The following is a 266,670-nucleotide window of genomic DNA, read 5'->3' as shown; positions in this document are numbered from 1 at the left end:
ATCACAGTCCGCTTACATTCTTAGAACGCTTTAAAGACCAGCATATGAGACTATTTAGTTGGAGTCTTATTTATAGACTTTTAATTTAAAAATCATTCATGTTGCAGGTCAGAAGAATGTAATCACAAATGTGTTGTCATGGATTTAACTGTTTAGATGAGATTTTATATATGTATATATATATATATATTATATTTTTTATGAGAGAGAAGTGAACTTATATTAATGTTATCGGTATGTTAGGGTAATGTGTTTAGAAAGTAGAGAAAAAAACATCTTTTCATTGTGACGGTTCATTTTTTTCTAAAGCGGGGAGGTATTATGAAGATGTAGGTGTGTACTGTACCTATTAAGAGAGTTAAAAGCAACCGAACTACCTGACAAAATGAAGTGTTCGGAAAAGAAATTTAACATAACATTTGGCCGAACAACTCGATTAGCTGGTTGCCTGGAAACGACAAAACAGATTTGAATTAGGCCAATCAGTCTAAATTATACCCCATAAAATACAAAACTCCAATCCAGTTTGAATTGAGTATATTGACAATCTTAAAAGCCAATGACACCAACTGATGCTTTGGGGAGGTACAATACCAGAGAAAATTGAATGGTGAGAGGAGAACTGCCAAGCTCCAACATGTAAAAAGACTGCCCGAAAAATAGCTCTCTCAAAAGGTACTTTCATTGATCAGTAACCTGTAAAGCATAAATCCTGAAGAAGATGACGACCAGAATGCAGAGAAAATGAAAGCTACCTAGTTTTGGAAATAAGTTTTTTGTTCTATAAATCGTAATCAAGAGTTTTATCATACTAATATTATTGAAGGGCAGGTAAAAGATAGATAGAGGAAGGAGTTATAAATAGTTGTTGGTTAATTATTCTCTTATAATTTAAGAAATGAAGTTGTTAATTTTTACTTTAACTAGCTGTTGGCCAATCGAATTTTTGCAGATTACTGCACAGGATGAATCTTGTCTGTGTTGCTGATTTTAAATTAAGCAGGAGAGTTTACTTCATGTTGTAACAAGGAGGGACTCTGGCGAAGACCCAAGAGTAGTTGAATAGCTGTGTGCAGTTAGGACTGTAAAGCCTAATAAGCATGCAGCTAAGAGTTGGAGCTGGGGCTCAAGAAAGCCTGGGAAGCTGTGAGAAGAAACCAGGAAGCAATTAATATTTTAATACAGCTGAGTGTAGGCACTGAAAAGCCCAAAAAATTGTAGTTTTTTTTTTAAGCAGCTGAGCAAGATTTCAAAAGAAACTGGCTTGATGAAGCTTGCTGTCATAGAAAAACTGAAAAAACTGAAGTTGTGTCTGTAATTACGTGCGATTTCCAGAATTCCGGCATGGTGGACCCAGGGAAGAAAGCTGGACTTCTAGAATGTGAGCAGCCTGTCCTGCCACTGTCCATAGCCCTAAAATTAGATATAAGAAGCAAATCTCAAAATGATAGTTTTGGTTTAGAAGTCCAGATCACCAGATGTAAATTATAATTAATAATGGAACAGTGTCCCACGTTCTACTGTCTTGATAAGCTTCAACTTCCCACTAATCCTCGATGCATGCTGATTTGTTGCAAACTCTTTCCCTAACAGTACCGTGGGTGTATCTGCACTACATAGACTACAGTGGTTCAAGAAGGTGCTTGCTACCATGTTCCCCAGAGCACTTGGGGAAATAAAATAATTCAATACAATACAGTACAGGGACAGGCCCTTTGGCCCACCAAGCCTGTGCTGATTCATAGTCCTTATTTAGACCCACTACTTATTACCCATACGCAGTTGCTATCCCTCTGTTCACCACCTGTTCATGTGTCTATCAAGATACACCTTCAACATTGCTAACATACCTGCTTCCACCACCTCCATTCCAGGCACCCACCACCCGCTGGGAAAAAATGTTTCTCTATACTTTTCCCCTAAACCTGTCCACTCCCACATTGAACCTGTGCTCTCTTGTAACCTGTGCTGTCTTGTAGTTGACCTTTCCACCTTGAGAGAAAGCCACTTATTATCCACCCTATCTATGCCTCTCATAATTTTGTAGATCTCTCGATCAGGTCGCCCTCAGCCTCCATCTTTCCACGTAAACAATCAAAGTTTATCCAACCTCTCCATACAACTAAAGTCCTCCAGACCAGGCAACATCCTGGTAAACCTCTGCACTCTCTCCAAAGCTTTCACATCTTTCTGGTAGTGTGGCGACCAGAAGTGCATGCAGTACTGCAAATGTGGCCTCACTAACATAATTTGCCAACTTTTATTTTCAATGCTCTGGCCAGTGAAGGTAAGCATGCTTTGTTCCTCATGACCACCTTATCCACCTAAATTGCCACTTTCAGGGATCTGTGGACCCCTATGCCTATCATAGTATAACTGTATGTCAACAGTCCTAAGGGTTCTGATATTTAATGTATAATTAATACCTGAATTTGAACTTCCAAAATGTCATCTTGCATTTGTCCAGATAAAATCTGCTAGTTTTCTGCCCAAATCTGCAATCTATCTATATCCCACTGTATCCTTTGACAATCCTCCTCATTATCTACAACTCTGCCAATTTTGGTGTCATCTACGAACTTACTAATCAGACCACCTACATTTTTCTCCAAGTATATATTATAACTAACAACAATCCCAGCAGTGATCTCTATGGAACACCACTAATCACTGCTCTCCATTCCAAAAGTACCCTTACACATCTACTCCGTCTTTTATGACCATGCTAGTTTTGTATCCGTCTCGCTAGCTTACCCAGATCTAACGAGACTGTACCTTTTGTACCAACCTAACATGAGGTACTTTATTAGATGCTTTACTAAAGTCCATTTGGACAACATCCACTACCCTTCCCTCATCAATCATTCTTGTCACCTCCTCAAAAAGCTAAATCAAGTTGATGAGACACGATCTTTCCTACACAGACCCATACTGCCTATCACTAAGAAATCCTGTCTCTCTCAGTATCTTCTCCAACATTTTCCCCAGCAATGGTGTCAGGCTCACTGGCCTGTAATTACCTGTTTCCCTTCTTGAACAAAGGAACAACCTTGGCCATTCTCCAGTCCTCTGGAACCTCACCTGAGGCCAAAGAGGATGCAAAGCTATCTGTTAAGGCCTCAGCCATTTCCTATCTTGCCTCCCACAGTATCCTGGGATAGATCCCATCTGGCTCTGGGGAGTTGTCCACCTTAATACATTTCAAGACATCCTACACTTCCTCTTTCATTGTGTTGATCTGCCCCAAAGTATTCACCTTTCCCTCATCTCAACATCCCTGACGGCCCTAGGTTTGGTGAATACCAATGTACTCCTTAAGGATCTCATACATTTCCTCTGGCTCCATACATAACTTCCCTCCTTTATCCTTGAATGTGCCAATTTCTTTTCCCTAGCTACACTTTTGTTCTTAATATATGTAACATATATGTAAAATACCATGGAATTGTTAACCCTCCTGACCAAGTACATTTCACGGCCCCTTTTCACCCTCCTAACTCCCTGTTTGAGCTCCTTCCTACTACCTCCATTTTCTTCTAGGACTTTGTGTGTTTTAAGTTGCCTAGACCTTGGGTATGCTTCCTTTTTTTGACTAAACTGATAACTTCCCCTGTCTTCCAAGAACTCCCCAAAAGATCAAAAGGGGACAGGGTAAGGTGAAGTAGAAAAAGTTGAAAGCACAAATGAGCTTGTCATTTATATAAATAATTTGGATGAGAGTATAGAATGGGTCCGGAATTAAACAATTAAAAGTAGAGCCTTGGGTAGTGCTGTAGTGTAGATGGGCCTAGGAGTTCAGGAACATCATTCTTTGAAGTTTGTGTCATATGTAGACAAGATGGTTAAAAAGGCATTTAGCATGCTTGCCTTCATTGCTCAGCCCTTTGACTATAGGAGTTGGAAGTCCTGTTGAGATTGTACAGGACATTGGTGAGGCCTCTTCTGGAATACTGTGTCCACTTCTGGTAAAAAATGAGGTCTGCAGATGCTGGAGATCTGGTTGCCCTGTTATCAGGATATTATTAAGCTAGAGAGGGTTCCTAAGAGGGTTACCAGGATGTTGCTGGGTATGGAAGGTTTGAGTTATAAAGAATGGCTGGATAGGCTGGCATTTCTTTTCACTGGAACGTAGGAGATTGAGAGGTGGCCTTACAGAAGTTTATGAAATCATGAGGTCTATAGATTCGTTCATGGTAGGTGTCATTTCCCAAAAATGGGGGATTTCAAGACTAGGAAGCACATTTGTCAGGTTAGAGGAGAAAGATTTTAAAAAGACATGAAGAGCAAGCTTTTCTACATTGGGTGTTTTGTGTGTGGAATGAACTTCCTGAGGAAGTGGTGGATGCAGGCACAGTTTAAAAGGCACTTGGATAAGTCCATGAGTAGGAAAGGTTTAAGAGATTATGAGCAAGGCGGAGACTGGTGGAACTAGTTTAGTTTAAGATTACCTTCAGCATGGACTGGTTGGACTGAAGGGTATGTTTCTGTGTTGTATGCTTCTGTGACTCGAAGATGAACTAACTGTACTGATCCTTTAGACTAAGACACATTTACCCTGTACTGCACTGAGATTCCTTCACCTGTGACACCAAAGGCCTGAATGGGTTGACGCAAACTTAACACCTGACCAACACTGACCCATCGGAAGCCATGCTCCCTTTTCCTCCTGTGGTGTAGCAGGATGCTTCCTTGGCATAATATGACAATGCGTAAAAGTTTGGACAGCATGCTATTTTATCATCTTGGAAACTACCGAAGTAACTTGCAAAGGGTGTTTCACACACCTGCATTGATTTGTATTAATAGGCTATGAAAAATGGTGTTGGTCATCTTAATATAAGGAACGTGTTATGTATAAAACAACATCCTTATAGATTCAATCCAGAGAAATTAGCTCAAGTAAGGGAAGGGGTCAAGTTCATGATGGCAATGGCATTACTGAACTGAGTCGTAGCTGGAGCTCATGTACAGGTATTAAGGTGCTGAAAGCAGACGTGTTGTGAAGATCCTGTATAGATTGTTACCAATGTAATAAAAGCAGACTCCTATCCTCTTCCAAGATTTGAGCACTACGTTGAAAGAATTGATTTACATGGTTCATCATCAAAATTGACCTCTTGAAAGGATATTGGCAAGTTCTATTACCTGCAAATATCAGCTTTTATAACAGTGTATGGACTTTATCAATACAAAGGCATGCTGTTTGAAATTAAAAATGTTCATAAGCATAGTTCCAACAATTAACCAATAAAGGAATTGAGGTGCTATGCAAGTCCAAGGTATCCTTCAATCACTTGGTTATATTTGGCCACAACTCAGAAGAACTTTGCACCACAAGACTGAATTTTTTTGCTACAAAGATCCAATTTAACATGATCATCATTACCTAATCATAACCTGCTGCTTTTTCCCCATGCACTTATACATTATTTTTATCCAAATAATCACCCGTTTTGGCCAGTCTACAGGATGAGGCCAAGTAGTACCTAAAGAAATAAAAGTAAGAACTATTTTCGGATTTTCCCACGCTTATGTCAAAACACAGTTTTGCATATGTTGACATAGTGGATTTTATCAGAAGTTTATTCAGCATGATAGTGGCTCCATTTGAGAACTTTAAGGGAAGTGAGAAAATTTCAATAGCATAAGAATGTCAGAATGCTTTATATAATCTGAAAGTTGTGCTGACAATCCTACTGGTGCAAGCAGCACTGAATTATGAGAACATATTCAAATTGGCGATTGATACCAGCAATACCAGTGTGGGTGCCTTTCTACTGCAGAAAGAAGAAATGGGATCAAATGGCCTATCAGCTCTTTTTTTCCCCAAGAAACTAAATGCATGCCATCGGAAATATCCAACAGTAGAGTAAGAGAGATAGAGTCTTGTGTTGGCAGTTTGAAATTTAGAAAAACATGGAAGTAACTTTTTATACAGATCATAATCCTTTGACTTTTTTGGTGAATGTTTGGGAGAAGAACTTTTGTTTGTTTCAATATAATTTAATCCTTAACTATACAATTTTAAAATCATTATTATGCATGGAAAAAACAATATTATACTTGATACTTTATCACAAGCACACATGAAATATGCAAAATATTGTGATCTGAATTGAATTATGTAAAATGTTATTACCAAGAAACTACCTATGCCTCTTAACAATGCACTTTTGTTCTATGAATGGACGTGTAATGAAAGGTGAGATTTAATCATTCTTTCATAGTTTGGATTTCAAATAAAGTAATATGGGTATTGGTTGCTTTTGTGAAGGGTTCAAATAAACCAAGTCACTCAGTCTTTTCAGAACCACAACCTAACCCAGCATATGTTAGAGCAGAGAACCCCTGGAGTGTTAATGGAACATTTTGTTTTACTGTGAGGTTTGTAACTAAATGTATGAGCGTTTGAAAGCCATTGGCTTGTTTTTGGTTTAGAGCATAAGAGGTACAGTTAGTAAATTTGCAGATGACACCAAAATTGGACATGTAGTGGACAGCGAAGAGGGTTACCTCAGATTACAGCAGGATCTGGACCAGATGGGCCAATGGGCTGAGAAGTGGCAGGAGTTTAATTCGGATAAATGCGAGGTGCTGCATTTAGGGAAAGCAAATCTTAGCAGGACTTATACACTTAATGGTAAGGTCCTAGGGAATGTTGCTGAACAAAGAGACCTTGGAGTGCAGGTTCATAGCTCCTTGAAAGTGGAGTCGCAAATAGATAGGATAGTGAAGAAGGCGTTTGGTATGCTTTCCTTTATTGGTCAGAGTATTGAGTGCAGGAGTTGGGAGGTCATGTTGTGGCTGTACAGGACATTGGTTAGGCCACTGTTGGAATATTGCGTGCAATTCTGGTCTCCTTCCTATCGGAAAGATGTGCAACTTGAAAGGGTTCAGAAAAGATTTACAAGGATGTTGCCAGGGTTAGAGGCTCTGCGCTACAGGGAGAGGCTGAACAGGCTGGGGCTGTTTTCCCTGGAGCATCGGAGGCTGAGGGGTGACCTTATAGATGTTGACAAAATTATGAGGGGCATGGATAGGATAAATAGACAAAGTCTTTTCCCTGGGGTCGGGGAGTCCAGAGCTAGAGGGCATAGGTTTAGGGTGAGAGGGGAAAGATATAAAAGAGACCTAAGGGGTAACTTTTTCACGCAGAGGGTGGTACGTGTATGGAATGAGCTGCCAGAGGATGTGGTGGAGGCTGGTACAATTGCAACATTTAAGAGGCTTTTGGATGGGTATATGAATAGGAAGGGTTTGGAGGGATATGGGCCGGGTGCTGGCAGGTGGGACTAGATTGGGTTGGGATATCTGGTCAGCATGGACAGGTTGGACCGAAGGGTCTTTTTCCATGCTGTATATCTCTAGGACTCTATGGTGATTTAGCTATTTTTAAGTAGTTCAGAGGAGACCTGACTGGGATCAGAAGCAAGAAATATTTTCTGTCCTAGAAAGGAGTATACAACAGTTCAGGGAATGAATTATCTCTGTAGGAGTTTGATTTTTGTTACTACTAGAACAGGAATGGTTAGTTAGAAACCTGCAGATTGTTAGAAAATTGAGAAACTCTAAACATTCTTTTTTCTATGAACAATCACATAAAACCTCAGTTCACAGGAAACAATTGGGAAGAATCACTTGAATAAAACTTAAAGATTTGAGACAAAGAAGATTTAAGTGGTGATGTTGGGAATCCAAGATGGTGGCATTCTGTTAGGATCATGTTTGCTGGGCTCCGTGTTGCAACACCGACCCGACAGAGCTGGAACCTGTTCCATACGCTTTACTGTGAGTAAAAACACAGTAAAGGAGCTAGAAACTGGAAAAAAAAAGTACTTACCTCTGTCCTTGCAGCTGGAGAATGCTGAAAAAAGGAGGAAGCTCGCCCGTGTCTAGAGGGCTTCCTTACTCACCAGACCCTGGTTGAGGAGTTGGCCAAATCTCGCGAGGTTCTGGGGAGGCTTATCCAGGAAAAAAAATCAGAGAAGCTGGCTCCTGAATCTGCTATGCAGCAAGACTTGGGAAAAAGGACCGATTACTCCAGCGCCATTCTGCAGAGGTAGAGGCAGAGACCGACTCCTCCAAAAGTCGATTGAAGCCCTGGAAACATGTCTGTGGTCTGTTGGATCTGGTAGACAATCTTGAAAACAGGAACAGAAGAAATAACCTGCGCATTGTTGGCATACCAGAGAGGAGGGAAGGTGAGCAGCCAATGGAGTTCTTAGAGAAGTAGTTCCAGGCGTTCCTTGGTTGGAGGTCGAGAAGGGAAGGATAACCATTGAAAGAGGCCACCAGATTGCAGCACAAAAGCCAGGTGTGGATCAAACCCATGCCCTTTCCTGATCAGGTTTCATCGTTCTAGAGACAAACAGAGGGTCATGGAAGCCTCTAGAGCCCAGGGAAAGGACCTGAGGGCACTGATATGTGACGGTTCCAGAGTCATGTTTTTTTCAAGACTTCTTAGTGGCAGTGATCCAGAAAAGGAAGTCATATGATGGCGTCAAGAGGAGATTGAGAGCGCTTGGGATCCAGTGTTCTTATATCCAGCAGTGCTTCGGATCAATCATAATGGACCCATACGCTCATTTGACTCGCCAGAGAAAGCGAAGAACCTTTTGGACACATTGATTTAACTTAAACGGCCAAATAAGCATAGGGGATAGAGCTGTTCAGGCTTGTTCTCCTTTGAAAAGGACTTGGTGGAGTCTCCTTTCTGGTAATAAATTGCGTGAAGTTATGCCTGAAATGGATAGAGTATTTATCTTTAATCTCTAAGTTATGTTAACAAATGGGTGACATATTTATTTTTAGTTTACTTGTCTATAGTACTAATCTTGCTCTTTGGTGGATTTTTTTCTCTACCAGGTGGTTGGTATTTATGGCATGACCCTAGCTCATAGGAGTTGAGGTGGCGATTGGGGTGGTAAGGGTTGTAGGATGTGTAGCCGCTGTTTAAGTGTGTTGGTAGGTTTGTGGGCTACCATGATGCCAAGAGGTCTGAGTAGTCTGGAAGTCATTTCAGAGATGTCTTTGATGTGGGGTAAAGTTGCTAGGGTTTCTTGGTGCGTTGTGTCTGCTTGTTTGGTTTGTTGCAGAGAAATTGGAGGATTGTGTTTATTGGGTCTAGATTAGAGTGGTGCTGGAAAAGCAAAGCAGGTCAGGCAGCATCCGAAGAGTAGGAGTACCCGTTCTTGAATATATTGTATAGGTATTTATTTTCTGCTTTTCGTAGTTCCTCGATGCTGCAGTGTGTGGTGGCTCATTGAAATAACGTCATAATGCAGCTTTATTTGTGGATGTTGGAATGATTGCTTCTGTAGTTCAGTCTTTGGTCTGTGAGTGTTGTTTTTCTGTAGATGCCCGGTTTGAAGTTCCCCATTGATCGCTCTACTGTGACATCTAGGCATGGCAGTTTGTTGTTGTTGTTCTCCTCTTTTGTGAATTTTATACCAGTGAGGGTACAATTGATGGTGTTGTCGGTTTTCTCTAATTTGTTTCATTTGGTGATGACAAAGGTGTCATCCACATAGCGGACCCAAAGGTTGGGTTTGATGGTTGGGAGAGCTGTTTGTTCGAGTCTCTGCATTATTGCTTCTGCTAGGAATCTTGATATTGTTAATCCCATGGATGTTCCATTGATTTGTTTGTAGGTCCACTTATTGAATGTGAAGTGGGTGGTAAGACACAGGTCACTAGGTTAATGTCATCTTTGCTGGTGAAGTTGGCACTGTCTGGTGTCTTTGACTTTGGTACGTCTAGTAGTGTAGTCAGTGTTTCTTTGGCCAGGTTGATGTTAATGGATGTGAACAGGGTTGTTCTTCAAAGGAGACCATCAAACACATCTCTGAAATGACTTCCAGCACACAAACCTACCAACCCACTTAAACAGTGGCTAATGGACTTAAGACACTATACAAATAACAAGCAAAACGAATGTAATTGACAAAATACCTTGCAAGACTATAACAAACACTACATCGGACAAACAGACAGAAAACTAGCCTCCAGGATATATGAACATCAACTAGCCACAAAATGACTTGACCCCCTATCATTAGTGTCCTTACATACAGATGAAAAAGGACATCACTTTGGCACAACACATCCATTGTAGGGCAAGCAAAACGGAGACATGCATGAGAATTCCTCGAAACATGGTATTCCAATTGGAACTCTATCAATAAACCCATTGATTTGGACCACATCTAACATCCTCTGAGAAAAAGAACTGGAAATGATATCACCTATCCAAAGAAACCAAAACACATGAACAGAAAGCGGGACATGCCACCAGTGCTTCACTGAGGCTCATTGACTGTTACCTAGTATGGTGACAAAACATCTGAAAACAAACCTTCTAGCTCAGCAATCAAACATACAACCAGAACCTCAACCTGAACTACAAATCATTTCAAAAATGAGCCATTTATGTTTGAAGTGTTAGGAAGCTGAGAAATAATGAAGGTTATGGAATAAAATTTGTTGTAGGATGAAATACTGGCTGCAAAATCTTGATGTCGAGGTGCCAGTATTAGACTGGGTTGTTTAAAAATCACACGACACCAGGTTATAGTCCAACTGGTTTATTTGAAACACTAGTTTTCAGAGCATTGCCCCTTCTCCAGGTGTGTGAGAGAAGTGGCATCAGACTCAGAATTTATAAGTAAAAGATCAAATAGTGATACAACTGGTGCAAATGTGTTGAAAAAATTTAAAATGGCAGACTCCCTCCCATTAAATCTTTAATCAGTTAGATGTAGATTTCAACTGATTAAACACAAAGGAACCCCCAGCTTCTGTCATGATAGATTTCTTTCAAAAACTCAGCACCCCCGGACCAGTCGAACCAGTCCTCATCACAATGGATGTTTCGGCATCCCCCATGGTGGTGGCTTCACTGCAACAGTCTCAGTACTCAATACCAACAACTGCCAATTTCCAGAAGCCATCCTACAACTCATCCACTTCATCCTCGACCATAACATCTTCACCTTTGACAACCCGTTCTTCATCCAGATGCTCAGAACAGCTATGGGGACAAGATTTGCACCCCAATATGCCAACATTTTCAGACACCAGTTTGAATGAGACTTCTTTGCTGCACAGGATCTCTGACCAACATTATTCACCTGACACATTAATGATCATTTTTTCCCTTTGGACTCGTGGTGAGGAATCACTCAAACAACTACATAGTAGTATCACAAGTTTCGTCCTAGATTTACCATGGACAGTTCTTTAGAATCAGTCTCATTCTTGGACACACTCATCTCCATCAAGGACAAACACCTCAATACCTCACTCTACTGCAAGCCCACAAATAACCACACAATGCTGCATGTCTCTAGCTTCCATCCTAAATATATTTTAAAAAGCTATCAACTACAGACAAGCCTTACACATATACAGGATCTGCTCAGATGAGTTCCAACATGGCACAGCGAGAAACTGCAACAGCCTCCCAAGAAGACAGATGCGGAATACACCCGATTAGAGTATCCTTCGTTGTCCAGTACTTCACTGGAGTGGAGTAACTGTGTCATGTACTTCGCAGCCTTCAACACATTGACAATGAGAATCTTGCCCAGATCATTCCTATTCCTGCACTTCTCGACATCAAACAACCACAAAGTCTTAAACAGACCATTGTTTGCACCAAACTACCCAGCCACAACACCACACAATCCTGCCATGGCTACCTCTGCAAGACGTGTCAGATCACTGACATGGATACTGCCACCACGTGTACAGCAGATACTTGTATGACTCTGCCATATACTACAGGCAAAGATATCCGAGGCATGGTACATTGGTGAAACCATGCAGATAATTGATGAATGCACACAGCACACCAACTGCCAGACAGGAGTATTCCCTCCCAGCAAGGGAATAGTTCAGTGGTCAAGGGCATTCGACTTTGGATCTTTACGTGACAGTCCCTCAAGGTGGTCTTCAGGATGCACAACACAAGAGTTGCTGAGCAGAGACTGTTAGCTAAGTTTGGTACCCATGAGGATGGCCTCAACTGAGATTCTGGGTTCATGTCACACTACAAGTGACCCCACCACACAATATGCTTTCTCTCATTTCCTCTCTCTTTCAGACACCACACATGCGCACGCATGCATGTGTGCACGCACACACACACCCCTTTCCCACTCACTCTCTCACAAATACATATAAATCTATGTATTTGTATTTGCAGGTACACTCCATTTTGTTGAAAAAGCATGCAGTTTGTAGACGCAGTCATTCAGTGTATCATTTTTAAAATTCCTGCTTTGGAAATTAAACCAGTCTTGACTCCTAGTTAAAATACAGTCAAATTCTAAACAAGGCCTCTCACCTAAAATCACTCTCTGACCGAAATGTCACCTCTTGCATACACTGATAAAGCCTTTAGTTATCCCAGGGTAGTGACTTGAAAGAAATTGTGGGACTTGCATTTTAATCAATCAAAATGTGCATCTCCTTTCTAATGGTTTAAAGTTTAACAGGAGGGTGTCTGCCAATTTTAGGTTTGTTCAATACATTCACATCAGTTGTATCACTGTTTGATCTTTTACTTACAAATTCTGTGTCTAAAGCCTCCTCTCTTACACTATATTGATGAAGGAGCAGCACTGTGAAAGCCAGTGTTTTCAAATAAACCTGTTGAACTATAAGCTGGTGTTGTCTGATTTTTGACCTTGCAACACTTATTGAGATTAAGGTTATGGTTGCTGCAGAATGGAAAGGTGCTTGGAGGACATCAGTCTAGAGATCGGCATGGATGTGGGTTTACGGGCAGGTGAGCTGAAGCAGGGATGCTTCAGAATTGAAAGTGGGAGACGTGGGATTGAAAATGGGATTTGAGGTGATGGCTCATATTGGAACCAATAGAATAAAGAATTGAGGCATTAGCAAAACAGGGAAATGAAATTGATGGAACGAATACAGTTTGTGGTGGGATCAAAGATTACGGCATGAATTTTACTGGAGAAAATTGTAGCTTATCCAGAACTGGATGCCAGATACGCAGTCTGACAGAAAAGGGAAATAAGCTGGAATTCTACATAATGACCAGGAATGGAATTTCTTGTTCAAATTGTGTACATAGAGATATTCATTTTAGCTATGGGACTATTAATTGAGATAACTTGCCAACCCTCACTGTTAAACCTCAGAGAAGAACAATGACCACTTGGGTGAGGGACAAAATGTGAATGGTGCCTGCAAAACCATCTTCCTGATTTTGTTGTCCGATATAGGAATAACATCTGTCACAAACCTGGTCCTTTTTCTAAAAGTTGTTCCTTTTCTCAGGGATACTGTGTCCTTAGTTTTTTTCAGAGAGGTCGTAAACCACTCAGGCTCTGAATTGACTGGTTTGGTACGGAGATGAAAGGCCTTTTTGTTTATAAGTAGACAGATGAGACTTTAGGCCAAAGCTTGTATGTTTTTAGAAGTGATCTATGCGTGGCCAGCTATCTAGCTGAGCAGTTCAGTTCAGAAGTTTCCTTCTGCCCTTCTAACTTTAACCTGTAAGCCTTTGTTTCATTTTTACTGTGTTTAAGGGGTTTGCTTATTGGGACTGTTGTGTATTTTCGGAACAGCATAATGAAGTCTAGTTTGGATAGATTGAGTTCTGCAAGTGTTCTTTATTCTGTTATTTGTGTTTCAATCCGTAATTTTGTGAATAAATTTTTGTCTGTTTCAAAACCTGGCAGTCAACCTTGCTATCTTACTACCGGTCATTTTCACTGTATGCTTACCGAAACAAATTGCAAAGTTATGATTAGAATCCCTACCATGTGGAAACAGGCCGTCCGGCCCAACAAGTCCACACCGACCCTCCGAAGAGTAACCCACCCAGACCCATTCCCCTACCCGATATTTACCCCTGACTAATACACCTAACGCTAGGGGCAATTAAGCATGGCCAATTCACCTGACCTGCACATCTTTGGACCGTGGGAGGAAACCGGAGCACCCGGAGGAAGCCCCCACAGCCATGCAGAGATTGTGCAAACTCCATACAGAGAGTGACCCCGAGGCAGGAATTGAACCCAGGTCCCTGGTTCTGTGAGGCAGCATTGTTAACCACTGAGCCACCGTGCTGCCTCTGGGCTGGGCTACCTGCTTAAGAATGTTTTGACTGATCTGGCCTAGTTCATAACACATCTAATCTATAACTAACCTGACAAAAAGTAGTTGATTGCACCAACTACATTCTCTAGCATTAGAATTGGTCTTGATCTCGATTAGAACAGGAGTAGGTCTTTTGACCCCATGGGCCTGTAGACCAATGAAAACATCATGGCAGATCTTATACTGTCTGTACTTAGCAAGGCTCTTAGCTTTATTCCTCTGCACCCCATCGCAAAGAATTTTGGGCATCACATGACATTGAACTCTTGTGAATGTGGAAGGATGGGTTAGTAAATTTGTGGATGACACTAAGGTAGGCAGAGTTGTGGTTAATGCAGAAGGATGTTGTGGGTTACAGAGGGACATAGATAAGATGCAGAGCTGGGCTGAGAAGTGGCAAATGGAGTTTAATGTGGAAAAGTGAGAGGTAGTTCACTTCAAAAGAAGTAACAGGAATGAGAGTACTGGACTGATGGTAAAACTCTTGGCAGTGTAGATGAACAGAGAGATCTTGGTGTCCAGGAGCATAAATCCCTGAAAGTTGCCACCCAGGTTGATAGGGTTGTTAAGAAGGCATATGGTGTGTTGGCATTTATTAGTAGGGGTATTGAGTTTCGGAGCCATGAGGTCATGCTTCAGCTGTACAAGACTCTGGTAAGGCCGCACCTGGAGTATTATGTACAGTTCTGGTCACTGCATTATAGGAAGGATTTGGAAGCTTTGGAAAAGATTCAGAGGAGATTTACTAGGATGCTGCCTGGTATGGAAGGAAGGACTTACGAGGAAAGGCCAAGGGAACTGAGGCTGTTTTTGTTGGAAAGAAGAAGGTTGAGCAGTGACTTAATCGAGACACATAAAATAATCAGAAGCTTAGATAAGATGGACAGTAAGAGCCTTTTTCCTTGGATGGTGAAGGCTAACATGAGGGGACATGGCTTTAAATTGAGGGGTGATAGATTTAGGACAGATATGTGGTAGTTCTTTACTCAGAGTAGTAAGGGTGTGAAGCGGCCTGCCTGCAACAGTAGTAGACCTATTGATGTTAAGGGCATTTAAATGGGCATTGGACATGCATATGGATAATAATGGAATAGTGTGGTTAGATGGGCATCAGATTAATTTTACAGGCCAGTGCAACATTGAGGACTGAAGAGCCTGTACTGCGCTGTAACGTTCTGTGTTCTTCTTCCATCACTTCTGTCTGTATGCACATTTCTTTGGATAAGAGTCCTATCCCTGTCCCACAGACCCTTTCACATACCTCCAACATACTCCCTCCATTTGGACCCTTCCCTCTGGCCTTTGACCACTTTTGATGAACAGGTAAATGTTATATTGGTTGCTTTAATTTCTCTGCCCCCACTTACCCACTCAAACCTATTCTCTCTGAACTGATTACACTTGGTGCTCTCAGATCTGACTCTGACTTTGTTTGGTGCACTGACCTTCCTGATGTAGGGCTTTTGTCCAAAACGTCGATTTTACTGCTCCTCGGATGCTGCCTGAACTGCTGTGCTCTTCCAGCACCACTAATCCAGAATCTGGTTTCCAGCATCCACAGTCATTGTTTTTATCTACATTGCAGAGGCTGAGTTGCCAGCTCTCAGATACATCCTGCTATCTCGCCCTTGACCATGACCTCACTATTGAACACCAGCCTAGTGTATCCGCAATAGTCAGTCATCTCATTTCATCTGGTGGTCTCCAACATCGCACCCCTATCACCACCACCCCCATCTTCAAGCTCTCAGATCCCAGAATCCCCTCAGCCTGCTTCTACCTCCTTCCCAAATCCACAAACTGAATTTCCAACTTTTTTTATCTCCCTTTATTCAGTCCTTTTCCACTTACGTCCGCAATTCTTCTGATACTTTACATCAGTTTCAGAATTTCCAGTTTGCAAACTCCAGCTGAGACCCCTTCATGGAATCTCTTTACACATCCCCCATCCGGATGGTCTCAGGGCTGTCTGCATCTTCCTGGAAAAAGGTACTAAACCATTCCCCTCCTCCACCTGGCTGAGCTTGTCGTTGCATTGAACAAATTTTCCTTAACCCCTCCCAGTTTATTCAGATGAAAGGTATGACCATGGGTATCTGCATGGGCCGCAGTTATGCCTGCCTTTTTGTGAGATACATGAAACATTCCTTGCTCCAGTCCTCCTTAGGCCCCACCCATACCTCTTTCTCCGGTACGTTAATGACATTGTCGGTTCCTCTCTCTCGTCCGGAATTACAAAAGTCCATCAATTTTGCTTCCAATTTTCATGTTGCTCTCAACTTCACCTAGTCTGTCTCAGACTACTCCCTTCCTGTTCAACATATCTGTTTCCATTTCTGGGGATAGGCTGGCTACCAGTACCGACCACAAATCAAATGACTCCCACAGTTACCTCAACTATATAACTTCACATCTGTAACTCTATCCCACTCTTGCAGTTTCTTTATCTCTGTCACATTTCTTTTAATTAAGTCCCCTTCTGGGTAAGGGGAGGCTCTTACCTGTCCACCTTCCTCAGTTGTCCACCTTCCTCAGTTGTCCACAGCTGTCTTTGACATTGCCCTCAGCTGTGTTTGACCCATTGCCCACACTTCAGCCCTCACCCCTTCTCTTCCCACCTAAAACACCAGTAGGATCCCTGTGGTCCTCAGATACCACCCAACCAGCATCTACAATGAAATGGAATATTAGCCAGCATTTCTACCATCCCCAATGGATGGTACCATCAGACACTTGCTCCCCTCCTCACCCTCGTCAGCCTTCCACAGGGAGCATTTCCTCTGGTTCACTCCATCTCCACTCCTATCACTTCCCCATATCCTCATGGCACCTTCCCATGCAATTACAGAAAATGCAACACCTGCCCATTTACTTCCTCCTCACTATCGAAGACCCCAGACACACCTTCCAGGTGAAGCAGCAATTTACCTGCACTTCAGTTAATCTAGTCTATTGTTTACTGCTCACAATGTGGTCTCTACTTTAGGGAGACAAAACAGACTGGGCAACTATTTTTCAGAACATGTACATTCTGTCTGCAAATTGACCCTGAGCTTCCTGTTGCCTGCCACTTCCAACATACCACCATACTCCCTGGCCAACCATACTCCCTCTCTTAGGCTTGCTGCAATGCTCCACCAAAGCTCAGCGTAACTGGGGACCCTACAGCCTTTTGAATCAAAATGGACTTCAACTGTTTTACGATCACATCTCCCATGTCCTTCCCCCAACTCCTGAATGCCAGGCCTTGTCATCATTTGGGATGCTACCACAAACAATCCCTTTAGCGGATATTCATTCTCCCAGGCTGACCTTCATCCATTGATTTGTCTGCCCAATTGCTGTTCTCTCTCTCTGGGCTGCATGTCCACCTATTGTTTACGTAAACCAAACTCAAACATTAACTCTGAGGTCTGACAACATCTATGTACACAAATCAAAGTCATAAAGAAGCACAGTACGGAAATAGACCCTTTGATGCACTTGTCCATGGCGATCAGATATCCTGGCCTAATCTAGTCCGATTTGCCAGCACTTGGCCCATTTCCTTCTAAAACCTTTCCTATTAACATACTCATCCAGATGCCTTTTAAGTGCTACAATTGTACCAGCCTCCACCAGTTCCTCTGGCAGCTCGCTCCATATATGCACCACCCTCTGCATGAAAATGTTGCCCCTTAGGTCCCTTTTATACCTTTCCCTTCTCACACTAAACCTCTGTCCTCTAAATAGACAACTAGACTTTGTCTATATGTCCTATCCATGCCCCTCATGATTTCGTAAACCTTTATAAGGTCACCCCTCAGCCTCTGACACTCCAGGGAAAACAGCCCCAGCCTATTCAGCTCCTCCCTATAACTAAAAACCTTCAACCCTGGCAACGTCCTTGTAAATCTTTTCTGAACCCTTTCAAGTTTCACAACATCCTTCCGGTAGGCAGGAGACCACATTTGCATATAATATTCCAAAAGTGGCCTAACCTATGTCCATATAGCCATAACATGACCTCCCAACTCCTATACTCCATGCTCTGACCAAAGAGAAAAGCATACCAAACGCCGCCGTAACTATCCTATCTACCTGCGACTCCACTTTCAAGGAACTATGAACCTGCACTCCAAGGTCTCTTTGTTCAGCAACAGTTCTGAGGACCTTACCATTAAGTCCTGCTCTGATTGGCTTTTCCAAAATGTAGTACCTCACATTTATCTAAATTAAATTCCATCTGTCTCACCTCAGCCCATTGGCCCATCTGATCAAGATTCCATTGTACACTGAGGTAACCTCATTTGCTGTCAACTACACCTCCAATTTTGCTGTCCTCTGCAAACTTACTAACTATACCTCTTATGTTCACATCCAAATCATTTATCTAAATGTCAAAATGTAGTGGACCCAGCACCGATTGTTGTGACATTCCACTGGTCACAGACCTCGAGTCTGAAAAGCAACCCTGCACCACCACCCTCTGTCTTCTACCTTCGAGCCAGTTCTGTATCCAAATGGCTAGTTCTCCCTGAATTCCAAGAGATGTAACCTTGCTAACCAGTCTCTGTGGGGAACCTTGTCGAATGCCTTAGTGAAGTCAATATAGATCACATCCACCACTCTGCCCTCATCAATCCTCTTTGTTACTTCTTCAAAAAAGTCAATCAAGTTCATGAGACATGAGTTCCCATGCACAAAGCCATGCTGACTATCCCTAATCAGTCCTTGTGTTTCCAAATACATGTAAATCTTGTCCCTCAGAATTCCCTCCAACAATGTGCCCCCCACCGATGTCAGGCTCACCGGTCTATAGTTCCCTGGCTTTTCCTTATCACCCTTCTTAAGTAATGATATCACATTAGCCAACTTCCAGTCTTTCAGCACTCACCTGTGACTATCAGTGATACAAATATCCCAGCAAGGGGCCCAGCAATCACTTCCCTGGCTTCCCACAGATGTCTAAGGGTATATCTGATCAGATCCTGGGGATTTATCCACTTTTATGCTTTTCAAGACATCCAGCACTTCCTCCTTTGTAATATGGACATTTTTCAAGATGTCACCGCCTATTTTCCCCCCTTTCTATATCTTCCATGTCCTTCTCCATAATAAACACTGATGCAAAATACTTGTTTAGTATCTCCCCCTGTCCTGCGACTCCACACATAGGCTGCCCAGTTGATCTTTAAGGGGCCGTATTCTCTCCCTAGTTACCCTTTTGTCCTTAATGTATTTGTAAAATCCCCTTTGGATTCTCCTTCACTCTATTTGCGAAAGCTATTTCATGTCCCCTTTTTGCCCTCCTGATTTCCCTCAAGTATACTCCTATTGCCTTTATACTCTTCTAAGGATTCTCTCGATCTCTCCTGTCTATACCTGACATATGCTTCCTTCCTTTTCTTAACCAAACCCTCAATTTCTTTAGTCATCCAGCATTCCCAACACCTACTAGCCTTGCCTTTCAACCTAACAGGAATATGCTGTCTCTGGGCTCTTGTTATCACGTTTTTGAAGACTTCCCATTTTTCAGCTGTCCCTTTACCTGCGAACATCTGCCCCCCAATCAGCTTTTGACAATTCTTGTCTAATGCCATCAAAATCAGCCTTCCTCCAATTTAGAATGTCAACTTTTAGATCTGGTCTATCCTTTCCCTTCACTATTTTAAAACTAATAGAATTATGGTCGCTAGCTCAAAAGTGCTCCCCCACTAACACCTCAGTCACCTGCCCTGTCTTATTTCCCAAGAGTAGGTCAAGTTTTGCCTGTTCTCTAGTAGGAATGTCCACAGACTGAATTGCTGAGTTTTCCAACAATTTTTTCTTCTGTTTACGGTACATCATCTTATGGCCACAACCCCAGATTCCTACTTATTCTAATGACTTATAAAGGACTCGAAGAATCTATCCACTTTTGCCTTAAAATAATAAACATCCCTCGCTCCACCAGTCACAGTTACTCAACCATCAAGAGAAAAGATTCTCCTAATTTCTGTCTTAAATGGGTGACCTCTTCGCTGGTTCTGATCATGCACAGGAGAGGAAACAACCTTTCAGCATCCAACCTGTCAAAATTGCTTAGAATCTTGTATGTTTCAATAAGTTTATGTACAAGCTTCCAATTCAGGAGTATAAATAGGCCATTCAGTACCTTGAGTCTATTCCACCATTCAATAAAATCATGGCTAATTTGTTTATATTTTGAATTCCACATTCCCACCTATACCCCAACAATCTTTGATTCTCTCACCTCACAAGGATCCTGGGGCTCTGACACACTTTAAGGCTCATACGTCTCACTGGTAATTATCTTGAAAGTCTGGGCAGTTACTGAATGACTTGGGTATACAAGGCACAATTTCAACATCTTCAGATGATACAGAACTTCAGATTGTGTAGCCTCTTGATGTCCAATCTTAGAGTGGTGGCTTCCTTTAAGAATGATCCTGCTAGACACTTTCTTGTTTTTCCCTGTGGTTCTCAAATGTTTGTCTTTGTTTTTTTTTCAAAGGCCATGATTGAATCTGCTGCCACTACCGTGGTCAGACAATACTTTATCAGAGTCAAAAGCATGGGCTGGAAAATCACAGCCAATTAGGCAGCATCCAAGGAGCAGGAGAGTCGATGTTTGAGCATAAGCTGTTCATCACATTCCTGATGAAGAGCTTATGCTCAAAACATCGACTCTCCTGCTCCTTAGATGCTGCCTGGCCTGCTGTGCTTTTCCTGCACCATTTTCACTCTGATTTCCAGCATCTACAGTCCTCACTTTCTCCTAGTACCTTATCAGATCCTAATCCTAACTTCAAAATTTCTGAGATTCTGGAGAGATCCCATTTGGATTGGAAAAAACCCCAGGTGTAATGCCCTTATTCAAGATGGAAAAAGTTATAAGTCAGCCTGACCTTTGAGATTGGGAAAATGTTGAAATCTACTGAGGAAAAACTAGCAGGGCATTTTAAAAAACCAAAATTCAAAATGGGCAAAGTCAACATGGGTTTACAAACAGGATACCATATTTGACAAATTTATTAGTGTTGTTTGAGGATATAAACAGGCCAAGTGGACGTGGGAAACAGCAGATATGGTGCACGTAGATTTTCAAGCCACATGATAAGATTTCTGATTGAGGAATTGGAAATCAATGATAACCGTTCCCCCAGCCACCCACGCCCCTTGCTGCTAACTCCCTACACCACTCCTCCTGATCCCCACCACATACCACCATTCCTGACATTACCTGTGATTGGTTAGCTCCTCATTCCTCGAACTCCTGTAACTGGTATTTCAGCATAGATTGATCGATAGCTAGAGAGATATCAGGCAATAGTTCAACAACATTCCACCCAAAATATCTGGCCACCTTAGAGTGGAGGAAGTAGTAATGATAGGTAAAACACAATGGAACCATTTTTCAGCATGAGTAGGAAGGCAGGAAGTGGAGAGGTTTGTACTTTTAGATTGCAAAGTGACATTCCCAGAAATTAAGTTTTTGTGATGTAAGTTGTAAGACAATAAAGGAGCAAGTTTGTGTTAATTCAAGTACCCAACACATCATTTTGAGAGTGATAGCAAACATCAGATCTACAGATTGTTGTAGGAGTGATGCCAAAAGCCTAACTTACCTTGCTATGTAAGCCCCTCCCACTGAAGATTCTGATATCTTATAACCTCTGCACAACTCAATGCACCTTCACAGATGTACAATTCTGGTGGCGCATGGAGACCAAGGATGACACATTTTTTTTGTCCATTTCTCTCTATTCTTTTTAGTACATTTAATATTTGAAACTTCTATTTTATGAAATTGCATAACTTTAGAAAAAAATGCATTGACATACGATATCAACTGCAATGAGAAGTAGATTTGCTGAAAATTTAACAGAACATGTTCCTTAACTTTTTCAAATCTACTTTTTCCTTTTCATTGGAAAGACTTATTTTCAAAACTTGTTTGGTCTTAGAACATCACCATTATCATTTTACAGCAAATTCATTATGCTTGAAATATTGCCGCTTTCCCTTCTACACATTTCTATTAAATATACAAAAGAAGGGTTTAATTTTATGTTTGCAGCATGTTCACAAATGCAACTTTGTTGACTTTCTCAGTGTGACATTTTGTTCAGAAATCTATCTTGTGCTTTATGCACTCAACTGAATTATGCATCATTCCCTGCTGTTTCAAAGATAAGTTGATATTTCCTGCATACAAACAAGACTACGATAAAAGATTCGTAATGCTAGATTTGCATTTTTTCAGGAGTCTCAGACTAATCAAAGGTGAATGCATTAAAACATTATGCAGCGTGATGCTGACACAGCCAGCCCAAGGCGATCTCCAGGGTTGATCCCTGACATCTGTTGATATAGTTGCCGCTGGACACAGTAGCAACAGCAGGGGCAGCAGGATGTAATAAAATGCCTTTATGTCCCGCAGCAAAATGGAGAGAATTGTTATCTGTGAATTGTTATCTATTTGTTCATGCTCTGTAATGTGATGAAGAACAGGAACACAATCCCTCTTTTACAAGTCAGAGGGGACTGTGGCTGTTTGAAAAGCTGATGGGAGATCAACTAACTCAGCAAACATTGGTAATTTAATTGAAAATCTTCTTGCTGTCTTTGGCCTTGTGATGAGATGTAAACTTTGAGTAATCAAAGTTTAATAAAAATAATTATTTTAATGTTCCTTGCTGATGGAAGCATTAGAATTGTTTTATGAAATCAGTTTCCCATTTTTTAACCCCTTAATTTTGGCAGACACAAAAGAAGTATCAAGATCCCTAAATGCCCAAGTAACAGTTTAAAATGAAAGTAATCCTAATTTTGCCATTTTATTCAACAATGTTAATGGATCTTCCCTGCATAAAGCTGATAATGCGCAGGATTTTCTGTGTGTATAGGCATCCTGTGGCTGCATTCAATGAACCAAACACAAATTTGGCACTGGTAACGATTTTCATGCTTTAAAACAAGTTGAGCTTGTGGACAATAAAATAACCAACTCCTTGTCTTCCAAAGCTACATACTAATATTCTTTAGTCTTCTAGTTTAGCTGAGTTGTTAACCTATTTATTTTAAAATGCATTAATGTCTGTCTTATTAGAGTGTCACAGCTGTATGTCATACAGAATTCAGATTTTATTAACATCCAACCTGAGCTCCTATTCACCCTGTGTGCAACAGATAGTTGTTGTTTTATCCTGACTTCCTACCTAAAATGTTACTGAAATGCTGGCATAGTAATATGTGTAATTTGTGCAGCATTTTAAATCTGACATTATGAACCCAATAGGACCTGAAATCACTGATTTTCTGCAGGTGGTAAGCACACTGTCTTCCTCTTCCTTTCCCCTTTGAAGTCATTGATTCTTGGTGAGATTTATTAGTGGAAGTATACTAGGATCTCACTGGATAGATGAATTAACATGAAGCAAAAGGTCTTTCTCCATAATTCTCTTGTGACATGCAACGGAGTGCTGTACAACTACATCATAAGTTTCTATAGGAACTGTATGTATAAAATGCAGAATTAGAACATTCAATGGAAAAGTTGAAAATGTTTATAAAAAAGCACAGTGTACAACTTTAAGATAAGGGCAGAATTACCAACACATTCTGGTTCAACTAACTCATCGTCTAACACTCCTTCACTTTGTTTCCACTGCCCATGTGAGAACCAGTAGTCACGAGAAAAAAACTTCAAGTCAGCCATTGTAAAGAAATGGTGCATTTTCTTTTACTAGATTACATTAATACACTTTCTGCACTGTAATTCTGTAGTACTGCATAAAATATCATTTGTAATTGTCTTTGTTTTTACATAAATCTATTTACACATTCTTGGTTGATATTACAGTAAGAAAATATATTAAATGACTGAAACCTTCTGGCAAAAGCAATTACCTTCTTATTTGATATTTACAACAACCAACATTTAAAGAAACATCATTTGACCATTTACCCATTGCATGCTTGCAACGTTCAGGCATGGGGCCTGAACTATCACTTGGGGATAGCTACAAAGTCTTTTCAAAGAATCTCCTCCAAGTATCCTTATTATTTTGGCTACACGACACCTTTTAATGAAAATTAAAACCCATCGCAACCATGTTTCAAAGGATTAATATGAGTCAACAGGAACATTCTGTGGAGTGCTTCCAAATTTTATCCTGCCATTAGTTACTTCTAAGAATTTATTTGGAATGTTAAACTTTTGCAAGCAGAAGCTACTGAAATCCAGTCCTAGGCAGTGAGTGGCTAAAACAGACTGTTTCTTGATTATGGTTGAATATATTACGAAGTGTGCTTCGACAACAGACAATCTTCTAGGTTGTTTTTCCAGGGATCTTTAGTGCTGTGCATGTCGAAGTGGTGATGGCGGTTCAAGTTTCCGTGACAAAGCTATCAAAATCATCATGAACTTTTCATAGCGTTCACTTTGGTTAACCTGTGCTCCTTTGCTTCCCCACAGCAGCCTCATTGCAAACTCTGTCTGAAATGTCTCAAGAAGTTCTTCATCTGACTCGAAACCTAAGAATAAAGAAGTAAGATCATTCAGAAATATAGGGTATGAATGAGTACCAGAGAAAGCAGTAGAAGTAACAACTCTGGCGCAATTCAACATACATTTAGGTGATGTAGAAGACGTCAATACCTATCTATGGACGGATAAATTTGATGGGGAGAGGAATGTCAAGCCCAATCTACTTAGCCTTTGTTGACCTTCATTGTTAATAAATAGTTTTATCTAGTGATAAGGTGCATCATTTTGTCTTATTTATGGACACAATCTTTTCTGTACACAGTTGTTGGAAGTGTGAACTAAGAATTGGCAGGCATCCAGGCATTTTGACCCCTAGTGAACAAAGTGATGGTAAATGGGTCTCAGGAACATATGAGATCAAAGGATTAAGTTAGAGATCATAAAACACAGTTCAAAGTGAAATTGACAAACAGTTTATTAGTGTAGCGATATAGAGGAAGAGAAACTGATTAAGCTGAAATAGTACAGACAGTCTGCTCAGGCAGTCAAGAATTTCTCTTCCCAGAGCTGAGGATAAGATCAGTTTTTATAATAATGCTGTACAATAAGGCTAATTAGGAATGGGGAAAATAGAATGTATCTGGAAATGGAGTAATCTAGTTACAAGGATACTATCGGAAAATAGTTATCGGATGAATGTCCTGTTCCTTCACACAATGCAACGTTCTGACAGTATCGATGATTCCATTCCTCTTCACAGGTAGGTGTTAATATCTCCTCTAAAGTGGTGAGATGCTTCCATTGTCTTGTCCTGGGAGCAGCATTCTTGCTGGTGCCTTTCTGTCTGACCTGCTCTTTGTGTGGCTTTGGTATTGCTGGGTTGTGAAACTAGCCTTGGGGCTTTGGGATAGCTATGTTGCTCTGACATTGTTAGTGGGAGCTTGAAGTGTATTCCCTTATCTGCGAGTGCTCTCTAGTTTGGCTTGTCAGCCTGCTTGGTCCCTGCTGAGGCATTCTGGGTGTTTTTTGGTACCATTGGCCAATTTTGCTTTTGTGGGCCTATCGTGGGCTAGCAGGGTGGCAGATCTTTTCCCACAAAGAAGTAAACAAATGAAGGGCGGATGAGAAATTTAAATTAGAGTCAAATCAGGTATAAAGAGAGAGGGTAAGAAGACTGGATTGAGAGAAGTGAGGGATGGAAAAGAAAAAAAATGAATAAAATTACAAAACATTGTTATTGTCTAAAGGAATGAGGTTCCAAACTTTTTACTTTCTGAACCAGGGAATATAATTGAAAGTCATTATCAGTTATTGTTATTCTGCTCTTATTAGCTTAACTTTCTGTAGACATACTAATGTGAAAGTATAGCAACATCATGGAACTCCCTGGGTAGATTCAGTTTGATAATGTTTTTGTGTGGCTGATAACGGAACAGCATGAATAGACAAAACTTGTAGTGATACATAATCCAAAGGGTAGTTCTTCCCCACCACAAGTTGTTGTATTAATAGCATCGGGTATTAACTCTGTGACATTTTAGCAAATATAGTCCCTTGTTCCTTTTTCATTCTTATATGGAATGGGAGGAATGGCCAGCGTTTATTGCCCATCTCCAATTGCTGTTGTGAAGTTCGTAGTGAGCCACTTTCTTGAATTGCTGCAGTCAATCTGATGTCGTTACTCCCACAATGATTTACTTTTGGCTTTTCTGTAATGATTTGATACAGCTCTGGGCTTGCTCAGCATTTCTGAAGGCATTGTGTGCAACGAAGACCAAATCAAGTTGGGATAGCAGATTTCCTTTCTTCAAGGAAATGACCCTTCAAGGAAATGTCATGGTCATGATTACTGGGGCTAGTTTCTTAATGGTAGATTTATTCCATCATTGATTTAATCCAATAACATTACCATTATGTCACCATCCTGCACTGGAAAGGATAAATTGTTCTCAAAGTAGTAGATTACCTCAGTCTGAGGAAACTACATGACTGGCAAAAGAATCTCAGTTCACAAAGAAACTGTGGGCGGCACGGTGGCACAGTGGTTAGCACTGCTGCCTCACAGCACCAGAGAACCAGGTTCAATTCCCGACTCAGGCGACTGACTGTGTGGAGTTTGCACGTTCTCCCCGTGTCTGCGTGGGTTTCCTCCGGGTGCTCCGGTTTCCTCCCACAGTCCAAAGATGTGCGGGCCAGGTGAATTGGCCATGCTAAATTGCCCGTAGTGTTAGGTAAGGGGTAAATGTAGGGGTATGGGTGGGTTGCGCTTCGGTGGGTCGGTGTGGACTTGTTGGGCCGAAGGGCCTGTTTCCACACTGTAAGTAATCTAATCTAATCTAAAATTTACAACCCAGGATCTGGCCCTCTAAGCCTGAGCCCATAAGACAATGTCTTATATCAAAAACAATTCAGGAATTGCTTGGTAAAGTTATTTAAAAACACGCAGCTGAACAAATTGAGAATGTGGAACTGGTTATTTAAGAAAACATCATACAGCAGTTGTTCATGACATAGGAATTCCAGAACCTAATTTTTTTTTTGTGCATTTAATTAAACTAATATTGTTACATGTGCGGGGTGTGGACATTCAGTTTCATCAATACTTATCAAAATTCTCTCATTTTGATCTCAAATCAACTGACTGCAATGTTTCTCCATTCAATAGTCGAGACCCTCACCTGCAAGAATCCGTTTTGCATTAGCTTCATATACTGCAGCATTGTATGTGAAGATGCGTGCCATTTCCAGGTGTTTGAGCATTATTTCACAGCCCTCATCAATGCTTTCCCATAACTCAGTGGCCTCAAAGGTGACAAACTCCCGTTCCATCAGAGTAATGAGAGGCATAATGTATGGAACTGTTGTCTTACTGAGTGGGATCTCCTCTGAAGGGGGTAAAACAAACAAAACAATCTAGCAGATCACAACAAGACGTTAAATAAGAAATTGTTGTAAAAAAGCAGCAGGTTGCCCAGCATCTGTGGCGAGAGGGCAGAGTAAACATTTTGGGTTCATACACTCTTCTTCAGACTGTTAACTCTATTTTCCCTCCACAGATGCTGCCAGACCTACTGAGTTTTATACAGCAATTTCATAGTTGTTTGTTTTGTGTGTGTAATGTGGTAGATAACATGCTTTAAGCTGCTTTCAAAGTGATACAATTTCATACTTCTTACAATTTTGCATAAGATCTCACCACAGCAATTTTTAAACTAATTTTAATCATAAATACTACAAGTGCTTTTATTTCCAGCAATCTTCGCCAGAGAAACTGATTACCAATGGTTGCATGCTGGGTAACTGATATCTCACTGAAGTGCTTATTCTTCACTTTAGAACCCTAGGAAGCAAAGGGTCAGACAGCTATTCAATCAGCAGGGCCTGATCTGACATCCAGCCAACATCAAAGCACTGCTTTCAAACAAGTTAGCAACACAAATTACACCTTGCGTTTCTCCACTCACTCCTTAACTAAGAAAAGATCTTGGGATTTTCCTAATTTCTGTGTGCCCTCTTCAGAAGTGTCTTTATTTGTTAATTGACAACTAACATTTTCATTTTACTAACTCTATTTTGGCTTGCACTGCTCTGAGATTTTGTGAAGCAGATTTTTGCAGGTGGAAAACTGCAATTAAAGACTGATTTGTATTTTTGACCTTTTATTGATTCACAGGTTTTGATTAATATTGCCCAACTCCTTGAGAAGGTGATGAGCAGCTTTATGTGGTGTAGCAGTATGAACAGTGCTGTTAGGGAGGGAATGCCAGGATGTTGCAACAGTAACAGTGATATATTTCTCGTCAAGATGGTGTGTAGATTGGAGATGAACCTGCAGATGGTTTTCCCATCTGCTTGCTGTCTTTGACTTTTTAGGTGATAAAAGTTACGGGCTTGGAAGATGCTGTTGAAAAAGCCTTGCTGAACGTTGGCAGTGCATCGTGGTGGTCTTAATGAATATTTAACATGTTGGACGGGGTGCCTTGTCTTGGATGGTGTTCAGCTTCTTGTTGGTACTGCATCCATCCAGGCAAGTGGAGAATATTCTATCCCACTTCCATCTCATGCCTTAGATGATGTTAAAGCTTTAGGATTGATTTTTTTCATCAAGTGCCATTCATGATCACTGCACATTCCATCACAATGTACAGTGAGGGCCTTTTGAAGTGATATCAACATTGTAGGAGTGTTGTAACTAATTGGTACAAGCTAGTTTCCCTAAATAGCAATGGGATACTGACCATATAATTTGTTATTTCATGATTTCAATTGAAGGATAATATTGGCCAAGATACAAGGGAAAACTCCCAAGTTAGAAATAGTGCTTTGGAATCTTTACTTGGACCTGAAGGGTAGACAAGGCATCAATTTAACTTTTTGTCTGAAAGGTGACATTTGACAGTACAGCACTCATTCACTATTGCATCGGAGAGTCAACCTAGATTGCTCTACTCCAATTGAATCTGAACCAGAGACAAGCATACTAACAACTGTGCTGCAGCTGATGAGAATGAAGTCAAAACTTGTATGTTTGTTTGGAAGCACTAGCTTTTGAAGTGCTGCTTCTTCGGGTGTTTGTGGAACATAGACACAGACTTTATAGCAACAGGATTGCAGTGCTATGGAATATAGTATTAAACAAATTTAGCTTACATCTTCCATCTTTTAGAATGACCATGTTAGTTCCAGTTCCTTCATATGCAAATCCCAGAACTTTTTGGGATTTGCATATGAAGGAACTGGAACTAACATGGTCATTCTAAAAGATGGAAGACGTAAACAAATTTAGCTTAAGATTATATTCCATGACACTGCAATCTTGTTGCTATAAAGTCTGTGTCTTATGATTCTATTCCACAACCACCTGATGAAGAAGCGCTTCGAAAGCTAGTGCTTCCAAGTAAACCTGTTGGACTATAACCTAGTGTTGTGTGATTTTTAGCGTTGTCCACCCCAGTCCAATATAGTGAATATTATTCCACATCAGATCTATGACAGTGTTAGGAACGAAAGTCTCCCACATTGTTTTAAATTGTATCAGATTAAATGGTCTGCTGCTTCCTGGGTGAATCATCCTAAACTCTTACCTCTTCCCTCATTTAAAGCTTTGATGCATGGTTTAAGTGTCTTCTCATAAACAATGGCACTTCTCGTGTGTGTACGTCGCAGTGCAGTCCAAGTTTCCTCCAACCTTGTAATCTATGCAGGTATAAAAAATAACATTAGAACAATACATGTATTGAATGAATAGATGTCTCCCATGATAATTACAGCAAATCATCAACACTAGCATAAATCCAAATTTCTTGTCTCAGTTCAAAGCCACAGCCTACCTCCAGTACTTTGTTCCTAGTGTGTGGCAAACATTAGAGGAGGGCAGGCAGAATTAGACACTGTCCATACTGCACACTTGCACACTGACAGAGTTTCTGGTGGCACAGATTAGCAATTTGGAATGGGAGCTATTCTCAGCTGTCACCTCTACTCAGATGAGGTTGACATTGTAGAATTATAAAATACAAAACAGGCCCTTTGGCCCATCAAGTCTTTACTCCCAAAAACAAACTAAATCTATACTAATCCCATTTGATTCTTTCTTCGGCAAGAGTATGAAAGCCATTTTAGAAATTTCTACAAACTTAGTCTGATCAGCTAAAAATCATCAAACTTGGGCACTTCCTTCATGGTATGGTTCCGGTACTGATCAGCAAATCTTGCTAAGGTAGGATTCCAATAATATTCACTATGTCTACGTTAGCTCAGTTGGCTAGCTTTCTGGTTTACAATACAGAGTGACACTAAAAGCATGGGTTCAATTCCTGCATTGGCTGAGGGTACCACGAAGGTCTCTTCTTCTCAACCTCTCCTCTTCCCTGAGGTGGTTAAACTGCCACCAATCATCTCTCTCTCTCTCTGTTTAATCAGAGCATTTGGGAAGGCAATAGCCTTGGGTTATTATTGCTATACTATTAAGCTAGAGACCTAGAATATGTGCTAGGGATCCAGGTTCGAAAGCAACAATGGCAGATGGCAGAATCTAATATCAATAAAAATCTGGAATTAAGAGTCTAATGATGAACATGAAACTGCTGGCAATTGTCAGAGAAAACATCGGGTTCATTAGTGCCCTTTAGGGAAGGCATTAGCTGTCCTTACCTGGTCTAGCTTAATTGACTTTTAAACTGCCATTTGGGCAATAAATGCTGACTTAATCAGTAACACTCAATTCTGTGACTGAAAATTCTTTTTAAAAAAGGCTCTATGGTTCAGTAGGACAATGGTGACTTTGCCTTTACCTAAGCTATTCAGTAATAATCCGATTAACTTAAACTGGGCACGTTTGTGCTCAAAATACAACAAGAAAGGAGATACCTGAGGCATGTCCAGTGCTTTCATAACAGCAGAGAAGCCGTACAGATCTCCCATGGAATATTTCAGCTCCAGGGCCACTTCGATGATCTTACTTAATACAGCAGCTCTCTCTTGAACACTCCCTGTACAACCCAAGACATCCACAGCTATCCCAATAGCTAGAGTATTATACCTGGGAAAATTAAAGCAGTTTTATTTACTGATCTGATCCCAGGATGGTAAGCCAATTCTAAATCATGAGGTAGTCAAATATTTTAACTTCAAGATAACATAAAACAAATTAATGTTCTTTTAAAAAGTTATCATAACAGCCCTTTAAATACTATCCTGCTGTTGGTAAAGGAAGTATTTGAAGGATGTGCACACAAATAATGCTTTTCATGATTTCAGGACATCCCAAATATTTATAGCCAACTAAATATCCTTTTGATTTGTCAGAATGTAGCAATCAAAAGCACATAGCAAGGTCCTGCTAAAAGCAACATGGAAAGACCATAAGATATAGAAGCAGGGTAAGGCCATTCTGCTCCACCATTCGATCATGGCTGATGTGTTTCTCAAACCCATTCCCCTGCCTTCTCCCTGTAACCTTTGGTCCTCTTACCAATGTATCCCTGTTTTAAATATGCTAATGACTTGGCCTCCCCAGCCTCCTATGGCAAAGAATTCCACAGATTCATCACCATCCGGCTTTAAGGGGCCTCAGGTCCTACTGGTGAAAATATCTTCTCCACGTCCACTCTACCTAGGTCTGTCAGTATTCCATTGATTTTAATCAGATTCCCCCCTCATCCTGCTGAACTCTGTCAAGTACAGACCCAAAGGCCTCAATCACTCCTCATAAGAAAAACCCTTCATCTCCAGAATCATTCTTGTGAACCACCTCCAGAACCCCTCCAATGCCAATACATCCTTCCTTAGATTCGAGGACCAAAACTGCTCACAAAATTCAAATATGGTCTGACAAGACCCTTAGCTTCATAGGTACATTCTGTTTTTGTATAGTAGCCCTTTTGCAAATGAATACTAACTTTGCATTTGCTTTCCTAACTGCCAAGTGGACCTGCATGTTAACCTTAACAGAATCCTGAACTAGGATTCCCAGGTACCCTTGTGCTTCAGATTTCTGAAACTTTTCCCCTTTTAGAAAATAGTCAATGGGTCTATTCTTCCTACCAAAGTACATAAGCTCATAATGACCAGAACCTCTGATTTTAGTGGTGTTGGCTGTTTGAACTGGTACCACACTGTCTTAAATCCACCTGTGAGGTATAATGCTTCTTCCAAGCATTTCCTACAGTAGAAAGACTCACCTCAGTGCTATACTGGTGTGTCACTCCACCAAATGCTCAAATGTTGCAAGTGAAACTTGTAACACGCAATCTACTGAATAGATGAAAGTGACAATGAGGCAGCCCATCAGATCCTCAAATACTGCCTCACTCACACCCTCAACCACTCACCTTTGGACAGATACAGGCAGTGTATCTTAAAGCAGTAGTCTGAGACTAACAACTTTAATGTTGTGCATTCAAACTTTAATCAAGCAATGTTATGAAATTAAATGCAATAATTCTGAGAATTAGTGAGCTTACATCAGGAATAATTATTAAACCTGCCAGCTTGCTGTCATAATCCAACAAGAACCAGGACTATCACTGCAGCTCCACAGTGTCAGAGGTGTCATCTTTTGGATAAGGCATTTAATTAAGGGCTGTCCACTCTCATATTAAGGGTGCAAAAGATTGCATGACATGGATCTGTTCTGGTTAGCATCTATCCTAGCCCGCATAACAAAATATCTATGTAGTCACAACATTGCCATAATGCTTTTTAGAACATAGAACAATACAGCACAGAACAGGCCCTTCGGCCCACGATGTTGTGCCGAACATTTGTCCTAGCTTAAGCACCTATCCATGTACCTATCCAATTGCCGCTTAAAGATCACCAATGATTCTGACTCTGCCACTCCCACAGGCAGTGCATTCCATGCCCCCACCACTCTCTGGGTAAAGAACCTACCCCTGACATCCCCCTAATACCTTCCACCCTTCACCTTAAATTTATGTCCCCTTGTAACACTCTGTATCTGGGGAAAAAGTCTCTGACTGTTTACTCTATCTATTCCCCTGATCATCTTATAAACCTCTATCAAGTCACCCCTCATCGTTCGCCTTTTCAATGAGGCCTCGCACTCTCAACCTATCCTCGTACGACCTATTCTCCATTCTAGGCAACATCCTGGTAAATCTCCTCTGCACCCTCTCCAAAGCTTCCACATCTTTCCTAAAATGAGGCGACCAGAACTGCACACAATGCTCCAAATGTTGTCTTACCAAGGTGGAGCTGCAACATCACCTCACGACTCTTGAATTCAATCCCTCTGCTAATGAACGCTAATACACCATAGGCCTTCTTACAAGCTCTCTCCACCTGAGTGGCAACTTTCAAAAATCTATGAACATAGACCCCAAGATCCCTCTGCTCCTCCACCTTACTAAGAACCCTACCGTTAACCCTGTATTCCACATTCTTATTTGTCCTTCCAAAATGGACAACCTCCCACTTGACCGGGTTGAACTCCATCTGCCACTCCTCAGCCCAGCTCTGCATCATATCTAAGTCCCTTTGCAGTCGACAACAGCCCTCCTCACTATCCACAACTCCACCAATCTTCGTATCGTCTGCAAATTTACTGATCCACCCTTCGACTCCCTCTTCCAAGTCATTAATAAAAATTACAAACAGCAGAGGACCCAGAACTGATCCCTACGGAACTCCACTTGTAACTGGGCTCCAGGCTGAATATTTACCATCTACCACCACTCTCTGACTTTGACCGGTTAGCCAGTTTTCTATCCAACTGGTCAAACTTCCTACTATCCCATGCCTCCTGACTTTCCGTGTAAGCCTACCATGGGGAACCTTATCAAATGTCTTACTAAAGTCCATGTACACAACATCCACTGCTCTACCCTCATCCACATGCTTGGTCACCTCCTCAAAGAATTCAATAAGACTTGTAAGGCAAGACCTACTCCTCACAAATCCGTGCTGGCTGTCCCTAATCAAGCAATGTCTTTCCAGATACTCATAAATCCTATCCCTCAGTACCCTTTCCATTACTTTGCCTACCACTGAAGTAAGACTAACTGGCCTGTAATTCCTGGGGTTATCCCTATTCCCTTTTTTGAATAGGGGCACAACATTCACCACTCTCCAGTCCCCTGGCACCACCCCATTGACAGTGAAGACGAAAAGATCATTGCCAACGGTTCTGCAATTACCTCTCTTGCTTCCCACATAATCCTAGGATATATCCCGTCAGGTCTGGGGGACTTGTCTATCCTCAAGTTTTTCAAAACGCCCAACACATCTTCCTTCGTAACAAGTATCTCCTCTAGCTTACCAGTCTGTTTCATGCTTTCCTCTTCAACAATACGGTCCCTCTCATTTGTAAATACTGAAGAAAAGTACTCATTCAAGACCTCTCCTATCTCTTCCGACTCAATACACAGTCTCCCACTACTGTCCTTGATCGGACCTACCCTCATTATCGTCATTCTCATGTTTCTCACATACGCATAAAAAGGCCTTGGGGTTATCCTTGATCCTACCCACCAAAGATTTTTCATGCCCTCTCTTAGCTCTCCTAATCCCTTTCTTCAGCTCCCTCTTGGCTATCCTGTATCCCTCCAACACTGTCTGAATCTTGTTTCCTCACCTTATGAAAGCCTCCTTCTTCCTCCTTACAAGACATTCAACCTCCCTCGTCAACCAAGGTTCCCTCACACGACCATCTCTTTCCTGCCTGACAGGTACATACATATCAAGGACACGTCGTATCTGTTCCTTGAAAAAGTTCCACATTTCAACGACATCCTTCCCTGACAGCCTGTGCTCCCAATTTATGCTCCTTAGATCCCGTCTTGTAGCATCGTATTTACCCTTCCCCCAATTGTAAAACCTGCCCTGTTGCACGCACCTATCTCTCTCCATAACCAAGGTGAAAATCACAGAATTGTGGTCACCATCACCAAAATGCTCACCCACTAACAAGCCCATCACTTGTCCCGGTTCGTTACCAAGTACCAAATCCAATATGGCCTCCCCTCTGGTCAGACAATCTACATACTGAGTTAGAAAAGCTTCCTGGACACACTGCACAAACACCGCCCCGTCCAATCTACTTGATCTAAAGAGCTTCCAATCAATATTTGGGAAGTTGAAATCGCCCATGACTACTACCCTGTGGCTTCTGCACCTTTCCAAAATCTGTTTCCAAATCTGTTTCTCCACATCTCTGCTGCTATTGGGGGGCTTACAGTAATAGTGACAGGTTGTGTGTGCAAATTGGCTGCTGCATTTCCTATATTAAAACAGTGAAGCACTTCAAAACCATTTAATTGGCAGTAGAGCATTTTTAGCAGTTCGATGGTAGTAAACACAAGTTTCTGTCTAATTGGCTTACCTACAGCCTTCAGCAAAGCAAATGTACTATTTTTACCAAGTAAACCTGACTCTGAACTTCACTCTGTGATTGGCCCCGAGTGTGCCTGGGAACACTGGGCAGTGTGACTTTGTCAAACTGTCCAGATCCTGAGAACAAATAAATCTCAGTAACCTCTCATCTGGTACTGTCCCCTGGAGATCACATGGATGCTGAATTCAATCACTCTCCCCACTTTGTACTTTGAAGATTAAGAAACTGTCATGTATAACAATACCATGAGAGGAATTATAATTTTTGTGGGATTGGAGTGGTAGAGAATAGACAGTCTGTCTGTCACATTCTCCACCTGATCTTCCTTCCATTGATACACTACCGACAGTAGCTATTTGACCTCAAGAAGCATCACAACCACAGCTATTTCTGACCTCATGTGCATCAAGAGCAGGTTGCTGAATGATGATCACATTCTCTAAAATTCTCCTGCCTGACCAAAAGCTAAATGCAGCACTCTAACCCATCAATGATTTAATCCCATCACTGAGACCAGAGTAATTTGATTGTCAAATAATTATATAGAAACAGAAACAGCAGGAACTGTGCAGCAGATGAGAATGTAACTTGAAATAACAATTATGTTACTCTGTGCGCACAGCTGTATTGTTGACTGGTAAAGCCACAGGATTAAATCCCCCACGGGAGTCTTATTTATATCCTTCAAATCCCACCATTATTTTGAAGGCCTTTTTTAAATCACCTCTAAATATAACAATATTTATGCAACTTGCTCTGGAGTTATTCTGGTATTTAACTTATTATTTTGTGAATGTAAATCCCAAAAGCCAAATAACAGGCTCCACATTTGCTTAGGCAAAAGTGAGGACTGCAGATGCTGGAAGCCAGAGTTTAGATCAGAGTGGTGCTGGAAAAGCATAGCAGGTCAGGCAGCATCTGTCGATTTTCCTGCTCCTCGGATGCTGCCTGACCTGCTGTGCTTTTCCAGCACCACTCTGATCTAAACTCCAAATTTGCTGAGTTGAAGGTGATTAGTTTGCCATAGAGTCTGTAAAGGGAACACACCTCAATAGTATGGCTTTACTGTTCTGCTGAATTAGCGATACATCATCGCAAACTTTCAGCACCATATCTTCCTTTCCAAAGATTATTGCTCAGAAGTGAACACATAATTCCAGGTGGGGCTCTAACCAAGTCTCTTTGAAACTGAAACATCACTTCTTCCCAATCTCCTCTAATACAGCAGTTATGATTCCAGTAATAAGATCACTGTATGATCATGCCCCAATGTTCGCTTTATCCATGCTCTCTGCCTCCTAACTCCCATTCTGTGATTCCCACAAATTGAATTTCCCCTTCAATGTTGTATTCAAACATTCCAGCAGGTGGTGCTGAGAAGCAGAAACGCAGCCTGATTTCCCCCCTTCCCAATCACTGGCACTGACATCAGACAAATCGCATAGACATTCCCTGCTGCCACTATATTTAAGTTCAGCTAACCCTGCACAGAACAAAGATGGAGGCTTGACCCTTGTACTGGTCAGTACCTTCAGCAACTGAACCGAGGTGAAGAAAGGGAGGCATTTTAATTAGCTTTTACTGCACTGATCCTCCCTTTTCCTTCACTCTGCATCATGATGTAGCTTTTCATTATATTCTTGCTTATACTATGCACAGTATAAATAGTGCACTGGTACTGTTTACCTTTCTGTTAAATCTAGACGCAGTTGGTGCCCATGAGGCAATGTAATAAGCTCCAGACCTGAGCTCACTCCCATCTGCTGCTTTACTTCTTCAGAAACGTCAAATATCCTAGCAACCTGGAAAGTTCAAAGTTCAAATTTATTAGTTGTAGACAGGAAATTGCCATTTTATTAAAAGATTTATTTTTCAATGACTAATTATATTACCACTGAAATAAAGCCAAGTGTGACCATTCCCTAAATCAATACCCTTGTTTCAAAATTCACTGGCCTGGCAGAGTTTGAGAGCAATGAGGGGATTTAAAAAACAATGTAATCCAGGCACTCTATTCTTGAAGTATTAGGAGGGGGGAAAAAAGAACAAGGAGATCAAAATGAAAAACACACAGGAACATAGAAAGCTGACTAGGTAAAGTTATCCCTCAACAATGGAAATGCAGTTTCTCCTTGCAACTTCTTGGTGTAAAGGGACAAAAGGTTCAAACTCACGCCTGAATAATTTACGCAAACTCACCATCACTTATTCATTAAAAAAAACAAAACATGTGAATCAGAATAACATGTCAAAGATAAAAGATTAGCAGCACTAGAATCACAATGTGGTGACAAGTCCCTTTGGACCATCAAGTCTACGCTGACAAAACAAAAACTACTCAATCTACATTAATCCCAAATTCCAGCACTTGGCTTCCTAGCCTTGAATATAATGATATGTTAATTGCTCATCCAAGTGCTTGTTAGAAATTGTGAAGTTTTCCACCTCGACCTTCCTCCCAGGCAATGCATTCCCACCTTAAAATTATGGCCTTTTGTTATTGACCCTTCAAGATTAGATTAGATTACTTACAGTGTGGAAACAGGCCCTTCGGCCCAACAAGTCCACACCGACCCGTCGAAGCGCAACCCACCCATACCCCTACATTTACCCCTTACCTAACACTACGGGCAATTTAGCATGGCCAATTCACCTGACCCGCACATCTTTGGACTGTGGGAGGAAACCGGAGCACCCAGAGGAAACCCACGCAGACACGGGGAGAACGTGCAAACTCCACACAGTCGCCTGAGTCGGGAATTGAACCCGGGTCTCAGGCGCTGTGAGGCAGCAGTGCTAACCACTGTGCCACCGTGCCGCCCACAAAGGCGCCACTCGGGAAAATCTGCTTCCTATCCACCCTATCCATATCCCCATAATCTCATACACCTCAATCAGGTGCTCTTCCAGTTTTCTCTACTCTAAAGTAAACAACCCACGCTTATCCAGCCTCTCTTCAGAACAAAACTGCTCCATCCCAGGGCAACATCCCGGTGAATCTCCTCCACACTCCCTTTAATGCAAACATATCCTTCCTAGAGTACAGTGGCCCAGTACTCCAGCTAACCAAAATCCTTTACAGCTTCAACACGCCACAACTGACAAAAGCGAGAACCCATATGCCTTCTTTACCAGCTATTAACCTGTCCTACAGTCTTCAGGGATCTGTGGACAGGCACACCAACATCTCTCTGCCCTCTGAGCTTTCTAGTGCCCTGCCATTCATTAATCACTGCCTTGTCTTGTTACTTCTTCCAAAGTGCCTTACATTTTCCAGATTTAATGCCATCTGTCACATATCCTCCTGTAACCTAAGACTTGCTTCCTCATTGTCAACAACCTAACCAATTTTTGTGTGCACAAACTTACTTCTCATCACGCTCACATTTTCTTCTATATCATTTATATGTATCACAAACCATAAGGGGTCAAGCACTCATACTACCAAGGCTGCTGTACATTGGCCTCTAGTCACTCAAACAGCCTTCGCCCATCATCCTGTCTCCTGTCACGGAGCCAATTTTAGATCCAAGTTGCCAAGATCCCCTGAATTTCCTGTGCTTTAACTCTCAGTAGCAGCTCCCAAGCACTGATGCCTGTTGTTATAAACCAGGCTTCCACATTCTGCTCAGTGACCTTTCTGCTATAGTAGCTGCACACACCTATATTTCAGACCACACATTAGCATGCCCTGCTCGGAGAGTTGGTGAAACCCCATCAGTTCACTGTCAGCATGGACTTCACAACTGATAGGTTGCTTTTGAAATGCACTCGTTGTCCCTTATTGACAAACATAGCATCCATTTCACACACAACAAACTCCCCCGAACCAATGAGATCACTGAAGCTGCCGTGAATTGTGACTGAAAATGAATATTCATTCAAATTCAGGAGCACCTCCTCCATTCATCAAAACAGAATCCTTGCAACTTTTAACATCCACTTAAACAGCAAGGTGGGACGTTAAGATCCCTCTGTTAACATAACATTCTCCCAATGCTACAGTGAGATGTTAGTGTACATTACACATTCTGTGATTGTGAATCTTGAGCCTTCTGACTTAAAAACACAAATTCTACCACCAAACCAAACTGACACTTGTAGCATACAGGTAAAAAATGTAGATAGCCCTTTACTTTGTAACTCAGCTCTAAGTTTGTGTTCTTGATTGATAAGCCCATATAAATTATTGTTGGAAGCTCCAAGTTAATAAATATTAAATTTCAACACATACTGAAAAGAACTGTGTGTCTGCAGATTATCTGGTTCTTATCCTATTGCTGATTGTGGGATCATTCTGTGCATGGTTTAGCTAATGCTGTTCCTAAATGTTGCAATATGGTTGGGTCGATTATTAGCTATGAAGTCCTTTGGGATGTCCTTGGGTTCTGAAAGATGCTTTACATAATTTCAGTCTGTGTCGGTTATAATTTATAAGAGGTGATGTCCTTGCAGTATAACCTGGCATTATAACAGTGGAAAGACTGGTCAGCCATAAATTGAATCAACTCTTTGAAATAGTCTACTTTTATAAAATAACATTATACTAAAGTCCAGGCTCTGACAAGCGATAGTGCTGCATCAGGTCCCCATTTTGTGCTTCCATTCACTGCTGTTAAATTTCCGCAATCCAGACCTCAAATAAGGTCTGGATTTCAAAAGCTGCAATCATTTCCGTTCAAATTTGTCATAATCCAATGCAATGCCAGAACAAATTCTGAGGGCTGAATGGCCTACTTTTTTTAAAATTCCCAGTTACATTACAGTTTGCTGACAATAGCAAGCAGTTAGAAACAAACAGTTTAGAATGTTTCCTATAATTTGAGGTTGGAATTTGAAACAAGGCCCATGTACAACAACTGAGTGCATTGAATACTGATTTCATTTTAGTGGAAGCATTTGTGCAATTATTACCACCAACAGTTGCCAAGATTTAACTCCAAAGATGTATTTCAAAGCATGTGGTATTAATAAGCACTAATCACCCAGAGAGAATGGGGAACATTCGGACTTTGTGCATTAGCCTAAGATGAATAACAGTGACTTGACATCACTCTATCTTCAATGGTAACAAAAACTGGGAGAGATGAAAATTACAGACTTGCAATCCTTCTATTGTATGCATGTCAAAATTACCTCCATTGAATCCAAATGCTAAAATGCCACAGGATATTCAACTTTGCTGTGGGTGTAACAGAGAGTTAGATACTGCTAAAGAACAGGAGATGAAAGTTGTAGATCAGCACTTATGCCAGAAAAATTTGCACTCAGATTTGTGTCTAAAATGGAAGTTGTATCAAAATGCATAAAATTTGATCCATTTGGTAAAATATACTTATTACATACAGAAGTCAGGAATTTCCAAATTTACCTTCAGGATAAACAAAGGTAGAGAATTTTCTGGGATTTGCTGTGTTTGGTCCTCACTGGGTTTTTCCAGCCAATGGGTATCTGTTTGGCAACTATGTTTGGGCTAAAAAGTGAGGTCTGCAGATGCTGGAGATCAGAGCTGAAAATGTGTTGCTGGTTAAAGCACAGCAGGTTAGGCAGCATCCAAGGAACAGGAAATTCGACGTTTCGGGCCAGAGCCCTGATGAAGGGCTCTGGCCCGAAACGTCGAATTTCCTGTTCCTTGGATGCTGCCTAACCTGCTGTGCTTTAACCAGCAACACATTTTCATCTATGTTTGGGCTGCCATATTTTCATACATATATAAACAAGGCAAATATATTGCCCTGTATTTCCTAGCAACCCTTTAGTAAGGGGTGCTTGGTTACCCCTAGTGGGCACAGAAAACACTTTTTAAAGATGAAATAGCCTTGAGGCCTGTGTCAGTTACTGACTAGCTCCGCTACAGGCGGACAACTTTGCAAGACAAGGCATGTAATCCGTATGAGTGAAATATTAACTGATCAGTCACTGTAAGCCAGTAGACCAGTGGCTTCAGTTTGGGGTTGCCCTTACACCACACAGAAATTAAAGCCAAGGATTTTCTACGTTGAGCCTTTCACGATGTAGTTCATCATGACCCTGGAGTGTGGCATTGTGAACACACCAGAGGGCTCCTTTCTGTTACTGGTCTGTGCCAATCATCTCTCCACCTCTGGGGGTTGTCAACACTGTGTGGCCACTCTTCCAAGTCAGCAGATAGTAGCCTTGACTGCAGCTCTCTCAGCAGTGGACTCCCAGTTGGAAATGCTGGAAGGTCCCAGCTATGTCCATTCTACTGAATTTTCTTCTCCAAGTATCCCACCATCATCCTGCAGATAATGGAGTGGCGCTTCTTGAATGGTTAAGGACAACAGTGAATCCTGCATTGTTAGACATCTGAACGGCCACATTCTTTCGATCTGTCTATTCTTCGTTCTAAGTGACACTAAGCAGCCTTTACACCAATGCTTGAATAAACCTTCAGTTTTGTGAAGTTTGAAAAATAGATCATTACGAAAAGGCAAACGGCTGAAAGTATTTAACCAAACTGATTCTACCTTGAGGACATTTTGCCATTGTTCCGGTGTTACAGTTATGTTTGAGAGTCAGATCATTTACTGGAGAAACAGCCGCCATTGAACACTTGAATTTCAGCTAATTGGCAATAAAGGAAAGGCGTCACCTTTTCTCAGAACAGGGCTGAAGTGGGATCCTTGATCAGACGACTATTAGTGTCCTGAGTTTACCTCCCCCACCATTACGAGTTTCTGTTCTGAAAACGTTATTAATTACAAACATAGTGTTTTAATTATCTGTTTCTCCAAACTCAGCATTTCAGTGGGAGGATCCACTCGGAGCTGGATACTATTAGGCTCACAGCATGTCGAAAATGCCAATGTCTGCATGGACTGATTCTCTTTATCACTGCAAACTTCCTGGGAAGCTTTGTGCCTGAAAACTAATCAGGGAGCTATTTGTGACACAAAAATTACTATAAATATCACTGTTTCAAAGATAAACCTATATCTACTCCCTTCTATGGAGAAGTGGCAAGTGTTCTGCCTGCGCAGCACACTGCTCTTACATTTCGTTACCTACATTAGCAGGGGCCATGTGAGATTGAACTCTTCCCTACTCAGGAAACCCTGCTAGGGTGGCACGGTGGTTCAGTGGTTAGCACTGCTGCCTCACAGCGCCAGGGACCCGAGTTCTATTCCAGCTTCAGACGACCGTCTTTGCGGAGTTTGCGTATTCTCCCCATGTCTGTGCGGATTTCCTCCGTTTTCCTCCCACAGTCCAAAGATGTGCAGGTTAGGTGAATTGGCCATGCTAAATTGCCCATAGTGTTTAGAGAGGTAGGTTAGGGGTAAAAGTAAAGTTATGGGGAAAGGGTTTGGGTGGGATACTCTTGGGAGGGTTGGTGTGGACTTGTAGGGCCGAAGGTCCTGTTTCCACACTGTAGGGAATCTAAAAGAAAAGAAACAGCAAACCATATGTACAGGATATTTGGAGGAGAAGTTTCCTATATGCTATTGTTTCATCATGTCTAAACGATCTGCACTGGTTGTTAGGGAGGGGAATGATTTATACAAGAGTTTTTGATTTACCCACTGGAATATGGATTAGTGAAAATCACAGGTAAAGTGGACATATTATGCTGGAGTATATGGACACTGGGCACTGGCCTTTAAAAGTGGGGTCACAGCCTACACATCTCAGAGATGGGAACAAGCAGGTCAGAAAAAAGATGCATTTGGCCCGCTCACTTAACTCTCCGGTAGCTTCACTCCATGTGTTATCAATCCGTTTAATGAACCTTGCAGGATCCTCTGGGGCAAACAGCAAAAACAAGGCAGCAGCGCATGGCGAGATACAAAGGAAACAGAATGTTCCCATTTCTGAATCTCTAAGTGAATGAATAACTCCAGAGTGTCTGCGCCAGGCATCAGTTGTGTCAACCGGAGGGAGCTAGCAGTGGGACTGAATAGCAAATCTTTCCCACCACCCCATTCCAGGATTGATGGACAACACTGTGGACGACCATTTTTCCAGTCTTAGAAAACATCCTGTGCTGATTGTACACTGCAAAACAGCAAGGAAATCATGCCACGAGTAAGTTAAAGTGTTTTCTAAAGCATGCCACCAATAAATACTATTGGTTTTCCAAATGTCATGCCTTACAGTCAGTTAGATATCAGGGAGCAATGCACTGACCTATCAGTTTATTTATTAACACTTTCCACCAGCTACTTCACACTCTGAGGGATCCACACAGCAGTTGCCTGTACTGTTTGATATGCGTCCAACATCCTGCTTATCCGACTCATGTGATGTGGTTACCCCTCCCAGGAAACATTTTCTCATTTAGTTCTAAGAATACAAAGGGGGTTTATACACTTTAATGTTCTTAGGTCTTGCAAAAGGATCTAACAAAAGATGCCACATTTGGGCTTTGTAGTGATTCCAACTGTTGTAAAAAATAATAGAAGCATCAGATAGAAAATGTCAGATACATTCCACAATGAGGATTACACTGATTGACCTCAAAATGATCAGCACACTCGTCATTCCTTCATCTGCCATCACTGTGTCCCTAACTCCTGTATTCATACAACCCACAAGGGGGGCAAATTATTTTAAAATTATCATACAAATGACATCTTCTTGAAAACATCCAGCTGACACTTTACGTAGCCTTCCTGACTCACAGAATGTTGCATTTAATACTTGAACATGTAACTGGTAAAGTTAGATACAATTATGCAACTTTACAAATCTGTGATGTGAACTATAACACAAATTCTTACCTGGCAGTCCACTTTAAGGATGTGCTTGGCAATAGTTGAAGGGTCATTATTGGCAAACAGTTCTTTAACACGTCTGATCACCCACGTTTCTAAGGGCTTGTTGTCAGGGTGAAGCAGTTTGGATTTGAAGTCATTGGGTTTAAAGCAAGAGATGTTCTCAAGGGAGGGTGCAATGAAGACTGGATCACTGGCCTTTTCCTCATCTTCAACAGAAGAGACTGTGAACTGGAACGGGCTCTCGTCTGAAATGCTGAGGACAGAGTTGGCTCTTTGGAAGGAGATCTTTGCTGCTTCCTCAGTGTTTAGTCTTTCTACAAAGCTGTCAGGCTGGAATAAGTATGGGTCTGTCCCTGTTTGCTCCACTGAGGCAGCATCTTTTAGTTCAGTATAATGATTGCCCCTTTCTGGGCTACCAGCACTCATCTTACCATACTTGCCTCTGTCACTGTTGTTCATTAATGAAGGGACATGCGGCATTCTCAGTGAGGGTACCTTGCTGGGCTTTGGAGGTGGTTTGGGGTAGAGTTGACTATCAGACCCTCTCAGTGCCTCCCCCGCTTGAAATTCCAAAGTGGGGCTTCGAGCGAATGTTGGGCTGAGAGCAGGCTCACTGCCTGTTCGAAACACTTGGGGCTTGATACATGCAGTTTCTTCCATTCCTTTATGCTGCTGTTGCTGAGGTTGGTGTGGTAGCTGTTGTTGCTGTTGTTGGAGCGGAGCTTTCATTCCTGTGAGTAAATAAGAAGTGGTGCAGTAGATTAGGATCCAATAGCAGTCAGTGTTAGCTCCAGCTCAGAGGATGCCAGTGTGACATCCTCTCACACATTGTGAGTCAGACATTGCAGGGGGTACAAAGAGAGTGTGCTACAGTGTCACATCTGCTGGGTTTGCGCTGAAATTTTCTACCTATCGGCTCTCAAAGGTGGGCATTAAAAAAATCCAAAGCACTATTTCAAAGAAGAGAGAGGGGAACTATTGTACAAATTCAGATTCTTCCTTCTGTGAGATTTACAGAAATTTTCCATTTTAGGTAAGAGATAGATTGCTGAAACCCACTACTTAAAACAAAGCAGGTTTTCCCGTTATGATTGCATGTAATATCAGGCAATGCATTCCCAATTCAAGATTTTTTTTTTGAGCCCAATACATCAGCTCGAAGTAAACAAAATACCATGTAAATAGATCTTTTACTATTCCAATAATGCAGCAAAGAGCCAAAGTGAAAGTGCTTCTTTCCCCAGATTAAAATGAAATCACAAAATACATCCTCACAATGTAGTCGGTATATATTTGCAAGATTGATTTCTCCATTGCAGTTACTTTGTTTCATGCCTAAAAGTAACCTGTCAGTGCTGGGAAAACCAAAACCCATACTGAAAGTTTGAGAGAACGGGGAAGCAACCTGTTTGGAGATTCAGCCAGCTGGTAAGTATGCAGACTATTACCAGAAGACTTTTGCACTCTGTTCCCAAAATATTTTACAATGCGATAAGACGATTTTAGTGAATAAACGAGTAGTATTTTTTTAAACTACTTCACAACTTTAAAAGGGAGCATTGCTGCATTTTAAAATTACAGGCAAATATCTAGCTGACCTGCATTAAACATTTCAGTTCTGTTACTGGTGTACAAGACAACAACTATAATATGAATGTCTATTAGTGTTAATTATGGAAGGACAGAAGACACAGGTTAATTCACCAAGAAATGGCTCAAATGATAAAACACCAAAACTTTGGCTCGCTACTTTTGGCACAATATTGAAGCAACAGTGACCACTGAATAAGGTAAGAAACTTAGTAAACACGGCACAGGCATTTTAAAATGAGGAATAAAAAGCTTCAATGTCTTTCTATTGTAAAGTCTTTGAAGATGGGACTGATTCAAACTCACCCAAAGGAAGGTAACTTTCCGATTGATGAGATTTCAAGGGTAGGCGTCTATCCTGGACATAGTCAAGACTTGCAGGCTGGCTCCCACTCTTGTCTTTATTCCTATTGTGACAGAGAAAAGAAAAGCTTTTAAAAACCTGTACATCTATCACCAGATGGTGCTTTAAACATTTGCCGATCTAATGCATAGAGATACAAGTACTTTTCGGCAGAATCCTTCCTTTGCTGACACCTTATGCACTTGGACAGTGCCAAGTACAGGCACCTGAAGACAAAAGGGACTGCTAAACTACCTAGAAGAACATAAATATACTGAACCGCCATGTTATAACTGAAGGAATTCCACATAAGATGTAAAGCAAACATCAGTATGGGAAGAAGAAACCATCAACTTAACCTGGTGTACATACTCACTTAAAACAGCTCCAGGGACATTTAATCCCCAAGGTCAAAAATGGGAAAGTGACGTCATTTAAAATGCTACAGCGATACAATTTTTTTCAAGGACAAAGGTCGTACACATAATGTTGGAAACGACTGGAAAAGCAGAGAATCAATAATTAACACGCAGCAGTCTGGTTTTAATTGGACTATACAGGGGTTTATATGAATGAGGGACGTATAAGCTTCCTTGTACAAAAGTGAATTGAGAAGCTGGTGGTAAAGAACTGGACAGGAAGAGCCCTGGCAATAAATAGTTTCGCTTGTTCACTTAGCTTGAGGTAATAAACTCGAATTCATCAAGACCATGAAGAGCACAAGCTGTCCTGTTTCATTTCAATTCTATCAGCTTTATTTGTTACATTTCTTAAATGGTCTTATATACAAAGGTGCTAAACAGAGCTTGATCTTAAAAACCATTCACACTTTCCCAAAGCAAAGAAAACAGTATAATTAATAAAATTGCTGGAAAAGAGAGACATGCCATCTGGCACTCCCCAGGACTATTGGAAGAGGTGAAGGGGTGCTGAATCTCATGCTATAAAATTCCTTTTCCCATGAAGTATAAATTATTGTTCCTTTTGGAATTTGGTACTCTTGCGTCTGTCCTGAGGAGTGCAAAATGAAAAGCTTCAATAGAGTGTCTCGTTTCTCAGCAAATATTCCAGTGGCTGTTAATAAATATTTTTTCACTTGAAGGTTTGAGACACCATCAAATAAAAGAGGAAGAAAAATGTTCAAGGACACAGGGGAAGAGAAGGCAAATGGGACGAGAGGAGATAGCCTAATTTTACTAATTTTGTCCTATTGTGTGGGGAGCTCAACTTCTACTCGTACGAATATGGGACCTTCATAGGGGTAGTTTGGTAGCAGTTCCCCAACCCCTGATCGCTTTAAGTCCCGATGAAGGGTTCTGTCCAAAATGTTGACTCTCCTGCTCCTCAGATGCTGCCTGGCCTGCTGTGCTATTTCCAGCGCCACACTCTATCTATACTGACTGTTCAGCATCTGCAGTCCCCACTATCTCCCACTTGTCATTCTCAGCAAGCCGTCTGCTGATTGTGCATCTCACTTCCCCACTACTTCCTCCACCACCCCTCACTGCCTGCTGCTAAAACTGGGACTGCAGAGGAGGGACAGATGGTGGAGGTTGTGCTGCGGAGGGGGGGGGTGGGGGAGGTGGAGCGTGACCAGTGCGAACACTGTCTGCACGGTGCATCCACTTAACATCGATCTCATGAAGCCAAACACAACAAATCCCAAACATGAAAGCATTCAAACGTCCAACCAGCAAGACAGTCTCTTTAAGTGGAAAGCTCATTTGGTGGCTATGTTTAAAATACACGGGGTTATTTTTATACTGGATTTTTAAAAGCTACCTCTGTGCCAGTTGCTGTTGAGAGTTTTAACCCTGAACTAAAAAGGTAGTGGAGTACTCCTCATCAAAGTCAGCAGAAAATCTCTGCACATCATGCAGTGCAGCTGTCAGATTAAATTTTATATATTGCTGTTAAAACAAGGAAAAATCTCTAACTTTAATCTTAATTTTTTTAATTCATTCGCAGAATCAAGCATTGTTGACCATGTCAGCATTTATTGCCAATCCCTAATTGCCCAGGAGTCGGTTAAGAGTCTAACAAGTTGCTATGGGTCTGGAGTTACATGGAGACCAGACCATGTAAGGATGGCAGTGTCCTTCCTTAAAGGACATCAGTGAACCAGATAGGTTTCTCTGACAAAAAAAAACATTGGATTCATGGTCATCATTAGACTCCTAATTCCAGATTTTTATGGAATTCAAACTCCACCATCTGCCGTGGCGAGATTTGAACCTGGGTCCCCGGACCAAGGTCTCTGGATTAACAGTCCAGTCACAATACAACTCAGTCATCACCTCCCCTCAATTTGCTGTGGTTAATGAATTACTTCTATCCAGACACCCACCTCAAAAGGTTTCCTGCTGGCAGAATCCGCTCTTGACCAGGCCTGTTTGATACGTTCAAGCTCAGACGTTTTTCTGCGTCCAGTTTTCCGTCCGTTGTGCTGTAGACCTGTTGCCTGACGGGAGCAGCTGGCCCGTATTTCTCCTCCACACACCTCAACGGCAGAGTCCGATTTATGGGCTGGAAAATGATGGCCCCGACCTGCTCGAAGATGGGTTTGCGGTTCCCCACATAGCACCTGACCAGAGCGGGGATGCTGTCAAAGCTGTCCCGCTCAAACTGGTACTGCAGGCGGCTGTAGCCTTCGTTCAGCCTGACAACCACTCTGTTGATCTTGAAATGGTGAGGGGTATCCTTCCACTGACAGGTCAACACCTGGTTGCCAGGGCTGGAGAGAGATTCACGGATGAGGAAGTCTCCATCCCTCTGAATCAGGGACTCTGCAACCTTCAAACAGAAACACAGTAAGCAGGATTCAGGAGCATGTGCCTGTTCAAAATGCTCTCTATCCATCGTAATGACACTGAGTATTCAAGAACCTTATAGTTCGATCAATATTTCACATCCAGTGGTCAACCAAACCAAATGCAATATAAGGAACAGCAAGAGGCCATTCAACTCCTCAAAGCTGCCCCCACAATTCAATCTAATCATGGCTGGTCTGTACCTCAAATCCATTTACCTTTAAATTAAAGAACTGTTGAAGCTGGAAATCAGAAACAAAAACAGAAATTGCTGGAGAAACTGTGGAAAGCAGAGTTAACATTTCAGAATCGGTAACCCTTCTTAAGAGCTGATTTCAGCTCAGAAAAGGTTGATATATCTTCTGAAGATGGGGTGGGGAGAGGAGTAAATGAGAGCTGGAAATGGAGCCCAGTGAGAGAGGAAAACCGTTGGACAGTCAAAGGAATAGGTAAAGGTCAGGCTGGGAGAATCAATAGCTGCTAATGGGGAACCTAGTAGCTGATGGATCAGCACTGCCCTACACTGGCTCAGTGCTGCCTTGCCCCCCCATTCCATTTATTCCTCTAGCTCATTCCAACGTTCTATCATGAAACGTTTACTTTGTGTTGCCACACTCCAGGGCAGATATATCCTACCCTTGTACCAGTGCAGCAAGTGGAGTACAGCGGGGTCTCTTTTTAAGTCTCGTGTAATTAAACACAAGAGATACATCCTGAGATTCATTTTCAATTCAAAATGATTGTGTATTACATGTGTTGCTCAATCTCCATTTGTACATTTTATTCAGGGGACATCAGATTCCCAAACACTGGACCAAATTGCCTAGCTCAAATATTACCAGAATGCCCAGTCTGCTCCACCCCCTACCCCCCACTCCAACTCTGACCAGAACCATCTGCAGAGGAAACAGTCTCTCCAAATCAGTCTGATTGAATCCTTGTTCCATATCCCAATCACAGCTGCTATGTCTCCACTAGACTCCAACATAAGACAGAAGGCTTCGGGCTGGTTTTACACATATTACACACGTAAGTTGATGATGCTGGTGTTGGCTGAGAGCAATTCTTTCAGCACTAGCTCAAACTCTGGCACCTCCTGATCAGTGCAAATGGGAGGGGTAGAACTCATTTCCCTGATAATGGTAAACTGGATGTTATTATACTGGCTGGTCAGGATGCTCTGTGCCTACTGAGGTCAATAGAAGGAAGTGTCAGGCAGGGATTAAAAAGAGTACTCAATGTAACAAAGTCTGTGTAGTCTCCTGACAAAGACCAATTCCATCCCAGCAACTCACTAAATCTCCTTTAGACGGAGCCTGCAAGTTTCTCTCCGAGCCACTCACCTCTCACCTTGTAAATTTATCACTGTACCTTCAGTGTCACTGGATCTAAATCCTAGAATTCCCTTCCTAACGGCACTGTGGGTCTACCCACAGCACATGGACTGCAGTGGTTCAAGAAGGCAGCTCACCCCCACCTTCTCAAGGACAACTCAGAATGGGCAAGAAACACTGGGCCCAGCCAGCGACAAGCACTCCCGTGAAAGAATTCAAACACAAACAATTGTGAAGGCTTCAAATACGATGCTTATAAGATAAAAAGGCAATGTTGGTTTAAATGTGATCATGTTTTTTTCATTCATAAACCAGCACACAGCATTGTGAAATCAGGGCTCTGGGGAAAATGATCTCATTGCTTGTATTGAAATAATCAGTGTTAAATGATACTATAAAGTCTAGACTACTCAACACCATATGGGATCTCTGGAGGAATCTCATGTAGGAAACATTGTCTCATTTCTGCACTAATTTCTAGCAGCTCAGGCCTGACTATTCAAGGAAAGTGAACAACCACAGCTCAAAGGAAAATAAATGGCATGGTCCAGATCAAAACAAGCAATGTTCAGCAGCATTACCTTCCTGGGAATTTGGCCGTGGTACCAGGCATGACTTCGTAGGTCTTCACTGTTTAACTTCAGTTCTTCCTCCAGCTCCTTTTTCAGTTTCTCAGGTGTTGAGTCCATTATGTACCTGTCTTTAGAGAACTGAAAACAGAACAGCAGAAACAAAGAGTCTGTCAAAATCCCTCCAGCCAGTCCTTGCTCTGTTACCCAAAGGTAACGGTTGCACACTTCATTTAGATTCACTCACTGAACCCACTTGGAGTTCAAAAGCATATTTGGCCGTGATTTCCATTTTCCAGCTGGTCTTTTTAATTTCAAATCAATAGCTGCAGGAGATGAATTATACTGGTCACACTGTTCATGCCGAGCAGTTGGAAATACCCTCACTTCAATCAAGCTAACACTGTAATGGCTCTGCTCACCTAGAGGAAAGAGTGTTCTCCCAAGCTGCTAATGATGCATTTTATTTGTTTTTATTGATCTAATGATATTTAGTTACAAAAAATTAATTTCCGTCACTGCATTATTTTATGAGCTAGGAGAAGCTCTGTACACAGCTCTCAAAAATTCACCTCATAAAGGTTTCTTTTTCCATGAGTAACTCTGATTGTGACAGTTGCCTGGAGATATAACAACTGAGCTTTGTATCCACCCTCTCACTTTCTAATCCTGTGGGACAAAGATAAGCAGAAAATAAACGTGAAAAACTAAAAGGCACATGCAAACCCTTGAGCTAATGTTGAGTATGTGAATGAGGGTATACACAAACATTTGTGTTGGAGTGTGTGTGTGTGTGTGTGTGTCTCTCTCTCTCTCTGTGGTCTACTTTGCCATTGAGCATTATGAGCGATTCTGATTCCTAATGCAACTTCCTCTCCATTAATGTCCGTTTAATGAGCTGATAATTCACTTACATTTAATTATTAGTTCAACAAAATACCAGTGTGGACCACTGTTTGCCTTGTTGTCATTGTTCACTTGTCACTCCATCTCTGCTTTCATACTCATTAACATAGTGCATTTATGAGTTACCTCATCTGTCACTGCCTATGTCTCACCTTTTCATAAATGTAGAGCTCAGCATCACGATTTGCAAGAACAAAGTAAACTTACTATCCCTAATATTTTTCAAATATTGTTTTCCTCATGCAAGGAACCGTAGTATTTCTGCACCTTTGATCTCATCCTGGGTGCATCTGATTTTATGCTCAACTCCTTGTAGCTTCATCAGTTTAAAAGGACCCCACTTTGCCAAGTTCCACAGATTCCATTCCAGCACCATTCCGTTATTATTTGTCCACACTATAAATCAATGCACTTCAAAATATTCTTTACAAGTGCTTAAACACGGTGACGATTTTCTGAAAGATGTGACAACATTCTAAAAGCCCAAGCCTTTCCATCTTGATTGTAGTTCTGGAGTCAGAAACGGGCAGGTAACTGGGGAACCAGTTGGGTAACGAGCCAAGTGCCAGGTGGGTTGGGTGCCAGCCAACCTTCCCTGTAAGCTCTGCAGCCACTGGGAATCTCTGAATTGATTGGCCAATGATTGCTTCTGCATTTGGATGTTGCTGTCACGCAGTAAAAAAAATTACAAGGAACAATGCTTGGTTTGAGGGGTAGGGTACCAAGTGGTTAGGGAGGTGGTAAGGGAGCCAGGTAAGTAATGCAGTTTCGAGGGAGGGTTGATGTGGGTGGGAGATATCGGGTCCCGTGAAGGTGGAGGAGGTGGGTGTCAGGAAGACTGGGGGAGGGGGGCTGATTGGCGAGCTGAGATTGATCAGGCTCTGGATGGGAGAAGGGGCTGGGCCAAGTCCCTGGTGATTGGAGACAAATCGGTCCAGAGGAGAGAAACAGAGGGCACAGGAGAAAAGGGCAGTGATTCTGGAGATGGCAAAAGAGGGTTGGGGAAGGAGGAGCAGGAGAAAGGGGGAAGCAGCAAGCATGGGGCAGCAGGAGCAAGTGGCATGGCAATGGAAACGGGCTCTGGGACAGTGGAGAATGATGGACAAGTCCCGGGAGATGACATGGAGTTAGGACAGGAGCAGGTGGAAGAGGTAGTGGGTGGTCAGGTCCAGTTAGGGTTTGGGGTGGTGGAAGAAGCCTAGGGGGCGGAAGGATGTATCTGGGGGTATGCACGAGATAAGTATAGCTTCGGCTGAATATTTACTCTGCAGTTAAATCAAGGGCTGAACCTTACCTTTCCTGGGAAGTGCAAGTCATGTCGAGTTTGAGTGAGTGATTCTTGCTGTACCTCACCAAACCCACCACTTTAATTACTGTTTGAGCTCCCGTGATGAGAATCACATCTGACATCAGGGGGAGTCAGTGTGGGCAGGGACCTGGAGGGCAGAATTGGTTTTCCATCAGGAAGGGAGTGTGATACCAGGCCATGCCAGCCTGCTCCAAGGTTCTTACCCGGATTAGAGCTGTCTCAGATGTCTGGAGGACACCCAGCACTACAGGAAGGAGCTCAATGTCCTTCTGTACTTTGTCAGGGCAACTTCCACCATCATCTGTAGATACCTTACACTGACCCGATCTCTGCTACTATATCCTACCATTCTCACTATTACCTGCAACATCTTCCTCAATCACTCTCACCCACCCCAACTACCAGATACCACTAATCCCCCTAACCTGCGCATTGCCTGCTCACTTGCTCAGGAATTCCCCTCACCTGCACCAACAGTAATATCTATGCCACCCACTTTCACCTCCCTCAATTCCTGACTCTCCCTCCTTCAGGAGGAAAAGAGCATCTGGCTGGGCAGAAATTATTGCGAGGAAATTTCCATCTTTCACACAATTTCTTCAGAGTGTGCTACAATGGAAATTCCACATGGTTCCCTATGCACACCTCCCACCTCTGCTGGAGTATGGCCATCAGAAAATCCAGGCCAATAAATGTGAAATTCTGCAGGTTCTCCCAGTCTCCACCATAACATTCCCATACTCATCCCTAAGGAAAATAATGCAGTCAACAGATTTTAACAAGGGCTTTTTGCATAGAATCATACAGCACAGGAACAGACATATCGATCCAATTCATCTGTGCCGACCAGACATCCCAATCTGACCTAGTCCCTTTAAACCCTTCCTATTCATAAACCCATCCAGATTACCTTTTAAATATTGTATCAATACCCGCCTCCACCAGTTCCATACACGCACCAGTTCCTCTGCGTGAAAACGTTGCCCCTTTGCTCCTTTTTAAATCTTTTCCCTCTCACCTTAAACCTATGCCCTCTAGTTTTGGAGTCCCCCACTCATGGTAAAAGACTTAGAGTGAATAACCAATGATTTTATAAACTTCTATAAGGTCAGCCCTCAGTGTCTGCTGAAGCGACACTAGGAGTTCGGGGAAAACCTTGGAATTTCCTGCCTATCCGCATATCCTGATTCCTTCCCCTGTCAGAGTAAAGCCCAGTCACAGGCAGCTCCTCTGTCCAACTGCTGGAAGAAGCTCTCTGTCAGACTGTCAGGGAGTCTCCCAGAATGGGACATGGGATCGTCCAGCTACCACTGCCATCGAGCGACCAAACCTGCAGCAATGTCTTCAGCTGGGCACGGCAACTCCACCTGGTAACTGAATGACAAGGGTAGCCCTGGGATTATAGCTCTTACTGAGTGGTTACAAATCCCTTACTTTTAGAATTTGAATCCCGACAGTGGGGATACAGGCCCTTCAGCCCAGCAAATCCACACCAACCGTCCGAAGAGTATCCCACCCAGACCCATTCCCCTACCCTATTACTCAACATTTACCTCTGACTTATGCGCCTAACCTACACATCCCTGAACACTACGGGCAATTTAGCATGGCCAGTTCACCTAACCTGCACATCTTTGCCTTGTGGAAGGAAACCGGAGGAAACCCACGCAGACACGGAGAAAATGTGCAAACTCCACATGGACAGTCACCCGAGGCTGGAATCAAACCCAGGTCCCTGCCGCTGTGAGTAGCAGTGCTAACCACTGAGGCACTGTGCTGCCCCAATAGGGGAATGGGAAAGGGTTGAATCTCACATGGACCCTGTGAGATTCAGCAGTTGTCTTGGGCTCAGTGGAGGCCTGACTCAAGCAGAACAATTGCTTTTAAACTATAATTGAATGTCCCATAAATGGGGTTGATCCATTGTGAGGTGCATACTAAGTCCCAGAGAAGGGAAAATGGAAGGAAAATATTTTGACAAATATTAATTTACATTAATTATAAATTCAAATTATTGAATGATGCCTCACAGAAAGTGGGTATTCTGTCTAATGTGCCGATCCTCTTTTGAAACTTTCTTTTTCTTTCGATTAAAAGAAATAGTTTAATTGACAGAATGGAGAGCTACATTATAATCAGACAGCCCTGGGATGTCTCTCCAGTGCCGATTCAAATCAGTCAACCTTGCACTACAGTGCCCTCTGGTGGTACACCAGAGAATGTACGTGAGGTAGGTTACATACAGAAGTCCCAGCAAAAGTACAAGACTTGGGAGTTCCTTCATCAGACAGGCTATTTTTATTCTTTGATGGAATTTGGGCATCATTCGTTTGACCTGCATTTATTGTCCATCCCTACTTGCCCTTGTGAGGAGGTAGCAGCACAATGCCTTAATGTACCATGTGCTGCAGATACACTTACAATACTGCTAGCAAGGAATGTAGTTCCACAGTTTTGAGCCAGTGACACTGAAGGAAAGGCAATATATTTCCAAGTTAGGGTGGTGTGGGATTTGGAAAGGAACCTTCGGCTGGTGGTGTCTCCATGTGCCTGCTGTCCCTGTCCTTCTGGATAGCAGTGGTTGTGGATTTGGAAGGAGCTGCCTTAGACAATACACACTGCTGATACTATATGCTGATTGTGGAAGAAATGGATATCTAAAGTCGTGGATATGGTGCTAAACAAGTGAGCTGCCTTGACCCAGTTTGTTTGAGTGTTGTTGAAGCCTCTTTCTGATCAGTGGAGCAAGAATTCCATCACACTCCTGACGTGTGCCTTGTAGATGACGGACAGGTTTTGTGGAGTCCGGAGGCGAGTCCCCAGTCTCTAGCATGCTCTGTTAACTACTGTGTCTACATGGTCTGGTTTAGTTTCTCAGCGGCAGTGGCTCAAGAAGGATGCCGTCCACCATCACCAGGGTAACTACAGGTTGGGCAACTAAATGTCACCTTGCCAGTGACACCTATATCCCAGGAATTAAAAGGGAATTGAATTACAGATTAATTACCACAGCTTCACATCAACGCCAAGTCAGTCAGTATAAATTAGAACAGATTCTTGACAACATTGAGTCATTCTCTCGTTCAGTACGATAAAAAGTCTCTGTTCTTAACAAACTATAACAAAATGTTTGTAGCACAGAAACAGACCATTCAGTTCAATAGGTCCTTGCTGTGGGTTATACTGTGGTCAATACTAATACAATCCATCTCCCACCTCTCTTCATCTCAGTCCTCTCAACATAGCCTTCTCCCTGTATTTATCTCGCCTCCCTTTAAATGCATCTCCACAATTCAACTTGAAGAGTGGCTGTGGTAGAAAATTCTACGTGTTAAAAAAAATCCTAAATTTCTTTTTGTGTTAATTGGTGACTCATATTTATGGTCCCCGAGTTCAGATCTTGCTCACATCTACTCCAAATCTATCCTTTTAATGACCTTGCATCTGTACGAGGTCATCCCTCAGTCTTCTCGGAGGTTCCTTCTCCTGGTTGAGAATTCTAGCGCCAGGAAAACAAGAGAGGGACAGAGGTTTGGAAGAATGATGGACAGTCACACTGGTCCATGTTTAATAGAGCCAGTTGCTGTTGGTAATAGAGCAGAGACTGGGCTATACAGAGCGCATCCAAAGCTCCACTGGCTGATTCCTAACTTGCATCAACTCCCATTCACACAGCAATACCTTGATTTAATATTCTCAGCCACATTTTGAAATCCTTCCGTGTTCTCATCGTTTAATCTCCCCTGAAATTCTGAGTTCCCAATGCTCCACCAATCCTGGCTTGTCATGCTCCCCAGCTGTTAACGTCTCTTCCAACGGCTGCGTCTTCACGTGACCAGGTCCTTAAACTCTGGAATTCTCTCCTTGCAGTTTGAAACCTCTCTCTCCTCCTTTAGGACAGCTCCTAAAACCCGTCTCTTTGACCAAGCCATTGGTCACCTGTCCTAGCATGGGCAGCAAGGTTAGCACTGCTGCCTCACAATGCCAGAGGGTTTGATTCTACCCTCAGGTAACTGTGTGGAGTTTGCACATTTTCCCCATATCCATGTGGGTTTCCATTGGGTGCTCCGCTTTCCTCCCACAGTCCAAAGATGCACAGGTTAGGTGGATTGATCATGTTAAATTGATAATGTCCAGGGGTGTGCAGGGTAGGTGGATTACCCGGTAAATGCACGGTTACAGGGATGGGGTGGTGAGGGTGGGTCTGAGTAGAATTCTCTTCGGAGGGTCAGTTTGGACTCAATGGGCTGAATGGCCTGCTTCCATACTGTATGGATTCTATGATTGAATATATTTTTATATGGTTTGATTTCAAATTCATTTGATAATACTTCTGTGAAATGGCTTGAGATATTTTTCTGTGTTGAAGGCAGTATATAAATGCAAATTGTTGTTGTTCTGAAAACCAGATTGTGGAAATGCTCCACAGCAGACATCACTTAAGGAGTTGTAAGAACAAGGCAGAGGATGGAGATCTCATTCCTGATGAACAGCTTATGCCCAAAACGTCGATTCCCCTGCTCCTCGGATGCTGCCTGACCTGCTGTGCTTTTCCAGCACCACACTCTTGACTCTGATCTCCAGCACCTGCAGACCTCCCTTTCTCTAAAGGATCGGGTTCACTTTGTACAAAGCAAGAACTCAATCACTGACAGTTACACATCCATCCCAAAACCGTGATCATATCCAAGTTCAATTAAAATCACACAGTACTGAAACAGACTCCGGCCCAACTTGTCCATGCCAACCAGATATCCCAAACCTAACTGGTCCCATTTTCCATGTTTGGCCCATATCCCGCTAAAGCCCTCCTATTCATGCACATGTCCAAATATCTTTTAAATGTTGTAATTTTACCCACCTCTAACACTTTCTCTGATGGCTTATTCCATACACACACCACCCTCTGCATGAACAAGTTGCCCCTCAGGTGCCTTTTAAATCTTTCATCTCTCACCTTAAACTTATGTCCTCTAGTTTTGAACTCCTCCACCCTGGGTAAAGACCTTAGCTGTTCACCTTATGTGTGCCCTTTATGATTTTATTAACATTGATAAGGTCACCCATCAGGCTTTGATCCTCCAGGGAAAATGTTCCAGCCTATCCTCATAACTCAAACCCTGCAGTCCCAGCAACATCCTTGGAAATCTTTTCTGCATTCTCTCAGGTTTAACACCACCCTTCCTATAGCAGGGTGGCCAGAATTGTAGCAGTATTCTAAAAGTCGCCTCGGCAGTGCCTTATTGAGATACAACATGACAGCCCAACACCTCTACTCAATGCACTGACCAATGGAGGTAAGTGTGCCAAAATGCGTTCTTCACGATCTTGTCTCCATGTGATGCCACTTCAGCCATACAAAGGAAAGGAAGTAGCATCTCCTTTGACAAGTTACCAGAATATTGCCCTGAAGAGAGTGAGGAAGGAGCTCATGAGAATCGTTCCAGCGATGAGACATTTCAGTCATGTGGAAAGATTAGAGAATTTAGAACTGTTTTCTTTGGAGAGGAAAAGACTAATGAAATCTGATCACAGTTTTCAAATCCATGAACACAGATCAAATGGATGGGGAGAAACTGTTCCCAATCATAGAGTATTTTGCAAAAGAAGCAAATGTGATCTGGATGAAAGCCCTTTTATTACACAGCAAGTAATTAGTGTGTGAAATGCATTCCAGGGAGTGTGGTGGGGGCAGGTTCAATCGCGGCATTGGATGGTTATTTGAATGAAAACATTTTACAAGGTCTCTGGGGAAAAGGCAGGAGAATGGCAGAAGCTGAAATGCTCAGAGAGATGGAGCAGTCTAGACAGGTTTGAATAGCCTGCCTCCACACTGTGCAGATTCTGTGGAATCATCTTATCAAATATCAATAGCTCCTGTAAAGGCGGCCTTCATGGGTGCAGCCTGATGATAGTTTGGTTTTAAGTCCCAGGCCACCTCATCATTGCTGCACTACCAAATGGCCAATGCATTGGCTAAATTATGTACTCTTTCTGACCAAAGGCTAGCAGACCCTATTAGAAGGACAGGCATCCCGAGTGACAATTCAATGGAAAGCAGTCAACTCCAAGTTAACATTTCAGGTCCAGTGGCCCTTCCTCTGAACGGAAGAAGGGTCACTGGACCCGAAACATTAATTCTGATTTGTCTACACCGATGCTGTTTTCCCTGGAGCGCTGGAGGCTGAGGAGTGAACTTAGTGTTTTATAAAATCATGAGGGGCACAGATAGGATAAATTGAGAAGGTCTGTTCCCTTCAGTGGGAGGAGTCCAGAACCATAGAGCATAGGTTTAGGGTGAGAGGGGAAAGATATAAAAGGAACCTAAGGGGCAACTTTTTTCACGCAGAGGGTGGTGAATGTATGAAATGCCAGAGGAAATGATGGAGGTTGGTACAATTACAACAATTAAAAGGCATCTGGATGGGTTTATTAATAGGAAGGGTTTAGAGGGATATGGGCCAGGTGCTGGCAGGTGGGACTAGATTAGTTTAGGATATCTGGTCAGCATGGATGAGTTGGACCGAAGGGTCTGTTTCTGTGCTGCACATCTCTATGACTTGACACTATCAGACATGCTGCAATTATCCAACAATTTCTATTCTTGTTCCAGATTTCCACCATCCACAGTATTTTTGGTTTTACGATTTTTATTATCCCTTCCTAAACTAAGGATAATGTGGTGAACACTTGTAGCACTAGCTCAGAATATGCCTGTGGTTAACTGGGTGATTCACTGAGCCCCAGGGGGACAACACAGTGAATTTCTAATCTGGCGTTTCCTATCCTACATCAGAGAATGGGAATTAACATAATAACACATGAAAGTGATGTTCTAATTGCTGTTTGTTCACAGTCTTTTACCACTCACACTTTCCTGTGGCTCCATAACATGTCTTTTGATACTATTTGCTGCTCCAAATGCCTTTACCCATCGAAAAAAAGACATCAAACACCCCAATAATGGGTAAACATCAAAGATCAGTGTCTAAGAGCAATCAGTTAAAAATCACACAACACCAGGTTATAGTCCAACAGGTTTATTTGGAAGCACTAGCTTTCGGAGCGCTACTCCTTCATCAGGTGGTTGTGGAGTATAAAATGAGCAATCAAATTCATTTATCTATTTATGGCAGACCCATCATTCCCTACAATAAGTGAATACTTATTGATATATTGCACGGAGAATTAGAGTGTTACAAGAGAAACAGGCCCATTCAAGCCATCAAGTCTGTGCTGGTATTTTTCTCTACAAATCAGAGAGTCATCACACTCTCTACCTCATTACTTTATTGTGTGGCATTTCTCAATTCAAACGGTTTTGAAAATAATTTTTAAAATTTACTTCACTTGATGTAACACATCCCAAATATATTGCTGTGTCTAACCCTGGTGTTCTTGGAAATGTGGCTGTAAATCGAGAGAGGTAGGTGCAGGAGTAAGCCATTTAGCCCATTGAGTTCATTCCTCTTTTGATAACACCATGGCTGATGTAGATTAGATTAGACTTACAGTGTGGAAACAGGCCCTTCGGCCCAACAAGTCCACACCGACCCGCCGAAGCGCAACCCACCCATACCCCTACATTTACCCCTTACCTAACACTACGGGCAATTTTTTTAGCTTGGCCAATTCACCTGACCCGCACATCTTTGGACTGTGGGAGGAAACCGGAGCACCCGGAGGAAACCCACGCAGACACGGGGAGAACGTGCAAACTCCACACAGTTAGTCGCCTGAGTCGGGAATTGAACCCGGGTCTACAGGCGCTGTGAGGCAGCAGTGCTAACCACTGTGCCACCGTGCCGCCCCAAAATTCACAGCTGACTTCGGCTGAAGAGAAATCAGTTTTCAAATGCGTAATAAATGCCTGCATTTCCCTCGAACCAGGTAGGACTCGAACCTACAGTGTCCTGATCCGTAGTCAGGCGCGTTATCCATTATGCCACTGGCCCGACCATAACTCTACTTTCCTTCCATTCCCCAAAATACTTGACTCCTTTATCTGTCTACATCTGAGTAATTCAGCCTTGAACATTTTCAATCACCCAGCTTCCATGATTCTCTATGAAAGAGCATTACAAAGACTAATGACCTTCTGAGACATTTCTCCTCATATTTGTCTTAAATGGGAGATCCCTGAAGGAGCAAATTACTGTTGATGCTGGACTCCGCACTGAAAGCAGAAATTGCTGTAAATCACAGCAGGTCAGGCAGCATCCATGGAGAGCGAGTGAGCTAACTTTTCGAGTCTAGTTGATTTTTCAGCATTTCTGTTTTCATCCCTTGTTTTTAATCTGGTCTCTTCATTTCTAGATTCCGAAACATTCCTCCAGTAACTACCCAGTCAGCCCTCTTCAGAACCTTAATTGTTTCAATCAGATCACCTCTCATTCTTCCAAACTGCACTAGTTTAGGAGAAAGTGAGGACTGCAGATGCTGGAGATCAGAGATGAAAATGTTTTGCTGGAAAAGCGCAGCAGGTCAGGCAGCATCCAAGGAGCAGGAGAATCGACATTTCAGGCATGAGCCCTTCTTTCCTGACCTGCACTAGTTTAGGGTCAACCTTTCCTTATATGACAACCCATTCACCCCAGGAATCATCCAAGGGAAACTTCTCTGAACTGCTTCAAATGCAAGAGTCTCACTCCCCAAGTAAGGGGTTCCGAACTGTACACATTACTTCAGAGACTGGAGGTTGGCTAACGTGGCGCCATTATTTAAGAAAGGTGATAAGGACAAGCCAGGGAACTATAGACCGGTGAGCCTGACCTCGATGGTGGGCAAATTGTTGGAGGAAATCCTGAGGGACAGGATGTACATGTATTTGGAAAGGCAAAGACTGATTAGGGATAGTCAACATGGCTTTGTGCGTGGGAAATCATGTCTCACAAACTTGATTGAATTTTTTTAAGAAGATCTCCATTATCTGCAGTACTCACTTTCTCCTCCTGGACCATTAATCCACATGAAAGGGTTCTTAAAAGATTTACAAGGATGTTGCCAGGTTTGGAGGATTTGAGTATTAGGGAGAGGCTGAATAGGCTGGGGCTGTTTTCCCTGGAGCGTTGAAGACTGAAGGGTGACCTCATGGAGGTTTATAAAATCATGAGGGGCATGGATAGGATAAATAGGCAAAGTCATTTCCCTGGGGTGGGGAGTCCAGAACTAGAGGGCATAGGTTTAGGGTGAGAGGGGAAAGGTATAAAAGCGACATGAGGGGCAGCTTTTTCACGCAGAGGGTGGTGTGTGTGTGGAATGAGCTGCCAGAGGAAGTGGTGGAGGCTGGTACCATTGCATTATTAAAAAGGCATCTGGATGGGTATGTGAATAGGAGGGATTTAGAGGGATACGGGCCAAGTGCTGTTAAATGGGACTAGATTAGGTTGGGATATCTGGTCAGCATGGACAAGTAGGACCAAAGGGTCTGTTTCTATGCTGTACATCCATATGACTTTATGACTGTAAGTAACAAAGAGGATTGATGAGGGCAGAGCGGTAGATGTGATCTATGTGGATTTCAGTAAGGCGTTCGATAAGGTTCCCCATGAGAGACTGGTTAGCAAGGTTAGATCTCATGGAATATAGGGAGATCTAGCCATTTGGATACAGAACTGGCTCAAAGGTAGAAGACAGAGGGTGGTTGTGGAGGGTTGTTTTTCAGACTGGAGGCCTGTGACCAATGGAGTGCCACAAGGATCAGTGCAGGGTCCACTACTTTTCATCATTTACATAAATGATTTGCTTGTGAGCATAAGAGGTACAGTTAGTAAGTTTGCAGATGACACCAAAATTGAAGTTGTAGCGGACAGTGAAGAAGGTTACCTCTGATTACAACAGGATCTTGATCAGATGGACCAATGGGCTAAGGAGTGGCAGATGGAGTGTAATTTAGATAAATGCGAAGTGCTGCATTTTGGGAAAGCAAATCTTGGCAGGACTTATATACTTAATGGTAAGGTTCTAGGGAGTGTTGCTAAACAAAGAGACCTTGGAGTGCAGGTTCATAGGATAGTGAAGGTGGTGTTTGGTATGCTTTCCTTCATTGGTCAGAGTATTGAGTACAGGAGTTGAGAGGTCATGTTGCGGCTGTACAGGACATTGGTTCAGCCACTTTTGGAATATTGCATGCAATTCTGGTCTCCTTCCTATCGGAAAGATGTTGTGAAACTTGAAAGGGTTCAGAAAAGATTTACAAGGATGTTACAAAATGCCCTGCCTACCAATGTAGTTAACTCAGCCACATTAGGGGCATTTAAACAGTCCTTGGATAAGCACATGGATGATGATGGGATAGTGTAGGGAGATGGGCTTAGATTAGTTCACAGGTTGGCTCAACATCAAAGGGCAAAGGGCCTGTTCTGCACTATATTGTTCTATGTTGCCAGGGTTGGAGAATTTGAGCTATAGGGAGAGATTGAAGAGGCTAGGGCTGATTTCCCTGGAGCGTTGGAGGCTGAGGGATGACCTTATAGAGGTTTATAAAATCATGTGGGGCACAGATAGGGTAAATAGACAAGGTCCTTTCCCTGGAATGGGGTAATCCAGAATTACAGAGCATAGGTTTAGGGTGAGAGGGGAAAGAAATAAAAGAGACCTAAGGGGTAACGTTTTCACACAGAGGATGGTGCGTGTATAGAATGAGCTGCCAGAGGATGTGGTGGAGGCTGGTACAATTGCAACATTTAAAAGGCCTATGAATAGGAAAGGTGTGGAGTGATATGGGCCATGTGCTGGCAGGTGGGACTAGATTGGGTTGGGATATCTGGCCAGCATGGATGAGTTGTTTCCATGCAGTTCATTTCTATGACTCTATGTGGTCTCACTGTGACCTTGCTACAGTTGTAGTAAGACTTCCCTACTTTTATCTCCCTTGCACTACCAGCTGAATAACTTTCATCTGGATTAACAGCCTGAGGGGTAGATCTTGATGGTGTGATGTTGTGACTTTGGATGAATGCAAAGATTTCTACATTTAATTCCACTGGATCCACCCCTAACTCTCACCTGGGAGTCTGATTCAGTGACTGAAAACAAGGTTAAAATACTGTAGTCTGCTGTTTGAATCAAAAGGGGGAGCAACATGGGAATCAAAGTGAATTAAATGCTCCAGGTGTTAGAAATCTGAGCAAACTACTTCTGTCCCTGACTATTACAATAAAAATATGCAGTCAGTTGCCCTACTACATGCTGTTTTTCAAGGAGATTCAGCTGCCTGTAATGACTGTTTTCTCCATCTACAAACACAGGTGTGATAAAATATACCCAGGCCTCAGCTTCAGAGAGTTGGAGTGCCTCTCCTTCAGCCGGCTGTGTGGTTATCTGATCGGAGTTATTTTAACTCCGACATTCTCACCCATTCATGTTGTACCTGCTCCACTTGATCAGAGGCTCACCCACCATTTCAACATCCACCATTACCAGGACCAGTGCTTCTGTGGCTGCAATATGCATTTGCTGCAGAAATCAGTGCAGCAACTCACAGGATAAGGCACATTGCTGAAAATGTGTTGCTGGAAAAGCGCAGGTCAGGCAGCATCCAAGGAGCAGGAGAATCGACGTTTCGGGCATTATTCCTGAAGAAGGGTTCATGCCCGAAACGTCGATTCTCCTGCTCCTTGGATGCTGCCTGACCTGCTGCGCTTTTCCAGCAACACATTTTCAGCTCTGATCTCCAGCATCTGCAGTCCTCACTTTCTCCTAGAATAGGCACATTGCCATATATTTTACTGTCTTATATTCAAGGCTCAGACAGACAGATTTTTGATCAGGAAGGGGTTTAAGGGATATAAGGAAAGTAGATTGAGGATTATCAGCTCAGCCATGATCTCACTGAATGGCAGAGCAGACTCAACAGGCTGAATGGTCTCCTCTGTTTTCTACATCTTCCCTGTAACTCACGCACCTTGCTGGCTCAGAAATATTTTGCATTCCTTCATCATCACTAGGCCACTCTCTTGGATCTCCTGCTTGATAGCACTGTGGAAACATATATGAAGGACTGGGGTATACAGTAGAGGGTTATGAATAGATTAGATTCCCACAGTGTGGAAACAGGCCCATCGGCCCAACCAGTCCACATCGACCCTCCAATGAATAACTCACCCAAACCCATTCTGACTAATGAACCTAACACTACGGGCAATTTAGCATGGCCAATTCACCTAACCTGCACATCTTTGGACTGTGGGAGGAAACCAGAGCACCCGGAGGAAACCCACGCAGACACAGGGAGAATGTGCAAACTCCACACCCAGTCGCCCGAGGCTGGAATCGAACCTGGGTCCCTGGTGCTGTAAGGCAGCAGTGCTAACCACTGAGCTACCGCGCCGCCCCAAACAATGACAAAAGATACAAGGAATCTCGAGTGGAGCATAAATGGACTGCTTGAATCAAGTAAAAAATTAGGTCTGCAGATGCTGGAGATCACAGCTGCAAATGTGTTGCAGGTTAAAGCACAGCAGGCCAGGCAGCATCTCAGGAATAGAGAATTCGACGTTTCGAGCATAAGCCAAGTTGCCAGTTTCTATGTTATTTGTTCAAGGTAATCTAGGACTTACAATGTTGTGTAATACATCAGGGAGAGAGACTATGTTTATACAGGTATTAAACAGAATCAGAAGCTGATGGCTCAAAACCAACAAAGTAACACCCCATCTATCAAGTGTTCTTCATGTCAAAGAACTTCCCAGAGTATTTTATGAAAGGAACAGACAGTGTGTAAAGGATTTAAAGGCTCTGGTGTCCCTGTTACCAAAGGGTTGCCTTCATGTCCAATGAGTCACTGATACCAATGTGCCTAATGTAAAGTATTGTGGGCAAATGTCTGTACAGAGATCTTTGAACACAGTGAGAAGTATCAAAGATTAAACAGAATAGGAAGAGGATTAAAATTTAAAGGGAAGTTGGACAAACAGAAATCCAGAGAATCGACTGGATAAAGAACTGAAAACCAAAAAAATGCTGGAAAACACAGTGGGTCAGGCAGTATCCATGAAGAGAGAGCAAGCTAACGTTTCATAGTAATAGAAGCAGGAGCTGGCCATTTGGCCCATCGAGCCTGTTCCGCCATTCATTAAGATCACGGCTAAGTCAAATATCACACCGGGCTATAGTCCAACAGGTTTATTTGAAACCGCAAGTTTTAAGTCTAGATGGCTCTTCATCAGAGCTGAAGAGAAATATGGAGGGGGCAGCATTTATGCAATGGGGGGGTGGGGGGAGCCGGGGAGAGGGGTAAAGTGCAGGGGGACTTTGATAGTTCAGATTAAGTGATCGGAATGTGTAAATGGCAGAACAATGGTGTGTCAAACTGGAGTGGGGGAGACAGAGAATGTAACAAACAAAGCTAAAAGATAGAGAAGGAATGGGTTCACAATTTGAAACATGGCTGAGAAAGCAAGTTTTGGCAAACACCTTGTGGAACACCAGCAGTGAAATGGAAAGTAATGAAGATGTGCATGGTGAAAGAGCCACTGGAACTCCTGTTGGCAGGACTGGGGAATGAATTCTCTAAAAGGGTACAATAATATACAAGGGTTTGGGAAAACCTAGCAGCACCCTGCAAACAAGAATAATACCAGAAGTTAAGCTGAGAGGAAAGTTATATAGTTGGGGTAGAGGGGGCTGGTAGTGGTGGTTGGGGGGGGGGGTGGGTGAAGGAAAAGAGGAAGCTGAGGCATGATACAATAGAAATTCCTGATGAAGGGCTTATGCTCGAAACGTCGAATTCTCTATTCCTGAGATGCTGCCTGGCCTGCTGTGCTTTGACCAGCAACACATTTTCAGCTACAATAGAAATACTTGAGCAAGTCAGGAGGAACCAGGGTAAGACTCTCCACTGGCTGGAGTCATACTTGGCACAGTTGGCACTGGTTGTGATTGGAGATCAATCATCTCAGCCTCAAGAACATCTCTGCAGGAGCTCCTTGGGTCCTAGACCCAACCATCTTCAGCTGCTTCACCAAGAATTTCTCCTCCAACAGAAGGTCAGAAATAAGGGTACTCACTGATGACTGCATAATGTTCAGCACCATTCATAGCTCCTCATATACATGTCCACATTCAGCAAGACCTGAACAACATTGAGGCTTGGGCTGATAAATAATAAATAGGAGAAAGTAAGGGAGATCAGAGGAAGGGCTTATGCCTGAAACATCAACTGTCCTGCTCCCAGATGCTGTCTGACCTGCTGTGATTTTCCAGCATCACACTTTTCAATTCTCATAAACAACAAGTGTCATTCACAGCACAGACGTACCAGGCAAAGGAAAAATCCAACCATTGCCCCTTGACATTCAATGGATTACCATCACTGAATCCTCCACTCTCAATACCCAGAGGCCACCATTGACCAGAAAATGAACTGGGCCAGTGGGATAAATACTGTGGCCACTGCAGCAGGTCAGACACTGGAAAACAGTGACTTATCTCGTGACTACCCTAAGTATGGCAATGATCTACAGGTCACAAGTCAGGAATGGACTGGAGTACTCTTCATTTGCCCAGAGGAGAGCAGCTCCAAATACACTCAAAAAAAATCAAATCAACACCATCCAAACTAAAGCAGCTCACTTCATCAGCCACCTTAAATATCCTCACCCTCCACCACTGTAGCATCAATGTGTAACAAGATGCCCTAAAGCAACTAATCAAAGTTTAATTTGCTGCATATTCATAACTCAACAGCTCTACCACCCAGAAGTTCACTTGTGAAGGCAATTCTCGGGGCAATAAGAGAAGGGCAATAAATGCTGGTGTTGTTTTGAATTAATAATTCAAACAGTGCACCCTGGATATTGTCGCTCATAACAATTTAAAACCATTCTTCACAGTGGAGTTAATTACTCATCATTTTAGCCTTTTGTTCCAATATTGACCTCATTATGAAGTAATGTATGTGTTTCAGTTCAACAAAGCTATCTGGGAAAGTACCCATCCTCCATTAGGCTGTCTATCGGACAATCTCTGTTTCCACCCTGGCCCTGTGTCATTATGAGAGTTTAAACAGTTTATCTGTTTAAACTTCCGGCCACTCTGTAGACTAAAAAACTGTGCTGGAACTTTTCTTCATTTCTTCCACTCGCACAGAGCCTTCAAACCGCAAATCCCAATGCGAAAGAAAATTCTTCTGAGCGCGATATTTTCTTTGTGCGGCTGGGAATGGTTCAGAAAAACCCACATGAGACACAAAGCGGTTTCCCACACAGACTCTCTCGGACTGACATAAGACACCTCGGTTTTTTTTTTGGAATTCAGCTCAACTGAGATTTTCAAAGTGGGGGGGTGGTTATTAATTTTATGAGAGATTTTTGAGAGATCAACATAGAACGAACAGCCCAGGCTGTGGGGTGAGTCAAGGACGGGATTCATTAAGTGGACCCTTGTGCACATCCCCTCGGGCTCTGAGGGAGGGGGATAAACTGGGGAGCAGTTTCCCAGCTTGTGTTAGGTCGCTTGCAGAAATAGTGTGTCTCCTGCCCAAATCCCACCCACCCAGCCAGCCAGCCTTAGGATTTTCTTCAGGAGCTTTGCTGCTCCCGCCTCCAGACTGAGAATGTAACAATGTCCATCAATATCCAGCTTCCAACCCGGAAACTCACGAGTTGCACCGACGGACACGAGTCTCAAGGATTATTGGCCATGAATCACAGGGTTCCGTTGGAAGATGGACCAATGCCGTTCAGCTTTCGACCAGAGAGAGAAAAAAACATCTTTATTTTTAAACGATTGAGTGTGTTTCTTTTAAAGTTTACATGTGGTGCGGGGATTATTTTTAGTTCATTCCTTACCAAGACGGTTGGCTGGGCCCAGACCCCGAACCAACACTAATAATACCCTCAAACACAGGAACTGTTTCACAGCTAAATGGAAAGTTCCCATGACAACCTCTCGAGTTATTTTAAGTATTAAAGCCTGATGCCTGACTAAGGAAGAGAACATTGGCTTAATACAGTACAACTGAACCAAACTCCGTGAGTCTAATGTCACACACTTAACAAAATAAAAACAAAATTGAGCTAACAGATACATTTGAAAAGAGCCTCCTTCAGGGGGAGCACCGGGATAATAGGAAATTTAAAACTTTACACAGACCAAAACTTCATTCACAAAACCATTCCTGTCTGTATTCACACAATGAGAATGTCTCAGCTGTTATTCCAGAGACGTGGAGCGTGGGATCTGAAAACCTTATGCTGGTACAAATATATGGGTTTTTTTTCCATCAGGAGTAGCCCGGTCTGTTTGACCTGTAGAAATGTAATGTACGTACCTTGACTCCAATGTAGGAACTCCGATAGAAACAGCACAGGGCTGCCGAGAGAGCTCTTAAAACACTGCATCTCTCTGTCATTTTGACGGTTATGATGTCCGCTATTTTTGTTTGGGAAAAATCAAAAATGCACACGGATTGCCAGGACACCGGGTTAAAACACCACAGAGGATTTCACAGGGAATGGTAAGTCCATCACTGGGTCGCGAACTGACAGCTCCTGGTAACGGGCAGAGCTCTCCTTAAGCGCTCGCTGAGGGAGTCAGCCCGTGGGGTCCCGCACTGGCCATGTATGGAGAGAGAGAGAGAGCTGGACTTCCACGCGGTTGGACTGACAGACAAATAGCGCTCTCCACTCACTGGAGACAGACAGCCCCCTTTGCAGAGCCGCTGGAAGCTCAGAGCAAGACGTCAGCTCTCCAGCACTCACTCCCTCCCTCTGTCCCGGGGGGGGGGGGTTAGGATGCACCTTACCTGGATCACCATGGCTGTCTGTACCCTTCTTCTTAATCTCCCTGAGGGACAGTGCTCTGAGGGTACTGAGAGAAGCCAGTCCCGTCGCCAGCTGAGAACCGAAAGTTGAGTGGGAATAGCCCTGGACCTGCGTTCTGAATCATTTACTCATCCGGAGAATGCAGATCTCGCCTCATCCCGTTAATGAAATGAGACTCCCAGCTAATTGCCAACAATACGTGTTTGAATGAATCATAGAAATAAAAGCATTAAAACCCGACCCTTGTTTTAAAAGCTGTAAACAGAACGAACTCTCCTGAAAATGATGACTGTTCAGATCAATTAAAACCCGTCAAACTCTACATTTTCTTTAGACTGATTACCACAACAGGAACTTTCGGATCCCGGGGTGCGGAAGAATGAGTATCAGCCCATCTCCAATTACACAACATGCTCATGGAAACTTAGATTTTAAAAATGGAGCATATATTTAAAATAATTAGCAAGAAAGCAAAGAGGATATGAGAGAGAAAAAAACACACAACTAGTAATGAAGGTCTGCAATGTACTCTCCCTGAGTGTGCTGGAGACAGGTTTACTGAAAACACCCAAATAGACTGTTTTCTGAAAAGGAAAAATGTGCAGGTTATGGACAGAAAGCAGGGAGGATAGCGCTAGGTGAGTTGTCCCTTCAGAGAGCTAGGGAAGATAATACAGGCTGAATAGCCTACTGCACTGTATTAATCTGTGAATTAATAAGCCATTGTCCACACGGCACAGTGGTTAGCACTGCTGCCTCACGGCGCCAGAAACCCGGGTTCAATTCCCGCCTCAGGTGACTGACTGTGTACACACTACTGTGTAGAGTTTGCACGTTCTCCCCGTATCTGTGTGGGTTTCCTCTGGATGCTCCGGTTTCCTCCCACAGTCCAAAGATGTGCAGGTCAGGTGAATTGGCCATACTAAATTACCTGTAGTGTTAGGGGTAGGTGTGGGCTTGTTGGGCCGAAGGGCCTGTTTCCACACTATAATCTAATCTAAAAGACCAGAGCTCCTGAGGTTTTTGTTTCATTTATTCATTCCTTGGGTGTGGGCATGGCTACCTGACCAGCAGGTGCTGCCCCATTCCCAGTAACCCTTGAGAAGGTCGGGGTGAACTGCAGTTCATTGGCTGGAGTCACCTTCACAATGTAGTTAGGGAGGGAGTTCCAGGATTTTGAACCAGTAACCGGCAATATCTTTCCTAGTCAGGATGGTGAAAGGCTTGGAGAGGAATTTGCAGGGGGTAGTGTTCCTGTCTATCTGCTGCCCTTGTCCTTCTAGTTGGAAGTGATCATTGATTTGGAAGGCACTCTCTAAAATGTCTTGGTGAATTTCTGCAGGGCATCTTGTGCATGGTACACATTGCTGCTGCTAAGCTTTGGTGCAGGTGGGAGTGGATGTGGTGCCAAACAAGCAGGCTGCTTTACCCCGTTAAAAATCACACAACACCAGGTCATAGTCTAACAGGTTTAATTGGAAGCACAATAACTTTCGGAGCGATAGTGACTATCACCTGATGAAGGAGAGTCGCTCTGAAAGCTAGTGTGCTTCCAATTAAACCTGTTGGACTATAACCTGGTGTTGTGTGATTTTTAACTTTGTACACCCCAGTCCAACACCGGCATCTCCAAATCATGCTTTATCCTGGATGGTGTCAAGTTTCTTCAATGTTATCAGAGCTGCACCCAACCAGGTAAGTGAGGAGTGTTCCATCATACTCCTGACTTGTGCCTTATCGATGGTGGCTAGGCTTTGGGGAGTCAGGTGGTGAATTATTTGCTGCAAGACTCTTAGCCTCTGACTTGTCTTGCAACCACACTGTTTATATGACTAGTCCAGTTCAGTTTCTGGTTAATGTGAATGAGTGTGTTACAATAATCAAGGGTTACTGATTATTTTCCTTCCAACTGTGCACTTACAGGGACTGACAGGCAAACTGCTGTACTGGGATATATACAGCTCAAAGTGCATTCAATTATCCAGAAAACAATAAAACATCCACACATTGTCTTTCAGATGCTGAAATGATTTTTTCAGCACTGTCCAATCACTCAGAAGTAAATCACTCTCTGCTTGAAAAGCTTCTTCCTGATGTCTTACTTAAACCAACCTGCTGCCAGCCTCTTGTTGTCCTGAAACTGGGTTAAGCTCAGTGGAGCACATACACCAGATTGAAAAGTACTGCATTGTCACATGTAATACCTTCTGGATGAGTTCCTCATTGCCTGTCTGAGTGCATGTGAAAGGTAAGAGTCTTTTTTTGGTGCAAGGTAAGAGCGTTTTGCTTGGCAAATGGTGACCCTTCAATCAACATTATTAGAGGAAAAGAACCAGTCACTCTCTCATTACAGTTTATGGGATCTTGCCATGTAGAAATTGGCTGGTGTTTGCCTACATGACAACAATGGTTACATTTTAGAAGTAATTCATCCACTGTGAAGTCCTTTTGGGGAATTCTGTGAAGGTGGAAGGTTCTATAAAATAAACATTGATCTATTAGTTTAGATCCTACTGATTTGGACAAGTTGAACCAAAATTGTCACACCCCTAGCCAAGTTGTTCTAGTACAGGTACAACAGTGGCATCTACCCGACAATGTAGAAAATTGCCTAGATGTGTTCTAAACATAAAAAGCAGGTCAAATCCAACCCAATCAATTACTGCCCCATTGGTCTCCTCTAGATTATCCATTAGGTATTGGAAGGTGTCACCAACAGTGCCATCAAACAGCAGCTGCTTAGCAATAACCAGCTCAGTGATGTCCAGTTTAGGTTCTGTGAGAGCCACTCAGCTCCTGACCTCATTACAGCCTTGGTTCGGACATGGACAAAAGGGGTGAATTCCAGAGGTTAGGTGAGAGTGACAGTCTTTGACATCAAGGCACCATTTGACTGAGTGTGGCATCAAGGAGCCCTAGCAAATCTGGAACCAATGGACAACGGAGGCAAACTCTCCACTGGTCGGAGTTATCTCAACTGCAAGACATCCATGTAGGAGTTCCTCAAGGTAGTGTTCTAGGCTCAATCATCTTCAGCTGCTTCGTCAATTACTTTCCCTCCATTAGAAGGTCAGAAATAGGGATTTTTGCTGATGATTGCACAATGTTCAGCACCATTTGCAATTCTTCAGATACTGAAGCAGTCCATGTCTACATGCAACAGGACCTGTGCAATGTTCAGGTATGGGCAGTAGTATTCATACCTCACAAGCCCAAGTCAATGACCATATCCAACAAGAGAGAATTTAGAACATACAACATTGCAGCACAGTCCAGGCCCTTCGGACCTCTATGTTGTGCCACCCTGTGAAACCAATCTGAAGACCATCTAACCTATACTATTCCATTCTCATCCATATGCCTATCCAATGATCATTTAAATTTAATTATTGTTCCTTGATATTCAATGACAGGAGTCCTGAATACCCCACTGTCAATATCCAGGGGGTTATCATTGACAGGAAATTGAACTCGGCTACCCTTCAAATACTGTGGCTACAAAAGCAGGTCAGAAGCTAGGGAACCTACAGCACGTAACTCATCTCCTAACGCTCAAAAATGTGTCCACCATTTGTCCACAAGACACATAAGAAATATTTCCTGATTGTGTGGATGAGTGTAGTTCCAACAACCCTCGAGAAGCACTGCAGAGATTTACCAAGGCTCCTCAGACAGCACCTTTCAAACTCATGGCCACGACCATTTAGAAGGACAATGGCAGCAGATACATGGGAACAGCACCTCCTGCAAACTTCTGGCTCAGCCAGAGATGTCCACATTAAGAATTAACATTTGAAACAGCCGTTTCCTAATGAATGCTGAGGTAACTGTTTCCAATAGTTGAAGGGTCAAGGTGGTGGTCTCAGAAATCGAAGATTAAGTATCGACAGAGGACACCCAAAAAATATTCACATTTAAGAGTTATGAAATTCCAGAATAGATTCCTTTGTAGTAACTGAAAGCCCAGTTTCTACATTCTAGGTTAGATTAGTTGGGTGGATGGAGGAATTTTGCAGTACTTAAAGAAATATGGGAATAGGGAGTGTAATGTAATTAATAAATGTAATTGAAACTATTCACTTGAATGGAGTGTATAGGTCAGCTGGGTTGGATCAGATGACTTATTACCGTTTTGTAACATCTGCATATTTCACTGTGTCTTCCTGGAAATGTACAATTAGAAAGCAAATGACCCGGGGGTGTTAAGGAAATACTTTACAGTGAACCATTCTTCCAAACTGTTTCTAAGATTCATTTGCATATCAGTGGTAGAGACGAATGAGATTTGGAAGATTCTCAATTATTTATATGCTTTATTAACTGCTCTCTTCTACTGTCCTGCCCTCTTAAGTACTCAGTGCACATGTCCATCAGGATCCTCTGCTCAAGGGTGACATGGTGGCTCAGTGGTTAGCACTGCTGCCTTACAGCTCCAGGAACCTGGGTTTGATTCCAGCCTCGGGTAGCAGTTTGTGCATTCTCCCTGTGTCTTTGTGGGTTTCTTCTGCGTGCTCTGGTTTCCTCCTACAATCCAAAGATGTGCAGGTTAGGTGGATAGGCCATAATAAATTACCCATAATGTTCAGGGATGTGTAGGTTAGGTGCTTTGGTCAAGGGTAAATATAGGATAATAGGGCGGGGGAATGGGTCTGGTTGGGTTACTCTTCAGAGGGTTAGTGTGAACCTGATGGGCCGAAGGGCCTGTTTCCACATTGTAGGGATTCTATTTTCTAGTACAGTTGGGTTTACTTGCATTTGTCTTTGACAATACCTCACAAGATCATAACTTCTACCATCGAGCAGGACAAGGACAGCAGATGCATGGGAACACTACAATGTGCGAGTCACATATCTTGTTTTAGAACTATGTCACTGTTCTTTCGTTGTCAATACCTGTCATTCCAAAAACCTTGGAACTCCCTTCCCAATAGCAGCATGGCTGTACCAACATCTCAAGGACTGCGGCTATTCAGGATGGCTGTTCATCACCTCCTTCTCTAAGGGTAATAAGCAATAAATACAGCCTTGCCAAAAACACTCACATTTCATGAATGAAAAGCAACCCGCAACTCTATAGGAACTGGATAACTTTTATCTTTTGATCCCTACTTGGAGGAAAACACAGAGTATTCCACCTGCAAAATTCCCTCTGTTCAGACTGGTTTTGAATTAAGAAGGGAAGTCACCAGTGACCCCCTGGTATTTGCCTTGGACCAACTGATTGGCTTTCATGTTTCCACTTCCATTTCAGGGTTAATGGCTGAGGCAGAAACAACTGCTACATTCAAGTTTAGATCAACTGAGTTGATAATAGAAAATTGCTTAAAGTGAAGATGAGAATAGGAAGATAAACATAATTATAATTGATTGTTTATGTGAACTGATGGAATTCTGCCTTCAGTGTAATTTAGCCCTAAATACATCCCAATTACCTCCCGCCTTTTCAAAGATTGATAGTCAATACACAGCTGAGGTTTGGTTCACTATGAAATGGAAAGGTCACCATGTTGGGAATTCTGGGCATGGTGTTACCTACACACATCCTTGGGGTGTATGTCTGGTCTCCAACAATCTGGAGACCGAAAGACTGAGCCAACGAATTTTGCCATTAGACCCGAGCATAAGTTACTGTTCTTAAACAGGCCGAACTCATTATCTTCGCAGAGAGCTCAAAGAAACCTTCAAATACGCACTGAAATGGATCAGACAAACATCTAATTTTAGATCTTAAGGCACTTAGGTTAATTACAGCCCTAGTTCAATCCACATCAGTAAATACTGTAACATAAACTGTGATAACTGAATTCAGGGGCACACCCGGACTAGTAGTCAATACCATGCATGACTGGTGTACCAGGAAGTTCTTGAATCATGTCCCACCCAAGTATGCTATTTCTCTGCTGAAACTCACCTCCTCCACTTGCAGCATTCCTTTTCCAAGAGAAAATGGAAGAGGCTTTTCATATCTCTGTACCATTTTAAAAATAACAACTTATTAAAACAAGGTGGATGCTAAAGTAGCCACAGTTCATGATTGAAGAAAGATATGTTCTGGGTAACTGCAGGTCCACAGCAGCTCAGCAATATAGACAGCAGCAAATTGAAAACCAGATGTCAAATGTATTACACTCTCATTAGGGGCACAGCAGAAGTGTGTTTAAACCAAGTATCAGTGCATCTCACTATACGCCCTGAGAGCATGGAAGCAGTCTGAGTGTTTGAATAATATTACCGTCCATTTTTGACCTCTCGACCCACACAAGCTGCATAGTGGGTAAGGAAATTATACTTAATCACAAATGACAGATGGGTATGTGAAAACAGTAATGCTGGTGTGTCAATCCATTCAAACAGGTCATTAGTGATAAGTGCTTTTTGAGAAAATTTACGACATCTCCATTTGACTCCTTAAAAGGACTAGTCACCACTAATGGAGGGAGGACCCCCTCCCCTCCACCTCCCGGGAGTTCCCTTCTTTCTAAATCCATTGATAATACTGCTACACGTCAAATTGATCAGGAACAGCAGGAGACCATTTAGCCCCTTCAATCTGTTCTGCTGTTCAACAAGATTGTAGTTGACCTGTGAACTAACTCCATTAACCCGCCTTTGACCCATATCCTTTAACAAATTTGATAACAAAAATCCATCAACCTAAGAATCAAAACAAACGATCACTTTATCATCAATTGCTATTTATTGGGAAAAAAGTTCCTAACTTATACCATCATAGAGTCATATAGCATGGCAACAGACCCTCCAATCCAACCTGTCCATGCCAACCAGGTTTCCCAAACTAAACCGGTCTCATTTACCTGCATTTCGCCCGTATCCCTCTAAAACTTTCTGAATCATGTACCTGACCAAAATGTCTTAAATTTTGTAACTGTACCTGCATCTGTCATTATCTCTGGCAGTTCATCCCATATCTGCATCATCCTCTGTGTAAAAACGTTGAACCTCAGGTCCCTTTTAAATCTTGCCCTCTCACCTTAAAAGTATGTCCTCTACTTTTGAACATCCCTACCCTAGGGAAACAACCTTTGCTATTCAATTTACCTATGCTTCTAATGATTTTATAAATCTCTACAAAGGTAACCCCTCAACTTTCTACGCTCCAGGGAAAACAATGTCTCAGCCTCTCCTTATATTTCAAACCCTCTAGTCCTTCTAACATCCTTTGCATGTAAATGTGTTTCCTAATTACAATCCTGAAAGAACTAGTTCTAATTTTTAGACTACTTCTCCTTAGTCCTAGTGTGATGATGCTGAGGCTTTAGGAGCTATATTTTGTTCTGGTTTCTTTTGAGAGAAAGATTGAATGAAAGGTGAGAAGTAGTCCATGGTAACATAAACAGCTAGGGAGACCTTGGGGTTTTTAAAAAAAAGTTAGAACAATAGATGCAGCTTGCATGGGTGTGGTCAGTTCTGACAGACCAGGATTTCCACCTTATTTTAACTTTTAGATCCAACAGAATCTGCTGGAGTTTTGAAGAAGTAGAGGCTATTTTTCCTTCTCTCTCAGTTAGAACTAGAAGCTGGGGTTTCTCTTCCTACTGTGGGCATTGCATGTAAGAAAATCTGATTCCTAAATTTACCTTTTTGCCAAGAGGTGTGTTTATGGGATGTTACTATATTGGAATAGTTAATTACTAGTAGTGTCTCTATTATTCTGTTAAGATTTCCAATAGAGTCAATTTATTCCAAGTTTTTTTTTGTTTGAATAAATTGTGTTTTGCTTAATGCTGAATACTTTGACCAGTCACACTGCATCTGGAACACAGCACTTTACATTTGCCTTTAAAATAAGAAAAAGTTAGGGTCTAGACGATCTTAAAATATTTTTAGGGAAGTCTAATCTGGTCCATAACACAGAGTATCTAAGAAGCAGAAATAGTTCCTCTATATATATATCGTATCAGTCCTCCTGAAAAGCTTGTAAACTTTGAATAACTCAATGTTTAACATTCCCAGGGTACACAATTTTTGTTTGTGAAATCTCTATCCCGCATTTTAATCATTGGAGTCCAGGATTCATTCCAGTAAATCAATACTGTATTCCCTTCAAGGTCAATATAACCTTCCTACAATGTGATTCCCAGAAGTAAATATAGAGCTCCAGATGTGATCTAATTTGGCCCTTGCATAGATTACCTTCTAACCTCTTAAAGTTCAACCCTCTGGAGAAAGACTAACATTCATCCATCTCATGGATACACTTTCTATTCAGGAAAGTGTAAGTCTTGTCCAGCTAAAGTAAGTATTAAAATCTGTAATTTCTAATACACCTTGGAATAACTGTCCCTACATCCAACTGGTGATTTCTCAGGCTCCTTGTTACAGATATGTAATTTAACATCACATTTGAGAAGAGGGGTGAATGCATGTTCAAACTTCCAAGGAAGAGAAAAGGTGATGGAAGCAGACACAATAGCAGCATTCTAGAAGCACCTGGATGAATTCACAAGTAGCAAGGGAATGGGGAGGGTGGGTGTGGATCCTGTAAGTTAAGGCAGTTTTAGTGTGGAATAGCAAAATGTGTTGATGCTGTATTGTTCTTTGGTCTAATTGCTCTACAAACCAGCTTTCTGTTTCTGAAGAGCATACCTTAACTCCAATCTGTCTCTATAGTTTATCAAGGTGCAAAACAGCATTTATCAGGTTTTTCTCTACTGCACATACACCATCCGAGACCACAACACCACACCACAACACAACACATGGACTCATCATAGGGTAGTAGAAAAATCACTGTACAAAGGTCAGGAATAAGGTGGTTGCAAGTTACAATTCACAACTAATTATTGTATGGCCTTAAATATCTCACAGCATGTAAATGTTGTGGTCTCCAGGATAAGGTGCGAGTATTTTATACTGGCGTAGGGCTGCTCAGTTAGTCAAAGAGTTTTGCACATTCTATCACAATGAAGTTGGAGCCATCAATGTCTGTTCCCAGCTACACCTTAAGGTTGCAGTTTCTGAGCTTCTTGTCAATGGCAAGAAGTCTTCACATCTGAGGAATGAAAAACCTTCAGACTAAAGAAGGAAAAAAAACACCAGACGTATCCCCGAGTATTAACAAGGCACCAGTTGGTGCCTGATTGTTAAGAACAAATTACTTCTGGGGAATTACGATTAGATGCTGGTAAGTAATTTATCAGTAATAGAAGGGAAAATCAAGACTGGTTCTGGTCGAGAGCAAATTTCTGATTTGAAAATGTCACGAGAACATTCATTGTGACTCTGGCCAGTGGGTGGATGCCAGTTTTGTTCTGCTTCACTGCAAAGCTTGAAAACAAACCAAATTGGACTGAGAGCAATTGGCACGCAGGCTGCCGATACCCTGGCATCAGCCAAACCCACTGCTGTAGCACCATGGGACAACTTTTTGATACTTCAGAGTACAGTCAATGCATATCCTACTGATCAGCTGAACCATCATTGAATGCACTGTAAATAAATCCCAGTTACCTATCTTGTAAAGATTGCTGCCTGCAAATTAGCTGCTGTATTTCCTACATTACAAAATTGATTACACCTCAAAGAATGTTTTATTTGCTGTCATGCTCTTTGAGATGTCCTGAAGTTTTGATGGAGCTACTTACACACAAATCTTTAAAGTCAGAACGAAACCAATCATCAGCAACAAATTGGCAAAGATGAGCTAAGTAGGTCAAATAATTTCCATTGGAATAAACTTCATGAAAGGCACAGCTAAAACAATGTAGACCAGCAAAGAATGTCCAAATCAATTTCAAACTGCAAGTTTAGCCCCTGCTGGAGCCTTACTCAGATTATCCGTGCCCCATCAGTAAAAGTAACTAATGATTTTAGTCTGTAATTTGAACATTATCGTTCATTCCTATCATTCATTACAAGATGTTGATAAGGAGTAAATTAAAGGAAACTCCCCCTTTTGGAAAAAAGAACAAAATATGATGAAAACACAGAATTTGCCATGTAAACAATTATTGCTGCCAAAGTAATGTTTGATATTCTGGGTCCAGAAATATGGACAGTGATGCACAGTGACAGCAACAGTTAGCCCATGATTATTTCACAAATGAATCATTTGCAATACATTATTGCTGTTTGAAACAGGTCTTAAATATAGCACTAACAGCTATTTCTTCCCTTAGATTCCATTCCCTAACCAATCAATTTCTCTTCCAATGCAATCTCTTCTGAAATAGTTGGTTCATGTTGAGAAGGATTCCATGGCTTGATAAGCACTGGCTGCATTTGTTTCAGAGGGTTGAGGGTAAGGGTCACACCCTCATTGTCGCTTCTCCAAAGGCCAACTACCTCTAGCCTCATAACTTCCAATACAAGAGCCTCTCACCACAATCTGGAATCCAGATGTGACGAATTCCCTTTCTGTTAATAAACAATACTAAAGGAACAAATAAGTTGTTGGGAATATGATCTCAATATTCCTATTCCATACTCGATACAGAGGAACCTCGATTATCCGAACGAGATGGACAGGCACTATTTTGTTCAGATAATTGATTATTTGGATAACTGATTTTACCTTAAACAAGGGAAGCCATGCTGATTTAACACTGTGCTATACCGTAGAATTTGTTTAAGTCTTAAATTTCAATGTATTGAGCGCAAGAGGACACAGATTTCACATGATGAACAAAATAAAGCAATGATAACATGAGAAAACTTTTTAAAAATGTAGTAGTTAGCATTTGACAAGGAGTGGTGAAGATAGCATTAAACAAGGTCCTGAACAGCTTCTACGATTGCAAGAGCATTTGTTAGTTTCCGGGAACTCAGTCTCACGACAAAAAGACAGAGACACTACCTCACGCATGCGTTTATGTTCTCGGTCATTTCTTTTTATGAATATCTCGATAAAGTATCAGGAATATTGTAAAACACTTCCTTTTGCAAAGGGCTGTGTAACAACCTTTACCTAAAAAATATCCAGTCGCTGATGCTTGAGCTGCTTGTGTTTCTTTCTTTTTGCCAGCGTTTTCACATCTTCTTCAGCACGGGTAAATTGAGTACACTTACCTCTTTGATGTATCGTTTTTGGGGACCTTGAAATCTTCTTCGGATAATCCAAAATTCGGATAACCAATATTCAGATAATCAAAGTTCCTCTGTATTCTCAATATCAACATCCTAGGAGTCTAGATGCTCAACTATAAACTATATAAATACAGTGGCTACAAGAGAAGGTCAGCGGTTAGGAATTTTGTAGCGAGTAACTCACCTCCTGACAAAACCATCACAGGTCAGTAGTCAGAATACTCCCCACTTACCTGGTTGGGTGCAGTTCCAACAACACTCAAAGCTTGACACCATTCAGGACAAAGTAACCCACTTGATTGGCACTACATGAACAAGCATCTACTCCCTCCAGCACTGATACTCAGTAGCAGCAGTGTGTACCATCCACAAGATGCACTGCAGAAATTCACCAAAGTTCCTTAAACAGTACGTTGCAACCCGTGACCACAGCCACCTAAAAGGACACTGACAGCAGATCCATGGAAACTCCAACACCTGCAGGTTCCCCTCCAAGGAAATCACCAGCTTGATGTGGAAACATCAGCATCCCTTCAATGTCATTGGGTTGAAAAATAGTAATTTGCATGCATTTACAAGTATTTTTTAAGCTTCTTATGTCTATTGGTACACAAAGAAAAGGGAGGGAATGTTTTGATTGTGTTGGTACTTTATTTCTTTGGTTACCTGCTAAATCAGCTGGGTGAAAAGGCCATGCATTATGAAAACACTGATGTTTTATAGAGAGGAGATCTGTCCTCAGCCAGTGAAACCATTCAGGTTAGCTGCTTCAGGTTATTAGAATTAAGCAGGCCTAACCAATTTCAAACAAACAAGAAAATACTAGTGATGTCCTACAGTGTAGCGTCTGAAAAGTAAGTAAAGGGTTTTGTGCTTCACATGTCTGATCATAGCTCAGATTACCCCGGGTCCCAAAATGTACAATGCTGCATCCTGACATCAGCGACTGGGAGGCAGCAGCTTTGACTGCTCAAGCTCATGTGTTTTTGGTCACTGATAATGTTTTTATCCACTAATGAGTCAATGACCTGTCATTCAGTGAGTCAGACAGAAAATTAAGCTCTGCAACTGGATATAAATGCAGAAAATTAAAATAGATTTTCAGATGAATCATGGAAAGAGAGAGAGTAAGAAAAAAAGTGAGAGACAGAGAGAAACAAAGAAAAAGGGAGAGAGAGATAAAGTAAGAGAAAGTGATAAAGAAAAAGAGATAGAGAAAGAGTTAAAGAGAGAAAGTTATAAAGTAAGAGGGAGAGACTAAATGAAAGATCGAGTGACTCATGTGAGTTACAAAACTGAAGTCTATGTTGCTGGTGGTAAGGCCTCAGATTTGGAACTTGGGCCTGGAAAATGTGGGGCCTCCTCCCAGAGGCTTTGTGATCAGGATGGGTCAGTAACCCGTGGCCTGCAGAGGCCTCTGTGGCTGTTTGATTTAGCTTCTTTTCTCCTTTCGGGGAGGAAGCACCTGTTTCTCCACTTGGCGGTGGTCCAAAAGGCCTCTGAGCACCATCATATGAAACCCTGTACGATGACAAACACATATTCTCAATGTGTTCAATAATAACACACCCCAGAAACGAGACTGTTAACTGCATTGACAAACAGTAATTGTATTTAATTACCATTTCAAAGTTGCTTACTGTTTGAGTCACTCATCAAAGAATTTACAAATGAAACCACAGACTCAATAATAAGTTCCAGCTTACGCTATACTGAGGCACTTGAAGTTCCCCATTTGTCCACTAGGGTTGAATGAAGCTAATTAACTAGGGTCAGCAGGTTAGCGGTGACAGGAGGGTGTTTGAACAGAAGAAGCAGGAACAGTGTTTGATAACATCATTGTTTAGACAAGATTTGATCATATAGGGTTAGTACTCTGTCATTTAAAAAGACCATGAACAAGTTCCAATGGTTATTCCACTTCAGACATGTGAGCATGTGTTGGGGCAGGGTGGAGTTGATGAAGATTATGGTGGGGAGGAGGGTGAATACTGTTGGGGAGGTGTGGGTGCCTGAGTACAGTCGGGGGAATGAGTACTATCAAGGAGGGTGGGGGGAGGTGAATACGGTTAGGTGCATGTGTGGGGGGTTGAGGGCAGTCAGGGTGTGGGGGGGGTGAGTTCTGTTGGGGTTTGGGGATGTGGTACAGTCAAACAGATGTGGGGGTGAGTACAGTCAGGGTGTGAGCGGGGTAAGTACAGTTGGGTGTGTGGGTGTGTGAGTACAGTCAGGATGTGGGGGATGAGTACAGTCGGGCATGTGGGGTGTGAGTACAGTCGGGGGTGTAGGGGGGTGTGGGGGTGAGAACAGTTGGGGGTGTGGGGGGGTAAGTAGAGTCAGGGGTGTGCAGGGTAAGTAGAGTCAGGGTGTGCGAGGCAAGTACAGTCGGAGGTGTGGGAGTTGACTACAGTCAGGGTGTGCGAGGTGAGTAGAGTCAGGGTGTGCGGGGTAAGTACAGTCGGGGGTGTGCGGGTTGAGTACAGTCGGGGGAGTGGGGGGTGAGTACAGTCAGGGGTGTGGGGATGAGGGGGTGAGTATGATTGGGCTTTGTGGGGTGAGTGCAGTCGGGGGTGTGGGGGCTGAGTACAGTCAGGGGTGTGGGGGCTGGGTACAGCCAGGGTGGGGGGGGTGAGTACAGTCGGGGATGTGGGGATTGACTACAGTAGGGGTGTGGGGTTGAGTACAGTCGGGGGTGTGGGGGGGTGAGTACAGTCGGGGTGTGGGGGGTGAGTACAGTCGGGATGTGGGGGGTGAGTACAGTAGGGGTGTGGGGGGATGAGTACAGTCGGGATGTGGGGGGTGAGTACAGTCGGGATGTGGGGGGTGAGTACAGTAGGGGTGTGGGGGGATGAGTACAGTCGGGGTGTGGGGGGTGAGTACAGTCGGGGTGTGGGGGGTGAGTACAGTCAAGGGTGTGAGAATTGAGTACAGTCGGGGTATGGGGTGAGTACAGTCAGGGTGTAGGAGGTGATTACAGTGGGGGTGTGTGGATTGAGTACAGTCGGGGGTGTGGGGGGTGAGTACAGTCGGGGTGTGGGAGTGAGTACAGTCGGGGTGTGGGAGTGAGTATAGTCGGGGGTGTGGGAGGTGAGGGGGTGGGTATGATTGGGCTTTGTGGGGTGAGTGCAGTCGGGGGTGTGGGGGCTGAGTACAGTCAGGGGTGTGGGGGCTGGGTACAGCCAGGGTGGGGGGGGTGAGTACAGTCGAAGATGTGGGGATTGACTACAGTAGGGGTGTGGGAGGTGAGTACAGTCGGGGGTGTGGGGGTTGAGTACAGTCTGGGTGCGGGGGGTGATTACAGTCGGGGGTGTGGGGATTGAGTACAGCCGGTTGTGGGGAAGAGTACAGTCGGGGTGTGAGGTTTGAGTTCAGTCGGGGTGTGCAGGGTGAGTACAGTCGGGGTGTGCAGGGTGAGTACAGTCGGGGTGTGGGGGGTGAGCACAGTCGGGGTGTGGGGGGTGAGCATAGTCGGGTGTGGAGTTTGAGTTCAGTCGGGATGTGCAGGGTGAGTACAGTTGGCCGTGTGGGGGTTGAGTACAGTTGGAGATGTGAGGGTTGAGTACAGTCGGGGTGTTCAGGGTAAGTACAGTCGTGGTCTGGGGGGTGAGTACAGTCGGGGGTGTGGGGGTGAGTAAAGTCGGGGGTATGGGGGGGTGACTAAAGCCGGGGGTATGGGTGTGAGTACAATCGATGTGGTGGGGTGAGTACAGTTGGTGTGTATGGGGGTGAGTACAGTCATGGTGTGCGGTGGGGTGGGTACAGTCGGGGGTGTGGGGGGGGTGAGTACAGTCCAGGGTGTGAGGGGGGAGTACAGTCCGGATGTGGGGGGCGTGGGTACTGTTGGAATGTGGGTTGGTGCGTACAGGCGGGGCTTTGGTGGTGAGTACAGTGAAGGTGTAGGGAGTGAGGTCAGTATCTTGGGGTTGTTCGGGGTGAGTACAGTTGCGGTGTGGGTGTGTGAGTACAGTCAGAAGTGTGCGGGGATGAGTACAGTCGGGGGTGAGTACAGTCGGAGGTGTGGGGGGCAAGTACAGTCGGGGTGAGTACAGTTGGGGTGTGTGGGTGTGTGCAGTTGGATGTGGAGGGTGAGTCAGTCAGGGTATGGGGGCTGAGTACAGTCGGCGTGGAGGGGTGAGTACAGTCAGGAGGTGATTACAGCCGGGGTGTGGGTGGGGTGAGTACAGTTGGGGGTGAGTACAGTCGGGGATATGGGGGTGAGTACTGTTGAAATGTGGGTTGGTGAGTACAGGCAGGGCTTTGGTAGTGAGTACAGTGAAGGTGTCGGAGCTGAGGTCAGTATCTTGGGATTGTTGGGGGTGAGAGTATGGTCGCGGTGTGGGTGTGAGAGTACAGCCGGGGTGTGGGGGCTGAGTACAGTCGGGCATGTGTGGGGGTGAGTACAGTCGGGGATACGGGGGTGAGTACTGTTGAAATGTGGGTTGGTGCAGGGTGTGAGTACAGTCGGGGTGTGGGGGTGTGAGTACAGTCAGTGTGTGGGGGTGTGATTACAGTCAGGTGTGGAGAGATGAGTATAGTTGGGATGTGTGGTGTGAGTACAGTCAGTGTGTGGGGGTGTGAGTACAGTCGGGTGTGGAGGGATGAGTACAGTTGGGATGTGGGGTGTGAGTACAGTCGGGATGCGGGGTGTGAGTACAATCGGGGTGTGGGGGTGTGAGTACAGTCGGGTGTGGAGGGATGAGTACAGTTGGGATGTGGGGTGTGAGTACAGTCAGGGATGTGCGGGGTGAGTACAGTCGGTGTGTGGGGGTGTGAGTACAGTCGGGTGTGGAGGGATGAGTACAGTTGGGATGTGGGGTGTGAGTACAGTCAGGGATGTGCAGGGTGAGTACAGTCGGGGTGAGTACAGTTGGGGTGTGTGGGTGTGTCTGCAGTCGGATGTGGAGGGTGAGTCAGTCAGGGTATGGGGGCTGAGTACAGTCGGCGTGGAGGGGTGAGTACAGTCAGGTGGTGATTACAGCCGTAGTGTGGGTGGGGCGAGTACAGTTGGGGGTGAGTACAGTCGGGGATACGGGGGTGAGTACTGTTGAAATGTGGGTTGGTGCGGGGTGTGAGTACAGTCGGGGTGTGGGGGTGTGAGTACAGTCAGTGTGTGGGGGTGTGAGTACAGTCGGGTGTGGAGGGATGAGTACAGTTGGGATGTGGGGTGTGAGTACAGTTGGGATGTGCGGGGTGAGTACAGTCGGTGTGTGGGGGTGTGAGTACAGTCGGGTGTGGAGGGATGAGTACAGTTGGGATGTGGGGTGTGAGTACAGTCAGGGATGTGCAGGGTGAGTACAGTCGGGGTGAGTACAGTTGGGGTGTGTGGGTGTGTCTGCAGTCGGATGTGGAGGGTGAGTCAGTCAGGGTATGGGGGCTGAGTACAGTCGGCGTGGAGGGGTGAGTACAGTCAGGTGGTGATTACAGCCGTAGTGTGGGTGGGGCGAGTACAGTTGGGGGTGAGTACAGTCGGGGATACGGGGGTGAGTACTGTTGAAATGTGGGTTGGTGCGGGGTGTGAGTACAGTCGGGGTGTGGGGGTGTGAGTACAGTCAGTGTGTGGGGGTGTGAGTACAGTCGGGTGTGGAGGGATGAGTACAGTTGGGATGTGGGGTGTGAGTACAGTTGGGATGTGGGGTGTGAGTACAGTCGGGTGTGGGGAGGAGGTGTGTATTCTTTGGGATGTAGGGGTGTGAGCGCGATCAGGGGATTTGGGGGGATTAGTGTTGAAGGAGGTGAAGGGAAGTGAATATCACGGGTTGGCTAGGGGAGTGGGTGTGAGGGAACGAGGAGGGTAAATTCTGAGGGGACTTTCTGATCCTTCCTGGTTGAGCTCCTGTAGTGAAGCTCAGTCCCTGCCTGAGACTAACACTGAGAAACGGCATTTGAATAGAGGTATTTTTACAGTGTGGGTGATACCCCAGCAGTGTAAATTCTCCCCATCGGGAATTTCCTTTACTGTATTTGTGTGCAGTGTTTCTCTGAGCAGTGGGGCTGAGCCATTGATCTCCGGTTCCAGAAACTGCTGCTACTACCTACTGAGCTCAGGGACACAGACTGCAGGGAATGTAACCGGTGTATGGGTAGGAGCTGGCACAGGTTTCCAAAGGTAACTTCAAATCCAGCTTTCTCAAAGATCACAAACTGACCAGAAATGGGAGTCGTCAATGTGACTGTCAAATCTGCTCTACCATTGAAGATGATCAGTTTTCCCAACTGCTCCCCATATATTACAATTTTCAGAGCAATCAAACATTGCTTCATTCTAGCCTCCAATGTCTTCAACATTGGTACATCCACAACCCCCAGGGTACAGAAGGAGTCATAAGCCTTTAAGTAATAAAAAGCCTCTTACTATTCCTAAATGATTGGTCCCTCCTCCTGAGACTGTGTAGTCCCAGGTTTCAGGTGCCCAACCAATGGAAGCAATCTCTCAGCATTTACCCTATCAAGCCCTTTCAGAAACTTGCGTGCCTCAATGGAATCACCTCTCATTCTTCTCAGCTGTCGGAAGGAGCAGTCCAATTTACTCTGCCTCTCACTGTATTGCAAGCTGCATCTTCAACAGACTCACCTTCACAAGTGAACTTTCACTGTTCTGCCTTCAGTGAACATACACTTTCACAAATGGGGAGCCTAAAACTGTACAGAACACTCACTGAAACCCGGTACAATTGTAGCAAGAATTCTTATGAAAGCAAATACCGGAAATCAGAAACAAACTAAAAATCCTGGGGAAACCCAGCAGGTCTGGAGAGAGAAACACAGTTAACTTTTCAAGTCTAGTACAAAGAAGTTATATCAGAATCAAAATATTAACTCAGGGGCTTCTCTCTCCACAGATGCTGCCAGATCTGCTGAGTTTTGCCAGCATTTTCTGTGCTTGTTATAGCAAGACTTCACTATTGCTGTACTCAAGTCCCCTGCAATAAAAGCCAATGTACTATTTGTCTTCCTGGAGTTGCTCCTCAATCTACTCTATTATCATAGAGTCATGGAGATGTACAGCACGGAAACAGACCCTTTGGTCCAACTCATCCATGCTGACCAGATGTCCCAACCCAATCTCGTCCCACCTGCCAGCACCTGGCCCATATCCCTTCCTATTCATATACCCATCCAGATGCCTTTTAAATGTTGCAATTGTACCAGCCTCCAACAGTTCCTCTGGCAGAGTGTAAAGAAATACACACACAAGAGAAAAGAGAAAAGAGAAATTTGTATTCCCCTTTTTCAATAGAATGCTCTCAACATGTATCTATGTTTCATACAATTAACATTATTCCAGCCATGACCACACCATCAGAAGTTGCAAAGAGTCAACAAATCTGGGGAGAGGGTTTTGGGAACAAGGACGTAGCTGAGAACTTAAACAGATATTTTGCATCAGATTCTATGGTGGACGATACTTCAAACATCCCATTAATACTAAAAAGAGTACAGAGGAGGAATTAAGTACCATCACCACCACTAAAGTAGTAATATTAGACTAACTAATAGGGCTAAAGACAGAGAGGCCCCTGGCCCCTGATGGTTTGCATCCTAGGCTGCTATTAGAGGTAGCTTCCCGGATTGTGGATGCACTGGATCGTAATTATCCAAAAATCGTTAGATTCTGGAGAAGTATTAGAGGATTGGAAAAAGTAACACAAAAGTGAGGGAGGGAAAAAACAGGTAACTACAGGCCAATTTGCCTGACATCTACTGTTGGGAAAGTATTGGAATCAATTAAAAGAAGTAATAGTAGCACATTCAGAAAAAACAGAATCTAATTAAACAGAGTCAGTGGCTTCATGGAAGGGAAATTTTGTCTGACTAAGTTATTAGAATTTTTCAAGGAAGTGTAAACCAGAGTGGATAGCAGGGAAACAGTAAATATGTTGTATTTGGACTTTCAGGAAGTGTTCAGCCAGGTTAAGTCTTAAGAGTGTTGGAGGTGGTATATTGGCATTGAATTGGCACATGGGCAAGAAACTGGGTGGGGAGAATGGGTTCTTTTTCAGATTGGCAACCTGTGGAACCCAAATGGTCACAGGGATCAGTGTTAGGACTGCAACTGTTTACACTATATGTTAATGACTTGGAGGAAGGAAGTGAATGTTGTGTAGCCAAATCTGTGCAGGTGACGCAAAACAGGTGGAAAGGCAAATAGAGGGAGACCAGCAGTTTTCAGAGAGAAATTGACAGGTTAAGTAAATAGGCAAAAAGTTGGTAAATGGTGTACAATGCAGGAAAATATGAAGTTGTTCATTTTGTAAGCAGAATAAAGGTACAGAATATTATTTAAATAAAGGAAAACTGCAGAAAGCTGCAACGCACAGGGACTTGGGGGGGACTTGTCCATGAAACACAGGAAGTCAACACACAGGTGCAGCAGGTAATCAGGAAGACTGTTGGAATATTGGTCCTTATTTCCAGTGAGTTGGAGTGTAACAGTGGGGAAGTGTTACTGTAAATGCACATGGTACTGGTGAGGCCACGTCTGGAATACTGTGAGCAGTTTTGTTCCCCTTATTGAAGGGAAGGTATTATTTCACTGTTGGCCATTCAGAGAATGTTCACTAGGATGGCTTCTGGGGTGTTGAGAAATTCTCTTATGACCAAAGGATAAACAGATTGGGCTCTACTCACTGGAGTTTAGAAAAATGAAAGCTGATCTCGTGGAAACATATAGCTTTGCTGGGTAAATGCAGAGAGGATGTTTCCCCCTCAGGGGAGAGTCCAGACCAGAGGGTATAGTCTAAAATTTAAGGCTGAGGTTTTCTCTTTCAGAGGGTTGAGCATCTTTGAAACTCTTTGTCACAGACAGCTGTAAGAGCAGAGTCCTTGTGCATATTTAAGGCTGAGACAGATAGATTATTGATCAATCAAGGGGAATGGGGAAAGGGCAGGAAAGTGGATGTGAGGAATGTTGGATCAGCTACGATTGCATTTAATGGTACAGCAGGCTCAATGCTCTGAATGGCCTACTCCTAAAGGTCTTATGGTTTTAATTATATCCTTGACACAATGGGCAAAATCTTGGCAGATAACTAATGGCTCAATAAAAACACACATTGTTATTAATATTTGCCGGGCACCTCAGGGCATATCGAGAGACAGATTTTTGGAAGTGTTGCTGGGAAATGTAACTGGGCGGGAAACAAAACTATATTGTCCTGATGGTGGGTTAATGTTTTATCCTCGAGTTTGTGGAATCTTTCGGCAGGTCAGCATTCCCAAATGAGCTCTTTTTTGCATTATAAATATTCATGAGCACCTCAGGCTGCTAGGAGTTACATTCACAGGAATCACGTGTGTTCACAAACCCAGCTACACGTGTGAGGCATGTACCTGGTGTACCTCCAAGCTCCAGTGAGGACAAACTTCTTTAGTAACTTGGATGCTTCAAAACCAAACCTATGCTTTGCGCAAATGCTTACAATGTAATGGGGGGAAGCCTCACCAAGTCAACCAGAAATCTCAGTCATGGGCGGTCTTCCTCGTTACAGTTTTTAGCTGTTTACTGTGTAAGAGGTGAAGCCTTGACAGTGTCCACCAGCCAACCAAGGTTCAAATGGGGGTGTAAAATGAAAAGGCGGCTTAAAAACAAAGGCTCATTGAAGGGTGGGCTGGGGTGCAGAGGAAAGGTAACGGATGTAGCTTAAAGGGTGTGGTTGTCAAGGACACACGGGGCGGCATGGTGGCTCAGTGGTTAGCACTGCTGTCGCACAGCACCAGGGTCCCAGGTTCAAGTCCAGCCTCAGGCGACTGTCTGTGTGGAGTTTGCACATTCTCCCCATGTCTGCGTGGGTTTGCTCCGGTTTCCTCCCACAGTCCAAAAATGTGCAGGTTAGGTGAATTGGCCATGCTAAATTGCCCGTAGTGTTAGGTGCAGGGGTAAACGTAGGGGAATGGGTCTGGGTGGGTTGCTCTGCGGAGGGTCGGTGTGGACTTGTTGGGACGAAGGACCTGTTTTTACACTGTAGGGAATCTAATCTAATCCTGGGGAATGGAGAGAGGAAGCTGGGCAAGTCATAGCGAGAGGGGAAAGCGAGTCAGGAAGGGTTGGATACACACTGGGGTGGTAAGGTACACTGGAGTGAGCGAGCATAAAAAGGGGAGTCCATGAAAGGACAGTGTAAGACTTGGGCATCAGGATTTGGATGGGAATGGGATCAAGAGAAGTGCAGGAGAACAAGAGAGGTAGGGAATGGGCCGATAGAAGGACAGAGGGGTACCAATCTAAAGAAGATGGCCATCTACAATTACTTGGGTGGGGGTTGGAGGGAAATACGTGTCCAAAAGGCTGTAAATGAGAACCCAGCCTAGCAGGTAGCTCTGCTGCCCCACAGTCCTGAGCACTGAGAGAGAGCTGCACTTTCAGAGGTGTTGCTTTCCAGACATGATACAAAACTACATTATCCCAGGTGTTCTGGCTCATGCTTATTCTTCAAATAACATCACTTAAAAGGTCATCCTTCCTGGAAAAAAATACTTTTTTTGCTGGATTGTTGCCGGAGTGATCTGGGACATGTTTTCTACATTATAGCAGTGACTGCATTGCATTGACTGGAAAACACTTTTGCAACACCTGGTGGTTGTGGCAAGCGCTACAGGAATGCAGGTTCTGCTTTCCTTCTGAACTCCAAATTTGTCATCACCTATCTCCTGGTTTGTCTCACCTCTCTCCTTTACCCTGATATTGGCCCTTTCTGTGGTCCTGACTCCTGTAGCCCAGGAGAAAAAAAATAACATGACAGTGCTATTCCCAAGAGGATTATCAGTGCTGCTCAGACCCTAATTTTACAAGGACAAATACAAACCCTTTTTCACAGATTAATAATCACTGGCAGGCAACGAATCACTTAATGAGATTAACCTGTCCATCAAAATTCCTGAGCACACCCTTAAATCAAAGAGCACAGTCTGGCTGTTACCACTAGATGGTGCCAGTGTTCACTATATGATTCAGCTGATTGCTCCACATCAAACTGAGTTTTGGAATGGAATGGCCAATCAATAAATAGTGTACAATGTCAGAAGTTTAACTCCCTGATGAGTTAGTTACACCCAAAATTTTTTGAAATTGGGAAAGCAAGCTAATTGGTGGTGGTTAGAATGTGCAACTTCCAGCGTGACAACAACTTCCCTGGCTCCATGGGTGCAGACAAGTGTCTCAAAGCTGTTCACAGCTGAATAGTTGTGACATCCAACAAGAGGAAGAAAGATAGAATCCAGGGGTTGACGAGATAAAAGGAGGAAGGATCTTTAGGGAGGGAGGTGATGAGTGGGACAGCATTTAGATTATACTGACACTGCTCCTGAGAGGTGCATATGTTTATCATTGACATATTGCTGTAGTCTTCGACCTTTCCAAATCCCCCCCAACCCACCAGAATAGCACGGATTGAATGCAGTTCACTGCTGCTGTGTTGAGTTGCTTGTCCTTTAACAGCCCAAGCCATCAACACCTTGTCCCAGGCACTGGCAGAACGTTGCTTTTATTTAGATTACTTACAGTGTGGAAACAGGCCCTTCGGCCCAACAAGTCCACACCCACCCGCCGAAGCGCAACCCACCCATACCCCTACATTTACCCCTTACCTAACACTACGGGCAATTTAGCATGGCCAATTCACCTGACCCGCACATCTTTGGACTGTGGGAGGAAACCGGAGCACCCGGAGGAAACGGGGAGAACGTGCAAACTCCACACAGTCAGTTGCCTGAGTCGGGAATTGAACCCGGGTCTCAGGCGCTGTGAGGCAGCAGTGCTAACCACTGTGCCATCGTGCTGCTTATTCCTGGTATCCCAGCAAAACCCTGGTTATAAATCAATGAATCTCACTGGGTTCTGAAGGCTGAACTGTCTCCATTTGTTTGCATCAAGCACCAGATTAAAACAATGAAATGCCTGCTAGGTGTAAGAGGGCAGATATTATGACATACCTCTGGAGCAGGTGGAGTTGAACCCAGGCATCCTGGCTCAGAGGCAGGGATATTATCACTGCACCACAGGCAATCTTCAGATAAGGGTGTATGAGTCTGAAAGTTATTATTGAGCAGTGCCTAAAGCACCCCTCACTATGATGACGTTGTACTGACTCGATGGAGGAACAGCTTAGGATCTCAAAGATGTAAGACCTCTTGCCTCGTCATAGTCTGTTTCTGGATCAGTGGTGTTGGAAGAGCACAGCAGTTCAGGCAGCATCCAACGAGCAGCCCGAAACGTCGATTTCGCTGCTCATTGGACGCTGCCTGAACTGCTATGCTCTTCCAGCACCACTGATCCAGAATCTGGTTTCCAGCATCTGCAGTCATTGTTTTTACCTCGTCATAGTCTGTGACTAGATTCATCAGTTGCATGTTAATAACCATTTACTTGTAAATGGTTACTAACATGCAACAAAGTACATCTTGTTTAAGACATGAGCCACTTCTCATTATGCTGGGCAGCAAACTGAGAATGGCCACGTGTAGAACATTACCCTGACAGGGAATGGTGGCAGTATACCTACCCCATGTAGGTGTAAGAGTGCAGGCTGCCTCACACAATGTGCTGATCTGCGGTGAGAATTCTTCATACAACATTTATTATGCATTTATATAGCACCGGCAGCAGAGCAAAACATTACAGAATTGTTTCACGAAGCGTGTTATGAATAAAATGTGATGCGTAGTCACGTAAAGGGCTGTGAAGAGAGGCATTCACGCACCTGGCCAAAGAGAGGTTTGAAGAACCGTCTCAAAGGAGGAAAGAGAGGTACAAACCAGGAGAGCTTTAGGAAGAGAGTTCAGCTGAAGGTGCAATATCCAAAATTCAGGGGTGTTAAAAAGGCCAGAATTGGAGGAGCCTCTGAGCATACACCCAAGCCACTTTTATGTCGTTTCTTCCTCATTTGCGTAACAATGTGTACTAAATGCTTAGCCACTTCGGTATTTGCCTTTCAGTAATCACCATAAACAAATAAATATGTTGCAAGTTCGTGGGCTTTTTCTGCTGCTACTCATGTCAAAGGCTTCAGCTGAGGAGAGATCTTAATAACCGAGATTGCTCCCCATATTTCCTCAGCCTGTCAGTGTTCGCAGTTAGAAAGGGCCTCTCCTAATCCGGCTGTGATACAGCACATTCTCACACTGTCTCTGGCAATGATGTGCAGCCTCTCAGATTCCAAAGACAGGAGACACAAGTTTGTTCTTCAGATTCTGGGACCAAGGCCTGAGACCGCAGAGCCGGCCAAAGTTGCCCATTATTTAGGACGTGGAGCTCACAAAATCTCACAGAACCAAAACAAAGCATCTTTTGTTTTTGCAAATCCGTGTCTGACTTGTTAACAATTTAATCTTGTCCAGAAAGGCAAGATCAAACTACCACGTGAATCTCCCAATGAAACTGCTTTACAAGTAGTGTTTTTTTATAAAGCCACAGATCAAATGCTGAGGATGATTTAATTAAAATGCTTTTATTGATCACTCACATTGTGGTCAGTGAAATCCTCTTTATGTTTCAGTAAGTTTCAAGTCCATAATGTCTTGAACCCTGATCCTGCTTTTCAGTTCATTTCTATTTATGGGTTTATGCACTCTGAGATTAACAGTGGTGGAGCTGACTGTTAAATTGCTAGGGCAGGTAGAGTTTGTAAGGAAAGCTCTTTGATCATTTTTCAGAAACCGCTTGCTGTGAACAATAAAATGATGGCAGTCCAGGTATTATTCTAAGTATGACTGGAATGAAGAGCTGCATTGACCAATCTGGGTTATGTAAGTTGCTCTGTGCCCTGTTTAATGCTGTCATTAGCCAGTCAAACTCCTGGGAGTTGTCATCCACAACAAGCTTTCTTGAACTCTTCATGTGGACACACTGGTTACAAAGGCCCAACAATGTCTCTTCCTCCTCAGGCAGCTGAGGAAATTTGGCATAACAGTGAATACCCTTGCCAACTTTTATAGGTGCACCATCGAGAGCATTCTGTCTGGGTGTATCACTACCTGGTATGGCTATTGTACCATTCAAGATCGGAGATGGTTACAGAGAGTGATGAACTCAGCCTGGACAATCACAAAGGCCAACCTCCCATCTACAGGATCCATCTACCAGGCCCGCTGTCAAGAAAAGGCTGCCAGCATTCTTAAAGGTCCATCCCACCCTGGCAATGTTTTTCTACAACCTCTACCATCGGGGAGAAGGTACAGAAGCCTGAACACATGCACCAGCTGGTTTTGAAATAGTTTCTACCTTACTGTTGTTAGAATACTGAATGGACTCACAAACTCTTAACATTTGCCTGTACCTGTGTTTTGTTTTTGCTGCTGTTTACCTATTATTTACTTATCTATGCTACTTAACTCTGTGATCTGCCTGTATTGCTCGCAAGATAAAGCTTTTCACTGTGCCTTGGTACATGTGACAATAAATTCAATTCAATTCAATACAATTCAATACTATTCAATTCAATGTGAATGCCTTGATTATTGTGCCCTGGGAGTTAAATTTGCAGATAGTTGGAACTGCAACATTACTGCTTTCCCCAAAGGGTGAAGAAACCACTTTCTAAGTGCTCAGCAAGACAGGATAAGCCTCAATCACACCCAATGCAGAGGATCCATCTCATTAAGCTGATTGTAAACTACATCAGCACATGTATGCTATTTTGAAACAGGTTACATACCTTGACATATTCAAGGGCAAAGTCCATTATGTCCGGGTTCCTGCAGGTTAGAAAAGAAGTGTGGGTGACATATACTGACATTTACAGAATCATTTATACTGGCTTCTTGTTGAATATAAATTTATTTCAGCACTCAGCACGTCTGAAACTTCAGGTTTCAGCAGCTTTTAAGCAAAATCTAAATTTCTTGAAACCTTGATATATCAGTGTAATCCTCCTACAAGCATTGTGCAATTCAAATTTGCATGGCTTCATAAAACATATACACAGGAACTAAACAAACCATATTGAAGAGTATACTTAACACACAAAAGATTCAATATCTATGTAAAACATGGACCCAAATGCAGACTGAACTCTCAAAATGCACGGGACTGTACAATTAAACTTAAAATGACCTCTTAAAACATATTGGAAAGCACTTTTTGTGAATTGGATATAAATTTTACACATAAGAGGTATTAAAATAAGCATTCCTCTGTATATTTGCACATAAGAAATTCCTTTGTTCCACATTTATATAAGGGAGTCATAACTAATCTCATTTAAAAATGCGTTCATCTTTCATTGCAAACAGATATCAGGAAATTTCACAATCAAACTTACAATGTCAGAACAGATTGTAATTATGGATATTCTTAACTCATTTCTTAACCAGTTTTCAGGTCTGGGCCACCTATTTGACACAGGATGCGCAGAGACAGATGGAGTTTACCCTCTCGCCTGTGTTATGTTATTCCAAGATTGGGAATGTCTGAATATCACATTGTGACCAAATCATGGAGCTCTTACTTAGGCTGTCTCTCAGGAGTGCTGTTTATCAGGCATGCTGTTTGCTCAACAAACATCTTATGCAATGAAACACTGGAGAGAAGATGTCATGCAAATAATGGAATGTGTGGTAAAATTTGACGATAAGAATGCGTATGTGTTGCAGGCGCACGGATCATCAATGTGGTCACTGGGAGGTGAGCTACATATCCCAGAAAGTTATCTTGATGTTTTAAGCAGTGATTATAATGAGTGCAAAATAATACCTAAGCACGGTGCTTCCCATCATCATGTCCATGGCTGATGATCCGATGCCTGTTCAAGTTTCTCATTCAGTAATATTTACCTGATACTCATCAATGAGGGGAGATTGGAGGGTGGCACATGGTCAAAGAATAAATCTGGAATTTATTTTTGGTTTTGGTGTGAAATGACTATCTTCTGTTTCCGAAACCCACCTGGTTCATCAATGTCCTTTAGTGAAGGATATCTATCATCCTTACTCAGTCTGACCTCCATGTGACTCCAGACACACAATCACTCCAGACTCCTAACTGTCCTCTGAAATGGCTGAGCAAGCCACTCAGTTCAAGGGCAGTTAACAAGTGCTTGCCAGTGATGCCCATATCCCATGGCAAATAAAGAAAAACAATCTCAAGTTGATTGTTACTGTCTAATTTGCTCTGACAGGTTTAAATTTGTACAACATTTGGCACTTTTATTCAATGGAGCCATTATCCATAATGCCAGGCCGGTTCCCACATGTGTACAGACATGACAAGCTCCAGGAAGTACCTACCCAGGCCGGTGAGAGGAGGGGATGCTGGAGTCTGGCAGAGGGAGGGGGTGGGATGATACTCACCTTCCCCAGTCCGGCAGCGTCTGATGAACAGATCACCCTGCTCCACCTCTGGCCTAGGCTGAGGATCAGGGCATAGGGACAGAGGTTTGCACTGGAAACCAGCCTCCATTTCTCACTGGGTGTGGGAAAAAATTCATTTCTAGAAAAGAAATGTAAAAACCCAAAGAGCCTGTCTGAGCGCACACTTACTGCAGCACCATCTTTGAAACTGGCTGCTACTTTCCATTGTTTTCAGATAGCCTCTGTCTTCTCCATAAGATCAAAATAGACTACAAGCTACAGGAGCACATGTAGGCTATTCGGCCCATCAAGTCTTCTCCACTATTCGATTGTGACTGATCTGTTTGTCTTTGTGCCTCCTATAGGCAGTGTTTATATGAATCACAGCCTTTATTAAAATGTGTTTCATGCCCTGTCTTTGCTTAGTGCTCCCACTATACAGGACTCTGTTCAACACTAGTCTACAGTTAGCCATCAGCGAGGTGGGGAAAGAGTAATTTGGAGTCCACTTGGATTATACTGCTAGCTGTGAAAGGGAGGGAAACAGGAAATGAAAGAGACCATTCAATCCCTCAAGTCTGTCTGGCCAACTAAATCATGGGTAATTTGTAACTCTACCCCTTTTACCTTCTGAGTCCTTACTCAAATCAACCTCAGCTTTGAAACTTGTTATTAATCTCTAGCTTCAAGTGACTTTGTTTGGGGGTGGGTGGGTGGGTGTGTTGCAAGTTCCATACTTCCATTTCCCATTGTGAAGAAACGCTGTCTGCATCAGCCTTGCAGAGCCATGCATTTATTTTAAGGTTACGCCCTCTTGTTCTAAACTCCCCAAAAGGAGGAAATAATTTCTTTCTTCTCGTCAGTGCTTTGCCCTCAACATGAGATCAGTGACCATTAAACGACAGACTCCTGCTCTCCCTCACTGTCCTGAAGGCATTGTTGTTCCATTGCTGTATTACAGTTCGAAATACCAGCCAACTTCCTCAGCCATATTGGAGTGGCATTATCCCTACGCGGGCCTCAGCAGAATGTGTTGACAGCTTATTCTCCGAGCAGTTCGAGAGAAGGCATTTCACATTCTGATCACTTAATCTGAACTATCAACATCCTTTCTCTGCCGGCAAACCAAACCCCCCACCATCACTAATGCATAAATGCTGCCCCTCCACACTTCCACCTCAGCTCTGATGAAGAGTCATCTCGACTCGAAACATTCGCATGCTTTCGCTCCGTGGATGCTGCCTGACCTGCTGTGATCTCCAGCACCTTTTTTGTTTTAGTTGGAGAGAAGGAATGGGGGAGGGGAGGTGGAAATCAGCACGGTTAAACCAGACATCTTCACCCCCAGAAAGGCCAATGGGAAGTAATCCAGAGTACACTCTGTCCACTTTGCCATACCCAGGAGATTCCTATGTTCAATTCCAGTAGAGACTACTACAACACTTCCTGTTCTGTGTATATTGTTACAGAGTTATATAGTGTCATGTTAGCTCCATCCAAGGCCCTAAAGGAACCTTCCACATCCATCAAAGTTTTACCTGCACATCCACTAATATCATTTATTGTATCCGTTGCTCCCGATGCGATCTCCTCTACACTGGGGAGATTGGACGCCTCCTAGCAGAGCGCTTTAGGGAACATCTCCGGGACACCTACACCAATCAACCACACCTCCCCCCGTGGCCCAACATTTCAACTTCCCCTCCCACTCTGCTGAGGACATGGAGGTCCTGGGCCTCCTTCATTGCCGCTCCCTCACCACCAGATACCTGGAGAAAGAACGCCTCATCTTCTGCCTCAGAACATTTCAACCCCAGGGCATCAATGTGGACTTCAACAGTTTCCTCATTTCCCCTTCCCCCACTTCACCCCTAGTTCCAAACTTCCAGCTCAGCACTGTCCCCATGACTTGTCCTACCTGCCTATCTTCTTTTCCAACTATCCACTCCAGCCTCCCCCTGTCCCCGACCTATCACCTTCATCCCCTCCCCCACTCACCTATTGTATTCTATGCTATTTTCTCCTCACCCCCACCCTCCTCTAGCTTATCTCTTCATGTTTCAGGCTCTCTGCCTTTATTCCTGATGAAGGGCTTTTGCCCAGAAACATCGATTTTACTGCTCCTCAGATGCTGCCTGAACTGCTGTGCTCTTCCAGCACCACTGATCCAGAATCTGGTTTCCAGCATCTGCAGTCATTGTTTTTACCTATGTTAGCTATAATGCTAGTCAATTAAAAGGATGATGTCACATATTTGAATGAACTGCTCCTCTGGCTCTCTGCTCTAGATGACTTTATTGGCATCATAAGGAGTGGACAGGGAGATGATGTGGATTAATTCCAGAGTCTGGATTTCACACAATGTCCACAATACAGGCAATGCTACTATGTATTACCTCGGAATCAGATTTAGACACACATGCTCATCTCCCACACATTCTGAACAAAAACACATTAACTAACCAAGTATCAATAATTATCTAAGTATGCAGAAGTAGCTCACCTCCCAGTCACATTCGCAGTGATTGCTTTGGATTCCAGCCAACTGGCAAAGCACAAATGCTGATTTCCCAAGATAACATGCCTTTTCCTCTGGCTAATAATGTGGGAACTGTATTTTTGACTATCAGGATTAGGTCATACCATTATTCTGTGTGATGCGATTCAAATTGTTTCATGAAGCTTAAAGTCAACTGCAGAGTGTATTAAAGGCCATGGACAGAGTACAGAGAACAGTCACAAGGGGCTAAAAACACAACACTATGAGGAAACATTCAAGATAGAAGGGTTCACTGTAGTGAAAGGGTGGAAACAGACTTTAGAGATCCTTCTGATTAAACTGTTTTAAAATTCATTCACGTCACTGACTAGGCAGTAATTATTGTCCACCCCTAACTGCCCAGAGGGCAGTTAATAATCAACCACATTGTCATGGGTTTGGAGTCACATGTAGGCCAGATTGGAGTTTCCGTCCCTGAAGGACATTAATGAACCAGATGGGGTTTTCCAACAATCAACAATGGATTCATGGTCATCATTAGATGCTTAATTCCAGATATTTTTTGAAGTCCAATTCGGCGGCCTTTGTGTGGAGCCACAGAAAATGGGGGAGATACTAAATGAGTGTTTTGCATCAGTATTTACTGTGGAAAAGGATATGGAAGATATAGACTGTAGGGAAATAGATGGTGACATCTTGCAAGATGTCCAGATTACAGAGGAGGAAGTGTTGGATGTCTTGAAATGGGTCCAGGTGGATAAATCCCCAGGACCTGATCAGGTGTACCCGAGAACTCTGTGGGAAGCTAGAGATGTGATTGCTGGGACTCTTGCTGAGATACTTGTATCATCAATAGTCACAGGTGAGGTGCCGGAAGACTGGAGGTTGGCAAACGTGGTGCCACTGTTTAAGAAGGGCAGTAAAGACAAGTCAGGGAACTATAGACTGATGAGACTGATCTCGGCGGTGGGCAAGTTGTTGAAGGGAATCCTGAGGGACAGGATGTACATGTATTTGAAAAGCCAAGGTCTGATTCAGGATAGTCAACATGGCTTTGTGCATGGGAAATCATGTCTCACAAACTTGATTGAGTTTTTTGAAGAAGTAACAAAGATTGATGAGGGCAGAGCAGTAGATGTGATCTATATGGACTTCAGTAAGGCATTAGACAAAGTTCCCCATGAGAGGCTGATTAACAAGGTTAGATCTCATGGAATACAGGGAGAATTAGCCATTTGAATACAGAACTGGCTCAAAGGTAGAAGACAGAGGGTGGTGGTGGAGGGTTGCTTTTCAGACTGAAGGCCTGTGACCTGTGGAGTGCCACAAGGATCGTTGCTGGGCCCTCTACTTTTTGTCATTTACATAAATGATTTGGATGCGAGCATAAGAGGTACAGTTAGTAAGTTTGCAGATGAGACCAAAATTGGAGGTGTAGTGGACAGTGAATAGGGTTATCTCAGATTACAATAGGACCTCTGACCAGATGGGCCAATGGACTGAGAAGTGGCAGATGGAGTTTAATTCAGATAAATACGAGGTGCTGCATTTTGGGAAAGCAAATCTTAGTAGGACTTATACACTTAATGCTGAGGTCCTAGGCAGCATTGCTGAACAAAGAGACAGGTGTGCAGGTTCATAGCTCCTTGAAAGTGAAGTCGCAGGTAGATAGGATAGTGAAGGCGGCGTTTGGTATACTTTCCTTTATTGGTCAGAGTATTGAGTACAGGAGTTGGGAGGTCATGTTGCAGCTGTACAGGACACTGGTTAGGCCATTGTTGGAATATTGCGTGCAATTCTGGTCTCCCTCCTATCAAAAGGATGTCGTGAAACTTGAAAGGATTCAGAAAAGATTTACAAGGATGTTGCCAGGGTTGGAGGATCTGAGCTACATGGAGAGGCTGAACAGGCTGGTGCTGTTTTCCCTGGAGCGTCAGAGGCTGAGAGGTGACCTTATAGAGGTTTACAAAATTATGAGGGGCATGGATAGGACAAATAGACAAAGTCTTTTCCCTGGGGTCAGGGAGTCCAGAACTAGAGGGCATAGGTTTAGGGTGAGAGGGGAAAGATATAAAAGAGATCTAAGGGGCAACTTGTTCACACAGAGTATGGTATATATATAGAATGAACTGCCAGAGGAAGTGGTGGAGGCCGGTACAATTGCAGCATTTAGACGGGTATATGAATAGGAAGGTTTGGAGGGATATGGGCCGGGTGCTGGCAGGTGGGAATAGATTGGGTTGGGATATCTGGTCAGCATGGATTGGTTGGACTGAAGGGTCTGTTTCCATGCTGTACATCCCTATGTCTATCTGCCAGAGCAGGATTCGAACCTGGTCTCCTGAACATTATCTGGGTCTCTGGTTTAACAGTCAGCGATAATACCAGTAGGCCATTGCCTCCCCTGCTCAACATCATATCTCTGGAGCAAGTACCACTTGAACCCAGGCCTTCTGGCTTCAGGGTAGGGATATTACCACTGTACTTAAATTCCATCAGCTGCCATGGTGGGATTTGAAGCCGGCAAAAACAGGTATCGTATGAGTCTTGTGTTAATAAGACATGCGTGTTTCAAAACTGATTTTTAGCATATAATTACCAATTTATAGGAGGTAATTTGTCAAGAGGTTCTAAAACAGACATTTAAAAGTCTACTCCTCCACCACTGACTAGAACCAGTTTTTGCAGAAGTGTGTGTGCAGTGTGCTGACTGATGCACACAGTCACAGACTTTAGCACAAGCTCTGTGACCAAGAGAGAGCATGCACTGATTCTCAGACACGGTGAAGGAAAGTCAGGCAGAAGGCATCCAGGGGAGGAGGACTGCTCTATATTCTCAGAACTTGGAGGTAGAATTCACGTCATGCTCCTGCATCAGCTGATGCTGGTCTGCCGAGCCTCACGTTCCCCTCCCAGAAGGGACTCCTTAGCAAGAAGCTCATGACTAAACACTCCCTTTCTCCTGCCACCTCCTGTATGGTGCTCAATGAAGATCCCTTAGGTTCCTAGGGAATTTCTGGAATAACTGTTGATAGAATATATGGCAAAATAGGCAAAGTTCACCCTTGACTACATGGGCCCTTTCTGACAAAGTCTTCCAAAATGTCTCTCAATGATCCTCCTCAAATCTCGAGTGCTAGTGGACTGTCACCTCCATGGTACTGTCCTGTTGTATTTAGGGGAATAAGTTGACATGTGTTGGAATGGAAGCATAGAGTGCTGTGAGGTGTGAGTAAGTGGCATGAATTGGCTTGAGGTGATAGAGAGTGTGGGACTGAGCTAGTGTAATGCTGGTGTAAGGGAATGGGAGATAGGTTCCGTGAGTTAGCCTGGGTATATAGGGACTATGGGGATGGGTAAGGGGAGGTGTTGCTCCATGAACATACACAAATTAGGAGAAATTGGCGATCTCGCTCCTCAAGCAAGCTCCACCATTCAATAAAATCTGTTTGTATTTCAAATATCATATTCGCATCTCCTTCTGAAAGCATTTTATTATACTGCCTAATGAGAAATAATCCATATCTGTCTTTAACTTATTCAATGACCCCACTTGCAAAGCCTTCTGAGACAGAGTTCCAAAGTTGCATAACCCTCAATAGACAAAATAAAATTCTTCTCATCTCGCTCCTAAATGGCAAATATTCATTTTTGAACTGTGTCCTCTAGGATTGGATGTGCCACAAGAGGAAACATCCTTCCCAAATCCACCAAATCAAGATATTTCAAGATATAATACACTTCAATTAAGTCACCTTGGACTCCAATGGAAACAAGCCAAGTTTGTCTGACTTTTCCTGATCGCACAAACTCCTCGTTCCTGATATCAATCTAGTAAACCTATACTGACCCTCCTGCAACTCATTTACATTCCTCCTTAAGTGAAGAGAGCAAAATTGCACAAAGTATTTGAGATGTGGTCTCACCTATGCCCTGTATAACTGAAGCATAACATCATTACTTTGATGCTCAATTCCTCTTGTAATAAAGGATTGCATTCCATTGACTTGCTTAATGATTTTCTGTAACTGCACTGTCGCTATTTTGTGACTCATGCCCTAACAGCTTCCACTGACCAGAAACTCAACAGGATTAGTCTTATAAAGTCAGTGGCTACAAGAGAAGGTAGGAATCTTCCAGGGGCTAATTCATTTCCTGACTTGCCAAAGCACATCCACCATCTACAATGCACAAGGCAGGAAGTGTGATGGAATACTCCCCATTTGCCTGATTGAATGCAGGTCCACCAACACTCAAAAATATTGACCCCATACAGTCAAAAGCAGTCCCCTTAGCTGGCACAAAATCCCACTTACATCTACTCCCTGCAGCACCGATACTCAGGAGCACCAATGTGTACCATCTACAAGATGCACTGCAGAAATTCAGCAAGCTTTTTTCACCAATACCTTCCAAACCCAAAACCACTCCCATCTAGAAGGACGACAGTAGCAGATACATGATCTGTAAGGTTTGCTTCAAGCCACTCACCAACCTGATTAGGAAATGTAAAATATATATAAATGAGTCGTACATTTAAGACAAAGATGAGGCGGAATTTTTTCTCACAGAGAGTTGTGAATCTGTGGAAGTCTTTACCACAGAGGGCTGACTAGGGTGTTAAATATATTTAAAGCTGAGAGAGACAGATTTTTAATGAGGAAGAGAATCGAGGGATATTGCAGGGGGTAAGGCAGGCAAGTGGATGTGAAGGTTATCAGATTAGCCATGATCTCACTGAATGGCCCAGCAATCTTGCTGGGCGGTTTGGCCTAATTCTGCTCCTACATTCTAAAATCTTATATCATTGTTCCTTACATGTCATAAGGTCAAAAACGCTGGAATGTCCATCTTAAAAGTCCCTTCAGCATATGTCCCTTCAAGAAAAGCAACTCACAGCCACCTTCTGAAAGGCAACTAGAAATGAGCAATAAACGTTGGTCCAACCCACAAAGCAACATTCCCTGAATGATAATTTTATAAAAACGTGGATCCCTCTGCACCTCAGAATCTTTCAGTCATTCTCCAGTTGAGTAATACTCTGCTTTTTCATTGCTCCTGCCAAACCAAACAACTTCATTTCTCTCCGTGTGACAGATTTTTGCCGATTTACTCAATGTAACAATATCTCCCTGCAACGTCCTTGTGTCCTCATCACAACACAGGTCTGAATGAATCTTTGTGTCATTTCTGCAAATTAAGCCACCATGTCTTCACTCTCTCACCAAGTCATTGATATAAATCCTAAAAAGCTGAGGCATTAATGCAGGACTCCACTCATCAAATCCTGCCAATTAGAAAAATGATCTATTTAGGCATGCTGTCTGATTTTGGCCAGTCAGCCTACTATCCATTTTAATATATGACATCCTGTACCATTTGGGTAATAACTTTTTACATGGCATTTTGTCAAAACCTTCTGAAAATCTAAGTACAATACATCTATAGGCTCCCTTTTACCCACAGAACACATAACAATCATTGATTAATCATGATTTCCCTTTCACATCTGAATTGCCAAAGCATGCAAGGCTCTGGGCCAAGCGCTGGCAAGTGGGATTAGAATAGACAGATGCTGGATGGCTGGCGTGGATTTGATGGGCCAAGTGGCCTTTTTCCAGATTGTGGCAGAGAGGAAATAAGGTGCCATTGGTGAACGATCTTGAATGAACTAAAGATCAACAGGAATAAGTGTAACAGGAGTGCTCTTTGGGGAGCAATGACTTTCAGCTCCAGGTTATCCAGGTTAGATGTTGTCCAATTGCAGATCTGATATTAAGCATGTAGATCATATGCCCCAAAGACTTGTGGACCATGTCCCTCTGGATGCCTGTAATAGCAAGGTACTGACCACATCTAAACAACCCATGCTTGCAATACAATGCTCAACCTTAGATGTGATTCCACAAAAGGGAGCAGAATATTTTTATGCTGCAAGTGATAATCACTTGAAACTTATGTATACGCTAAGAGATTTACCAGGACGTTGCTTAGAATGGAGGGTTTGAGTTAGAGACCTAGGGTGGATAGGCTGGGACTTTTTTCACTGGAGCATAGGAGATTAAGGGTTGATCTGATTGAGGTATAGAAAATCATTAGGGGTCTACAAAAGGTGAATAGCAGGTGTCTTTTCCCTAGGGTTGGGGATTTCAAGAGTAGGAGGCATATTAAGATGAGAGGAGAAAGATTTAAAAAGACAAGAGGAGTTATCTTTTACACAGAGAGTGCTTTGTGTGTGGAATGAACTTCTACAAGAAACGGTGGATGTGCGTATGGTTAAGAAAGTTAAGAGACACTTGGATATGTTTATGAATAAGCAATGTTTGGAGGGATATGGGCCAAGTGCAGGCAAAGGGAACTCATTGAGTTTGGGATTCTGGTCAGCATGGATTGGTTGGATTGAAGGCTCTGTTTCTGTTGACTCTATGACTCTACTAATCATGGGAAACCAGCCAGTTTCAAGACATATCTCCACTTACTCTCAGTCACCAAGTCAACATGACATTATGAATGGCCTGTTTCCACACTGTAAGTAAGCTAAATAAATCTAAGTATGAACCAATCACATGGGGTAATGTCTCTTATACACTGTGAATGGTGGCGTTATTTCATCATTGATGAGAACAGATAAGAATGTATTGCTTATCAATCAAAAGGAAAGCGTGAATGGCAGGAAAGAGGGTAGGACATGTTTCGTGGTGGCTAGATAGAAGTGTGCAGCATTATACCCCAGTCTTTAGTCTGTAAAAAACACCTATATTTATAAAGCACCTTAAATGTAATGAAACAGCCCAAGGTGCCTAATTCCAAAACCTGAGCCTTACTTCCACTCCATGAAAAAAATAACTTATTACCTTAAACCCAGACCCAAACTAAGTCTATATGATTGTTTATGGATGTTTTATTTCTGTGCAACTATAGTATACTGAAAGATGAGCGTTGATTAATATTATGATTGAGGAGAAAGATGAATTACTGCTGGGTCTTTGAGATCAGTGGTAGTTGGCTGACATCAGTAACATTACACTGCACTTCTGGGAAAGCATCAGCAAAACCACTATCAACCCAGCCTTATAAGGCATTTGAACATGACAAGAAATACTCATGTGGGGTTGGGACCATGAGACTTGGTGTAAACATTCCCCACAAGAGAATTCTTTGTGGTAAAATGAGAGAAATACATCAAAGAGGGATAAAATTTAAGTCATTTAAGGGATTGTAGATAAGATGATACCAGCAAGTCATTTGTAAAATGCTTACTCAGAGGATGAATGTTGTGTTTTATTGTAAATTGGTTTTGTGGCCAATGATGAAGCAGTTATATTCATGCAACATTTACAAACTCAAAGATTAGATTATTCATGTTTCCTGTTTGACGATCATCATAATGATTCTAAAGTGTTCCCTTCTTATCACAAGGCTTTAGAAGATCAGGTATCAATGACCTCAGAGTTACCACTATTCCAAAATAAGAAACCAGCTCATAAATTGTCCTATGCCATTAATTTGCGACTTCTAATGACACACCTCCTTTCTGCTAGTCCAATTCACTTATCACCCTTGCCTGCTGATCTATACTGGCTTCCCAGTCCATCAACCTAATTTTAAAAGTTTCATCCTTGTGTTCAAATTCCTCCTTGGTCCATCCTGTCCCACCTCTGTGACCTCATCCAGCTTTACAATCTTTGGCGATCTCTGTTTCGCGAATTCAGGTGTTGCATAAACTTAACTGCACGCTCCCCCACTGGTGGCTGTGCTTTCAGTTCTAAATCCTGGAATTCAATTTCTTAACCTTCCTCTCATCCTGAAAAATGCTCCTTAAAGCCTCTCTCTTTGACTAAGCTTTAATTCATCTCTCCTAATGGTTCTTCTGTAACACCAGCCCCTTGGCTCAGTGTCAATATGCTTTTGCAGGAAGTGTCTTGGGGCATTTTATCATATTAAAAGGGGAAGAAAGCTATTCAAATTCAGCGTATTATTGTCATTACTATTTTGGTGTATGTGTAATTTGTTCAGAATGACCAGCTGTGTGGGAATGATGGCAAGTACAGCATCATAAAAATAAGTGTTAAACCTACTGCTGATAAGGCACAGTACCTCAGTGGTCAGCACTGCTGCCTCACAGCATCAGGGACCTGGGTTCGATTCCAGCCTTGTGTGAATGTTTGTATGGCGTTTGCACATTCTCCCTGTGTCTCATCGGTTTCCTCTTGCAGTTCAAAGTTGTGCAGGTTAGGTGGATTGGCCATGCTAATCTGCCCACAGTGTCCAAGGATTTGTAGGTTAGGTGGGTCAGCCATGAGAAATGCAGGGATAGGGTAGCGGGATGAGTTGGGGTCGACAAGTCAAAGAGTCAGTGTGGACATGTTGGGCGAAACGGCCTATTTAACTCTGTAGGGATTCTATACTGTCAGCAGTGATGTTGGGCCACAGTGTCTGGGACACAGATTTATGAAAGAATTGAGAGCTTCTTTTGTGTAATATTTGAGAAATACGTAATTGTGCAAAGCCCATGGAAATCCCTGCCTTTCACTAGTCTTTCTCTTTCATGCTTCTATCTGTCCTTTGTGTGCCTGGTTGGTCTTTCCATGCAGTACGTGTGGCTGATATACTCCTAGGTCACTGATGTTATTCACTGAGCAGACTGAACAGAGGTCTGATTCCACCTCAATTCTTCCCATCAGCAACAGTGACTGAACCTTTCTGATACTGGGGATTGACACTGCTGCCTCTACTGCTGCAGCACTGTTTCTATCTCACTTATGAAACTACTTAAAATTGCAAGTCTTCTTACTATTGCCATCGGAAAAACAAACCCAAATCTGATACCAGGCCCCTCAGCCAGCGACTAGGCATCAGGTCAATGCTTTAAGAGCTATTTAGAGCCAATATTCCCTGTCACTGTACGATCCACCCTGTTGCCTTTCTAACTGGGTTCCAGAGATTGAAGTATGCTGGAGTTTTGCCAGGTTCTTTGCCTTTTCACATCAAAGGAATGGTCTTCTGTTTTATACTTACTGATGGTTTCAGTGGCCTAGAAATTTGAAAGGGCCCAAAAACATGTTATAGAAGAAATAGGAACTGGATAAGACCTTCAGACCATCGAATCTGCCCCACCATTCTATCCGATCATGGCTCATCCTTGGATTTCGGCTCCACTTTCCAAGATGTTCCCAATATTCTATGATGGCCTGAGAGGCCAAATCCCTGTCTTGCTTCACCTTGAATATCCCAACAATGGAGCATCCACAATCCCCTAGGGCAGAAATTTCTAAAGAATCACAAGCTTTTGAGTGAAGAGATCTTTGCTCATCTCAGTCCTCAACAATTATCCTTTTAACCCAACACTATCCCAACAACCTGTGTTTAAACCTGTGGAAACAACTTCTCAGCGTCTACTCCATCAAGCTCCTTCAAAAGTCTTGTTTCAGAACAGTAATGGGTCACTGGATCTGAAACATTAACTCAGATTTCTCTCCACAGATGCTGCCAGACCTGTTGAGTTTTTCCAACAATTTCTGTTTTTGGATTCATGACAAGTAGATCATGCCTGGCAAACCTCATTGAATGTTTTGAAGGTAGTGGACAGGGGAATATCTGTGAATATCGTTTAAATGGACTTCCAGAAGGCATTTGATAGTCAATAGTCTTCCCACGTGAGAGACTATTAACTAAGACAGAAGCTTATAGAACTGAGGGCAAATTACTGACATGGTTGGAAATTGGTTGAGTGGCAGAAGACAGAAAGTAGGGTTAACAGATAGATACTCAAATTGGCAGGATGTGACCCTTGTGACCCACAAGGATCTGTGTTAAGGCCTCAATTATTCATGTTATTTATGAGTAATTTGGATAATGGCATGGAAAGCCACATATCGGTATTTACTGATGACATGAAGTTAGGAGTCAGTGTAGATGGTAGCATAAAGTTACAAAGAGACATTGACAGACTAAGTGATTGGGCAAAACTATGGCAGATGGAGTTCAATGAAAGCAAGAAAGAGGTTATCCATTTAGGACTGGAAAAAGATAGATTGGGATCATTTCTAGATGGTATGAAGATAAGATTAGATTCTTTACAGTGTGGAAACAGGCCCATCGGCCCAACAAGTCCACATCGACCCTCCACACAGTGACCCACCTAGACCCATTTCTCTCTGACTAATGCACCTAACACTATGGGCAATTTAGCATGGCCAATTCTTTGGACTGTGGGAGGAAACCGGAGCACCCGGAGAAAATCAAGCAGGCATGGGGAGAAAATGCAAACTCCACACAAACAGTCACCTGAGGTTGGAATCGAACCTGGAACTCTGGTGCTGTGAGGCAGCAGTGCTAACCACTGAGCCACCATGCCACCCCCATAAATTTGGTTGAGGTCCAAAATGACATGGGGGTTCAGGTCCATAAATCTTTAAAAGGGTCATGAACAGGTGCAGAAGATAAACAAAAAAACAAATAGGAAACTGGCCTTTATATCAAAAGGACTGGAGTTCAAGATTGCAGACGTTATGCTGCAGTTTTACAAAATCCTAGTTAGACCCCACTTGGAATACTGTGAGCAGATGTCAGTACCACACCTCCAGACGTTGGACCTGGAGGTGAGTGCAATATAGGTTTACAACAATGATACCTGGACATCATTATGAGGAACGATTATGTAAATTAGGGCTGTGTTCTCCAGAATTTAGAAAGTTAAAGGGTGATATGATCAATGGCTTCACGAAATTATCAAAAAAAAGACAAGCAAAGACTATTTCCACTGGTTGGGGGTTCTAGGACTAGGAGCACAGTCTAACAATTATGGCCAGACCTTCCAGGAGAGAGGTTAGGAAGCATTTCTACAGACAAAGGGGGGTAGATGCTTGGAATTCTCTTCCACAAATGGCGGCAGATACTGGATCAGTTGTTAATTTTAAATCTGAGATAGACATATTTTTGTTAAGCAAAGGTATTGAGGAATATGGTAAAAACAATGACTGCAGATGCTGGAAACCAGATTCTGGATTAGTGGTGCTGGAAAAGCACAGCAGTTCAGACAGCATCCGAGGGGCAATAAAATCGACATTTCAGGCAAAAGCCCTTCATCAGGAACACAGGCAGAGAGCCTGAAGGGTGGAGAGATAAATGAGAGGAGGGTAGGGGTGGGGAGAAAGTAGCATAGCATACAATAGGTGAGTGGGGGAGGGGATGAAGGTGATAGGTCAGGGAGGAGGGTGGAATAGATAGGTGGAAAAGAGGATAGGCAGGTAGGACAAGTCATGGAGACAGTGCTGAGCTGGAAGTTTGGAACTGGGGTGAGGTAGGGGGAGGGGAAATGAGGAAACGGTTGAAGTCCACATTGATGCCCTGGGTTGAAGTGTTCCGAGGCGGAAGATGAGGTGTTCTTTCTCCAGTCGTTGGATGGTGAGGGAGCGGCAGTGAAGGAGTCCCAGGACCTCCATGTCCTCAGCAGAGTGGGAGGGGGAGTTGAAATGTTGGGCCACCGGGCGGTGTGGTTGATTGGTGCGGGTGTCTCAGAGATGTTGCCTAAAGCGCTCTGCTAGGATGCGTCCAGTCTCCCCAATGTAGCGGAGACCGCATCGGGCGGAACGGATACAATAAATGATATTGGCGGATGTACAGGTAAAACTTTGATGGATGTGGAAGGCTCCTTTAGGGCCTTGGATAGAGGTGAGGGAGGAGGTGTGGGCACAGGTTTTACGGTTCCTGCGGTGACAGGGGAAGGTGCCAGGATGGGAGGGTGGGTTGTAAGGGGGCGTGGACCTGACCCGGTAGACGGAGGGAACGGTCTTTGCGGAAGGTAGAAAGGGGTGGGGAGGGAAATATATCCCTGGTGGTGGGGTCCGTTTGGAGGTGGTGGAAATGTCGGCGATGATTTGGTATATGCAAAGGTTGGTAGGGTGGAAGGTGAGCACCGGGGGGGTGTTCTGTCCTTGTACGGTTGGAGGGGTGGGGTCTGAGGGCGGAGGTGCGGGATGTGGACGAGGTATGTTAACCACGTGGGAAGGGAACTTGCGGTCTCTAAAGAAGGAGGCCATCTGATGTGTTCTGTGGTGGAACTGGTCCTCTTGGGAGCAGATACGGCGGAGGCAGAGGAATTGGGAATATGGGATGGCATTTTCGCAAGAGGTAGGGTGGGAAGAGGTGTAATCCAGGTACTGTGGGAGTCGGTGGGTTTGTAAAAAATGTCGGTGTCAAGTCGGTCATGGAGATGGAGAGGTCCAGGAAGGGGAGGGAGGTATCAGAGGTGGTCCAGGTAAATTTAAGGTCAGGGTGGAATGTGTTGGTGAAGTTGATGAATTGCTCAACCTCCTCGCGGGTGCACGAGGAACGCCAATGCAGTCATCAATGTAGCAGAGGAAGAGGTGGGGAGTGGTGCCGGTGTAATTACGGAAGATGGACTGTTCTACGTAGCCAATAAAGAGACAGGAATATGGGTCAAAGGTAGATACGTGGACTTAGGCCACAGATCAGCCATGATCTCATTGAATAGTGGAAGAGGCTCAAGGATTTGAACAGCCTACTCCTGTTCCTACAATGTCCCTTTTGTAAAACCATGTGGAGTTTGGCCAATCATACTGTAGTTTTCTAAGTGCTCTCAATGTACATCAAGATTTTGTGTTAAGCATGGAGACCACTTTGTCAGACGTGGACAAAACAGTCAAATCCATGAACATGATAGTAGCACCTACCTCTTGTGATAGCATCTGTGACAGCCAACACTGAGATACACACTAGCCTGGAAAGCTTTCACCAGCAATGGAACATCATTCTCCACTGCCCACACTCTGAGACAAAGAAGCATTCGGCTTTCTTGGATCAGTGCAATTAGCTAACGAGACTCAAAGCTTAAAGCCATGGAAGACAGGAGAGGAAGATATGTCTAACTGTATGAGTAGCACTGTACCACGTTGCCATGGTCTGTGATCTGGTTATCAGGCTGCAATCATTTCAAGTACAGAGAAGGCTTCTATTATTCAGGTAACTGATAGTCCATTCCGTTAAAAAGAAGTGGAACACTTCAGAGATAGACTTTGAAAAGCAGTTCTCTGCTTATCCCCGCAGGCTAATCTATCAATCATAATGGTGGGTTATCTGGGGAGCTAAAATTCTCTCTGTTACTCACAGTAACATTCCTCATCCATGATAACATCTAAACCTGCTGCTGATCAGACCAAAATATTCAACTGTGGAAACAAGAAAGCTCCCTCCGAGCAGGAACAGTGTTACACAACTCATTACAAGCATAGCACTTATGAAATGGATGAATTTCAGCATTAGATTATTTCACCCTGCCACTGACATGGACGTGCAGTTATTTATACAACAGCTAGAGGCTATAAACAGGGAAATCACCTCAGGTCTGCACTCAGTGTCTGTGTGTGAGCCAACATAATGTGACATAGAATCTGCAGTTAAAAACAGGCCATTTGGCCCAATCCTACAATGCTGGTGTTAATGCTCCACATGAGACCCCTCCCGACCTTGCTCCCATCCAACGTCTTCTTTTATTTCTTGCTCCCTCGTGTACTTATAGAGCTTCCTTTTAAATGTATCATTTTCCTCTTATTTGAAAAGTGAAGAATGCAGTCTAGAGGCAGTAACATTAAGCCACACTGTGAAATACAAGAATACACCAGTTGCAGTGGGTCCTCTCGCACATTTGCTGCTGAGAGCTTTGCTATGAGCCAGCAGCAGCAAACCTGGGAAAGAAATTGGCCTCATTCCTGATGAAAGGTTATGCCTGAAACGTCGACTCTCCTGCTCCTCAAATGCTGCCTGACTGGCTGTGTTTTTCCAACACTACACTCTTCGACTGTGATCGCAGCAATCAGGGTAAGTAAGAAAGAAATCCCCAGGAAGGCCTTTTGGCAGGTGTCTCAGGGTCTGCTGAAGATGTTCCTGTCTGGGTTGGGGAGATCTGAAAAACAGGGGTTGTCCAGGCATAGGATGACCTTACGCAGAAATCCTTTTGCCAGAGATACCAGGACTGAAGGAGTGTGAAGGAGGAGTTGGGTCTGGTTACACATGGTCAAGGAGGGGAAAAAGATAAGGGAGAGCAAATTGGGAGGCTGTATGGTAGGCTGAAAGAGAGGGACGCTGCAAAGGGAATGGGACAGAGAGGAGGTGGAAGGAGACCAGCAGAGAGGAAGAGACTGTGGGTGGTTGGGGAAAAGTGGAGGTGACAAAGGGATGAGAGAGAGGGAGAGAAACAGGGGCTGCAAAGGAGAGAGATTGATTTGCATGAGACAGAACAAATGTGAAATTACTGAGATAATTAAATCCTTGCAAATGAAAGAGGAATCTCTAGTTTAAGGCTGCATATTTTCAGGGGTTATTATTTAGATAAAAATGGTAGTGGATGTTTCAATTTAAATGAATGCTGTCCCAATTTTTAAATTTAATTTGAGATTGAGATCTGAGATGTACTTAAAAAAAGGATAGTAACTTCCTTGGGTTACAATCTTCTAGCTTTGTGTACATACGTTAGAAACACATTAACTGTGATTGCATCAGTCCCTGGAAGGTGTAATTAATGTAATGCCTATTTGTTTGTAGAAATGTCTTGGTTATTTTGAAAATGAAAAATTGCTGACTCATACTTGTTGACCTGTGCCAACTTAAATATTGCTGCATCTAGGAAGTTCATGTTTTTCTTGTATGTTTTGGCTTTAAGCTAAATTGAGTACATTGAATAATTCTTCTAATTCTGCTTCTGTGAAAGTCTACTGTATGTGTCAACACAAATATAGAAGGCATCACTACTAGGTGGCTACTGTAGTGATAGTAATGATGTCAGAGTAAGAAGTGAGATCTGCAGATGCTGGAGATCAGAGCTGAAAATGTGTTGCTGGTTAAAGCATAGCAGGTCAGGCAGCATCCAAGGAACAGGAAATTCGACGTTTCGGGCCAGAGCCCTTCATCAGGATGAAGGGCTCCGGCCCGAAACGCCGAATTTCCTGTTCCTTGGATGCTGCCTGACCTGCTGTGCTTTAACCAGCAACACATTTTCAGCATAGTAATGATGTCAGCCAGCTAGACCTTATAGAATATGAGTTCCCTAATTGGGGCTGTAATATGGTCCAATCAGAGAGCCCAAGCTGACAGATAAAAAGAGGAATGTCAGAGATACTGATACCATGAGCTGATTCTGAAGGGGCAGTACTACAGTCATTTGTAAATAAAGGGAGACTCGGAGATAAGATACCAGCCCTTGCGGAGATATTTCAGTAATGATGAGAAAGGAGCCACTGAAAGTCAATAAGTAGTCTTTGAAAAAAATCTGAGGAAGAGCCCCCAGTTTTTGTGTTGTAAAATTGATTCATGTTTAGGAATATCAATAAGAAGTGGCCTACCAGAGAGACAGGAAGAGGGAAGGATGCACAACGGGTGAGAGCATCAGAAGTTGAGATGGCTGGAAGGAGAGCAATAGAAACTGGGAATGGAAAGAATAAATGAATCACAGAACGGGACAGCTAACATGTCAGCCTTGACTATGTGTTTTTTTATTGGTCTTTATCATGCAGTTCTTAACTGTTCTTTGCATATAAACATTGGAGACAGGATTTTCCAAACAGATTATTGCACAATGTATGTTTTCAGTCTGACAAGCAAACCTGCAAGAACCTGCCAGGGGCAATAATATGTATAAACACCTCTAAACAAGCTATTCCATGTTAACCAAGGTTCAGTTTCTGATAAACTGCAACAAAGGTAAGCGCACAGTCTACTCATATTGAAGCCTCACAGTTTGAAGCTTAAGACAAGTAGGGAGACGAGGTAAAGGAAAATAAATGGAAGCAAAAGTTACTTTTGTTATCTCTTACATATGTTTCTCTCCTGAAGGTGGCACCTGGTTTGGGACATATCTTTGCAAGTACCAGACACATGCCTTCCAATAGTTCACACCTCAATGCCCTTTATGTGGAGGTTCAGACACTAAGTGTGGCTGGGACATTCAAATACCACTGGAAGTGAAGGAAGGTGTTACAAGAAAGTTCACTCCTGTCCTCTCCCCATGTCAATACTCATTCTTACAATGTGGTTGTAAGAATAATCTCAGCTCCAGGACAGCTCTGCAGGAATGCCTCAGGGTAATGTCTTTGGCCCAACCACCTTCAGCTGCTTCATCAATTACCTTCCCTCCACCATAATGTCAGAAGTGGAGATGTTTGCCGAGAGTTGCACAATGTTTAGCACCATTACGACTCTTCAGATATCAAAGCAGTCCATATTCAAATACAGCAAGATCTGGATAGTATCCAAGTTTGGGCTGACAAATAGAAAGTAACATCTGTGCCACACAATGACAATATCCAATAAGAGACAATCTAACGACAGACACTTGACATTCAATAACATTATCATTACAGAATCCCCTACTATCAACATCCTGAGGGTTACCATTGACCAGAAAATAAACTGGCCTCACCACATAAACACAAGTGCAAGTCAGAGGCTAGGAATATCCCAGTGAGTAATACACTTCATGACTCCTCAGAGCTTGTCCAACATCTACAGGGCACAAATCAGGAGTGAAATGGAATACTCCCCACTTGCTGGATGGATACAGCTCCAACAACACTCAATATGCTTGACACCATACAGGTCAAAGCAGTCTGCTTGATTGGTACCACATCCACTCCTCCTATCACTGCCACTCACTGTGTACTAATTACAAGATGCACTGCAGAAATTCACCAAAGATCCCCAGACACTTCCACCGAGAAGGCCAAGAACAGCAGGTGCATGTGAACTTCATCACCGGCAAGTTCCCCTCCAAGCCAGTCACCAACCTGACTTGGAAAAATGTCACCTTTTACATCATGGTCACTGAATCAAAATCCTGGAATTCCCTCCCGAAGGGCATTGTGGGTCAACCTACAGCAGGTGGACTGCAGCGGTTCACAAAGGCATCTCACCTCCACCTTCTCAAGGGTAACTTTTTATGGACAATAAATGCTGGACCAGCCAATGATGCCTACATCCCACAAGTGAATAAGAAAACTCATCCTCCTATTCATCTGAATTTGATGATCCTTTCATTTTCAATATTTCACACTTTCTTGGGTCAGTGTTTATACTGACTGGACTCCACTGGGGAAAAGTTATATAGAAGAAGTGTCCCTAATGATTTTATCAAGAGGTCATACTCTTGATTGCAATTAGCTCCAATCCCTCCACAAGACTATTTAATGCCTGCCAGTCAAACATGGTTGAATTATACAGTTGAGAAATCTTCATTAACATTTACCATGGAATACAAAACGCAGTCAGAGGGCTCTTGTGGTGCAGTGATAGTGTCACTATCTCTGAGCCAGGAGCCCCAAGGTCATGTCTCACTTGCTCCAGAGGTGTGTAATGACATCTCTAGGATGGATAATATCTACAAACCATAATGATGCGTGACTGAGAAACAAGCAAATTGATCCTGTGTCTTTCTCATTTTATTAAAATAAATTTCTGTCATTGTAAGCTGGGAATTCAGGATAAGTAGTTAAGAACAGTTCATACAGTCATAGTCATGGATGGTCCAACTCGTCCATGCTGACCAGATATCCCAACACAATCTAGTCCCACCTGCCAGCACCCGGCCCATATCCCTCCAAACCCTTCCTATTCATATACCCATCCAAATGCCTCTTAAATGTTGCAATTGTACCAGCCTCCACCACTCCCTCATTCCATAAACGTACCACCCTCTGTGTGAAAACGTTGCCCCTTAGGTCTCTTTTATATCTTTCCTCTCTCACCCTAAACCTATGCCTTCTCGTTCTGAACTCCCTCATCCCAGGGAAGAGACTTTGAATATTTATCCTATCCATGCCCCTCATGATTTTTTAAACCTCTTTAAGGTCACCCCTCAGCTTCCAACGCTCCAGGGAAAACAGCCCCAGCCTATTCAGCCTCTCCCAAAAGAGACAGAGACGGCAGGATCAGAGCAGAGGGACTCAGATTAGATTTCACTGGGATAGACCCTATCTTTAGCCATCTTGCCAAGTACTGAAGGTGCCAGAGATTGTGTTAAACTGAGAGACCCTTCTTCCCATCACATATGTGTTTCAAAAGCCAAGTCAGTTGTGCCCATCTTATTCCTTCAAGGAATGCAGTTCGCTGCAGCCCAATACCAAGGGCAGAAAGACTAGTGATTATTTTCTTTCTTTGACCAGCTAGGTTTTAAATTCTTGAAGAACCTCAGCTTGGTGTTTAATAGTCTCTGCCCTGATAAGAAATGCACACACTCTCATGGCTAACCTAATCATGAACAGTTGATGCACAGATTGGCAAAACCACTGTTCATATATCGCGTTAATGAACTAGGCTCCACAGGCATCTCAGGGTTGGTGGATTATAGCATGTGAGGTCAGGATTAAATGTTTACAGGCTTCTTCAGTCAGAAATGCCGATTGGCACCTTTCTCAGCCACACTCTGACATCCTCAACCCACCCCTTGTGTAGTGACTAAGAAAATGACAAAACCACTCACCCGGAATGGAATTCTGTGACCTCTTGTAATGGGTGCTCTTCAATTATCTCATAAAACAATGATGTTTTGTGCAATTGAGTTGGCAAAGGCTGTGGCTGGTTTCCTATGGGACTGTACGTGCCATCGGGTATCACAGACACCGTCCCATTTTTTTTTCTCGGCAGTGTGCCATGAATGGAAATACCCTGGAGTGAGCCAGAAAGCTGACCAGTGAGACTGCCTTTGATATTGAGCATGTCCATCGATGACTGGAGCGAGCTCTTACGGCTGGTTTGGATCTTACGAGGTAAACTTGCATAGTTTCCTGCAGCCATCATCTTCAGCTCTGCATTTAGAAAGACAAGCAGACACTATTAACAAATCAGGCAGCAGTTAATCATTACACAAAAGAAACCATTAAGACTTCATGCCAATTAGAGTCCATTAGCGACAGCTAACAGAAATGATTAACAGCTCACTCTACAAATGACAATTTCTGAAAGGCTTGGCATCACCTCACGTACTCTACGCTTCTATTAATAAAGTTCAGGACTTTGTATGCTTTATTAACCGCATTCTCCAACTATCCTAACACTTTCAATGAATAACCATATATACACGCAGGTCACTCTGCTCCTGCACCGTCTTTACAATCCCTATATCTTATATTGTCTGTCCATATTCTTCTGACCAAAATGCATCACCTCACACTATTCCGCATTGATCTTCTTCTGCTACATATCCATTCTCTCCTTCACTCACACTTCCAAGACACAAGGCACTTCAGGGCTTCTCAAACATAACATCAACCCCAGCCAACCGAAACCAGGTTGCCAGCCAAACAGTCCATTTGCTTTCATGTTGGTTTGGAAAAGTGATGGGCCAGATGCTGGGTGACCAATAGTGGGACAGCCTGGGATATGTTGGGTGACCAGTGATGGGAGCGCCTGGGATATGTTGGGTGACCAGTGATGGGAGAGTCTGGGATATGTTGGGTGACCAGTGATGGGAGCGCCTGGGATATGTTGGGTGACCAGTGATGGGAGAGTCTGGGATATGTTGGGTGACCAGTGATGGGAGAGTCTGGGATATGTTGGGTGACCAGTGGTGGAGAATATAGTTGGGGGAATAGAACAATGACCCCTCCATTCAGGGGGTTCTCACTGCGACAGACAAGGTGTGCATAGATGGTGCTGCAAATTCCAAGGCAATTAATACATGGTGAATGTGGTTGGCCATACCCACACAGTCACTGAGCTTCTAATTGGAACCCACTTCCTCATAACACTTTCAATGTTACCCACAACAGCAGCTGTTCAAGAAGACAGGCCACCATCTTCTTCTCAAGGGGCAATTAACAATGGACAAGAAGGCCGGACTTTCCAACAACACCCACATCCCATGGATTAAGAAATAAAAGATAACAGTACAGCAGTCACTGTTCTCAGCTGACTGTTTTCCTCCATCATCATTTAATCTTCACCCACCAGCAACAAATATTTATGCAAGAGCTTTGAGAATATGAACGCTGTGTTAATATTCCTGGCAACTGTACTAAATGATTCTTTTTCAGGTTTTCTACCAGTGGGCTGATCAACTGTGAAAGCAGCACAGTTAAACCTGGCACAACAAATCTCCTAGTTTTCAGCATTTACTGTGGGTGTAAGAACTCTATGACTTTAGTTTCATTATTTCGATGGTCGGGAAGCTACTGGAGTCCTGAGCAGATTGTTGTTGATAATAAATCACTTGCCTTAGTAATCTGGAATGAGATGCACTGCTAACTTTCCTTCTGCTACACAAGTGGATGTAGAGACAGAAGTAGACTATTCAACCCTTGAGTATATTTGCCTTCAATTAGAACATTTACTTTTTAACTCCATTTTTCTGCCTGACAAAAAATTTATTATCCATTTCAATTTTTAAGTGTTCATTTGACCCCCAGCCCAACAGTTCTTCTGGAGGAGAGATCATTCAGCGCAGAGTTCAATAGTGCTGGCAACTCAAGCGCAGGCCAGAGTGAAACCTTATTGGATTGCAAGGCTTGGTAGTCCCTCAGATAGTGGGCGGGCACACCCAAAGTAATCATAAAGTCATAGAGCATGTGAACAGAGCCTTTGGTCCAACTTGGTGTCGGTGGTGGGCAAGTTGTTGGAGGGAATCCTGAGGGACAGAAGGTACATGTATTTGGAAAGGCAAGGACTGATTAGGGATAGTCAACATAGCTTTGTGCATGGGAAATCATGTCTCACAAACTTGATTGAGTTTTTTGAAGAAGTAATAAAGAGGATTGATGAGGACAGAGCAGTAGACATGATCTATATGGACTTCAATAAGGCATTTGACAAGGTTCCCCATGGGAGACTGGTTAGCAAGGTTAGATCTCACGGAATACAGGGAGAACTAGCCATTTGGATACAGAACTTTTTGTCATTTATGTAAATGATTTGGATGTGAGCATAAAAGATATAGTTAGTAAGTTTGCTGATGACATCAAAATTGGAGGTGTAGTGGACTGCGAAGAAGGTTACCTCAGATTACAACGGGATCTTGATCAGATGGGCTAATGGGCTGAGGAGTGGTAGATGGAGTTTAATTCAGATAAATGTGAGGTGCTGCATTTTGGGAAAGCAAATCTGATCAGGACTTATGCATTTAATGGTAAGGTCCTAGGGAGTGTTGCTGAACAAAGAGACCTTGGGAGTGCAGATTCATAGCTCCTTGTTAGATAGGATAGTGAAGAAGGCGTTTAGTATGCTTCCCTTTATTGGTCAGAGTATTGAGTACCGGAGTTGGGAGGTCATGTTGCAGCTGTACAGGAAATTGGTTAGGCTACTGTTAAAACATTGCATGCAATTCTAATCTCCTTCCTATTGGAAAGATGTTGTGAAAATTGAAAGGGTTCAGAAAAGATTGACAAGGGTGTTGCCAGGGTTGGAGGATTTGAGCTACAGGGAGAGATCGAATAGGCTGGGGCTGTTTTCCATGAAGTTTCGGATGCTGAGGGGTGACCTTTTAGAGGTTTATAAAATTATGAGGGGCATGGATAAATAGACAAAGTCTTTTCCCTGGAGTCCAGAACTAGAGGGCATAGAATTCGAGTGAGGGGGAAAAGATATAAAAGAGACCTAAGGGGCAACTTCTTCATGCAGAGGGTGCTACGTGTATGGAATGAACTGCCAGAGGAAGTGGTGGAGGCTGGTACAATTGCAACACTTAAAACACATCTGGATGAGTATAGGAATAAGAAGGGTTTGGAGGTATATGGGCCAGATGCTGGCAGGTGGGACTAGATTGGGTTGGGATACTAGTTGGCATGGACGGGTTGGACCAAAGGGTCTGTTTCCATGCTGTACATCTCTATAACTCTAGTCCATGCCGACCACGTTCCCAAACTAAACTAGTCCCACTTGCCTGCATTTGGCCCATACCCCTCCAAGAAGAAGAAAGTGAGGACTGAAGAAGGGTTATGTCCGAAACATTGACTTTCTTGCTCCTCAGATGCTGCTTGACCTGCTGTGCTTTTGCCAGCGTCACACTTTATCAACTTACCCCCATCCCATATCCCTCCAAATCTTTCCTATTTATGAACTTATCCAAATGTATTTCAAACATCGTAACTGCACCAGCATTCACCATTTTCTCTAGCAGTTCATTCCACACACGAACCACTCTCTGTGTAAAAAAATTGCCTCTCGTGTACTTTTTAAAACTTCCTCCTCTCACCTTAAAATATATGCCCCCTCATTTTGAACTTCTCCACACCGGGTAAAAGACCCTTACTATTCACCTTACCTATGCCTCTCATGATTTTATAAACCTCAATAAGGTTACCCCTCAACCTCCCACGCTCATTGCAAAAGGTCGCAGCCTATCTTTGTAGCTCTAATCCCCTCCACTCCCAGCAACATTCTGTAAATCTTTTCTGGACCCTCTCTAATTTAATAATCTCTGTCCTAGAGCAGAGCGACCATTACCGCACCCAGTACTCCAGAAGAAGCCTCACCAATGTCCTGTACAACCTCAACATGAACTGCCAGAGAAAATGGTGAATGCTGGTACAGTTACAATGTTTAAAATACTTTTGGATAAGTTCATAAATAGGAATGCCTGCTTAACCACTCTGTCTACATGTGACACAAATTTCCAAGAATTACGTACCTGAACCCCAAAGTCTCTCTGTTACTTTAGCAAATTTGAACTCATTGCTTTGTTGACTGCATAAGGAGCCTTGCATGTATTGGTTAGAATGTTGCTACATTGCAACTTCCCCAGAGTTGACACCATTACATCCTGCTTCATTCCAGAGGCTGTGCTTCAAGGATTTGTGATTCTGATTCTCAGATAATGGAAAGGTTGTGACAGCAGGGAGCAGGTCATACATACTCTGACCTTAACCATCAAGAAAGCAGCTTCTATCCTTTTGAGAAATTAAAAATCAAAACAGAATCATTTTGGGTCCACTTCACATTGAGAACTAAACTGCATTTCTGGAATCTGTCTTTTGGATACATTAACTAATCACCTGCGTCTTTCCAAGCTTTAAAACAATTAGCCACAGATCATGAGCTTATATTTAGAGAAGCAGCTTACAACATTCAGTCACACCACATTTGCATCTCGCTTGCTACCCTGATCAACATTAGGAAGAGGTTCACACTTGATTTTTTTTCTGGCTGCTATTTAAAGTTCTAGAACAGATTTTTATCATTACAGATGGGAAATAGACCAAAGCTCCTCCAGAGCTATAAAGTGAATCACAGTTAAGCTTCATCGAAAGTGGGAGACAAATTGCCACCATTTTATAAGCTCAAGACAAACTTCAGACTCTAGAGCACTTCAACCCACACAAAGAACTGTTACAAAAAGGCAATTCATTCTGCGCTGAACAATGTTGAGTGGAACAATGTTTTCTATAGTGTCACACTGCAACCTACGCTGCTGCTGGCTTAACCGGAGAAAAACCTCTCCCAAAGTCTGAGCCTTCCAACAAATGCTTTTATTTCTCAAATCAACCACTTCCAGAAGGTTTCTGCAGGTTACAGTGTGTATTCGACAATGTTTTAAATATCACCCAGTCTCCTGGCAACAATCCATCAGACATCAGGTCTGCTTCCCCAGCCCCTGAAAGAAAACACGAAGTGAAAAGCTTAAAGAGAATTAATCTTCATCAATGGGGCAGCACAGTCGACTTCAGTCCAGGGATCCCCTCAACTATGTGTCCGAGAGGTTCCCAGCACTACTGTCCAGGGCAGTGTCGCACTGACATTAAAAGTGAGACACCGGGCACACAAGAGCGTTTTATAAAAAGGTTAAGCAGTTTGCACTGACAGAAAATCAAATCCTGGCCCTTTGAACATGAGACAATCATTTAGCCAGCCGCATTCACAAGGCCATGGATGCAGGACATTAACATGAACTATGACCTTCACCAGGATAAAGGATGTGGGTGACAATTATCACCAGAGGGTGCCTCACATTAAGTCACTGACAATCACTTTTATCTTTTACTTGAATGATAATGTGGGAACAAAAATACCGGACACGATTTTAAAATGTTTCAATGCTCTTATAAATTAAATGATTAAATAATGGTCACATCAACGTATGTGCTGAAATAGAGCAATTATGGAGCACTATACCAAAAGCAGCAGTCAAAATGAAAATATTTGTGCTTTAAAGTAGCAACTTTTAAGCTACCATCTCTCAACAGCTCACAGCGCCTGCACAACGTGCTTTAAATTAACTATACAATTAACTATCAAAAGAGAAAACAGATGGGTTCTTCAGTGGCAAAGACATTGTGGGACATAAAGTTAACAGGAGCTTTCAACAGCAGCTAACTTGAGAGCCAATACTGACCTACCTCCAATAAATGATGACAGCTTTTTTTCTCAATGGAATTCCGCACACTGATTCCAGTGTTTTTCACACAACTAAAGCTGTGTCTGCACAGCAAGATGAGCCTGAGGCTCTCTGCCAGATTACACATCAAAGCACTGAAGAATTACTTATGGAGTTCTGTTTCCTTTTTTCCTAAAGCTCCCTCGCCATCCGTCCATCTCTCTCCTTCCCTCCCTCTCCAGAATCACAGATCCAAAGTTGCTGCTGCTGCCGGTGCAGAGAGCAAACTTCCAAGAGGCAGGGCTCTGACGTCTGAACTACTGTTGAATTCCCAGCCACACCCCAGTGTGGGCACTGAGGAACCCAGTCAGAGCTGAGCGTCTGACCAGCAATCACTATAAACCCATTAGCTTGTCAGTGAACTTGCTTAAACCGGGCCGCACTATTCCACGAGCAATTAGGTCCCTGCCTGGTTTGATAAAAGCAATAAAGATTGGCCTCTTGGAAGCCACAGGAAGGCTTTAGAAGTGCCATTCCCCTCACCTTCCTCTATCCACACCCTTTTTGAAAGGCACCATAATGAAATGAACATATAAAATCTAATTAACTGAAAAAGACCTGTGGGGAAAGCAGGAGGGAGTAAATGGCACAGACTGTATTGCTTTACAGAGCGCTGGCATGCATTTAACAGACTGAATGTCCTCCTGTGCCCTTTCGGAAGGATGTTGTAAAACCTGAAAGGGTTCAGAAAAGAATTGCAAGGATGTTGCCAGGGTTGGAGGATTTGAGCTATAGGGAGAGGTTGAATACACTGGGGCTGTTTCCCCTGGAGCGTCGGAAGCTGAGGGGTGACCGTATAGAGGTTTATAAAATCATGAAGGGCATAGATAGGGTATATAGACAAAGTCTTTTCTCTGGGGTGGGGGAGTCCAGGACGAGAGGGTATAGGTTTAGGGTGAGAGGGGAAAGAATATAAAAGAGAACTAAGGGGCAACTTTTTCAAGTGAAGTTGGTGCATGTATGGAATGGACTGCCAGAGGAAGTGGTGGACGCTAGTACAATTGCAATATTTAAAATACATCTGGCTGGGTATATGAATAGGAAGGGTTTGGAGGGATATGGGCCGGGTGCTGGTAGGTGGGACTAGATTGGGTTGGGATATCTGGTCAGCACAGACGAGTTGGACTGAAGGGTCTGTTTCTGTGCTATACAACTCTATGACTCTATGACTCCATTACACAATATCAACTGGATCTGCATTGTCAAGGAACATTATTCCCCATTGCCTTTTGTATTTTGTCTTAGAAAGAAAAAGGCACGCTGAAATCGCTCCCAAATGCTGCTTTTACAACTTTTTAATGAATGAGAACATTTTGAAAAAAAAGTAAGGAACACTGAACTGACAATACAAACCAATGATATACAGGTAATATTGTTCGGGATCATCAAATGATGAAGCAGAGTTCAAGGCTAATCAGCCCATCAATTCAGCATGATTACCCACTCTCTTTAATGGACATTCCTGCTTCCTGAAGGCTTGCTATTGTGGGAGCATTGCCAAGTGAACTGGTGAGTCATGCAGGCCAGGAAAATCCCATGGTCAATTGCCAATCTGGGTCGGGTTCAACTATCTGAGTTAAAGCAGCAGTTACTACTTTCTTATGGGCCTTTGGGTCATACAGACAGACAGACAGGAAAATTGGCCAGAGTTCAGACTCCTTTCTGCTACTCGGTAACCGTGACTGATCACTAGACTTCGGGGAGGCCTCTTGCATGGTGATTTGGTAGTGTCTCTATCCCTGGACCGTGAGGCACCGAGTGAAGTCCTACCTGTTCCAGAGTGTGTAATCACATCTCTGAACAGGTGGATTAGAAAAATAGGTTAAAAACTTTGGGCAAGACAAAATTGGACTTAACTTGGATGGTTCCCATTGCAACAATGGCCCCTGACACCAGGACCTTGAAATTGAGTTCCTGTCCATAGTCAGAGATTCAAAGTTATTGCTGCAGTTTTATGAGCTTTCAACACGCAATGTGTATACTCATGGCTCAGTATATCACCAACTCTGTCACCATCAGTCAGGTGATCAAACTAGTTCAATGGACATTTACAGGAGGGCATGCCAGGAGCAGTACCAGGTCTCTGCAAAAGTGAGGTGCCAACCTGATGAAGCTACAACACAGGATTGCATGTATACTAACCACAGGAAGTAGAGTACGACAGTCAGAGATAAATGATACCCAGAAGCAACAGCTCAGGTCAAAGCACTGCATTCTTCCACGTCCATTCGTGAATAAGAGTGGACAATTTAACAACTAACAGGAGGAGAAGCGTTCCCTAACATTCGCATTCTCAAGAATGGGGAGCCCAACACTTCTGCACGACAGTGAGCCCAAGCATTTGTAACCATCTTCAGTCAGAAGTGTCAAGTAATAATTCATTTTGGACTCCTCCTGAGATCCCAATCATTACAAACACCAGTCATCAGCCACATCAATTCATTCAACACAATGTCAAGAAATGGCTGAAGACCCTGGAGACTACAAAGCTATGAGCCTGTCAATATTCTGTTTGTAATACTGAAGACGATTTTCTAGAACAAGCCGCACCCCTAACGAAGGTGCTCTGCTGCAGCTACAACACTGGCACCTACCCAGGAATGAAGAAAATTGTCCACAAAAGTAGGTCAAATCCAACCTGGCCACTTACTATCCCATTGGTCTACTCTAAATCATTAGTAAAGCTACGGAAGGTGCCATTAACAGTGATACCTACTCAAAAATAACTTGCTCACTGATGTTCAGTTTGGGTTCTGCCAGGGGATCTTGGATCTTGAAATAATTATAATATGGCTTTTTTTATTCACTCGTGGGACATGGACATCACTAGCTGGCTAGCGTTTATTGCTTATCCTTAGTTGCACTTGAGACGGTGGTGGTAACCTGCCTTCTTGAAGTACTGTGGTCCACGAATGTAGATATATGCACAGTGCCCTTAGGGAGGGAATTCCAGAATTTTGACCCAATTCCAGTGATGGACTGTCAATATATTTCCAAGTCAGGATAGTGAGTGGCTTGGAGGGGAACTTGTAGTTGGTGGTCTTCCCATGTATCTGCTGCCCTTGTCCTTCGAGGTGGAAGTGGTCCCGGGTTTATAAAGAGCTGTCTAAGGGTCTTTGGTGAATTTCTTCAATGCATCTCGTAGATGGTACACACTGCTGCTACTGCGTGCAAGGGTTGGAGGGAGTGGATATTTGTGGATATCGTGCAAATCAACCAGGATGCTTTGTGCTGGATTGTTGAGTGTTCTTGAGTGTTGTAGGAGCTGCAAGTGGGGAGAATTCTATCACACTCCTGACGTGCCCTGTGAATGGTGGACAAGCTTTGGGAAGTCAGGAAGTGAATTATTCGCTGCAGTATTCCGAACCTTTGACTTTCTCATGTAGTCACTTTGTTTATGTGGCAGGTTCAATTTAGTTTGTGGTCGATGGCAACTCCCAGGATGTTCGTACTGGGGAATTCAGTGATGGTAAAACCAGTGAATGTTAAGGGTCAGTGGTTAAATTGTCTCTTATTGGAGATGTTCACTGCCTGTCATTTGTGTGGTGTGAATGGTGCTTGTCACTTGTCAACTCAAGGCTGAATATTATCTAGATCTTGCTGCATTTGAACAAGGATTGCTTCAGTATGGTCCAAACATATATAGAATTCCAGAGATAAGTGAGTGAGTGACTTATGAGATATCACAGCAGCATTTCACTGGATGTGGCATTAAGGGGACCTGGCAAAATTGCAGGCAAAGAGAAAATCCTCTACTTGTTGGAGTCATATATGGCACATACATTTTAGTTCCAGTCCATTGCCTCATGAGTTCCATAGGGTAGACATTTTCGAATTAAACTTTTCAGTGATGTTATTACTGAAACCCCTGGCCAGAGATATGAACCCCAGCTCCTCAGGGTTATGTTCAGTATTCAAACATTTTGAGCTGCTGCATCATAAGGACAGAACTGGTGATGATTGCACAACGTTCAGCATCACTCGCAATTCCTCAGATACTGAAGCCATTCATGTCCGAATCCCGCAAGGTTTAGACAATATTCAGGCTCGGGCTAATTAAGTGGTATGTAACTTTGTGTCCCATTTTGTGCCTTGCAATGACCAATTCCAACAAGTGAGAACCCAACTCTTGATATGCAAAGATATATCATTGCTCAATACCCCCAACATTAACCTCTTGGAAGTTATCATTGACCATAAGCCTAACTGGATTATATCAATACTTTACCTACAAGAGCAGGTGAAAGGCAAGGAATCCTGCGTGAGTAACTCAACTCATGACCTCTCAAAACTTGTCCATGTGGCTCAAGTCAAGACTGTGATGGAATACTCTCCACTTGCCTGGTTGAATGCTTCTCTAACAACACTCAAGAAATTCAACACTATTCAGAAGAAAAGAGCTAATTTGATTGGAACCCTATCCACAAGCTTCATCATTCATCTCTGATGAGCGAGTTGAAAATGTGTTGCTGGTTAAAGCACAGCAGGTCAGGCAGCATCCAAGGAATAGGAAATTCGACGTTTCGGGCATAAGCCCTTCATCAGGAATCCTGATGAAGGGCTTATGCCCGAAACATCGAATTTCCTATTCCTTGGATGCTGCCTGACCTGCTGTGCTTTAACCAGCAACACATTTTCAACTGTAATCTCCAGCATCTGCAGACCTCACTTTTTACTCTGATGAGCGAGTGCCATGTACAAGATGCATAGCTCAGTGGTTCTTGCACTTTATAAATAGATGACTGGCAACAAAAACTGGGAATTTATGCTGAACCTTTGGAAAGCTCTAATTAGGCCACAACTAAAGTGTGACATTTAGTTCTTGTCAGTGCTCTTTAGGAAGGATTTGAAGATTCTTGAAAGTATCCACAATGGTTCCAAGGATGGTTGACTTTAGTGACAAAGTTAGGGTTATTTTTATTTGGTCACAGGATGAGGCTGTTGTTGGGTGGGCCAGCATTTATTGCCCATCCCAGAGGGCAGTTAAGTGTCAACCACATTGCTGTGGGTCTGGAGTCACATGTAGGCCAGACCAGGTAAGGATGGCAGATTTCCTTCCCTAAAGGACATTATTAAAAGAGGACAGTTTTTACAACAATCAACAGTGATTACTATAGACCAGCTCTTTATTCCAGATTTTCTTCAATTTAAATTTCACCACCAGGCACATTGGGATGCAAACCCAGCTGCGAGAACATTTAAAATGAAAACAGAAAATAGTGGAGAAACTCAACAGGTCTGGCAGCACCTGTAGAGCTAAAGACAGAGTTAATGTTTCAAGTCCAGTGACTCTTTGACAGAATGGGATGTCTCCTCTCCCTTCTTGGCATTCCACAGGGACTGTTCCCTCCAGGATACCTTTGTCCACCTCTCCTCCATTCCCAACACCTCTTCACATCCCTACGGCACCTTCCCATGCAATCAGGGAAGGTGCAACACCTGTCTGTCTACATCCTCCCTCCTAACTATCCAAGACCCCACACACACCCACCCAGAGATTTACCTGTACTTCACTCAATCTAGTCTACTGTGTTCACTGCTCAGAATGTGGAGATGAAACGTAGAATGGCTGACTTTGCCGAACACCTACACTTTGTCCATGAAAACATCTCCTGTTACCTGCCATTTCAACACACCGCCGGGTTCCCTGGTCAACATCTTTGTCTCAGACTTACAGCAAAGTTCAATACCAGCTGGAGGAACAGCATCTCATCTTCCAACTAGGTACTTTACAGCCTTCAGGAAGCAACATTGAGTTTGACAATTTCAGAATGTGAACACCATCCTCCATATTTGTTATCCACTGCTAACCCCTAGGTTCTGTTTTGTATGAGTTCCTCCCAGCACAGCCAACCCATTCTCAACCATTCACACTTGTAATTAGCACCTACCCATTGTTATTCTCTGTCTTGGCTTAATATTAGTTATCTCATTGTTAGCCTCTTTTCTCGCTCTCTCTCTCTCTCTCTGGACACCTTCTCCATGTACTTTATTCACATACTCCTCCCATCCCCCACCCCAGTTTTGATGAAGGGTCACTGAACTTGAAACATAAACTCTATTTGTCTTTACAGAAGATGCCAGACCTGCTAAGTTTCTCCATCATCTCCAAGTTTTGTTCCAGTTTTCCAGCATCCATACGTTCTTTAACTAGAAGGAGGTGAGGACTGCAGATTCTGGAGATCAGAGTTGAAGAGTGTGATGCTGGAAAGACTCCGCCTTACCCTCTAATCCATTTATCTCTCAGCCCCTTCCCGGCCCACAAGCCTCATTCTTGATGAAGGGCTTACTCCAAAAATGTCGATTTCCTGTTCCTCAGAAGCTGCCTGACCTGCTGTGCTTTTCCAGCACCACCCTCTTTGACCTCACACATTCTTTGATTTTTTTCCCCAGAACATTTGCCAGAGGCTTTGCATTTCCTATCCAAGTGACGTTATCACTGCCTCACCTGAAAGGAGCAGATGTTGTTCTCTTTAAAGCAGGGGGAGTTTGGGGGCGGGGGGGATTTGATAGAGCTATACAGGGTAATGACAGGTTTGGATAAGGTGATGGCCTTGTGCTATTATCACTAGACTGTTAATCCAGAAACCCAGTAAGGTTCTAGGGACTAGGGCTCAAATCCCACCATGCCAGATAGTGAAATCTAAACTCAATTAAAATAAATCTGGAATTAACAGTCCATGAATTGATTGCTGGGAAAATCCAACTGGTTCACCAATGTCCTTTAGGAAAGGAAACTGCCACCCTTATAACTCTAGACCCACAGCACTGTGATTGACTGTTTACTGCCCTCTGGGTAATTAGGGCTGGGCAATAAGTGCTGGCCTGGTCAGCCATGCCTTCCTCCCATCAATGAAATTTTAAAAAATGATTAAAGGCTTTTTTAAAGCAAAGGATACAAGCAGATTGCGAAGAAGAACTTTTTAATGCAGAGACTGATAATGACCGGGAACCCACTGCCTGTGAGCATGGAGGAAACAGAGATGATGAATAATTTCAAAAGAAAACTGGATGGACTCTTGAGCAAGAGAGTGGAGAAGTGCAACTGACTGAACTGCTGTTCTGAGAGGTAGCATGGGTTTGATAAGCCAAATGACCTCTTTCTGTACCAGAACTACTCTATGTCTCTTAGTGTCCCACGCAATAGCAGCAGCTTGTTTTTTTTTGAAGCTTGTTTTTTGTAATTCCCAGTCACACACACAAAGAACAATCCCCTTAGGCAAAACACTAAGGAGCATTGTGAACCATGAAACCATTAAAAATAACAAAGGCTCTTCTTGCTTTGTTGTAAAAAGGAAGTCCCTGCTAAAGCTGGAGCATTTACAGCGACATTCGGAGGGTCCTGATATTCATTATCCATGTTCACTACAAGGTAAACATGCAGGAGGAAACATCAAGATGACTAGATTATTTGATTATTGCTCTATTAACTACTTATTTGAGAAGCAATGTGACAGATATTACTTTCAGCTCAGTCATCACTTTGTGTGCTGCAGAGTCATAGACTATCTGCTACATTGGAAAGAATACTCAGAATTGGTGTCTCGAAATGACACTATGCTGGAACTGTGGGTCTGGCTGGCAGAAGGGGATTTCAAGGGGAGTTGGTGAGATAGTGGTAATGCTCTGGGGATGTGGGTTCAAATCCCACCAAAATGTCCAGTGGAATTTGAATGCAAGTAATAAATTCAGGGAGAATCAACGAGAGGGATTGAGTCTCTATAATGAATGGTGTTAAGAAGCACATTGAAGCTTTGTTTTGATATTCATGTTGTGTTTCTGTGTTCTATATATTCAGCTTTTGTTTTTAATTTTTTTTTGCATGATAAACTTCTGTTGTTAAAGAGTATCCATAGCCTCAATGAAACAGTTTCTGTAACTAATCACCATGTTAATGAACTGCAAAATTAAATACATGATCCACCAGGTTAACTTCCTTTTTGGGATCTGACTTGTTGTTACAACTCTAATGTGGGGAATGCATTCATAATCGGGTAACACTGCTCAACATTGAGATGAGTATATTTATTCAATCACCAAAATGGACAATTGCTTCTTGAAGAAGGGTCACTAGACCCGAAACATTACCTCTGCTTTCTCTCCACATATGCAGCCAGGCCTACTGAGTTTTCCCAGCAACTTCTGCTTTTGTTTCTGATTTCCAGCATCCACACATCTTTGTCTTTTTTCCCCCAGGAACTGTTACTGAGAAAATAATTTCAGGAGAGGGTCTTCAGTTTCAGGATTATCTTCCTTACTAATGGACTTTGGTCTAAAAACCAGAAAACTGAATCCAGAAATGATTGTTAAGCAATCATTAGCACAGAGATGGCCTAGTCTTTTCAAACCTAGGTCTTCTAATAATTAAGGGATATAAACCCCATCTCTTACCTACTTGAAAGCAATGTTCACCTTTTCACTAAAGTGATGTGATTTTTCTGTTACCAGTAGGTTACCTCCAGCTGTTGACTTCATCCCTTGATAAAACTGCATGGTAAACCTTTTTCAATCTAGAAAATATCCATAACATTCCAAAGCTTCCAATGTTTCACATCATCCTTGGATATAAATATATCTTCCAACATTGTCCAGTATTACCACTAACTAGATTCATGGCACCAGAGATTATGAGTAAGAAGAGAAAGTAGGCTTTTTTTACATGTCACTGACATCCAGTTTCTCCATTGCTTGTGACACCAACCATATATTTGTCCTCTTCCGGATACCGCAAATGTCTACATGATCCAAATAAAACTCAATTCTAGCACGTTTTTGAGAAGATGTGTAGCTCAGGTTGAAGTTCTGGATGTAAGTTTGCTCACTGAGCTGGAAGGTTCGTTTTTCAGATGTTTCATCACCATACTAGGGTAACATCATCAGTGAGACTTGGTGAAGTGCTGATGTTATGTCCTGCTTTCTATTTGTGTGTTTAGGTTTACTTGAGCTGGCGATGAAATTTCCTGTGTTGGTGATGTCATTTCCTGTCCTTTTTTCTCAAAGGGTGGTAGGTGGGGTCCAAATTGATGTGTTTATTGATAGAGTTCTGATTGGAATGCCATGCTTCTGTTTAGCTTGTTCTAGGATGGATGTGCTGTTCCAGTCAAAGTTGTTTTCATCTGGAAACTCAATTCTTTCTCAACAAACTGAACCCATTCAATTCATCCTCAATATTGAAAACATTCCTTGATTTTCTTTAAAATAATGCAATAATTTCATATTTATTTAATTCTGGGTTTACTTATTCCAGCCCCAGTGTCCTGGGAAAAAGGTTCTGTGTAGCAAGGTAGGTGTTGATTCACATACCTTGGGATGAATGAGAAGAAGCCTGCTGTGGGGTAATTTTCATCTTCCCAGGTCACTGTAAGGTGTTTCGTAGCCAAGAGTGAATGTTTTTGAGGTGTAGTCAGTGCTGTGGTGTAGTTAAAAACAAAAAGAACCGTGGATGCTGTAAATCAGAAACAAAAACAGAAGTTGCTGGAAAAGCTCAGCAGGTCACAAATGGCTGGCAGACCTGCTGAGCTTTTCCAGCAATTTCTGTTTTTGTTTGTGGTGTAGTTAAATGTGTAAAGATTCTGGGCAAATCTTACTTTGTTCTGATCCCCGGTTGTTTACCCCAGGTTGCATGGAATTACATAAAGTGTACGACACAGAAACTGAGGCCATTATTATTATTATCAGACAGGAGGATTTCCAAACACTTGGTGAAGACTGCAGGATGCAATTATCAGTCTAGCAGACAGTCCTGGGTGAACCCCTGGTTCACGCCCAGATTGTCAGGATTGGAATTCAAACCCTAAAGGGAAACTAAAGTGCAGACTGTAAATACAGGATACTAGTGAAGCTGTGAGCATTTCATTCAACACTTAGTTATGTCTGATCCAGCTCTTCACTGAGGGGCTGCTTTGTCCCATTTCAATATCAGCAGCTAACAATTCCTTAGCTGCATCTCATAATCTAACACGAAAAGTCTAACATTGGAGGAGAGCAGCCAAGCACAACACACAACCCACATTAAAGTTGTGCAAGAAGAGACGCTTAACTCTAGTCAGGAATTCAGCAATCTACAAGTTCCTGTTCAGGTTATGTATATACATGAGTATAGGTAACCAAACTGCACAGCACCTGGCTTTGGATAGCACCTTCAACATAGTCAGATGATCACAGACAGAAACCGAGACCGAACTACATCAGGTGATTTAGGAGCGGTGACCAGAGGCTCTGTAGAGGCAGTCAGTTATAAGTGGTGCCTCATAGGGGGAGAGATTTGTGGCGACATGGAAAGCAATAAGACCATTAAATAAAAGTATTCTTTCTCGCAAAGCTGAAAACAAAAATAGCTGGAGATCACAGCAGGTCAGGCAGCATCCTAGCAGAGAGAGCAAGCTAACATTTGCAGAGATTATAATCAACTAATTTACATCAGTGATCACTCCAGGAGAATGCAATACACAGCTAACACTAAATTGCTCAGTATGAAAGTGGATGTAGATATGATCTAGATAAATAGGGATCTGTAATAGAATAGGCTGCTGATTCTGATGGTATTCACCCTAGAGTGCTCATGTAAATAGGTGCCGTGGAAATAGCTTCCTACATTCAAAGATGCCGGTGTTGGTTTGAGGTGTACTTGCAGAGAATAATTGTACTTTGCTCAAAAACTGCTTGAATCCATGTAAGACTTTGTTAACTCATTTCTTAGATTAGAATCAGTCTAAACGTTATGGCACAGACAACAGAACACAGGGGGCTAACACCTCCAACATCTTATCTGCGCTGACACCAATTGTTACAGTGAACCTGAGAATGTAACTTTTTTTTAAAAAAGTTTTATGATTTACACATGAAAGAAGTGAAACTAGCATGGTCATTCTAACAGATGAGGGACTTAATAAACAATCATTCAAAGTATAATTTCAGTTACATCAGACTGTAAACTTTTGCTATAAATTCTGTGTCTTACAATTGTGTACTTCACAACCACCCGATGAAGGAGCAGCACTCCGAAAGCTAATGCTTCCAAATAAACTTGTTGGACTATAACCTGGTGTTGTGTGGTTTTTAACTAGATTCAAAGATGTTGCCTTGAACTGGAGGAAGGATTAATTGCACTAATATTCAAAACTGACAATCAAAATGAATTATTCAGCTCATTTTAATACTAATCGGGAACCTAAAAGGAGCAGATAGCTATTCCATATGAGGTTTCAATTTCCAATATCCAGTACTGAATGAGCTGAATTTCCTCCAACTAAATATTGGTAAGATTAAAGCCATTGATATTAGTTCCAGCCATAAACTCAGTACCTTGGCCACCAGCTCATAATACTCCATGACACGTCGCCAGAGGCTAAACTCAGACTGTTTGCAAACTTAGATCCACATTTAGCCCTAAGATGAGCTTCTGGTCACAAATCCATGTTGTCACAAAGACTGCCTAATTCCCGCCACCGTAATATCATCTGACTCTGCCTCAACTCATCTGCTCATCAAACATTCGGCCATGTCTTTGTCAACCTTGGTCTTTATTTTGCAAGGCTTTCCAGACCATTCTCCACATTCTACTCTTTATATATAGAAGGCCATCTAAAACTCTGCTGCCAATGTCCTAACTTTAATAAAACTTGTTCATTTATGATCTCTGTGATTTGCAGTGGATCTTTGTTAAGAGACACCTCCATTTTAAAGCTTTCTGTCCTCCATGCCATTGGCCTGTCCATCACTGTCATTTCCTCAAGTACCACAACCTTTGAAGATAATTGTTCCAGTTTCCTCCCTCAGCGTTTTCGGTTTTAATCAGTTCACTACTTGCTGCCATTCTTTCAGTTACCAAGGCCTTAAGCTCTGCAATTTCCTTCCAAAACCTCAACTCTTTTTCCTCCTTTAATACACTCCATAAAGCTTAACTTTGGCTAAGCTTTTAGCCACCTGTCCTAATGCCACCTGTTACGCTCTTCTCTGTGATAACTCACAACATCAAAGATGCTAAACAAATACAAGTTATTGTTGTTAATGGTGAGGCTGCATTTGGTTCTTGTTAACCACAGCTCCATCTGTTTTGGTCAGCTGATGGATGTATGTAATAAGATAAGTTTTGTCTTAATGGATATGGTGAAAGCCAAGCCCAAGCAGGGTTCCCAACTAAAGCCTGCTGAATGTAAAGGAAAATTGGTGGCTGAGTTGTGGTGTCTCTAGAGATCTTCAAAAATGGCAACAGGACCTGGATACAAACAGTTTGCAAACAGTCTGAGTTTAGCCTCTGGCGATATGTCATAGAGTACTATGGACCTGGTGATCAAGGAACTGAGTTTATGGCTGGAACTGAGTTTATGGCTGGAACTAATATCAATGGCTTTAATCTTACCAACATTTAGTTGGAGGAAATTCAGCTCATTCATTATTGGATATTTGAAACTGAAACCTCCTCATATGGGATAGCTATCGGCTCCTTTTAGGTTCCTGATACCTATCCCTATTTCTGATTCATCTAATTGTTTCCTGCAGTGGGAAGGGGGTATTGGGTGTATCTCAGATATTAACTCGAACCCAAATGATCGATTTGAAATTAGAGCTAATTTCAAACATACCCCAAATTGCAGTTCCTTGGGGACCTTAAGCCCCAGTTGAGAGCCATCAATTATATAAAATACTCCTGCAATGCAGATAAGACCTGTTTATGTGTTATGAGCTCAAGCTGCTTAAATACTCATGACCCTAAAGCATGAAAAAAATGGACTGAAGCGGTCAAAGTTAAAAATGTTGTTTATCAGTTTGATTTGATTGACAGGCCACCTGGTTTAGGTTAGAAAAATAAATTACAGTGATTTTGGCAGTTTCAATAGAGCTCTTTCCTGAAAATTCTCAGGGTTGTTATTGAAGCTGAGATCACTACAAATGCTTGGCTGATTTTTAACATCCAGGTCGGTTTTCTAACCAATTGAACATCTGAGGGAATTTGAAATCTTTTGATGCATTTCATGAAGCGGAGATGTTTTTCAATGTCAAGTGGGTAGGAGTGAGAGTTCCATTAGATTACTAAAATTTCAATGCCTTTTCATCTGCACATGGTTTTTGAAATCTGTCCACAGTGAATATGCCAGGAGTAATAATGGAGATACCACAGATGTACAGGGTGAATTGGATGGGGCACAGAGGAAGTGGTTGATATGAAGGGTAAATGGGAATGAAATGTATTAGATAGAGCTTTTAAACCACAGAATCAAAGAGTCTGCCTGGACAGTCACCCATACCCATTACCTACCTATTATTTGGTTTCAGGGTCAGCAGGAACAATCTATTCTCTTACTGACTCACCTCCCCTAAACATAAAATACATGTAGCAGGACTCTTTAAATTGAGGAGGAAAATGTGAGCTACCTATCTAGGTGGTAAAAATCTGATCTTAGGTGTTATAATGTGAGTTTCATTGGAATATAGGACACAGGAGCAGGAGTAGGCCATTTGTGCCTTTCAACTCTGATCCATAATTTCAATAAAGTCATATGACTAATCTGATTAGGATAAGCGGGAGGCGGTGTTGGACAGGGTTGGGGGGCAGGGATGTTGGGTGCACGGGTGTTGGGGATGGGGTGGTGTTGGGGCTGGGGGTTGGTGGTAGTCAGGGTTGAGGGTGGGAGGTTGTTGGGGGCGGGGGTGGTGTTGGTCGAGGTTGGGGCGGGGGGGTCAGTGTTGGACGGAGTTAGGCTGGGTAGCAGAGTTGGGGGTGGGGGTGGGGGGAGCGGTGTTGGACGGGGCTGGGGAGTGGGAGTGGGCGTTGGGGCGGGGGGCAGTGTTGGACGGGGTTGGGGGGCGGGGGACGGTATTTGATGAGGTTGGGAGTGGGGTGGTGGTGTTGGGGGTGGGGGGGTTGGGAGTAGGGGGACAGTGTTGGGGGCGGGGGTATAGTGTCAGATGGGGTTGGGGCTGGGGGCCGGTGATGGGGGTGGGGGGGGTGTGGTGTTGCACAGGATTGTGGGCGGGGGTAGTATTGGAGGCGGGGCCTCACGTCCTCTGTGCTGCTGCAATCTCCTGAACAGGGAGCAGACTTTAAAAACTCCGAGCCCCAAAGAAAAAGCATTTAATCGATTAACCAAATAATCGATTATCCGAATTATATAGTGCCCGCCCATCTCGTTCGGATAATCGAGGTTCCCATGTATTTTATTTTTCAAGTAAGTTTCTATGGGTTCCCATGTGAAACCATAACCAAAGCAAGGTGTGCTATTAGAATGATCCAATATTAAACAAGAGTACAATAGTGTCTTTGGACTCTAGCTTAGAGAGAACCAGAAGATATGCATTTAAGTTTTGCAAGTAAAATATCACGATCTGTGTTAAACTTGTACTTTTGCACAGGGCCATTGGCCTTTAGAATAAGTTGTTGCCTTGTGCCATAAGTGTGAGCTACGAGCAAGCATTCAAAAGGATATCAGATAAATTCCTGGTTGTGACCGCAATCAAATGTACATCTGATGCAGATTAATGTGATTCATCGCTGTGATCTTCTGGAAATCATTTGATCATCTTCTGAAATGAATTTTTCAAAACTTTGTTTCGCTTTGGATTAGTCAGGCTTTTTAAACACTTCCCTATTGCCAGGATGGGAGGATTTTATGAGTTTGAGAGGCTGAATAGGCTGAGCATTTTTTTCCCTGGAGTGTTGGAGGCATGAGGGGTGATCTAATCGAGATTTATAAAATCATAGGGTAAATAGACAAGGTCTTTTTCCTATGTTTGGGGGGGGGGGGGGGGGGGGGGGGGGGATGCGAGTCCTAAACTAGAGGGCATGGGTTTAAGATGAGAGGGGAAACATTCGAAAGGGAGCTGAAAGGCAGCTTTTTCACACAAAGGGTGGTGCATTTATGGGATCAGCTGCCAGGGAAAGTGCTGGAAGCTGGTACAATTACAATATTTAAAAGGTATCTGGATGGATACGTGGATAGGAAGGGTTTAGAGGAACATGGGCCAAATGCTGGCAAATGGGATTTATTTAGGATATCTGGTTGGCATGGATGAGTTGGACTGAAAGGTCTGTTTCCATGCTGTATAAGTCTATGGACTCTACAGGATCCTATGGGCTGAATGCTGGACTGCCAAATGTGGGGATAAAGAAATCAAAGCTTTTCAGCATCGGAGTTTGCTTAGGGCCTGTGTGGGAGAACTGCATATCTGTTATCAGTTGCAATCGTTTTAATTTTTAGTTCTGTTCTTTAAGTCCTGGTTGTAAGTATCTCAGCCTCAACAGGACTGATGGTATAAAAACAGCAAGTTTCTCAATCAAACATTTCTTGTTACATTAGTTTAATGTGGAGTAAGTGTTCTGCTTAACTACTATTAGAGTGGGCAACTGTTAGAAAGTGATGCTTATTTGGACAAACCTCAATCCTGCTAATTCAAAGAATTCTTTATAAGTAAACTTACTGAAACCTCAGGCTGTGTGGCTGCATTATACTGTATAACATCATTTAATAAAAATGAGAGACTAACATGACACTAACATGGGCTCCTTTTCCAGCTGTTTAATATAGTTTCCATGGAGACACTGCTGGTTTCTCAATCTGGTGGGAGACCCAGAAGCAGGTCTACAGATTTTGTGGTAATTTTTACTCTCGATGGTGTGAAGGCACCAGAAAATGTAGAGAAGAGTGAGATGATGGTAATCATCAAACACTGAAGGTAGCAAGGGAACAAAATGTACTCTGCGTGGGGGACTTCAATGTCCTCTACCAAGAGGAGCTCAGCAGCAGCATTACTGATCAAACTGGTCAGGTCCTAAAGGACATAGCTGCTAGACTAGGTCTGCAGTAGGTGGCAAGAGAATCAACGAGAAGGAAAAACATACTTGACCTCAGTAGCAACACAGTGTACTATGTATAAAATACACCATAGAAATTCACCAAAGATCCTCAGACAGCTCCTTCCAAACCCATGACCATTTCCGTTTGTAGGGTCAAGGGCAGCAGATACATGGGAACAGTCTTCAAACTCCTGGAACTCCTCTACTTAAGGGCATTGTGGGCCTACCTACAGCACAGGGACTGCAACGGTTCAAGAAGACCATTGCCTTCTCAATGGCACCTAGGAGCAGGCAATAAATGTTTCTCAGCCAGCAACACCCTTGTCCCACAAGAGAATGAAAAGGCTGCTAGCAATGTAATCAAGACTAATGGACTGCTGTCTTTTACTGCAAGAGGAATCCTCAATGTAAAATTAAGGATGTTATAGAGGGCAAGGGTGAAACCATATCTTTAATATTGCATACAATTTACTCTTCATTTAGATGAGATTAGATTAGATTCCCTACAGTGTGGAAACAGGCCCTTCAGCCCAACAAGTCCACATCGATCCCCCCCTGAAGGATAACCCACCCAGACCCATTTCCCTCAGACTAATGCACCTCACACTATGGGCAATTTGGCATGGCCAATTCACCTGACCTGCACATCTTTGGACCGTGGGAGGAAACCGGAGCACCCAGAGGAAAGCCACGCAGACACAGGGAGAATGTGCAAACTCTACACAGACAGTCACGCGGGGCTGGAATCAAACCTGGGCCCCTGGCGCTGTGAGGCAGCAGTGCTAACCACTGAGCCACCGTGTGCCCCAAAAGAAGATATTCATGCATTGGAGGTAGTTCAGTGAATGTTTTATCGTGATATCCGAAATGAGTATGTTGTCTTTAAGAAAGATTGCACAGGCTGGGCTTATAGTTTCGCGGTCTGACGTGTGATGGCCTGGACCAGGTGGACATGAAAAGGATGTTCCCTTTGGTGAATGAGTCCAGAACTAGGGGCAGTGTTTAAATGTTAGGGTATCCCTTCTCAGACAGAGGTGAGAAGAACTGTTTCTGTCAGAGGGCTGTGAGAATTTGGAACTCTGCCTCAGAAGGGCTGGAGGTGGGCTCATTAAATATTTTTAAGGCAGGAGAGATAGGTTTTTGTTTGGCAGGGAAATCAAAGATTATTCTGGGCAGACGGGAATTGTTTTCATTCATTCATGGAATGAGGGCATCACTGGCAAGAGCAGCATTTATTGCCCATCCTTAATTGCCCAGAGAGCAGTTACCAGTCAACCACACTGCTGTGGGTCTGGAGTCACATGTAGGCCAGATCAGGTAAGGATGGCAGATTCCATTCCCTTAAGGTATTAGTGATTCAAATGGGTTTTTCGAAGAATCATAAATGGATTCATGGTCATAGAATCCCTACAGTGTGGAAACAGGCCCTTCTGCCCAACACTGACCCTCTCCCCTACCCTTTTACTCTACATTTACCCCTGACTTATGCACCTAATCTACACATCCCTGAACACTATGGGCAATTTAGCTTGGCCAGTTCACCCAACCTGCACGTCTTTGGCTTGTGGGAGGAAACCCATGCAAACACGGGGAGAATGTGCAAACTCCATGCACTCACCCGAGGCTGGAATCGAACCCATGTCCCTGGTGCTGTGAGGCAGCAATGCTAACCACTGAGCCACCATGCTGCCTTAAATTTATCATTACACTCTTAATTCCAGATGTTCACTGAATCCAAATTCCACCAGCTGCAAACCCAGGTCCCACACATGGGTTTCTGGATTAACAGAATGTGGAAATTGAAAGCTACAGAGTAGCCAGGATGTTATCAAATGGAGAAGCAGCCCTGAGGGGCCGAATAGCCTCTGTTGGCTCCTATCTTGAATGTTCGTGCGCTCGCAAAATAGGTGCTTAGTGATGAGGTGGTGCTAAGCTCACTTTTAAAAGCCTGATGTTTGTAGGAGGACTAGAAGCCCAAGAGAGGGAAGCATTTCCACAACTTTGATGTCAGGAAAAAACTATTAGTGTAGAAGACATCGGGACGTCTTGATTTCGACACAAGATTGCAGGCAGGAGGAGGAAGGCATGCTTGGAGGTTTTTTCGAGGAAGAGGAAAGAGAAATTCAGTGGAGTGTGATTACATTGAGAGGCATAGCTAGGGAGCTGTTCACTTCTGTTATCAAAACAGGGCAAAACAGTCCTGGATACCATCCAGGACAAAGAAGACATCTCACCATTGCCTTCTCAATGGCAATAAGGGTGGGCAATAAATGTTTCTCAGCCAGCGACACCCATGTCCGGCAAGAGAATGAAAAGGCCAATTGCCGTGTAATCCTCCCATTACGCAAAGGTTAGGTGGATTGGCTGTCCTAAATTACCCATAGTGTGCAGGCTAGGTGTGTTAGCCATGGGAAATGCATGATTATGGGAATAGAGTAGGGGGGCAGGTCTGGGTGGGCTGCAATTTGGAGGATTGGTATCAACTTGATGGGCCAAATGGCCTGCTCCCACACTGTAGGAATTCTATGCTGTGATCAAAGCTGCATCTATTTTTGAGATACCCAGAACTTTCTCCTTGAATTATTGCAGACTTGTGATGACACAAATAGTACATAATGGATTCCAGTGATGAGGGAACACTGCAATATATCCAAGTCAGAAAAGTGCACAATCCCCGAGTTCCTTCAGCCCATCACTGCTGGCCTTCCTTTCAGTAGCTTAGGATCTAAACTCAGGAATTCCTTAAACCCCTCTTCCTCTCTCACTGCCTTTAAATTGGTCTTTAAACTCTATTTTTTTGACCTAGCTTTTGGTCGTCTATCCCAGCATCCGATGTGGCTTAATATCCCATTGTCTATTACATTACACAAAACCTTGAGGGGGTTTATGATGTAAGGAAGCTATATAAATTCAAGCTTTTGATGGTGTGTGATGTGAAAAGGTATTTGCCAGTGATAATGTTCCCATGCTGTCGTTCTTCTGGTTGGCTCAATTTGCAGTTGCATGTAGGTTTTGTGTTGAAATGACCTCAGTGAGTTGCATCTTGTAGCTGGTACACAATGCAGTCATGATGGTACTAACCAAGTACAGCATTAAAAACACACAGTGACATAGAAAATAACTGCAGAAGCAGACCATTCAGCCCTTTGAGCCTGTGCCATCATTCAATATGACCATGGCTGCAATCTCAGGATTCCATTCCCGCTTTCTCCCCATACCCCTTCATTCCTTTAGCCTCAAGGGGTGCCCCTGAACAGCCCTAGTTTCTAATGGAGAGAGATACTGTGAAATGTGACTTATTAATTTACTTCCTAGCCCATAGCAACAAACTGGCTGCAATTCAGCTCAAGTTGGTAGCGAAATGAATTTTTTTTATAAAGGATCCCTTCAGTATGGAAGCAGGCCATTTGGTCCATCAAGTCCACATCAACCCTCTGAAGAGCATCCCACCCCCTACCGTATAACCTGCTTTTCTATAGCTAACCCACCTAGCCTGCACATCCCTGGACACTAGCGGCAATTTAGTATGGCCAATTTACCTAACCTGCACATTCTTTGGACTGTGGGAGGAAACCCACACAGACAGAGGCTGGAATCAAAGCCAGGTTCCCTGGCGCCATGTGGCAGTAGTACTAACCACTGAGCAGTGAGATCACTATGAAACTGCAACTTCACTTTGTTGCTATAGAAATATTCTGCAGCTGGTGGTGGAGCCAATTAAACAGAGTTTTACTCTGAACTCATCAAATTTCAGCATCAATGCTGTGCTCTGAAACTAATTCCAAATAGTAATGTTCCTAACCTTGATGAGCTGAACAAAGCATCAGGATCAATCAGCACAACATGAAGACAACTGCTCACATTGACACACACTGTTGCTCACAATCACAGGCTCGCAGCTATTGAAGTCACTGTCATACATGAACAGAACACAGATAAATACACTGAGGCCCTCTGTAATATCAATATCAACAGCTGGAGTAGCTGGAAGCAAGGTGGTTTTACTATTTCAATAATCCCTTCCATTCTGCAGGAGGGATTAATGGGTCTTTGTTTTGGTCATAACACTACAGCAGTCGGAAAAAGTGCACAATTTGTCTTACCCTAACCACACTCCTGAATGACAGCTGTGTTGATGATATCTATTCAGATTAACAGGCTCCATTACTTCATCAGGTTCACTACTAAGCATAAGCAGCTATCAGACACTTCGAGAGTCATGCAGGTAGCGTCAGAGGGTGAGTTAAATAGGGTGAACTGAAGGAAATTCTGGATCAGTGGTGCTGGAAGAGCACAGTAGTTCAGGCAGCATCCAATGAGCTGCCTGATGAATTCCTGATGAAGGGCTTTTGCCCGAAACGTCGATTTCGCTGCTCGTTGGATGCTGCATGAACTGCTGTGCTCTTCCAGCATCACTGATCCAGAATCTGGTTTCCAGCATTTGCAGTCATTGTTTTTACCTGAACTGAAGGAAAGTATTGAGCCTCTTCTCCAATGACCCAAGGAACACTACGGCCAATCAAGAACATTTGAAATATGGTTACTGCTTTGATGTAGGTAACACAGCAGTCAATTTCCCCACTGTAAGTCCTCACAAAAAACATAATAAAATAAATGTCCAGATTATCTGTGTTTAAATGTTGCTTGAGGACTAGATATTGTCCAGGATACAGGAAACTTCTGCTCTGATTCAATGAATGAGAGGTGATCTCATTGAAATTTACAAAATACTTTGAGGGACAGACAGGGTGGATGCAGGGAAGATGTGTCGTCTGGTCACAAAGGCCAGAACTAATTTTGCTAAGTTCCAATTTAAAAATAAAAAGGAATGCCACTTAGCTCTGAGATGAGGAGAATTTCTTTTATGCAGAGGGTTGTGAACCTTTGGCATTCTTAGTGGAAGCTTAGTCTTTGGTGAGTATGTTTAAGGTCGATATCAATAGATTTCTGGTCACCAGAGACATATAGAATGGCGTGGGTGAAAGGCTTGGAAGTGTTTGACCAGCCACGATCATTTTCATTGGTGAGGCAGGCTCTACTTTATGGCTTACTCCTGTTCCTAGTTTCAGAATATTATTAGGGAGGAGTCAAAGGATACTTCAATTTAAGGTCACATTTGAAAGACAGTACCTTCAAAAGTGCAACACTCGTGGTTCTTAATATGGTGTGTGTTCAAACCTCTGGAGTGACCCACAACCTTCTGATTTACTGGGAGCGAATATACTCCTGGGCCAAGGGCGAAACTGCATTCAGTGGATTCTTTACCAAGTTTTCACTGTAACTGGACCGTTGGTTCAGCAGCAAACATGTGACAAACACAAATCAACATGGAACTGAAGTATAAAAAATAGGAGCAGGAGTAGGCCATTCAGCCCCTTGGTCTGATCTGCCATTCAATGAGATCTGATAACCCTCAACTCCACTTTCCTGCCTTTTCCCATAACAGTTGATTACTGATTTTTTTTTAAAAAACCGAAGCCTTGAATATACCTTACGACCAACCTCAGCAGCCCTCTGGGTGGTAAAGAATTCCACAGATTCACAACCTTCATTCAGAAGGAATTCCTCCTCATCTCTGCTTTACATGAGAAATCTTCGAGGAGAAAGTGAGGTCTGCAGATGCTGGAGATCAGAGCTGAAAATGTGTTGCTGGAAAAGCGCAGCAGGTCAGGCAGCATCCAAGGAGCAGGAGAATCAACGTTTCGGACATCATTCCTGATGAAGGGCTTATGCCTGAAACGTCGAATCTCCTGTTCCTTGGATGCTGCCTGACCTACTGCCCTTTTCCAGCAACACTTTTTTAGCTTTAAATGAGAAATCCCTAATTCTGAAATTATCCCCCTCAGGTCTTCAACCCACCCACAAGGGGAAACAGTTTTTGACATCTACCTTGTCAAGTCTGTTTCAGTAATGTCACCTTTCATTTTCATTCTTCAAAATTCCAGAGAATATAGACTCATAGGACAATCCCAGGAATTGAATCATTAGAACTATACAGTCAAAATAGACTGGAACAAGACAACCAGCAATTATATAGCACCTTCAAGATTAGAAAACAACTCATTGTGAAGCAAGCCAAGTTGATTTCCAATGCTAAAAGTGCTTTAAAATTATCACCTAACAATATTTTACAAACTGACAAAAAGTTGGTAATCTGGCATACCTCTCCGTCTCTCCCTCTCCTGAAGAAGGATGATGCTAGAGACAATATGAGTCCTGTGTGTCTGATTCTGAATTCCTAGTTGCCTCAGGTCAGCCTCTGTCAAATGCAGCAGGTCCTGGGAAAAGGGAGTGACAAGTTAAAAGTGAGAACAGAACCTCAGCTTACACACTGTACATGTTGGCAGTGTGATAGGGGAACTATATCAGGTTCAGGGACAGAGGGCGAATAGGGCCAACCAACTAGGGCCTGGGGTCTCAGACACCAGCTGTACTCAGCTGGGGTGGTGCCTGGGATTCAAGCCAGGGGCAGCACTGTGTGTTTGGGTTTCTGTGCCCACCCTGAACTGCGTCACTCAGTCTGTGATGGTATGCTCTATAGATTAGACTGTGACTGAGATTTCTTGTATGTATAGTGTCCTGTCATTTTGAAGAAATCTTCTACATACCGCAATTATAATCTCTATATTATGTACTTCAGACTGAAGTCACTGCAATTTATATTAGGTGTTCGATATACTGCACAAACAGTGATAAATATCCCACATTGGAGGTCGGTTAGTTCAGTTGTCTGATGGCTGGTTTATGATGCGGAGTGACACCAACAGTGAGAGTTCAATTTCCACTATGGATCAAGGTTAACATGAAGGACTCTCCTTCTCAACTGCTTTACCTCACCTGAGGTGTGGTGACCCACAGGTTAAACCGCTGCTAGGCATCTCTCCCTAAAAAGAGAGTAATCTTATAGTCTGGTAGGGGATGGTGACCTTACCATGTTGAATTTAACTCTACACATGGTCAACTGTGAGGGGGTATTCCTTATATACAATTGTGATCAGTGCTTCATGATAAGAGCATTGAGTACAGGAGTTGGGAGGTCATGTTGTGGCTGTACAGGACATCGGTTAGGCCATTGTTGGAATATTGTGTGCAGTTCTGGTCTCCCTCCTATCGGAAAGATGTTGTGAAACTTGAAAGGGTTCAGAAAAGATTTACAAGGATGTTGCCAGGGTTGGAGGATTTGAGCTATAGGGAGAGTTTTAATGGACTATGGCTGTTTTCCCTAGTGCGTCGGAGGCTAAGGGGTGACCTGATAGAGGTTTATAAAATCATGAGGGGCATGGATAGGGTAAATAGTCTTTTCCCTGGGTTGGAGGAGTCCAGAACTAGAGAACATAGGTTTAGGGTGAGAGGGGAAAGATATGAAAGGAACCTAAGAGGCAACGTTTTCATTCAGAAGGTAGTACATGTATGGAAAAATGCTGCCAGAGGAAGTGGTGGAGACTAATACAATTGCAACATTTAAAAAGCATCTGGATGGGTATATGAATAGGAAGGGTTTAAGAGGGATATGGTCCAGGTGCCGGCAGGTGGGACTAGGTTGGGTTGGGATATCTGGTTGGCATGGACGAGTTGGGCTGGTCTGTTTCCGTGCTGTACATCTCTATGACTCTATGCAAACTATCAACAAGAAATCGAGTGAATGGTAGAAACAATGAGAAATGGTTAGACAAGATGGCATTCTTGAAAGAATTCCCGGAGTCTCATTTGTTTGATGAATTCCTCAGTGTCTGCTGCAAGACTCGTGGGGTCCATTTTGGTGGTGGGGCAGAAATTGAGACCCCTGCTAAGAACTTCAATCTCTTCTGGTTGAAGGGTGCGGCCCGGTAAGTTGATGATCGACTTCCCTGCAGTAATAACGTTTTCCACCAGTTGGCTTGGCTACTGCTGGTGGTGATGCCAAGTTTCTGCAGTTTCTTGTTCTTGGTGTGCATGTATGTGGTGCAGTTTTGTCACTTGCCTATTTGGTAATGTCACGTAACTGTACTGCTATATCCTGAGTGCAGGCTGAGAGTGTGGACTCCATCTTGATTTCAAGGTTGTGGTGCCTGCTGTAGAGTTGGTGCACGAGATGATTGAGGGGATTGTGAGAGGTGCAGTGGCAAGGTGTCTCCATGTAGTCTGTGTTGGTACCTGTCATGGGAGACACTGCAAGACGTATCAGAGTGTCGACACAGATACCACCATTACACGTGGGGACATCTCCCACCACGTATGTGGCAGATACTCATGTGACTTGGCCAACATTGCCTATCTCATATGCTGCAGGCAAGGATGCCCTGAGGCATGGTACATTGGCAAGAACGAGCAGGGGCTATGGCAACGGATGAATGGACACCACACAATAATCAACAGACAGGAGTGTTCCTTCCCAGTCGGAGAACACTTCAGCAAACCGGGACATTCGACCTCAGACCTTCGGGTGACCACATTTCAAGGCAGACTTCAAGACAGGCAACAATGCAAAGTGGCCGAGCAGAGGCTGATAGCCAAGTTCGGTACCCACGGGGATGGCTTCAACCGGGACCTTGGGTTCACGTCACACACTACAGGTGACCCCACTGCACCACACAGACACAGACACACGTGCAGACAGACACGCACACACACACTCCTACAGACGCAGACACTCATGCAGACCCTCTCTCATACACGCACGCACACACACTCCCACTCACAGACCTATACCCCTTTACACTCACACTCACACATATACACATTCATACCCCTCACGCACACATTTCATTTTGCTCAAAAACTGCATGAATACATGTAAGGTTCTGCCAATTCATTTTTAGATTCGAATGAGTCTGAACATTGGGGCACAGACAGCCTCACACAGGGCACCTCACACCTTCAGTGCATTATCTGAGCCAGCATGGCACCTATTATTAAAGTTCACTTGAGAATATAACCTTTAAAAAGTTCTGGCACTTACACATGAAAGAACTGAAACCAATATACCCATTCTAAAAGATGAGAGACTTAACAAACAATCCAGGTCTTTTTCAATATATACTTTCAGTTACATCACACTGTAAATTTTTGTTATAAATTCTGTGTCCTACAATCTTATACTCCACAACCACCTGATGAAGGAGCAGCGCTCCAAAAGCTAGTGCTTCCAAATAAACCTGTTGGACTATAACCTTGTGGTGTGTGATTTTTAACTTTGTCCACCCCAGTGCAACACCGGGACCTTCAAATCATTAAAGACTAAGCTATCTTTGATGTGGAGCCATAAATACATATGTTTATCTTTAAATGGTTTAAATATACTGAATGCACTGAATTAGTGCTTTTGATAAAGGGAAGTTAAAATAAGACAGAAGGCTGCAATTTATTTTGTATCAGCATTATGGCTGGTTATTATAGGATAGGAACTGGTATCCATTGGATGGATACAACAAACACAAGAAACACTAGTTTATCAACTTTGCTTGTGTCCAACCTGTGCACAATTACAAAGACAAGGCCAAGAGAGAACATTTCAAGATTATGTTTTAGCCTGCCACAAACAGTTTTAAGCCTGTTACAGTATTTTTCCAAAAAATTATGATGCCCTGAATTGGAGCAAGCCTTGGCTCTGATCTGTCCACCTCTGAACAGGTAGGTTACATTTCTTTGAGAAACCATCTTCTTTAGATGGAGAGCAGAAAGGTGCAGCTCTGCTCCTCCTGGCTCCACTGCATTTGCCGCCTGTCACAAACATCATCATCCCATTCCTCTACCTTCACTTCCCTGCCACAACCCCCTCACTTACTGCAACTTACCTGAGGGACACAGGATTAAATAACATGTTGGGGAACAGTGAGCTGCCTGTGGAGGTGTGACAGGTGACAATTCCCTACATTATTGAGATAAGGCTCCAATGTTGCACACGACTGATGCAAAACATAACTGTCACCCAAAAACTGGCCCAAACTTACTTTTAAATTGACCTGGAATGTTGAATCACTACATAACATAGAATTTACAGCACATCAATCCCAAGCATCAGTTGTTCTGCAATCCTTTTGTATGTGATAAACTGTATTTTCAATCCACTGCTGTTTTGCATAGACAGTGTACTTCCAGAAAGGATCCTACCCCTGGGTGGTGAAGGGGAAGGTGTCAGCTACAGTGAGGGTACAGAGTCTCAGAATAAAGGGCAAGCCAATTTAGGACTGAACTGAAGAGAAATCTCCTAACTTCCAAGTGAAATTTGTAGAATTCTGTGCCACAGAGGGATGTGGAAGCTCAGATCAATAGATTTCTAGGTACTAACAATATCATGGCATATGGTGATAGTGCTGGAAAATGGCCTTGATGTAGATGATCAATTATGACAAGAAGGTAGCCTTCACAGCAAGAGGATTCAGGTACAGGAGCAGGAAGGCCTTGCTGAAATTCTGCAGGATCTTGGTGAGACCACACCTGGGCTATTCTGCGTAGTTTTGGGTCCTTGTCCGATGAGTGATCTTCTGGGGAACTGCAATGAAGATTTACCAGACTGATTCCTGAGATAGCAGGAATAATGTATGAAGGGAGATTGTATTAGTTTGGGCTATATTCACTTGAGTTTGAAGAGTGAAGGAGGAGTCTCACAGAAACTTCTAAAATTCCAACAGGACTAGACATTCTTAGAACTTAAAACTCCTAACAGTGTGGAAACAGGCCTTTCAGCCCAGCAAGTCCTCACTGACCCTCTGAAGAGCAACCCACCCTGACCCATTCCTTTATTTCCTCTACATTTTCCCTGACTAATGCACCTAACATTACAGGCCAATCCATCTAACCTGCACATCTTTGGATTGTGGGAGGAAACCCACACAAACACAAGGAGAACCTGCAAACTCCACAGAGACAGTTACCCGAGGCTGGAATCGAACCTGGGTCCCTGGAGCTGTGAGGCTGCAGTGCTAACCACTGGGCCACCGTGTTGCCCTGCTCTGAAGAAGAGTCATATTTGATTCAAAACACAAACGCTACTTTCTCTCCACAGATGCTGCCAAACCTCCAACATTCTCCAGCATTCTCTGTGTTTGATTTGATTTATTGTCACCTGGACCTAAATACAGTGAAAAGCTTTGTTTGTGAGCAGTACAGGCAGATCATTGTAAGCAAGATCATACAGATCATAGGGTGAAAAAAAACTCGGACAGAGTAAGGCATTTAGGTTATAACACAGTGATGTGTGCTAGGCAAGATTAACATTAACAAGATCAGGGTTATTTGAAGTTAGGCAGTCCATTGATAATGGCAGTGAAGAAGCTGTTCTTGCTTCTGTAGTTTCTTATGGTCACGGACAGAGCAGTTGCTATACCAGGCTGTTTTGCACCTGGACAGTATGTTTTCAATGGTGCATCTGTAAACATTGGTGAGGGTTCTTACGGATGTGCCAAATCTCCGGAGTCACCTCAGGAAGAAGAGGTGTTGTCGTTCGTTCTTTGCCACAGAATTCCAGCATCAAGTGTTTTTCATTTAGACAGGATAAATGCAGGACAGACATTTCTGATGACCTGGGAGTCCAGAATCAGGCATCACAGTTTAGGAGTGTGGCATAGGCTATTCCGGACTGGTAAATGGGAGGAGATTAATATAGGATATCTGGTCGGCATGGACGAGTTGGACCCAAGGGTCTGTTTCTGTGCTAAAACATCTCTATGACTGAGATGAGAAGAAACGTTTTCATCCAGAGAGTGGTGAATCTGTGGAATTCTCACTCACAGAAGTTCCATAATCAGTTCATTTACCTTAATACAACTCCTCAGGATTCTTCTCAGCAACAAAAACCGGTTTTGAAATTCATATTTCGAGGTACATTTCCTGAAGATGTTGCACTTTTTGACTGTTTTTAGGAGAAACGATCTCCTACGTGGTAAAAATGTCTTTGTGGTGTTTGCATTGTCAACACTGAGGCCATAAAGATTAAAGCAATGTGTTTTCTTCTGAGGTTGCGGTGGGTCAATTCTTGCTGATTAAAGTTTCATCCTGGAACATCAATTTGATTTAAGTCCTTTGTTAAACATGTTTAGGATCAACAAAGAACATAAATGTAACACTACATATTGATCTGCTCCTCATGCTGGTGACATGCTTAAAATCTGCTGGCTTGCTGTAAACCATATCTTTGCTTAGCTTTGAATTGGTTATAAATGGTCAGTGAACAAAAGAAACAGATACCTTTCAGTCTGACCCTTTTATCAGTGTTACCTTCTGCTTGAGCTGAGCAATACCGGGGTGAATTGTTTCATGATCTGAGCTGTGGTTATATCCTGGTACCTTTTGTTTCTCTTATCTTATTGTAAATGTTATGACTGCTCAAACATTGTACGATTTGGCGAGAAGTTTCTTTTGCTCTGGGCTCTGGTGTTTTGACAATACCTTTCTCCACAGGTGCTTTCCGGTCGTCTACTGCTGGTTTTTGTGTGATACGGAATTGGAGGCTGTTTAAAAGTGACTGAGTTACAAATCACACAACACCAGGTTATAGTCCAACAGCTAGTGCTTCCAAATAGACCTGTTGGACTATAACCTGATGTTGTGCGATTTATAACTTTGTCCACCCCAGTGCAACACCGGCTCTTCCACAGCACAGTGACTGGTCAGCCATTGAGTCTGTGTGCAACTAATGAAGGGAGATCTGTAAACACACACACCACGACCCCTCATTCTCAAGCCATTATCAGAGCCGTCAATTTCCCTCTTAAGATTTTTCTGTGCTATGTTGTGGTATGGCAATCAGACCACCAACACATCAAGGACAGAAGTTCTGACATTACAGTGATGGCTACAATTGTAAAGTAACAGGAGTAATGCCTTCAATTTGTTAGCATCTGATTAGAAACAGACAAATCCTGTCCCTGCCATTTATACGGACAGCACCAATGAGCAAGAACAGGCCCAAGCTGGGGCCAGGGAGTGATAGCATCCCGGGAGAGAGGAACCGAGCTAATGTTTTGCAAATCCAATTTGACTCTTCTTCTGGGATTCCATTTCTGTTTCTCTCTCCACAGAGATGCTGCCAGATTTGCTGAATTTATCCATCATGCTCTGCTTGCTTCAGATTGCCAGCATCTGCTGTATTTTGCATTTATTATAGAGGAATTTTGAGAGTGCTCTCTTTCTTTTCATTGTTGACTGCATCATTGTAAGTAAAGTATGTCTGTCATATTGATATTACCCTGGAGGCTCAGTGAGCACCTGCTTGTACACAAGTCCTTATGTAGATGTAGAATATTGCAATAAAATGTGTGGTATGTAAGGGATGACCTCCTGTGGCATCACTGACAGGCAATATCGGCTTAGCGCATCCAGGTGATGTTTAACTACTCCATGTATTTCATCTGGTCTGTCCCTTTAAGGTGACTGCACATGTGCAAATAATCTAAATGGACATGACCAAGGTGAATAAATGCCAAGTTGCCATGCCAACTGGCAGTTTTCCTTGGATGAGGTGGGGTGGGGGTGGGGGTGGGAGTTGGTAGAATCATAGAATCCCTACAGTGTGGAAGCAGGCCACTCGGCCCGTTGAGTCCTCACTGACACTGCAACCCACACAGACCTAACCCTTTACTTTTTCCCGGTAACCCTGCACTTCTAATCCACCTTGCACAGTTTTGGACAGAGAGAGGAAATCCTTGCAGACACAGCGAGAGTGTATAAACTCCACACAGACAGAGAGTGGAACCAAACCTGGGTCGTTGGCACTGTGAGGACTAGCAGCAAAGGTGCCATTATCTCAAAGGCAATCAGATGACAATCAAATCAAACGTGACATCTGAACAGCCTTGTATCAGAACAGTTTAAGTGTGCAAGTACAACAGAAGAGAAAGGATTTTACAAGAAGCTTTTGAAAGCAGGGAAGATTTTTAAAATTCTCTCATGGGGTGGTCTGTCACTGGTAAGGCCAGCACCTATTGTCCATCTCTAGTTACCCATGAGTTGGTGGTGGTGAGCTGCCTTCTTGAATGATTGCAGTCCACCTGGGGTAGGGACAGCCACACTGCTGTCTGGAAGGAAGCTCCAGAATTTCAGTAAAGGAATGGCAGGCTATTGCCGACGTTTGTGGGATTGGAAAGTGCTATGTAAGGAGCCTTGGTTTGTTCCAGTGCATGTTGTAGATGGTATGCACTGCTGCCACAATACGTTGGTGATGGAGTGAGTGAATATTGAAGGTATTGGATGGTATGTCAATCAAACTTTGTTCTGAATACCGAGTTTCTTGAATGTTTCAGAGCTTCGCTTGTTATGAACCAGACCAAATCCCCTTAAACCACATCAAAGAGATAGCCTGCACCATAACCTTATCTTATTTTAAAGGCAAGTGCCAGGCAATGTGTTCTGATGCAATTTGATTGGTCAAACTACCAGACCTGAAGCAAAACATAGTTTATTCATACACTACAGTTAAGATGCAGACAAAATAAAAGAATCGGCTTAACAGTAACAATATCAAAATAATAAACTACTCAATAACTATTGCAGTACGGTAACATCCCAGAAACACACACTTGGCAAAAGCAAAATCAGTAAAACAGATTATTTCACATGCAATTCGAGCAGCAGGAAGACAACTTCAGCTTTTAGAAAAGAGGAATAAGAGCTTCCACAATCAGCTTCAAGATGCTAGCAAGTGCTGAAAGCGAACGCTAAAAATCCTGTTTCTATGGGAGCTTGACCCCACCCATTCAGGTTGCTTCTATTGTTCCAACTTTAAAAAAACCTAAAACTTCACAAAGGTTTTACTTTACTGGCTTTGAGCAGACTGCTCATCACCTCTGTCTCAACTTCTTAAAGAAAAGGACAAAATAAATCTCTTAAAGCTATTGTATTGTTACACACTCATTGGGCAACTGTAGAGTATTCCATTACACTACTGGCTTCTGTCTTATGGATGTTACACAGGTCTTGTGGAGTCAGGAGGTTAGTTGCTCACCATAGAATTCCTAACCTCTACCCTATTTTTGCACTCACAGTATTTCTGTGATTGATCCAATTTCTGATCAATGCTAGCCACCAGTATTAGAATTCAATGATGGTAAGTAATTATATCCCATCCTTTGGAAAACACTTGAATATAATTGGGTTGCACAGCCACTACAGAAGGCAGTTAAGAGTTTGGAAACATTGCTGTGGGTCTGGAATCACATATAGGACAGGCTAAGTTAAAATCCTGGATTTCTACAGGTTACAACTTTCTCCCTTCAGTGCAGTTTGAAAGCAACAAGGAAGGAACCAGTGTTGGATCCATTTCTGACAGGTTAAGCTCGGCAAGTGGAGTACATCTCAGCAAGCTTGTGATAACTTGGGTTCAAATAATAATGAAGGAGTCCAGAAAATATTGAATGCAACAGGGACAAGCTAGTTCAGGGATTATAAGGTGTTCCCAGTAACAAAGCAATGTAAAGCACCTTTGACAATCACTGGACACCTCACTCAAAAAGTTCTTTATCGCAGTGACTACACTGGAAACGAATGTTGGAAACATGACAAACCAGTTACACAAAGAAACACCCACAAACAGTAATGTGATAATAAGTGAGATAAAGTAGGATAAATGTTGGCCAGAACACCAGGGACAATTCCCCTGCCTTTCTTTGAAATAGTATCATGAGATTCTTTACATTCACTGAAGCAGGCAAGTGCAATATCTGATCCAAAAGACAACACCTCTGCCACCGTAGCATTCCCCTCAGTAATGCACCCAGTTTCCAGCCTTGAGTTTTGTGTTCAAGACCTGAAGTGAAACTTGAATCTGAAGCCAGAGGTGAGTGTGTTCCCTCCTGAGGCACAACTGACCAGCTCAGCCACAAACTGAGCACAGTCATTTGGAACAAAAATCTCAGGCATTACTTGGATGAAATGCAAAAAGGCTAAAAGAAAATAGACAAAGAAGGCTTACGACAAATGCAGGAGCATGATACATTTTCCAACCAGGAAGATTATGGAAAGTAGAGAACAGAATCAAAAACGTTAATATGGGAAGCAAAGGGATTACAAGGAATGATTAGCTGCAACATCAAATAAAGTGCAAGTGGTTACCTATGGGGGGAGATGTCTCGAGCTAAAAGAGAAATTCTTAATTGAGATGCAGATGTGTGAATGTTACACCAGCAGAGGAGAGGGAAGTTATGGAAAGGATGGTAACAGAGAAGAACTGCTACAAAGATTAGCATTGGTCAAAGTGGGTAAATCATATGGTCTGGATTTACTGCAATCTCAATCACAGATTGACACAAAGGGAGAAAGGATGAAGTAGGTGCTGGCAGGTGGGACTAGATTGGGTTGGGATATTTGGTTGGACCGAAGGGTCTGTTTCCATGCTGTACATCTCTAGGAGTCTATAAAGGTCACAATCAATCTGGATTGGAGGCAGTTGAACTGGAGGTACTCTGGAGGGCTGAACAGTGGCTAATGCCACTTCATAACTCAAGAAATAAGACAAGGATAATCCAGGAAAATGCAGGTCAATTAAATATTTGGAAGGTATTAGAAACTATCATGCGGGACAAAATGAACTTTCACTTGGAGAGCTACAGCTTGGTCAAGAAGAGTCAAGAATGAATTTATAGTTAGAGTCATACAGCACGGAAACAGACTCTTCAATCCAACCAGTCTACGCCAAACATGTTGCCAATCTAAACTAGTCCCATCTGCCTGCACTTGGCCCATATCCCTCCAAACATTTCCCATACATATAACTATCCAAATGTCTTCTAAAGTTTGTAACTGTACATGTATCTGCTGCTTTCCTTGGCAGTTCATTCCACACATGAACCACGCTCCCCTCTTTCTCCTCTCACCTTAAAAATATCAACCCTAGTTTTGAACTCACCCCCTAGTTTTGAACTCACCTACCATCGGGAAAAGAGACTTGCCACTCACCTTTTATTATTCCTTTTATGATTTTTAAGACTTCAATAATGTCAGCCCTCAACCTCCTATGCTTCCAGTGAAAGAATTCCCAGCCCTTCCAGTCGGAGGAGTTTGTGCAGGGACAGGGAGGGGAGATATGCTAAATTTTAGGTCCTCGGCTGCTAAAGACACGGCCACCAGTAGAGAACTGAAGGAAAGCAAGGATGAGCTAAGAGGTCGAACTGGAGGAAGGAGAACTCACAGAAGGTTAACAACCGGTGGAGATGTCAACTGCATGAAGACCATTGATGGCCATTCAGAAAAGTGGATATTAAAACATAATGGGTGTACTCTTGTAGTGGTCTGAGTGACGTGAGCTATGTTAAGTTTTGTGGCTGAATGAGAGCAGACATCAGAAGCACCTCACTCCACCTTAAGCTTCTCACAAGGGCACGGCGAGTATTCACTTAGCGGCAGTGAATTGCCAATGGACGGTGATTAAAGTGAGCCTGCTGATGACCCAAATTGTCTCATTAAATGGGCCACAGAGCCCACATACACAGACAATGGCATCCAATATGTGCCAGCCTATAGGAAGACTTATGGCTTATCCCTGATGCACTTATAGGATGCTTCTGAACTTCAATGCTGTGCCTTGGACTGCACCAGTACCATTGTAATGCTGCAGCAAGGAGCATCTATGCCCAGCTCATTGACTGTACCAGGCTGAATGCTCTCTTAGCACCAGCTCTCTCTGAAACTCTCGGACTGCTCACAGTATCCTCACCTTGACTTTTTGCACTTTGTTCATCCAGAACTACCAGGCTCGTATGACTTTTGTCTTGCCTTGCGATTTATCCCCGACACAAAAGGAAGGAAGCATGCCTCAGTCAGGTCCAGGTGGATAGCCATCAGCCAGGAGTTTCCCAGCAGCGAGTCAAGGACAGTCCCCAATAATAATTCCAGGGGCTTGGAAACAGCCAGTCAGCCAGCCACTGGGACAGTCAGAGTTAGGATGCTCACTACAGAAGGGGGTGAGAAGCTGAATACCGGACACCCTGACTCTTTCTGCCCTAGGAGGGACTGTCTTCCTCCTGGAATGAGAGAGAGAGGCAGGAATTAAGAGAGGTGAAAGTGGGTAGCACAGCTGTTACTGTTTGTGCAGGTGAGGAGGTTTCTTGCATGAGTGAATAGGCAGCAGTGAGGACAGACAGGGTTGGGGTGGATGAGATCAATGAGGGTAGATGTAGCAGACAATAGTGATAGAGTGGCAGTGCATGAGCCTTAGTGGGATGTGGGCACAGTATCTGAGGTAGATGGAGTGTGAGGTATCAGCGAAGATCGAGTCACTTACACTAACACAGTGGAGAAGGTCATTGACCTTCTTCCTGCAGTGGTGGGTGTCCTCCTCTAACTCGGGCGACAACCTCAGACCAGGCTGACATGGTCTGATGTCATGCCCTCCACTGATGGTCCAAGGGGCAGAGAAAGCCTCACCTCTATGCCACAGCACCTAGCGGAATCTCCAGGACCCTGCCCATACACCTGGGCACTGACTTACCCCCATTTGCCACGTCTGGGGCAAATGCCTGGAATAACTTAAGGGCAGCTGTAATCTGACCATGCTTGTTCAAGTAAATAATGAGCTTTTAAAGATGGCACAGGTACCAACAACACTGATCAATTCTGGGTCAAGAGTGTGGCGCTGGAAAAGCACAGCAGGTCAGGCAGCATCCAAGGAGCAGGAGAATTGACGCTTTGGGCGAAACATCGATTCTCTTGCTCTTCGGATGCTGCCTGACCTGATGTGCTTTTCCAGCACCACACTCAACTCTTAATTTCAGCATCTGCAGTCCTCAGGTTTCACCTGGTCAATTCTGGGACTGAGCGTCAAGTTGTTCCAAGAACAGCCAGTGGTAAGATGGGGCAGGAACTGGACGTGACGAATACCAGAGAGGCTGGACAGGCAGTTAATTAGGTGAGCTTGGTAAGATTGTGAGAGACTCACTAAGCTTCACAGTGGGAATTTCTCCAAAAAGATAAAAACTCAACACACCTGAGACTTCGCCAAAAAAAGAGCTAATTTGGGCAATTAAAAGATAAATGTATCTACCTGAGTTTACGTTATCTAAAGAGATTCACTTTAGAAATTTAGCATTATGCCTATTATGGATACAGAGCAGAGAAAAGCTGGAGGTCTGTGTTAACTTCTCGAATTGTTTAAAAGAATGGCAATGACCTGCATCAGCACCTTAATCCATGGCAGAACTTTCCACTGAGATGTTTCAGCTGGCAGATGCTGATTTACTCTGTTAGGTTGAGCTGAAACCGTCAATCCCAGATAAGACAATAGATAATAGGTGCAGGAGTAGGCCATTCTGCCTTCAAAGCTGCACCACCATTCATTATGATCATGGCTAATCATCCTCAATCAGTATCCTGTTCCTGCCTTATCTCCATAACCCTTGATTCCACAATCCTTGAGAGCTCTATCCAATTCTTTCTTAAATGAATCCAGAGACTGGGCCTCCACTGCCTTCTGGGACAGAGCATTCCACACAGCCACCACTTTCTGGGTGAAGAAGCTTTTCCTCATCACTGTCCTAAATGGTCTACCCCATATTTTTAAGCTGTGTCCTCTGGTTCGGCACTCACCCATCAGCGGAAACATGTTTCCAGCCTTCAGAGTGTCCAATCCTTTAATAATCTTATACATCTTAATCAGATCCCCTCTCAGTCTTCTAAACTCAAGGGTATACAAGCCCAGTCACTCCAGTCTTTCAGTGTAAGGTAATCCCGCCATTCCAGGAATTGACCTCGTGAACCTACGCTGCACTCCCTCAATAGCCAGAATGCCTTTCGTCAAATTTGGAGACCAGAACTGCACACAGTACTCCAGGTATGGTCTCACCAGGGCCCTGTACAGCTGCAGAAGAACCTCTTTGCTTCTATACTCAATCCTTCTTGTTATGAAGGCCAGCATGCTATTAGCCTTCTTCACTACCTGCTGTACCTGCATGCTTACCTTCATTGACTGGTGGACAAGAACACCCAGATCTCTCTGTACTGCCCCTTTACTAAATTGATTCCATTGAGGTAGTAATCTGCTTTCCTGTTCTTGCCACCAAAGTGGATAACCATACATTTATCCACATTAAACTGCATCTACCTGCCTCTGCCCACTCACCTAACCTGTCCAGGTCACCCTGTAATCTCCTAACATCCTCATCACATTTCACCCTGCCACCCAGCTTAGTATCATCAGCAAATTTGCTAATGTTATTACTAATACCATCTTCTATATCATTAACATATATTGTAAAAAGCTGATCCATGCGGTATCCCACTGGTCACTGTCTGCCATTCTGAAATGGAGCCGTTTATCACTACTCTTTGTTTCCTGTCAGACAACCAATTTTCAATCCAAGTTAGTACTTTGCCCCCAATACCATATGCCCTAATTTTGCTCACTAACCTCCTATGTGGGACTTTATCAAAAGCTTTCTGAAAGTCCAGGTACACTACATCTACTGGATCTCCCTCATCCATCTTCAGAGTTACATCCTCTAAAAATTCCAGAAGATTAGTCAAGCATGATTTCCCCTTCATAAATCCATGCTGACTCTGACCTATCCTGTTACTACTATCCAGATGTGCCGTAATTTCATCCTTTATAATAGACTCCAGCATCTTTCCCACCACTGAGGTCAGACTAACTGGTCTATAATTTCCTGTTTTCTCTCTTTCAACTTTCTTAAGAAGTGGTACAACATTAGCCACCCTCCAATCCACAGGCACTGATCCTGAATCTATCGAACTCTGGAAAATAATCACCAACACATCCATGATCTCTCAAGCTACCTCCTTCAGTACCCTGGGATGTAGACCATAAGGCCCCGGGGAATTATCAACCTTCAGACCTAGCAGTCTCTCCAACACCAATTCCTGGCAAATATAAATTCCCTTCAGTTCAGGTCCTTCAGCCACTGTTACCTCAGGGAGATTGCTTGTGTCTTCCCCAATGAACACAGATCTGAAGTACCCATTTAATTCTTCTTCCATTTCTTTGTTTCCCATAATATATTCCCCTGTTTCTGTCTTCAAGGGCCCAATTTTAGTTTTAACCATTTTTTTGCCTTTCACATACCTAAAAAAATCTTTACTATCCTCCTTTATATTATTGGCCAGTTTACCTTCGTACCTCATTTTTTCTCTGCGCATTTCCTTCTTAGCAAGTAATAGGCGGGAACAGCTGTCATGAACATCAGTGCTGATGTGTGTGAATCATTTATCGATTGTCAGAGAGTTACCTCTCTCTATACATGCCAGTCTGCATGGAAACCTGCTCCAATGCGTAATTAACACCAAGTGCTCAAGGCTGCCTTAGTTAAATAGCAAACCCTTTAGAATCATAGAGGAATACAACATGGACTTGAAGCATTCTCAGACTAGAAAACATATTCTGATGGGAACTTATTAGCTGATGGTGATAAAGGTGGTCAGCCAGCTAAAGGACATGGAGCCAAGGCAGGTATGTACATTTAAGAGGCCGAGCAATGCCGATCTAATTGAACAGTGGAACAAGCTAATGAGCCTGAATGGACTAAACCATTTTTAGAGGTTTGCTCATGGTTTGTTTACACGGCTGGCCAGGCAGGTAATTATTGCCCATCTCTAATTACCCAGGGAGGCAATTAGAAGTCAACTACATTGCTGTGGCTCTGGAATCACGTCAGCCAGACCTAGTAAGGAAGGCAATTTCCTCCCCTAAAGGACATTAGTGAACCAGATGGATTTTTAACAACGGATACTAGTCATCATTAGTATTTTTGGCTCCAGCTGTTTATTGAATTCAAATTTCACCATCTACCATGTTGGATTTCAGAAAAAGAATGCGAGAGAGAACTATTATTCACATAACCTGTTTTCCATCAGGCACGAACTGCTCATCAAGTCCCGGGCTTCATAATCAGGACTTCTTGCAGTATTGCAGATTCCAGCTCGATTCCTGCAGTTGCCCCCATGTTCATGCTCCTCTTACCCTTTGACAGAAAGTGCAAAACTGACTAGGCTCCTGTAAATCGGATTGAAACCTTTTTTATATATTCATTTGTGGGATGTGGGCGTCACTGGCTGGGTCAGCATTTATTGCCCGTCTCTAGTTGCCCTTGAGAAGGTGCTGATGAGCTGCCTTCTTGAACCACTGCAGTCCCACCTGCTGTGGGTTGACCCACAATGCCATTAGGGAGGGAATCCCAGGATTTTGACCCAGCGACAGTGAAGGGATATATTTCCAAGTCAGGATGGAGGGGAACTTGCAGGTGATGGTGTTCCCTACTGCTCTTGTCCTTCTCGACGGAAGTGGTCACAGGTTCGGAAGATCATTGGTGAATTTCAGCAGTGCATCTTGCAGTTGCAGCAGTATGTGCTATCTGAGTGTCGGTGACAGAGGGAGTGGGAACTTGTGGATGTAGTACCAATCAAGCGAGCTGCTTTGTTCTAGATGGTGTCAAACTTATTGAGTGTTGTTGGAGCTGCACTCATCCAGGCAAATGGGAAGCATTCTATCACACTCCTGACTTGTGCCCTGTAGATGGTGAACATGCTTTGGGGAGTTAGAAGGTGAGTTACTTACTGCAGTATTCCTAGCCTCTGACCTGCTATTGTAGCCACTGCATTTATGTAGTGAGTCCAGTAAAGATTCTGGTCAATGATAGCCCGCCAGGATGTTGATTGTGATGGCAATATGCTGTTACATTGACATTACATGACCAAGAATCAGGCCTACAGTAGTAGACTAGTTTCAGAAAGCTACACACAACCCCTCAGTGGGAGTGGCAAAATTGTTCCTCTTAATCTAAAAATATTCTAGTCAGGATAAGTACACGTGTGCAGGTATCAGATTGAGAGCGAGTTCAGGTTTTGTCTCGATGTCTGTTCTTCTGGGTTTTAAGTAAGATATGGGTTTCGTTGGCAAGCTCCAAGTTTGTTGCCCATCTCTAATTGCCCTCACATGGGGTAACTTACTTCAGGTCAATTCCGAGGGCAAATAGGAGTCACCACATAGACCTGGAATCCCATGTCAGCCAGCTGGTAAGAATGGCAGATTTTCCTCCTCCAAAGGGTAGCAGTAATTTTTTAAAATGATATTCAACAATAATTTTATGCCACCATGACTGAAAAATTGAAATTAAAAAAATGGGATTTGAACCCATGTTTCACAAAATACTGACTTCACTCTCTGGATTACTGGCCAGTGACATTACCACTCTACAGCAATGCCCCCTGTGACTTTCAGGGCTAATTTTGTGGAGGTGCCAGCAATCCCCAGAACTCGGGGCAAGGACGAAACCAGAAGGTGATTCTGCTCCACCAGAAGTGACAGCGTGTTTGATCAGCAGCCAACAGCAAGCACTTCTGGCCCAATCGATCAGTGAGACTGTACGGCTCTTGTTAATGGCAGCGACTTCAGAGACTACAGCTGGAGGGATGGCCACGTGTCAGAGGAGAATTGCAAAGCTCCAGAGACCAAGATGGTTGGAGGGTGGTGCTTCATTGTCACAAAGGTGGTCCATTGCTATCAGTCACAGAGTGCCCCGAATAGAGGGCCTGTCTCCCTCGAACCTGCTGTAAAGTTTGCAGTTGTTTTCCCAAAGGCTGCTGGTCTGCCAGCATTTCTGCTGCTGGCTAACTCACTGGGGGCAGGAGGTGGTCAGGCTCCCACTCCCCCACAGCCTTCCAGCTCCACTTACCCAAGGATGTCATCCTCCCAACCCATCGTCAAAAGGTCTGAAAGATTCTGACCCTGGTGACAATGTAAAGAGGATCAGATGAGGAAGGGTATTGACGCCTCTGGCAATAAACTTCCACAAGGTGTAAATCCAAGAGAACAACTTTTACTAACTGGCTCCCTTACTGTGGAAACAACAGACTGATGGGACGCAAAGTGGAGTAGAGAGTGTTTTGCTGGAAAAGCACAGCAGGTTAGGCAGCATCCGAGCAGCAGGAAAATCAATATTTCGGGCTGGAATCCTTCACTCCTGATGAACGGCTCCGGCCTTATACGTCGATTTTCCTGCTCCTCAGATGCTGCCTGACCTGCTGTGCTTTTCCAGCAACACACTCTCAACTCTGGTCTGCAGTGTCTGCAGACCTCACTGTCTCCACAAAGTGGAGTAATTAAATCCTTCAATGAAGAGTGTTTACTCACAGTTACAGCTTGTTAACAATACCCTGTTAACAATATGAACCAAGGAGTCTCAGGTTCAAGTGCCACCTGTTCAAGACATGAGTAATAACATCACTGAGCAGATTGATTTAGAAACAAGTTTTATTAAAAAAATATGAACCAGTGAATTGTTTGACAGATTCACAGAGCTTGTTTAACTGGAGTGATTGGTGAAGATTGTTTTAGATCCCACTTGTCAGTACACACATTTTCAGTAAAAGCAACACTATTCAGCAAATCTGCCATCAAATCTTTCCCCTTTGCTTTGAGAATCCAATTCACCAACAGTATGAAAGAAATTTATATTTATACGGCAAATTTTACAATTTTAAGACACCACAAAAGACGCCATAGCTAACGAAGTACTTCTCAAGTGTGATCACTTTATTAATATATGAAATCTGACAGCCAAGTACCCCACAGCAAGATCCCACAATGTGATAATGACCAGGTCATCAGATTTTAGGAACATTGTTGGAGCAATAAATATTTCCCACAATGTCAGAAAGAACTCCACTTCTTTGAAATGGTGTCATTGAAAATTTTAGACCCCCCCACTCCACCCTGAGAGAGTGGGCATGGGGGCTGAGTTCTGCTGAGGGTGTTGGTTACCTGACCTAGAGCCATTTCCTGGTCATTAAATGTGCTCAGAGTGGATAGTGCACCTTCTGGCCAATTGCGCTGGTACACTGACAGGTCATCTCTGCATCTGCTTTCTATAGCAGTACGGGGGGTGATTGCCCGAGGCAGGAGTTGGCCTATGGTGGTACAATGGGTGATTGCCCAAGGCAGGGGCTGGCCTATGGTGGTACATTGGGTGATTGTCCAAGGCAGGGACTGGCCTATGGTGGTACAGTGGGTGATTGTCCAAGGCAGGGACTGGCCTATGGTGGTACAGTGGGTGATTGTCCAAGGCAGGGGCTGGCCTATCGTGGTACAGTGGGTGATTGTCCAAGGCAGGGGCTGGCCTATGGTGGTACAGTGGGTGATTGTCCAAGGCAGGGACTGGCCTATGGTGGTACAATGGGTGATTGCCCAAGGCAGGGGCTGGCCTATGGTGGTACAGTGGGTGATTGTCCAAGGCAGGGACTGGCCTACGGCGGTACAATGGGTGATTGCCCAAGGCAGGAGTTGGCCTATGGTGGTACAGTGGGTTATTGCCCAAGGCAGAAGCTGGCCAACGCAGCAAGGGAAGCTACCAGCCCTCTCCTTGTAACCAATGGCGGCACTGGGAGACCTGAGCAGCAGCCGTGATTGGAGCTGCCATCTATATCGGGGGAGTGGCTGTGATCCCATAATGCAGCAACAGGTGACATCCAGCTCCAAGAATTCCACACTCCACTGGCAAGTTTACCACAGGAGCAGAAGTAGATCATTCAGCCTATCAAGTCTGCTCAATCATTCAACGAGATGATGGCTGATCTGATAACCCCCAATTCCACTTTCTTGCCTTTTCTCTATGTCTTATCACCTGGTAGGATATCAGCCTAGCCACTTTCTGATGGATAAATTTTGATCTCCACTCATTCAGCAGAACTCAGCATCCCCTGCCCATTCTCTCAGGGAGCGTATAAGTTCCATGGCACAATTTCAAAGAAGGGCAGTGGAGTTCTTTCTGACATCGTAGGAAATATTTATTGCTCAACCAACATTCCTAAAATCTAACAACCTGGTCATTACCGCATTGTGCTGTGGAGCAATTGGCTGTCAGATTACAAAAGTGACCACATTTCTGAACTACTTCATTAGCTATGACATCTTTTGTGGTGTCTTAAAGTTGCTATATGAATATAAATTGATGTTATTGAATTGGATTCTTAATGCAAAGGATAAAGATTTGTGCAGCTGGTTCCTCCCACATACTGGTGTGTGAACATGACGTAGGAGCTGGGGTCTGCAAGACACCAGTACTGTGTGCTACTGCAGTCATTGTCATCAAGCGGCTCCCTATCTAGTTCCATTGCAATTCCTGCTACACCAAGCTGCTCTACCATCTTGAAACTGGCTAGTGTTGGGGGAGAAAGTGAGGATTGCAGACATTGGAGATCAGAGTCGAGAGTGTGATGCTGGAAAAGCAGCAGCAGGTCAGGCAGCATCCAAGGAGCAGAAAAATTGACACTTCGGGCATAAGCCCTTCATCAGGGACAAGGTTCGTGGGCTGGGGGGCTGGAGATAAAATGGGAGGGGAGGGTGGGGGGCAGGTAGCTGGGAATGCAATTGGTAGATGAAAGTGACGGAGAAGGCGATAGGATGGAGAGGAGAGTGTGGTGGATAAATGGGAAAGATAATGGACAGATTCTGGATTCGTGGTGCTGGAAGAGCACAGCAGTTCAGGCAGCATCCGAGGAGCAGTAAAATCCTCATTGTTTTTACCAAGATAATGGACAGGTCAAGTGGGTGATGCCAAGTTAGAGGCTTGGGACTGGGATAAGATGGGTGATGGGGAAATGTGGACTATTGCCAGGGGGAGCTCTCCATTTAACAGTCCAAATAAGTGCTTTCACCATTTCTAGTTTGATATTCAGTCATTAACTACAAAGTTACCCCAACTGAATCCTTCCTGTTGGAAGAAATCCTATCAAAGTAATGTTTTCCAATTCTACGACTCTGTCTCCACTTCCTGTGTGCTGGGTCAAAGAAATAAAAACAAATTATAGATTAATAATTGCCCCCAAAATGTATAGGTGAATGAAAGTTGCAAATAAAAAGTATACAGGAATAGATGGAAATGTAACAAATTACCTCTGTGGCAATTCAAGAGCGACCTTCCTTGGTCAAAGCCATTTTTGATGCAATGGGAACTTTAAAAATTGAAGGAAAACTCCAGGACAACATTTTGAATAAAGTAGTTGCTGATCTGCAAGTGGGAAGTATCCTGCCTCAGGGAAGACCGACATTTTCTGCCATCTCACTGTCGATTAATGGGGATGTGCACAAGGACTGATTCTAAATTAGCCTGTCATCTATTACTCATCTAAACAGGCAGCTAATCATTCAGAAAACCCATGCCTCTGGCAGGTGAGACAATCTTATCAAAACATAGGCACAACACCGTCTGTCAACACATAGCAGTTTACTGTTCAAACAAGATCATTGATCAAATTCTGTTGGAAGTAATAGCAAAGAAATTAATAATAGCAAAATAACTAGCACTGGACAAATTGTTGGGACTGAAGATTGATAAATACCCTGATGATTTATATCCTAAAGTGTTGAAAGAGGTCGAGGAAATGTTGTATTGTTGGTCATCGTCCAAAGTTTTATGGAGTCCGGAATGGCCAGCATAGCTTGAAAGATTGGAAATGTAATTCCATTACTTGAGAAAGGAGGGAGAGAGGAAACTAGGAGCTACAAACCTGCTGGCCTGAGGTCAGGAGGAGGGAAAATGCTCAAATCATTTGGAAACCCCAGCCACCCTGCGCCTGTCGAACACTGCTGGTCACAGGCCTCCTGTCCGAAAAACATTCCTCCCTCACTGTCTGTCTCCTACCATAAAGCCAATTTTGTATCCAACTGGCAAGGTCACCCTGAATCCCATATGCGGAACCTTGTCAAAGGCTTTACTAAAGTTCATATAAACAAAACCTACTGCTGTGCCCTCATCAATCCTCTTGGTTACTTCCTCAAGAAAAATTCAATCAAGTTTGTGAGATGTGATAAGAAAATACACACAAGAGTAAACTAGCAAGGAATATAAAAACTGATAGTAAGATCTTCCTTAAATGTATAAAAACGAAAAGAAAGGTCAAAGTGAACAGAGAGGTCAAAGTGATAGGCCCCTTTAAAAATAAATCTGGGGATATAGTTATGGGGAATGGGGAACAAAGAAATGGCAGAGAGGTTAAAGTCTTTAAAGGTGGAAGATACTACAAGCTTCCCACTAATATTAAAGGATATGGTGGAGGAATTAAGTACCATCGCCAAATGTAGAGAACCGGAGGATCATAACAGAGATAGCGACAAAGATAGTGGATGCATTGGCTGTAATTTTCCAAAAACCATTAGATTCTGGAGAAGTATCAGAGGATTGGAAACTGCTAATGTGACACCTCTATTCTAAATGTGAGGGAGTCAAAAAGCTACAGGCTGATCAGTCTAAGATATATTGTTGGAAAAATGTTGGAATCAATTATTAAGGAAATAACAGCAGCACATTTGGAATACCACAATCTAATCAAGCATAGTCAGCGTGGCTTCATGAAAGGGAAATTATGTCTGGCTTATTAATTACAGTTTTGCTAGGAAGTCTCAACCAGTGCGGATAGAGGGGAAACTCATAGATATGTTGAATTGGACTTTCAGAGATACCTCACAAAACGTTAAATCATAACCTAAGATCCATGGAGTTGGGAATAGTATACAGGCATGGATAGAGAATTGGCTAATGGGCCAGAAACAGCGAGGGGGGATAAGGGGTTCTTTTTCAGTTGATAACCTGTGACCAGTGGGGTCCCACAGGGATCATTGCTGGCACTGTAAATGTTTATAAAATATACTAATGACTTGGAGGAAGGAAGTGAATGTATTGTCGCCAAATTTGTAGATGGCAAAACAGCTGGAAAGACAATTTGCGAGAGGGATATAAACAATTTCCAGAGAGATATTGACAGATTAGGTAGGTGGGCAGTATGCTGGTAAATGAAGGACCATGTGGGAGAAAGTGAAATTGCCACTTTTGGAAGGGAAAACAAAAGAACAGCACTGTATTGAAATGGAGAAATTTGTAGAAGACTACAAAAACAAAGGTATTTGAGGTGGGGTACTTGTGCCTGAAACACAAAGGTAGCACACAGATGCAGTAGGCAATCAGGAAGGCTAATGGAATGTTGTCCCTTATTTCAAGGGGGTTGATGTACAAGAATTAAAAAGACTCACTGCAACTGTACAAGGTATTGGTGAGACCATAGAGTCACAGAGATGTACAGCCCAGAAACAGACCCTTCAGTCCAACTCATCCATGCTACCAGATATCCTAACCTAATCCAGTCCCATCTACCAGCACTTGGCCCATATCCCTCTTATACTTTCCTATTAATATACCCATCCAGATGTCTTTTAAATGCTGTAATTGTACCAGCTTCCTCAGGCAGCTCATTCCATACATGCACCACCCTCTACGTGAAAAAGTTGCCCCTTAGGTCCCTTTAATATTTTTCCCCTCTCACCCTAAACATAAGCCTTCTAGTTCTGGACTCCCCCACCCCAGGTGAAAAGAAAATTTTGTCTATTAATCCTATCCATGCCCCTCATGATTTTGTAAACTTCTATAAAGGTCACCCCTTAGCCTCCAACGCTCCAGGGAAAACAGCCCCAGCCTATTCAGCCTCTCCCTACAGCTCAAACCCTCCAACCCTGGCAACACCCTTGTAAATCTTTTCTGAACCCTTCCAAATTTCACAACGTCTTTCTGATAGGAAGGAGACTGGAATTGCACGCAATATTCCAAAACATGGCCAAACCAATGTCCTGTACAGCCGCAACATGACCTCCCAGCATCTACACTCAATACTTTGATCAATAAAGAACAGCATACCAAACGTCATAAAGATGTACAGCATGGAAACAGACCCTTCAGTCCATCCCATCCATGCCAACCAGAAATCTCAACCCAATCTAGTCCCACCTGCCAGCACCGGCCCATATCCCTCCAAACCCTTCCTATTCACGTACCCATCCAGATGCCTCTTAGGTATTGCCAGCCTCCACCACTTCCTCTGGCAGCTCATTCCATACACATACCACCCTCTACATGAAAGAGTCGCCCCTTAGGTCTCTTTTATATCTTTCCCCTCTCACCCTAAACCTATACCCTCTACTGGTCTCCCCAGATCCCAGGGAAAAGACTTTGTCTATTTATCCTATCCATGCCCCTCATAATTGTGTAAACTGAAATAAAGGTCATCCCTCAGCCTCTGACACTCCAGGGAAAACAGCCCCAGCCTGTTCAGCCTCTCCCTATAGCTCAAATCCTCCAACCCTGGCAACATCCTTGTAGATCTTTTCTGAACCCTTTCAAGTTTCACAACATCTTTCCGATGGGAAGGAGACTAGAATTGCATACAATATTCCAACAGTGGCCAAACGAATATCCTGTACAGCCGCAACATGACCTCCCAACTCCTGTACTCAAATTCCTGTCAGGGTGAAAGGGAAGACTGGTAGATATAGGGAATGCTGGATGACTAAAGAAATTGAGGATTTGATCAAGAAAAAGAAGGAGGCATATGTCAAGTATAGACAGGATAGATTGAGTGAATCCTTAGAAGAATATAAAGAAAGTAGGTGTATACTTAAGAGGGAAATCAGGAGGGCAAAACGGGGACATGAGATAGCTTTGGCAAATAGAATTAAGGAGAATCCAAAGGGTTTTTACAAATATATTAAGGACAAAAGGGTAACTGGGGCAGAATAGGGCCTGAAAATGTGTTGCTGGAAAAGCGCAGCAGGTCAGGCAGCATCCAAGGAACAGGAGATTCGACGTTTCGGGCATAAGCCATTCCTGAAGAAGGGCTTATGCCCGAAACGTCGAATCTCCTGCTCCTTGGATGCTGCCTGACCTGCTGTGCTTTTCCAGCAACACATTTTCAGCTCTGGTCTCCAGCATCTGCAGACCTCACTTTCTCCTCGAAGAGAATAGGGCCTCTCAAAGATCAGCAAGGCGGCCTTTGTGTGGAGCCACAGAAAATGGGGGAGATACTAAATGAATATTTTGCATCAGTATTTACTGAGGAAAAGGATATGGAAGATATAGACTGTAGGGAAATAGATGGTGACACCTTGCAAGATGTCCAGATTACAGAGGAGGAAGTGCTGGAAGTCTTGAAATGGGTACAGGTGGATAAATCCCTCAGGACTTGATCAGAACTCTATGGGAAGCTAGAGAAGTGATTGCTGGGACTCTTGCTGAGATATTTGTATCATCGATAGTCACAGGTGAGGTGCTGGAAGACTGGAGGGTAGCTAACATGGTAGAATTTTTTAAGAAGGGCAGTAAAGACAAGCCAGAGAACTATAGACCGGTGGGCCTGACCTTGGTGGTGGGCAAGCTGTTGGAAGGAATCCTGAGGGATAGGATGTACATGTATTTGAAAAGACAAGGTCTGATTCAGGATAGTCAACATGGCTTTGTGTGTGGGAAATCATGTCTCACAAACTTGATTGAGTGTCTTGAAGAAGTAACAAAGAAGATTGATGAGGGCAGAGCAGTAGATGTGATCCAAATGGACTTCAGTAAGGTGTTCGACAAGGTTCCCCAGGGGAGACTGATTAGCACACATGGAATACAGGGATACAGAACTGGCTCAAAGGTAGAAGACAGAGGGTGGTGGTGGAGGGTTGTTTTTCAGACTGGAGGCCTGTGACCAGTGGAGTGCCACAAGGATTGGTGCTGGGCCCTCTACTTTATGTCATTTATATAAATGATTTGGAAGCAAGCATAAGAGGTACAGTTAGTAAGTTTGCAGATGACACCAAAAGTGGAGTTGTATTGGACAGCAAAGAGGGTTACCTCAGATTACAACAGGATCTGGACCAGATGGGCCAATGGGCCAAGTGGCAGATGGAGTTTGATTCAGATAAATGCGAGTGGCTGCATTTTGGGAAAGCAAATCTGAGCAGGACTTATACACTTAATGGTAAGGTCCTAGGGTGTTTGTTGAACAGAGACCTTGGAGTGCAGGTTCATAGCTCCTTGAAAGTGGAGTCGCAGGTAGATAGGATAGTGAAGGCGGCGTTTGATATGCTTTCCTTTATTTGTCAGATTATTGAGTACGGGAGTTGGGAGGTCATGTTGTGGCTGTACAGGACATTGGTTAGGCCACTGTTGGAATATTGTGTGCAATACTGGTCTCCTTCCTATCGGAAAGATGTTGTGAAACTTGAAAGGGTTCAGAAAAGATTTACAAGGATGTTGCCAGGGTTGGAGGATCTGAGCTATAGAGAGAGGCTGAACAGGCTGGGGCTGTTTTCCCTGGAGTATCGGAGGCTGAGGGGTGACCTTACAGAGGTTTACAAAATTATGAGGGGTATGGATAGTATAAAAACACAAAGTCTTTTCCCTGGGGTTGGGGAGTCCAGACCAGAGAGCATAGGTTTAGGGTGAGAGGGGAAAGATATAAAAGAGATCTAAGGGGCAACGTTTTCACTCAGAGGGTGGTATGTGTATGGAATGAGATGCCAGAGGATGTGGTGAAGGCTGGTACAATTGCAACATTTAAGAGGCATTTGGATGGGTATATGAATAGGAAGGGTTTGGAGGGATATGGGCCAGATGCTGGCAGGTGGGACTAGTTTGGGTTGGGATATCTGGTCGGCATGGATGGGTTGGGCCGAAGGGTCTGTTTCCATGCTGTACATCTCTATGACTCTATGACTCTGACCAATATAGGAAAGCATACCGAACGCCTTCTTCACTATCCTATCTACCTGCGATTCCGGTCTCAAGGAGCTATGAACCTGCACTCCAAGGTCTCTTTGTTCAGCAACACTCCCTAGGACCTTACCATTAAGTGTATAAATCCTGCTAAGATTTGCTTTCCCAAAATGCTGCACCTCACATTTATCTAAAATAAACTCCATCTATCACTCCTCAGCCCATTGGCCCATCTGTTCAAGATCCCATTGTACTCTGAGGTAACCTTCTTCACTATCCACTGCATCTCCAATTTTGGTGTCATCTGCAAATTTACTAACTGTACCTCTTATGTTCACATCCAAATCATTTACATAAATGACAAAAGCAGTGCAAACAGCACCAATCCTTGTAATACATCACTGGTCACAGGCCTCCAGTCTGAAAAGCAACCCTGCCACACCACCCTCTGTCTTATGCCTTTTAACCAGTTCTGTATCCAAATGCTAGTTCTCCCTGCGTGCCATTAGATATAATCTTGCTAATCAGTCTCCCATGGGGAACCTTCTCAAATGCCTTACTAAAGTTCATTTCGATCATGTCCACTGCTCTGCCCTCATCGGTCCTCTTTGTTACTTCTTCAAAAAACTCAATCAAGTTCATGAGACATGATTTCTCATGCACAAAGTCATGCTGACTATACCTGTGAGCAGTTTTGTTCCCCTTCATTTAGGAAAGATATTATTTCATTGGAGGCTCTGTCTTGTGATTTAGTGGGATATCAGGCTAGCAATGTTTGAACTGAAACATTTTAATCTCATCTTCTGCTCTCTCTGTTTGGTGTCTTAGTCTCTTCGGGTGGTTTTCTCAGTAGACAATGGCTCTGCTCTTGACCACCCCATCCAACAGGACCCTCTACCATCCCCCATCTGGAAAAAAGAGTTGCCAACTTTCCTTTGTGTAACGTTTCAGTTTCCTAAGAGGATTGTGTGCAAGGTTGTTCCTGGCTGGTGGTAGGGCGAAGCTGAGCTTTTAATGTGGTGCCTATGTCTTGTTTGCTGAAATGTTCCAGCATCAGCAGGAATTCCAGCTTTCCTGCTCCACGATTGCATGAGAATGACAGCAAACAGATGAAGAGCTGAGGTTAGCTTGAGAAATGCTCCTGCGATGAAAATGTGTTGCTGGAAAGGCGCAGCAAGTCAGGCAGCATTCAAGGAGCAGGAGAATCGACGTTTCGGGCATGAACCCTTCTTCAGGAATAATGCCCGAAACGTCGACTCTCCTGCTCCTTGGATGCTGCCTGACCTGCTGCGCTTTTACAGCAGCACATTTTCAGCTCTGATCTCCAGCATCTGCAGTCCTCACTTTCTCCTCGAAAATGCTCCTGATACCCATGATGAGACAATCCCCAAAAAACAATCCACTTAATAATGGGCAATTTTAGTTTTTAGTTTTAACAAATTGTGTTATATAAGGTTTTCTTTGACTGTTTAAGGATTTTCTTAGTTTAAATGTATGTTTGGGATGTGGTATTATGTGTAACATGTGGCATTGTTTAAACATATCCACCGTTATTCTTGAACCAGTAAGCCAGCAAGTAAATGCACTGTCGCACTTATTTTAAATGAGGATCAGCATAACAAAGCCCCAGACCATAACATCAGTTAGCAAGGGATTAATACACCAATCCCCTTGTTTTCAGTTCATCACCAGCATTTCTTACTTTCATTTAGACTTCAGTTCAAAACCCATAAAACTACATTTACAGGGCTCTTTAAAATGACTAGTCAATTTTACAGCTACCTCTAGTTAAGATAAACTGTAATTTGACCTTTAAAACTAGACTTAAAAGTTCGACTGTGGATTTATAAACAGTACAAGATCAATCATGTCAGATCCTGACAGCAATTAAACTCAAAGGATAACCTCTTCGGTGGGGTTTCTCTGTAATACATTCCGTTTAAAGAAAGTTTAGAAAGTAAATTACTTGTTTTGCTTGACACCTGATTTATCTTCTAAGTATATTTTCCTGGACTCTTGATATCCTAAATAAAGCCTCCCTTAGACTGTCCACTTGCCAATGGCTCAGCAAATTTATAATGATAAGCAGGAAATTTCTGGACTTGAATCCAGGACTTTGCTGAATCAACAGATCTCTTGTCGGTTTACCATTGGCACCACTGCTTTTGGGTCACTGAGGGGGGAGTAATCAGTTGGGGGTTACCGCTGAAAGTCGCTGTTAATCACTGCAAGTGAGGTTGTATGAATATCTGACAGAACACCTAACTGCGTCAGATGATCAAGCTTAATGTCATTCACTGCTAAGGCTCTGTTGGCCTTTTCAGCAATGGACTGCAGAAATCCCAATACTTCTAGAACTGAATGTCAATGGGCAGTCACTGCTTGCAAGTTTAAAACAGCCATAAAGGATTGAGGGAGAAATATATGGATGAAGTGAAAGTCCATTCCAAATGAAGCATAAGATCAGTAATGATGAATCATATCGTTTAGTAATGTAGATAAGAATTTTGTTTCAAGATAAGCTTATCTAAATGGTTGGAAAATCATTTAATACAAAGGCAGACCGAAAATTTTCATTACTGCTTACATATCCACTCTTTAAATAAATGAACTCTTGTCATACTCAACTATCAACATAATCCGTCGTGTTAGATGAAAGGTGTGCGGTTTGTATGTCTTTCTTTCAGAATTTAAACTTCAAACTAGTTAATAAATCAGTCTTTCAGGAACCATGATTTTAAACCAATATGTATCAGGGAGCAGGTGAAGTTAAGGATGCCTGGAGTGTAAATGGATTTTGTTCATATTTTGGGGTACATGACAGGAGACAGAGAACATTAAGTCATTAGCTGGTGGAATCGAGGATCAACATGCTTTATAAAAAAAAAATTGATAAGCTTCTGGGTTCAGGTCAAAGAAACAGAAACAAAAATTGCTGGAAAAGCTCAGCAAGTCTAGCAGCATCTGCAGAGAGAACTCACGAGTTAATGTTTCAGGTCCAATGACCCTTCCTCCAAACTCTCAGTTCAAAGGAGACCTGACTGGGATCAGATACAAGTATAATCTTTCCCAGGAAAGAACATTGTTCTGAGTTGTTAAGAGAATAAATTATATCAGTTAAAAAAAGAGAGTGTAGTTTGTGAGAGCTCCATACCAGTGGGTTTCTGGTTCGAATCCTGCAATAAACTGAGAAAGTCATACAGCTGAGATCTTGAAATGATAAGTTGAAATGTTCTCACAGCTCGGAGCACAGGAACTGATATGAAGCAATTAATTCAATTGGTCAATTTGTTAGGGAAGGAAAATTTCTCCAGATTTTAATTAATTATAAAGTGATAATGATAGGAAATAGTAGATGGATTTTGTTTTGCTCTGTGATTTTTCATGCTGTTATACTTCAACAGGTTTATTTCATTTCTTATTGCTTTTGTGTATTATTCTGGGTGTTTTATTAAAATCAAATCTGCATCCTTGTAGGCTTATGCCTCAGTGAAAACCCAACATTAAATATGATCCATCAAGCCAGATTTCATTCAGGGATCTGACTTGAAAATAGTAACATCCGCTGGAATCATAATGTATACCATGTTCAACAATGATACATATGGTTTATCCAAGAGATCAAAAAAAATGCAACCAAATTAATAAAGTTTCAATAATATAAAACAAATAAAACTGCAGAGGCCGGACATCTGAAACAAGGATACAACTTGCTGGAGAAACTCAGCAGGTCTGGCAGCATCTGTGGGGAGAAAGCAGAGTCTGGTGACTCTGATGAAGCCATAAGAGTTTCATTGGACTTGGAATGTTAACTCATATCTCCCCATGGATGCTGCCAGACCTGCTTAGTTTCACCAGCAAGTTGTGTTTTTGTTAATTAAATTTCTACTCTGCGACTCAAGGATGTAATTCTGGATCAGTGGTGCTGGAAGAGCACAGCAGTTCAGGCAGCATCCAACGAGCAGCAAAATCGACGTTTTGGGCAAAAGCCCTTCATCAGGAATAAAGGCAGTCAGCCTGAAGCGTGGAGAGATAAGCTAGGGGAGGGTGTGGGTGGGGAGAGAGTAGCATAGAGTACAATGGGTGAGTGGGGGAGGAGATGAAGGTGAAAGGTCAGGGAGGAGAGGGTGGTGTGGATAGTGGAAAAGGAGCTTGGCAGGTCGGACAAGTCCAGACAAGTCATGGGAACAGTGCTGAGCTGGAAGTTTGAAACAAGGAAGAATTGGGAGAAGGGGAAATGAGGAAACTGTTGAAGTCCACATTGATGCCCTGGGGTTGAAGTGTTCCGAGGCAGAAGATGAGGCGTTCTTCCTCCAGGCATCTGGTGGTGAGGGAGCGGCGGTGAAGGAGGCCCAGGATCTCCATGTCCTCGGCAAAGTGGGAGAGGGAGTTGAAATGTTGGGCCACAGGGCGGTGTGGTTGATTGGTGTGGGTGTCTCGGAGATGTTCCCTAAAGTGCTCTGCTAGGAGGTGCCCAGTCTCCCCAATGTAGAGGAGACCGCATCGGGAGCAACGGATACAATAAATGATATTAGTGGATGTGCAAGTAAAATTTTGATGGATGTGGAAGGCTCCTTTAGGGCCTTGGATAGAGGTGAGGGAGGAGGTGTGGGCACAGGTTTTACAGTTCGTGCAGTGGCAGGGGAAAGTGCCAGGATGGGAGGGTGGGTTGTAGGGGGCATGGACCTGACCAGGTAGTCACAGAGGGAACGATCTTTGCGGAAGGCGGAAAGGGGTGGGGAGGGAAATATATCCCTGGTGGTGGTGTCTTTTTGGAGGTGGCAGAAATGTTGGTGGATGATTTGGTTTATGCGAAGGTGGGGTGGAAGGTGAGCACCAGGGGCGTTCTGTCCTTGTTATGATTGGAGGGGTGGGGTCTGAGGGTGGAGGTGTGGGATGTGGACGAGATGCGTTGGAGGGCATCTTTAACCACGTGGGAAGGGTAATTGCAGTCTCTAAAGAAGGAGGCCATCTGGTGTGTTCTATGGTGGAACTGGTCCTCCTGGGAGCAGATACGGCGGAGGTGGAGGAATTGGGAATACGGCATGGCATTTTTGCAAGAGGTAGAGTGGGAAGAGGTGTAATCCAGGTAGCTGTGGGAGTCGGTGTGTTTGTAAAAAATGTCAGTGTGAAGTCGGTCGTCATTAATGGAGATGGAGAGGTCCGGGAAGGGGAAGGAGGTGTCAGAGATGGTCCAGGTAAATTTAAGGTCAGGGTGGAATGTGTTGGTGAAGTTGATGAATTGCTCAACCTCCTCGCGGGAGCACGAGGTGGCGCCAATGCAGTAATCAATGTAGCGGAGGAAGAGGTGGGGACTGATGCCGGTGTAATTACGGAAGATCAACTGTTCTACGTAGCCAACAAAGAGATAGGCATAGCTGGGGCCCATACGTGTGCCCATGGCTACCCCTTTGGTCTTGAGGAAGTGGGAGGATTCAAAGGAGAAATTGTTAAGGGTGAGGACCAGTTCGGCCAAACGAATGAGAGTGTCGGGGGAAGGGTACTTTTGGGGACGTCTGGAGAGGAAAAAATGGACGGCTTGGAGGCCCTGGTCATGGCGGATGGAATTGTAGAGGGATTGGATATCCATGGTGAAGATGAGGCGTTGGGGGGCCGGGGAAACGGAAGTCTTGGAGGCGGTGGAGGGCGTGGGTGATGTCTCGAACGTACGTGGGGAGTTCCTGGACTAGGGGGGATAGGACAGTGTCAAGGTAGGTAGAGATGAGTTCAGTGGGACAGGAGCATGCTGAGACAATGGGTCAGTCAAGGTGGTCAGGCTTGTGGATCTTGGGAAGGAGGTAGAACCGGGCCGTGCAGGGTTCCCGGACTATGAGGTTGGAAGCTGTAGGTGGGAGATCTTCTGAGGTGATGAGGGTCTGTATGGTCTGGGAGATGATGGTTTGGTGATGGGGGGGTGGGGTCATGGTCAAGGGGGCAGTAGGAAGAGGTATCCTCGAGTTGGCGTTTGGCTTCAGCGGTGTAGAGGTCAGTGCGCCAGACTACCACTGCGCCCCCTTTATCCGCTGGTTTAATGGTGAGGTTGGGATTGGAACAGAGGGATTGGAGGGCTGCGCGTTGTGAGGGTGAGAGGTTGGAGTGGGGGAGGAGGATAGACAGGTTGTGGCGGTTAATGTACTGGTGGCAGTTGGAATGAAGAAGTCGAGGGCAGGTAATAGGCCAGCGCAGGGTGTTCAGGTGGATGCAGTGTGTTGGAGGTGGGCGAAGGAGTCCTCGGAAGGTGGGCAGGAGTCCTCATTGTGAAAGTAAGCTCGGAGGTGGAGGCGATGGAAGAATTGTTCGACGTCACGGTGTGTATTAAATTCATTGATGCGTGGACGGAGGGGGATGAAGGTGAGTCCTTTGCTGAGGACTGATCGTTCATCCTCAGTGAGGGGGAGGCTGGAGGGATGGTGAAAACATAGCAGGGCTGGGAGCTGGGATCTGGTGTGGGTGTGGAGCTGGGAGTGGGGTCGGAGTCAGTACCTGGAGTGGGTGTGATGGTGGGGGGGAATGGGGGTCGAGTAATGAGTAGGGGTAGTGTTCCCCTCAGGGTTCTGGGGGGTGGGGATAGTGACAGTGGGGTATGTGGGGGGCGTGTCAGCAGAATGCAGGTGAGTGGCGCTGGTGGGGGCGGAAGTGGTGGCAGGACGTAATGCTTAGTTCAATTAGTTTACAGCTTACAGAGCAGTCCATCCAGCCCTAGCGCTATATTTGGTGCTCTTCTCCTGGTAATTCTGCATAACCATCCCTTTCAGATAATAATCCAATTCCCTCTTGAATGTTTTGATTGAAGCTGCCTCTGTCACATTCTCATGCAGCACTGTGTCTCAGTGATTAGCATTACTGCCTCACAGCGGCGGGGACCCGGGTTTAATCCGACCTCGGGCGACTGCCTGTGGAATTTGCACATTCTCCCCGTGTCTGCGGACATTTCCTGCAGGTGCTCTGGTTTTGTGCAAAGATGCGCAGGTTAGGCAAAGTGGCCATGATAAATTGTGTCCAGGGAAGTGCAGACTAGGTGGCTCAGCCTTGGGAAAATGCAGGGTTACAAGGATAGAGTAGGGGGTGGGGATGAGTCTGTTTGGGATGCTCTTTGGAGGGCCAGTGTGGACTTGATAGGTCGAAAAGTCTGCCTTCACACTGTAGGGATTTTAATGATTCTATGAAACTAATTCTTAACAGCTTGTTTCCTAAAAAGGTTTCACCACATCTCTCCATTGTTTAATTTGCCAATTACCTCTTGCGCTTCTGTGAGCTGAAAGAGGTTTTCCCTGTCTGATTTGTTTAAATCTCTCATGATTTAATAATTAAGGAATGATATTCCTACAGAATGTAGGATTTGAGGATGAAATTCAAAGTGTCTGTAATTAGGGCTGTACATCTGTAGTGCCGCTAATAATTAGGGAATTATATTCCAAATGTAGGAAGCAATCACATTATAAATATTTCATGCAGTTGGTAATTAGGAGCTCATAGTCCAAGTGGAATTCATAATTAGGAGATGCAATTCCAAATACATTTACTAACTTGAAGATGAAATCCCAAGGGCATTAGTAATGAAGATATTAAGTTTCCCTGCAGCTACTGGTCAGGGGTCAATATTCCTCGTACAGTTACCGATTAGGGAATGACAAATTTTTGTTAGAGTTACCTATTAAAGGTATAACTTTTCTAGTCCGTGTGGTAACTAATGCATAATATTTCTGGTGCAAGTTATTAGAATCTAATAATCCTAAAGCAATTAGGGAATAATATTTCTCATGCATTGAGTTTGAGGGTCAAATTGCTAATGTAGTTAGTGGATAAGGAAAATTGCAAAGCTGTCTTGAATACATGTTGTTTTACAGACTCAACACCAATAAAATCATCCAGATAATATAGAAAAAGAAAGACAGAATTGAAGGGTGTAAACTTCAATAGAAGGGTCCTGTTCCAACCATCTTTTTAATCTTCCATTCTATTTGTCATAACTAAACAGCATAACTGGGCATTGGTCTCATTCAGCACATCAGCATTTCTTAGTAAAACATTAAATAGAACAAGCAATTGGTAAAGATAAGAAGAATTTCTGATTAGGAATGGCTGGATAAGTTGAACTATTTGCTGGAGAAGGAAGATTCTTCCTCCTGATCCCAAGTTATTTACTTAATGATAAACTGGTAGCATGCAGCGCCAGTATTTTACAGTATTGGGGATTGTCACTGGGTGTAGGTGGGATTGATGAGATGAGGTTATATGCAAGTTCAACTGAAATCTCTGACACAAACGGGTAATTCCAAAGGCAACATAAAGAAATGGTTGTTCCCCAGAACCATTGAAGAAACAAGAGCTCACAACGCTATACAATCAAAACCAGTGGCCCACAAGTTCAGTAGACGTTAATTACTTAAGACTGCCTTTGCAAATACAATAACGTAGGCCTAAACATTTCTACCCCTTGGCAACCTCACCTGCTGATATGGGGTTTGCTTGTTCCAAAATGCTGATAACACTCTAGCTCACCAGTTACTCCGAACGTGACTCCGCTAGAGCATAAGACATAGGAGCAGAAGTAGGCCATTCAGTCCATCAAGCCTATTCTGCCATTCTTTGAGATCATGGCCAATCTGATGATCCTTGGCTCATTACTCTGAGATATGTCCTCTGGTCCTGGACTCTCCCACAAGGGGAAACAATGTTTCCGCACCTACCCTGTCACATATCTCCTGAGAAACGTATATGTTTTAATTAAGGATGCCTCTCATTCTTCTAAATTCCAGTGAGTACAGGACCAACCTACTCGACTCCTCTTACCGGAACGAGGAGAAATTTCTTCAGGAGAATTGAGAGCCTGAGCAGTTCTTCGCCACAGAAAGCAATTCTGGCCAAAACATTGAAATGTTTTCAAGGAGTTACGGTATGGTTCTCTGGGCTAAAGGAACCAAAGAGTATGGGGAGAAAGTGTGAACTGGATACAGGGTTAGATGATCAGCCATGATGGAAGGCTCAATGAAAAATTTAAACAACCAGGGCAGAAATTAAACACTGGACCCTAGAATATTACGTGTGTTTCTGGATTAATAGTCTAACAATAATATCACTATACCAATGCAGGAGAAGCAAAAGAGAGATTTTACTATTGAAAAATTGGTGATCAGATCCACCTCCTGCTCTTTTTGATTTTCCACCCTTCCCACGGACAGTCAGAGAGAACTGAGCCCATCAGCCAGCAAGATGCCAGGTTTGACACCTCACCTGTAATGAGCTAGCTGACCTCACTGTTGGGTGGTGGTGAAGAGGCTTCACACTTGCCTCAATATAGTTTCATTAGAGAATAAAAGGGTAGTCAGCTTTTCCACTGCAAATAGATATTGAACTTTAGCGTCAAACAGCATAGAAATCCCAGACGCTTCGGTCCACCATGTCTATGCCAACCAACAAACACCAAACCACAATTTGCCTGCACTTGGTCCATAGCCTACTCTGCTCCGGCATTTTAAGTACTCTTCCAGATGTTTATTAAAAGATGCGAGAGTAACTGTTTCCTCTCAGACACTGCATTCCATTAGTTTACCATCCTCTGGTTTAAAAAAAATTCCTCATATCTCCTCCAAACCACTTGTTCCTCACCTTAAATCTGTGCCCTTCTGGTCTTAGACAAGTCAGCTATGGGGAAAAAGATTCTCATGATCCACCTGGTCCAGCTTCTCAGTTTTGTGCACCTGATTCAGATCCCCACTCAGCTTTCAGAAAAACAAACTCAGCCCATCCAGTCTCTCCTCATAACTGAGGTCCTTCCATCTCAGGCAACATCCTGGTGAATCTCCTCTGCACCCTCTTCAGTGCAATCATGTCCTTCTGGTAACGTGTGCAGTTGTAGTCATAGAGTCACTACACGTACAGCACAGAAACAGACCCTTCAGACCAACTCATCCATGCCGACCAGATATCATAAATTAATCAAGTGCCATTTGCCAGCGTATGGACCATATCCCTCTAAACCCTTCCTATTCACATATCCATCCAGATGCCTTTTAAATATTGTAATTGTACCAGCCTCCACTACTTCCTCTGGCAGCACATTCCATACATGTACCACCCTCTGCATGGAAGGTGCCTCTTGGATCCCTTCTAAATCTTTCTCCTCTCACCTTAAACTAGTCCTGTTCAAATTTTAATCGGTTTCTATGAGATTCCCCCCATTCTGCTACATTCTATTGAATGTAAACCCGAAAGCCAATCCAATCTCCCCTCAGGCGTCACTGCTGCCATCCCAGGAATCAGTCTGGGAGCCTGCTCTCAGACTGGCTGACTTCCCCCAGTTGCGCTGTTTAACCCCCGGAGATTCATATAGTACAGGACAGGCCCTTCAGCCCATCAAATCTGCCTAGTCCTGTTAGAATTTTGTAGGTTTCCACAAAATCCCAAACTCCTCCCCCCCCATCATCTCAAACTCCTGCGAATAGAGTCCGAACTGATCCAGTCACAAGAGACAGTGTTCATCAACAGCGCAATCTTCATTATTTAATTGGGAGAGTGCCGCGTTAAACCCCTCCAGCTAAAAGCGAGCGCACACCAACCCCCCCCCTCCATCTTCTCCCCATCTCCCCTTCCCACACCCCTACCCTCCCTGTCTCACACCCTGCCCCCATCCCCATTGCCCCACCACCATGTTTCCCTCTCCCCCCCATCACTCACCCATGCCAACTTCTTAAGCTTGGCTGCCTGCAAGGCCTCTGTGAGACCACCTGAGGAACCATCACCAAACTGGCCAGAAGAGGGCAGTAGCAGTGGTGGACAGGGAGTGGTCAAAAGGTGGGGGCAGTCCTGGGGAAGGTGGGGGTTCAAGCAGGATAGGTCATCCTGGGGGGGGGGGGGGGTGGCCCAGGCACTGAACTGTATCTCTCCCTATTCCATCTCTGCCCAAACTAATATTTTATAAAGTTAAAACAAAAAACTTCCTTGCTCACATATTCTGTCCCCAGAAAATGACGGCTAGATGTCTCCTTCATCACTCTGCCTACCCGTGCTGAGGGGTATGTGGACTTGTACTCCCTCCAGATCTACCATTCATTGTATACAGTCTTCCTTTATTAGGAATCCCAAAATACATGACCTTGAACTTCTCAGGATTAAATTCCACCTGCCATTCTGAAGAATGTCACTGGATCCAAAACATTACCTCTGATTCCTCTCAACAGGTACTGTTGGACCTACTGAGTTTCTCCAGCAACTGCTGGACTTGTTCTGTCTGTCCAAATTAGCAGCTGATCAATATCAGATAGTAGCCTGAGAACAGCCCCTTCACTTTTGTGTCTTCTGCAAATTTACTAATTAAACTTTCTATATTCACATCCAAGTCATTAAATGTACATAACAAACATCATAGGTCCCAGCACCAATCCTTATGATGCACCAATGGTGGGAGAAAGTGAGGACTGCAGGTGCCGGAGATGAGAGTGCTGGAAAAGCACAGTAGGTCAGGCAGCATCTAAGGAGCAGGAGTATCAATTCTCCTGCTCCTTGAGTGCTGCCTGACCTGCTGCACTTTTCCAGCACCACCCTCTCGGTACAAATGGTAACAAGTTTTCAATTACAAAAACAACACTGCAACGTCACACTTTGCCTCTTATTTGTATGTCAATTTCAGATCTAGTTTGTCAACTTGGCTTTTCAACCAGCCTTCCATGTGGGACCTTGCCAAAGGCCAATGTATAAACCACAACAACAGAACCACCCTCATCAATACATTTAGTCACATTTTCAAAAAACTCAATTCAATTAATCAGACTCCCTCTTAGGATGGCATGGTGGCTCAGTGGTTAATACTGCTGCCTCACAGCACCATAGACCCAGGTTTGATTCCACCCTCGGGCAACTGTCTGTGTGGAGTTTGCACGTTCTTCCTGTGTCCTCGTGGGTTTCCTCTCAGTTCAAAACTGTGCAGGTTAGGTGGATTGGCCATGCTGAATCGCTGAATTCCTGAATTGTCCAGGCATGTGCAGACTAGGTGGATTAGCTGTGGGAAATGGGGCGGTTTTGGGTGTGTGCTCTTCAGAGGGTCAGCGTGGACTTGATGGGCCGAATGGCCTGCTTCCACACTGTGAGAATTCTATAATTTTAACAAATGCGCGCTGACTATCCCTGCCTTTCCAAGTTTCAATTGATCCTTGTCTCAGAATTTTTCCCAATAATTAGGCAGACGGATTGGTCTGTAATTACATGGCCTATCCCTGCTACTTTCTTGAACAAAGGAATCAAATTAGCTCTAGCTGCTGTCTATTAAATATCTTTAAAATGTTATTAGCTGAATAATGTTTTCTCTTGGGTATTAGTTGACAGGTTACTATTTTGTTCGGAATTGTCTGTCTGTTTAGTCACACTCACCTCCACACCATCGTATTCTTCATCAAAGAGTCCGAAGTATTCAGAGAGCCCCAACTGAGCCAGCCACTTGGAAATGGGAAGATGCTTCATCATCAATAAATGAGATTCTACTCACGTCCGCTCCAGAACCTGTTACAGAAATGGGCAGAGACTTGCAATACAACCCAAGCAAGAAAGTGAAACGATATTCTGTGATATGAAAATGAAAGACATTACACCTTGTGCAGTTTTTCAATCTTATCTATATTGTAAATACTTAGTTTTAGCACTCCCAAGGTTTTGGTTTGTTTAAGGTTTACTTAAAACTCTGATCTGATCACCATCTGCAGGCATGAATTGTGAGGGTATGAATATACAAAAATAGTAAAGGTATTCAACATCATCAGGCCTGGCTTGGCTGTCTGTCTGAAGTGCCTTGCTCCATTTTTCATTTATCTCCTGTTTTGTACCCCACTGGAGTTAATACAGATTTTTTTTTCAAAGGACGGGCTAAACCTCACTCCCAGAGAAGTGAAGGTTACTGTTGGCCACATTTACTGCCTGTGTAAGCCATTTGCTAAAACATTAGACAGGGAGGGACTGGTTACTGATACATTTGGACTAATACATTTAAACATTCTGGCAGAGAAGCTGAAATACAATTCATGCTCGACACTATTGTAAATATTTTGTTAATTTTACAGTTACATTGACAAGCAGTTCCAAGTGGATCCTGTATTTGTCCTTGCCTCCACACTGAATCAATAACAGAAACCATTTGCTGTCACATCGTCTCTTGGTTGGAAACTCCTTCATGAAAGGCAATAGCATTCTGTGGAGAAAGTGAGGACTGCAGATGCTGGAGATCAGAGCTGAAAAATGTGTTGCTGGAAAGGCGCAGCAGGTCAGGCAGCATTCAAGGAGCAGGAGAATCGACGTTTCGGGCATAAGCCCTTCTTCAGCTCCTTAGATGCTGCCTGATCTGCTGGGCCTTTCCAGCAACACAGAATAGCATTCTGTGGTCAGGCAGCAGGAGGGAGGAATACTCAATAGAGCAGATGCTGCCTGTTTCAAACCCCCAGCCCATCTCCACACACACACAAATCATTACAGATAAGTAAACCTCCCTCAATTTAATGACTCTTCACCAGTGACTCAGACACATGCTAATTCTAAATTGCCACAGAAACAATGGAAATCTCTTAAAAACTCAGCAAGCTTATCCAACCAGTAGCTGAGAGAGTTGCTTAAAACATCCTACGTTAATTTGCCCAACTACTGTTGCATTAACTAACTTAAATTGAGATGGCAATAGAGATGTTGCTGTTTATTTTGGTGCTTCTTATTGGAGAAGAGCTACTTACAACTCTATCTACTGACCATAGATAGATGGGAGCTGAAAATGTGTTGCTGGTTCCTGATGAAGGGCTTATGCCCGAAACGTCGAATTTCCTGTCCCTTGGATGCTGCCTAACCTGCTGTGCTTTAACCAGCAACACATTTTCAGCTGTGATCTCCAGCATCTGCAGACCTCATTTTTTACCCGATAGATAGATGGGAGAAAAGATGACATCTGATTTCGTCCACTTTTCAAAGTCGAATGACAGTCACTTACTTAGAAGTATAGATAATAAATGGGAGTGGGTCATTCATCCCTTCAAGCCTGTTCCATTATTCAAGGCAATCATGGGTAATCATCCAACACCATGACCTCATCTCACATTTGCTCTATACCCTTTGATCTCTTTAACCTTAAATACTATAGGTAACTCCATCTTTAAAACATGTAATGTTTTCACCTCAACCATTTTCTGTGGCAGAGATTTCAACAGGATCACCACTCTCTGGATAAAGAAATTTCTCCTCATCTCAGTTCTAAATAGCCCCTGGACTAATATGTTTAAACATTCTGGCAGAGAAGCTGAAATACAATTCATGCTCGACGCTATTGTAAATATTTTGTTAATTTTACAGTCACATTGACAAGCAGTTCCAAGTGGATCCTGTATTTGTCCTTGCCTCCACACTGAATTAATAACAGAAACCATTTGCTGTCACATAGTCTCTTGGTTGGAAACTCCATGAATGGCAATAGCATCCTGTGGTCAGGCAATAGGAGGGAGTGACCCCAGGTTATGGATTCCCTGATCAGTGGGAACATCCTTCCTGCATTTATCCTGTCCAATCCTGGCAAACTTTATAGAACACCTATGATGAGTGACTATTTACATTAAGTATCAGATAGCGGACCACTACAGATGTCAATTGCTTTAGGGGAGGAGATGGGAACAATAATGAAGACACCAAAAGACACAATGGACAGAAAAGGCTGTGCAAATTATTCACCTGCTATGTATCCCACTCAGACAGGAGTGCAGTTGTTGTGGTGCAGAACTGCAACCATCAACATTCTCAGGTTACTACTGAACAGAAACCAAATTGGCTATATATATGTTGTGGTTACACCTGTATATCATAGACTAGGAATTAGGCAGCAAGTAACTCACCTCCTGACTCCCCAAAGCCTGTCCATCATCTACAAGGCACAAGTCAGGAGTGTAATGGAATACTGTCCACTTGCCTGGATGGATGCAGCTCCAAGACAAGTCAAGAAGCTCAGCACCACCTAGGACAAAGTAGACCACTTCACTCTGAACTCCATCCACCAACTTAAATATTCACATCCTCTACCACCAGTGGAAGAGAGTGTGCAGAATATCTATAGGATGCACAACAGCAACTCAAAGGGCCTTCCACAGTACCTTGCAATCCTATGACCACTTACCATTTCAAAGGACAAGGGCAGCAGATACACAGAACCACTACCACCTTCAAGTTCCCTTCCAAGCCACTCACCATCCTGACTTGGAAATATATTGCCATTCCTTCAGTGTTGCTGGGTCAAAATCCTGGAAGTCCCTTCTAATGGCATTGTGGGTCTACCTACAGTATACAGACTGCATAGTTCAGGGAGATAGCTCACCACCACCTTCTCAAGGGCAATTATTGTTGTGCAATAAATGTTGGCCCAGCCAGCTACACCCATCTCCCCAGAATTAATTAAAGAAAAACTGCAGTCTTTTCTCCAAAATATGTTCACTCATGTTAAACTGAAGGTTCTGGGTTCAGCCAGAGAAACATGCAGTGCCTCCCATGAGCAGACACGGTATTTTGTAATAGTGAACCAACAAAGCAAGGGAGTTAGTAGTTCAAATCCTACCATGACAAAATGATGTAACTGAATTCAATAAAATCTGACAGTTTACAAATTAAAAACCAAGAATTAAAGCGCTAGGTTATTTTTTCAACTTGAATTGATCACCTGCTACCTCCCTGACCACACCTGCTCGGTCTAGCCTATAGATTAAAGGAAAGACTAGCATTTTTATAACCTCGACCAGGATGTTTTCAAAACAATGGATATAGATTTCTGCCAGTGTGTGGAGCATTATTGCTGACAGAGTGTTCATGAAAATGCTGGGATTATAGTTTGGGATACAGTTGATCAATTTTGTTGCATCAGAAATTCAGCTCAAACAGAGGGGCTGGGGGTTTGCATCTGCTGGGCAAGGATCAGAACAGAATAACGACAATATTTTAATGAAACCATCAGACAGTGATGCCTCAGCTGTCTACTGAACCAGCAGTGTCTCACACCTCAGTAGTAAAAGCTACATGGCCATTCAATCAAGGCGTCCAAGGGGCAGTTGCAAGATCAGTTCATCATCCCTTTGTGAGCTTCTATGTCTCAGTTATGTGAATGGGGAGGATGAGGAACAACAGAAACTTAAAAGCTAAACCTGTGAAACCCAAAAACCTGCCTAACCAACAGACCAGGACCACTGCCTAAAACCAGTGAGAAGGACACACATGATCACTCCACCTTTGACACGGAAGAGTTGGTTCCTGTTACACCCTGAGAGAGTCGGAAATATTGAAGCTGTCAGCATCACACGTACATGCAGTGTTGCACTTCCAGAAAAAGGTAAAAAAGAATTAATTAATTACAACATAAAGTGCCTAAACTGTTTTGTAAGAGTTCATTGCATCTGCAGTTTCATCTTGAAATTTAAACTAAAACAAAATTAGTGGACTCAGTGATTAGCACTGCAGCCTCACAGCACCAGGGACCTGGGTTCAATTCCTCCCTCGGGCAACTGTCTGCGTGGAGTTTTCACATTCTCCCCGTGTCTGCGTGGGTTTCTGCTAGGTGCTCCACAGTCCAAAGATGTGCAGGTTAGGTGGATTACCCATGGTAAATTATCCATAGTGTTCAGGGACGTATGGGTCAGATGCGTTAGCCATGGGAAATGCAGAGTAGGGGGATGAGTCTAGGTGGGATGTTCTTTGGAGGTCAGTGCAGAGGATGCCCCAAAGCACCTTTTACCCTCTTTTCAAGTGTTGTCCCTGTTGCGTTGTAGGAAATACAGCTGCTAATTTGTGCATATTTAAATCCAGTTGAAACAGCAGTGTGATAATGATTAGCTAATGGGTTTTTGGTTTGGGATGAATCTCGGTCAGGAACCAGGGAGAGTTCTGTTCTTTGAAATTGTACCACGGGATCGAAGACGGTTGGTATAGATGTACAGCACAGAAACAGACCCTTCATTCCAACACATCCGTGCCGACCAGATATCCTAAACTAATCTAGTTTCATTTGCCAGGACTTGGCAAAATATCTCTCTAAACCTTTCCTATTCAAGTACCCACCTAGATACCTTTTAAATATTGTAATTGTACCAGTCTCCACCACTTTCTCTGGCAGCACATTCCATACACACACCACCCTATAGAGTCGTAGAGATGTGCAGCACAGAAGCAGACCCTTCAGTCCAACTCGTCCATGCCAACCAGATATCCCACCCCAATCTAGTCCCATCTTCCTGCAGCACGTCCATACCCCTCCAAACCCTTCCTATTTAGATGCCTTTTAAATGTTGCGATTGTACTAGCCTCCACCACTTCCTTTGGCAGCTCATTCCACACATTTCACCCTCTGCATGAAAAAGTTGCCCCTTAGGTCTCTTTTATACCTTTCCCCTCTTATCCTAAACCTATGCCTTCTAATTCTGGACTCTCTACCCGTTCCCCTCATGAAAGGTTTATAAACCTCTGTAAGGTCACCCCTCAGCCTCTGACACACCAGAGAAAGCAGCCCCGGCCTATTCAACCTCTACCTATAGCTCAAATCCGCCTTGCATGAAAACGTTGCCCCTTTGGTCCCTTTTAAATCCTTCCCCTCTCACCCAAAACCTATGCCCTCTAGTTCTAGAGACCCCAAGCCAGGGAAAAGACCTTGTCTATTTATCCTATCCATGCCCTCATGGTTGTATAAACCTTTATACAGTCACCCCTTAGTCTCTGAAGCTCCAGGAAAACCTTTCCTTTATTGGTGAGGGATTAAGTGTAGGAGTTGGGAGGTCATGTTGTGGCTGTACAGGACATTGATTAGTGTGGTCAGGCAGCATCCGAGGAGCAAGAAAATCGACATTTCGGGCAAAAGCCCTTCATCAAGGATGTTACGTGTATGGCTTTTGCCTGAAATGTTGATTTTCCTGCACCTTGGATGCTCCCTGACCTGCTGTGCTTTTACAGCACCACTCTAATCTAGACTCTGGCTTCTGGCATCTGCAGTCCTCACTTTTGCCTAGGACATTGGTTAGGCCACTTTTGGAATATTGTGTGCAATTCTGGTCTCCTTGCTGTAGGAAGGCATGTTGTGTAACTTGAAAGGGTTCAGAAGAGATTTACAAGGATGTTGCCAAGGTTGGAGGGTTTGAGCTAAAGGGAGAGGATGAATAGGCTGGGGCTGTTTTCCCTGGAGCTTTGGAGGCTGAGGAGTGACCTTATAAAAGGTTTATAAAATCATGAAGGACATGTATAGGGTAAATAGACAAAGTCTTATCATGGGGTGGGGGGTGTGCCCAGAACTAAAGGGCATAGGTTCAGGGTGAGAGGGGAAAATTTAAAAGGGACCTAAGGAGCAACCTTTTCACGCAAAGGGCAGTGCATGGATGGAATTACAACATTTAAATGGATGGGTAAATGAATAGGAAGGGTTTAGAGGGATATGGGCCAAGTGCTGGCAAATGGGACTAGACTAGTTTAGGATATCTGGTCAGCATGGACAAGTGAGACTGAAGGGTGAGTTCCGTGCTGTACATCTCAATGACTCTGTGACAGACAGGGCCTTGGTTTAACATCTCATCTGAAAGTCAGCACCTCTGATTAGTGCAACACCCACTCACTGCTGCACTAGAGTGTTGGTCTGGATTTTACACTCAATTCTCTGGAGGGGAACCTGAATCTTCAACTTTTTGCTCAAGAGAGACAGTGCTATCATGGCTATCATCTACAAATACAATTACTCAGACTCTCAATGTAGAGTGAGAAACAACTGTAGGAGCTGTTCAGTTATAAAACCAGCACCAAAAAACAAGTCATGCACAATAAATATGGCCTTGTCAGAATTGCCTCTAAATTGACAGTCAGTGTTTAGCTGCAACAAAATATAACATCAGACTTTGTGTTTTTATTTGGAACATGACTAGCTGATAAGCTGGCTCTTCTACATTGTTGCCATATTACAGACCTTGAAATGAAGGGGATAAAGCTACAAGAAAATCTACAAAAAACAAAACAAGGACAGTCATTCTGCAATCAGTAAGTAAGTCCTGGATAGTTTCTATTTGTACACTGCAGCAGTGTCTGCTCATTCATCACTTAATGGGGCCTCTCAACGGGTTTTCTTGAGGTGAATTACAGGGGCACACTGATACAGCAGGCCAAAAGAATTGCCCTTAATATGTAATCATTGACAGTGAATGGGAACAAGCTACTCAAATACTCCAGTTTATCATTATTTGACACAATCCTGTGTTCAGGTGCTCCTTGTGCATGTTCTGGGTCAGTGAGCTCCCAGTGCAGGCAGGAAGCCCAGGTAATTGTTCTGGTCTCTCTGGTTCACACATGCTGAAGCTATGACCATTTTGCCCGAGTAGCTCTGTGTCACATGAAAGGATACATTCACCTACTCAGTCAGTAAAGATTTAAATGTTTATGCTGCAGTTTAATAATTAACATCTGACCCATCTACATTCAACCCACCAGCATTTGCACAATTGATCATGATGTTATTTCTGCATGATGACCATCATCGATTTGGTTCCTTCTAACACTGAAATCGCCAGTTTATATCGATGCGAACAGAGCGCTTCAAAGCTACCTTTTAACAAGCACGACTTCCAAATCCATCATTCACACAACTGTGTAAACTCTCGTACTCTCACAAGCTGTCATTACTCTAACTAATCCAGAATTTTCACAAAATTATCAGCAAGTAACGTTTTCCTCCAATCCACGACACTTCACAGATTAGAAGATTTAAGACTTAAGGGGCAACTTTTTCGCACGGAGGGTAGTGCGTGTATGGAGTGAGCTGCCAATGGCCTTTTCATGGAGCCACAGAAAATGGGGGGGATACTGAATGAATATTTTGCATCAGTATTTACTGTGGAAAAGCATGTGGAAGATATAGACTGTAGGGAAATAGATGGTGACATCTTGCAAAATGTCCAGATTACAGAGAAGGAAGTGCTGGATGTCTTGAAATGGTTAAAGGTGGATAAATCCCCAGGACCTGATCAGGTGTACCCGTGAACTCTGTGGAAAGCTAGAGAAGAGATTGCTGGGCCTCTTGCTGAGATATTTGTATCATTGATAGTCACTGGTGAGGTGCCAGAAGACTGGAGGTTGGCAAACGTGGTGGAACTGTTTAAGAAAAGCAGTAAAGGCAAGCCAGGGAACTATAGACCAGTGAGTCTGACCTTGGTGGTAGGCAAGCTGTTGGAGGGAATCCCGAGGGACAGGATGTACATGTATTTGGTAAGGCAAGGACTGATTAGGGATAGTCAACATGGCTTTGTGCGTGGGAAATCATGTCTAACAAACTTGACTGAAGAAGTTTTTGAAGAAGTAACAAAGAAGATTGATGAGGGCAGAGCAGAAGATGTGATCTATATGGACTTCAGTAAGGCATTCAACAAGGTTCCCCATGGGAGACTGATTAGCAAGGTTAGATCTCATGGAATACAGGGAGAACTAGCCATTTGGATACAGAACTGGCTCAAAGGTAGAAGACAGAGGGTGGTGTTGGAGGGTTGTTTTTCAGACTGGAGGCCTGTGACCAGTGGAGTGCCACAAGGATCAGTGCAGGGTCCTCTACATTTTGTCATTTTCTTAAATGATTTGGATGCGAGCATAAGAGGTACAGTTAGTAAGTTTGCAGATGACACCAAAATTGGAGGTGTAGTGGACAGTGAAGAGGGTTACCTCAGATTACAACAGGATCTGGACCAGATGGGCCAATGGGCTGAGTGCTGACAGATGGAGTTTAATTCAGTTAAATGCGAGGTGCTGCATTTTGGGTAAGCAAATCTTAGCAGGACTTATACACTTGATGGTAAGGTCCTGGGGAGTGTTGCTGAACAAAGAGTGCAGGTTCATTGCTCCTTGAAAGTGGAGTTGCAAGTGGATAGGATAGTGAAGAAGGCGTTTGGTATGCTTTCCTTTATTGGTCTGAGTATTAAGTACAGGAGTTGGGAGGTCATGATGCGGCTTTACGGGACATTGGTTAGGCCACTTTTGGAATATTGCATGCAAATCTGGTCTCCTTCCTATCAGAAAGATGTTGTGAAACTTGAAAGGGTTCAGAATAGATTTACAAGGATGTTGCCAGGTTGAAGGATTTGAGCTATAGGGAGAGGCTGAACATGCTGGGGCTGTTTTCCCAGGAGCATCGGAGGCTAAGGGGTGACCTTATAGAGATTTACAAAATTATGAGGGGCATGGATAGGATAATTAGACAAAGTCTTTTCCCTGAGGTCATGGAGTCCAGAAATAGAGGGCATAGTTTTAGGGTGAGAGGGGAAAAGATATAAAAGAGACCTAAGGGGCAACCTTTTCATGCAGAGGAAGGTACGTATATGGAATGAGCTGCCAGAGGATGTGGTGGAGGCTGGTACAATTGCAACATTTAAGAGGCATTTGGATGGGTATATGTATAGCAAGGGTTTGGAGGGATATGGGCCGGGTGCTGGCAGGTGGGACTAGATTGGGTTGGGATATCTGGTCGGCATGGACAGTTTGGACCAAAGGGTCTGTTTCCATGCTGTACATCTCTATGACTCTATGGAAGTGATGGAGACTGGTACAATTACAACATTTAACAAGCAGCTGAATGGACATATGAATAAGAAGGGTTGAGAGGAACATGGGCCATGTGATGGCAAATGGGACTAGATTACGTTAGGAGATCAGGTTGGCATGGACGAGTTGGATCAAAGGGCCTGTTTCTGTTCTGTATATCACTTTGACTCTATGACTCTGCGTCAAAGGAATCATCAGTACTTGCAGGTTTGTGGTCAATTGCTTTATATTGGAGTTTGCTGTGATTTTTGAAGCCTTTGGTGCTTTCTCGAGTTTTTTTCAATTCAGGTCATTGGGATTAGATTCCTAGATTAGATCATCTCATGATCATCTGGTTCCATCACGGTCACAAAGTCTATCTGGACAGCCTTCTGGCTTCCTATCGATAGATACGATTGCTCTTCTTCTGCAGGGCTACACTGGAACATTTTGCAACATGTTCTCCTCCATACATTATTAAGTGTCTGGATGAGCATCACTTTTAAAATGCATTCCGGCACTTGCAGCAGCCACCATGCACTCTCCTTTAAGAGATAATGATAGGTTTAAATCATGTAGGCTAACTTTATCACACACTGTCTTCTCACTATTGTGTACCCTCAGTAGTGCACTTGGTGGTGCCTTTATCGAACAATCATTTAACTCAACAGCAACATGACATTTATAAGCTGTCAGCATCAGAAGCAATTGGTGTCGAATTATTCTGTATCATAATACAGTACCTGTTTTTGGGCTCTATGTGAAGAACCTTACAGAATACAAAGAGGCCATTTGGCCCATCATGTCTGTTTCTGCTATTTGAAAGAGCTATCCAATTGGTGTCACAACTTGCACTCTGACTGAAATACCTCCTTTTCAAGTATTTCTCCAATTCTCTTTTGAAAGTTACTCCAGACTCCGTTTCCACCATCGTTTATTGCTGCATAACACTATTTCTCATTGTCTCTCTTTTGGTCCTTTTAACAATTATCTTAAAGTCGTGCACTCACTCCCTAACTTCACTGACAGTAGTATTAATTATCAATTCCCTTCACAGTTATTACACACCTCTATTAAATCTCCTCTTAACATGCTCTGTTCTAAAGTAAAAATCCCAGGCTTCTCCCAAGGTTTCTGTAGAACTAACATCCTACACCCTAATACATTCCAATAAATTTCCAATACCTTCTGCGAAGCTTTGACATCCTTCCTGATGTTCAACAGCTAGAGCTGCACACAGTTGAGTTTTACCTAATGATTTGCAAATGTTTACTATAACTTCAGTTCTGTACTCATGTTTCTAATTTATAAAGTCAAGGACCATGCATACTTTACTAGCAGCCTTATAAAATTTGCCTGCCAACTTCAAAGCATAATGTAAGTTGATAAATATGAATGTTACCATCAGACTAACCAGCACCCAACCAAACTTTCGTTTATCTTCAAACTTTTTTTTTCTGTTTCTCCATGGGTGTTTTCTCATCAGGTTAGTGCCTCTTAACTGGATATAGCTTGAGAAATACTTTTTATACATTCACTTGCACGACATGGGTATCGTTGGCCAGCATTTCTTGCCCGTCCCTATTTGCCCTTGAGAAGTTGGTGGTGTGCTGCATTCTTAAACCGCTGCAGTTTTAAGCATCGAGCAGCTGGCCGATTTCAGAAACTGAGAGTTTTCAGTGATTGACAATGAGCCATTTTCAAATACACATCGACTGATCATTTTCAGACACGTGCAACGCTAGCTGAGAGTCAATTGTGCAATCTGATCCTTGGAATTCTGCTACTGCTCATCTGCTGTCGTGGCTTGCTACCCTTTTGTGCTTCCTCTGTTACAGATCACCCAGCACCAATCTGTGACATCCATCAAGCAACTCTACTCTCAGGTCAAACTCTTGCTCTGCTGCTCTCCACTTTACCCTGTCGAACAGATCGCTGCAGCCTTTCAATTCTGACTAAATGGCTGAAATACTGACATTTTATTTTCAGGATTTTTAAGATTTTGTTTTAAAGCTTTGCAATGTCAAACACATCTTCCATTGTCTTATGTGTACACTGATGTGTACACCGATAAGTAGAATGTGAATATATTTAATATTAACACAGCTTTTTAAGGATTGTTGTAATCTTCTCATAGGTGTGGTTTCTGCCTCTGATTGGTGTGGCATTAACGTTATGAACCACATTGGTCCAAGCAGGTCTTGCTGCACACAGGGATGGACAGCTTATTTGGCTGAGAGATGGCGAATGGAATTGCACATTACACAAAGCAAACAGTCTCAATGTCTAGCCTGATGGTGGAGTGGCTCTTTGATTATCCACTTTGTTGTGAAGACTTCAACTTTATTTTTTACACTCAAATATTTGATTCCATTATCACTGGGAAATATTGTACTGACACAACAGGCATTGTGCTTAGAATAAAAACAGCACAATGTACTTGCATTATGATAAATATTACAGTGCACTGGTACACTTTGTGCTGTCCTTATTCCCATTTACAGTAAGCGGTTGGCCTGATGTTTACTTGAGTGTTAACTATATGTTTATGTCACCACAAATAGCAGCTATTTAGTCAAAAGGAAATCTAGCTCAATAGTTGCTAATGATCATTAGCCCATGCAAGTGTACCTTACGAACATCAGGTACCAAGAGGAAAGAGCTTGCTAATGATCTTCTCAAGCCCCTGACCCAACTTGTAGCTCAAATGTTTATAAGCCTCCATTGTCTTATCAACAGAACGTCATTGGACTGAATTGCATCATTCCTCCTGCAGCTCCTTCAGCCTAAAGACTTCAGGCTTAATCCCAAACAGATTACATATCAATAGATCTACCTATCACATTCTCCGCCCCCACCCCAACCACACACCCCCTCCCATTTATCTCTCAGTCCCCTGCCCACAAGCCTCATTCCTGATGAGGGGCTTATGCCCAAAATGTCGATTCTCCTGCTCCTCGGATACTGCCTGACCTGCTGTGCTTTTCCAGCACCACGCTCTCGACTAATGTCTGTCACCTCTAGAGACGATGATATCGTGAATGCTCCCTTCCAGTTCTGTGTCTCCAACAAAATAAAAAAAAATGCCCATTACCTAAACACTTCTCACAAACAAATCTCTCCTTTTGCCCATGTTGCCGCTAGACTCCATGGTCTTAACGTACCTCAATCGATGTGACAGTCTTACAAAGAAAGATCAATTCTGTGCCCATCATCAAGCACCTGTCAATTCTAATCCCATTTTCCAGCGCATGCCCTATAACCTTGTATGCTATGGTATTTTAAGTATTTATCTAACTATTTCTTAAATGTTGTTAGGGTACCTTTTCCATGATTCTTTCAGGTAGTGATATTCTAGATAACCCTCCAACCTTTATGTGAAAAAAAACCTTTAAATCGTTTCTTTGCCTCCTGCCCCTTTCCTTAAATCTATGCCCCGATTCTTCCTGTATACACTATCGATTACTTGATTGTTGAGATGGTTAAATCCCATCTGATTTGATTATTCAGTTGGAATTATTTAAATATTTTCTGATCCAGCTTGACTTCTACTGTAAACTTTCTAACCACAGCATGTACTACAGCTATTCATCTACCTTTTGCATTAAAAAAAATTCACCTTATGCATTCTGAGTTCTATATGATGAATTTCCTCATCTTACGATATGACATACTGTACATCCCTTTATAAATGGTACTTTGGCAATTTTCTGGCAGAGAATGTACTGAAAAAAAATCTTGCAAGGAGCGGCACACCAAAAGCTAGTGCTTCCAAATAAACCTGCCGAACTATAATCCTGGGTTGAGAGATTTTCAACTTTGTACACCCCAGTCCAACACTGGCACCCCCAAATAATGGTTTCTTCAACTCCATACACTGCTGACCACTATTGACATTGTCAGGCACTTATACTGCTTGTACAACTGATAACAACCTACTTCAGGCTACACTGCTTGTACAACTGATAACAACCTACTTCAGGCTGCATCATCAACTGCTCGCAACTTGCCCTTAGCACAAGGAAAATTACAAGCAAGCAAACCAGTTTTGCTAAAGCACCTATAAACGTTTGAGGGGTGCCTTGAGAAATTGGGAAATGATAATGTAAATTATGAATTCCTAAACCGAACAGCAAAGCTGCTCACCCCAGCAAACATGGTCAATCTGGGCTCGGACCTGGATTCAATGCAGTAATTTGAGAAACTGGCATGTGGATTTTACTTGTGCCAAAGGGGAAGTGATTCTTGCTATGATCTTAGGAGACGTATGAATGTTTTCTGTGCAATACCTCCACATTGATAAACTAGGTGGGTGGGTTTAGATGGGTGGGGCATTGAATTTTAATTCAAGTGCAAATTGGGTGGCTGTGAGTGTTTTGTAAACGTGCTTGATCAGGAGATAAGTGGGGGTGGGGAATGCAGCATTCTCCTGACTCCTTGGCAGACAGGAAGAACACAGAAAGAGCAGCATTCACGTTCCTCCTAGCCCTACAAGAACTACTTACAATACACTTTCAGCTGTTCCTTTCAGGATCACTGGTCACTTCACTCCACACACACTCTACACTCAACAACACTTGAACTTTTATGAGTAGCATAGCACACCAGCTGAAATATTGAATTAAAACTCGCGTCTTTTTAGAGTCACAGAGTTGTACAGCATGGAAACAGACCCTTCAGTCCAACTCGCCCATCCCAAGCCAATCTAGTCCCACCGGCCAGCACCTGGCCCATATCCCTCCAAACCCTTCCTATTCATATAGCCATCCAGAAGCCTTTTCAATGTTGCAATTGTACCAGCATCCACCACGTCCTCTGGCAGCTCATTCCATACACGTACCACCCTCTGTGAGAAAAAGTTGCCCCTTGGGTCTCTTATTTCTTTCCCCTCTCACCCTAAACCTATGCCCTCTAGTTCTGGACTTCCCCATTCCAGGGAAAAATACTTTGCCTATTTATCCTATCCATGCCCCTCATGATTTTGTAAACTTCTATGAGGTCACCCCTCAGCCTCCGATGCTCCAGGGAAAACAGCCCCAGCCTGTTCAGCCTCTCCCTGTAGCTCAAATCCTCCAACCCTGGTAACTTCCTTATAAATCTTTTCTGAACCATTTCAAGTTTCTCAACATCTTTCCAACAGGAAGGAGACAAGATTTGCACGCAATATTCCAACAGTGGTCTAACCAATGTCCTGTACAGCTGCAACATGACCTCCCAACTCCTGTACTCAATACTCTGACCAATAAAGGAAAGCATATCAAACGCCTTCTTCACTTTCCTATCTACCTGCGACCCCACTTTCAAGGAGCAATGAGCCTGCATTCCAAGTTCTCTTTGTTCAGCAACACTCCTACGGACCTTACCATTAAGTGTATAAGTCCTGTTTTCCAAAATGCAGTACCTCGCATTTATCTAAATTAAACTCCATCTGCCACCTCTCAGCCCATTGGCCCATCTCATCAAGATCCTGTTATAATCTGATGTAACCTTCTTCACTGTCCATTCCACCTCCAATTTTGCTGTCATCTGCAAACTTACTAACTATACCGCTTATGCTCACATTTGGTGGGATAGCCTTCTGCTTATTTTGATATGTTCAAAAAAAAAATCAAAGAACCAAAAGATCTTTTTCAATGTGATAAGACAGCAGTCAGATGAAAAATCATTCCTCACCTCCTCACTGCATTGAGGTCATTTGATATTCATGAACTACTTGCAATGAGTGCATACATCACTAGAGCACACACCAATTGCCGTTCCAACATAAACCTGTTGAATTCACTAACAGTGATATCAGGTCATTATAACAAAAATCAATCAACAATGATTTAACAAAATAAATACTAGGGTTAACAAACTAAATAAGATCTGCCAGAATTTTCAATAGAGTTTGCATATTGTGGTTCCATTGATTTTTCTAGAAAATCACAAGTCTTCATAAAACCATAAAGTGCTGGTTAGGCCACAACTGGAACACTGTATGCATTTCTGGTCACCACACAATGAAAAGGATGTGATTGCACTGGCGAGATTTACTAGGATGTTGCTTGGGCTGGCGGTTCTGAGCTACAGGGAACGATTGGAAGAGCTAGAGTTAAGGGGTAAAGGTTGAAGGGGGGGTCTGGATAGAGGAGTACAAGATTATGAAAGTCATAGATAAGGCATAGATAAGGAAGGCACTTTTTTCCGTTAGTAGAGGGTCAATAAGCTAGGGGCACAGATTTAAAGTAAGAGGTAAAATGCTAAGTTGAGAGACAAGGAGAAATCTTTTTACCCAGAGGATGCTGAGTGCCTATAACTCACGACTTGAAAGGGTGATTGAATCAGAAACTCTCAACATTTAGATATTCACCTGCATTACCACAGTCTCCAAGGTTATGGGCCAAGAACTGGAAAATGGGATTACTGTAGTCAGAGCTTTGTTGACCAGCACAAACATGATGGGCCAAATGGCCTCATTCTGTGTAGGAAACATGCATGAGTCATCGTTCTTGTTAAGGCTGTTTAGCAGGAAGTCCACAATAAAAATATTGAAATTTTTCAAAGGGTTGTTATTTCCCAGAGAAAGAAAGTGCCTGGTAAATATTTTCCAATCACTCTGACACTCGCAATGCACCAATGTGAATCCAATCAAAACTGTAATAAGAGTGACACACGCTGTGTTTGTTTTTATCCCAATCCCAACTGAAGTTTCCCTGAACACTTATCCAACTTGAAAGTGCATCTTTTAGATGAGGCATCACACTGAGACTCCACCTGCCCTCTCTGGCAGGTCCACCCAACTCCCACTGCACTATGTTGAAGAAAAGCTGGGTAATTCTCTGAAATGGCCTGGTCAATATTTATCCCTCAGCCAAGAGAAGTGAAAAAAAAACAATAGATTATTAATTGGTCATTAGGCCATTCCTTTCAGTGGGGCATAAACTGACCACAGTCATTAGGCTCTGATATGTCCCCGGGTTAGGAGTTTGCTGCATAAGCCAAAACTTCAAATTCAGAGCTGGGAGTTTTTGTTGCAGACGATTCGTCCCCTGTCTAGTGACATCCTCGGTGCTTGGGAGCTTCCTGTGAAGCGCTTCTGTGACGTTTCCTCCGGCATTTATAGTGATTTGTATCTGCCGCTTCCGGTTGTCAGTTCCAGCTGTCCGCTGCAGTAGTCGGTATATTGGGTTCAGGTCAATGTGCTTATTGATTGAACCTGTGGGTGAATGCCATGCCTCTAGGAATTCCCTGGCTGTTCTCTGTTTGGCTTGTCCTATAATAGTAGTGTTGTCCTGGTCGAACTCACGTTGCTTGTCATCTGAGTGTGTGGCTACTAAGGATAGCTGGTCACCAACTAGCCACAAAACGACATGACCAGCTATCCTTAGTAGCCACACACTCAGATGACAAGCAACATGAGTTCGACCAGGACAACACTACTATTATAGGACAAGCCAAACAGAGAACAGCCAGGGAATTCCTAGAGGCATGGCACTCATCCACAGATTCAATCATTAAGCACATCATACAGGCCACTGCAGCGGACAGCTGGAACTGACAACTGGAAGCGGTAGAGACAAACCACTACAAATGCTGGAGGAAAGATCACAAAAGCGCTTCTCAGGAGGAATCCCAAGCACTGAGGGTGTCACAGAGAGAGGGGACGAAACGTCTGCAACACAAATTACCAGCTCGGCGAACTGAACCACCACCACATCAACGAGCACCCGAGCTACAAATCTTCTCCCAAACTTTGAACTTCAAACTCAATTCCACTTCCATTTCATATAACTGCTCTGAAGATACCGTATCTAGTCATACTCCAACAAAGATATTTCCTGTGCGCACATGTTCTTACAGGATATTCCTCTTATCAACATTTTTAAGGAAAACGTTAATCCGTTTAAAATAATTGGACTCGTTAGGAAGTTTTTTTTCAGACCTGGAGATTTCAACCGGCGGATTTTGTGCTTCAGTGTTAGCAAGGGACCTCTGCAAATAACGTAGCATTGTTTAAACAAGCAGATCAGAGAGGAGGTGACCTTTAACACTCAACTCCGGTCCCCAGCCAACACCTGAAAGCAGTAAAACATTTGGAATAGAAGTTGCAATTTCTTTTAACTCATCCGGCTGCCAAATCAGAAACAAGGCAACGCTGGGACACTGACTGAGGGAGACAGAGAGAGGGGGCTGCTGAGGCATTTCACCCGGAGTACCTCAGCTACAGGACACTTGCCCGAACATACTCAATACCCCGGACAGTTATTACATACACAGCGCCCTACAATATTATCACAGCATTCACTACCACTCGACTTGAAAAGTTTTTCTTCCCCCCCCCCCAAGACCACACGATCAAAACTTCCACAAAGCAGCCCCGCGCATTCATTGGTGTTTACGATTTAAAGTTGCGCCAATTTCCTAATCTCATCCAATTTTTTTAAAATTGCTGTTAGATAGATACATCGTGTTTCGCCTAAAGTTGAGCTTTTAACCCACCTGCCCAGACACCACAGCACAGTGGGTTAGTGAAAGCTGCTTCTCCACGGGACAGAGCTGAGCTGCAGTTACCTCCTGGAAGAGTTCGCTGTGAGAGTGGTTGTATCCTGTCTGACGAGGAGACCCTGGGCTCTGGGTGTGTGTGTGTGTGTGTGTGAGAGAGAGAGAGTAGGCTGCAATGTTGAGAGCCTGAATCAGTGCCAGCCCCCAGCTCAGCCAGTGGACGGGGCAAGGTCATGGAATAGCCTTCAGCACAGAAAGATAACACCGTCCAACGTTATGGCCGAAGAAAAGGTAAAAGACGGATGGTGACTAATTGTAAGTGGCAACTGATACACATGTCGTCAAATAAGTACAGTGATAAGAAAGCTCATTCAGTTCTCGTGTTCCCCTAAGACCCTGGCCAAGGGCGTTATTATATTATCCTCCTCCCAGGATTTACTGAAAATTGTTCAAAAATCGCTTGCAGCGAGTTGAATCACAATTCTCCCTTTGGACATCGCTCTGTGACCACAGAACACCCAAAAATCATGGCACAAGATCATCTCTCTCTCTTGCTCCTGCTGTGGTAGTGTCACTGTCTTCACTTTTCCTGGTTTCAGGGTCTGAAAAGAAAATGGGATCATCTTTGATCGCTATCCAAAGTATTTTTGTTTCTAACTTATCCCCACCTCCTTTTTCTGCAGCTCCCCTTATACCCAATCCCAGTCCTGAAGGAGGGTTACACCTGAAACAGTGGCTTCTCCACCTCCTGAAGCTGCCCAGCTTGTGTTCTTCCAGCCTTCTGCTCATCTACCAGGGCATTTTTATGAGCAGCACGTTCTTCTGTGATGCCCCTCATGGTCAAATAAACCAGACCTCAAATAAAAAGGATTCACTATTTCTACAAGCTCATTTAGAGTGACAACATGATATAGCTAAAACCCAAGCACCAGCGAGGGGGAGGGGTAGTGGGACAATGTACAGAGTTGGATGATTAACTGGTCACATTGAATGACAGAGCCAACTCAAAGGGCCTGCTTCTACTTTCCATGTTTCACTCAGTGAAAGTTCCTGCCTTTCGGATTTAAGGATTCCCAATAATGCAGAATCAGAAAAAAACACTAATTATGGATGAAAGCAATTTTATGTTCTATTCCTCAATTACCAGTAATGTCACCAGGCAAATTAACTTGCCCATTTCACCTTATCTGACTGTTATACAACCATTCGAATCCTGTTACCTTTAGTGGTGCCCTCCACACTGTGGGGATTTTGAATGCTTTCAGATGCTCTGAATAGGATTTTACCTCAGCTATGAAACAGTACATTCAGCCACTTCTCAAACTCTAGCTTGCAGACTGACTCATTCCAGTTTGGGTCTAACCTATTCTCTAATCACAAAATAAATTTACTTTTCTCTGTCTACACCATCAGTGAATGAGAATGTCTGCAACCTCCTGGTTAAATAGATCAGTGATTGGCTGATTACACTAAACCCATTCTGATGGGATTTATATGAATAGCCCAATACCAATTAAAATGCCCCAATGGTTTAACAGCCTCTAACACATTGTTTTACTTTGCTCTTCATTTTTCCTCCCATTCTTTCCCAAACATGCCAGCTCTTGTTGTGAGATTAAAATCACACAACACCAGGCCATAGCCCAACAAGTTTATTTGGAAGCACTAGCTTTCGGAGTGCTGTTCCTTCATCAGGTGGTTGTGGAGTATAACATCATTGGACACAGAATTTATAGCAAAAGTTTACAGTGTGATGTAACTGAAATTATAGATTGAAAAAGATTGTTTATTATCTTTTAGAATGGGCATATTGGTTTCGATTTGGAGATGCTGGTGTTGGACTGGGGTGTACAAAGTTAAAAATCACACAACACCAGGTTATAGTCCAACAGGTTTAATTGGAAGCACACTAGCTTTCTAGATGAAGGAGTGTCGCTCCGAAAGCTAGTGTGCTTCCAATTAAACCTGTTGGACTATAACCTGGTGTTGTGTGATTTTTAACTTCATATTGGTTTCACTTCTTTCACGTGTAAATCCCGGAACCTTTTTAAAGTTACATTCTCAAGAGAACTTTAAGAATAAGTGCCATGTGGGCCCAGATAATGCACTGAAGGTGTGAGGTGCCCTGTGTGAGGCTGTCTGTGCCCCAATGTTCAGCTTGATTCTAATCTAAAAAAAGGGATTTACAGAATCTTACATGGATTCATGCAGTTTTTGAGCAAAATAAAATGTAGTTCTGCAAGTACAAATTCGTTCCCCAAACTTTGTGTCTGGGGTGGGGGGAAGCACAAGTATTCCTCTGAGCAGTGCTCTAAAAGCTAATGCTTCCAATTAAACCCGTTGGACTATAACCTGGTGATTTTTAACTTTGTACACCCCAGTCCAAAACCGGTATCTCCAAATCTTGTTATGAGAGAAAGTGAGGACTGCAGATGCTGGAGAGTCAGCGTCAAAAAGTATGACATTGGAAAATCAAAGCAGGTCTGGCAGCATCCGAGGAGCAGGAGAGTCGACGATTCAGGCATAAACCCTTCATTAGGAATTGGGGGGTGAGGGGGCTTAGAGATAAGAAGGGAGAGGAGGAGGGGCTGGAGCTCTTGTTATTAGGATAGTAAAAACAATGACTGCAGATGCTGGAAACCAGATTCTGGATTATTGGTGCTGGAAGAGCACAGCAGTTCAGGCAGCATCCAAAGTGCAGCGAAATCGACATTTCGGGCAAAAGCCCTTCATCAGGAATAAAGGCAGTGAGCCTGAAGGGTAGAGAGATAAGTGAGAGGAGGGTAGGGGTGGGGAGAAAATAGCATAGAGTACAATGGGTGAGTGCGGGAGGGGATGAAGGTGATAGGTCAGGGAGGAGAGGGTGGAGTGGATAGGTGGAAAAGGAGATAGACAGGTAGGACAAGTCCAGACAAGTCATGGGGACAGTGCTGAGCTGGAAGTTTGGAGCTAGGGTGAGGTGGGGAAAGGGGAAATGAGGAAACTGTTGAAGTCCGCATTGATGCCCTAGGGTTGAAGTGTTCCGAGGCAGAAGATGAGGCGTTCTTCCTCCAGGCGTCTGGTGGTGAGGAAGCGGCGGTGAAGGAGTCCCAGGACCTCCATGTCCTCGGCAGAGTGGGAGGGAGAGTTGAAATGTTGGGCCACGGGGCGGTGTGGTTGATTGGTGCTGGTGTCCCGGAGATGTTCCCTAAAGCGCTCTGCTAGGAGGCGCCCAGTCTCCCCAATGTAGAGGAGACCGCATTGGGAGCAACGGATACAATAAATGATATTAGTGGATGTGCAGGTAAAACTTTGATGGATGTGGAAGGCTCCTATAGGGCCTTGGATAGGGGTGAGGGAGGAGGTGTGGGCACAGGTTTTACAGTTCCTGTGGTGGCAGGGGAAAGTGCCAGGATGGGAGGGTGAGTTGTAGGGGGGTGTGGACCTGACCAGGTGGTCACGGAGGGAACGGTCTTTGCGGAAGGCGGAAAGGGGTGGGGAGGGAAATATATCCCTGGTGGTGGGGTCTTTTTGGAGGTGGCAGAAATGTCGGCAGATGATTTGGTTTATGTGAAGGGTTGTAGGGTGGAAGGTGAGCACCAGGGGCGTTCTGTCCTTGTTACGTTGGAGGGGTGGGGTCTGAGGGCGGAGGTGCAGGATGTGGACGAGATGCGTTGGAGGGCATCTTTAACCACGTGGGAAGGGAAATTGTGGTCTCTAAAGAAGGAGACCATCTGGTGTGTTCTATGGTGGAACTGGTCCTCCTGGGAGTAGATACGGCGGAGGCGGAGGAATTGGGAATAGGGGATGGCATTTTTGCAAGAGGTAGAGTGGGAAGAGGTGTAATCCAGGTAGCTGTGGGAGTCGGTGGGTTTGTAGAAAATGTCAGTGTCAAGTCGGTTGTCATTAATGGAGATGGAGAGGTCCAGGAAGGGGAGGGAGGTGTCAGAGATGGTCCAGGTAAATTTAAGGTCAGGGTGGAATGTGTTGGTGAAGTTGATGAATTGCTCAACCTCCTCACGGGAGCACGAGGTGGTGCCAATGCAGTCATCAATGTAGCGGAAGAAGAGGTGGGGAGTGGTGCTGGTGTAATTACAGAAGATCAACTGTTCTACGTAGCCAACAAAGAGATAGGCATAGCTGGGGCCCATACGTGTGCCCATGGCTACCCGTTTGGACTGGGGGAAGTGGGAGGATTCAAAGGAGAAATTGTTAAGGGTGAGGACCAGTTCGGCCAAACGAATGAGACTGTCGGTGGAAGGGTACTTTTGGGGACGTCTGGAGAGGGAAAATGGAGGGCGTGGAGGCCCTGGTCATGGCGGATGGAGGTGTAGAGGGATTGGATATCCATGGAGAAGATGAGGCTTTGGGGGCCAGGGAAACGGAAGTCTTGGAGAAGGTGGAGGGTGTGGGTGGTGTCCCGAACATATGTGGGGAGTTCCTGGACTAGGGGGGAGAGGACAGTGTTGAGGTAGATAGAGATGAGTTCGGTGGGGCAGGAGAATGCTGAGACAATGGGTCGGCCAGGGTGGTCAGGCTTGTGGATCTTGGGAAGGAGGTAGAACTGGGCAATGCAGGGTTCCCGGACTATGAGGTTGGAAGCTGGGGGTGGGAGATCTCCTGAGGTGATGAGGTTCTGTATGGTCTGGGAGATGATGGTTTGGTGATGGGGGAGTGGGGTCATGGTTGAGGGGGCAGTAGGAAGAGATGTCCTCGAGTTGGCGTTTGGCTTCAGCGGTGTAGAGGTCAGTGAGCCAGACTACCACTGCGCCCCCTTTATCCGCTGGCTTAATGGTGAGGTTGGGATTGGAGGGCTGCGCGTTGTGAGGGTGAGAGGTTGGAGTGGGGGAGGGGGGTAGACAGGTTGAGGCGGTTAATGTCCCGGCGGCAGTTGGAAATGAAGAGGTCGAGGGCAGGTAATAGGCCAGCGCGGGGTGTCCAGGTGGATGCAGTGTGTTGGAGGTGGGCGAAGGGGTCCTCGGAAGGTGGGCGGGAATCCTGATTGTGAAAGTAAGCTCGGAGGTGGAGGCGACAGAAGACTTGTTTGACGGACTTATTAGGATAGTGCCAATCGCCCTATATGATTCTTTGCCAGAGTTCCTGTTATCATCTCACTAGGTTGTATGATCATAATAAGTGCCACAATTGAGCTGAATTCCTCCTTTGTTAAAACGGATACAGAGAGTTATAGAGTCATACAGCACAGAAACAGACACTTCGGTCCAACCAGTCCATACCGAACATAATCCCTAATCAAACTAGTCCCACCTGCATGCTCCTGGCCCATACCCCTCCAAACCTTTCATATTTGTGTATTTATCCAAATATCTTTTTGTACCCCCATCCATCATTTCCTCTGGAAGTTCATTCCACACATGAATCACCGCAGTATAAAAATAATTGCCCCCATCTTCAAGCAAGGGTCATTAGTTCTCAATGGAGCGTGTGAACTCTGAATACTTCTGTTACTCTTCCTACGATAGTTTCCGCAAGTTATAAAACCATTATAGTTGAGTATCAGCCACTTCTGTTCACTGAGGCAATGTGCATCTTTACATGCATGTTGTGGTTTTGAAGACACAAACAGCGATGGTAGAAGCTGCAATTTCGCCCACTCTTAGCTGTCTGCTCTTGCCTTACGTTGATTGATTTGAAGGTTGTTGTTACGACCTGTCTTGTTATGTTATAAATGCACTTTTCTTCGCCATCAAGTCCTGGAGTGGGACTTGAACTCCAGGTAGTGGCACAACCTATTCTACCACAAGACTCTTAACAACATTAATCAAAGCCTTCAACGTAGACTGAACTCACAGAAGCATCATCACGAAACTGGACGGTAGGCCAAAGGGCTATCAGTGGACATTTAAAAAGGAATGATTAGGTGAGGGGCAAAGGACTTTGCTTCACATTTTCAGAATGCGGATAGAGTGGGCACTTGCTGCCCATTCCTGGTTGTCTTGAGGATGTGATGGTGGCCTGCCTTTGTGTACTTTGTTATAAATATGAATCTAACTTTGCTTAAGTGCACCTTCTAGATAATGTATATTGCAGCAATGGATCCCTGTCAGTGGGGAGAGAACAATTTTCCAGCCAGTGGATGGATTGCTGATTGTGTAGAATGCTTTGTCCTGGATAGAATGGAGTGGGAATGCTGGTCTAGGTGGCTCATAACCCATTTATTTGTCAAGATATCAGCAGGAAGGAAGGTGCTCTCACTTGGCTTGTTGTCCCACAATTAGCGATACAAAACTAATTCTTGCAAAAAGCACATGTGGGAGAACTTCAACTCAGGGTGAAGTCAGGATTTGGCTTCATCACTGAAACCCAAGGTTGATTGCTATGTAGATATGGGAATTGTGGAATAGAAACCCAGCATTATCTATTCTCTCTAGGAGAGGAAGGGAGAAAAATCAATACACACAAAATACTAAACACACTTTTTGATGTTTGCTTTCATAGCTGATTGACATTCCACAAGAACAGCTTAAACCTGTATTCTGTCTGGGTCAAAGTAAATAGGGGTACAGGAGAGACAGTTCTCTCTATGTAAACACTTTAATTTGCTTATTACCTGCACATTAGGCCAGATTGCTGAGGTCTACACTTCACTGTATGCAATTTTACAATAATCACAATGACAAGCTTTGATGCAAATACAACTGAATGACTAAACATGATGAACGATGTGAACCTCCTTCCCCATCCTGCACATTGGTAAACTATTCCTGATAAACATAAATAATAATAATTAATAGTGATTGGCATCTGGGACCAAATTACATATAAGTCACTTTTCTGTACGCACTGTCTTACAGTTCTTAAGTCTTTAGTGTTTTCCATGCATCGGTGCCATTACATCTCAGTCACTAACATTAAGTATGCCCAGTCAATAAGCACAAAGACTCCAGAGAAATATTGTATGTTTCATGTGCAATTTTTAAATTGTCTTTGAAGATGTGTAGCTTCCATGTTGCTTCAAATAGCAGAGTCTTACATTGTAATATAGGTTGATCAGCTCAGTTGCTGGATGGCTGGTTTGTGATGCAGTGATGATGCCAATAGCACGGGTTCAATTCCCACACTGTCTGAGGTTGCAACCATGGAGGTCTTCATGTGCCCATAAAGGTCCTGCCTTCTCAATCTTGACCCTCACCTCAGGCATGGTGACCGTCAGATTAAACACACTACCAGTCATCACTTTAAAATGAGGAAATGGTCCTCTAGGACTTTGGTGAATAAGGTGCAGTTTCAGTTCTTTGTGAGTAATCGTACAAGACCTGAAAAACTCTGACATTTGTAAGATTGAGGAACTGAATCTTGGGCAATTTCATTAACTTCCAGCTCGGGACAAATTGACAAGTTTACACATGGTAATCACTGGACAGCTAATGGGAATGGTGAATTGAATAATTTATTGTCATGTGTATTCAATATAAAATACCTGTGAAAAGTTTATACCATCGCCATGCATTGGTGCCATTATATCTCAGTCACTGACATTAAGTATGCTCAGCCAGTAAGCTCAAAGATTCCAGAGAAATATTTCAGGACTGTCAACTGAGTATTATAAAATAAAGGATATTTGACTACCTACAAATTATCACGTCGCAAGAATCTTTTATAATCTTCCACATAGTCCAGTAAACCTTCACCCCTCATTACTCATAGTTTACCTCAGAAAAGGGCTATAGTAATCAGCTGGTAAAGAATGATAGATATAGGGATTGTTTAATGCCTGGTTACATAGTTGATGGAAACCATTGAGCCCATCTAGTTTATCTTACTTTCAAATATGCAAAATCTAACTGCCTTTTGATAAATTCAGCAATAAACATAAAGACTGCTGGAGAAACTCAGTAGGCCCAGATGCATCTGAAACAGAGTTAACATTTTGAGTGCAGAATGATTTTAGAGTAATGTATCGTAACCTCATGTAATTTAGTTTTATCAGTTTTTACCTATATATGTCCTTAATCTGTAAACTAGTTGGAAAAGGTCTTGCCATATTCACCTCCTTTCACCAAATTCTTGAGTTCATCACTAAGTACTACAGGGTTGTCAAGGAAACAAATAATCTCACTTGTTGTAGACCGTTGGTATTTAACAGCATTCTACACAATGGACACAGTACTTGAGGAGCAGCCAGACGCCATCACAAAGCAAAGTATCACTTAACTATTACAAGCACAAGAAGTGACATCATGGGAATGATTCACAACAAGTGAACAAATACATTCTCGACTGGGCACTGAACAAATTCCCTTTGTCAAACTATACTGCACCTTCTATCATTTTAATTGGTTACTTCTAGTTTTCTTTTCACGGTCTCTTAGATTATGGAGCAGGGCATTTGGGAGATGGCTGAGAGATGTCCCACTCCTCTAATGAATTTTATAATGTCATTAAAAAGAAAGTGACATGAATTGGGTTTATTCTTCTAACTTTTCTTTCCTTCCTGCTTTGCATCTCACTCTGCATTTCTCTCTGGTCATGAGGCCTAGAATGGGTCATCATGCCTCACCAATATATTCCCATCATTTCCAAACGGATTTTAACTTCTTACTGGTGACATGGTACCAGCCACTGCCGAATGTCTTGCCAAGTTGGCCGTTTGTTAATTGTGAGCTTTGACATTGAATGCTAATGACAATAGTAAGAGACTTCAGAACGGAGCCTGATCTTGGACTTGACCTGACATTCAGCCAAGGCCGAATCAGGCTGGAATTGTCCAATAAAAATCAGGAACAGAAGCTGTGAGTGATATTCCCTTCCTGGAATGACATTCCAGGATGACTAATGGCCCTCCATCATCGTCAATTTTCACATAATCACAGAGAGTGCTGGAAACTAGTTAGACAGCAACCTGTAAGTGGCTGTACTAATCACAGTGTTGATTTGGCGAATTAAGTAAGGAATCGCTCACCTCTGTCTTTAGCAATGATGGTGGTCCTGCCCAATTGCAGGCCTTCAATGCTGTTTAACCATATGTTTCAGTGGGCAGCACTCCTACCTCTGAGTTAGAAGGTTGAGAGTTCAGGTCTTGTAAGAGACATATAGGTGCATACTGACACTAGCGCACGCTGTGTTAGAATATCCCGAGACCCGGTGTGACCCCTCGGGTATGTGTTAATGATTCCAAGGTACAATTCTAAAGAAAAACTGGGAAGTACACCTCAGCATCCTGGTCAAGCTTTTATTCCTCAAAGAATATTTGTATTTAAATTATTTGTACGTTATCAGTGCTGTTTGTGGGGAGTTGCTGGCACATATTTCCTGCATTGCATCACTGATTGCATTTTAAAAGTAATTCCTTGGTTATAACACACTTTGGAACATCCCAAGGTTGTGAAAGGAGGTTAGAAACATAAGATGGTTCTTCTTTGAGCTTTATCTTGCATATGCACAGTTCGCTTGCCACTTGCTCAATACAGTTGCAGGAGATTAGATTTAGATTAGACTTACAGTGTGGAAACAGGCCCTTCGGCCCAACAAGTCCACACCGACCCGCCGAAGCGAAACCCACCCATACCCTTACATTTACCCCTTACCTAACACTACGGGCAATTTAGCATGGCCAATTCACCTGACCCGCACATCTTTGGACTGTGGGAGGAAACCGGAGCACCCGGAGGAAACCCACGCAGACACGAGGAGAACGTGCAAACTCCACACAGTCAGTCGCCTGAGTCGGGAATTGAACCCGGGTCTCAGGCGCTGTGAGGCAGCAGTGCTAACCACTGTGTCACCGTGCCGCCCGAGATGGCAGTCCTTTCTTTGGTCTATGGTTTGGCCAACACAAATGTGACAGTCAATGCAAAGGCACCACTGGCTTACAATCCAAACTCCACAAGTATCAAAGTAAAAGCAACTGTAGAGGCACTACCAGCCAAGTGCTGCATCCTATACATTCACAGACACAAATTAAATTGTTTGAGCTACCCAAATCCTCGAGGGACAGCAGTATAAAACAGTGAACTTCTCTCATCAATTGAGTAAATCTCAAGTCAAGGGCCTGGGGCTTGATGAAATCAAAATATTACACAACACCAGCTGGAGAAAAGAGAAACCACAAAATTGCTAGCAGCATGAAATCAAAAGCAAACAGCAGCCAACGTGGAGCAGAATCCTCAGCACTTAAAGAGAAAAATGTGGATCATTCAAGGGACCATTAACTTCTCTCTCTCTCTCTCTCTTTCTCTGGCCAATTTGTTTTTATGTCTCAAGCAACATTATTTAAACGGATTCTACAAACATCCAAATTAAGAGCAGGGGATGGTATTTGGCCCCTTGAGCCAGCTTCACCATTCAATACGATCAAGGGTGATCTGATGGTGGCCACATTCCAGATGACCTGTGACCTCCTTGTTAATCAAATTATCCGGTCATTATCACATTGCTGCTTGTTGGAGTTTGCTGTGCACAACTGGGCTGACGAATGTCCTATGTTACAACAGTAACTGCACTTTCTAAGCACTTCATTCACTCGAAAGCTTCCTTGGTTAATCCTACAGTCATGTATCATGTGCTTTTTAGAGGCTGAATGATTGGTAGTATGTTTCCAGCAGCATATTTCTGGATACAGATCAACTGGAGACAAATTATACAAAGATGGCTGTTTAAGTTAAATTAACCTATCGCAAAGATTTATACAATAAAGCACAGGAACAGGCCCTTCAGCCCACCATGGCTTTTGCCTGAAATGTCGATGTTCCTGCTCCTCAGATGCTACCTGACCTGCTGGGCTTTTCCAGCACCACTCTGATCTAAACCCCTTCAGCCCATCAAGTCTGTGCCAATTCTTAACCCTTATTTAGACGCATTTCTTATTGCCCATGCGTGGTTTCTATCCCCCATTCACCTCCCGTTCATGTGTCTATCAAGATACACTTTAAATGTTGCTAACATGCCTGCTTCCACCACCTCCACTGGCAGTGCATTCCAGGCATCCACCACCCTGTGTGTGAAAAGATTTCCCCCCACTTCTCTCCTAAACTTTCCCCCTCTTAACTTGAACCTGTGCCATCTTGTAGTTGACTATTCCACCTGGGAAAAAAAAAGACCTCTGACTATCCATCTATTCCCCTCATAATTTTGTAGACCTCTATCACCCCTCAGCCTCCGTCTTTCCAGTGTAAACAATCCGTGTTTTCCAACCTCTCCTCATAACTAAAATCCTCCAGGCCAGGCAATATCCTGGTAAACCTTCTTTGCACCCTCTCCAAAGCATCCATGTCCTTCTGATGATGTGGTGACCAGAACTACACACAATATCCCAAATGTGGCCTAGCTAAAGTTTTGTATAGCTGTATCATAACTTGTCAACTTTTATATTCAGTGCCCCAGTCGATGTATGCCTTCTTGACCATCTTATCCACCTGTGTTGCCACTTTCAATGATCTGTGGACCTGTATATCCAGATCCCTCTGTATGTCAACGTTTCTAAGGGTTCTGCCATTTATTGCATAATTCTTACTTGAATTTCAAAATGGATCACCTCACATTTGCCCGGATTAAACTCCATCTGCCATTTCTTTGCCCAATTCTGCAGTCTATCGATATCTGCTGTATCCTTTGACAATCCTCTTCACCATCCGCAACTCCTCCAATTTTGGTGTCATCTGCAAACTTGCTAATCATACCAGCTACGTTTTCCTCCAGATCATTTATATGTATTACAAACCACAAGGTCCCAGCACTGATCCCTTTGGAACACCATTTGTTACTGATCTACATTCCGAAAAGCACCTTCCCACCGCTACTCTCTGCCTTCTGTGACCAAGCCAGTTTTGTGTCCATCTAGCCAGCTCACCCTGATCCCATGAAACTCTACCTTTTGTCCCAACCTGCCAAGTGGTACCTTATCAAATTCTTTGCTAAAGTCCATGTAGACAATATCCACTGCCCTTCCCTCATCAATCATTCTTGTCACCTCCTCAAAAAATACAATTAAGTTGGTGAGACATGGCATTCCTGCACAAACCCATGCTGCTTATCATTAACAAGTCCATTTGTTTTCAATTGTGAATAAAGTCAATTTCTCAATATCCTCTCCAAAAGCTTCCCCACCACTGATGTCAGGCTCATCAGCCTGCAATTTTCTGGATTATCTCTGTTTCCCTTCTGAAACAAAAGAACAACATTGGCCATTCTCCAGCCCTCTGGAACCTCACCTGAGGCCAAAGAGGATGCAAAGATACCTGTTAAGGCTTCAGCTATGTCTTATCTCCTACAGTATCCAAGGATAGATCCCATTTGGCCCTGGGGAGTTGTCCACCTTTAATACATTTCAAGACACCCTACACTTCCTCCTCCATTGTATTGAGTTGCTCGAGAGTATTCACACACCTTTCCCTAACTTCAACATCCCTCGCATCCCTCTCTTTGGTGAATACCAATGTAAAGTACTCATGAATGATCTCATCTATTTGCTCTGGCTCCACACATAACTTCCCTCCTTTAACCTTGAGTGGGCCAATTCTTTCCCTAGCTCCCCTCTTGCTCTTAATATATGTGTAATATGCCTTAAGATTCTCCTTAACCCTGCTGGCATTTTATAGCCTCTTTTTAGTCCTCCTAACTCCCTGTTTGAGCTCCTTCCTACTTTCTCTGTATTCTTTAAGGACTTTGTCTGTTTTTAGTGGCCTAGACCTTAGGTATGCTTCCATTTTATTGGACTAAGCTAATAATTTCCCCTGTCATCCTAGGTTCCTGAATCTGCCTGTGCTGCATGCTAATCAACTGGTCTTTAAAAGACTCCCACATGTTAGATGTTGGTTTACTGTCAAACCGTCCCTCCCAATCCACATTCTCCAAGTCTTGCCTAATTCAGTTAAGGTTGGCCTTCTCCCATTTTAAAACTTTTAACTGACATTCACTCTTGTCCTTATCCATAAGTACCGAAAACTTATGGAATTATGTTCCCAAAATGCTCCCCCAGTGAAACTTTGATCACCCGGCTGGGCCCATTTCCCAATACCAGTTCCAGTACGGCCCCCTCTCTCATTGGACCATCCACATTCTGTTTCAAAAGTTCACCTAACAAATTGCTTCCCAACCAAACCCCAGGCACTTAAAGGAGTCCCAGTCAATATGGGGGAATTAAAATCATGCATCACTACAACCCTTTTTTTTCACATCTTTCCAGAGTCTGGCTACATATATCTTCCTCTATCTCCCTCTGGCAGCTGAGACATCTGTAGTACAATCCCAGCATTGTGATTGCACCCTTCCTATCCCTGACGTCTACCCATAATGCTTTGCTGCACGATCCCTCCAGGGTGTCCTCCCTCAACACAGCTGTGATATGCTCCCAAACCCAGTAATGCAACTCCCCAGCCTCTTCTTTTTGCTCAGGACTTAACTTTGAATCAGTTCGTATTTCAGCAGATGCAATATCCTTAATTAAGGCCAGCTACTGTAATCCCATGAAACATGTAAAGCATTTTTACTCAGGATTGCGTAAGTAAATTAGCTTCTGCTGGCCTCTGTAATCCTTCTCCACCCATGTATATTTTGTTATGCTTCCTGCAGAGTATGATAACGTTTAAACAGTGACTCAAAATCTCTGTCACTGACTTAAAGGAGTCACACAACAAGATTTCAAATTTTTTAGACTTTAACTGTGACAAACTAAAACTAACATTGGCTAGACATTTCTCAGAAGGAGATTAATACATCAATACATCTCAAATGAGCATTAACATACTGAAAAGCCTCATAGTGCATTTATACATTGTAACCTGCTCTCTGCAGAATTGCAGTCTATAGGAATCAATCCCACCTTATTTGCAGTGTCCAATAGGCTGACTTCTCTGTTTTTTTGCTGAGTTGTAACTTCCCAATAACCATTTGAGATCCTTCCCTCAATTTTCAGAAAATCCCTCTTTTTGCAGCAATAAAGCTTGTTCTGATGATTACATCCCCCAGCCGCACCAAGAAGACTAGATTCCCTAAACTGTGGAAGCAGGCTCTTCAACCCAACCAGTCCACACTGACCCTCCAAAGAGTAACCCACCCAGACCCACTTACCCCTGACTAATGCACCTAACACTATGGGCAATTTAGCATGGCCAATTCACCTAACCTGCACATCTTTTGGATTGTGGGAGGAAACCGGAGCACCCTGAGGAAATCCACGCAGACACGTGTGCAAACTCCACACAGACAGTCGCCCAAGGCTGGAATTGAATTTGGGTTTCAGGTGCTGTGAGGCAGCAGTGCTAACCACTGAGCCACCGTGCCAACCCTGCCAGTGTACTTATGTAGCCAGGAATTTTGAAACCTTGCCCAGGAAACATCATCCCACCTGCATTCTGCATGGTAGCTAACAAACAAAACAGCCTTTTTCATTCTTCTGAGCCTGTCTTTATTTCTTTCTGGAACCCACCCTTTCTTGATCTATCTCAGTCCTAGATCTTGGAGATTGTCTACCTGTTCAGAGCCAGGCCAGTTGCTTCTGCCTTTGTGTTCAAGTGTGAGTTTCAACAAAACTTGAAATCAGCTACTCGTCTCCATTGTAACCAGGTCACTTTGGCTTATCTCCAAGCAGAACCAGCAGGAGATCATACGCTTCCTTTTGAATAAAACAAAACACAGCTTAAATCACATCCCCCTTTCCTTTAGATAGAGTATCCCAAGAATGCCATCTCTAGGTGGCACAAAGAGCAGAACGAAAGCTGATGCCATTCTCAAGTGATGAGAAGCAGGTGCCTGTCTAAGATGGCCCTGCAGGATGTAAAGTGAGCAACAAAATAAAAGGAGTTCATTTTACTTTGAACAAAAACAGAAATTGCTGGAAAATCCCAGCAAGTCTGGCAGCATCAGTGGAGAGAAATCAGAGTTAATGGTTCAGGTCCAGTGGTCCTTCCTCAGAACTGATAGTGGTTAGGAAAATGTCGGTTTATATACAGAAGTTAGGGAGTAAGGAGTAAACAATAGGGGGAGATAGAGCGTAAAGAAAGAGAAGAGCAGTTGGACAGACAAAGGAGTGGATAACGATCAGCCCAGGGGAATGAATGAATGGGGACTATTAGTGGCTAACAATGGATTGTGTGTAATAGCGGAACATGTGATTACAAGGCATAATAAGTGAGGGTTCAGTTAAGGAGATGGACGAAGGTGCTTCAAGCCCTAAAATTGTTGAAGTCAACATTGAGTCCAGAGGGTTGTAGAGTTCCCAAGTAGAAAGTGTGGTGCAGTTCTTCCAGCTTGTGTTGATCTTTGCTGGAGCACTGCAGCAAGCCTGAGACAGAGAAGTTGGCCAAGGAATAGGGTGGTGTGTTGGAGTGTCAGGCAACCAGAAGCTCAGGGTCTTTTTTGCAGACAGAATGTAGATGTTTGGTTAATGGTCACCCAGTCTGCGCTTCATTTCCACAAAGTAGAGGAAACCATATTAGATTAGATTAGATTAGATTACTTACAGTGTGGAAACAGGCCCTTCGGCCCAACAAGTCCACACCGACCCGCCGAAGTACAACCCACCCATACCCCTACATTTACCCCTTACCTAACACTACGGGCAATTTAGCATGGCCAATTCACCTGACCCGCACATCTTTGGACTGTGGGAGGAAACCGGAGCACCCGGAGGAAACACACGCAGACACGGGGAGAACGTGCAAACTCCACACAGTCAGTCGCCTGAGTCGGGAAATGAACCCGGGTCTCAGGCGCTGTGAGGCAGCAGTGCTAACCACTGTGCCACTGTACTGCAGTGAATGCAGTAAACTAAAATGTGAGATGTGCAGGTAAAACACTGCTTTACCTCGAAGGAGTATTTTGGCCCTTGGATACTGAGGAGGACTGCCACTTCAACTACCACCTTGGAACCTGCTTTGTCATGGTCAGCTGATATCACAGGCTGTGCCTGTGCATGTGTGGTTACCATTTTGGTGCTGGGGTCATCTCTCCATTCATCCTATTGTGGATATGGTTGTTGTGATAAATCCTCTCCTTCCCCCACCCTACCCAAAAGGAAAAACCAGTAAAACTAGCCAATGACCCACACTGATCCAATGTATTTTGCATATGTCAGAGCAGCTCCAGTACGTTCACTGCCAAGCATTACTGATTTTTGACTGGGTTTTCCCTCATTCCATATGAACAGGTTAGCTTCTACAGAAGTGGGAATTACAGCCAATATGGCAGAACCAATTTTCAGAGCAATTGGACAATATAAATTCAGTAAACATTCATTAAACCTTTGCCTGTTTGATACAACATCAATACCATCAGGCTGTTAGGGTTCACCAGTACAATCGCTGAAAATGTGTTGCTGGTTAAAGCTCAGCAGGTCAGGCAGCATCCAAGGAACAGGAAATTCGACGTTTCGGGCCAGAGCCCTTCATCCTGATGAAGGGCTCTGGCCCGAAACGTCGAATTTCCTGTTCCTTGGATGCTGCCTGACCTGCTGTGCTTTAACCAGCAACACATTTTCAGCTCTGATCTCCAGCATCTGAAGACCTCACTTTTTACTCACCATTACAATATCAGGTTACAGGGAAACAAGGCAGTGTGAATAGCTTTTTCAGTACATTAAAATCCATATTCCTAATGCTTTTTCCTAACTTTCAGGGACAGTATTTATATGGGCATTCTGAATAGCACAGATAACAAGAAGGCAAAATAGTCTTGTCTACTCTTCAGTTGACGTTATAGTTACTATGGTAAATAAGGAACCAAATAACAAAAGCTTTCAATGTTTATAGAAGTGTTTCTGTACCCCCACCCCCAGTCCTGTTCTCCACAATGCTGACTTTGCTGCTGGTTACAGTCTGTAATAATGTTTCCAAGTTTCAGATTATACAAACTCACCTCTATAATGACATGACTCTCCAAACCTTTACAAATCCTCAACCTTTCAGTTACAGAAGATGGATAACTGTGCTTCCAAAAACTTGTTCAAAGTCAGATTTCAAATTTAAATTAAAATTTACCTAAATGATTTGGATGCGAGCATAAGAGGTACAGTTAATAAGTTTGCAGATGACACCAAAATTGGAGGTGTAGTGGACAGCAAAGAAAGTTACTTCAGATTGCAACAGGATCTGGATCAGATGGGCCAAAGGGTTGAGGTGTGGCAGATGGAGTTTAATTCAGATAAATACGAGGTGCTGCATTTTGGGAAAGCAAATCTTAGCAGGACTTATACAATTAATGGTAAGGTCCTAGGAAGTGTTGCTGAACAAAGAGACCTTGGAGTGCTGGTTCATAGTTCCTTGAAAGTGGAGTCACAGGTAGATAGGACAGTGAAGAAAGCGTTTGGTATGCTTCCCTTTATTGGTCAGAGTATTGAGTACAAGAGTTGGGAGGTTATGTTGCGGCTGTACAGGACACTGTTGGAATATTGCGTGCGATTCTGGTCTCCTTCCTATCAGAAAGATGTTGTGAAACTTGAAAGGGTTCAGAAAAGATTTACAAGGATGTTGTCAGGGTTGGAGGATCTGAGCTACAGGGAGAGGCTGAACAGGCTGGGGCTGTTTTCCCTGGAGCGTCGGAGGCTGAGGGGTGACCTTATAGAGATTTACAAAATTATGAGGGGCATGGATAGGATAAATAGACAAAGTCTTTTCCCTGGGGTCCGGAAGTCCAGAACTAGAGGGCATAGGTTTAGGGTGATAGGGGAAAGATATAAAAGAGACCTAAGGGGCAACCTTTTCACACAGAGAATGGTACATGTATGGAATGTGCTGCCAGAGGAAGTGGTGGAGGCTGGTACAATTGCAACATTTAAGAGGCATTTGGATGGGTTTATGAATAGGAAGGGTTTGGAGGGATATGGGCCGGGTGCTGACAGGTAGGATTGGGATAGCTGGTCGGCATGGGTGGGTTGGACCGAAGGGTCTTTTCTCATGCTGTACATCTCTATGACTCTATGACTCTAGAGTACTCTCATTGTTTAATACACATTTGCATAGCTGGTTACAGAACAATAGACCTAAGTCAGAGAATCAGTGGTTGAGGTGTTTAACATAAATTATACATTGTTTACATCCAGGAGTAAGGAATGTAATTTACTTCAGGTATTAAAGCCCTGAGAGAACAAATGGGAGGGAGTGCATAGCACTGTTCCCTCTCCTTTCCTTACTAATAATGGGTTACAGAGGGTCTCTCTCCCTATTATGTTTGTGATGCACAACAGAGACATAATCAGAGCTAAAACAATGAAAATATCAAAGCAATTTTCAAAATTTGGACATTGGTTCTCTTGCATGTTTATTATCCTTAAAACCTAGCAATTATTATTAATAATCCAAGTTGCACCCAAATATGTATCTTGGATGTTTGCTGAAGCTTTGCCAATTTTCCTTGCATTGTGACAGCACTCTCCTCTCCTGCTGGACCCGATCTCCTATTCTAGACTTGTCTGCCAGCTTGGATCACCCACACCACCAGGTACTGGTGTCAGGTTTTGTTCGTTAATGCTTCTGTGAAGCACCTTACTCTGATTTGCCACATTAAAGGATCTATTTAAAAAGACTAGTTGTTGTTGGATGAGCTGGAACTTTACCATAGTTCAATGTTGATGACCAAAGCTGTTGGCTCTGATTGAAACTTTTGGTGCTGATTTCCTCCGATGCTCACTGAACCTGTACCTTATTCCTTAGCAGCCTCCCATCCGAGGAGTTGGTTTGCAGTTCAGTGGTCAACAATCTGGTCAACCACATAGGGTCTGGGGTCAAACATAGGACAGACTAGATAAGGATGGCAAATTTCTAGATGTAAGTGAACCATATCTGATGATAATTTCATGGTCTCTATTACTAAGAATACCTTTATATGCCAGAGTTATTAACTGAACTCAAATTTAAACAGCTGCTAAGATGGGATTTTGAACACACATCCTTAGACTGGGCATCCTGGATCCTTAATGCAGTGATATAACCACTATACAATCAGTTCCCCAGCATTATATTTTTGATTTTCTGATGACCACACTATAGAATGGAGTGGAGGATGTTGCTGGGCTGTATGCTTCAGCTATGAGGAGAGACTAGATAGGCTCGGGTGTTTTCCACAGAGCACAGGAGGCTAAGGTGGGAATCTGCTAGAAGGGTTGAAAATTTGTTGCTGGTTAAAGCACACCAGGTCAGGCAGCATCCAAGGAATAGGAAATTCGACGTTTCGGGCATAAGCCTGATGAAGGGCTTATGCCCGAAACGTCGAATTTCCTATTCCTTGGATGCTGCCTGACCTGCTGTGCTTTAACCAGCAACACATTTTCAACTGTGATCTCCAGCATCTGCAGACCTCACTTTTTACTCGAAGATCTGCTAGAAGGGTACAACATTCTGAGAGGCACAGACCTTTCCCCTTTTCGGGGATCAGTAACTAGGGGAGCCCAGTTTTAAGATCAGAAATAGGAGGTTCAGAGGAGGTATGAGGAAATTAACTATTCACCCAGAAGAAGGGCCTTTGCTCGAAAAGTCAATTTTCCTGCTCCTCGGATGCTGCCTGACCTGCTGTGCTTTTCCAGCACCACTCTAATCCAGACTCTGGTTTCCAGCATCTACAGTCCGCGTTTTTACTTGGTATGTAGGAACTCACTGCCTACAAGGGTAATAGAGCCAGGAACCCTCAAGACATCGAAGAACTATTTAGATTAACACCAGAGCATACAAGGCTACACGCCAAGTGTTGGAAAGTGGGATTAAAACAGATGAGCAACACATACATGATGGGCCAAAAGGCATCTTTGTGTGTTGTCAAAAATTCTATGACTTTAACTCTCTCTGACCCTATATTGCTGGTTATTCATAATATTTTCAGAGAATTCCTGAGAGTGGGACCAAAGTAGCTGATGACCGGTCAAACTCAATGACGTTTGTAATTAAACTTGCTTTACCAATCCTTCTATAGGCTGTCACCCGATAACAACTCTATGCATCTCACACTCAGAATGATACTTGTTTTTAACTAACATGGTAGGATTCACCTCCAGGAGACTGGACTCTTGAGGCACAGTGGTAGTATCCCTACTACTTTCTTTATTCATTCACAGGATGAGGGCATAACTGGCTAGGCGTTACCCATCCCTAATCGCCCAGAGGAAGTCACATGTAGGCCAGACCAGGTAAGAACGGCAATTTTCTTCCCTAAAGGACGTCAGTGAACCAGATGGCTTTTTCCCAACAACCGATTCATGATTATCATTAGACTCTTAATTCCAGACTTGAATTCAAATGCCACCATCTTGCAATGATGGGATTCAAAGCTGGATCCCAGAACGTAACCGGGGTCTCTGGATTAACAGTCCATCAATAATACAACGAGGTCAATGTTTCCTCTGAGCCAGGAGGCTGAGGTTCAAGTCCACTCTCGAAAGTTTGACTTCCCCACCTCCTGTTGCTGCCTGGATTGCTATGTTCTTCCACCTTCCTGTTTGTCTACTGCAGGTTCAAGTCCTACCTGCTGCAGAAATGTGTCTTAGTATGTTTCAACAAGTTGATTAAAGTAACAAAATCTCTGGGAGGCTGGGTCTTGAATCCTGACCTTTCAGGTCCAAGGTAAGGGCATGTACCATAAGACCCTTTGGATTGTATCTTGCAGTCAATTGCTCAATGCTAAATCAGATTCTTAAACCACCAGCAGGCTCAAAACAATATCCTTAAGGAAATTACACACAAAGTAATAAAGTTAAATGGAAGCATTAGGTCAGACTAGGGAAATATGGATCTCCATTCAATTGGAGGTTAGATTAGATTACTTACAGTGTGGAAACAGGCCCTTCGGCCCAACAAGTCCACACCGAACCGCCGAAGCGCAACCCACCCATACCTCTACATTTAACCCTTACCTAACACTACGGGCAATTTAGCATGGCCAATTCACCTGACCCGCACATCTTTGGACTGTGGGAGGAAACCGACGCAGACACGGGGAGAACGTGCAAACTCCACACAGTCAGTCGCTTGAGTCGGGAAATGAACCCGGGTCTCAGGCGCTGTGAGGCAGCAGTGCTAACCACTGTGCCACCGTGCCGCCTACAAGGTATTTTGGGAATACGTGGGGAAAGCTGACAGATGATAACATGTACAAACAAAATAAAGAAATGAAATGGTTTTCACAAAATCTTTAACTGATGGCTAGGTTGTCAATCTTCCTTCCCACTTCTCCGCTCCACCTTCCTCTGCGACCGATCACCTTTACCCCCACCTCCATCCACCCATTACACTCTCAACTACCTTCTCCCCAGCTCCACCCTCTCCCATTTATCTCTCCACACACCACCACCACACCCCGCCACACCCCACCGCCACAAGACTCCCAGCCTCATTCCTGATGAAGGGCTTTTGCCTGAAACGTCAATTTTCCTGCTCCTTGGATGCTGCCTGACCTTCTGTGCTTTTTCAGCACTCCTCTAATCTCCAGCATCTACAGTCCTCACTTTCACCTAGGTTGATGTTATTGTGTGTGTGTTATGATTCACAGCAGTACATGCCAGGAAGAATTTATTTTGATTTTCTGCTGAGTTAGTTATTCTCAACAAATTAGAGTCATAGAATCAGAGTTATATAGCACAGAAACTGACCCTTCAGTCCAACTAGCTCATTCCAACCACGTTCCGAAACTGAACGAGTTCCATTTGCCTGCAATTGGCCCACATCCGTCTCAGCAAAAGTGAGGACTGCAGATCAGCCACACATTATCGGTTATGTGGATCACATCTGACCACATCTTCCTGATTTGGGAATGCAGGTACGACGGTGTGACAATTGGTACTCAGTGACAGCAGCATTGTTCCCAACACTGTTGAATATTTAGGACAACAGTTATAGAGTCATAGGTTTATAGAGATGTATAGCATGGAAACAGACCCTTTGGTCCATCTCATCCATGCCAGCCAGATATCCCTATCCAGTCTAGTCCCACCTGCCAGCACCTGGCCCATATCCCTCCAAACCCTTCCTATTCATATACCCATCCAAATGCCTCTTAAATGTTGCAATTGTACCAGCCTCCACCATTTCCTATAGCAGCTCATTCCATACGCGTACCACCCTGTGTGTGAAAATGTTGCCCCTTAGGTCTCTTTTATATCTTTCCCCTCTCACCCTAAACCTCACCCAGCCCTCTAGTTCTGGATTCCCCGACCCCAGGGAAAAGACTTTGTCTATTTATCCTATCCATGCCCCTCATAATTTTATAAACCTCTATAAGGTCACCCCTCAGCCTCTGACGCTCCAGGGAAAACAGCCCCAGCCTGTTCAGCCTCTCCCTGTAGCTCAGATCCTCCAACCCTGGCAACATCCTTGTAAATCTTTTCTGAACCTTTCATGTTTCACAACACCTTTCCGATAGGAAGGAGACCAGAATTGCATGTAATATTCCAAAAGTGGCTGAACCAATATCCTGTACAGTCGCAACATGACCTCCCAACTCCTGTATTCAATACTCTGACCAATAAAAGAAAGCATACCAAACACTGCCTTCACTATCCTATCTATTTGCGACTCCACTTTCAGAGAGCTATGAACCTGCACTCCAAGATGTTTTTGTTCAGATGTTCTTGCCTAAAACCGTTAAAATTTGCCTTCCTCCAATTTAGAACTTTTAGATCTGGTCTATCCTTTTCCATCAGTGTTTTAAAACTAATAGAATTATGGTCGATGCAGGGGTTTACTGATGATATTGTGCTACTTACAAATCATAATAAAGAAGACACTAATAACATGTCAACTTTCAATTTTTTGTTCTCCTCAATTTTAGATAATTTTCACTGTTTTTGATAACTTCTCTTCAGCAAAGAACCCAAAGAGTTTGATTAACTATTCAAAGCCATAATGTTTACTCAAGGTCATTGAGCAAGATATGACAATTGGTTGCACTATGACATCACACTCAAGAAGCCAGTCTAAGACTTGGCAATTGGTACTGGTAGGCTGTCTGTCTGATGCCTTGACCTGTCATCCATTCATATGAATATTCAGCAGTTGATCTTGGAATGGAGTTTTCTGCATTTAATACCGGGTACTGAAGTCACTTCTAAAGTCTCCAGTGCCACTGTGGCTGCTTGAACACAGAGCCAGGAGCAAAAACAGAACAATTTTCCAACTCAGATACTTCTTTCTCCCAAATTTTCCCTCCAATCCTCTTCAGCCAGAAGGTGGTTAATCTGCGGAACTCATTGCTGTGGAGGTTATGGCAACCAAGTCACTGGGTATATTTAGGACAAGGATAGATAGGTTCTTGATTGGTAAAAGAATTAAAGGTTACAGGGAAATGGCAGGAGAATGAGGTTGAGAAAATAGCCTTGATCAAACGGCAGAACCGAGTCAATGGGCTGAATGGTCTAATTCTGCTACTATCTAGCCATAGTCATAGAGATGTACAGCACAGAAACAGATCCTTCAGTCCAATTCATCCATGCCGACCAGATACCCTAAATTAATCTAGTCCCATTTGCCAGCATTTAGTTCATATTCCCTCTAAACCCTTTATATTCATATACCCATCCAGATGCCTTTTAAATGTTGTAATTGTACAGCCTCCATCAGTTCCTCTGGTAGCTCATTATATACACATACCACTCTCTGCATGAAAACGTTTCCCCTCAGGTCCTATTTAAATCTTTCCCCACTCACTCTTAATCTATGCCCTCCAGTTCTGGACTCCCCTACCCCAGGGAAAAGACCTTGTCTGTTTACCCTATCCATGCCCCTCGTGATTTTACGAACCTCTATAAGGTCTTCCCTCAGCCTCAAACCCTGGCGATATCCTTGTAAATCTTTTCTGAACATATGGTCGTACTCCCCACATTAGCTGGTCCCCCTGAAGACAGCAACTGGTGTTGGCTCAGATTCTTTAGCAATCATCCCTTGAAGAACCTTTCCAAATCGATATCTGTGCATTCCCGTGACAAGTGGGATCTTCCAATTTGTAAGCCTTACATGATTTCAGAGCAGGGTTGCAAGTTTCAAAGGGCACCTCTATCACATATGCACCGAAAGTATCTTGACATATCGGTCCTTTCAAATACAAGCACAGAAACATATTGGGGATATAAATATGGACCTGCAGCCCACCTGCTGCAGTGAATGGAATTGTTTGTAGATTAAATTCAGGTGGGAGATGCCTGCAAGCAGTCAGCTTGAGCTTTATGAGCAATACAACAACATCTTGCATTTCTATAGCCCCTTCAACATAGTAAGACATCATAACGTTCTTCATAGGAGGGGTGGCTCATAGTGGCTTCTGTGCATTTTGCAAGTGATTTTCCTCAAGGACTTGCAACTTCTACCCCATCCAGAGTGTTCCTTGGATTCAACTTCGTTCTATTAAATGTGACAAGCTCCCAGAGAAATTCCTACAAACCTCACAAATACATCTTGGAGGTGAAGGTGTGACAGCAAAAACAATTTCTCTCAAAGGTCTTGGCTGCTTGACTCAGCTGATTTGAACTTAGAAATATGGGGTTCAAAGTAACTGGTTGCACATAATCTTTTTCAAAAACTTCTCCACTTGTATAGCAATGCTTTAGACCAGGGACACACAAATCTCCTAATGTCATTTGCTGCTGCAGTGTACATTACACATTTCAATGGTGCACTCCAATTTGGAAGGATCAGTTAAACGCTCGCTATCACTGCGGGGAAGTTCCGAATCTGACTGTGGCAAGAGCAGATAGGAGCAGATGGAGGCCATTCAGCTCATCAGGTCTGCTCTGCTATTCAGTGAGATCAGCTGTCAAAACTGTTTTCTACCCAAACCTAGCCCCACCCATTCAATCCACTCACACTCAAGTGAAAATATAAAGTTACTCAGTCCAACCCATTCCCCAATATTCCTTCACATTTACCACAAGTTGAGCGGAAGTCCCATCCTGGATCAGTTCTTAATCGCAATGCATTGTCCTTTGCCAATGTCAAACAACAAGGAAATACCATGCGCTCACTAAAAATCACGCCTAACTTAGGTCTCAGAACCAGTCTGCCATTTTCTTTACTTTCAGGTAAAAGCATGTACCTTCTGAGTGACAACTTTTCCTCTCATTGTGCTGTGTTCTGGCAGTTCCTAGTGGAAAGTCAATGGACAAAAGACATCTTTCAAATCTCCACCTGCTATCAATGCTGCTGGATCTTCTTATTGGAATTCAAATTAGCCCCTCTCTCTGAAAAAAGCTGAATGAGCACCAATCTTCTTGTATTTCATCTCTTGCTGCTCCCAGGAAGAAATGGATGAAAGACTCTCCCACCTTCCAATGAGTGTGAGGTGTTGACTGATAACTACTGAGAAAAGTTAACAAATTACTTCTCACTTTTGTGAGAAACAACTTCCATTATCAACAACCATTCATCTCAATGACTTTTTTTTAGCTTGTAAGAATACTTAGCCCAGCTGAGAAAAAATAAAGTCACTCTTTTACAAAATCCTTTCAAACACAAGCACAGAAACATATTGGTACATTGTTCTATTAACAGTCCACTGGAATATAAATATGGACCTGCAGCCCACCTGCTGCGGTGAATGGAATTGTTTGTAGATTAAATTCACCTGTAAGAGGTCAGCTGGTGCTTTAAGAGCAATACAATAACATCTTGCATTTATAAAGCCCCTTCAACATAATAAAACCATCAGAAAGTTCTTCATAGAAGTGGTTTCAAACAAAATTTCAAACCACGCTACATAAGGAGCATTAGAGGTGGCAGTTGAATGTTTGCACAAAGATTTTAAGCACTATCTAAAAGAAAGAAAATTAAGTCAAGGTTGGGAGAGATTTGGGGTGGGAATTCAAGAGCTTAAGGAATTGACATTCAAGACTGAGATGGACAGAATTTTAATCAGTAAGGGTTTCAAGGATTATGGGGAAAAGGCAAGAAAGTGGAGTTGAGGATTACCAGATCAGCCATGATCTTTTGAATAGTGGTCATGATGTGCTGGTGATGCACTGGGGTGGACAAAGTTAAAAATCCCATAACATCAGGTTATACTCCAACAGGTTTATTTGGAAGTACAAGCTTTCGGAACGCTGCTCCTTCATCAGCTAGCTGGTATAGTGGAGCAGGCTTGATGGGCTGAATGGCCTATATCTCTTCTGTCTTATAGTTATCTGAAATTAAGGCTGCTTAAGGGATCTGTCTCTTGATTAAATTTTAAAAATATAAGCCATAAGTATTAAGTTAGCCTGGAGCAGTGTTTTGTAGAGAAATAAGACGGTACAATTTTCTGGGTCTGTAGACTGGAAGAAGCAAAAATGGCCCTTAGTAGAGTGATATGCCCTTCTTGTTGGATATGGGAGTTTCAGGAGAGTTTAAGGGTTACTGAGGATTATATCTACAATAAATGTTGCTGGTTGCAAATTCTGTCAGATCGAATGGATTGGTTGGAGCAACAGTTAGAGACAATGAGAAATTTACAAGAGGGTGTGATGGATGGCAGTAAGAGGAAGGGAAAAAAGCCACAGATACAGTCAGGTAAATGGGCTAACTCCAAGAAAGGTAGGAGGGGTAGGCGGGTAGTACAGGAGTTTCCTGTAGCTATCCCCATTTTCAAACAATCATGCTGTTTTGGAAAACGTAGGGTTGATGGACTTTCAGGGGAATGTAGCATGAACAGCCAAGTTGCTGGTATCAAGACTGGCTCTAATGTAGTCAGGGATACACTGGGTTCCAAGCAATCGATTAAGTTAGGGGACTGGCTAGTCAGGGGCACAGACAGACGTGTTTGCGGTCTGCAGAGAAAAATCAGAATAGTGTGTTGCATTCCTGGTGACAGGATTAAGGATGTCTCAGAGAGGTTGCATAATGTTCTCAAAGGGGAGAGGGACAAACGGGAGGTCATTGTACACATTGGTACCAATGACATAGGAAGGGAAAAAGATGAGATTCTGAAGGGAGAATATAGAAAGTTAGGCAGGAATGTAAAAAAAGAGGTCGTTGAGGGTAGTAACGTCTGGATTACTCCCAATGCTATGAGCTAGTGAGGATAGGAATACTAGGATAGAGCAGATGAATGCATGGCTGAAGAGCTGGTGTATAGGAGAAGGATTCACATTATTGATCATTGGAATCTCTTCTGGGTAGAAATGACCTGTACAAGAAGAACAGATTGCACCTGAATTGGAAGGGGACCAATATACTGGCAAGGAGATTCGCAAGAGCTGCTTGGAAGGATTTAAACTAATAAGGTGGGGGAGGGTTGTGGCCCAGGGCGATCAATCTGAGACAGGTATACTTGAGAAAAGAAACGAGTCAAATAGTCAGGGCAGGCAGGAACAAACAAGGTAGGTCTGCATTTATTTCAATGAAAGAGGCCTAACAGGTAGAAACATTCAGGGCATGATTAGGAACATGGGACTGGGATATCATAGCAATTACAGAAACATGGCTCAGGGATGGACAGGACTGGCAACTTAATGTTCCAGGATCCAAACGCTACAGGAAGGAAAGAAAGGGAGGCCAGAGAGGAGGGGGAGTGGCGATTTTGAGAAGGAATAGCATTACAGCTGTTCTGAGGGAGGATATTCCGAGAAATACATCCAGGGAAGTTATTTGGGTGGAACGGAGAAATAAGAAAGGGATGATCACCCTATTGGGATTGTATTGTAGACCATCTAATAGTCAGCAGGATATTGAGAAACAAATTTGTACAGAGATTTCAGTTATCTGTAAGAATAATAGGGTGGTTATGGTAGGGGATTTTAATTTTCCGAACATAGACTGGGACTGCCATAGTTTAAGGGTTTAGATGGAGAGGAATTTGTTAAGAGTGCACAAGAAAATTTTCTGATTCAGTATGTAGATGTACTGACTAGAAAAGGGGCAAAACCTGACCTACTCTTGGGAAATAAGGTAGGGCAGGTGACCTAGGTGTCAGTGGGGGAGCACTTTGGAGCCTGCAACCATAATTCTATCAGTTTAAAATAGTGAATTAATATGATAGATCAAGCTAAAAGTTGGAGTTCTAAATTGGAGGAGCGCTAATTTTGATGGTATTAGGCAAGAACTTTCAAAAGCTGATTGGGTGCAGATGTTGACAGGTAAAGGGATAGTTGGAAAATGGAAAGCCTTCAGAAATGAGATAACAAGAATACAGAGACAGTACTGTTAGGGTTAAAGGAAAGGTTGGTAGGTATAGAGGATACTGGATGACTAGATATATGTCAGGTATGGATAGAATTGATTGAGTGAATCCTCAGAAGAGTATAAAGTCAGTAGGTGTATATTTAAGAGGGAGATCAGGAGGGCAAAAAGGGGACATGAGATAGATTTTAGATTCCCTACAGTATAGAAACAGGCCCTTCAGCATAACAAGTCCACACTGACCCTCCGAAGAGTAACCCACCCAGACCCATTCTCCTACCCTGACTAATGCACCTAACACTATGGGCAATTTAGTGTGGCCAATTCGCCTGACCTGCACATATGTGGATTATGGGACGAAACCAGAGCAACCGGAGGAAATCCACACAGACATGGGAAAAATGTACAAACTCCACGCAGACAGTCGCCCTAGGCTGGAATTGAACCCTGGTCCCTGGCACTATTAACAGTAGTGCTAACCACTGCTTTGGCAACGATAGCTTTGGCAAATAGAGTGAAGGAGAAGCCAAGGGTTTTTACAAATACATTAAGGACAAAAGGGTAACTAGGGAGAGAATAGGACCCCCTCAAAGCCTTTGTGTGGAGCCACAGCATTTACTGTGAAGAAGGACATGGAAGATATAGAATGGTGGGAAATAGATGACGACATCTTGAAAAATGTCCATGTAACAGAGGAGGAAGTGCTAGATGTCTTGAAATGCACAAAAGTGAATAAATCCCCACGACCTGATCTGGTGTTCCCGAGAACTCCGTGGGAAGCTAGAGAAGTGATTGCTGAGATATTTGTATCATCGATAGTCACAGGTCAGGTCCCGCAATACTGGAGGTTGGCAAACGTGGTGCCACTATTTAAGAAAGGTGGTAAGGACTGGGCCGGGCTCAAAATCATTCTGCCTCCGGAAGTCCAACTAACCAAAGCCAGCAATCTGCTCACCATCCGCTTCTCCCAATTCCATGACAAGGTTTTCACTCTGAACTCATCACACTGTAGAAAGGAATTCAAGGTTAACAAGGGTGGTAAGGAAAGACCAGGGAACTATAGACCAGGGAGCCTGACACCAGTGGTGGGCAGTTGTTGGAGTGAATCCTGAGGGACAAGATGTACACATATTTGGAAAGGCAAGAACTGACAAGGGATAGTCAACATGGCTTTGTGCATGGGAAATCATGTCTCACAAACTTGATTGAGCTGTTTGAGCAAGGAACAAGGAGGATTGATGAGGGCAGAATGGGGGTAGGCGTGACCTATATGGACTTCAGTAAGGCATTCAACAAGGTTCCCCATGGGAGACTGGTTAGCAAAGTTAGATCTCACAGAATACAGGGAGAACTAGCCATTTGGATATGGAACTGGCTCAAAGGTATAAGACAGAGGGTGGCGATGGAGGGTTTTTTTCAGATTGGAGGCCTGTGACCATTGGAATGCCACAAGAATCGGTGCTGGGTCCACTACGTTTTTGATTTATATAAATGATTTTTATAAAGGATGTGAGCATAAGAGATATAGTTAGTAAGTTTGCAGATGACACCAAAATTGGAGGTGTAGTGGACAGCGCGGATTACAATTGGATCTTGATCAGATGGGAAAAAGTGAGGTCTGCAGATGCTGGAGATCAGAGCTGAAAATGTGTTGCTGGAAAAGCGCAGCAGGTCAGGCAGCATCCAAGGAACAGGAGATTCGACGTTTCAGACATAATCCTGAAGAAGGGCTTATGCCCGAAACGTCGAATCTCCTGTTCCTTGGATGCTGCCTGACCTGCTGCGCTTTTCCAGCAACACATTTTCAGCTCTTGATCAGATGGGCCAATGGGCTGAGCGTGGCAGATGGAGTTTAATTTAGATAAGTGCAAGGTGCTGCATTTTGGGAAAGCAAAACTTAGCAGGACATATACACTTAATGGTAAGGTCCTAGGGAGTGTTGCTGAACAAAGAGACCTTGCAGTGCATAGCTCCTTGAAAGTGGAGTCGCAGGTAGATAGGATAGTGAAGAAGGTGTTTGGTATGCCTTCCTTTATTGGTCAGATTATTGAGTATAGGAGTTGGGAGGTCATGTTGCGGCTGTTGGTTCTGTCACTTTTGGAATATCAGAAGGATGTTGTGAAACTTAAAAGGGTTCAGAAAAGATTTACAAGTATGTTGCCAGGGTTGGAGGATTTAAGCTATAGGGAGACGCTGAACAGGCTAGGGCTGTTTTCCCTAGAGCATTGGACGCTGAAGGGTGACCTCATAGAGGCTTATAAAATCATGAGGGGCATGAATAGGGTAAATAGACAAAGTCTCTTCCCTGGGGTGAGGGAGTCCAGAACTAGAGGGCATATGTTTAGGGTGAGATGGGAGAGATATAAAAGGAACCTAAGGGGCAACTGTTTCATGCAGAGGGTGGTATGTGTATGGAATGAGCTGCCAGAGGAAGTGGCAACATTTAAAAGGCATCTGGATGGGTACATGAATAGGAAGGGTTGAGAGGGATATGGGGCAAGTGCTGTCAAATGCGACTAGATTAGTTTGGGATATCTGGTCTGCATTGATGAGTTGGACCGAAGGGTCAGTTTCTGTGCTGTACATCTCGATAACTCTATGTAGGAATTGAAAAGTGTAAAGAAATGTCTGGGTGTGAAAGGCTGAAAAAGAGTACAGAATCAAGACCAAGACACAGAGATAACACAAGAGGGAAAACATAACCTCATAGCAAAATTTAGTTTTGATTTCATTTTTTCAGCTTATGGAATTCCAGGAAAACAGTGAGTTCTGCCAAAGCCCAAGGCAATGATTCAACATTATGGACGTAAGAAGAACCATCACAAGACAAGTGACCAGGATCTATTTCACTGCAACCCGCTCAGCGACTCAGTGTGGAACATTCCAACACCCCCAATAAGATATGTCTGTCCAAATCTGAAGGGTTACACCCGAAATGTCGACTTCACCGCCTCCTGATGCTGCCTGGCTTGTTCTTCCAGCCCCCTGCCTGTCTACTTTGGATTCCAGCATCTGCAGTGTTTTTGTCTCTATCCAAGCTCTGAAATCTGACACTGCTCCAATCCTCATCAGGAGACACAATGCCCACACCCTTAATGCTTGCTCTGTACTCAGGAAGGGACTCACAGTTTCAATCTAAGGCTCAGTGCAGGCACTTTGAAGAATAAAGGGAAGTAACTTTGAAAAGTTTGGAACTGTAGTCAGAACTGCATTATCAGAAGCCTTAAATTTCCAACTATTTCTCTGGGTAGTATGGTAACTGATAGTCCCTCACAGTACAGGGGTGTGAAGCCACGCAGCTCTACTCTGCATACTCAAGAGTGGCACTGCCTGCGATGTTCCAGCTCTTCCCACATCAAAGGATATGTAACATCTGGAGCTTGATCAGACTTAGGAAGGCTCATGATGTATTTATGAGCTTCTCACTCTCTCATTATTTGGAGGGCCATTATAATATTCACTAGTGTGTTCATACTTTCTCACTATCATCTTCAAACAAATGGATTCTCTACCTGCTTCCCTCTCAACAAGAATTCTTTACTCACCTGTCCATCCACCCTCAGTTGGTCACAACAAGGTTAGTTTAAAAGGAATCCATTCCCTTGTGGATAACTTTCTCCCAGATCCAGATGAACTTATATTTTAAAAGGAACCAATGTAACCAGACTTTCTTGAATTAACAAATAGAGTGAGTTCATTAATTACTACAGGTAAGAAGAACTACTAATATAACATTGAGTCGCTCGCTGAGCGGGCTGTGGTGAAATAGATCCTGGTCACTTGTCTTGTGATGGTTCTTCTTACGTCCATAATGTTGAATCATTGCCTTGGGCTTTGGCACATGGTTGAGAAGTAAGAAGTGAGTACAAACCGATCAAAGTAAAGCAAAATTATCAGAATCTATCTCTGAATTCTTCATAAATAGTGGATGGTGGAACACTACTGCCATATCAGTGGAGGTTATGAAAATGTTTGTGTTGGTCATTGAACATTTAGTTTCATTATCCTTAGATTGGTTGAGATCCTGTACTAGTCATCCCTTTCAACAATGACTGAATTGCAGCATTCTGAATGACTTTTTTTTGTTAGATTACATTACTTACAGTGTGGAAACAGGCCCTTCAGCCCCACAAGTCCACATCGACCCGTTGAAGCACAACCCACCCCTAACTCTACAGGCAATTTAACACGGCCAATTCACCTAATCTGCACATTTTTGGACTGTGGGAAGAAACCGGAGCAAATCCACATGGACACGGGGAGAATGTGCAAACTCCACACAGTCAGTCGCCTGAGGCAGGAATTGAACCCAAGTCTATGGTGCTGTGAGGCACACTGCTAACCACTGTGCTACCGTGCTGCCCACATACAGACTCGTATATACAAATGATTCAGTCTGTTCTCTGTATGTAACGACATGTCATGTATACATATGAATGGCATCACCAACTGTACAGATACCAAAAGATTTCTATGAATAAAGTATATTTTTGAAATGAAAAAGGCAGTGGAGACCAGTTACTAAGTTCTTCTTCAGCAGGCAGGCCTTACACGGTGGTCTTTCCCCACCGCGCCTTGGCTGCAGCTGCCCCAAGCTTCAGCGGGTCCCTCAGCACGTAGTCCTGGACCTTGGAATGTGCTAGTCTGCAACACTCAGTCGGGGTCAACTCCTTCAGCTGGAAGACCAACAGGTTTTGGACAGACTAAAGAGCATCTTTCACCGAGTTGATGATCCTCCAGATTCAGTTGATGTTCGTCTCAGTGTGCATCCCAGGGAACAGACCTTACAGCACAGAGTCCCACGTCATGGAGCTGCTCGGGACGAACCTCGACAAACACCACTGCATTCGTCTCCAGACTTCCTCTGCATTGGCACATTCCAGAAGGAGGTGAGTGACAGTCTCATTCCCTCTACAGCCGCTTCGAAGGGCAGCGTGCGGTGCGGCAGAGAGTCCAGGACTCACATGCAGAGCCCTTCTCACCACCAGCCAAGCCATGTCTTGGTGCTTGTTGGAAAGTTCTGGCAATGAGGCATTCTACCAAATGACTTTGACAGTCTGCTCAGGGAACCGCTCGAAAGGTCCTCTCCTTTTCTAAAGGGTCTCAAGGACACTACGTGCTGACCACTTGCTAATGGACTTGTGGTCAAAGGTGTTTTTCTTCATAAATTTCTCCATGAAGGACAGGTGATATGGAACGGTCCACCTACTTGGAGCGTTCCGCAGCAGCGAGGTCAGGACCATCCTTCGCAACACCGGGGACAGGTAGAACCTCACTACATAGTGACAATTGGTGTTTACATACCGGGGATCCACGCATAGCTTGATGCAGTCCCACACAAACGTCGCCATCAGGGTGAGGGCAGCATTAGGTACAACACAAGTTTGGTCAGGGTGAATCACCGATCCTAGAGCAGACTGGACCCAGTTGGCGATGATCTTTGACAAGATATTGTAATCTACACTTAGCAGCAAGATTAGTCGCCAATTTCTAATTTCCTCCCTCTCCCCCTTCTGCTTGTAGATGAAGGTGATGATGCCTTTCCTCATGGATTCGCTCATGGTACCTGCCAGAAGCATCCTGTTGCCTTTTGTCTGATTTGCAGCACTTGGAGTAAAATAGATTTGTTACCTACAACATAGGGGTAAGTAGGGACTAGTTCTTTGGCTGTGGCCTTTACAGTATGCTAACATTTGAACTCAGGCAGGTACAAATGAAAGTTTTCAGTCAGACTAGTCCACTCCAGGAGAGTTGAAACTGGCTTTTTAACCCCTACTCTTGTGCATTCTTCGAAGGGAAAAACATAAAATATGTCTGAAGTTTGGGATATAATCCAAAGGGGAGTGGCTTGCTGGTGAGCAGGTGTTCATCAGCACCTCACTGTCTTTCTAGTCACAAGAGTTAACAATGCATTCTGTTTGAAGTTTCTTTGACCCCTTTAGGTGTTAGACCCCATTGATCCCACATTGAATCTAATGTATACCTGTGGGGGTTATTTTGATTCTGTAGCAGTCCTCTTTTAAAAACCACATTGTGGAATCAGGGCTAAAAATGCCTATAATGTTTCGGGATTCTGACCCATCGTTATAACATTTAGAACATCTGATAATTTACCATAACCTACGGTGTCAGATATATGTAAATGCACAAAGCATGGCAGAAAAGTTAGTGTGGAATAAATGAATGGTAGTAAAATACTGGAACAATAACAGAAATGCGACTTAAAAATGCTGAACAGTGTGTGACCATAAGACTATAAAATATAAGAGAGAATTAGTCCCTTTGGCCCCTTGAGACTGCTCCACCATTTGATCATGGCTGATATGTTTCTCAAACCCATTCCCTTGCCTGCTCCCCATGAACCTTGATCCCCTTACTAATCAAGAAACTGTCTATCTCTGTCATAAAAACACTCAATGATTGACCTCCACAGCCTTCTGTGGCAATGAGTTCCAAAGATTAACTGCCCTCTGTCTGAAGAAATTCCTCCTCATCTCAGTTCTAAAGGGTCATGCCTTCACTCTGAGGCTGTGCTTTTAGGTGTTAGTCTCTCCTACTACTTCTCCATGTCCAATTATTCCAGACCCCTCAGTATTATGTGTGTTTCAATGAAACGTCCCCTTATCCTTTTAAGCTCTATTTAGTACAGACCCGGAATCCTGAACTGCTTCTCAGATGACAAACCCTTCATCCCTGTGATCATTCTTGTAAACATCCTCTGGACTCACTGCCACGTCAGTGCATCCTTCCTCAGATATGGGGCCCAAAACTGCTCACAGTTTTCCAAATGCTATCTGACCAGAGTCGTATACATCCCTTCTTTTGTAATCTAGCTCTCTCAAAATGAATGCATTTGCCTTCCTAACTGCCATCTGAACCTGTATGCTAACCTGAAGAGAATTCTGAACTAGGACTCCAAAGTCCCTTTGTGCTTCAGATTTCTGAAGCCTTTCCCCATTTAGAAAATAGTGTGTGCCTCAATTCTTCCTACAAAAGTGCAAAACCTCACATTTTCCCACACTGCGCTCCATCTGCCATTTCTTTGCGCAATGTCTGAGCCCGTCCAAGTCCTTCTGCAGCTTTTCTGCCTCCTCAAAACTGCCTGCCTCTCCACCTATCTTTGTGTCATCTGCAAACATAGCAACAATGCCTTCAGTTCCTTCAGTCACATCATTAAGGTATATTGTGAATAGTTATGGACCTAACATCGATACCTGTGGTATTCCACTAATCACTGACTGCTATTCTGAAAAATACCCCTTTATCCCACTTTCAGCCTTCTGCCAATCAGCCAATACTCTATCCATGCCCAATACCTTGCCCCTAATACCATGGGCTCTTATCTTATTTAACAGCCTCCTGTGCTACACCTTGTCAAAGGCCTTCAGGAAATTCAAATAGATCATGTCCACTGGCTCTCCTTTATCTAACTTGCTCATTACCTACTCAAAGAATTCTAACAGATTTGTCAGGCATGAACTTACATTGACAAATCCTTACTGAGTCAGCCATATTTTACCATGCGCTTCCAAGTGCTCTGCAAACTTATCCTTAGTAATGGACTCTTAATTGAACTTGCAATTAAATTAAGTTCTATAGAAGTGAAAGAGAAAGAAATTTTGTGTGAGTAGTGTAAAGCAGTACTTCTGGGATTAAAGGAACTGAATTGACTGAATGTTCCTCAAACTTTAAAATTGTGTTATATATAAATAGTTTGATTTATTCTAACTTATTCCATATCTTTAGCGTAATACACTTCTGTTTTATTGTTAAAACTGAATCTGCAGCATTGCTTATTTGTAATTCACTGAAAGATCACCTTGCTAAAATCAAAAATATAGAAATATGATCTAAGAAGCCAGATTTCAGTCTGGGATTTGGTTTGTCCAGTAGTAATATCTGCTGGGTCATAACATTAATTGTATTCATAGAGTCATAGAGATGTACAGCACAGAAACAGACCCTTCAGTTCAATCCATCCATGCTGACCAGATATCCCAACCCAATCTAGTCCCACCTGCCAGCACCCAGCCCATATCCATCCAAACCATTCATATCCCCATCCAGATGCCTTTAAAATGTTGCAATTGTACTAGCCTCCACCACATCCTTTGGCACCTCATTCCATACATGCACCACCCTCTGGGTGAAAAGGTTGCCCCTTAGGTCACTTTTATATCTTTCTCCTCTCATCCTAAACCTATGCCCTCTAGTTCTGGAATCCCTCACCCCAGGGATATGCCCCTTATGACTTTATAAACCTCTACAAGATCACCCCTCAGCCTCTGACGCTCCAGGGAAAATGGCCCCAGCCTATTAAGCATCTCCCTATAACTCAAATCCTCCAACCCTGGCAACATCCTTGTAAATCTTTTTTGACTTTTCATGGAATGTGGGCATCACTGGCAAGGCTGGCATTTGTTGCCCATCCCTAGTGATACTTGAACTGTGTAGTTTGTTAGTCCATTTCAGAGGGCAGTTAAGGGTCATGTGCATTGTTGTGGTTGGGAGTCACATGTAAAGCAAACCAGGTGAGGTTGGCAGATTTCTTTCTCTAAATGACAATGGTGACCCTGGGTCTATAACAATCAATGAATTGTCATGGTCACCATTACTGAGTCATAGTCATAGAGATGTACAGCACAGAAACAGACCTTTCAGACCAACTCGTCCATGCCGACCAGATATCTTAACCTAACCCAGTCCTATTTGCCAGCACTTGGCCCCCATCTCTCTAAACCCTTCCTATTCATATACCCATGCAGATGCCTTTTCAATGTTGCAATTGCATGAACCTCCACCACTTCCTCTGGCAGTTCATTCCATACACACACCACCTTCTGTGTGAAAACGTTGCCTCTTAGGTCCCTTTTATACCTTTCCCCTCTCATTCTAAACCTATGCTCTCTAGTTCTGGACTCCACCACACCAAGGAAAAGACTGCCTATTTACCCTATCCATGCCCCTCATGATTTTATAAACCTCTATAAGGTCACCCCTCAGCCTCCGACGCTCCAGGGAAAACAGCCCAGCCTATTCATCCTCTCCCTATAGCTCAAATGCTCCAAACCTAGCAACATTCTTTTCTGAACCTTTCAGGTTTCATAACACCCTTCTGATAGGAAGGAGACCAGAATTGCATGCAACACCCCAAAGTGGCCTAACCAATGTCCTGTACAGCCACAACATGACCTCCCAACTCCTGTACTCAATGCTCTGATCAATAAAGGAAAGCATAAAAAAATGTCTTCTTCACTATCCTATCAACCTGCGACTCCACTTTCAAGGAACTATGAACCTGCACTCCAAGGTCTCTTTGTTCAACAACACTCCGTAGGACCTTACCATCAAGTGTATAAGTCCTGCTAGGATTTGCTTTCCCAAAATGCAGCACCTCACATTTATCTAAATTAAGCTCCATCTTCCACTCCTCAGTCCATTGGCCCATCTGATCAACATTCCGTTGCAATCTGAAGTAATCTTCTTCGCTGTCCACACACCTCTAATTTTGGTGTCATCTGCAAACTTACTAACCATATCTCCTATGTTCACATCCAAATCATTTATATAAATTACAAAAAGCAGAGCACACAGCAACGATCCTTGTGGTACACCACTGGTCACAGGCCTTCAGTCTAAAAAGCAACCCTCCACCACCATGCTCTGTCTGCTCCCTTCAAGCCAGTTCTGTAGCCAAATGGCTAATTGTCCCTGTATTCCATGAGATCTAACTTTGCTAACCAATTTCGCATGAGGAACCTTGTTGAACACCTTACTGAAGTCCATATAGATCATGTCAACCGCTCTGCTCCTTGCTCCAGAATGATTAAATTCCACTGGATGTGCAAGCTGGGAATCAAATCAACATCCTTGGAATATTAATCTGAGCCACTTGGAGAATCAGTACAGCGAGAACTGTTATCACCACCATCTTCCCTTCTCGGCATTATGTCCATGCAATCTTGCTGTCTGCAGTAACCACATTGGTATTTCATTCACTGGAAAGCACTTAAAGGCTTTCTGAGGATGTGAAAGGTGCTAAAGAAATGGACATTCTTTACTTCTTTGTGCTGTCAATGCCACGCAATCAAACACTTAGTAAATAGAGTCACCAGGTGATCGTGAGGAGTGCAAACCATGGTCCACCACGAACCTCAGGAGAATGTCACATTGATAGCTCCCTACTGCAGTCCCAAGCTCAGATCAGAGAGCAGGTAAATGGGCACTGACCTGGATTTCCTGGGCAAGCCACTGTCAGAAAGGCTGTCCTTACATTTTCCAACCTGCCGCTGCACTATCCACGCAAATGCCTGAAAGGCAATTCCCCGACTCCAAATCATTCTGCCCCCTGAAAGTCCAACAGGTAGTCAGACTAACCAAAGCCAGCAATCTGCTCACCATCCACTCCCGCCAATTCAGTGACAAGGTTTTCACTCTGAACTCAAGCCACAAGGATCGGTGCTGGATCCTCTACTTCTTGTCATTTACATAAATGACTTGGATGTGAACATAAAAGGTACAGTTAGTAAGTTTGCAGATGACACCAAAATTGGAGGTGTAGTGGACAGCAAAGAGGGTTACCTCAGATTACAACAGGATCTGGACCAGATGGGCCAATAGGCTGAGGTGTGGCAGATGAAGTTTAATTTATATAAATGTGTGGTGCTGCATTTTGGGAAAGCAAAACTTAGCAGGACTTATACACTTAATGGTAAGGTCCATTTGGATGGGTAAATGAATAGGAAGGGTTTAGAGGGATATGGGCCAAGTGTTGGCAAATGGGACTAGATTAATTTAGGATAGCAGTCGGCATGGACAAGTTGGATCGAAATGTATGTTTCTGTGGAGTAACAAGATGATGGATTACTGGGCTAATGGTAGGCTACTTGGTAGTGTGGATGAGCAGAGGGATCTTGGTGTCCATGTACACAGATCTCTGAAAGTTGCCACCCAGGTAAATAGTGCTGTGAGGAAGGCATATGGTGTACTGGGCTTTATTGGTAGAGGAATTGAGTTCCGGAGTCCTGAGGTCATGTTGCAACTGTATAAGACTCTGGTGCGGCCTCATCTGGAGTATTGTGTGCAGTTTTGGTCGCCATACTATAGGAAGGATGTGGAGGCATTGGAACGAGTGCAGAGGAGGTTTACCAGGATGTTGCCTGGAATGGTAGGAAAATCTTATGAGGAAAGGCTGAGGCACTTGGGGCTGTTCTCATTGGAGAAGAGAAGGTTTAGGGGAGATTTGATAGAGGTGTATAAGATGATTAGGGGTTTAGATAGGGTCGACACTGAGAACCTTTTACCGCTAATGGAGTTAGGTGTTACTAGGGGACACAGCTTTAAATTAAGGGGTGGTAGGTATAGGACAGATGTTAGGGGTAGATTCTTTACACAGCGGGTTGTGAGTTCATGGAATGCCCTGCCAGTAGCAGTGGTGAACTCTCCTTCTTTGTGGTCATTTAAGCGGGCATTGGATAGGCATTTGGAAGTTATTGGGCTAGTGTAGGTTAGGTAGGATTTGGTCGGCGCAACATCGAGGGCCGAAGGGCCTGTACTGCGCTGTATCTTTCTATGTTCTATGTTCTATGCTGTACAATTCTTTGACTCTATGAGTAACTTCGAGGAGAAAGTGAGGACCTCAGATGCTGGAGATCAGAGCTGAAAATGTGTTGCTGGAAAAGCGCAGCAGGTCAGGCAGCATCTAAGAAGCAGGAGAATCGACATTTCGGGCATGAGCCCTACTTCAGGAAGGGCTCATGCACGAAATGTCGATTCTCCTGCTCCTTGGATGCTGCCTGACCTACTGCGCTCTATGAGTAACTTTGCAACAACACCTTACCTCACACAGCTGTCAAAAAGCCATTCCACCACATTGAAGGGGAACTCAAACAGTGCAGTCATCATTGACATTTCTGTAGATTTACCAGATCGCAGTTTGCAGCTGGATATCATTGCAGGTAGCAGATACCTGGCAGTTGGGACCTGAACATACTTTGACCTGGCAGGCTGCAGTTACATTCTCACATTGTTGCATGAACTGGCACATGGGAGAAAAATCATCCTGAACCCCTGCGGCTCAGCAGACAGTCACACCCAGAGGCTGCCTTATCATAGCAACATCCCACCAGCAGCCAGTTCATTGCAGTCATTCCTCTAACTGAGGTGATTTTATCACAGCTCCCAGCAAGACGTTTCAGCGGAATGTTGCAAGTTGTTCCAGAGTAGGGCTCCGCATTCCTTTTGTACTAACTGAGAAAAACATTGCCATGCAGCTGAAAAGAGTGCTGCAGTCAGCAAAGAGTGAGATACCAATTGTAAACAGCACCACTACTATACCCCGAGGCCATCAGCATGTGAGCCCTCCTGGCAACATCAACACACCATTCATTCCAACACGCTCCAGAAACAATACAACCTTGTAATTGCAGCTCCCTCAACAACAGGCTCACTATATTCAATCCAGACTCTTCCCTCAATATCCTCCTATTTTTATTCATCCATGGATGTGGGTATTGCTGGCTAGGCTAGTAATTTATTGCCCATCCCTAATTACCCTGGGTATGGTACAACTGAGTGGCTGCTGGACCATTTCAGAGGGCAATTAAGAGTCAACTAATTTGCTGTGGGTCTGGAGTCACATGTAGGCCAGACTAGGTAAGGGTGACAGATTTTCTTCCCTCAACAATTTTTTGTGAACCAAGTGAGTTTTGTCAACAATCACCAATAGTTACATGGCCACCATTTACTACTTACAGAAATGAGGAGACATTTCTTCAACTAGAGAGTGGTGGGCCGTGGAATTCATTGCCAGAGAGTGCAGTGAAGGCCGGGACGTTAAATGTCTTCAAGGCAGAGATTGATAAATTCTTGATCTCGCAAAGAATTAAGGGCTGCAGGGAGAGTGCGGGTAAGTGGCATTGAAATGTCCATCAGCCATGATTAAATGGCAGAGTGAACTCGATGGACCGAATGGCCTTACTTCCACTCCTATACCTTTTGGTCTTATTTTAATTCCAGAGTTAAGGGAATTCAAATTTCACAATTTATCAGAGTGGGGTTTGAATCTATGTTCCCAGAACGTTGATGTCGGGTTCAGGATTTCTAGTCCAGTAACATTACCACTGCACTACCCCATGATACCACCTCAGACACCTCCCTCAACAGTGATCTGCCCACAACAAAAGCAATTTGTATTTATATAGCATCTACCACACAGCAACATTTTCCAAGTTGCTTTGCAACACCACGTACCAAGCTATGTATTCAGACAGACAGATGTCAAGCAGCATCTGAAAGGAGGAAAATGTGATGGGGGCTGAAGAGTTTAAGTGATGTAGAATTCTTGAATTCCAGAATGTGGGACCCAGGAAATTGAAGGCATACAGCCTGTAGTGGAGCAATTAAAATTGTGGATCAGATTTGGAAGAGTGGGGAGATTGTGAAAGATTAGAGGGCTAAATTTGAAATTGATATTCGAGGTTTAAGATTATATCTTGTTGAGCTGTAAGCCAACCTAACCCTAGTTCAGGCTGATGCACTGATGCCAGTTTATCACCTCCTATCCATGTTCCTCTGTATCGAATAGCTTGTGCAAGTCCAGGTATGCTGCATCAACAGCATTACCCTCATCGACCCCTTTACTTTCCTCTTTCAGAAACTCCAGCATGTTTATTAAGCATAATTTTCCCGTTAGAAATTCATGCTGGCTTTTCCTAATCAGCCCACTATTGTTTCATTTCCATCCCAAATGATTGTTTCTGGAAGCTCTCTGCCACTGAAGTTAAACTGACTGGTCTGTAATTACACGGCTCATCCTTACAACCATTTTATGAACAAGGGCATGAGATTTAAATGCTCCAGTCTTCTGAAAAGACTGTATCTTTATACTTTCCTGAGTATTTTAAAATCCAAGGATATGGAAGAGTGGGATGTCGTGAAACTTGAAAGGGTTCAGAAAGGATTTATAAGGATGTTGCCAGGGTTGGAGGATTTGAGCTATAGGGAGAGATTGAAAAGGCTGGGGCTGTTTTCTCTGGAGCATCGGAGGCTGAGGGGTGATCTTATAGAGGTTTATAAAATCATGAGGGGCATGGATAGAATAAATAGACAAAGTCTTTTCCTGGGGTGGGGGTGGAGTCCAGAACTCGAGGGTATTGGTTTAGGGTGAGAGGGGAAAGATGTAAAAGAGACCTAAGGGACATTTTCACATAAAGGGTTGTGCATGTATGGAATGAGATGCCGGAGGAAGAGGTGGAGGCTGGTACAATAGCAACATTTAAAAGGCATCTGGATGGATATATGAATAAGAAGGGTTTGGAGGGGTATGGGCTGCATGCTGGCAGGTGGGACTAGATTGGGTTGGGATATCTGGTCGGCATGGATGGGTTGGACTGAAGGGTCTGTTTCCGTACAGTACATCTCTCTGACCCTATGACTCTGTGACATTTTATCAATTCCTACTTTGGAAACAGAATGAGTCTAACTCAAGGTTGGGATACAGGCAGACTCGAAGCTCTCACCTTTAATGCATTGTCTTTCCTGAGTTGTCACTTTTTTTTGTAAAACCTTAAGTTATCTCAGGAATGCGACTTGAAAGAAGTTCTGGGATTTACATATTAATGAATCAAAACCTGCAAACTCATTCGAACAGAGATTAAAGAGTTAACAATGATCTAGGTTTGTTCAATACATCGCATCAGTTGTATGATATTTTGATTTTTTACTACAAATTCTTTGTCCTATGATTCTGCCCCACTAGCTACATGACGATGGAACAGCTCTCTGAAAGCCTGTACTTCCAAACAAACCTTTCAGATTATAACCTGATGTGTAATTTTTAACTTTGTCCACCCCAGTCCAATACCAGCATCTCCACAGTTTGTCTACCTTTCCCAATCCTGTCATAGCTTTATACGTCTCGAACAAACCCTCCCCTCAATCTCCTTTGCCCCAAGGACAGCAGACCCCATTTCTCCAATCGCAGCTCACAGTGAAAATCTTTCATCTCTGGAATACTGTTCTGGGAATAGAATCATACAATGCAGAACAGGCCCATCTGCCCATCTCCTCTGCAGCCTCTCAGGAATCCTCAGCTCCTTTCTCAGGTGGGATGACCAGAACTGGATGCAATATTTCAGCTGTGACCTAACAGAGACATAAAGGCTCAGTATAACCTTCCCATTCTATGCCTCTAGTTCAATGAAGCTGAAAATGTTCACCTGCGTGTAAGGGTCAGGGACAGTCTTAACACCGTGGAGAATTTTCCAATGTCGCTATCTTCAATGACCTCAGCAGCTGGATTTAGTTCCATCGCCCCATTTGCGATGAGATAGACCCAAAACTGTGCGGAATTGACAGTCCTGACACGACTCAAGTGCAGGTCCTGTCCTGACACTGTCCTCCTGGGGTTTACCTGGTTCCCCCCGCCCACCCCCACAATCCCGCCCCCACCCCACCCCAAGCCAGTTTCACAGCCCTTCGAATTCCTTACCCATACCTCAGAGAGCAGGGAACGAGAGATCTTACAGTTTCCAGCTGGTTAGTATGGTAAGAATCCCGGCAAGGACCCGCTCATTCCCATTGCATTACTTTAGCCCTGCAAGTTGCGCTTCCAATTCCAGCATGCCAAGGAGCAGCAACAATTGCATTCGTGTAGCGCCTTTGAGGAAAGCGGGAGAAAAGAGAGTGAAATTCCTGCTCTGTGACTGATGGGTACCTGGTTCCAGTTTTGCAATGTGGTGACTTCAGTCGCTGTGAGGGGATAGACTCGGTGTCCTGGAGCAGAATGGCACCGCTGCTGTGCTCCTTCAGTTCCCTCGCTTCATTCCTGTTTGTTTATTATCCTGTTCACACTCTTGACTCCTGTTCCCACCGGCCCGGCTGTTTTTCCTCCACCGTCCGCTCACTGCTATCCTGTTTTTGCATGTTACACTGGAGTAATCGCACGCCCCGTATTATTACAGCGGGTAGGCATTAGGTGGAGTGCTTTTATTGGGAGGGATGCTAAATAAATATTTACATTTTGGCTTGCGTTTTGTTTTTTATTTTGTTAACCTGTGGTTTGGTGCAAGTGCTAGTTCCCTGACAATACTCCACTGGGTTTGTGGGTAATAGGGCTGGCAGTTCCCCTGGCAGTACCCTTTAGTGCCTGGGGCTTGATTAGAGTGGTGCTGGAAAAGCACAGCAGGTCAGGCAGCATCCGAGGGCAGTCCTCACTTTTGCCCTTCAGTGCCTGGCCTGGTGTTCAATACATAAAGGAAAATATAGCACCTTTCACAAAGGCAGGGTGTCCAAAAGCACAGTCAAGGAAGTAGTTTTGAAATGTAAGAAATACTGTCGCCAAAGTGAGCACAGCAAGATCCCACGAAGGGCACTGCAGCAATAATCTCAAAATCTGACCTTTTTTCATTGATGCTTCGGTTAAAAGCCCTTCTTCAGGAATGAGGCTTGTGAGCCAAGGGGTTAGAGAAATAAATGGGAGGGGGTTAGGGCTGGGGGGAAAGTAGCTGAGAGTGCCTGGATAGATGGAGGTGGGGTCAGAGAGGAGGGTGGAGCGGATAGGTGGGAAGAAAGATGGACAGGTCATGAGGACAGTGCCGAGTTGGAAGGTTGGAACCGGGATAAGGTGGGGGAAGGGGAAATGAGGAAACTGGTGAAGTCCACATTGATGCCGTGTGGTTGAAGGGTCCCAAGGTGGAAAATGAGGTGTTCTTCCTCCAGGTGTCGGGTGCTTAGAAAGTGGTGATGGAGGAGGCCCAGGACCTGCATGTCCTTGGCGAAGTGGAAGGGGGAGTTAAAGTGTTCGATCACGGAGCGGTGGGATTGGTTGGTGCGGATGTCCCAGAGATGTTCTCTGAAGCGCTGTGCAAGTAGACGTCCTGTCTCCCCAGTGTAGAGGAGACTGCATCGGGAGCAACGGATGCAGTAAATGACGTGTGAACATGCGATGGATGTGGAAGGCTCATTTGGGGCCTTAGATGGAGGTGAGGGGGCAGGTGTGGACGCAGGTTTTGCAATTTCCGCGGTGGCAGGGGAAGATACCGGGAGGGGAGGGTGGGTTGGTGGTTGGTGGGGTGGGGGGGGGCCTGACAAAGGAGTCGCAGAGGGACTGGTCTTTACAGAAAGCACAAAGGGGTGGGGGATACCTTCCCCCCAACCCACCCCCTCCCATTTATCTCACTACCCTCTCTGCTCACAACCACTTTCTTGATGAAGGGCTTTTGCCTGAAATGCCGAATCTCCTGCTCCTCTGACGCTGCTTGACCTGCTGTGCTTTTCCAGCACCACACTCTCGACTCTAATCTCCAGCATCTGCAGTCCTCACTTTCACCCATTTCATTGATGTCAGTTGTGTTAAATATTGACAACAATGGAGATAACTCTTAGAATTAGAATTAGCTTTATTGTCACATGTACACACGAAGCATTTACAATGTTGCCACTTTCAGCACAATCTTATTTACAAAGGTACCTAGGTACAGGATGTTAGGAATAAATTAGAAAAATATTGAAATGAACTGTTCAGCATTATAGTCCATCATACCATCTTAGGTACAGGGTACCTAGGTACAAAGTCTGAGGAATAAATTAGAAAAAGAAAGAAATAATAAAGTTCAGCATTACTGTCCTTCAAGCAGACTGCATTGGGCCTCACCTCCAGACTCTGCCAAGCTCCACCACCAAATCGTGCTAGGCCTCACCTCCAGACTGCACTGGGCCTTGCTCCAGGCATGGGATGGGTCTAGGCCTCACCTCCAGGCCGCATGTGGCCTCACCTCCAGACTGCACTGGGCCTTGCTCCAGGCATGGGACTAGGCCTCACCTCCAGACTGCACTGGGCCTCGCCTCCAGGTCGTGTCAAACTCAATCTGGAACTCCCTGTCCTTGCCACTGCCACAGATGGCAGGGACGTCAGTCTCAGCCACATTAGGCTTGCTCTCCTCTGCACTGCACAAACTCACTCTCCACAGAAAGTCAGTAAATTGAAGTAAGAAAGAAAAAGTGAAAGAAGTGAAAAACAGTAAAAGCAGATGGAGTAGCTGAGCTCCAGGCAGGAGCCCACACACTGCGCTGCTACCTCTGCTGCCATCTTGGATCTAATACTTGTGCTGTTCACAGACATTTATTGGCCAACTGAAGAGTACAGAAGAGGCCGGAATTTTTTGCCTCCTCTGAAAGACTGGCCATTTTCAGTGCTGGTGGGAAAGGAATGAAACCCCTCAGAGTTTAGACTCAAACTTGACGCGTACACCATCTACATTTATTTGTTTCCAAATATGCACATTGTTCAAAAAAATTCTCAAAGTTGATTACATCACAGTTCAAATGTAACATTACAAAGAACAAAGAAAATTTACATGGGGTAGAAACAATGACTGCAGATGCTGGAAACCAGATTCTGGATCAGTGGTGCTGGAAGAGCACAGCAGTTCAGGCAGCATCCAAAGTGCAGCGAAATCGACGTTTCGGGCAAAAGCCCTTCATCAGGAATAAAGGCAGTGAGCCGGAAGCGTGGAGAGATAAGCTAGAGGAGGGTGGGGGTGGGGAGAAAGTAGCATAGAGTACAATGGGTGAGTGGGGAAGGGGATGAAGGTGATAGGTCAGGGAGGAGAGGGTGGAGTGGATAGGTGGAAAAGGAGATAGGCAGGTAGGACAAGTCCGGACAAGTCATGGGGACAGTGCTGAGCTGGAAGTTTGGAACTAGAGTGAGGTGGGGGAAGGGGAAATGAGGAAACTGTTGAAGTCCACATTGATGCCCTGGGGTTGAAGTGTTCCAAGGCGGAAGATGAGGCGTTCTTCCTCCAGGCGTCTGGTGGTGAGGGAGCAGAGGTGAAGGAGTCCCAGGAACTCCATGTCCTCGGCAGAGTGGGAGGGGGAATTGAAATGTTGGGCCACGGGGCGGTGTGGTTGATTGGTGTGGGTGTCCCGGAGATGTTCCCTAAAGCGCTCTGCTAGGAGGCGCCCAGTCTCCCCAATGTAGAGGAGACCGCATTGGGAGCAACGGATACAATAAATGATATTAGTGCATTTGCAGGTAAAACTTTGATGGATGTGGAAGGCTCCTTTAGGGCCTTGGATAGAGGTGAGGGAGGAGGTGTCGGTGCAGGTTTTCCAGTTCCTGCGATGGCAGGGGAAAGTGCCAGGATGGGAGGGTGGGTTGTAGGGGGGCGTGGACCTGACCAGGTAGTCACGGAGGGAACGGTCTTTGTGGAAGGCGGAAATGGGTGGGGAGGGAAATATATCCCTGGTGATGGGGTCTTTTTGGAGCTGGTGGAAATGTCGGCGGATGATCTGGTTTATGCGAAGGTTGGTAGGGTGGAAGGTGAGCACCAGGGGCGTTCTGTCCTTGTTACAGTTGGAGGGGTGGGGTCTGAGGGCGGAGGTGCGGGATGTGGACGAGATGCGTTGGAGGGCATCTTTAACCATGTGGGAAGGGAAATTGTGGTCTCTAAAGAAGGAGGCCATCTAGTGTGTTCTGTGGTGGAACTGGTCCTCCTGGGAGCAGATTCGGTGGAGGCGGAGGAATTGGGAATACGGGATGGCATTTTTGCAAGAGGTAGGGTGGGAAGAGGTGTAATCCAGGTAGCTGTGGGAGTCGGTGGGTTTGTAAAAAATGTCAGTGTCAAGTCGGTCATCATTAATGGAGATGGAGAGGTCCAGGAAGGGGAGGGAGGTGTCAGAGATGGTCCAGGTAAATTTAAGGTCAGGGTGGAATGTATTGGTGAAGTTTTAAATTTAAGGTCAGGGTGGGAACAGGCCCTTCTGCTTTTCAAGCCTGAGCCGATCCAAATCTACTGTCTAAACCTGTTGTCCAATTCCCAAGCATCTGTATCCCTCTGGTCTCCACCTACTCATGCATCTGTCCAGATGCACCTTAACTGAACCACTGTGGCCTTTACTACATCTGCTGGCAACGTGTTCCAGGCACCTACCACCCTCTGTATAAAGTACTTGCCGCGTATATCCCCCTTAAATTTTTCACCTCTCACCTTGAACGCATAACCTCTTGTTATTGAATCCCTCACCCTGGGAAAAAGCTTATTTACCCTGTTTATACCCTTCATGATTTTGTAGACTTCAATCAAGTCCCCCCTCAATCTCTTTTTTTCTAATGAAAACAATTCTAACCTACTCAACCTCTCTTCATAGCTAACACCTTCCATACCAGGCAACATCCTCGTAAACCTTCTCTGCACCCTCTCCAAAGTGTCCACATCCTCTTGATAATGTGGCGACCAGAACTGTATACAGTATTCTAAATGTGGCCAAACCAAAATGTTGTACAATTTTACCATGACCTGCCAGCTCTCATACTCAATGCCCCGTTTGATGAAGGCAAGCATACCATATGCCTTCTTGAGCACTCTATCCACCTGTGCAGGCACCTTCAGGGTACAATGGACCTGAACTCCCAGATCACTCTGCTCATCAACTTTTCCCAAGGCTCTTCCATTTACAATATAGTTCAGTCTAGAATTAGACTTCCCAAAATGCATTCTTATTACATTGCATTGATGGGGCAGTGGGGAGTAGCAGTGAGTGGCATGTCTAAGGGGGTAGTAGGCGGACAGTGAGGGGACAGTTAGTGGCAACACCCATCAAGAGACTCAGGTTTAACAACATCAGGCTGTCATGCAAATATATTGCAGCAAAATGTGGTTTAGAACAGATTGTAAATGGAACATCTGAAAATTAGCAACGAGCAATGCTAATTTCTAAAAGGACTTCATGATTGAGTAATGGGAATCTTCACTAAGTACAGCAGCCAAGTGATGTACAGTACAACACTGAGTATTTAAAAAGCAAGAAAGCAATGAAAATGACATTTTATTTCACCATTTTGACCTCGGATTGTTAAATCAATCAGCAAGGATGAAGGCAGCAATGCAGAAACAGCTTCTTATTGCCAGCAGAAACAGGGTGCCACTTTTCGGAATGCTGCTGCCACTAACTATAATAAGTGATCCACTTGGAGCAGCTTTCTAGCCACCGACAGTGAGGCTTTTCTCAGTGAAACTACGATCCCCATAATTTATTGGAGTTTAAATCAGCGGCAAAAACAAAACAGGAAACAAGAAACGAGCGGAACTTTCCTGGAGTCCTGCTTTGTCTTTGTAGCTTGTTTATAATAACTGACTCTGAATAGGATAGGGACTTCCATACTGGGGGAGTCACAATTGCCCAAGCCTAGACATTCCATGTACTTACATTCTCCCTTCTTCAGCCCAGCAAAAGAATCTGCAGATGCTGGCTGTCCCTGTCTTACAATTAGAGGTTCTGCCCTCCTGAGTCCAGTCATGATTGGAAGGTAATTCTGCCATGGAGTAATGATCAAGTTGTTTTTAAAGATGAAAACATTCAGTAGGGAGGTGCAAATGAACTACTTTCACTGACGGATGAATCCAGAGGAAAGGGATATAATCTTTAAATTTGAGCTAAAACACCAGGAGTGAAATTAAGAAACAAATTTCCACACAACGGGCAGTGGAAGTCTGCAATTCTAGCCTGTAAAAAGTAGGGATGCTGGCTCAATTGGAGTTCTCAAGGTGGAAAGCTTTCTGTTCGTGAGGATATGAAGGTGGGGAGTAAAGTGGAGTTGAACTGCAGATCCACTGTGATTTGCACAAAGTGTGGAACGGCTTACTCCTGTTTCTAGTTTCAATCTTTACCCTCAACCACACACTACCTGAAAATTGGAGAGGATTCAGGAGTTGAAACTCTGACTGATGTGCCTTCACAGAATCCCTAAAGTGTGGAAGCAGGCCATTCAGCCTATCAAGTCCATACCAACCCTCCAAAGAGCATCCCACCTGGGCCACCCCCTTACCATGTCCCTGTAACACTACATTTCCCATGGCCAATCCGCCAAAGCTGCACATCTTTAGGCTGTGGGAGGAACTCCACACAGACAGTCACTCAAGGCTGGAATTGAACCTGGATCACTAGCGCTGTGAGGCAGCAGTGCTAACCACTGAGCCACTCCTAACAGCCCCTCGTGCTGGCATATTAAACTCAACCACCTACTGAGACTGAGAAAACTTAACACAATATCGGAGCTACATTAGAGACTTTCTGGTTTTGTGTCGCTCAATTTCACATTAGGCTGTGTGCCACCAAAGAACCTATGGAGCTGTCAAAGGCATTCTTGCTTTATCTTGTCAGTTGAAAGCACTGAATAGGCTGGGGTTGTTTTCCCTGGATAACAGAGGCAGTGGGGTGACCTCATAGATGTTTATAAAGTGATTAGGGGCATGGATAGGGTGAGTAGACTAGGTCATTTTCCCAGGGTGGGGGAATTCAGAACTAGAAGCATAGGTTTAAGATGAGAGGGGAAAGATTTAAAAAGGCAACTTTTTCACACAGAGGGTGGTGCGTGTATGGAATGAGCTGCCAGAGGAAGTGGTGGAGGCTGGTACAATGACAGCATTTAAAAGGCATCTGGATGGGTATATGAATAGGAAGGGTTTGGAGGAATATGGGCTAAATGATGGCAAATGGGATCTGTTTGATTTAGGATACTTGGTCAGCATGTACAATTTGGACTCAAGGCTCTGTGTCCATGCTGTAAATCCCAATGACTCTGTGACTTATTGTGGACTCACTTCCTGCATAAAGATACAGGTTAGCAATTTGGGTATTGCAAAAAATAACACGTGTTTTCAAATCACAGAACACATGGAGGCTGCTGCCGCTATAGTGTTGGCACCTGCAAATGGTTTATGTGCCATAGTGTTCCATTACAACACCCTATGGACAGGGTACCTCATATCCTGGGTTCTTACTTCTAACACATGGATGTGCTGTTTACTATCTGCTCTCCTCAGTGGACAAAACTGAATGCAAATAGACAATCAGAATGAGGAACCATAGAATGGCTGGAGGAAAATTTAATTCAGTGGTTTGAAGCACAGAAAATGCACAGTAGAGAGTAACATGTTAGAGAACGGAGGAAAACAGGAAAATTCCTATCCCCAACAAGTGACAACATAAAGACTAAAATAAGAACTCATTCCGACAGTGGAGCTCTGTAAACTGATGATTTGTTAAATCTTGAAATTTAGGAACCTGTAGAAATAGACTGAGGCATGTAGAGAAATGTATCACCGGAGAATAGAAACCTTAATCTCTACAATTCAGTCATGAGATGTTTCAGCAGAGCCCCATTCTCACTCACTCATTATTGCTAATGTGTACCTCCAGCAGAAACTGGTTTATGATAGTCCTTGCCAATCACACCAAGTGTAATTAATGAGATTACTCATAGCCCCTCTCCACATATTTTCTAATCAACCTGTTCAGTGCTGTTATTACACACCTCTGGTTCAGGTGGGACTTGAATCCAGGCCTCTTGGCTGAGAGTAAAAAATGAGGTCTGCAGATGCTGGAGATCACAGCTGCAAATGTGTTGCTGGTCAAAGCACAGCAGGTTAGGCAGCATCTCAGGAATAGAGAATTCGACGTTTCGAGCATAAGCCCTTCATCAGGGGCTTATGCTCGAAACGTCGAATTCTCTATTCCTGAGATGCTGCCTAACCTGCTGTGCTTTGACCAGCAACACATTTGTAGCTCTTGGCTGAGAGGTAGGGACATTATCACTATACCCTTTAGCTCCTTACTATAACCCCATTGCTGCATCTCCCATTTAACAATAATGGATAGTTGCTCAGATCAAATTGAACTTGGGCAGTTACCCTGAAGAGGTGTACCTGACATTAAGCTTAAATTGCCAACCCCTCCAGGATGGGTCTGGAGTCTCTAGAAATTGAAGATTAATCTGCTGAATAGTGGTGCAAGCAATCCATAAAAGAAAACCATCAGAACATGAAAAGCAATCCGTTGCTTTTTTCTAAGTTTTTAAAAACATTTTCATATTATTGTAACAATGCTGCAGATGGAGAAAGGATTTTCTAACTGCTCCAGCTGGTTGAAGGCTCAAGTTCATGTGATAAAACCTGCAACTAGAGTTGGCAATCCTACTTAGGGCAAGTATTCTTGGCTGAATCTCATGCATACACAGTTGCATTGCACTTTTACTAATATAGACAGTGGAAAACATACATTGCCAACTCGCACAAATGGGTTGAGAGGTTAAAAGCAGAAGGCAGGTCAAAGTTGAGTAGAGTTATATATGTAGAGCTGAATTTTCCCAGGCCCTGATTGCCAAAGGTAATTGCAAGACAATGGGAAAGTACAGTGAGATTAGAAAACTTAGATTTTCATTATCAAGAAAGATACCAGAAATGATAAACAAGAATGAAAGCTACTAAGTGCCTGTCAATGTTTTATACATTAAGCTTTCCATATGAGGCATGCCACAGCCTTCAAACTGGAAGCATAATGGGATTTTTACACTTCTTCATTTTTTCAAAAAGCTCTCACTTTTGTTTGACAAAATCTGTGCTTACACTTAAGGTCAAAGGAGAGAATAAAATCCTCCGACCAAGTAACGTGAGAAATAGTGAAAATGACTTGTCTGTTTGGTTCATTGTTGCTATGTCAGATGCATTGATATCTCAGTAAAATGCACTGTGTCAAAACACTTCACCATACCTTATCGTTATGCTAATGTTCAAGGATGAATTTCTTAGTAACTGCTTCTCTGGGGGAAAGGTTGAGAATTCCTTTGATTGCTATGTATAAGTTTGTTTGTGAACATTTTGTTTTCTGTATGGTGCTTGGAATAGTAAATTTACTTTGCAGCAAGGGTATGCAAGGCTTTTGACAACATCGCATACTGAATTGTGTGTTACAGAGAGGGAGCCAAGATATACTGTTTAAATCTGTGTTTACTCAAATTTGCTGATGCAAGTGGACCTCTGCATTTGATTTTAGAATTAACAAGCCAGTCAAGTAAGAAAATGCTATTTATTTCCGACCCTGAGCCCAAAAAGTTCAAACGAGACAAAACTACGTGTTAGAAATGCAAGCTCAAATAAGATCCCCATTGTCTGTAGCTTCTTAGGTTAAAATGCCAGGGCTTGTGAGTGACACATGACCTCCAGATTGCAGTTTAGAGCAAATTAACAATTTCATTTGAATTACAGAGCAGAAGAAAACCGCACACATTCACAACTGGGCAACTCACAGGAACAGTGGAATTCCCACCCACTACTCGGGCCTTTGTCATTCAGCCCGCATCATTAGGAACTATTCCAGTTGGAATTGACCATTGACAGAATGCTTAGGAAACACTAAGAATAAAACAGATTGTAATTGACAATCACCTGTCAAAAAGTGAAGTCTGACACTCTGATGCAGAGTGGTTTTTAAGATGAGTGTGCTGGATTTCATGTTCACCTCCCTGGGTAAGGATAATGAAATGACCCAGAAGAGGGGAAACTCTTGGTAGGCAAAACTAAATCTCCCTATATTCACAGATTTATATCTGACCAATTCTTAAGGAATTGAATTGACTGTCATGTGTACTGAGGCGCAGTGAAAAACTTTGTCTTGCGAGCAATACAGCAGGTCCCAGAGTTAAGTAGCATAGATAAGCAAATAATAGGTAAACAGCAGCAAAATCAAAAACACAGGTACAGGTGAATGTTAAGAGTTTGTGAGTCCATTCAGTATTCTAACAACAATTTCCACCTGAATTTTCTGCTGTGATCCCTGAGGGAAAGTCTTTGAGTGAAGAGTTGTATATTTTTTATTCAGTCATAGAATGAGGGCATTGCTGGCTAGGGCAGCATTTGTTGCTGATCTCTAATTGCCCAGAGGGCAGTTGAGAGTCAATCACATTTGTCATAGAGATGTACAGCATGGAAACAAACCCTTTGGTCCAACCTGTCCATGCCGACCAGATATCCCAACCCAATCTAGGCCCACCTGCCAGCACCCGGCCCGTATCCCTCCAAACCCTTCATATTCATATAACCATCCAAATGCCTCCTAAATGTTGCAATTGTACCAGCATCCACCACATCCTCTGGCAGCTCATTCCATACATGTACCAACCTCTATGTAAAAAGTTGCCCCTTAGGTCTCTTTTATATTTTTCCCCTCTCACGCTAAACCTATGCTCTCTAGTTCTTGACTCCCTGACCCCAGGGAAAAGACTTTGCCTATTTACCTTATCCATGCCCCTCATAATTTTGTAAATCTCTATAAGGTCGCCCCTCAGCCTCCGATGCTCCAGGGAAAACAGCCCCAGCCTGTTCAGCCTCTCCCTGTAGCTCAAATCCTCCAATCCTGGCATCATCCTTGTAAATCCTTTCTGAATACTTTCAAGTTTCACAACATCTTTCCGATAGGAAGGAGACCAGAATTGCACGCAATATTCCAACAATGGCCTAACCGGGCGGCACGGTGGCACAGTGGTTAGCACTGCTGCCTCACAGCGCCTGTAGACCCGGGTTCAATTCCCGACTCAGGCGACTGACTGTGTGGAGTTTGCACGTTCTCCCCGTGTCTGCGTGGGTTTCCTCCGGGTGCTCCGGTTTCCTCCCACAGTCACAAAGATGTGCGGGTTAGGTGAATTGGCCAAGCTAAATTGCCCGTAGTGTTAGGTAAGGGGTAAATGTAGGGGTATGGGTGGGTTGCGCTTCGGCGGGTCGGTGTGGACTTGTTGGGCCGAAGGGCCTGTTTCCACACTGTAAGTCTAATCTAATCAATGTCATGTACAGCTGCAACATGACCCCCCAACTCCTGTACTCAGTACTCTGACCAATAAAAGAAAGCATACCAAACGTCTTCTTCACTTGCTCAACTATTGTTAACAGTCATCATTCGAATCTTAATTCTGGGTTTTTATTGGATTCAACTTCCACCATCTGCCTTGGTGGGATCCAAACTAAGGTCCCCAGAACATTAAGTAAAAACTGAAAACAGAAACAAAAACAGAAATTGCTGGAAAAACTCAGCAGGTCTAGCAGCATCTGTGGAGAGACATTAAAATTAACATTTCGGGTCGTGTGACTCTTCCTCAGAGGTTTTCAGATCTGAGGAAGGGTCACTCGACCCGAAACATTGACTCTGATTTCTCTCCATCGATGCTGTCAGACCTGCTAAGCTGTTCCAGAAATTTCTGTTTGTGTTCCCAGAGCATTCCTCGATTCTCTGGAATAGTCCAACAATAATAACGCAGACATTGCATCTCCCTTTCACAAAATGCCCTGGAAGGTCTTTCAGACTCAAACAAAGCTCTTAGCATACGGGGCAGATTTTTCATTTCAGAAACAGATTAAGCCATTCAACTATTCCTTTGTTTCCAGACACTGCTACTCTACAATCTTCTCCAGACCACAACCCTTTGAGATACCTGGTTCTGATTCCTCGAAATTTAGATTAGATTAGATTCCCTACAGTGCGGGAACAGGCCCTTCGGCCCAACCTGTCCACACCTACCCTCCAAAGAGTAACCCACCCAGACCCATTTCCCTCTGACTAATTGACCTAACACTATGGGGCAATTTAGCACGGCCAGTTCATGTGATCTGCACATCTTTGGACTGTGGGAGGAAACTGGAGCACCCAGAGGAAACCCACGCATGCACAGGGAGAATGTGCAAACTCCACACAGACAGTCACTCGAGGCTGGAATTGAACCTTGGACCCTGGCGCTGTGAGGCAGCAGTGCTAACCACTGAGCCACTGTGCTGACTTTTTTTTAAAAAAGTATACTTTATTCATAAAATATCTACAAGTATATTCCAAAACATTGCAAATTGGATGCTATGGAAAATGTGATCAAATGCAATTTTCATCCATTTACCATATTGCTCAATCCAATTGCAATACATTAGACCTTTACTGTATGAATTTAGTGAGGTGCATACAGCCTGAGGTATCCTATAAGTCACCAAACCCCTCGATACAGTGTAGCTGAAAAACCTTAGACCATAACTTTTCCCAATGCATCGCCAATTTTATTTTTCTTTCCAAAAATATACTTCATGCATAAATATTGCAAAATAAATTGCAAAAACATTTCAGCTTGAGCCTTACTAAATTTGCAATAAAAATCAACTTGTCCTCCCTCAGGCGATGTCCCTTAAAAAAAATGTACGGTGTAAAATAAGAGTATTGAAAATGTTTTGAGGCACATCCGAGTGCAGCATGGTGTATAAAGAAACATGTTAATCTCATGTCCAAATTGAATTGTGTTCGCCCTGGGACTGTGTACTTGACATGGAAAGCAATTTGTAAATTTTAAGTATTCCTGACTTCAATTGCTCCAATTGTGCTACCAAGGCCTTTAGTCCAAGATTTCCATCCCAGACCTTTCTCTTTTCTCCTTCAAGATGTTCCTTGACACATATCTGTTTGATCAAGTTTTTGGCTCTCTGCTCTAATTTCTTCCTGTTAAGGTCGCATCTACCTTAGCATTTACCCTGTCCCTAAAAACATTTCCCCTATGAAGCTTTATGTTTCAATAAGGTTCATTCGAGTGAGTGAATACAGCACAATCCAGTGAAATTACCATTCACACCACCAGAAAAATCCTATATGGGGCACCAATCAATTTCAGAAATACAGAATTAAACTTCTTAACATCAATTGTAGAGAGAGTAGGCTTGCTTTTAACTTCCCACTCCACCAAGGACATGCAGATCCTGGGCCTCTGCCATCACCAAACCCTTACCAGCCGACGCCTGGAGGAAGAACACCTCATCTTCCACCTTGAGACCCTGCATCCACACGGGATCAATGTAAGTTTCACCAGTTTCCTCATTCCTCTCCTCCAAATCTTATCCCAGTCCCAAGCCTCCAACTTGTTACCACCCCCTTGAATGGTCCTACCTGTCCATCTTCCTTCCTTCCCATCCATCCACTCCACCTGCACCTTCATCTACCTACCACATTTCCAGCTTCCTTCTTCCCAACCCCACCCCCCTCCTATTTATCCCTCAGCCCCGACCCACAAGCCTCATTCCTGATGAAGGGCCAATGCCTGAAATGTTGATTCTCGGATGCTGCCTGACCTGCTGTGCTTTCCCAGCACCACATCCTCAACTCTGATCTCCGGCATCTGCTGTCCTTACTTTCTCCTTACTTTTAACTTGTTGATATAAATGTTCTTCTCCCTCTTAGGCAGTCCGTCAGGATCAAGGATGCTGACTGTCCTTTGCTTTGACCTGAAATTTGAAAGGGTTCAGAAAAGATTTACAAGGATGTTGCCAGGGTTCGTGGATCTGAGCTACAGGGAGAGGCTGAACAGGCTGGGGTTGTTTTCCCTGGAGCGTCGGAGGCTGAGGGGTGACCTTATAGAGGTTTACAAAATTATGAAGGGCATGGATAGGATAAATAGGCAAGGTCTTTTTCCTGGGGTCGGGGAGTACAGAACTAGAGGGCATAGGTTTAGGGTGAGAGGGGAAAGATATAAAAGAGACCTAAGGGACGACTCTTTAATGCAGAGGGTGGTACGTGTATGGAATGAGCTGCCAGAGGAAGTGATGGAGGCTGGTACAATTGCAACATTTAAGAGGCATTTGGATAGGTATATGAATAGGAAGGGTTTGGAGGGATATGGGCGGGGTGCTGGCAGGTGGGGCTAGATTGGGTTGGAATATGTGGTCAGCATGGACGGGTTGGACTGAAGGGTCTGTTTCCATGCTGTACATCTCTGTGACTCTATTGGCATCACAAACCAGCCATCCAGCCAACTGAGCTAACCAATAAGGCAATAATATAAAAACAAAGAATTGTGGATGCTGCAAATCTAAGCAATAACAGTAAGTGTTGGGAAAACTTAGCAGGTGTGGCAGCATTTGTGGAAAGAGAAATAGGTAATGTTTCAAGTCCACTGTGACTCTTCTCTAGAAGTGACCTACACACTTTCCAAAACAGGGAGCAACAGGATTTGATACTCTACATGAACGAATCAGTCACACCTATGTCACTGTGGGGAGATTCCAGGCATTTTGTACCACTCTCTGTGAGAAAAGGTTGCCCCTTAGGTCTCTTTTATATTTTTCCCCTCCCACTCTGAACCTATGCCCTCTAGTTCTAGACTTCCCGACCCCAGGGAAAAGATCTTGTCTATTTACACTATCCATACCCCTCATCATTTTGTAAACCTCTATGAGGTCACCCCACAGTATCTGACGCTCCAGGGAAAACAGCCCAACCTGTTCAACCTCTCCCTATAGCTCAAATCTTCCAATCCTGGCAACATCCTTGTAAAACTTTTCTGAACCCTTTCAAGTTTCACAACATCCTTCTGATAGTAAGGAGACCAGAATTGCACGCAATATTCCAACAGTGGCCTAACCAATGTCCTGCACAGCCACAATATGACCTCCCAACTCCTGTACTCAATACTCTAACCAATAAAGGAAAGCATACCAATAGCCTTCTTCACTATTCTATCTACCTACGACTCCACTTTCAAGGAGCTATGAACCTGCACTCCAAGGTCTCTTTGTTCAGCAACACTCCCTAGCACCTCACCATTAAGTGTATAAGTCCTGCTAAGATTTGCTTTCCCAAAATGCAGCACCTCACATTTATCTCAATTAAACTCCATCTGCCACTTCTCTGCCCATTGATCTGATCAGGTCCTGGGAATTTATCCACTTTTATGTGTTTGAAGACATTCAGCACATCCTCCTCTGTAATATAGACATTTGTCAAGATGTCACCATCTATTTCCCTACAATCTATATCTTCTATGCTCTTTTCCACAGTAAATACTGATGCAAAATACTTGTTTAGTAACTCCCCCATCTCCTGCAGCTCCATACAAAGGCTGCCTGGCTGATCTTTGAGGGCCCCTATTCTCTCCCTAGTTACCCTTTTGTCCTTAACGTATTTGTAAAAACCCTTTGGATTCTACTTCCCTCTATTTGCCAAAGCTATCTCATGTCCCCTTTTTGCCCTCCTGATTTCCCTCTTAAGTATACTCCTACTGCCTTTATACTCTTCTAAGGATTCACTCGATCTATCCTGTCTATACCTTACATATGCTTCCTTCTTTTTCTTAATCAAACCCTCAATTTCTTTAGTCATCCAGCATTCCCTATACCTACCAGCCTTTCCTTTCACCCTGACAGGAATATATTGTCTCTGAACTCTCGTTATCTCATTTCTGAAAGCTTCCCATTTTCCAGCTGTCCCTTTACCTATGAACATCGGCCCCCAATCAGCTTTTGAAAGTTCTTGTCTAATAATTGGCCTTTCTCCAATTTAGAACTTCAGCTTTTAGATCTGGTCTACCTTTTCCATCATTGTTTTAAATCTAATAGAATTATGGTCACTGGCCCCAAAGTGTTCTCACACTGAAACCTCAGTCACCTGCCCTGCCTTATTTCCCAAGAGTAGGTCAAGTTTTGCACCTTCTCTCGTAGGTACATCCACATACTGAATCATAAAATTTTCTTGTACACACTTAACAAATTCTTCTCCATCTAAACCCTGAACACTATGGGAGTCCTAGTCTATGTTTGGAAAGTTAAAATCCCCTACCATAACCACACTATTATTCTCACAGATAACTGAGATCTCCTTACAAATTTGTTTCTCAATTTCCCGCTGACTATTAGATGGTCTACAATACAATTCAATTAGGTGATCATCCCTTTCTTATTTTTCAGTTCCACCAAATAACTTCTCTGGATGTATTTCCAGGAATGTCCTCCCGCAGTACAGCTGTAATGCTATCCCTTATCAAAAACGCCACTCCCCCTCCTCTCTTGCCTCCTTTTCTATCCTTCCTGTAGCATTTGTATCCTGGAACATTAAGCTGCCAGTCCTGTCCATCCCTGAGCTATGTTTTTGTAATTGTTATGATATCGCAGTCTCATCTTCCTAACCATGCCCTGAGTTCATCTGCTTTCCCTATTACGCCTCTTGCATTGAAATAAGTGCAGTTTAAATTATCAGTCCTACTTTGTAAATAGAACATAGAACATAGAAAAGTATAGCACAGAACAGGCCCTTTGGCCCACAATGTTGTGTCAAGGATTATTTTTAATCTAAAGTAGAATAACCTAATCTACACACCCCTCAATTCACTGCTGGACATGTGCATGTCCAGCAGTCGCTTAAATGTCCCCAATGACTCTACTTCCACCACGACCACTGGCAAAGCATTCCATGCAATCACAACTCTCTGTGTAAAGAACTTATCTCTGACATCTCCCCTATATCTTCCCCCATTGTCTTAAAACTATGGCAAACCCGGTCACACACCCCCCCCCACAACCTCCCCCCCCCCCCCCCCCCACACCCCTCCCCCAACCCCCCAACCCGCCAGTCAATCCTGCCTTGGGGAAAAGTCTCTGGCTATGTACTCTATCCATGCCTCTCATTACCTTGTATACCTCGATCAGGTTACCTCTCTTCTTCCTTCGAAAAGTCCGAGCTTAGTCAACCTCTCTTCATAAGACAAGTACAGGCGGCATCCTGGTGAACCTTCTTTGCACCCTCTCCAAAGCCTCTGTATCTTTCCCATAATAGGGCAACCAGAACTGGACACAATATTTCAAGTGTGGTCTCACCAGGATCTTGTAGAGCTGCAGCAAAACCTTGCGGCTCCTAAACTTGATCCTCTATTAATGAAAGCCAAAACACTTTATGCTTTCTTAATAATCCTATCCACCTGGGTGGCAACTTTGAGGGTTCTATGCACTTGAACACCAAGATCCCTCTGTTCCTCCACACTGCCAAGAATCCTTTCTTTAATTCTATATTCAGCATTCAAGTTTGACCTTCCAAAATGTATCACTTTGCATTTATCCAGGTTGAACTCAATCTGCCATTTCTCAGTCCAGCTCTGGATCCTGTCTATGTCGCGCTGCAGCCTGCAATAGCCCTTGACACTATCAATGGCACCCCCAACCTTTGTGTCATTGGCAAATTTACTAACCCACCCCTCAAGCTCCTCATCCAACTCATTTATAAAAACTACAAAGAGCAGAGGCCCAAGAACAGAGCGCTGTAGAACACCACTCACCACTGATCTCCAGGCAGAATACTTTCCATCGACAACTACTCTCTGCCCTCTGTCAGCCAGCCAATTCTGAATCCAGATAGCCAAATCTCCCTGTATCCCATACCGCCTGACTTTACGAATGAGCCTACCATGGGGAACCTTATCAAATGCTTTGCTGTAGTCCAGTTACACCACAATCATTGTCGACCTTCGTCAACCTGTCTCATCATCTCCTCAAAGAACTCAATAAGATTTGTGAGGCCTGACCTGCCCCTCACAATGCCATGCTGACTACTTTTAATCACGCTCTGCTTTTCCAAATGGTCATAAATCCTAAGCCTCAGACTCCTTTCCAAAACCTTGCTAACCACAGACGTAAGACTGACTGGTCTGTGATTGCCAGGGATTTCCCTATTACCCTTCTTGAAAACAGGAACAACATTTGCCTCCCTCCGATTGTCCCGCACAACTCCTGTGGAGAGTGAGGAAGCAAAGAGCTTCACCAGCGGCTTAGCAATCTCCTTTTTCGCTTCCTGGAGCAACCTAGGATAAATCTGGTCTGGCCCTGGGGACTTATCAATCTTAATGTTTGCCACAGTTTCCAGCACATCAACTTCATCAATCTTGATCTGTTTAAGCCTGTTTCCTGGGTCTTCAAAGTTCTCATTCACAACTGGGTCCCTTTCCTTAGTGAAAACTGAAGCAAAAAATGCACTTAGAGCATTCCCTATCTGCTCAGACTCCATACACAAGTTCCGTACACTATCCCTGACCGGCCCTATCTTCTCCCTGATCATTCTCTTATTCCTCACATATGAGTTAAATGTCTTTGGGTTCTCCCTAATCCTTCCTGACAAGTCTTTCTCTTGCCCCCTCCTGGCTCTCCTCAGTCCATTTCTGAGCTCCTTTCTAGTTAGCCTGTAATCCTCTAAAGCTGTGCTAGATCCTTGCTTCCTCCATCTTACATAAGCTGCCTTCTTCCTTTGACGAGAAGATCCTCTGTTCTCATCATCCAAGGTTCCTTAATCTTACCTCTTCTTACCTGTCTCAGAGGAAAGAATTTGTGCATCACCCGCAATAATTGCTCCTTAAACAGTCTCCACATGTCTGCTGTGCCCTTTCTGTGGAACAATTGCTCCCAATCTGTACTTCCCAACTCTGTCCTTTTCCCCAATTAAATATCTTTACTCGGTAACTGCACCTTTCCCTTCCAAGGCTATGGTAAATGTGAGGCAGTTGTGATCACTGTCACCAAAGTGTTCTCCCACCGCAAGATCTGACACCTGTCCTGGCTCATTGCACCAAATCCAAAATGGCCTCTCTCCTCGTCAGCCTGTCTACATACTGAGTAAGGAAACCCTCCTGAACACACCTGACAAAAACGGCTCCATCCAAACTATCTGCACTAAGGAGGTTCTAGTCAATATTGGGAAAGTTGAAGTCACCCATAACAATAACCTTGCTAGATCTGCATTTTGCCAAAATCTGCCGGCTTAGAAGTTCTTCAATCTCTATACTGCTATTAGGGGATCTGTAGAAAATCCCCAATGAGGTGGCTGCTCCCTTGCTGTTCCTAACTTCCAGCCGTACTGACTCAGCAGATAAGCCTTCCTCGACAATCTGCGTTTCTGTAGCTGTGAAGCACTCTCTAATTAGCAATGCTACACCCCCTCCTCTTTTTCCACTCTCCCTGTTCTAAACCCTGGAACATCTAGCAACCACTCCTGCCCCTGTGAAACCCATGTCTCCATTATGACCACAACATCTTAGTCCCAAGTACTGATCCATGCTCTAAGTTCATTACCCTTATTTCTGACATTCCTTGCATTAAAGCAGACACACCTTAACCAATCCCTTTGTTTCATCACGTGAAAAACCTTCCCGATAGATTCACTACATCCTATCACTGCTGCATCTACAACTACCCCCCTCTCAGATATGTAGCTGGGATTCCCACACCCTTGCCAAACTAGTTTAAACCCACTCGAACCACATGAACAAATCTTTCACTCAGGACATTTGTGCCCCTCCAGCTCAGGTGCAACCTGTCCTTCATGTACAGGTCCCGTCTTCTTCAGAAGACATCCTAATGGTCAACCCCAACCCAAACTTTGGGTCCACTACGTGGATGACACCTTCGAAACAAATTAGAGGAAACCTTCAAGACCATCAATAATACCCTTACTGGCGTAAAATTCACTGAAGAGGAGGAAAAAAACAACAAACTGCCATTCCTAGATGTCACAGTAGAGCGAACAGCCAATGGGGAATTTCAAACCAGTGTCTATAGGAAAACAACACATATGGACCATATATTGAACTACAGAAACAATCACCCAACATCCACAAACGAAGCTGCATCAGAAGATTATTTCAACAAGCCAACACACACTGCAGCACAGAGGAACTACGCAGAGCAGAGAAAAATCACCAATATCATGTATTCAAAACGAATGGTACCCAATGAACACAGTCCACCAATTTCTCAGCAAGAAACCCAAATAAGCAGACAAAACATGTCCAGAAACCCTAGCGACTCTCCCTACAGCAAAGACATCTCAGAAATGACTGCCAGACTACTCAGACCCCTTGGTATCATGGTAGCCCACAAACCCACCAACACACTAAAACAGTAGCAAATGGACTTGAAAGACCCTAAACAAACAACAAGCAAAACTAATGTTATTTATAAAATACCATGCAAGGATTGTAACAAACACTACGTCGGACAAACAGGCAGAAAACTAGCCACCAGGATACAAACTAGCTACAAAAAGACATGACCCTCTCTCACTAGTATCCTTACATGTGGATGAGGAAGGACACCACTTCGACTGGGACAACACATCCATCCCAGGACAAGCTAAACAAAGACACACACAAGAATTCCTAGAAGCATGGCATTCTAACCGGAACTCTATCAACAAACACATCGAGTTAGACACCATCTACCACCCCCTGAGAAAAGGAACAGCAAGTGACTTCATTATAGGACATAAAGAAATAACATCACCACAGGAAATGACATCACCAACCCAAAGAAATCCAAAGATATAAATAGAAAGCAGGAATTTTCAGCAGTACTTTGCCTGAGGCTCACTGAAGATGTTACCTAGTAGGGTGACGAAACATCTGGAAATGAACCTTCCAGCTCAGCAAGCAAACCTACATTCAAATCCTCAACCTGACCTATAAATCTTCTCAAAACTCGCTAATCCTAATGGTCTAAATATCTGAAGCCCTCCCTCCTGCACCAGCCTTGCAGACATATGTTAAGTTGCGCTTGTTGACTGTTCCTCACCTCCCTGTCTCGTGGCACCATTAGCAAACCTGAGATCACTACTCTACTCGTCCTGCTTTTCAGCTTCCAACCTAGCTCTCTGTAGTCACTTTTCGGATCCTCAATCCCTTTCCTGGCTATATCATTGGTGCCAATATGTACCACGACTTCTGGCTGTTCACCCTCCCCCTTCAGAATTCTGTAAACCTGATTGGCAACAGCCCACATCCCAGCACCGGGGAGGCAACATACC

General features: G+C 43.5%; 1 protein-coding gene and 1 non-coding gene across 5 annotated transcripts; both read right to left on the bottom strand.

Moving 5' to 3' along the window:
• Window positions 1-23,706: 23,706 nt before the first annotated feature.
• bcar3 (BCAR3 adaptor protein, NSP family member) lies at window positions 23,707-202,365 on the bottom strand. Of its 4 annotated transcripts, XM_060830583.1 has the most exons (14): window positions 202,265-202,365; window positions 184,619-184,747; window positions 145,978-146,092; window positions 118,139-118,463; window positions 95,516-95,555; window positions 50,853-50,981; window positions 48,475-48,920; window positions 46,091-46,191; window positions 44,198-44,925; window positions 37,146-37,261; window positions 30,974-31,145; window positions 29,689-29,800; window positions 27,283-27,489; window positions 23,707-24,651 (listed from the first exon to the last, which is right to left on the bottom strand). In XM_060830583.1, exons 2-14 carry the CDS (start codon window positions 184,709-184,711, stop codon window positions 24,470-24,472), a joined length of 2,766 nt encoding a protein of 921 aa, XP_060686566.1. In that variant the 5' UTR covers window positions 184,712-184,747; window positions 202,265-202,365; the 3' UTR covers window positions 23,707-24,469. The 4 variants fall into 4 exon arrangements, with proteins under 4 accessions (XP_060686566.1, XP_060686567.1, XP_060686571.1 ...); XM_060830584.1 differs by lacking the exons at window positions 145,978-146,092; window positions 184,619-184,747; window positions 202,265-202,365 and adding an exon at window positions 123,984-124,200; XM_060830588.1 differs by lacking the exons at window positions 95,516-95,555; window positions 118,139-118,463; window positions 145,978-146,092; window positions 184,619-184,747; window positions 202,265-202,365 and adding an exon at window positions 69,803-69,964 and having other exon boundaries at window positions 23,710-24,651.
• trnar-acg (transfer RNA arginine (anticodon ACG)) lies at window positions 60,938-61,010 on the bottom strand. The gene has a single exon. It is a non-coding gene; the product is annotated as a tRNA-Arg (tRNA).
• Window positions 202,366-266,670: the final 64,305 nt, after the last annotated feature.

The sequence above is a fragment of the Hemiscyllium ocellatum genome, chromosome 9 (genome assembly GCF_020745735.1).
Source record: "Hemiscyllium ocellatum isolate sHemOce1 chromosome 9, sHemOce1.pat.X.cur, whole genome shotgun sequence".
Classification (NCBI taxonomy): Eukaryota; Metazoa; Chordata; class Chondrichthyes; order Orectolobiformes; family Hemiscylliidae; genus Hemiscyllium; species Hemiscyllium ocellatum.
This window is presented reverse-complemented; position numbering and strand designations above follow the sequence as displayed.

Excerpts from the sequence above, each read along its gene's own strand:
- bcar3 (XM_060830583.1), bottom strand. The coding sequence starts at position 184,711 with ATGATGAAGCATCTTCCCATTTCCAAGTGGCTGGCTCAGTTGGGGCTC. Across the intron at positions 146,093-184,618 it reads AAGAATACGATGGTGTGGAG|GACCTGCTGCATTTGACAGA; the intron begins GTGAGTGTGACT and ends CCCTTTTCCCAG. Across the intron at positions 44,926-46,090 it reads GGAAAGTTACCTTCCTTTGG|GAATGAAAGCTCCGCTCCAA; the intron begins GTGAGTTTGAAT and ends ATTTACTCACAG.